The sequence below is a fragment of the Dromaius novaehollandiae genome, chromosome Z (genome assembly GCF_036370855.1).
Source record: "Dromaius novaehollandiae isolate bDroNov1 chromosome Z, bDroNov1.hap1, whole genome shotgun sequence".
Taxonomy (NCBI): domain Eukaryota; kingdom Metazoa; phylum Chordata; class Aves; order Casuariiformes; family Dromaiidae; genus Dromaius; species Dromaius novaehollandiae.
This window is the reverse complement of record NC_088132.1, coordinates 80,911,684-81,199,652: the sequence shown is the minus strand read 5'-3', so window position 1 is coordinate 81,199,652 and position 287,969 is coordinate 80,911,684. Positions and strand designations below refer to the sequence as shown.

General features: G+C 43.6%; 4 protein-coding genes across 12 annotated transcripts; 2 read left to right on the top strand and 2 right to left on the bottom strand.

Moving 5' to 3' along the window:
* Positions 1-271: 271 nt before the first annotated feature.
* On the bottom strand, positions 272-21,405 carry LOC112994494 (elongation factor 2-like). The gene is made up of 15 exons (XM_026118888.2): positions 21,275-21,405; positions 14,754-14,968; positions 13,888-14,069; positions 13,222-13,433; positions 11,659-11,840; positions 10,545-10,650; positions 9,937-10,050; positions 8,640-8,778; positions 7,059-7,254; positions 6,541-6,799; positions 5,716-5,823; positions 4,903-5,256; positions 4,315-4,497; positions 2,975-3,107; positions 272-654 (listed from the first exon to the last, which is right to left on the bottom strand). Exons 1-15 carry the CDS (start codon positions 21,275-21,277, stop codon positions 461-463), a joined length of 2,580 nt encoding a protein of 859 aa, XP_025974673.1. The 5' UTR covers positions 21,278-21,405; the 3' UTR covers positions 272-460.
* A 5,100-nt stretch (positions 21,406-26,505) lies between these two features.
* LOC112994464 (alpha-2,8-sialyltransferase 8E) lies at positions 26,506-101,986 on the top strand. 7 transcript variants are annotated; one of them, XM_064502833.1, is made up of 10 exons: positions 31,008-31,167; positions 36,897-36,986; positions 54,598-55,304; positions 71,075-71,182; positions 81,842-81,934; positions 84,735-84,821; positions 87,977-88,121; positions 90,420-90,532; positions 93,780-93,872; positions 95,023-101,986. In XM_064502833.1, exons 3-10 carry the CDS (start codon positions 55,174-55,176, stop codon positions 95,489-95,491), a joined length of 1,239 nt encoding a protein of 412 aa, XP_064358903.1. In that variant the 5' UTR covers positions 31,008-31,167; positions 36,897-36,986; positions 54,598-55,173; the 3' UTR covers positions 95,492-101,986. The 7 variants fall into 7 exon arrangements, with proteins under 7 accessions (XP_025974612.1, XP_064358903.1, XP_025974610.1 ...); XM_026118827.2 differs by lacking the exons at positions 31,008-31,167; positions 36,897-36,986 and adding an exon at positions 26,506-26,678; XM_026118825.2 differs by lacking the exon at positions 36,897-36,986.
* Positions 101,987-150,751: 48,765 nt separating this feature from the next.
* Positions 150,752-268,583, top strand: LOC135324727 (lipoxygenase homology domain-containing protein 1-like). 3 transcript variants are annotated; one of them, XM_064501585.1, is made up of 39 exons: positions 150,752-150,808; positions 151,639-151,823; positions 164,649-164,747; positions 166,276-166,424; positions 168,958-169,081; positions 170,891-171,141; positions 172,067-172,202; positions 175,203-175,363; positions 176,526-176,612; positions 180,174-180,309; positions 181,745-181,899; positions 185,082-185,242; positions 192,209-192,285; positions 193,184-193,380; positions 193,713-193,905; positions 194,663-194,823; positions 197,734-198,031; positions 198,836-198,903; positions 200,187-200,320; positions 201,233-201,381; positions 202,629-202,733; positions 203,473-203,601; positions 204,349-204,513; positions 208,585-208,766; positions 211,627-211,743; positions 215,732-215,894; positions 218,078-218,232; positions 219,104-219,313; positions 220,718-220,841; positions 225,358-225,566; positions 230,611-230,796; positions 233,526-233,653; positions 238,156-238,273; positions 244,866-245,043; positions 250,565-250,750; positions 262,289-262,459; positions 263,598-263,736; positions 265,170-265,331; positions 267,887-268,583. In XM_064501585.1, exons 2-39 carry the CDS (start codon positions 151,703-151,705, stop codon positions 268,365-268,367), a joined length of 6,165 nt encoding a protein of 2,054 aa, XP_064357655.1. In that variant the 5' UTR covers positions 150,752-150,808; positions 151,639-151,702; the 3' UTR covers positions 268,368-268,583. The 3 variants fall into 3 exon arrangements, with proteins under 3 accessions (XP_064357655.1, XP_064357654.1, XP_064357656.1); XM_064501584.1 differs by having other exon boundaries at positions 198,749-198,903; XM_064501586.1 differs by lacking the exon at positions 267,887-268,583 and adding an exon at positions 266,158-266,649 and having other exon boundaries at positions 198,749-198,903.
* A 4,391-nt stretch (positions 268,584-272,974) lies between these two features.
* On the bottom strand, positions 272,975-286,559 carry LOC135324627 (E3 ubiquitin-protein ligase ARK2C-like). The gene is made up of 7 exons (XM_064501276.1): positions 286,419-286,559; positions 284,602-284,727; positions 280,829-280,958; positions 279,798-279,902; positions 278,994-279,083; positions 277,827-277,933; positions 272,975-277,136 (listed from the first exon to the last, which is right to left on the bottom strand). Exons 1-7 carry the CDS (start codon positions 286,430-286,432, stop codon positions 277,019-277,021), a joined length of 690 nt encoding a protein of 229 aa, XP_064357346.1. The 5' UTR covers positions 286,433-286,559; the 3' UTR covers positions 272,975-277,018.
* Between the last annotated feature and the right edge of the window lie 1,410 nt (positions 286,560-287,969).

Sequence of the window (287,969 nt, the reverse complement as noted above, 5' to 3'; positions counted from 1 at the left end):
ACTATCAGTCTTCAAGAGCACAGAGGATTCAAGTAGTGAAATGAAACCAAGCATCTTCTTATTGAGAGGACAAATTGAACTGTCAGTTCAACAACGAAAATTCCTGTAAGCGCAACAACAGAGGAAGCTGCCTCCTAGGTCAGAAGACGGTTGTGGATTAGGCAAACTGGAAAGAAAACCATTAGAATCCTAGGTAACTGGTTTCTATGCACACTTTTGTCACAGGCATCAGTGATCACAGACAAGATACAGGCAAAAATAATCTCGAAAGTCAAATTAACACTTACTATTTTTATTTTCTTTTTCTTAGTAGGTGATCATGCCATAATCACAATATACTAGACTATGTGTGTATTTAGTGTGATACTGAAAACATTCTATTTCCTTCCTGGTTTTATGAGGAAACAGTATCATGATGAAACTTGTCATTGTATCATACAACATAAAACAGAGGATGTGGTTACAACTTATCTAGGAAATTATCCAGAGGTGGAATACCCTCCTTCAAGCCTTTGCGCTTACGTATTTCAGCCACAACTTGCCAAGGACGAGAATTTGCATCGCAAGGATCTCCAGGCAAAATCTGCCAATGATCAAAGACACACTGTGGAAAAGCTTGTCCACCAGTGTTGGATCTCAAGTCAGCAGTGAAACCTAATGGGAAGGAAGAAGAGAGGAGGAGGAAAAAAAAAAAAAGAAAAAGGATGAGTTACCAAAAAAATTTGGTTTATTGTGAATTTCTGCACAGACAAATCCCTACAAACACTCTTCCAGAACCTGGGTGAGATACTGTTAGGAAACCACATTCCACATTATTTCAAGTAGGTAAAAATGAAGACAACTCTGTAGAACTGCTGAAAGACCTGGTGTGACCAATGGGCAATAAAATGGCAAATATAGTTTAACTTAGCTGAAAAAGCACATGGGAGAAGTTTTATTTCCCATATAATGTAATGAGACCTGAATGATCAGCTACACTCAGTTTGAGATCTTAGGGTTATGCTAGCAAGTACAAATGCGTTAGCTCAGCATTCAGAAGCAGTCAAAAAAGAGTAAGTCAAATACTAATAACTGTTAGGAAAGGAACACAGAACCAAAGAGAATACCATTATTTTCCATGGAAGCCCACACCTTGAACACTGCATGCAGTTCTGGTCCCTTTATCACAAAAGCAGATACTGCAGAAGTGGAAAAAGGTTCAGAGAAGGGCAACACAGATGACCAAAGCCCTGGACTGACTTCCATGCAATGAACAACTTAGCAAGCTCGGACTCTTCAGAGCGGAAAGAGCAGCAACTTAGCAGGAAGGATATAATAGCAGCATACAAAATCGTAAGTGACATGGACACACTGGATAAAGATCAGTATCTCATAGTCTTTCCCAATATAAAGGAGGCATCAAATGAAGCCAGCAGGAGCCAAAATCAGCAGACATGGAAGGAGACAGTTCTTCACACAACAAAGGGTAGATCCGTATAACTCCTTGCCAACGCTGTGGACACTGACATTTTACAGTGACTGAATGGGAAGATGGAATAGGAAGTTTATAAAGAGAAACCCAACCAAGGGTTACTAAATTTATATAGAAACTATCTCTGCCCAAGGAAGCCTTCGAAAGTGGTTACAAAAGATTTGCTGGGGAAGTGTCATACAACCTTGCCTTGTTCTTCCCCTTTCCCAAGCATTCACTTTCAGCTGCTGTCACAAACAACGCTGGGTTAACTACACCCTCAGTCTGACACCACACAGCCAACTATGTTTAACTGAACACATACAGGTGTTTCCTTTGCTACTTTCCCCTATCTTTACAGTGATGTCATCCCCTTCTCCCAAGTATTCAGTCACGAGAACAGCTCCCTGGGAACTGGGGCTTTGCCACTGTGGAACAGCCTCCAATCACTACTTATTTAGAGTACTGGTATTTCCCTGTATCTTTAGATCACATTTTTAGGAAGATTCAACAGCAGCTTTTGCAAGCAGCTAGGGAGGCAGTTTTTCAGAATTTGGATGTTAATATGTCATGCAAGTTGAGACCGAGGGTCCAGTGTAATCCATGTGCTCCAAAGTCTAAGTTTACACTTTTTGTTCTTCTGTGTTTGAAAAATGGGTCTCTTTCCTTTTATGAAATTAGTTTAGGCTCTTTGGCAACTTGGGGAAGGAAAAAAAACAGAAAGAACCAAAATCCAGCAGCACAAACGTGTGTAAATTGTTCTTTTAACTAGTGAAATTGCAAATTTTGGCTTTAAAGTTAAGCATCACTTACTACACAACTGATCATTTTAGCAGTTGCCATACTAATCTACTTCTGCAAAGAAGCACACACAAAATAAAATATTTCTTACATTTTACTGTTTGAGGAGTTCCAAGCGTGCCCTGTGAAACTGTTAACTTTCTGTCAAATGTCACAAAACAGTCTTGAAGTGCATTCTTATATGGGGAGAGAGGGGCACAAGATGCACAAACAAATCATAAGACTGGAGGAAAATCCTTGTACCACACTGAAAAGTTTCAGTGCAACATAAGAGGAGGCAGTTCTTACAGATGGGAAAGAAGGTGTAATGCTCTTTAAGCTACTCTGGCTGATACTCTGCCCTTCTAAAAACTGAAATCAGTACAAAATTTTCTAGCCTGCTGTTGCTGAAGTCAAATTCTTTTCATCCATCTTGCTTCACAGGAAAGCCTTTTTTTTAAAAAAAAAAAGATGGAAACAGAACCTGGTAAACACTGAAAATTCTTAATTTGCTAAAGATACTGCACATAATCTTTCTGGCACCCCCTGCTTGCCTGAAAGCCCAATGCAGTAGGCTGCCAGAAACAAGAGAGTCAACTATTTGTTCTAAATGAAAGAACCAAATATGTGAAGAGACAACAGGAAGAAACTTGGAGCTAATGAAATGGGAATTCTCAAGTCCATTTCATCCTGCAGAGTTCTTTATTACCCACATGCAGTTAAAGAAAAAAAGAGCCGTCTTACCAAATGACTCATTTACTGGTAGGTATGCCTTGACCACGAACATTGGGGTTCCTGCCACTTGGGATTCTTCAAAAACATGTCCACGTTTCCTGTTCAGAACACCATAGATCCCACCAACCACTTGTTCTGGGCACTATACAAAAAAACCAAAAAAACCCTACCAAGTTATATACAAATAATAAATCGCCAGTTATGAAAACAGCCAGAATGCATGCAGCATGAGACAGTCCCTCTACACAGGAGTCCCCATTTTTTCTCTCATATTTGCTCTTTTCTGAGAATAATTTCTCTCTTCTGTAACAAGTGGCTTCCCTCTCACTTCCAAGAAAACATCTGTCAGGAGCTCTGCCTGCCTTCATGCCTCTCGTAACTGTGCAGTCTCCAATAACTGTATATACCGGCTAGACAGGTTCGCAGTTCATATACAAAGTAAATCAATGAACTGCCTACAATCATCCTCCAGCAAAAGAAAACGGAGTTTTCTGGCTCTTTGTAATAAATGCAATTGCTACAGGAGAATCTTACCACACATTATCTTAGAAGTCACAACATGACTGACAAATGTTTTGATAAAACTCTGTTTTAAAAAAAACCCATGCACTTACACATACCATTAAGTTTGCACAACCCCCTCCTTTGTCATAGTAGGTCTCACAAGTCATAGAGGTGAGAAAATTCTCCATTCCCATGCTTTATCTTTACTTGCATTCATCATCTTCAGTCCTCATGGCTACAACATTTTTAAGCAACTGCGCTGGCAGATTTCCTGCCCACCACCCAGCAGTGTAGTCTGGAATTAATTTTTAAACCAGGTTTTAAATCTTCTAATCGCTGCTAAGACAGTTAAGGCAAACTGATAGGTGAATAGTTGTACTTGGGGATAAAAATTCTTTTAGCTTAGAATACATTTCCAAGGCTCCTACATGGAAGAATTTCATTTACCAAGAAAAACCAATGATCCAAGCAACAGAAGTTAACGTTTAACAGCTCAAAAGAGAGCTTATTCAAACAAACAAACAAACAAACAAAAACCAAAGCAACTACCTTCCTTGTTGCTCTTTCTTGGTATTTAGGATACCCAATGTTTGTTCTGAATATTTACAGTGACAAAAAAAGAGGAGGAAAAAAACGAATCGTAACTTTCCCAAGGGCACTGGCAGTTCATAGAGAACAGCGCAATGAACCCTTCCTCCTACGTTTTGCTGCTTCTATTCAACTTCTTTCTTATTTTGGAATGAAAAGGTATCCTCAAATAAAGTCTTTATAACACTGATCTAAAGGACACAGAATACAGCTATTACTGGTTTTTGGAAGAGAATGCAGAATACCCTGTTTCATACCTGGATTTCTACCAGATAGATGGGCTCCATAAGCCTGGGCTGTGCTGTCAGCGTAGAGGCATGCAGAACCCGCCTAGCGGTAGGAATGATTTGCCCGCCGCCACGGTGAATAGCGTCAGCATGCAGAGTGACATCATGGATATCAAAACGAACACCTCTCATGTTCTCCTCACACAAGACACCCTGCAGGATTGAAAGGGGAAAAAGAATGGTGTAGTACTACTCAGTTTCCAGGATAGCAACCTTCCCTTAGTAGGATTTTGGCCTTCTGATTTAAGTCACTCATGTTGACACTGAACAATTATATTCAGATCAAGGTAGTCTATACATACAGGAAGGACATTCCAAGAACACCAGCATTTCTGAACTCATGTTTGGAATGAACACTGAAATGCCTGCAGATAACAATCTGCTCATTACATAGGATGAGTGACATATATTCTCCAGTGGTGGACAACCTCCAGCTTCCCCGCCCCACTTCTATTGGTTACAGACAATTTCTTAAGATTTCACGTGAATAAATATTACAGAGCTCAGATACATTTCAGTAACACAAGATAGGAGTAAAACATATAGAACTATACTTACTTCTTTGGTAGCCCACTGGAAGCCAGCAACAACACTGTCTTTTATTTCGTTTAGATACTGGACACCTTTCGTGATATCAACTAAGATATTCGGACCCGTACCATCAGGTCCGAAGCACCAAATCTTACGAGCCTCAGACACATCCCATTCATATTTCTCTGCCAGGTAACGTGCACGCTGTTTCAGTTCTTGACGGGAACTGACTTCCCCTTTGTCTACATCCTCCGCCAGACCATCAGGAAAGGGTCGAGCCTTCATGTACAGCCTATTGTGTTTGTTGGGAGATTTGGATAAGCACATCTGGCTCGACTCTTCACCAACTGTCTCACGATAGGACACAACTGGGTCTGATTTCTGTCAAGTAAATCAAAGAGAAAGATTTTCCTCAGCTAAAGTACAAAGCTGATCATATAAATCATTTCCATACACCAATGAAATGCTAATAAAAAACTGCTGCTTCTCCTTAGGCAGTGTGTTTAACGCTAATTTTGCTGTCATACAAGCATGCTCTGCCAGCTTCATCGAGAGAAACAACAACGTTTTCAGTTGCATATCAACAGTTTACCACCATGGTTCACCTTAGTCTTCTGGTTCACTAGAATTTTTTGTATCTCTTTCCAACTCTAAGCTCGTTCGTGAAAAAACTATAGAATTCCCATTATTACTTGAATGGATGGTCTCCTTTTAAAAGTTTCTCATTGCTTTAAGGAAGTTGCTCGAAGAACACCACCACCAGCAGATTAAGATGAGATTTTCCAAGGTTAATGTTTAGTCATATTCTGTACATTGCAATCCACAAAAATCCTTTTATACCTTAATTGGGATACAGGCATGATCTTCTTCCAGATCTTTAAGGCAAATTTCTAGATGCAGCTCCCCAGCTCCAGCAATAATGTGTTCACCAGACTCTTCAATAATACACTAGAACAGGAAACAGTAGGAAGTAAACTTTTTAAGAATTTATTAACAGAAACACAGAGGCTAAATAAGAAAAGCGTCAGATTCCCAAACTGCTCAACAACAAGTATTGGAAAAGTCAGCAATGTATCTATATATTGTTTCCTTGTGGTTCAGGAGTGATCCAGAATGAATCTCCTCACTCATCAGCAAAACGGTGTACTTTGAAATAAAGCGTGGCAGCCAATTTAAATATCACTCAACAAAACTATGCAGGAAATTATGGTGAAAAGTGAAAAACATTTCATTACGTTGAAACTGCATGAGGAATTCAGGTTGGCCAAAGAAACGTCCTATCTTTAACTGGGTCGCTACCACTGACATGAAACTCAAGGTCTTTACAAATGCATGATACAGAGGTCCAAAAAACAATGAATACTTCCTGTCCTCCTGATGTATTTCAGTATTTAAAAAAAATTTAAAGATGACTACTGCTCAGAAACCAACCTAACTGTTGCACAATCTGCATTTTTCCTCAGGATCTTCCTATTCAAATTCTGATGAAACTTATCCCTATTTAGCTTGTGTTACCTCATACAATTATAGCAGAACACTGTCTTGAGCCTGCAGCCATGCTATCAGATCACAGAAAGAGCTCTCTCTGAACAAAGTTGAGTCCTTTGGATATTTCACTGCAAACCAACAGCTCTAAAGCTAAAACTTAGCGTAGCTAACACTCACCTGAACCATAGGATCAGACTTGGCCAGACGCTTTAGACCTTCAACTAGTTTTGGTAGATCAGCAGGGTTTTTTGCTTCAACAGCAACACGTACAACTGGACTAACACTAAATTTCATCACTCTCATGTTGTGGGCATGTTCAAAGGTGGTAATGGTACCCGTCTTCACCAAAAACTGGTCAACACCAACTAGACCAACAATGTTGCCACAAGGTACATCCTCAATGGGCTCAACATAACGACCCATCATCAAAATGGTTCTACAAAGACAGAGGATGAGCAACAATCCTTGAATATTTGTTTTATCCTCAGTATTTCCAAAAAGCTATGCCTTTTCATAGAAAGGAAAATTGCCTATTATTTGCCTATAATCCCTCTGGATTACCGATTTTGTTAAACAGAAAAAAAAGTCTCTCGAAAAGAAATAAAATATTCCTTCATTAGGATCTCAAAAACTAAAAGCAAACATTTGTTTTTGCATGCATTCTTCTTCAAAAGAAATATACTGTTTTCATCTACCTTTGAATAGGTTTTAGGTAAAGATCTTCCTTCTTGCCAGGTGTGTAGTTTGGTCCCATGATTCGAACTTTCTGTCCAGTAGAAACAATGCCAGAGAAGACTCGCCCAAAGGCATAGAAACGCCCCTTATCAGACGTGGGGACCATTTTGGAAATATACATCATCAGAGGGCCCTTGGGATCACAGTTCTTTACACCTGCAGTAAAACATACATCTGTATCATACACATTTTCTGTGAGACTTCAAAAGTTAGAAATATATACATACGACTTCCAAAATTCAGTGAACCTTATTTTTCAGTCACAAAGGGACAAAAGTGTGGAAATACAGAAATTACAACTACGGCTATCTTAAAGTTCGTTAAGGTAATGGTTCATTAGCACTGTTGTTTCTTCCAATACTGAGATCTTTGTTAAAACTTATTTTCTTGCTGCACAAGTTTCACTCTTCTGGCAGCAGGTTCCATTATTTTAATAAGTCTCTACTAATGCGGCCTAGTTCCAGGAAAAGTCTAGAATAGAGGGATTTAAACATGTCCTGTAATTCATCAGAATCCAGAAGACAAAACAGCACTAGAATGCTACGTGTTCAGTGATCGCATTGATGCTATGGTCAGAAGCGAGCCTTCTAACCCAGTGTCCTGTCCCGTTTTTGCAAGAAAGAGTTAACGAGTTTAACAGTTCATTAAACACATGTATTCTCATAGATGAGCTTCTCTTCTGGTATTATTGTACTGAAAATAACTTCAAATATAATTTATTTATTTTAACATCTGTGGATTTCTAAGGGAAGTGACAAATATACGTGTAACCTAGAAAAGCAGGTACTATAGGAAGCACTCAAGTTGAGGACCATATTACAGATGATTACTTCAAAATGCATCATCCTTCCTATCAATGTGAGACCCATGGCACTTCATCGGCTTTAGATTCAGCTATTTGCTCATTATCTAGTTATGACTTCAGCCACACCTGCACACAGCTGGGAGATGGTTCCATTTTTTAAACAATATTGTAGTTTAAGTAGCTTCAAGATCTCTCTTAGCAACTTAGGTAGAGATCAAATCAGAGAACACTAACAAGAGGTAAGCTATTATGGGACATGTTAGAACTGTCTGAAAGCAAAATATCTTGGGATGATTCTGACTGTGACTGAGGAGAAAAATCACAGGATTCACTAGGAGACCATAACCAAAGCTTCAGAGAGAATGAGGTAATGAACTTGCTGTTCTACCCCTCTTTTACAGTATATCCAAGGCTGCTACATGCCATCTTCTGGCTCATCTCATCCACGCATTCTCTGAATCTAAAGCAAATACAACGTGATTTCACGCATGTCAACATGCAGTACATAAGGACATAAAGCAAGTTTTGTCTGCACTACCCCAACGGTTTTACTTTGCTTTCTTACTTATGGTAATACCCCGCTCAACAGTGTCCCAAACTAGTAATTATCATTGTGCATGAAAACCTAATCCAAATCCATTTTAGGCCATTTGTAAGTTGATCCATTTAACTCATCTGTGCAGTAGTGGTGCTGTGTTTTCAACAGCCCCTAGTAAGCTAGAAAATTTTTCTTTACCCATAGCAGCTTCATCATCAGGTGGCCCCTCATAAAGTAGTTCACAACGGTATTTCTGTGCCGTTACAGGGGAAGGAAGGTGAATGGTGATCATCTGAAGCAAGGCGTCTCCAGCAGGCAGCCAACGACGCATCACAGCCTAGGGACCCAAACACTGTAATTAAAACGTGGTTCAACAAACATAATAACCAACCCCAAAACATGCCTCCCAGATAGCATGTAAAAGGCTATACTAAGGTGTGCAATGTAAAAAGTTTAAATGTAATGTAAGTGCTTAAAAATTCCCTGCAATTACTTAAATCTTGTTAAAGGCAATGAGCAGAATATGTATTTAGAACAAGCAAGATGAACATCTGTGTATTCGAATTACTGAAAGGCAGCATTCTTCATATTCTCTCTTTCTTGGCCTAGTGACCTACATTTCAACAGAAAGGTTAGGTTTTATGGTTAGATTTTATGAAGCTCGTGAAATAAAACACGAGTGCCCTTGTTCTTCTGCCCTTGTAATCTGACAACAGATTACAACAGCAGAAAGAAGCTCCATAAATAATCACATTTTATCTATGTATGGAGATAAAAATAAAAACAAATGTTTTATTAAATCTCTGTCCATTTGCCACAGTGATGTGATTGGATTCCCCTTCTCCAGTGATTAATTCAGGAGCTTTCCACATGTTTCTGCCCCCTTTGTGTGGGGTTTAACATACCTAAAGAGTACATAGGTTAGCGCAGGAACTGGGCAGAGTTTCTTGAAGTCCCTGTTTTTAACATTGAGTGCTGCATAGAAAGTGACTGTGTACTTCCAGACATTACTCTTCAAAAGGTTTAACAGAATTCAGCAGTATTGTGGAAAATAAAAGAACGTGTGAGAGCCAATTATGAAGCTATATTTCTGATTGATTACATAACCACAGAACACGTGTGGCCACATGCACACCTTCTATTAGCATTGCATTTACACCTTGAGAAGAGCGAGGGAAAAGGGTATTTGGTTTTCTTTTGATGTACAGAATTAAATCTTCTCTCTCTTCTCAAATCAAAAAAGTTACATATCATATGCAGCAACATGCTTAAGTCTTGTTCTCTCTCTAGGAAATTCAGTACAAAACATTACAGAGTACTTTACTTCAAATCATGACATTCCAGATGTGCAAGTTAACCACTGATCAGATTATAAAATGACAATTAAGACAGTTTTCTTGGATTTTAGAAGGACCTAGAAGATTGTTCTCACTACATAGCTCAAGGGTAAGAAATGCTACCAGTCTGGCAATTCTAAGCAGAAAGGCCATTTTACCTTGAGAAGGGGTTTCCCCTCTTTATCTCGATCTTCAACATCCAGCTTGATATCAAGTTTCTCTATCAGTTTGGCTGCCTCTTCCTTCTTAAAATTCATAATGGCATCGAAGATCTGTAACAAGTTTATAGTGACTGGAGTATATATAGATTTTTTTTTTTTTTACTTAACATGTATCTTAAACAACCTGTATGTCTGAAAACCTTCTGGCTTTCTCTATGTTCTGGGCTTTTGTTTGAGAAACTGTACTCAAGGGTCACACAGCTCCAGAGTAACAAATAATACCAAGTGTTTCCACTTTCAAAGCAAATTCCAAACTCCTACCAGAAGAGGTTCACACCAAAGACATACATATCTTTAATCTAACAATATGCAGAAGATGTAATTTTAGTGTTAAAATATACCATTCAGATTTACTGTCTTCTACCTCCCTCCCACCTTTTGCACACTTCTTTTACCTCACAACTTTTCTAGCCTCTACAGAAAACGTGGACCTACTTTATCAGAGAGAGGGCAAGACTCTTAGGCTTTCCCAAGAGTTAGCCTGCTAAACTAAAGAAGTCTACCCTACAGCCTTTAAATAAAATTAAGACAGAACATTGCTTTACCTTAAAGATGGGATCCAGAATTAGCTGGCAAAATGTCCGTGGCAACTTCTTTCCATCTGGGCTAGTGGCTGATTTGCTGAATTTTCCAGTTCCTGGATCAAAATATCTGAAAAGGATGTTTATTTTCACTCATCCAGTTTGAACTTCAGGCATCCCCACTTTTCCTGAAAATTTCTGCTTAGTTATTTTAGAATGAAAACTTTGGAAAGTTTCATATTTAAGCAGTTATTAAAATAGCAGAAGAATGGCTGATCCTTATTTGAATGCAGCACTGCTAGATGTTTGGTGTGGGAAAAGGTAGGGCCTGGGTGTTTTGGGAGGGATTTTTTGTTGTTTTTTGTTTGTTTGTTTACTAAACTTCAATACACCAACTTCGGTTTGCATTTTTAGGCTTTTACAGGGGACTTGGTACTGTAAGCAAACCAGCTTCCACAAATTATTTTACTCCATCCTGTTACCTGCAACTGTGTTTTAAAGCTTCACTAAAATCATTTAAATACCATACAAGACAAATCTTGGAGTATCCAAAGAGGTAAACAAGTCAAGGTAGGTTAATTAATTAGAAGACATCAGAAGACAGGCTACTGTTCTTTGAGCTTTCACATATTCATAAAGCAGTCAGTTAATAGCAAGTTGCATACAGATCTAATTTGAAATTAATTCCATCTTTTATGAGATACAACTTGAGGCTCATCAAATTCATAGAAATACTCATTAATAACAAAAGGCTTTGGATTTGGTCTGTAACCTCTCTTGTTGCATATTTATTTTACCCACATAATTCAATAAAAGCATTTCCAGTCTGAAGTTTTGAGAATGAACCTTCTGTTTTTATGGAGTAGCTTATCAGAACTGACCAAAAATGCATGTACAGCATAATTGTATTACAAGCAGTTGCCTTTTGGGGATAAATAAATACACTGTTGCAAGAGTTACCAACTCTTGTCTCCAATTATGTCTCTGACTAGCTTTCTAAGCTGCCCATGAAAGCTTAGTTTTACAGAAGCACGAACTCAACATGCACTGATATGCATCACCGTGATATTCTTAAAAAGCATTATTGTGGTATCTAAGCATATATCTACATTCATTCCACGCGTACTGTGTCACTTACTTATCACCCCAGAGTTTTTTCATCATATCTTCCACTTTCTTTGAACGCTCAACTGGAGGGAGTTGTGCTTTTTCACCTTTAGCAGCAAATTTGGCCACATACATCTCAGCAAACTGCTTCAGAGTAAATGCCCAGCCATGCAGACCAGAGCCAAACCCAACAGTACCAATAACTGGATCAATCTTTAAAAGGGAAAAAAAGGTGAATTTATTTCACAAAACACTGAGCTGAAATGTTTCAATTGTTTTCAATGGCAGGTAGCATGAGTGAAGATGCCAAGTATTTTCTGGACCATAAGAGACAGAATGCAGAGAAATATTTCCCCTAAAACAGGTCTGTTAAATCTCACTTTGAAGCAAGGGTCTTGCTTTGTCCCACACTGTGGAAATATTTGTAACAGAGACTAAAACAAAAACTTCACAGATATGTTTGTAAAGTCCTATGTAGATTTGAAAAATTATGACTTCATAAAAAAAAATATTATCTGAATTGTTAGTGAACTTTCTCCAGAAATTAAAATACAAGTGGCTCACTTCTGCCATGCAGATAAAACTGGTATGACTTAAGAATGGCTGAGATTAGTGTAGTAAAACAGTCAGACTACAAGTAACCCAGCCAAGAGTCCTCTGTTCCATTAACTAGACTATACTGCAGTACGTTCAGTAGAGTTATATTCAAACAATGGGAAGCAGGTTTGAAAACTCTGGTCAGGGTGAGGTGGTCTGCCATGCAGCTATTTGGTGGAAAAAAGATATATATATTCTGATAGTCCCTTATTCTAACAGCTGGACCATCAGAGAAGACTCAGCTGACTTTTTTATCTTATTATTCTCAACTGCTATATAGTAAATAATATTCATGTTTCTAGTTTTAAATCTTTCTTCCAAATATCTCTAATATATTGAGATGTAGGTACTGGTAGAGTAAAAAACACCTACATCTTCAGATCAGAAAACAGCTAATGAAATTTCTTATCAGTCAGAATTAACAGTAAACCGCTAAATAGACACCCACCTAAGAAACCAGGAAAAGAGAGTCTACCTAGGAATTCTGTGAGGCAGAAAGGATTCATGGTTGCTTAAGTAGTAAGCTGAAGATCAAAAAAGCCACGTTCCTGGTCACTTAAGTGACCTGAGCAGCAAAGTCAGGAAAACAAAGCTAATTTTCTGGCTCCTGGTCCATAGCCTTAAATTTCAAGCCCTAGCTTCCTCTCAGCAATTTCCCCCAGGCAAATTGCTGACATTTGCTGTCTGAAAGACATCTGAATGACTATCTTTCAGTTATGCATTTTGTTATTGAAAAAGTATCATGAGAAGATGGTTTGCATTCCCAATTCCTTCCTCTCTCTTAACTGCTTTCTCTTCCCAGTTTGTTGGTCAAAAATAACACCTCAAAAAGAACGAAACAGTGGGGGAGGCAGACAGCCCCTGAAGAATGGCTCCTTCGTATGTGGGCCAGAGAGCCTGAACAGCAATAAATTTAAGCAAATTATTCTTCCATATCAAAGCTGGTAATCTCCAAGACAGGATTTCAATCAAAGCAAAGTTTTAAAGTCTTCTTTACCATAATATTACCCATTGGTCCAGTTTCACCCTCTCCATAGGTGGAAATGATGACGTTGACATTTTCCACAATACGTTGAAATGTCTGATAAAGTTCCTCAGGCTCCAGCTGTAATTCCAACAAAGCACGATCCATTTTGTTCATCATCAGGACTGGTTTGATACGTTCTGCAATTGCCTGCCGCAGAACAGTCTCTGTCTGTACACAAACCCCTTAAAAAAGAAAGTTCAATTAAAATGTGTATTATTTGTAGGGGCAAGATCTCTAACCTACTTTATGCAAAGATGATTATAAAATTCTAACTGGGAATTCATTGATAGTTTCAGTGCTCCCTGCAACTTGCATTACTCAGTTGCAAGAATTGCTCCATTTTCTAACTGAAGAAGAAAAAGAATGAGAGCCAGCTCCACGCACTAGGATTTTGCTGAAGGATGGATTTTGTTTCCTCAGTTTTTCTGCTTCCAACCCACAAGCCCCATACAAAATGGATTTCACTCACTAAGATACAGGTAAGAGGAAAGGCCAGCGGATAAAATTACAAATTAAAATTGACTCCATTAGAAGTTAAAGCTTCAAAGAAAGAAGCTTCATGCATCACTCATGACCTTTTTTCTTAAGAAGAAAAAAAATATATTGAGGTCTTTTTAATTAGAAAAGCATGCTTACCTGAGACACAGTCAACCACAACAAGGGCACCATCGGTGACACGAAGAGCTGCTGTAACTTCAGAGGAGAAATCAACGTGTCCGGGGGAATCAATTAAGTTAATAAGAAAACCCGAACCATCTCTGCACTGTTTGATAAAGGCCAAGTCATTGTCTGAGAGTTCATAATACATAGAAATTGCCCTGTGAGAGAAGACAACTTATTTTAATAATTTAATATTTTTTAATAATTTGATGATTTTAAAATTTGCATCTGTCAGTCATCTATACCCTCCTGATGTACGTAACAGAAAAGGAAGAACCACATGAAGACTTCAATATTTCAGTTCATAAAATTCTTGGGATCTAAAATGCTTTGAGTGTAATTAATTTTTATTCTTATTCAAAATCAGCACCTCAAGATAGTAGTCATACCACAAAATTACTGTCAGACACTTGTAGAGTCACAGTCCAAATCAATTTAAAATTGTTAACTTTGTAGTTGCAGATATCACAAAGAAAGGTAATACTAACAAGACAGAGCCCACTGCAGTTGCTTGGGGGAACAGTATAATATTAGTCTGCAAGCAATTCAATAAAAATCAAGGCCACTACTACGAATCTTTCTGAAAGCATCTTTTTCCATAGTGAGAAGCAGGTAAGAATGGTCTCTGAAAATCATTTATAAGCTGTACTCCAATATTGCCGCCTATATTCCGCTCAGAAGGCAGATGACAGGGACTGTGAACTTCAGTTCAATAATACACAGCTTGATTCAAATGTCAGCTTAAAAAAGAAACTGAAAGCATACAAGGCTTTGAGCAAACAATTTTTCAGTCTTCAGACAAAAAAAAAAAAAAAGAAAAAAACAGACAAAGAAACTCTTACGTAGATTTGATTGTGATGCATCTTTCTTGTTCATCTTTCCGCGTGTCTGTGAATCGTGTTTCCCCTGCTCGGGCTGAAGCAATGATGCCTGCTTTACACACCAAGGAGTCTGTCAGTGTCGATTTGCCATGATCAACATGAGCAATCACAGACATATTCCTAATATTGGACTTCTTGTCCATGATCGCTCGGATCTGGTCTACTGTGAAATTCACCTGGATGGAAGGGGTTTTTTTAAAAAAAAAAAAAAGACAAGAAAAAACTAATGTTTCCTTTTCAAGTATACAAAAATTCATGTGACATTTTAAACACTTGCCATTTGTTATTAAATTAACAATCTAAAGAGGAAATGAAGTTGTTCATAATTTTAAGCTTAGTGTTAAAAGCACTTTCTCACATTTTTGGCATGTTTTTATAATTATGAAGAGTGAAGGCATAACTTAAAATACAGCTTATATTTAGTATCACAAAATAGCAACAGCCAGAAAAATGAAGAATCCACCTGTGGAGGCAGAACAGCTAATCTCAACCAAATGTTGCAGGAGGGCTGGCACACACAGCTGCAAGCTGCAGCTCTCATCATAGCTTCCACACATGTCCTGCTCCTCTCCTCCCACCACTGCCCCTCACTTGGCCAAGTTTTCCTCCCACACCCCCCTCTCCATTCTCCAAGACTTTTCAGGTATTCAAAAAAAAGAAATATTCTAGCTTTAGGTTTGATGCTGTTTAAAGCCATTGTTCCTGGTTTTAAGAAGAGCCTGTATCTTCTGCTTTTTCAGCCAATATATTAGCTGTAGACACTGGTGTTCCACCTCAGTCAAAAACCTCTTTAAAATGTATTTAATTAGTGAAGTGCAAAATTTTCAGAGTCTCTCTCTTGAAAGACATCCTGGAAAGAATTTTTCTTATTTCCCTAAGTTATTCCATTTCTTTCCAAGAACAGTTTCCTCCATTCAATTTGCAGAAAAAAATCCTGACCCTAAGAAACCCTAGTAAATATGCATTAAACATGTGACAACTTAACAATGGAAGATGAGATCTTATTAATCTACGCCAATCTCTCATTCTGTAGTGAGAGTCACCTGTAGGTCAGAGGAATACATTTAACAGGATTATTCTTGCAAATCTCTTTAATACATGAGGTGCTCACGGGGACATGAAAAGTGGCAGAACAGGGAGAAGAAAATGATGGGAAATATTAAACAAATACACACACAAATCACATAATTATATCACATTAGTTTATACTAGTTGTTCAAGTGAAAAAAGATGCACGAGAAGAAAAACTTAAACAGGTTTTGTATCTATACTTTAGTTATAATTGACACAGAAATAAAGAAACATGCACTTGTATTGCTACACCAAGAAATGTTTCTAATGTCTTAATGAGCACATCTGAAGACAGGAAACCTGTCTTCTTGCAATGATAAGATATTAATAAAAAGAATCAGCCCAGCTCAAAATACACCTGCAAGGCAAAACAGGGCTTTTATACATTAACACTTCTGATGTGTATCTTTATTACTGCATATTCCTATAATTTTGGATCTTCAGTTCAGCTCAACTTTCTCATTATATATTTTCTCAGGAAAACGGCTCTCAATAAAAAGGAATAATTCTAATTAAAATAAGTAACAACTTTTTGGAGATAAAAATTCACTAAACCAAACAGCAGCACGGCCTTTCCCCCAAAATCTATTATTTCCCCATTCTAACCTATGTTTAAAGTCCCCTCCCTATCCCAAAGTCTCCAATGGGAAAAACCACCAAAACTCAACCCCATTTGTTTTCTATTAAAGAACACTTGGCACAAACAAGAACATTCTTAGAGTAAGCTTAAGGGGTTTTTTAGTAATTCACCTCAAGTGAAGGCACTTCATTTTATAATTTGTTCTTTTGGATTATTCTTCAGTTTAATAAACACCAATGATATTTAATTCTTTACTAGTCTGCACCAGGCTGTCCTGGCATTCAGTCGCAAGCACTTCAAAATTGACATACTTTTTCTGAGATCTAGAAATATTTCTTTCCTCTTTTTTCTTTTCATTTAAAGAAAACATCAGCAGTATTTTTTTCTTTCAACAATGTTTTTTCCATTTTTAAATTGTACTGTGCTAAAAAAAATCAGTACTTATCAAGAATTAAGTATGATAGAAAGAGCTGTACTAAATACATGTATTTCATAATTTATATAAATACTTAAGTGCTGATAAGTATACCTACTAGCTCTTTGTATTTGTTAATTATACATTTCTTTTTCTTAACAGAACCAGTGACATTCAGTTCTGATAAATATTTAATTAGTACAGATTTCACTTTTAACGAAAACCTGTATTTTTCCTTTGTCTTCAGAGTTTCCAATATCTTTATATACGCAAGCAATATTGTGGTCTTCTTTTGGGGCAAGGAGCAGAGATGACAACAACAGTTTATTTCTTCCTTATTCTTTAAGCATACAGGTCTCCTATGCATGTGCACTTAGATTAAATTTAAATGTAAACTTCAGGCGCATTTTCCTCCTAAAGGACTAGACATTCTCTTACAGACTGCTGAAGCTATTCTTGCAATCTGAGTTAGGGTGGTATTCGAGTTGTAAAATCCTTGATTTGTGCCTGAAAACAATGAAGCCTTACTCTCTAGCTGGGATCTTTATGTTCACTTGAAGCAAAAGTGGAATGAAAACAGACATACAGAGTAACCATTACACAAGACATGGATGTGAAACATTAGTTTTATGGGCTTGTATTTCTTGGTGGGTTTTTTTGAGAAGTCATTTATGCATTACTACCACTTCATGGTGGAGCTGGGGCAACGCGGGTTTCAGATGAAACAGAAGCTTTAAGTTACGGTGAAGGAAAGCAGAGCCACAAAGCACGATAGGAAAAGAGCAGAGCTAGGCAGTACTGGGGGAGGGGAAGAGGAAGACTGGGGGAATCTACAACCAATATTAAGAGATTAGAAGGACACGGGGCCTAAAGCTCCACAGTGTTATACCAAAAAAAGTGCAACATCACCATAGCCAAGGAAGTAAAAGGGCAAACCTCAATACATCAAAAGCTAGGTGAACTCAAAGCTTCTGCTGACATGTCTCATGGGAACACAATGCCAGAAGTGTGTACAAACTTTTATCTCAAGCTTTTGATCCTTATGCTCAACTACAAGACTGCATTCCTTCCCAGAAACTGAAGGTCTAACCTTAGTTATTATTGTATTCCTGGCAAAAAGTACCAATACAACAATACAATACACCTGGATGCAAAAGCTTTCAGCATGTAGGAAGCTACAATTAGTGCAGAACTCTGCAAAACAGTTCCTTAGCTGGCTCCTGCAGGCACCAGACCTTTCCTTCCCGGTGGCTTGAACATGTTTGAGGAACAAGCTCCAAGTTTTGATCCTTATCTTCACGGCATTCAGGAGCCCAGGCTCAGGATACTAAAGTCCTACCTAAAGCTTCAAGAGTAAGACTGTTGTTATCAATGACATTACTTTCCACAACAGAGTAGAGCCTATCTGGAACAGAAGATGAGACTTCCTTGGCTATCAGCCAAAGGTGTAAGAAAACTTCTAGAGAAACCAAAAGCTATCAAAAGCTTCACTGCTCCCTACTCAGAACACATACATAATGCAATATAAATATATAGGTATATATTCTAAACAAAATATTTTGAAGTTTTTTCAGTTTCACTGCTTGCTGGAATACAATAATTTCTCCGTCAAAATGACTCAAATTCTTTATTCTCTGTGTTTGGCTATCAAAGTGATTTGAACAACCATTTAATTTACCAAGTGATTAGGTTTGCAGAGGTTAATTATGATTAACATCGACAAAGAATTTACCTGAACAAATACCTGCAAGCTTTACTAGTAGTTATATTTCAATTTTCTACCAGGTCATTGATGAAATCATTAGCTAGTATTAGAACGCAACAAATTTCTCCAAGAGTTTATGTCTTCTTTAGCTAATTAATTCATCAACAACTATTGTTTTGAAGTTGACAGTATTTACAGACCATACTCAGTAAAACAAAAGCTAATAAAGAGTCAGGATGTCACTATTGTCTAAATCAGTATGATACTGCAGAATTTGTAACAGTGTTACACGTCTTTATTAAGAGAGAAGAGTCTCATTGAAAAACACTTACAAATCTTTTTAAGAGACTTATTTACTTTTATGACGATGGCTCTATCCCTCAACCTCACCAGCATTATGCTACCATCCTTCAGTTCTTTACTCATCATGTCCCAGATAAATACATACCCGTTTCTGTCTAGAATGACTGCCAGGACAATTTTTTTGCTTGCTGTCATACATGGATACACGGAAAACCTTAATTATTCTGCAGAAGGATTTTATAGCAAGATCCTTCGATCCAGTTAGCCTCTTGAACTGCTTCCAAACGACAGGAGAAGACTTCAGTGATATTCCCCCAACACAGCCAGTATCAACATCGATCGTTTATATGAAGTTAATACTGACTGACAAGTTTAGGTAAATAGCACTCATTTACTATTGTCCCTTTCAGCCTTTGGCGTAAACTATATTTTTTAAGAGCTTAACACTGCTGATTTGCTTTCGATTCACTTTGTTAAATCACAGTCGCTGTTCCTGTTAATACAACTGGGCAAATCATCCTTAAGTTTCTGTTAATTGTCTTGTTTTCTAGCATACTATATTTTATTAATAAGGTAAAGAGCTCAGTTCCCGTATTAACGTCTTGCCTGGCCTTCTGGCAGAAACTGCTGGAACAACTATTAATAAGTAAGTGCTATCCACTTCTAAACATTTTATTTACCACTTGATAAATTCTGTTTTGGCATTGGGGTAAATCATGTGTGCTGTCCTATAATGGAGAGAGGCACTGGCATCACAAAAATCTTTGTCATAAATACAAATGAAAACACACAGCCGGATTAAAAATTAATAGTCAATTTAATTTTAAAGCTGTTTTTCATTAAAGAGCTGTTACGGAGTTTCTGATCGGCTGTCCTAGGGGCAACCGGATCAAAGTATTTTGCTACAAAATGCTTGCTGCTGAGTAGTTAAGGTCTTCTGTAAATATGTGTCAACAGCAAGCCAAAAAAACCAAGATGAAAGCAGTATTTGTAGAATTGAGAAACATGGATATTTTATTAAAAATAAAACATCCCTTTTGGCAAAACCTCCAAGTTTTATGGCCACTACAGCCAGACAGTGGCCTTGCTCCCTTTGACTACTGCATGACATCATTTGGGTAGCCCATATTGCAGCACTGCTTATCACCGGCTATTAGTAACACCCCAGAGTAAACTGTCATCTTCTTCTGCAGGGCATCCTTTTCTCTTAAAAAGGTTCAAATTTTCATTGTAATGACAATGTAGCTTCAATTCAGAAATGCGCATTCTAAAAAGCAGTGAAAAATGAAGCCACTTATTGAAGCTCACCTAGGTAACTAGAATATGCATTTTGGTAAAAGATGAAAACAACGGAAGATGAATATCACAAAAAGTCAAAAGAATAAAATTATGAAAGAGAAAGGTGCGATAGCATTAATCATCAAGAAATGCAAAGCTGTGCAGGCATCTATTTTTATCACAGAAACAGGCTGGTCAAGTCTGATTCACTAGAATAAAAAGAGATTCAGAACAGATTAAACACACTATTAAAACAGCTGTTATTCAGAATAACAGGACAGGCTTGCTGGGGGGAAAAAAAACAACAACAAAGTGCGGTGCAGTGTTTATAGCAGACCGATTTCCTAAGCAAATACAGCTAATCTCATTTGTATCAGACTGTTCCTCAAGATCAGCGTAGCACAGCGCTGTACAGTACGCACACTGACACATACGCATAGCCTTTTCCCGGTCTCAGGGGAAGCAATGCTTTTACCTCCTGCCTTTACACATCTCGATGACCAGAATTTGATCCCAAAGCTCTGGGGCTCCCTGCATATGTCCTCGGTGCAGGAAGCGCACGGAGCCGTCCGAAACCGCGACCTCCTCTGACAAGGTAACCCCACACCCGCCGAGGGGAGCATCCTTCTCCTCCCCTGCCCGTGCACCTCGCACCTCCGGGAACCCCAGCACGGGGAAACGCAGATAAACGAGGCCACGGGTGCCAGAGCCCCGGTGCCGGGCACACGGGGACCCGCTCAGCACCGGCCCGGCGCCGCCGGGCCGACGCCACCGCGGGCTCCTGTCAACACCGCCGCCCCGCTCCCGGCCAGGCCGGCGGCGCCAGGGCTGAGGGAAAACACGCAGCTCCTCGGAAGCTGCCTCGGGACCCGGCGGCGGCAGCGGCCAAGGGCCGGCTCAGCTGCCCCAGCCCCTCCGCCGCCGCCGCCGCCGCCGCCGCCGCCGCCGCCCGCCTGACAGGCAGCGCGGTAACGGAACACGGACGGGAAAATGGCCGCCCCCCCCCCGGCCCGGCGGCTGCTCCCTTTTAACGGGCGGGAAGGGCAAGGCTGCCTCGGAAATACCGCGGCGGGCAGGCACCTGGGCCGCCGGCCGAGCGGCATCGGGCCGCCTCCCCGGGGAGCACTCACCATGGTGGCGGATGGCTCCGGATCCCACCGGCCGCCGCCGCTACCCGCCCTCCCGGCTGCCGCCGCCGCCGCCGCCGCCGCCCAGCTGCGGGAGGCGGGAACGAAACCACCGAGATCAGCTGTTCCCGGGCTAGAGCATCCCCCCCTTCTCCTCACCACCCCCGCCCAAGCCCAGCCGGCGCTCTAGAGCTCGCTGAGCGTCTATGGTGCGCGGCCCCGCAGACGGCGGCGGCGCCCGCTCCCGGGGTCACGCTTCCCCGGGGGGCAGCTGGCCGCGCACGGGGCGAGCCTGCCGCCCGGTCCTCCCCGGAGCCGCCCCCAACGGCCGCCGGGCCCCCCAACGGCCGCTAACGGCCGCTCGCGCCCCCAACGGCCGCTAACGGCCGCTCGCGCCCCCAACGGCCGCCGGGGCCCCCAACGGCCGCTAACGGCCGCTCGCGCCCCCAACGGCCGCCGGGGCCGTCAAAGGAGCGGCGGAGGCTCCCGGAGCCCCCGCGTACGAGGTAGTAGCGAGGGGAAAGGAGCCGCCGACGGGCCCGGGGAGGCAGTGCCAAGCCGGGCGCTGGGGTCCTCGGCCGCCACAGGGGCTTGTGGGGTCCGCGGGTTCAGCCGGTAATTAATTGTCCTGCGGCAGCGCCTTGGCTGTGAACTCCGGGGCGCTACGTACTGCAGGGACGGGGAAAAGACCCCCCTGCTCCAAAAACAGCGTTTTCTAATTATTTCGTGCTCTTTCGAGCCCTCAGCTCTCGGGGAGATGTCGGATGCAGCCCTCTGCCTTCCCCGCTGCACAGCCTGCAGGAGGAGCTGCAAACACGACTTTGGTATTTTAGCTGCGATACGCCAAACACCACAGCACTCGGTTTTGTCTCTGAAGTGTTTAGTTCCAGAGGGGTAGGTCTGATTGCTTGCTTTGAACAGATAGTTAGACTTGATGCCATAACCCCTTATTAGTAACTTTTAAAAATAGGTTAAATGACTTATCGGTTCCCTGCAAAAATGCGAAGACGACATCATGGCCCTTTAAAAATAACTTGCTGTCATTAAAGACGCTGAAGTAATAACAGCACTTCACATTTTTAATGCAGACTTTCATCCAAAAATGTCTTTTAGAAATGTTAGGTAATTAAGTTGTCAAGTGTAGAGTGCATGAATGTCTTCACTGAAAGCAGCAACTTCTGGGATCAAATTAAATGAAAACTTACACAATAATACTTCCTAAAAATTGAAGATCAGAAAAGAATATCAAGTCAAAGTATTATGTAACCATATTGTTATATATACAGCACTGTAGATGTAATGGCACTGTCAAGCATACAGAATGAGTGGTCCATGTGAGAAATAGCTTCCAGCCTTAGGCATGGATAAGTGGTGTCTTGTTGATTTTAAGCGGACATCTGCCCAGGGAGGACTTGCAGGATTTTACTTAATTAGATAAGTTTAATAAAAGCCAATACATTTCAAATGTCAAAATAGCAACAGAGAGCACTCGGGAAGGAACAGAAAGTGGGAATGTGATTAGGAAGCTCTGGCCTCTGCAACTTTTTATCTGTTTTTTTAAAGTAGCAATTTTAATGGGTATAAACGGTCAGCCGGAGTTAAGAATTACATGTTGCTTCAAAGGAGTTACTCGTTTAATCAAAAAAGAGGTATTACTTGGACCATTCTACTCAAATCAATAATATAATAGAGGAAGAACTAGACCTGAGAACTAGACCTTCTCAGGACAAATGCTTACCACGTTCACTTTACGCTGAATGGGCTGTAAGCCCAATGCCTTTGCTGCCTTGACATTAGCTGTGGTTGCAACAAATAATCGTTTTGACTAATCAAGTCATTTGGTTGGCCAAACCAAGTTTTGTTCTATTTTGTTCTGAAGAATTGGCAGCATTCATATGGACTTCCTCATGCAGACTGAAATTCAGCTCTGTGCAGAGTTCTTTGTCAAAACTGAGAGCTTTTTCTTAGGAACTGATGCCCGATTACAAAACCAGCTTTTCCTTGTGCCTAGGTGCATGTACGCACACAATTTTAGGACTATTTTGCACAGCTGGTGGTCAGCCGTGATCCTGTAAATATCACCGAAACTAGCTTTATTTTCCTCTGTCTTTTATTGCATTCCAATTTATGCCAAACTGTGCAGGAAAACACAGGAAACCTTATGAAACTGTTGAATAGTTTCCCAATTAACAGGCTCCCTGAAAAAGCCTTCAGTGTTTGCTGGCTTACCATCTCTATAAGCTTTTTACTGTTTACAAGACCACCTCCTCATTTACAAGTGACAACTCTTACACAAAGTGTCTTTTAGCCTGTACAGTATCAACAAAAATCTTCTTACAGGTGCTAATCATTTCTTTTCCTCTATCCTTTTAATACTAGCACAGCATTTTTTATATTTCTGAAGCCATTACTGTTCTCATTCTGCCTCCACAGCATCACCTTCAGCTGTGGATATGGAAAATGCTATACTGGATCTGGTTGTAACTGCAATAAACCCAGTGAATAGAGTCAACTAAACTATGTTTGAGGAATAAAAATCAGGCCTACATAAATAGCTCAGCACAAGGGCTACAAGCCATTCAGCACACATTTTGAGGGCATAAGTGAAGTTGAAGCGATACATTATTTTCGTACCTGCCTTCTGCACAGGCTTGAATTTTATCCTATGCTCTGAAATGTTCCAGGAGGAATCTAGAATGATTTCATAAATGTCATTAATTCTTCTGTATTTACAACAGTGTAAATAAAGGTGGACTGTTGAACAGAAAATTTTGAAGGTTTGAGAACCAGTGGAAAGAGCAGTCTGTAAAAGCATAGTTGAGGCTGGATGAAGAGAAGTAGGTCCAAACTGTACCCAGCATTGCTTCACTGTTGTATAGGAATTGAGGGTACAAAGCTTTTTATTCAAAAAGCTTTATTAGTGTCCAGAACAGGAAAAGATTGCTTTGCTAGTAAATACCTGTGCAGAAGGAGAAGCTGTGATGGAACAGGAGGGGCTGTTGACTGCTCTCTGTATTTCTCAGAGTTTCACATCCATGTTTCACCAGAGTAGCTCTATTATTTGGATGATTGGATCTGATTTCTGCTAATGATACATGAGGAAAAAAAAATGCAACTTTATTACTAAGCCATTCGACAATGAACGTTTTTGCTGATACAACACTCCTGATGGAACAGCTCTTCTTCACAACTGATGATTCACATACTTTTTGGACCACTAACAGGGGTCAGTCCTCCAAAATTTTCATCAAGCAAGCAGCAGACCATGGCCTCAGAATACCACTTTGAAACTTCTCTTTTACACTATTACTATGTGACAGATGCAGTTACGGCAGCAAAAAGTTACCTGACCAATTCAGCATTTCTTAGAAAATTTGTGTAACTGCTGTCAGTAAACCTTGTGAAGAGTAGAAAAAGCTGAATATTTCTGTTGATTTTCAGGGCTATAAAACCCAAAACCTATTAGCTGTAAGTTGAAGCTGTATGATACAACGATCTTTGAAAGGGAATGGATAAAGAATCATACCTACCAACTTCAGGGATTTTCCAGGGTAGAACTGCTCTTAAAACTGTAAGGTTCATTTGTTACCATGGATTTTATAAACTTCGTAACCTCTGATCTTAAGTAGCCTGTGTTTTTGAACCCTTGACTATCCCACTAAGCTTAATTTCCTCTTGAAATTCAGATAAAAGGGTATATACATTAAATGTGTGACTAATTTTTCTTTTCCTTGCAGGGTTTTGCTTGACAGAATGCAACTCCTTTACAACTATCAATCAGAATGCTGATCAGTTTCTTCTGCTGTTTTCTTTTTAAATTATGCATTGGCTATAGTCAAGCAATCTCTTCAGATTTCACTGCTGAGCTTTGCCTGCGCCTCAGAAACGTCTGAGCCCGTCTCAGATAACATTAGACATTTAACAGAGAAATCCACATTGGAGGCCGTAGTTAGCAATGAAGAGAGACAGGCACTTCCAGAAGACAGTTCAGCTTTTTGGGAGGCTGTGATTTGTTGTGACTGACTGACTAGTAGAATATGCCACATGATATTGTTTCTGTTCCTTGACTGGATGGTTTGCAAGAATACCCAGCATTGATACTAACACGTACAAGCAGTACATATGATTTTTCAAAAGTACTACCTCTGCATTGTCTTTATTCTTTTCTCCTTAAATCAATGAGATTACTATTGTCATTCGCTTCAAATGGTTTCGCTCAAAACGACTGTTTTGAAAATCCAAGCTGTAAAAATGAACATTTTGCAAACGCTGCTATATGTAAATTTGAACTGGATCTTGTGTGATTATTTCTGCTAGTGAAACATGCTTGACTACACATACCACATGGGCAAGAACATAACAGAACCAAGTTCATTAGAGTTGAAACTTGGTCTCATAAAATAAGTCATCTGACTTGGTTTGTCAAATGAATGAAAGACTTTGCTGGAAAGTTACATAATCTCTCTTTGCCACAAGGTCCGTGCTTGTGAAAGAAGCTAATAGTGCTTCCCTACTTTGTAATAATTTGTCATCACAACACTTGATATAGTTAAATGTTATATTAAACTGTCATCGTATAATTAAGTATGGTGATACGGCTGTAGAAGTAGACATGTTTTATCAAATATTCAAGAAAGTTTAGTTCTAGTGTTCATACAACTCTAGTTGCAGAATAGAATGAAAAGGAAAGGGAAGAACAAGGAATGAAATATTTTTCTGTTTCAGGAAGAATGCAGGCACACTTTCTACAATGAATTCAATAAAGGCCACCACTCAGCTTTCTGGTAACTTTGCTACAATGAGGACCTACTGCCAAATATTACTGAAGAGATCACGTCGTTTATCTGTGAGCAGGATATGTTTTATAATTGATTGAAAAGAAAGACCGTGGCATAGGCCAAGTAACAATGGAATAAGGTTACCCAGAGCAGAGCTAATGCAGAGGTAAACACGGTTTCAAGAAGCTCTGTCAGGAAAGAGCAGTTTCAGTGAACCCAGGCATACAGGGTTTGATGTTCTGGATCCTTATTACTCAAGGAGAGAACAGAAGACTGAAGCCTCCCAGCTTGTGCCAGATACAACTGCCTGCTTTCTTTGTTGGTAAAGCCACTGTGAGCACTTTCAAGTCTGTGACTGAGGACTCGACACTTGAAAGCCCAGCTGGATCAGTTCCTTGGGGCATCAAAACTTTAGCTCCAGCTGCAAACTACCAAATCAGATGTGTCCTTTAAGTCAGTGGATATCACAGAGCTAAAAAACAGTACGAGAAGACTGGAGGAAGGTCACTTCCACTAAAGAGGGGTTTGGCTGTGGAACAAACTTCCAGAATGATCATGTTAATCCAGACTGCTGAAGCAAATGCAGAGCTTCACCATCTTCCTCTCACATCGCAACTGTGGTGACACAGGTAACAATCAACTTTTAGCACTTCTTCTGGAAAAGGTGGCTCAATATACCTCTTTTTTAGCAGAAGTGATCCAAGATAAATCTCTTAGAGCTACTATGGGGAAGTTAAAAACCTTACAGCAAAACATACATATTATGTTTAATAACACCATTGTTAAATATCTCTGTGTATCTGGGTGCAGATAGGATAGTTATGAGGGCTAGTCTCTGGCTAGTCTCTCATTCTTCCAGTGAGTCCCATCATCTCACATAACTTTTTCTTGCTGCAGCTAGCAGCAGTCATAACCAGTTTATTATAATGATCAGTGTGATCACAGTAAAAATAGCAATAAAAGACTGGGGGGGGGGGGAAGGCATTGGTTGTGATGCTGAACAATTGTTCATGGTCAGCTGTTTACAAACCAGTATTTTTCATTTTATAAACAGAAGGATGATTTTTATAACCTTCCTCTCCCCTAGTGCTCCATGATATCTGAAAAATAAAATGTGTACTCTTTAGTGTCCCATACCAAGCCATCAGGTTTCCACATTCATAGCAGAGCAGACAATCTTGTCAGTTACGTATAAGGCAGAGTAGAATCCAGCCCACTCTTTGAAGTTTGTATTTAGTTGTAATGCCAGCAGGCCTATGGACTTGTTTTTGTCATTAGCGGGAGCAGACAGGCACTTTTCCTGTCCTTGGCCTGAGTGCGTTTCATAGCAAAATCCTTTAAGACATGGACATCATGTTTAAAAAAAAGAAAAAAAAAAAAAGAAAAAGGAGCAACTTCTCTGCTAGGAACTGAGGAGAAATCAGTGCCATATGTCTTTCCAAGCTGAAATACAACAGGGTGCAATAAGGCAAGGATTGTGGAGGGACCTTGTCATGCTTGGCTGCTGAAAAGCATATGGTGCAATAATATTCCAGCTCTGACTGTGAATTTTCCTCTTGTCTTCTCTGGGAAATGTGACAGTTTTAGTATATATGCAACTATTCCATTTGTGCCTAGGAATAGAGTGCTTCTCCATCATCAAAACTACCTATCGGGTTAGGTCCCTCCTCAGAGAGAACCTCAGAAGAAACAGAGAAGAGTTATGAAAAATTTTCTTCCAAATTGCCTAAACAACCTTTGTATACAGAAGAGGTTACAGAGGCTTGGATTTTGATGGCCACACTGGAGATTTTAGCATGCTGGAATTCCAGGAGAAGGAGTCTCTCCCCACCTTGAAGCAGTAGCTGCTCCAAAGAAAATCAGCGCTGATCCTCAGCTGTTTTTTGTGCCTTTGCAGTAATGCTGAGATGCTTTTGGTTTGGTGTCAAGGCTTTCTTCATAGCTTTGGAGGGGACTGTGTGGAAAGTGTTATGTTTCAGAGTTTATTTTTTGTTTAACTTTCCCAGTGCACTCTGCAGGGCATGAGTCTGTTGAAATTTTGGCACTGGGCAGTTTTGAAATAACAAGCCCATCCTGGGAAGTTTGTAACCATAAGGAGTGTTATGGCTGGCTTCAATTCTGAAGCTGGAGGGGGTTTTATGTCTCCTAAAACATATCATTATTATCTCTAGAGCTATTATCTCTAATGTAACTGAGGTTTTTGCATTGTCCAATCCTCTTTAAAAATCCTGTTAGGCTTTTGACCTCTATGATTTCTATCTGAACAAAATCCCTTAGAGCAAAATTAATCCCTACAAAGTTCTCTGTATGCATGCTACTGAGGGCATGCCTCACTGAGGAATGTACTGAGGGTATTCCTGAGCTGCAGGCTTTCTGTATTTTGGTGTCCAAATGGTTAGCCTGTGTACACAATCTGGAGCTAAGCTTGCCAGCGTGGCTGAAAGGAAGTTGTGGACACATACTTGGGCAAGGCTGTAATCTGCCTGCTTTGCAGCGTGGTTGTACTATGGCTTTAAGTAGCAGAGCTGAAATACAGAGTAGTTCACTACATTTCTAGAACCAGCTGTACCTCTGACTCTTCTTCTTTACCTTACCTTCTTATCCTCTCTTTGCCTGTTGTCCCCAGAAGCTGAAAAGTCAAACTAATGCAAACTGGCTCAAACTCACGCAATGTAGATGCAAAATAGAATATTGCAGATTCTGTCATACAGTGGAGTCTGAGCTGCGCTTCCAGGCAGCGACTCGTAAGCATCACTCGGTGTAACTTGGATGTGGCACGCAGAGCATTTGTGAGATCGTTTGTCCACCCTGGTCCTCTTCTGTTGTTGATACTTGTATATACTGGTTGAATGAACTGGGCATCAGCGTCACTGTTATGTTTCTATTCTAGACAAAATACTTTCTCTAAGATTCACAAACGTTGAACAAGGCACAGCTGGCCACATTTATGGGAATGTCATTTGTGACATTAATAGCAAAATGGCTATCTTGCTTTCCCATTGAGTGTGTGCTCTGTTAGCATGCTACATCTGCTGAGTTTATAATTCTGTTTTGTTGTGCATTTTAATGGTTTTGTCTGTGGTCAGATCAAGGGAAGGTAGCAAGGGTTGCTAACAGTGATGGTGGGCACCATTGCACTGATACTGTATACCTAAGAAGCAGTAGGACCTCATCTTGTCCACGTGCTTAAGGATCAGATCTCTTCAGTACCTTGTGCGTACACCTTTACAGCATTTTCCACATCTGATGAAAACAGAGTCTTCTCCCTTTCCTTTTTACTGTCTTTTGTATAAGAAGAAACAAAACTCTGAAAAATTGAGAGGTATCACCATAAGGAATCTATAATCCCTTCTGTCCACCTTCTGCTGGCCCACTGTTATCTGGTGTGTGTGTGTGGGGGGGAATTAAAGGATGAAGTCATGTTTCTAGTAAGTCTAAGCCCAGAAGTACACAGAGCAAATCTTCAGAGTTCTCACAAAAAACCCAGCTCTTACTTAATGAGAAACATGCTGCTAAGCTGTAGGGCTCAGAGGTGGGTTTATTGTGGGGCTGAGGAAACTGCGAGCTCCTTAAAACCACTGGCTGTACTCATTCAAGTGTACGCTATGGTTTGGGTGGCAGAGAATCAAATGTATCATTTTCACTCCTATTTTCCCCCAGAATCCCTGCAAATATATCTGGCCTGAGAGTTTCAGTACCGTTGACAAAGTTGGTAGGTTGATTGATTTTACTAGATTAGAGAGTCCAAATTTAGTGGTGGTGTGTTTTAAACAGAATGAGTTGCCCAGAGCTTGGGAAGGGCACTTCCTATGTGAGAATGTCAAATAAATTGATAGGTAAGTTATGACAGAATTATAGAGATTGCAAATTGTACCAGAAACGGAGAAGTCCTGCAATGTAACTTCTTGTCCATTATCTTATGTATATGAGTGTTTCCTAACCAGGTTTGCATATTTCAAGGCTTAATCCAGCTTTAAAACTTCAAAGCTGCTTTGAGGTGTAAAATGTGATGGAGAGTCGATAAGGCAGGGACAATGCTCCAGGTGTCATCAGCAATCTGTTGTTATTGCTCAGTCATATTGCAGACCTATCTGGAGGCTTTTAGCAGGAACAGAAAGCTGCTTTGTACTCTGTTTTAAACAAACAGGGACAGGCAGTCCTTGCCTCGATTAGCTATTAATCTAATAGCCCAGTTTTTGCAAATTTTTACCTATTTTTAGGTTAAAATGTTACTCACGTGAATGGCCCCAAACAAGTCAGTGTCTAAGTGAAGTTACTCATGAGACAAAGAGATTGCAGGATCAATGTGTAGATTCAGGGTTTAACTCAAAATTATGCAGGAAAGAATTTTTTTTTTTTTTTTTTGCCTTTCAGCATTCATACCTATAAAAAGTTGAATTGATTTAGAACTTTGTTCACATTTTTAGAAAAATAAATCTGTCAAAGATGAGCTAAAAGCCTTTAGATATGAAAATAAGGCTCGATATTAGAAATGCAGACAAGAGATGTTTTATTGAGTACAGGGGATTTCAGTGCCCCTGGAGCAACTGAAAGAGCTGTTTCCAGCAAAGGCAAAGATTTAGCTTAAGAAAGAGGCTTCCACCAACACAAACAGCTGTTTCTGTCACACAGAAGAAAAGCTGCTAGAGAAATAGGTTAGAAAGTGAATAAAGGGGCAACCGGAGTAAAATGGAAGTCCCAATAAGATGGGAGAAGCAGAGATCTACCTCGTTGTCTGTCTTTAAAATCAGAGGTGAAGCTGCCCTTCCAGGCCACCCCTGCGCTGCTTCTTGCCTGCAAACAGCCCTTTTAAGTACTTCACTTAAGCACAGGAGGGTTTTCCAGCTCATGATGCAATAGCCAAGGCAGGGGGTGGGTTTCGTGGGCTGGGCCGAAATTTGACATCAGGAGGAAACTGCAATGTAGCATTGGTGGAAGCTGTCTGTGATGCAGAGGTGAAGGCTGGATCTGGCTTGACGCTTAGGGGAGGTGAAAGGGGGAGGCAGCCAGTGATTCAAAGAGCCAAAGAAGCAGGAGTCCATGAGTGGCAGTGGAGGAGAAACAGAGAGAAAGGGAGAATCTGGCAAAACAGGAGTGCAGCCACAGCACTTGTAGAAGGTAAATAAGTAATCACCATAAAATAAGGGGCATTTTTGCAATTTGGTTGGAAAGTGTCTAGTCGCTGCTGCTGTCCTGCTCTGGCTGGATTTCTTGCAGCTGGTATGTGCTGTGCTCTCTACAGCACACTTCTGATCCATTCGTGCAAACCTTTACAAGAAAGCTAGATCTATGGTGATCTGCATTAATCTAACAGCTTTGTTAAAAAATGTGAATCAACTCCAATCACGAAAGAATTAGTTTTCCAGTTATGATTTATAAAGTAAAATGCATCTGTGTGCATGAAAACAAGAAAGAGTTCAGAGAAAGCCACGGCACATCTGTAAGATGCATGCATGTTATGGGAGGGGGGATCACAAGCAAAAAATCACTTGGAATTAGATGCTGAACTTCATGTATGCTTTAGATTGTTTCCTTTAGGTGTGTTGGTAAGGTGTTAACACTTGCACTGAACCTAGTATCCGAAAATCTTAGCGTATTTAACTAACTCTAACAACAGTTTAATATGTGAGAGAATGGTGTAGAATTACAGAACTAGGAAATAAAGAGGGATGATTATGTAAAATGACTGTGTAATGAAGTATAAACAAATGAGAAGTCAAATTTAGTCCTATCAAATCTGACTCCGATACAGACTTGCCTGAGCTTGACTTCTCTGGGATTGCAGGGTGTTTTTTTCCTATGCTATCTAAATACTATTTGAACGTTGTGCAGATGCTGCCAAGTTAATCAAATGAATACTCCTTTGAGCATGAGCATGAGTTTTAGGGATGAGTGATCAGGGCATTTGCTGAGGCTGCAGGTCATGTGGGACCCCATTAAACTAAATTAAATGGCAGTGCAAATAATGCAGTGTGTGGATGAGAATGGGAGGAGAGAGGAACCCAGATCTTAGCATCTGACCCTACAAATCTGTCACTCACTCTGCCCTTGAAGAGGGAGATGTAAGATCTTATTTCCTGTTCCCATGTAAATCTCTGATCTAGAATTATCCACCAGCTTGCTGAGGGATTGCAGTAATGAATCTTTCTCACATCCAGGGGAGGTTGCTGGCAGCATTGCACCCCTTTGACATTACATGTTCTAATTACATGCAAGGTTTTTATGAGCGCTCCAACATCACAGAAAAGAGAACAAGATAAATTCCAGGTTTTCCACGAATGACCCAGGATTTCCCAGATAAACTCCAAAAGAGAAAATACAGCTTGTTCCTTTTTACACTTGCGTCGTGTGCCATAGAAAGTGCTTGGGTCTTCCTGCAAGAGTGCGGAAGCCACAAGCACCAGCTCCAGCATTTGCAATTCATAACTCTGTAGAGGAATGGTGTATCGCCCATATCCTACTGTAGCCTTGCTTTGAGGAGCTAAGTGGCCCTCCAGCCAGCCATCAGCATTGTGCTCAGCACTGTTTTGCACCCTGTCTCTGGGGAGATGTGCTGATCCCAAACTAAAGGCCAGCACATTTATGTATATAACCACCTTCTTGAAAGACAAACTAGGTTTTTTTCACAGATATCAGAATGAGATATTTGATTAGAGTGATTAGGTGTAGTATTTTAAATTAACAGGAACTTAATAGCTTGATTTGTACTCAAAGATGATCCAAATATTGGAACGAGCAGGGCCAAAATACGCTTGGTTTCAGATCAGTATACAGAAGTGTTCTGAATACTAACAAACACCTACCTGTTTTTACAATACTTCTAAGGAAATTTCTAAAGCAGATGAATTAGTGCATCAAGACTGCAGCTATTTTTGATAATCAGTGGTGGTTTCCTCCAGATCTAATTTCTTACAGATTATGCAAAGAAAGCATCAGTGATTTTATTTTTGGTTGTTACTCTGTGTACTATAATATTAACTTATTTTCAGAAGTCCAGTTTGTATGTTAGACACTAATGTGTATTTCTGAAGTGTTGAAAAACAGTTTTCCTTTCAGTGGAAGGTTTTCCTTTGAGAGGAAGTGAGAAAATGTGAGGAGTCAGCATTTGCATTTATGTAGCATCTTGGCTCACAGGATATAGAAGCACTTTGCAAATACTAAGCTACCCAAGATCCAGGGAAGATTCAGTAAAAGACTGCGTGATATTTGGAGATCTGTCACCAACTGGACAGAATGTGATGCAGTAGATGCAGCTAGGAGTCTCTGAGTCGTAGGATTTACATGGGAAAGGAAATTTGGAAAATGGAAAAGGATCTGTCAGCCTATCTCATTAAATATAGTTCAGTTGTTAATTTTCTGACCTATAGGCATGATTTAGTCTAGATGATACTCGGGGAGCTGTGCATAAAGGAAGGGATAACCTTAAGTAATTGCAAAGTTGCCAGATGGCTTTTAAAGCTGAAGTCTAACCATCTAGCTTTGCCAATTGGATCAGTGTGAGAGACAGTATTGGAATACAGTTTAATTAGAATAACCCCTTTTTATTAAGTTCAGGGAACGTCAGCTTGCTAATTTTACTGCTTGCTCCTTTTCAGGACAGCTATTACTTATCAAATATTTTTCAGATTGGGACGCTGGGAGTATATTAGGTCACTCTAAGTCACAGACTAGAGATGTTCATCAGTAGTTCATCAGTCTGGCTTCGATGCAGCAAATGGCCTTGGCATGAACTGAGTATGAAATCACATGTAAGTGGCTGTCCAAGCGCTACTGAAACCAAGAACTTGTACCACTGAACACAAATACCCCATCTTTCGGCAATAAGCCACATGATCTGTTAGAGGGCTTAGTGCTGCAACTCCTGCTGTGTGAGCAAGCATCTGCCCTGTTGTGCAGCCCATGTGCATGCAGCCTTGTCATACGGCAGCATGTGTGTCTGGGAAGCTCCCGTATGGATGCCATGGTCAAATGACCCGTGTGAGAGACATTTAGGAAAGAGGATGACAGGAGGTGTTGCAGGCCACGTGAGTTGTTCTAATGGGAGGGAGAGTCACAGAGCAAGAAAATGACATTTTATTGCATTTGCTCATCATTATCACTTAAAACTCTTTAGTGTCCATTTATCAACCTTCCAATGATTTCCCAAAGAATTAGGATGTATTTGCCTTACAAAACTCTCAGGAGTGTGATTCTTACAATTTGGACATTTAGATGTGAAAGGAATTGTTGTAAAATATTCAAAGTTATTGCTTATAGCTATCATTTAAGTCTCTGTTAGGAAAATTGGCTTTAATTTGTACAAGAAAAACAGCTTGCTAAAAACCTCGTGGGAGTCTTACCAGAGAGAATGTAAATCCACCAAGGACCTTTTAGTTCTTCTTTCAAAGAACAGAAAGAGAAGTACAACCTCTGAAGTGAAATCTCATGCTACCATCTTTGCCCTTTAATGTTAGGTTAGAAGAGCATCTCTTCGTGTGACAAGTTCAAATACTGACAGTATTTCTGCATTCTTCTGCTTTGGGGGTTTTAGCAAAATTCCGCTTAGTCCTGTACAACTGGGCAAATCAGCAGTCCCAATTTGTGAACTGTTATATATATCCTGATTCAAGACCTGAGAAAGAAATAGCTGTTGGCCTGTTTTTATTCAGAGCGTAAGAACTATGTGCTCGGTTACCAGTTCTGTTTTGCTGCTACTTCTGCTAATAATCTTTAAGTGATATCCTGTGTAAAAGTAATGCGATCATTTTCTTTGTTGGAGGGACGGTCTGTTCCATGTGATCCAGGAATGCATTTCAGTATTTTGTAGTTACTAAACTATTAACTGGTACCTTCTCTTTTAAGGCAGTTTCTCATATTTCAATCTTATTTATTTTATAGCTAATTTATTTTCCAGAGTCCAAATAAAGGCCTTCTATCTATCAATTCTTTTCTTTCTTGTGCCATACAGTGTATGAGATTTCTAGAGCACAACAGTCTGTTCAGAAAAAAAAAATGTAGATATGACATAAAGATAACTCCTTCAGTTCAAGAGTGTCTAATTTTTCGAAATTCGTTTAGAGCCAGCAGAATTTTTTAGCATGTGCAGCTCCCTAGGCCTGCAGCTGAAATTGATATACTTTCCACTTTCCCAGCTAATAATAAAAGTACCAATTTCAAAGAGCAGATTCAAATTATCCTAGGCATCTATCCCCTTCACTCCTCAATGGATCTTTTTTTTTCTGCAAGAAGTCTGAATTCTTTATGATGAGACCCTCCAAATATTGCTCCATTATGTGTGGCAGTGACCTGCAGCTTTTAGTGTCCTATGCTGATTTTAAAATCACCTGAAAACCAGGAAATTTCTTCTTGCAAAAAATTTTGGTCTCATCAAAGCTGGCATGGCTCTTATCTGCTCTCCATCTAAGGTTTTGATGTCTCTTAAGGCTTAGAACACGATGGGAGGTATTATTAGTTAGGTAAATGAATGAACAGCAGTGCTTTTCATAACGTGGACAGAAATAAAGTTTTGAATTTGGGTTGCAAGCAAATTGCTTGTGCTTCTAGACCTCTCGATTCATTAGATTTTTGGGGTCACTTAAAAATTAATTTTTTAATGATATTTTTCACAATTAGTTTCTGGGATCACTACATAGCTAGATAAAGAGGAAAGAAAATCTGTCTTGAAGAAAATCACTAAAGTTTTGTAGAATTTCAATGCAGTTTTATTAAGTGGACTTCATTCAAACACTGGAAAGGGCTGCAAAGAGAGACTCTCTAATCTCCATCCTTGGAGGTACTCAAAACTCGACTGGACAAACCTGATTTAATTTCAGAGTGGGCCTTGCTTTGGGTGACAGGTTGGGCTAGAGGACCTCCGCACATTCCTTCCATCCTAAATTAATCTGTGATTCTATGAGTTTTGACTCTATGAAGTAGAGTTTAAATCCCAGTTCAGACAAAGCATCTCATAGTTTGTAGTTGAGTAGGTATGTTACCTGCCATTCATTCCATAAAGCTTCACCTCCATATCTCTCCTTTCTTCCAGGCTTTGTTGAGTGATGACAAAGTTTTAAATGTTGATATTTAGATGAAAAGATCCTGTTTTTTCGGTTTCCCTGCCTACCAGTAATAACGAGAATGCTTTTTAAAAGAGGAAAGAAAGGAAAATGGAGATATAAGAAGGCAGGCAGACAGCCTGGATAGGTACCACCATCTTCTGCACATTGGGTGCAGCGTGGAGGTCAGGGGCAGGGGAGCTTACTTACTGAAGGACTGAGCCCAGCCCAGGCACCAAGCTACAAAGGTGGAGGAGGGCTGAGGTGAATGCTGGCAAATAGCAACATAGGTGGCTTCAGTGTATTTTCTAGGCACATACCTGCTCTTCTGCATCATTTTGTGTACTCATGGTGCCCCATTTTGGTATAGAGTAGGAGTCAAATTAGCTGTAGATGTCTCAAAAAGAAGTGAATCGGGCCTTATTCACCTCTCAGTAATCTGGTGGCATATCATTAGGAGTTTCTGCATTGTCTTTGGTGAACTTTGAAAGAAGTCTTAAGACTGGGATTAATCTCACTTAGTTTTAGTTGTAAAGAAGCTAGATATCTAGTCTATGCTAATCGTTTAAGCACATTTTGTCCTGAGCACACTCTCAGCAAGAGCCAGTGCATGTTTCCTCCAGAAGGAATGATAGATTTTATTTTTTTTAATTTCAATTCAGAAATAGCACAATAACTATTATTAATTAGGTGTATATATAATTAATGCTGTGAGAACTGAACATTAATTGGGTTTTACATCTGCCACTATTAATGTGAGGTGTTTTTCTGTATAACATGACACCTAAAAACTTTATTTTCTGTTATTTGCAGTAAACAGAACAAAGTCCTACAGATAAAGCAGAGTCGTGCCTGCACTCTGGAAGCTGGGCATGTAGAAAGAGTGCAGTTGGACCATGAACTGTAAGAGCTGGCTATGTTTTTATGCAAATTTTTGGAGGAAAGCTATCTGATACACTGTGGTGTATCATTTACAATTAAGGTAATATTTGAGTGAAGGGACATTTTGTGCTAAGAATTATCTGTCTGAAGAAAAACTAGAGGCTTGTAGTTCCCGTTATTCTGCATTTGGGACATTTCCCAAAATGGTTCCCAGGGAAACCATTAAGGCAGCATTTGAAGATTATATGTGAGAAAATACGATAAAGCAGAGTTGTAGGCCAAATCTCATATTAAAGCCTCTGAGAGTGAGTGAATAACCCTAACCATTAAGTAGATCTGACATGGAGACTCCTATTAGTGAATAAGGACCTAAGAATTGATCCTAAGAGTATGCAGAGAATTAAATGTTACAAAGCAAACTGATTTAGGGATGTGACATGTGGTGTTTTCAGCCTACATAATACTTTAATCCTCAGACCTACTGTTCTAAAACCATCAGCTATAGTTAATCATATGGGTTAATCAGGAATGCTTACAGTGTAGATTGAAATGGCTGGTTCACTTCTTTTTTCCAATTAAATTTTGCTCCCAACTACACTGCCAACCTATTTACCTTCAAATGTAGGATTCAGTAGGTAACTTGGATCCTCCTTTGGCTGCAGGCCTTATTAAAATCTGTCTTTCACTTAGATTCTGAGACTCGCTTGCTATAAGCTGGTTAATTTTCCCCCAGGACATTCACTAGCCTGTAGTAAGAGCATCATTCTTTAAGTGTTTTGATGTGTTTTATACTGTGTTTTTGAGAGGTCTGGACAGAGCTGAGTCCTTGTTCCTAGCCCAGTCCCATATCTGAGCTGTTCCACAGGATGTGGGCTTTTGCCACTTGGCTGTCTCACTCCCTTTAGCTGCTGCTTCTGACTTCCAAATGCCCTCCTAGCTTCTCACACCCACTCCCTCAGTGTTTCCCTCATGCTGGGTGGGGGGCAGTCAATCTGGGCTTCTAGTTTAAGCCCCCCTGGGGAGAAGCAGGAAAGCAGGCTGTGGAACACATGCTGAGCCACACAATTTCATTATCACTATCATTAGCAGAGAGAAGCTAACGATCTTTACAAAATAACTGACACCTTGATGCTCAGCATCCATTCTGAGTCAGCTCTAACTCCATGTGTCTGTGAGGAGATGCCATAATGTCAAGACAGGCAGAGTCCTTCCTGTTTTCTCTTTCTCTAGCCTGGCTCTTTTCTTTTTTCTTTCCCTGCGTGTGACAGCTGATGCTCCTCACCCTGGAGAAAAGCTGTTATCCTCCAGTGTTAGGCCAGCACTTGAGCAATAGTCAAAGTCAGTGTCCCTAGCTTGTTCCATGAGGTCTTTTCAAGTCAATCAATGAAGGAAGTGTTTGGTATCTTTCCTGGGGAGGGAAACATCATAATAATGTCCTGTGGCCAGCATTGGCTACAGCATCACTGCAGTGACCCAAAATGGTAGTTATGGGAAAAGTAAGCTCATAAATATTGTCCAGTTTGGCCACATGGATAAAAGTCTTCATCCAAAGGCTGTACTGAAAGTACTCTCTACTCTTGCTTGCTACTGACTCCTGCCATCAAAAGTTTTCCCACCTGGAGCTGGCAGGTCTGGTCTTCTCTCTGCATAGATGATGTGAAGCTCATTGCTGGCTACCCTTTCTCCTGTGCTGGTACATCCCTCTCTGACCCCCACAAAAAATCTCTGCTGCACATGAGGCTTGTTATGAACTCCCCAGTGGATGGCGGTTCTTTGTGGGCAATGATACCAAGTGGACATGAGAGAGCTGCAGTGCACCTGAGCTTTGCAGTGGGTGGATCCAGAATCAATGGTTTGCTTTTTCTGATTTATGTGCTCTTAGCAGGGCTGAGCTCTTCTGCTCTCACTAGGTAGTGTTTCATTTATCAGCAAAGATGCTCGTCTTTAAGTCATTTATTCTTTTTTAATTCATGGCCGTATCAACTCCACACTTAACAAAAAATAAAGTTCATATCTCATTAGTTCATTGCCCTTTAAGAACCCATTGTCTGAAACACATGGTTACTATTTTGCCTGAATCTCGCACAGTAAAATACAGAAGAGTTTGTGTCCTTCAAAGTGACCTTAAATGGCAGTAGCACAAAGAAAGTAATTGGATGCCATTAGCAGCCTTCTGTTGGAATAATGGCCAGCAAAATCTGGTGAAGATGCCTGGAGCTTTGTATCGTCACTGTTGTTATTTTCTACATAATTGCCCATCAGCAGCTGCACTACATCCAGCAAAGGCTAGCTCAGACACAGCATCACGCTGTCAGCCCTGTGCACCCTCACTTCCTTCCCCACCAGCTTTTTAGCTAAGGCAAATTGAGGTCAAGCACCTCACTCAAGGTTACACAGTGAGGCAGTAGCTCTCCTGCGGTTAAAACCTGACGTCTTTACATGGGCTCATGGGCTTTTTGTCCTCACCACTGTGTGACATGTCTTTATCCTCCAGCTTAGCTGAATAGACTGGTTCTGCTGGAAAACCTGCCTGGGCTGTGCAAAAGCAGAGAGAGACATGATAAAATGTTGTCCAAAGATTTCAGCAGGGCTTGCGTGGGAATGGTACAGGTCACTTATTCGGGCCGTCATTTCGCAAGCAATTTCAGCTGACAGAAACCAGCACTGCTGTCAAGAATCAGTCCTCACCCCTTCACCTCCTTCTTTTTTTTTTCTGCTGGGTTTATTCTAATCTGGATTACATCCCTGATAGTCACGGTGCATTCACACAAACACTAATGTTCGTACAAGGGAAGGGGCAGTGCAACACCAAAGATGGGTAGCTGAGAACAGGAGCGGGACAGGTTTGCTTTTTTCCATGGTAATATCAACTTATAGGCCAAGTTAGAGTGCTTGTGATACTACAGCTTCAAGCTACCTTGCGACAATAAAACCATTCTGTTCTGGCACACCATAAGCATTTTCATAAAATAATCTATAGCCTGGAACAACTAGTTGGAAATGTTTAAGAAGATGGTATTTTGGGGGGGATAGGGCCTGTTAGACCAGATAGTGTACCTTCACAAGGTGACTGTGCAGCTGTGAGAGAGTCAGAAAAATCTTTCTGTACCCAAAATGACATATCTTAGGCTCCCAGAGTCAGGGGATGCTGTGTCCCCTTGGGGTAGCATGCAAACAGCAACATAGTGCAGAGACCATGCTGCAGACACGGAAAATGTTAGGTGAGGAGGAGAGGCCTTTGGCAGTCTCCTTAAGCTGAGAGCCAAAGGTCTGAGAGGGGAAGGGAGCTATTGTGCTTTGGATGGTCGACTTGTCAGAACTTGTTTAGTGAAAAACGAGAAAACATTTCCCAAAGCTCCTTTTCTGGGCTCTGGGCACGTCTGTAGTATGTTCAGAAACCAAGTTAAAATAACACAGGGGAAAAAAGTTAACTCTCCAAAGCAGCTCCCAGTAGCACATTCAAGAGATTTTCACAGGTTCTCTGGAGAACAGGGTCTGGCTAGCTCATGGCAATGCCATATGCACAGCTTGATGCCCTTCATGTTGATGTAGTTGTGATTCCGGCCGTCCCACTGATGATAGCTTCATGATCTGGAGCGTAGCTCATCTTTCACACAAGCAGTATTTTTGTGGGGAGATACGGCTTTTTAACAGCAGTAGCCTGGATGGGACTAATGAAGGTCCCAGTTACCTTCCTCCTTACTTGTCACTGAGCCTCTGTAAAGGACTGAAGCCCAAGCAAAATGAGTCAGGAGATGTGGGGTTGACAAGGTCTGAAATAAGGATGGGAGCAGAGAAAACATGACAATGTCACTTGGAGTCAGGCAAAAACTCATCTGCTCTAAAACATGTCTGCTGCTTAACTAAAGAACAAAATCTCTCATCTGTGCTTGCTGCCAATTATGCTTGATTAATCAGGTTTGTATGGGGGTGTTTTCCTCCCCTCCATTCCTAACGGCATATTATTCCATAAGTGATCTTAATCATGTTGCAGATAATTTGTTGCCTGCAAGATGACAACTGCTCCAAAAAGTTTCAAAATTTTAATTTCAATAACTAATAAAATTCTTGTTGGAAAGCCATAAATACCTTTTTAAGACATTACCCCCCCCCCCAGATGTTTGTATATGTTAAAAGTAATCAGTGTGTGTGTTCCCAGAAAAAAGGGGGGGAGGGATTAAGCTGATTTTGCTCCAGTAGAGTTGATTGAAGTTTTCCTGCTGGATCCATCAGATTGTTTCAAATCAGGGACAATTTATGTGTAACACACCTGTTTCCAATAGCTCCCCCACCTCCGTAGAGACAGCTGCAGCAGAATGTCCTGTTCGCTCTGGGGAAAATACATTTTATAATAGCTTCCCATCCCCCAGCCAGATGGGATCAAGCTGAGGCAGCTGCAGCCCAGGTCCCATGAGAAATACTACAAAAAGTGCAATTAAAATAATTAGTTAATGCTTTTTTATCAGACATTGTAACAAACAGAAAAAAACGCTTGAAATAACTACTCTGCATATCAGTCCAATAAGATACTGGATGCTTCCCAGGACTGCGCCAAGCTTTCTCTGCAGCTTTGAAAGAGCTTGTGGGTGCTTGACTGGTTGCAGGATTAAGGGTCTGTGTGCCTGTCTCTGTAGCACTGATGGTAATGGAAGTAGGTTAAAGCCACATTGCAGGTTAAATTATGCTGTGAGAGAGAGAGGGAAAAAAAAAAAGCGAGGCTGAATTGGTATAATACAATGATCTAGATTCTGCTTCCTCCCTTGAAAATCAAGACTGGCTCCCATTGATTTAAATGAATATTGGTTTAGGTTCTGATTAAGCGGTAACGCAGAATCTGCCCAGTGATTCAACTTTATGGGGGATGTACAAATGAAAAATACCAGGCCAAATACATCCCTGGCACGACTCAGTGAAATCTGGCATCTGCCCAGTCATTAGCTGCTTGTTGTTCGAGGGGTTCTGTGCTAGCCTTCAAATGTGAAGCAAGTGAAGATTTCATTTGTAGGCATTTTAATTCCTTCTCCTGAAGTGTTCATAGCAAATAAAGCAGTGTACCAGAAGCTATAGCCCCCTTAAGCTGTATTTGTTACTGACACAGCAGGGTGGTATTTAATCTGCAGCAGAATGTGATGCCAAAGGGTGAGATATAACCTAAAAACCCAGGGCAGATTCTCTTTACAATTCTTAGCTTCCCTGCTTTCACCCTCAGATTGAAGGTCCAGGGGCCAAATTATGCAAACATGAGAGTTTTTTCATTTTATATTCCTGTCGCCAGTCCGTGCCATCCCTCTGGGTGAACCTGAAGGTTGGATACCTCAGTGAAGGGCATGAAAATACGAGGATGCTGAATAAATGCTTTTGGTCATGTAAACTGTTCCTATCTCCCACCCTCCTAATGGATGATTACAGAATAACCTAGCGAAGGCAGTTTTGCGTTGCTTGTGCAGTGATTCTGGGCAGTCTGTATTCCATCTGTGAAGCTGCACGATGCTCTTAGCCTTTGCATGGGCCATCAAAGGAGTTTTTGACTTTCAGTAAGCACTTTGCCTTGTGGCAAGGACTTCCAAAGGCTGTGTGTTGTGTAACTGGCCATTTCCTTTTCATAGTTTCAGATTACTGTCGTTTCATGTCTGTTGCTTTCTAAATTCTTTCAGTTCTATGCAAGATGGTATTTTAAAATCTCTGATTTACTTTTCATTATTGCACCAACTGGCATGTAGCTCCCTTCCTCCCCTCTTCCCCAGAGCATTTTTGAATATTACTGGGGAAGAAATATCACAACTCCCGGATTTGTCATGTCTTCCCTTTAACTGTGAGAGGAGGAAAGTTAATAGTAAAAGTGGGAAGAAGGGTTAACACAGGGGAGCACTAGGCTTGTGGGCAGAATGCTAGCAGCAAAGCCAGCACATGTTGTTTCATCTGCATGAAAATACGTCTTTTTAATTTGCTGATGATCATCTTCAGTAGCTAGGAGAGAGAAAAGCGAAAATCAAAATACTACTGGAAATCTAGATGAAATTCTGTGCTGCTGTCCCTGTTCAGTGGCAGTGAGGTGCAGCTACTGTGAGTTTCTGTGGCAGTTTCACTGAAATTAATACAGACTCTTTCAGTGAATTAATTATAAAGGGGTTAAACAGTCATAAATCATTTTCTAATGTTATTTATTTTGGCATTAAATTCAGTTTGTTTTCATGCTGTCTTCACACTTGGCCCTCTGACCAACCTTTAGGCATCCACCATGCTTACAGCTGAGCTGGTCATCCCAATCTCTCCTAATAGTCAAGCCAGAAAAAGGGATTTTTAGGATGTGATTCATTTGACATAGCTTAGAAATTTACTTTAGGATGACATGAACAGCTAGACTCCACTGAGTGAACTGACTAAATATCTACGGCCTGCCTGGAGGCTTTAGGTAGATTTAGGCACACACGTATGTGGAAGGAGTCAGGTGTGCCTGTGTTTAATGCTGTTAATAACTAGGATTTTTTGATTGCCACTATAGCAGGGTCCAGGCTAGCCACGAGTTGTGTGTGATACTTGTTTGTCTTAACCAGGTGAGCCTGGGAGATGTCAAGTAGTTCTGGATGGTGGAATTAGGGAACTGAATCCTGTGCCTAGTCAGGCACATGACGCTCTTGCAGTCCTCATACTGACAGAGCCTTATGATAAAACCTAGAATTTTTATTTGCCTTATGTCCTAACTGAAAAGCGTCATACGATTATCCTTGTTACTCTTGCAATACACCTGCAAGGTCAAGAAATGCCACAGTTGCCAGTTCACAAATGAGGAAAAAGATGCTGAGGAGGACAAAGATATTCATCCGTGAGGTGACTAAGCTGTAGAGGACTGCACTCTGCCGTGCAGAGATCCCAGATGAAGTCCTGAGAGCAGCCATACTTTCGCACATGTGCTGTTTCGCCTTCCCAGGCTTGCTTGAAGAGCTCAGCGCTGCAGTATAGATCTGCCTGAAGTCATGCAGGAAGCCTGGCAAAGCATGGAGCTGAGCCCGACCCTCCTCCTAATGGGAAAATCATAGTTCAGGCTGCTGCTCCCTTGGGATGATAAGGAATTGAGAATACAGATGACTCGGCTTTTGGGCTGCTGGGAGGAAGTTTAGGGTTTTATGTTAAAAAAAAAAAAAGGATAGTTCTGCAAAAATAATGAACAAGGGAATAGTTAATGATTTTTTAATTGCATCTTTTACTTCTGATATTAATAACCTGTTTAAACGAATGGGGCATGAAACAGCTGATGTTTGAGGTCAACATGGATGGATATTACTGAACTGGAGTATGATTTCTATAACTTTTCACTAGGAGCTGAGAAATATAACAATTTTAACGTGAAAATGTGAATCCTGGAGCACAGACCTGCAGTGAAGAGAGAGTGGGGAGGACAAGGAAAGGCTACAAACATGTGAAATGCAGAGCTAGTGGCATTCCTGCATGTTTTAGGGAAGGGTGATGCGCTGGTTCAAGGCAGCAGATAGAGAATTCAAGAATGTATTCAACATTCAAAGTCAAGCTCCACTCTCTGTAGTGCCACTCAGAGCTTGCAGGGATTTACAGGCTGTGTTGCCCAGAGCAAGATACGTATTTCTATGAAGTTGGTGAACATCTACACTAAGTTCCTGTGCCACAGTACTGTGCTTATAGTGAAAGCACTGATTTTCTCAGTGCCATTTGACTCCTTTGCTTCATCAACTGGAAATAGCTATACTGAGGAAACAGGCATGTCCTTCCTTTGCCCAGAGCAGACAGACATTATAGATTCAGATCTGAACTACAGCTTCCTTTGATTTCTAAGCCAAACCTGTAGCGGTATCCAAGGCGAGGGGAGGATAACTGAACATAACCGGTTAAAAGGAATTTGAAGGTCATGCCATAATTCCTTGTTGAACTGAAGAGCCTTAGTTCCCTACTGCTTTGTAGTTAGTACGGCCAAGTGTACTTTTCCAATTTTGGACCTGTAAAACTTTTCCATTTGGGAAAACTGCATGTAAAACTGCTACTCAATGCATTGTATTTCAGGGACGGCTCCAGGCCTGAAGTGGAAAAAGCAAGGAACTTACAGGCAAAGGGAGGCTATAAAGCTGTAAATTAAAAAGGGTGAAGGATAGTTTTCATACACCCTTTCCACCTTCCTTTTAATTTCTTTTTCTGTTAAACCTTAGAGCAAAAGTTTAGTCCATTTATAATGACAGCATGAAACTATATAGCAGATAACTTCCATAATCTCATGTTATTATTGCCCACCCATTCTGTTAGGCAGATATTTTGCCTGTTATTCCAAAGGGTGAACTCACCTCACTGGTCTTGTTTGCCAGCTACTCTCATAGACTGAGATGACCTAAAAGTAGTACCAGCTATGATTTTTATTATCTCATCAGGGAAGGGCTTTTCTTATCATCTAGTAACTTTTGGACCTATAAACATTTCAGTGTGAATCTGGTACTGTGGTTCATTTCCTTAAATGCTACATGGATTGGAAAAGAGGAGTACTGATTTGGCTATTCATGTGTCAGCCACATCTATGAAATGTGAACCAAGATAACATCACAAAACTATAGATGCAAAATGCAGGTACAGCATTTAATTTTACACTGAAAAAGAAAACAAACAAAAGCAACAGTCTGATGTGAAATGCCTTCAGTGCTTGTTCTTCTCTGTTTAATGTCACAACATACCAAATCACAATTTAAAGTCAGACGCATTGAAGAACATCTTGGTAGACTCAAACAAAAAAAGAAGCCGAAACAAACATGTTTCGACCATGCTTGAGTCTGAGCTTTATCTTCCCCCTTTACCCAGGGCCAAAGCTTTACTCATTCGCTGCCACTTAGGCTTAGGATAGCCCGCTAGCTATTTTATTGCTGCTGTTTGTTCATGTGGATCTTATTTATTGTCATTTGACAGAAAATAAAAATGCAGTTCAGAAATGCTGTACCAAGAGTATTGTAATTTGTTCCCAGCAAGACCTTTTTAGCTACCAAGTAGCGTGAAAGCATCAAAGTGCCAAGAGAACTTTTTAAAAATAAACTGCCCTGATGCTAAAATAAGCTTTAATTGATTGAGAATTGCACTGAGCCTGACAATCTGTACCATTTATTATTATTTTTCCTTTCAAGCTTCAGACTCATATGATTTAAAGTGACTGAATTACAGTTCCCACATACCTTCCTACCCACACTGCAGGGAAAAAAAACCACCCACAGACCTCTTAGCTCCACAGAGGAGCTGCTGGATGCACCTGGAAGAAAATAAAAAAAGCTGATTGAACATGAAGATGTTTAAATAAAGATGTTGATGATGATGGGAATGTTCTGCAGAAAACCTCTTCTGGCTAAATGCCATCCTGTGCTTCCCTCTGCTCAAAGGCGAGCTCTCCTGGGGATGTCTCTGCTTGTCAAAGGCGTCTCTGCAATGCCTGCCTGTAGAGCATGGGATCCTGTAGGCCAGATGCTGTCGCAACTCCCATGTGCTGGAGATGAATAAAGGATTGTGGATAAACTACTACTCTATCTTCCTCTTTTTCATTTTTTAGAGAAAAAAACACAAGTAAGGGACTCTGCTCTCAGTTATTTAAATAAATGGCATGTTGCAGTCTCTCTAGCCAAAGCACAGCAACAACAACAACAAACAACAACAAATTGCAGGGTCGTAGCTATGCTGATAAATGCATGAAGCTTTCTGGTGTATGGAAAGGATGCTGTATTGGCTGTCTAACACTGGAGCAGCATAAACAGTGGAAATAGGTGCAAAATGGCAAATGCCGGTGGGGTCGGTTATGGGGTTTCTTCTTGGCAGCATGTCCTGGAAGATTCAAGCCTCATCAGACATTTGTTAGTAATTACCAGTGATAGTGATACTTTTAACCATATGTTAGCCGTGCTCATGGCCCATTATGGTGTGTGAACAGGAAAGGCAAATATCACTAGCTTAAGCCTGGGAAATGTTTTTATACTCATGCCAGGGTAATGGGGCTCATGGGTAACGGGTAGCTGCAATTTCCATGAGGGTTATGCCATGTTCAAGTCAGTCAGAAACAAACCCCTAGCCCCAAGCTTTGGTTGTGTTTAAAATCTCATGGCAGATCTGTATCTGAATTATAGCCTGGGACAGTTTGCTTCAGCCAAGATCCATACAAGGTTTTCATTTAACTCCCAAAATTTCAAGAGGAAAACGATGCTTAAATCCCCTTTTGGCAGAGGCCCTAAATCTCCCTCCCTGCCCACCTCAACACTGCCTCTGCCAGTGGTGTTGCAGATGTGCTTTAGGTTCATAGATTCAGCAGAGCTCAAATTGCTGGCAGAGGTTAGGCGTGAACCAGGCTCCGTCTATGCCTGAATTTCTTGGTCTGGAAGGCAAACTGTCCCCTCTGAACTCCCAGGCCAGCACATGGGCAAAATGCACCATCATAGCATCTGGTTTGGGATCCTAGTCTTCAGCCGCTGAGCCGGTCACATCCTATCAAATATAGCCTCTAAATCTCAGTTCCTGCTCTCTGTAAATGGAGCTAATAAATCCTTCTCTCACCTTTTCTTTATTGCTTGCTTAAACCATAAATACTTCATGGCAAGGATTGGCTCTGATAATGCCCAGCTACAGCATCTAACACAATGCCGTTTCAGGAGTGGTGTCTGTTTGCTAACTTAATACAAATAAGCATGACATAGGAATTCCTTACAGATCACAGATCCAAAGGAAGGAATTTGAAAGGGTCACCAGTTTTATTAATAGCTGTCTCTGTAACTGCGTGCAAGTCAGCGTGGACACTGTGCAGAGCTTCAAAGCTGGATCCACACTGTCACAGGAGGGACAGAAAGACACACCTAGTCATAATACTGCAGGAGGAGAAATTTCTTTCTTTAAGGTCAGTTGTCCAAATTTGCAGTGAGCACCTCCACAATGCTAGAAGAGCAAAATAAAATATGTTTCAGGAAGAGTGGGGATTTTTGAAGACCACAGAAACCAGATGGATTTTTTTTTAAATTTTTGTTGCGGACTGAACTAATTAAGATGCAAGATTGATTAAAAAAAATCATTATATATCTGGAAATATAATGACTTAGCCTAGAATAGTAACTCAGGTAAACACGTAGACCGTCCAAGACAACATTTGTTGCTTACAGTATGTGATTAGTAATGAAATCAGTGCTGTAGAAGGGCATCATGAAAGTGTAAAAGATGAATGTTTGGACCACTTGGAGGTGCATGTGAATTGAGCTGATGGTTAAATCAAGAGGAATATACTTCATTCCTTTGAATGCAAAATCAATGCAATACTGTGCTAAAAAGACAAAGGTGACTTTTCCAGAGCCTAAATCATTTCCTGTATTAGCTCTCTTTTCTAGAATACAATGTGAAATTTTTGAAGTACTTAATTACCTTATTATGCAGAGGAATCTTTTCTGCTTCATGTTTCCCCCCATATTGATTAGTGCTATTCATTGACTCTGCAAAACATATTCCAAGGTCAGATCCATTGTTTCTTTGAACTAAATCTAAATTCCTATGCCATATTTCAGGGTTTTTTAATATCCCAGATTAAATATCCCATTTTTATTGTTGCTGTAAAAATATATTCTTAAAGCAGTGAAATAAATATAAATCAGGTTTGTCACCATTACAAATGATTCAACTAGATTCCTTATTCTGATCATAGGAAATATTTGTTCATTGTGCTATAAATGTTTGTGTATCTTGTGGAAAAAGAACTATCAAAACTTTCAACTGCAATTAAACTCGTAAAGTCAGTGCCATTGACTCCAGCCCTTTTCGGGTTTTCACTAGATTTTAAGTTTGGTTTTGTCAAGCTAAGCAGGAGCTATGACTTGCATGGGATAGAGGCAGGATCACGTTCCTCTTCTGAGAGCTGTCGTCACTTGGCCTGTGCAGCATTTCTGTGTCACTGCAATCCATGGTTCTGGCAGAAATTCAGTCCTGTTGGTTTGATGTTAAATCCAGGGCTCCCATACAGTGCTCCAAAATGGAACTAATATTTTTAACAGATACGAGGCCTGTAAAAGCAATTTAGTGCTGTGTTTTTTTTCCCTGCAGAGAAACTGAACTTCCACCATTCTCATAGCTTTGCAGGGCTGCTGTGAGCGTGTGCAGGATTGTAGAAATCAGGCTGTAATTCCTATATTTTCGAAGAATCTGGAAGGGTCTCACTAGAGGTTCCTAAACGGAGATAGTTTTGAGAAAATCCATGTCTCTTCTATGGCTTTTCAAGACAAGTTCTCAAAGCCAGAGGTATATAAAAATGAGTTTTAAGTGTTGGCTGGGCACCAGATTCTCTGGTTTTGTCTGAAAACCGATGGTGGCCTTTCCTTAGGAAGTGAATGAGATTTGAAAGAAGTCTCTGGGGCATAGGAGAAGGAGATCTGCCTGGCTGAGGCTGTGCCTTTGGTCTGCTTGGTTTGAGGCTGTGCAGGGTGTTGCTGCCCAGTGGGGAAATGCCAGAAGGAAAGGGAGGGTGTAGAGGAGTCTTTCAGCCAAGGGTTGCTGGCCCAGCCCTGAGGTTGGAAAAACTTCTGGGAAAGTGAGGCTGCCCCTAGCATCGAGCCCTGCTGTGCAGAGGCAGGCGGGGGCTGCTAATCTGCCGGCAGGGTTTCTGGAGTGCACCAGTAATGCAACATTTTTGCATACGTTTCAAACTGTGAATGTGTGCTGTACCTTTTAGCAAGCATTGCACAAGCCCTGCTCTAAGGAACGGCTCACAGTAAATGTTCAGCATTATAGCCAGGGAGCCAGGGCGGTCTCTACGTTAGAGCTTTCTACCAGCAAGAGAAGGACCTCCTTCCTTTCCCAGCAGAGATGTCGTCCGCAGTGTAAAAAGAGGGCTGTTTTATGCACCGAGAGCATTTCTCCCCCATTGCCTATGTGAATGTAGTTGGAAGGAAACTGGTCTTGATTCAACAGATGATGTAATGGGTATCCAGTGTACAAACCATATGCTACTTTGAGGAGACTTCCTCCCATCCAGGCAGCTCCACAGGTAGGAGGCATGGTGCCAGCGTGTCCCTTGTCATCTCCTCACGGCTTAGCCCAGCTCACGAGGAAATTAATGTTTACAGCTTAGCTCAATCCTTTTAGTTTCCTTTAATATCTGAGTTTTAGATATAAGGATTTATGGCAGTGATGGGGGACCAGACATTGTGTTAAGCACTAGATTATGCTAATAAATTCATGTTTTATATCTGCAAAAGTATTAATATTGATAAGCATGTGTTTATGAGTTTCATATTCAGCAAAATCTTCCAGGCATATACCTATGTGGTAGTGTTTTGCAAAATCAGGGATCTAGCAGTTGACAGAAGCCTAGCAGAAACTGTAAATAGACCCGATTTTATTTTATTATTTTGGAAAAGAAAAGGCAAAAGGTTGAGGTGTAAAAAGTGTTCTGCTAAACCTTTTCCAACCCATAATATTCTGCTGTGTTGCATGAGAAAATTCTTTAAAGCGCGTAACATTCATGAAAGGAGTGTAGAGTGGCTGAACAGTCGCAGAAGGAACAGATCCCGAAGAGGACTGTGAAGCTTGTTTTGCTTTACTCTGGACCTGCATGATACATGCTCAGTTATATACGCCGTGATTTAAACAGCCAGCAGACCTGCCCTTCTATCCAAGACCCTAGAAGCCCTTGCTTGCAACTGAAATGACAGCGCATAATCTGTCAAACACTGGTTTAAAGGACACCTGCAGAGCAAGGTATGTAAGGAAATTCCCAATCAGACATGCACATCAGAAGTTAATTTCTCTATTTCATTTGCATTAAAAAATATACTGCAATTTAGAAATTAGGACCATGTAGCGTCCTTTCAGCAGAGAAAGGTGTGCATGTTCTCTGCACCAGAGTGCAATATGATTCCTACTAGATTCTGTACTTTTGCTAATGCATCTTTTCCTATGTGGAGCTTCAGAGACCTTGTTTCCGTGATTGACCAGGATTTCTTTCTGTTTGGGATTCAATTTTAACTCTTTTTTAAAATTCAGTTTTGCTTCATTTCGACTTAAAAGCAAATGGCAAGCTCCCAGTAGAGAACATCACTGTCTGGAGCATGTTCCTGTTTGTGTTAGAGGGCTCAGATCTTGCTGCTCAGGCTGGAGTTGTTTTTCATGAAGGATTATGTCTGATGATATTTAGCAAGCAGATCAGATACAATAAATAAAGGTCAGCAAGACGTAAGAAAGACTGTTTCCAACGGCCTAATATTACAGTAGACACAGAGAATATAACTAGGGTTACGAGCTGTTCCACTTTGCCACAACGCTCATTAATTTTTACATCAGCTAACTAGGGTGCTTTGCAGAATTACACAGCCCAGGGCCTCCGTGGGAGGGAGAACTGTTCCTCAGGGTTGGATTACTGGGATGGGCAGGAGGACTTCTGTTTTTTTCAAGCCTTCCAGCCTTCCTTCAAGCCTCATTGCTATCTCTTGTACTCTAAGCACAGGACCAAATCTAAGCACAAAGCCAACACCTCTCAAACTCAATGCATCACAAGTTTAAACTATCTGAGTGCCAGTCCATGGCATGGCACATGCTTTAAGGAGAGCACTGAGTTGTGGTGCAGGAGAAAGGTCCACACCTTGCAGCAAACCACAGCATGTCCCTATCCACAGGGCATTGTATGGTTGATGCGTAGCAGGTATCTTTTTGCCTTGGACACATCTGTGGTGCTGTGGGACACCTGAGTTGCAGAGCAAGCAGAGTCTGAGCTACCTGCATGATATCTGGGCCAGTGTTTTAGGCAACAGGTTATACAGGAATATCCTTTGGGAGCTTGTGCATATCATGCAGCTTAACTGTCTCTCTCTCACCACCTCATAAGAGGTATTTTGAGTAGCTGATATTAGTGAAGTGATACTTGATTCTCTGGCGATGGAAAAGATCTTATTTACTGGGTTCCTGTGCTCCAGGAACCTGAATGTTACCAGTAGCATTGTAGCTGCAGTAGCTGCAATGCCCATTGCATAGGCGATACCTGCTCCACTGGTGTCCAGTCATAGTCATCAAATCTGCATTTGCAGCATGACTGTTTCTGTAATGTCCGTCCCCCAAGCCCCTCTCAAGTTCAGGAGGGGATCTTTTGTTGCCAGTTGTTTACTTAAGCACAGAGTGTAAAATCATTTAAAAAAATATGTTCTCTTGAACTCATTACAGAGGCCTGATGCTTTGAAGGAGGCTATAGTTGACAAGTCAAATTCTCGAAAGGCCTCTGGGAACAAGCACTGGCACAATCGCTCATTCAGCCCTTCTGCATGCACCATGTGACTTTTTTTCGCTCACAGCAAATCTTGCAGGCAACCTTGAGCATCCTTTGAAAATTGTCAATAGACATCCTATTTCTTTATGCTTGCACAGAGCTGCTCTGTTTCATGTTCTGCAGCATTACTGTAGTACTGGTTTGAAGGCAGCAAACATAGATTTCTTTTACACATGACATCAGGAACAGTATCTGTGCAAGATCTGGCACAGAAAACCCTCTCCATTTGTAATACATATCTTTGTACTGTGCTTCTTGTTTTAGGGATGCAGCTTGGCTGCACGTAGTCCTCTCAGGTGCTGTATCTTCTGGCCAGCTCTGACATAGCAGAGAAGGATGAGAGGACACAGAGAGCCAAAGCGTGACTGACAGCACGTGGGGATTCTGTGTTATTTACTACAGCTCATGCTGGCCATTAAACCAGGAGGGGGAATAGCTAAAAGACTCATGTGTTTGGTGCACTACAGCACAGATATCTCAATAACAAATCACTTGTAATAGAAGGGAATAGAGGAAGAAAGGCAGAAAGGGTTTTCACTAAAACCTGGGTGATACTAAGATCTGCAAAACTGGTATCACACCCATGGAAGGAAATAAACAGTCAAAATCTGCTCTCTGGTGCTTTGGTGTAATTCTAAAAAAACTCCTGGAGCAACTGAGACAAGTTTCTTGGAGGGATTTTCAGAGCTATCAATAAAAGCCCAACAACTCCAAGCTTTGAGTACCTTCTGCTTCTATCTTTCAGCTTTGCCATGCAAATTTGCCTGTATAGTATCTCGAGGGGTCTCAGCCTGGGGTTTCTGATGGCCATGTTGCTTTTCCTGTTACTGAAAAGGAAGAGGGCACTTGGTTAGATCCAGCTAAATGGCATGGTTTCTCTGTGGAACCACTCACATGTTATATGGGCCTACATGAACTGATCATTAAAAGCAACACATTTGGCCGTATAAGAGGGAATCATACTGGTTCTGCTATTTAATTTGCATTATGTGTGTTATTCCTTGTGCAACGCAAGTGAGTGCATCCAAATCATTTATTTTTCTAACCAAAATATTGTTTTGCTTTCCCTGGTTCAGGAAGACCCCGAAGCGCAAAATGCTGGGAGAGTGTCTCCAAGGAGGTGTCACTCCATCCTTGCCCTGTTCTTCCACCCTTCCCCACATGGGCAAGACATTAAGCTGGATAATCTTTGCACTAATCTGAGATAACCACTCTTTGTTTATGCTCAGCTGATAAATGAAGCCTTTAGTAGGGTTCACAAACACATATGTGGGAGCTTTGAAAGGGATCAAAGGAGAATTCCTGGATTCCTGCACCTTAACTACAAAATCAAGGGATTACAAAGGGTGGGATCTCCCCTTGGAGGTTCGTGTCTGCAAAAGGAGTTCAGGGTGACCGGGTTCCTACCTCAGACACTTTTGTTATGTGCTTAAAAATAGGTAACGCCTGCTTTAGCCTTTGTTTCTCTTGCCTAAATGGCCTTAGTTCATGCGGAGGACTAGCCCTAGCTTCAGGGACTGAGTTGAACAGGTCACACAAAGTTACCTTTGGCTCTTCTTCCCATGCAGCACCAATTACAGCTCAGGCGAATTTGAGAAACAGTCCCTGCTTGCTGCTTCACGCAGCTGGGCTGCTGGCACACCACAGCATTTTGCATATGCTGATTTAACTGCTGGAAAATTTATTCACATAAAAATCTTACCCTTCTCTTAGATGAAGGATTTTTTCCTTGTTTTGCTTTCAAAATACTTATCCCACTCAGTTATTGGGGTTAAACAGCCTCCTAGCCAAGACATTTCATTTACAGGGAAAGCTTTCATAGGCATTTGTTTAAAGAAGTGAAAGATTGGGGGCAGATTTTGCTCCCACTGAAATCAACAGCAAAACTCCCACTGATTGCCCTGGGAGCAGAATTGCGCCCCTCCTGACAATGGGGAGCTTTTATAAGAATTACGCTGGCCATGGATAAAGTCTTGTTGCTTCGCCCTTTCAAAAGTGAACTGTTCACAGTGCAGGAACAATCAGAATATTTGTCTCTTTAAATGAATAGTTTTTAAAGGCTGCACTGAGAGGCAGTCTCCCTCTCTGCGGCTGTGAGGCTACTCAGAGCCTCCAATAAATCAGCATGCAGGAACTGTGAGCTCTGTCCTTGAAGGGATGCACGGTGACCTTGCTTGTGCTTACTCTGGAGGAATAACCAGGGGAAACAGAGAAGCCCAAATAGCAAGCGGTGTATGACTAAAGGCACTGCATTCTGCATGCAAATGCTCCGGCACCGAAGGCACGGTACGCATGGCACACTGCTACACAAACTGCAGCTTCCCTGCTAGCCTGACCAGATTGCTGCTGTTGTTTTTGCAGGGGACTGAATGAAATCCTCATGATCATTACATACTTGTTCAATAATAGCACACCCCAGTCACGTCTCCTTGCAAGTACATTTTGTTGGAATCGCTGAGCAGAAGCGAAGACGAGCTGACGACTATGTGTTTCCAAAGCGGGTTGCCGGAGCCCTGTGTTTGCCATTGGCTGCAGTTTTCTGGTTTATTTGCAGCTTCCCCCATCTGGAATATGAAAATGGGATTGAAGTAGATAATTGCTAGCAGCGGGTTTTCAGGAGAGGCTTAGAGGGAACAGAATGCCTCTCGCACAGCACAGACTGCCTGCGCCCAAAGAGCTCTGAAGAGATGATTTTAGATGTTACCCACGTCTGAATCTCCTGGAAACTTTACGCTGGAAGCAAGCCATTGCGCACAAGCCTGGAGCGAACATCCAAAAGGAGCAAGGAAGGGGCAGCAGGGCTGAACAATGGGATACCTTGCCCTTGGATTTCGCACAGAAAAGCCGGTGAGCGTTCCCCTCTGCTTCCCAGTGAGAAGGGCATGAACGTGACAATGGACTGAATTTCACCCAGCAGAGCTTCAGTGGCTTTTAAGGATGGGATACACTGACCCTTCATCAAGCAGAGATTTGCTGGGAAACAGAACTTTGTTCTTCATATTCATCTGCGCTTTTGCCGTGGTCACCTTGCTGCAGCAGATCCTCTATGGGAGAAACTATCTCAAAAGGTAAGGGGGGATGTGAGGGAATGGAAAAGTTGTCTGTTAAACCTGAATTGAGACTGAGATCCAGCTGTACCATTACACAGGCTCAAACCACTTCTCGGTGTTGTGCTGACAAGGTTAATCTCTCTTGGGAAGATGCATCTGGCATCTGTAATGTCTCTTAGACTATTAGTAAAGGAAAATGTTAGGCACGATAGGATTTGTTTATTTGTTGGATTGTGTTTTAATCTTCAGCTGCTGTAAAAATCTAGGTCTTACTTCAGCTAGACTGACTTCTACCAGCGGGGTATCTGCCTCTGATCAGACCGTGCAATATAGGCTTTTCACTGTATGTAAATTCAAGCTGAAATGGCTCGAGAGGTCAAATTATGGCAGTATGCGCTTGTCGAAACTTTAATGTTGTTAGAAACCAAAATGCAGATGCCTTTCCTAAAATCAAAGTAGCAATGTTAGTGTTCCAAATAGCAAAGAGATTGCTTTATATTTTCACTGCTGTCTTCTCATGTATTTGCTGCTGAGACTGATTTGCTGTAGATCACATCAGTCTTTGATCTGAAAATGGCACTGCTCTTATTACAGCAAACACCAGTGGGGAGCTTCAAGTGTTTAACCTTGACCCACGCAGAGTTTATTTTACTTAAATCTGAATGGAAGTGCATGATTTTTAAAGGGGAATGTTTCTCTTACATGCTTTGAGGTAAGTGGGTTTCAATAGTGTAGGTAGCTGCTATGGAAGTTTCTACTGTAATTTAGCAGTGATTTGCCAAAAGAGATCAATGGTTCGATTCTTGCCTAGCTTGCAACTCATCTAGTGCCAAGAGCAAGCAAAATGCTGACAATCCAAATATGTTTCTCACTGGGGGGAATAGCAAGCATAATAATATGTGTAAACAGGAGTGTTGTAGTTAAGAGACGGAGCAATCTGTGCACCCTGCTCCGCAGTGAGGCCTTGGCTGGGGGACTCAGTCCGGTTTTGGGCACCTCGCTTCCAGAAAGATGCGATTCAGCTGGAAGGAGCCAAAGGAAAGCATCAGGAGTGAGCAGAGGTGTAGAAAACATGATAAGTGAGAAAAGTCTGAAAAAGCTGTGTTTGTTTAGCTTAGAGAAAATTAAGGGAAGAGATGATAACTGTCTTGAAATACCCAAACAGTTGCTGCGAAGAGGAATGTAATAAACAAATTGCTCTGACAGCTCCCGTGATGACAAGAAGTCATGGGCTTAAGTTACAGCAGGAAGGATTTAGATCCTGACATGAGGGGAAACTTCTTAGGGGTAAGACTACCTAAGGAGGTTTAAAATCTCCATCTTTGGGGGCTTCAGAAATATGTGAGATAGTGTAGCACTGAGCCGCCCTGGTGCTGAGAGGGATGACTTGATGGCCGGTTGAGGTCTCATCTTGCCTTGTTTTCTCAGTTTTTCCCATTTGTCCTAGAGGCATTGCAGCCCTAGTTGTTTTCCTAAGTGCAAATAACTGCAGCAGGATAGAGCGGTGGAAAATAAATCCCAAGTATAAATTGAAATAAAAAAACAATAAAGTAAAAAAAAAAAAAAAAAAGGTGAGAAGATGCCAGTAAAACTCTTCTACTGAGTTAGCTCTGTGGCCAGTCTCTATCGGAGCCTCTTCTGCCATCGGTGGCCTGCAGAGAATGCAAAAAAGGATAATGTCTGACTCCCAAACTTGCAAAAAACCCTCTAGTTTTGAGTGCTCTGCCAGCAAAAGGGCCAAAGCAGGAGGCAACTATACATTTTGTCACTGTGGCTAACAAACACGGTTTATTTAAGTTTTTAGTTCCAGATTTTAATGATTTGTTTCTTCTGCTTTTATTTATCACATCAAAGATCTCAAAGAGGGTTTCCCCCCACCATCCCCAGTACAGGTAAAAAGCACTCGGACCCCTTTCTGCTGGTTACTGCTAGTTCCCATCTTTCATGGAAATAGAAGTGCAGGATGTGGCAGTCTCGACCCGTCAGTTATTAGCAATAGAAAGGTGATTTACATAGCTGCCTACATAGTTACCATAATATTATCATGAAGGTGCTTTTCAGTTTTTCTTCCCTGCTCTTGCTCTCTTGTTCTGCAGTATGTTACAGTTTCAGTCTGCCATTTGCACTCAGCTGTCAGGGAGAAAGCCAAGGGACCATTCCCAGGCCGTTTGGTCTCTGATCTGCTCCATGCAGAGGTGCATGTAACTTTCACTTAGTCTCTTCTTTCATAAACCTCCGGTATTAATTCCCCTGTTACAAGCTTACACCGGCTATGAGGGTCTTGGACATGTTATAGCTTGCACCTCTGGGGAACACAGTTGAGCTGGTGGTTCTGGAGAGCATCTTTGCAGAGAGGGAGTGGGATATTTATAGCGTCAGTGCCGTTTGCCAAGCTGAAGCTTGAGGACACTGGCTAAACCTACGGCTAGTTACTCACTAATGTTCAGTTTGCTGCTTGTTCTGCAATAGTCTGTGCTTGCATCCCTACATTTGCAACAACAGCAGGCCTCCGGGCCTTTTCCCAAGGCAGCGGGAAAAAATTCCCTAGTGTACTTTGAAAAAACTGAAATTGCCCTGAAGTACTATTCCAGTAAATGTGTACTGCTTTTAAGCCTAAATATAACACAAAGCTAGTTTGCTTTTCTGCAAGAAGATGGTTGAACTGAGTAAAGGCCAGCGAGGGAAGGGGAATCTATAAAGCTGACCTAAAACAAGTAGCATGGGCACAACTCAGAGGATAGCATAGCCCAGGGACTGCTCCCCGTAAGCAGTCTGAACAGTCACCCTTTTCTGGGGCGAGAGGAGAAAGGGGGGAAAGTTAGTTGGGTGGCTGTAAGTTGTGCCACGCCAGCTGCCCTTACAAGCAGAGACTGGGCCCTTGGCTGTTTTATTGCCGTGATTTCCCACCCTAACCTCCCTGCGGATGGTGTCGTGGAGCCTGGCCGTCCTGTGGCTGCCCAAAAGCCTGGCCGCAGGGATGGCAGGACTGCAGGCAGGAGAGGCTGCTCTGGGAAAGAAATACCGTGGTAAGTCCCGTCCACTCAGGGAAATTCAGGAGAGGGTCCAGACTCCAGTTAGGGCCTCTCTCCTGGCAAAGAGAGAGGACATAGCTATCAGATTTATAGGCATTCCCGCATTTTTCACACACCGTACAGCATTCTTCACTCCTTCCCCTGCTGTTTTGTATTGTGCCATCTGCAACTAGAAGGCCGAATACCTGCCCATGCATTTTTTTCACCAGGGTTTCATCCAAGAGGGATGGATGTGGCTGCTCTCGGCAAGGCAAATCTTTCGTCCTGCCAGAATCAGCTAAAGTCCTAGCGAGAAGGGGAACTCTAAGCGGGAAAAATGACGCTGGGAAACTCTGGTCTTTGTAGCTCTTGATCCTGAGTGAAAAGAATGATGAAATGAGATATAATTAAGGGACTTTAATACGGATCTCTGGGGTAATTATTTTTATTTTAGGATTAATATGTTGATTAAAAATCCCCTGCATTGATCTGCTAAAGTAGGTTAAATGCTGTGGACTTCCACTTAAATCCAGAGCTGCAGCTTGCTTGTGCGTTGATTCATCTTTCCAGTGCTCAGCTCTCTGCTAAATTTTCCTTTGAACCAGATGCTCAGCTGAGGTCTGGCCTTTTTTGTGAGCTTTTGTGTGGCCAGCAGGGAATAATGCTGGATTACATCAGGAAACTGCCACTACCATAAAAAACGTTGAAATGGTCACTGTTCTCATGTCCCAGCCTGTGGCATAGGGGAGATCAATAGCAGAGTCCTTGCTTGTTTTGGCAAGGGAAAACTGTCAGAATAGTTATTTGTTATATACCTATACTCTGTTGGCAGGGACTCTGCTAAATACTGGTTTTCTAGCAGCCTTATTTCTGCACAGAGAGTCAGCTGCAGAAATGAATCTGTTGCTGTAAAAATGCTTTTTTTTCAGGCCACAAGTGAGAAGAACTTATTCTAAAAGCTATTAAAGAATTTAAACAACGATTACGCTGGAGTCTGTTAGGGGGGTACATAGAGTAATTCAATCACGCAGCAAGAAGCAGTAAATCTTCACATGCAGGCAGTCTGCATTATTTGAAAGCTTTATGTCTTTTAAATGAGAATAAAACATCACTCCTATATATGTGTGTGCACCCTATAATTACTATCAGACTCTTACAGCTTGCATTTATACCACCATTTTGGTATTTCGGAAGCAGTTTTTATACAACAATTGCAAATCAGTTCCAAGACAGCTTTTACCCCTTTCCTTACCCTCGTAATATAAAGATATATTATGATCAACTTTTGCACAATATGGGCAGATGAGGAAAAAAACCACAGAAAATAAAGCTGGACTAAACCTTGAGGGCTCACTTAGTCTATGCCATGCTGTCAGACAAGATCAAATCTTACTTTTGTCGGAGAGAGCAGCAGTTGCAATCTGGATGCAGGGGTTGCCTATGGCCTGAGTAGCATGTTGTCCTGAACTGTGGTACCGGGGAACTGCAGCTAACTCGCGTCCACCGAGAGGTCCCTGCGCTGTACCTGATAGGCGTTCCTCTGCCCTATTCTTAACACCCCCAAAGATGTTAGCCTTCCTAAAACCGTCTATTCCAGGGTTTAAACTCTCTTTCCCTTTGAATATTTTCCTCAAGAGACATGAGCTGAAGGTCACCTAATGAGTCATCTCTCTAACACACAGTCCTGTGCCCCCTCTGTTTCTAACCAAAGTGAAATATTATCCCAGGGAAGTGACATGCGACCCATGAGTCACCTCGCTGAATCCCTGACCAGGTTTTGTGCAAAGCAAGTCTTGTGTTTCATCCATTTTCTTCAGAGGAGAAGGGAACTGAGAACTTCAGGAGACAGCAAAGCCCTGACTTCCCTGATTTTCCTCTCTATCCAGCATGTCTATCCCACTGATGTCCTACATCTTCCTATGACTGGTACATGATAGATGCTGCCGACATTGCTCTGAGTAGTTTATTTAGTGCACTGAACTTCTCTCCCGACACAGAAGTTGTTGGTTGTCCCTAGCAGCAGCTCTGCACACGGCCTGGTATCGCTGGGAGGAATCCCTCAGTCTGTTTCCTCTAAACGTATTGGACTGGATCCCAATCGTGAGCACACCAGTTACATGGCCTCCTTTGATGCTGTATACACCAGTATGTGTATAAATGGAGTATGCACACAGGCTATGGTGCATTATCGTAAAATGACTGGATCTAGTCTAGTGTAGTAAGAGAAGCTGAGACATGCAGCCCTGCTGCCGTTACAGGGTATTCCCCAAGAGCGTTCTGAATTTCAGGGTGTGATGGGGACCTGCGAGATGGCATCACCATCATGCCTAACTAACCTCGCAAAGGCAAGGAGCTGAGCAACTGCCATGAGAGGCTGGAGAAGCACCAGAGACAGCGCGGGGGGAGAGATCAGGAGAGAGGTGGAAATTGGATGGAGAAGGGCACTCAGCTGCCTCCAAAGTCATTCCTGGCTACTGGTCCCGTTCCCTTTCTCATTTCTGCTGTTGGTTGCTTTACATAATGCTCCTATCTTCCCAGATTAAATAAAGGGAGAGAGCTCACAAGTACATGAGCTGCGAATTAAAGCTCTGCAAGAATTTGCAAGCATTGAGAGCTCTATCACAGGTTGCGGCAGCGGCTTTTGTTGTGAAAAGGGTCTGAAACCGATATCTTATCCTCCATCACCTGGAGTTTTTTCTGACTCATCACTTTCATTTGTTTTTAAAGAAAAGCATCAAGTGGCAAAAGTTTTAGCATCAGTGCTCTCTGTGGCTGAGATGGAGAAGGCAGGCAGTGTTTGAATCCCTGCTCCCTGTAGACTTACATTATTCCTGACATAATTATCTTGCACCTCTACTGCTAAAATGGCAAAAACCCTTGAAGATCTCCTCTGTGGCTTGCCAGTGCTTGTCCATTCCCTAGTATACAGTAATCTAAGATAATGAAATCTCCCTTTTTCATTTATTCCATTTTTTAAACGCATGCAAATTGCATTAGCCTGAGGTCTGTGCAATTCCCTGGTGTGTTACAGGCGCTTCCTCACCTCAAACCAAGGGGATGTGAGTCAGTACAGAGCGACCTCCAGACGCTTGCCCCTTTTGCTGTGGTCATGGTTACCTGGCAGTCCCTCTTCCAGTTCCCCATAAGCACATCCAGAATGGAAATAATAGTTTGCATAGGATTTGAACTGTGTTGAGCTGCAGTAGCTCTGCAGAAGCTTCTTGCCCCTGAGTGGCGGGTTGTATGGGTCCTGTTAACCAGCAAAAAGGTGTTCATCACCCTCACTGATTAATACAGGGTCAGTTAAATCCTAATTCTAATCTATAGAACAGCCAGTAGCAGCTTGCTTTTGTCCCTCTGTTGTGTGGGGATCTAGGCCTACTTTTGTCCATTCAAATAGATCTTTTTGGATATTTTCCTTAATAACTGGGATCACTCTGCTTTCTGTAATTTACACAGATACGCTGCTTCTGTGTGAAAAAGTAATGGTCAAGTTCTGATCCGTCATTCAAAACCAGTAAATCAAACCCCTTCCATCGAAACTGGTTTAAAACCTGTGACATTTCTTTCAAAAGCATATCTGTTATAACCTGCTGTCTGTTTTTTTATATTGTTTTGAAAAATTTAGGTGTCTGCCCTCCATGTATGTGAGCAGGTGTGAAATTCAGCATTACCTACATTTGTGGAAAGTCAAATCCGTAAATCCTGTCTAATCCATGGTGCTTGCCTGCTGCTGTTCTGTTCCTCTCAAGGCCCTCCCCTAAGTACGATATTTTATGAATTCAAGTGCAGGAGGGGAAGGCTCATAGATAAACATAAATAGGTATCTCAGTAAGGAAGAACTCTAATGCTCTGAGAGGAATGGGAATTAAAAATCAGCTTTATTATCATTTTCCACTGACTATCTCAGCTGGCTCCTTGTTCAGCGTACTGGCTTTTGGGTATGTTTTTCTTGGAGATCTAACCCCCTTTGAAGGGTTGGGTGGCATGCCTTGGTATGCAGCTCTGTTCCTCGTGTTTCTCTGCTGTCTGGACCCTGGGATTTTGAGTTCTGCTACACCTGCATCCCCCACGGCTCTAGCTGTGAGTGCTCGCCTCCATGGCTACTCTTGCAGATGTCCTGGTAATTCAGTCTTTTATTCTTGACCTGATTTGAGTTTCCCGATCGTTCTTACACTCTCTGAATTCTGTTCAGACCTAATTGCTGTGCAAAGCTTTGCATTTTCCTACTTTCACTGTTCCTCATTCTTACCCTTGATTGCTTTTTCATTTCCTTTCTTATTTTTTAATTCAAGTGTATTCATTGCTCAGCAGTCCATGTCTTCCTCAGGCAAATTGTGGAGTCAACCTCCCATTTCTTTGAGGTGTCCTTGTGCTCGGTTGCTTGCAACCATTCTGCTTCTTCATTGGCCCTGCAGAAAGTCATGGTCCTTCCATCCCCTCTTTATTTATTTAGTTCTATGCTTTAGTTCTCATGGTGAAAACCTTAAAAAGCAATCTCTGTCACTAGTAGTTTCATGGCACTTTCCTTAAGAACAAATACAGTCAAGGCTGCAATCTTCACAGTCCCAGTTGAAAATCTTGTGCAGTCAACTGCTTGAAGGGCATGCACACATGGTAGGATGAGATCATGCCTTCTGCTTCTATGCGTGGAGAGAGGGAATATTGCCCACTCCTGCGGCTAATATTGAGTATAGACACATTGACTCTAAATGGCATTTTGCTCATCCTGTTCAGCACAGATCCTCCGTGCAATTGGGGCTCCTTGGCTGTGTTTACACTGCAGAATATAATGCAGTGTAGGGATGCTTGACCTGCTTCTAAATATATTAGCTTTGGAAACATGAGATGCAAAACAATTGGTTCAGTTAGATCTCTAATGGTGTGGTAAGATTGCTTGTGGTACCCAAGCTGGGTCAGGTATCTTTGCACTGAGCTATTGTCTCAAATGTTGACCGAATTTGCTGATATCTTAAAATATTTGGGATTTCCTGCGACTCTCAGTGTGCTTGGGGCTTGATTGGCCTTTCTTCTAGAGAAGTTTACAGCCTTCCTCACTGTCAACTCATTCTGTTGTGGGTTTTGTGTTTCCCTTACTTATTACAAATAATATTTTAGTTACTAATAATTATTACAAAATGAATCCAAGCTAATTAGCTACCACTTCTTGGATGTTTATCTTCCAGCCACAGACCAGAAACAGAAAGTCTGTATTGTTTTGAAAGGTAGCCTTTGATGTCCTTGGTGCCCTGGTCAACATTTCTTTTATTGTAAGCAGACTAGTTGAATGTTAGTGTTGGGTTTATTTTATCTTTCTTGGGAAGTGATTTTAGATACTTTTTTTTCAGAAGATGTATATGAATATCTGATACAAGGTTTATCCCAGATGTGAATTGTGCTACATGAAAGAGAACCTTTTTTTCTGTATAATAGTGGTTATAATCCAGAAGCTTCCCACCTATGTTTTCAATTTTGCTCTTTGTGCTAGTCAAAACAGACTCCTCCACCACTTTATTACTACTATTTCCCTCTAACATGTTGGGCCAAGCTTGTCCCTGATGTAATACTGCTTAACCCAATGCACGATGAAGCAGATGTGCCCATTTCCAGCATTCTCCATCCAGATTTCACTTCTTATCGGACCCATACTGTTTGATTTTTTCCTTTCGTTGTGAATATACCAGTCTTGCTCTCCCTCATGTTTTCATACATTTTCAAAGCCTTTTTTAATGATCTTCTCCTAGTAAGATAACAAGGAATCAGCTCATCGTTTACCCAACTTGCAAGGTCATTAGGCCATCTGTGCAGCTACAGACCTCACAGCCACAAATCGCTGAGACAAAGATTTCATATCCGATTGGTCTCTATTAATGCAGTGAGCAGAAATATTCATGTGGATGTATCCAGACTAAAATTGGCATTTTGCTCATTTCACTTGAGAAATAAGTATATTTCAAAACTGGACAGGTCAGACTCAAATCTGCTTCCGCTGAATGCAAACATGAGATTTACGGTCGACTCACATAAGAGCACATGTGGGCATACATGCTCACATATGGGAGCATCTTGTTCAAGTACGTGAGTTGGTCCCAGAAATGTTTGATCTCTTTATGCTGTGTGTGGCAGGATTATGCCCATGGATTCTCTACTGAAAGAGGCCAATTCACACACTTTTCTACTGCCATTACAGCCCAGGTGAATCTGGACCTGGACTTGTTACAGGCAGATACGCATTTCTTTCATCCATATTGTGTCTTTCTAGATCGCTGTGCCTTGAATATTTATTTAAGAATGGACTGGAGCTTTCAAAGTGATAGTAAACTATTAAAGTAAGCATGTGCCTCTCACTTGTCGTCTAACTTAACTGTCTTGAGTTACTGAGTCCAGCCCTTTTGTCAGCAGAGGGGAGATTTTGGACACAGAGGCTAGTCTGCTTTGACTCTGCTGGTTCTGGTTTGATGGCAAGATCTCAGTGGGTGCTTTACCCCATAGCATCTAGGAATTAAAACCTTTTCAAGCCCCTCTGAAATCTTTTCAAGCGTGGTGTAAATAAGCTTGCTGTTTCTTCAGCAAACACATCAGGATCCCCAGTTTTCTTTCAAACTTCACTTGTTGTTATCTCCATCAGTTCCTATCCTTGTCTTCACTTGTGCATCAGCCTGTCACACTGCAGATTCCTGATATTATTCCCCTTTCTTATCCAATCTCCTCCCTGTCTCTGGTCCATTTTAGTAAGTGTTTTCAGTGGCTCTTGTTTGTAGGTCATTCAGGCATACTATTGTTTTATTTTCCATACAGCCTGTGGACACAATGAGTCATGTTCTCCGTATTTTGCAGAAAGAAGGAACTGGATCTTCATCAGGATTAACCATATGATTTTCCTGTACCTCTGTGACATCCCTGTTATAGTCTAGGGACTGTTACAAGTGTAGGGACTTTTCATTTCATGAGCATTAACATGCAAGTCTTCAGTTCTTCCTCTCAAGGGCACAAGAATTATGAAAGAGGGAAACAGGTACAGTGGGAGTAAGTAATTTTCCACTGAGTTCAGGAAGCCAATGCATAGCCTAGGCTGTCTGCTGCAGGGGCTGCGTATGGCTTCTGGGTTGGGGTAGCATGTAACAGTGCACAGTACCATGACTGGGCCTGTGGAAATGTGATTTTAAAATTATTAACGGTGTATAAAATTAATGTAGATGCTATTAACCTACAATTGAAACAGGAGCCAGATTCAGAAAAGCCGAGCTTACTGTCATCTTTTCCTGCTGGCCTCTCTGCTAGGAGCATAGCTAGTCAATAGGAAAGAAATGTGAGAATTAGAAAAAGAAAGAGCAGAGAAAGTGAAGACAAATAGGAGACAGCGTTCAGGAGCAAAATGCAGCAGTTTGTCTTGCTCTTGGAGGCATTCTCGTCCTCCTTCTACTCTCTGCTTCCTCCTTGCCTGACCATCTGAGGGACCAGCAAACTGATTTTGGCTTCTCTTCACAGATACAAAATAATGTTGTTTTTTGTCCACTTTTGCTTGCTTTAGGGTTTATTAGCCTGCTTTTGATAGATGCAGGATGAGGGTAGTGGTGGCTGTCACTTTGAAAGATGAGTGGAAATAGCCTACTGGCTGGGATAAAATAAGGTGAGCTGGCAGTTTTGGGGAACAGGTTGGCATTGGAGGGGAATGTGCTCTTCCATGCCTTCTCATGCCCTCTGTGTGATGCCCTGGTGGCCGTTCAGTCCTCGTTACATGGAGGTGCTGATCGCTGTGTTACTCAGCCACTTGCTCCAGTCTGCTCTTATGCCTCGAAAGCATGAAGGTCTTCCCTGAAAAAATCTGCAGCATGCGTGATCATGGCCTGCTGTCTGGTTAGAGCCCAGGCAGGATGCCAGCAAGTACATAAAGCCTTTGGGTCTTCTCCACTTACCAGCTGTAGAATACCTCTCGTATGAGAGCCTTGCCTTCTTGTCTGAGCTGAATTTTCAGAAAGGCAGTGAGACACCCCTGAGGTGGGATCTCTGTGATAAGGTGGCAGCACAGCTCCTGGGCTTCTTGCTGCAGTCTGTCCACTTATTTATTCTTGTCTGTTTAATGGTTCAGAAACCCTATAATTGCTTGACATTCTCTGCTATTAAAACCCCCGCTTGTGCGGGAATTGTTTCTTGTTTGATTACAGCAACAGGCTTCTGCTTTGCTTCCTGCTACTTCCTGACAGCCAGTCTTGACAAGCCCATCAGAATTATGGTTGCTGTTAATTTTCTGGTTCTTTTTCACCCCCTCCCGCTATCCTCACGTTATGCCAGTGTTTATTTGGCCACACACTGATTCAACATTTAGAGCTACCGATTAGGATCAAAATACTGCTTTGACATTTACTTGAAACTCCGTGTCTTTATTGCTAAGACATTCAGCTTAGGGATTTTGCTAGTACAAGGGTGTTTATACTCCTATTTGTTAGGGACAAGTCCTATGATTACTGATGTCTATAAACCAGTATATAAATACTCCTTTTGCCCATAGCAGAACTCTCCCGATAAGAAATTTGCTCAAAGCCAATGGGCAGAACAAAACATCTCTGAAATAAGAGTGTTTCTGGTTATTACATCTTTTTAAAGACTTCCCTTGTCATCATCAGCATCATGCATTGGGGAACCATTTTAGAAGGAAATAACATTAGGACAAATTGAGCAAGTGGCCCAGTTCCACCATGAGGAGTCACTGGTAATGATCCCAAGCTTTTTTTCCCTTTTTTTTTCTTATTTGACATGAAATGTTCAAATTACGTAGAGGACCAATATGTCTATTTCCAGTTCCTGTCTTTCTCCCCTTCTTTTAACTTTTTTTCACCCCCTTCTTTGTCCTGCTTCTTTCTCTCTTCCTTTTCCATATTTCCATTCTACATATGCTTTCCTATTGCAATTCTTATTCACAGAAGCTTAATTTACCTCTTCTTTGTCTGCCTATTAAAATGTAAGATAGTTAGGGCTGAGAGTGAATGTGCTAGATTTTAACTGCCCTAATACCCCAAAGAAATATACTGCTGGAACAGTTCACATCTCCAGTCTGTTTTCTCAGGCTGTTTACAGATTTGGGCAGACAGCATTTATGAACACTTACAGTTGCAAAAACTCTCTCACAACTGAGAGGATTAGCAAATTCCGTATTTTTTAACTTGAAATCTCCTGACTCAAGGCTGACTGGAATCCATGGTAAGACTGTCAGTAATCTTGTTAGGAACAGAATTAATTCAGGTCAGTGTTTTCAAATGACTCATCCTCAATTTCTACTCAGTCCTAATGCTACAAACTATTATTTATGGGAGCTGTTCTTAGCAGGAGGAATCGGTTTATTGTACCGTTACTCCAGAAAATGCAGTACAACAGCTTGGGCCCAGTCTTGCAGACTCTCAGTGAGACACACAGTCCTATGAGCAGTGTAATGTTTCTTCTGTGATGTGTTTTGTGCTCTAAGTCCACGTGGTGTTAAACTCTTGAGTTCCTGTTTGTCAGAAGGAGAGCACCATATAGCCACCTTTCTCCGCTCGGTACAGGATCAGACGCTTGCTGCTGCCCCTAAGCTCAGCCCACAACCTTGTGATTTGTCCTTACCATGTAGGGGGAGAAGGTTCATACCCAGACCCCTGCTTGCCCTCGTTAGATATATTTGTACCTTGATTAGATCCCCCATTCTGCCATTTCAAAGCTAAGTATTTTAAGCTGTTCCTCGTAAGACATATCTACCATTCCTCAGCGTTAGTCTTCCTGATCTCCTCTTGGATCTTACCCAAAATGCACATGTCCTCCTCTAAGCTGGGTTCCTCCGTACACAGTGTTCCCAAAAGAGGCTTGTTGAGAGGAGGGCATTAAAGAGTGATTGTATCATTTCTTTTGCTTTATGAACAGATTCTCCCCTCTGCCTTTGAGCGTTTGCTTAGCTTTACTTCCAGCGGTTACTTGCGGAGTAGAGATGTACGAGGGGAAGGAACCTTGCTGCAAGTTTTAATTCTTCATTTCATCTGCCAGAATACTGGCTGTGTTTTAGGAGGGTTCAACTCTGAAGGGCACACCAATATCAGCTATATATCTATATTACTGCTGTCTGTTTCAGTTTGCAAACAAGCATCCAAACCTTGAATTGCTAATTTAAATCCAATTAAAAAGTTCAAATCAAACTTGTTTTTCCTACAATTCTACTACTTCTTCTCATGCATCATTCACTGCTGCCCTTAGCAGTTAAAACATATTTTTAAGGGCATACCTTTAGATATCTTTTACAAGGACATGTACATTGAAATGAAACACTTTTCCGTCAGGGTCAGAAAGAGCAGCAAAAAAATGTGTTAAGATCATGTGGTACATAGGAGAGAATCATGAGTGTTTGTTTCAACAAGGCTAAAAGTGAAGGTGTCTTCATTAAAGTGAGAATTTTCTCTTATTTCTACACACCAATGTTCTACGCAGAAGTAGTCACCTTGGGTAACCTCAGCTGATAAAAATAGTCAGAGGCATGTGGAAGGTAAGGGACTCCCTGGCCATAGCTCATAACCCTTATAGTCAGTGGAAGGAGAAAGATCCTCCCAGATGATAATTTAAATCTCAGGAGAGGCTGAAGAGAAGTCTTTGCTTGTTGTATTTTTTGTGTTTGATCCGATCCTCTAAGTTGATCACCAAAGCAGCTCTTTCCAAGCTGAAGGCAAGCTGTAAGTGTGCAGTATCATCTCATTTTGCTTATAGTAATCGGTATAGTCTCTTCCACTTGTTCTCTATCTCTCCTGATCATTTGGAAAGTAGGGGAATTGCATTCATATTTTTAACTAAGAGGAAGTCAGAATGGGTCTTCTATGAGCAAAAAATTAGCTTCTGTGTTTGAAATATTCACATTTTTATACTTAAAAAAATTTTTTTTAAAAAGCAAAATTTGAAAGTTGGGGAAAATGCAAGAAATGAAAATGCATTTAAAAGGTTCAGAAGGAGCTTTTTAAACATTTCATAGTGCTTTTCTCCCAGCTTTTGAGGTGGGTAGCAGCTTAGCAGGCAGGGGAGGAGTTTCAGAGAGTATTTCATTATGGTCTTCAATTCTGAGTATTTTAAAGACTCCCTTCTGCTTTCAGAATTCCTTCACCCTGCAAAATGCTTTCCCCCAAAAGTCTGTTTTCAATAAAAAACAACCAAACAAAACATAGAAGAGCAATCTTCAGAAATTCTTTCAAAACACATAGTTTCCAGGAGGGAAAAGGACATTTGTGGTGACGTGCATTGCACTTCACCTGGGTGGTGGGATGCTTTTGTCTAACCTGTGTGCCCACAGCACAAGCCACCCCGGGCTCCCGCTACTGCTGATGGAGGCCTAGTCAGTATGGTCAGAAGAATTTATGGGGTGGATAAGTTCATCCCAGGGCAAAGGCCAGCCTTCGATCAGGTGTATCTTTGCCTAAGCTGCACTGACTGTATTGAGCCACTCTCTACTGATTTTTAAGAACGCAGAAAATTAGCTCAGATGGACGTGCCTGCATTGCAGACACCTAAAGTTAGACAAGGTGGTGTAAATCCCCAGGCCAACTGGGATTTCCAAATGTGTTAAAATGACTGTGGCAACAAGGAAATACTGTGCACACATATTTCTGCAATACAGTACAAATAAGCTCCTACCATACGTTTTTGGAGCCAGTTAGAACTACTCTCCTTTTTTGCTGTGGGAAGCAGAGAGGCTCTGTTTTAATGCCGCAGGTCTTTCCTGCTTAATTTCCTGTGCAGATAACTGCTGCCAATTCAACTAGCAGTAGGAAATGGTCTGAGAGATGCTCCAGTCCTTGTAATCAGCCTGTTGACCAAGAAACCTAGCCAGGACCTGGATGCCCTTGGTTGCGGGCAGAGTGGTTGCTGGCAGATAGCTTCCTGGCTGTCCCCGCAGAGCCCAGCCGGGGCGTTAACTTTCAGCATTGGCAGCACCAAATGTTCACAACTCAGCTGCCAGGCTTCTAAAATCATGAAATTGGGTTAAAATGGAGAAGATTAAAAATAACAATCTGCAAAATTCTTTTTCTTTGACTTCTGAGCTACAGGAAGGATTTGGCTCTTACTATCAAACATTTCAGACCCAGCTTTTTTAAATATATGTGAGATTTCTACCCAACTATACTTGGTAGTTTCCAAAAGACTGCAGGCCTCGCAGAACTTTCGATGGATTTGTGAAAGTTTGGAAAGCCGGGAGTAGTGATGGTTGTGATATGCCTTTGCTTAAAAATATGTCATCTTCCCAAAGAGGGAGAAGAATTAGTATCAAGTGACTAGGACAAGTCATCAAATATCACATATAATGATAAGTCTTTTGATGTCATGGCCAATAAATCAGAGGAAAGACCCAGTCCCCACCACCTTTAATAACAACTGTAGTTGTAAAATTGAAGTTTGGGGATTTGCCTCTTTGGCCCTGTGGATCCACTGCAGTTTTCCATACTATGTCCAGCTTTTTGTGCCTCTGTGTCTGGGAATGAAATTTCCACCTTGTGCCATGCATATGTGTGTTGCTAATGAGCACATATGATTACTGGCCTTCTAACTTGGATGGGGAGGCTGGTGCTGTCTGCAGCCAAGGGCTTGCAGAATTTGGCTATGAGGAATGCAAGTTAATTGTTTGCATAAGTAAGACCTGTGGTTCTTGATATCTTTTTATTGTTTTTGATGAATGTGTCATATCCACTGTGTTAAGAAAAAGGACAGAAGATCTCATGCTGAAAGAATTAACCTAATGAATGATATCAAATATCAACTGCCTCGTTTTCTTGCTAGAGGGCTGCAGTTTAGCTGGCAGAATGGAGAGGAATTGGCAAATTGGACCGGCACCATTAATTTCACCGATGACGGAGCAGTGAAGAGTGGCAGTGGCACAGGCACCAGGTACAAACCCCCGAGGGGATGAGTACAGAGAATCTGGCCCTAGGCTTTCCTTATGAGAGAATATGTATTCTAAAAAAGACATGGTTTCACTTGAAATCCTTCCAGTGCCTAGTAGGGGAAAAATGTTCTAGTGAGATAAGACCAGAGTACTTCCTTTATTTATACTATTTTGAAACTGCTATAAGAAGCACTGATGTGCTGTTGCATGTTTTGTGCTTGCTAATTTGTAGTAAGACTCTTCTGACTGACAGGTATCTGAAGGCTCAGGCAACTCCATGTGCATAGTCAGGAAACTGGCTGTGGCTATGGTCAGCTGGGTAAGCTGCGGTATCCCCAAAGAGCTCCGTGGATGTCGCAGGCCATCGGCACCAATCTGGGGTTCATATTTGGGGTGTGTTCCTGGAAACTCAGTTTTAGAAAACTTCCCTGCTGGGAAGACTGTCTCATTAGCAGCTTTGGCATAGGGCACACTCCAGCATGTTTATCTTAAAAAGCAAAGGTTTGTTTAGTGCAGAACAACTTACGGTGAAGTCTTGCTGTGGATGGTTAAAAAAGTACCTTTCAATGTATGGTACTCACAGTCCCTATTGATTTGACCTGAGTCATGTGTAGTCAAGTTCAATAAATACCGGGGAAATCTTAGAAATCAGTAAGTCAGAGAAAGAATAAAATAATTATAAGAAAAAACCTGACATTTATTACCTACTTGTAAGTACAGCTCTCTGTGGATAAATTATGTTTTTATTAGCGATACTATCACAGTTTATTTTGGTAACCATACGCCACTACAGCTGTGGTGCTGATAGCATTTCAAAGGCAAGCGGAAGTACAGAATCTGACCTGCCAAAAATCATACAGCCTCACTGAACCGCAGCAGTGCTGCAATTCCTGTTACAGCGCTTTGCTGTAATGCGATCCTGTATCACTGCTACCCGCTGCTCAGTTGGTTTAACTAGTCAAGGAAGCTTTATGAATAGAATGAACTTAGCTGCCGTTTTAGCCCAGAGCAAGGGAAAAATGATTCTTTCTATCTATCTATTGCTACTTTTGTTGCCTCGTTTATGTACCCATCTATAGTCTGTATATTCAAAGTCTTCAGTCTGGGCACTTGGCATATCAGAAAACTGAATGTGACAAAAAAAGATATTGTCTTGCTGAGATAAGAGAATTAATAAATATAGATTCTTCCCTCTAGGCACCTTTGACAGAGACAATTGAACTGTTATTCAGTGCAGCGGGGAGGCAAAACCCTTGGCTGCAAGGTAAATACTAGTTATGAGACACTGAACTACGATACTATTCTCAATCTATTTAACCCCTTCGAAGAGTAAGAAGTTCAGGGTACAGGTGCTTTTTATACAAATGGTCTCTAACTACACAATTCAGGTATAAATTTCAAAGGTGATAATATAAATATAAAGATGCAAATTTCAAAGTTAGTGTCATGTTAATGACTGTGGAGCTGAAAGGTGTTAGGAGGCTGAAAGGGATTTGGAGTTAGGGATAATTCTGGCTGGAACATATGTATTGCACATAAGTGTGTTACAGATATTATTTGCATACTGTGTGATGTCTGTAAGCTGAGAATACAGGAAAATAAGAAAGAACTGTATCAATGTGATACTGAGACTGTGCGGTGAATAACTACAAAGTTATGTCATAAACTGTGTTTACTGTTCACCTTTGATCACCTTTCTTACTGTGCTATCGCTAGACATCTCCTGAGAGTCTTATTCTAACATCCAACTCCAAACTGTTGATACCAATTGAAAACAAGCCTTCCCCTAATGAATAATTCTTTCCACCAAGTGGAAAACTTGCCGGCTAAATTTTACTGACCTAATTTATTTGTATATATTTACAGGTCTCCAGTGACATGTCTAAAGAGCACAAAACTAACTATATGTCAGCATATGCACAGTAGATATCTTTCACTGCATGGCTCTGCAGTTTATCATGTGTTATCACCTCCTTGTAAAAGGTTTGGTGTTTAAAGATATTAATTGAAATAGATATTATTAGGCTTTTTAGATATACAGTTTAGCACTGAATTGGTGAGCATTTCTTTAGTTAGTATCTTTTATATGTTTACAGGTATACAGGAACATGTTTAGTCATACATACATACTATTTTCCTGTGTATGTTCTGTAACAACTATTTCTCTTTTAACTATATAACTTAATATATGCTGTTGAGACCCCGACATCTCATTCTGTGAGATCAGAGTGATGTATTAGATGAAAATGTAGAACTTCTAAGTAAAAGGCATACTGAGTGAATAAATGCATTAGAAATGCATAAGATAGTCAGACTTCACAAGAATAGTGGCCATATCAAAACCAATGAACAGTGAAGATTAAACTTTGCACAGAGAGGATCAAATAGCACAGTAAGTGAAGAACTTCAGGTTATCTGAGTACTAACACAGAAGTCTTCTGCAGCTGAAGACTCAAGAGATAGTTACATTAACACCTATGCATGATTCAACATCTGTTAAGGTGAATGAAGATTTTCTCATTGATTTCAGCAGGAACTGATTCAGACCTTAACTAATGTACAATGTGGAAGCATGGCTTGCAATTGGAGTTTTTTACTGTCCAGGGGAGTTTGTTACACAGCTTCAGACAATGAGCCTTACTCTGATAGCAGACAACTCCCCTGTGCCAGAGAAACCAAGCTAACCAGGGCATTTCATCCCAGTGCATTAGCCAGTTCTTTAGATTCCTAGGACCAGTCCGTAGAGATAAAAACTGGTATCATTAACTTGGCTCAGTATTTGGTAGAACCGAGAGCATGGATGGTATGTGTAGGTTGCTTGCGACAGCTAATGTGGGGCGATATCCCACAGTGCTCTGTATTTGTTGAAGCTTTTGGGGCACCAAAAGCTTCATTTCCATGTATATTGCATTAATGCAGGTTTTATAAGAAGTGATGAAGTTGTGAGTACTTGCAATCAGTACAAATGTACTTAATGAAACATTCAACCACACCCCAAAGCTATCAGGTGACCTGGCTGACTGTGGATGTATGCTTTCAACCCAAGAAAGTCTAGATGGTGGCTGCAGGCACTTTGAAATACTGCTGTCCTCCATCAGAAACAATGTAATCTTGCTCAGATGTAGTTTCAACCAGTTGTTCTTCATCTAATGTTGGGTTATTTTTGCTAGTTATGTATCAGCCATTGCTTTCCATGGCTATTGCTCAGCTTTCTACCTTTTTCTCTGTATCTTGTGCAAAGCCTTAGAAATCTTAGAACATCCTTGCAGGGAATTAAGTTAAAAAGTTCTATGGTGCTGGTTATCCGAAGTAAAATATGAGGCTGTTTCCTAGACCCCTGATTTCTTATTCTCTGTTGTCCTTTTAATATGTTTTGCAATTCACTGCGATTATATGCCAAGAAGCTGTCTTAATGGTGTGATGGTCTACCCAGCATATTGGTTGGGTTATCATGTTCTCAGCCATCTTCAGTTCATCTGAGGTGAAGATCCTGTGAGACCTCAAGAGCCTTGGATGAGTGAGCAAAGAAGTGAGCTTTATACTTTTGGGCCTGTTAATTTGTACATTCAGTTCTTCACTATGACAAAACTGGAGCTCTGTCCCCAGTGGCAACAAAATAGAATACCTAATGAATAGGATTCATGTTATTTACTTTTTCCAAGAGTGTACATAAGGGTTTGAGCCTCCAAACCTCATTGGCCAGGATGGTAGCTGAGTATGTTCCTTAATTCGCAGTGCTGAGCTCCTAATACAAAGATGCTAAAATCTTGAGAACCATGAAAAAAAAAAAAAGCCATTGCTTGCAATGACAAAATAAAATGTGTTGTTCAGACGTTATTGATGTTTAAGTGTTGTCATGTATTTTGTTATGCCTCCTGGGTGGTCAGATGGATAACAAGATCAGAGGCTTATTTCAATCGGAGTGATAGGAAGGGACTTGATTAAAACAGCCAAACAGCAGTATATTAAAAATAGGGGAGTTCTGAAATGACGTTAGTAAAATAGGACTCCCTGCAGCATACCCTACTGCTGTGTGTCAGGAGCTGATGTTGTTTTGATACAGTGACCATGAAAGAAAAGAAAGACCAAAGTATCTCGAAAATTTTGATTTAGTATACTGTCCAGTAATCATTCTGAGGGTGACACATTGTGCAGTGGGAAAACCTCTAAAGGAAGGTGCATGGCAATGTGTGTGTGAGATGACCCAGAAAGCGCAGGGTGTTGTGGTGTTACATCTGTCTGGTTCAGGAGTATGGTCTGCAAGATGGGCCTGCCCCAGGCAAGCAAACAAACTGCAGGAGGTGGCCTGATCTTTGCTCCGTCACTAGAGCTGCTTCTGCTTTAGCTGCTGCTGTTACAACCACAGCTGTTGGAGTAGAGGTGTATTGGATAGTATATTGGGCTGAAATTTTGGAGAGACTTTGGTCCCAAATAAGCAGACAGACGAGGAGGGAACAATTCTGCATTGGCAGGACTGTGTGTTTGGTCAGTTCTCACTGTTAATGATTGTGGTAAGCTTACTGAGCAGCTGAGCCAAGCAGTCCCAAATGATCCATGTATTGAGATGTGAGGACAGGAGATCAAAATCAGAATGGCAGCGAGCAGCAAGTGCCAATTTGCCAGCTTTCATAGTACTGGTGAAAAAGTATCCTCAGGGTATCGCAGCCATCATCTTAGCTGCACGGATACATAAGGTGTCTGTGAAGTCAGGCAACTAGATCAAAATAAGAACTCAGGAATAGGGACATCTCTGAGATTTTACAGATGGATTCATGAATTTTTCTTAACTTACTTGGGAGGGATGTAGAACTATCAATGAACTACTTTTAAAGGACAGAAATATAAAAGCCACTCCTCTTCTGTGGGTGATCAAGCGTCTTTTATTTAGGCCTAGTCCATCGAAGCATTTTTGTTGTTTTACATAAAAATCTTTAATTTGGAAAATTGCAGGGAATGTTGGGAAACTGCTTTGCTTTGCTTTGGTGTCCAGACATATCTGATACCATCTCTTACCAAAAAACAGAAAAACTCTTGACAATGTGAAGAAACAAATCTCGCCAAACATATCAGAATATCCTAGGTGGAAGATCAGGAGGTTCATGAATTAATCAATTTTAACCTCATCTAGGCAAATCTCATGGGAAATGTGTTCAAGCTCCTGACTTCTGTTTGATTACTCTGGTTCTTCCAGAAAGAAAACCAGGCTGGAACTAAAGACGCTTTTTCTATCCTCAGCTTCCAGCCACTGGATACTGTTTTTCCTTGCTCTGCTTTATTGAAAAGCTTCCTGCTACTAGGAATTGCTTTCTGGTGTAGTATATCCCTACTCAGTCACCATATTTTTAGATTAAGCTTCACGTGTCTCTCATACTTTTTGGCATCCAAATCATTCTTACAGGTCCTTTCCTAATTCTCCCCAGTGTTTCAAACCCTTTTCAAAGTTGGAATACCAGAACTGGATGCAGTAGTCCAGAAGTGCTCTTACCATGTAATGTATTGAAAAATGTATCACCATTTTCTCCTGCTTAATATTTTCATTCTTATACTTTCAGTGCCATATTTCGTTCTTAGCTACAACCACATACTGAAAGTTTGTGATCAGTTGGACCTCTACGGTTACCTCCAATTTCTGCAAATTCTGCCTGTTTCCAAACATATTTATTCACCTCCCACTCTGTTACGATTGTTCTTGATTATTATTAATGTTACCACTTATCTTTGATAAGGAGTCTCAACTATATACATAGCTGTACAACAATCGTTAGTATTTCCTAAACACCAAATTTTAATTCCAAATTTGTTGTGGAGACCTAGCAGCATTAGAGCTGTTCTTGGTAAAATATTAAAACCAGTTAATGCCAGTGATTATTGGCATCGGCATTGTGGTGGCCAGGAGTAATATGAACCATATCCTTTTAAATCTGTTGTCTTCTAGGAGGAACTGGTCAAATAGCTTCATCGACTCCTATAGAAGGAGACTATAGCTTCTTCTGCCTCCCACTCCATGCCCACAGCAGCTAGTCTCTCTCTTCAGTCTTTCAGGCACCAGCCTACTGTAGACAAGTCAACACAGACTCTCAAACAGCAGAAACAGCACATGCAGCAATGTGATTTTTTTTCTGTCACAGCCCTAGGGAAGTGTAAATTAATCCATGAAACATTTCTGCTTCATCTGCCAGTTGTGGGAGTAGGGATCTCATTTAACAGCAGTTATGTCCACGGGTGTTTTCTTTTGCGAGGTATGGTATGAAAGGTCACTTGATTTTCATTAACTTCAGAGGCTGCTCTCATTCTCAGTGGTAGTCCTGTAGTCTGGGCAGTGTCAATGAGAACAGAAGCCCAGGGTCTCAGCTGCTGCCCACCGCAGACTTACTTGTCAGTTAGCTTCTACATCATCTTTATCAAACAGGGGAGTGTACTTAAGTGCCTGCCAACCAAGATCAATGCGTATGTACACAATCTTAGGAGAATACACCATGCTGAGCGGAATGGAGCACAATCTGAGGAAAAAAAAATCACTGAGACCAACTCCCTCAACCTTTTGGCCAAATCTTATAGATCTTAATGTCATATGGAAGTATTAATAGAGGCAAAATCTAGTGGGATTTTGCCTCTTACTGACAATGTGCTTTTTGATAAAGTCAACATGTAGTTTGCACTGCTCTGAATGAGTTTTCCAGAATCCCTGTAGCCACAATGCTCTCCTCCTCAGCCACCTTTCTCCTATGTGGCTATCTATATCTAAACATCATGTGCTGACCCTGCCCGGTGAGTGTGAATCTCCACGTGCTCCTGGTTCCAGGATCCTGGGTAGGGAAGGTGAACATAGGCTTGGGGCTGGCCATGGATCTGCCTTTACTGATGTATGCAGGCTCTGCTAATCGGACTTTTCTCTTAGTAAGTATTTAGTAGAAGCCTGCAGGGCTTGGTTCATTTCTTCTCATTTTTAGTCACTGGATAATGTGTATTTTTGGAAAGATCTTTGTTTTTCCTGCAGGGGAGGCAGAATGCTTCCTGCAATACTCAGTTCTCTTGCAACCCAAGTGCTGCAGCCTCACCATGAGCAGTGCAGAATTGTCACTGCAGGAACCAGCAAAACAGGAAGGTGGTTTGTGCAGGAGAAAGCGATCTCGTTTGAAAGATGCCTGACAATACCCTCAATTATATTTTAACACTTTTTGCAATATATCAGATGAATCAGTGCCCGAGTCCAAGTGTCCCTTGAAGGCAGGATTGAAGCCTCCAGCTTTTTAATTCATGAAGCATGATCAAGAAAATCTTACTTTTGATCAAAGCAGGACAAACCTGACTGCAGATGATTGGAGACCTGAGAGTTACAGTAGCTCGTGTACTGGGAAGCCAACTCTGCCTTTCACTAGTGAACTCAGTGAGCTGCTCAGCTATAAGTGAGATTGCAATGGGAGACATGAAGGTTAGAAAAGAAGAAAGCCTCAAACAGAACTGGAAAATTGCAAAGTGAATAGTATTTCATTTCTGGGCATTCAGTACTGAGGGTCATAAAGAAAGAATCCTCTCCCTGCACTTGCAGCTTGTGTGATGTTAAGATACAGGATTTGATCATGGAAAAATGCTGTATGCATAAATCAAAATAAACTGCACTATGCCCTTACTTCCTAGCTGAGTATCAAACAGACTGAGGAAGACTATAGGGGGGACAGCTTCCATTTGTGCTAATTAGGCTTTCTGACAGGCTAATGTCTCTTCATTCACCGGGAACTACATGGTTTAGAGTGGGAGTTAAAAGGCAGAACCAGCACTCAAAACCCAGGGAGTGGGTGAGACTGAGCTTCTGAGAGCGCCTGGTGGGCTAGTTTCCAAGCACTCCTGGCAGGACCAGGATCTGGGCCCTGCTGAGTGGAGGAGCTGGATTTAAAGGACATCTGCAGTGGTTGAGGGAGGCCCATATTCCTTGCGTCAGAGCCTCGTGCTGTGCGAAACCTGCATCCTGGAAAAATACAGGGCAAAGCGCTTCTGAGGGAAGAGGTCGGCCAGTGCTCCAGGGAGCTGCCTCTGCTAATCTGCCTCAGTGTCTGAAGCAGGGGGAAAATGTTGTGAAGCAAATAAATAGTAGGAATACTTCAGGGAGAAAGACAGGAAAAAGGGATTTTTGTTCTATCTGTTAATTAGATGCTGTCTCATGGATTAGTGCTATTGTTGTGTCATTAACGCTTGCAACCTAACTGCTGCACCATCAGTACCATTGGTGCTAAGGAGGCTAAGTGTCTAGTTGAATGTTTCAGACCTGGTCCAGGGCTGGTGAATGACAGTTCAGATGATGGTGATTCAGTGGCTCCCATGGAGACCAAGTAGAGCTCCCACCCTGAAAGTCCGCTGGAGTCAGGCAGTGACTATGTGGTCAGTGTCCCCTCCCTCTGTCCAGGGAGGTGTGTGGGGGTCCCATCAGGAGTGTCTTCTGAGTTTGTTTCATGCTTCTCCCTCTATACTTCCACAAGGAGCCAAATTGTGAACTCAGCGCTCCCAGTGAATCTGCTGGAAACTTTGAAGCTATTTAGGAGATGAGGTACTTCTTGTGAGAGTTAATGACTTGCAGGATAGTGCTTTTCTAAACTGTAGGCTAATGGAATAACTCTGTTTCAAATGCAGTTCTCCTCGTTACCCTTCTGCGTCTCTGGGAGCACATCCTTTTTCTTCTTTGTTTTTGGTTTGTGGGCAGGGTAAACAGGCAATGATCAAAGGGAACTTTGGGGCTCGGGAAACTTCATATGTGTTTCATAAAATGACATCTTTGTCTCTGGTGCCACTGCTGAGGCCAGCTTTCCCCTACCACCGCATTCCTGCTTGATAACATGTGCAGCTTGACATCTGAGCTGCAGCTCTCTAATTTAGCAACAGATCCAGAAGTCCACAGGAAAGATAAAAATAAATATTAATCTAGATATTTCATTCCCTGTACTGAGGGACATATAGAGTACTGAAATCCAGTGTTACGTGGAAGGCCAGGATGAGGCTAATATACCATTGCTGTCCCCCTTTAGCGCAAGAGGTAAGAGTGGTGTGTAGCATGCCGAGAATTGTACAGGGATGTATTCCTGCTTCTAATCATTGTGTAAAACATGCACATTCAGGGTCCCAGTTTTGTCTCACTCAAAGCAACCAAAGTAAAGAATGAATACCACAAAACGGAGTAAGAAAAATGAGTTTTGTGGGAGGAGAAAATAGTGTACAGTACAGGCTACATACAAATTCTTACGGACATGGCTCCTGCTACCCCTTTAATGGCTAGTTTATAAAGACTAGCAGTTCTCCAGAACGGATCAAAGCCGGAATCCCCCCAAATTTTGTTATTAGCTATAAACATGAACCACTAAGGCAAATAACAATGTTTGCCTACTTAAGGATTATATATTGGGAACTGAACAGAAATTGAGGTCACACATGGTTTTAATGCTATTTTAAAATAATATGACATCAAAATATTAAAACTGCAGTGATGGTTTGAATAAAACCCATATGGGAACCTTGTACTTTTCTTCGTTATTGAAAATTCAAGGGATAGTTTGTAGATACAGGGTCATGAATTTTGATATTTTAGAGGATTCATTAAGATAACTTGGTCTAGCCTCTGTCATTAATACCCCTTCCTCCAGGTCTTCACCTCATATTTCTTCATTAGGTCCATAACCACTGTGTGGTTATGTACAATTCTTAGATACTGAATTTAAATCAGACTTCTAATGATGAATGGTGAAGCTGATACAGAGCTTGGTTTACACCCTTAATCTTCTTCGTCATTTCAATATTGTCTCATTGCATCCACCGGACAGCCTGAGCTTCCTTTGATCCGTAGCATGAATTGCTGCAGTTGTGTTTTATACCCCAGTCCGATGGCTATGGTGGAGTAGTTTAACCAGAAAAGTAAACATCTATGTCTATTTTAATTAAGAGTTGCATTGTCATTTGCAATATGCATGAACATTCAAATCCTTTCTTTCTCAAAACCATCTCAAATTTTTAACACGGAAGCTCCTGTTCTGCTTCCACTCAAAATATACCTGGAAAGTAAAGCCCAGAGAAAGTTCAGCTGTGTAGAGCTATGCAACAGGCTCCACAGACAAGATGCAACCTCCAATGCTTTTATCCTAAGAACAAAATTTAAGGGTATTTTTATTAAACTCTCAGCATACGCTGAGACACCCAGAGGATGGGAACGGTATTCCTTAAATGATCAGTGCTTTTCCCTGCTTTCAGTGGCAGCTGCTGTGTGCTGACTTCTGGGAAACGTAGCTAGTCCTTGTTGGTGCCTACAAGGGCATGAACTCTTCTGAAAGCATAGCCACTTGCAGCCTAAACAAATGGGAACTGAGTTGAATGCTTTCTATTAACTTGTCCATTTAGTTTAAATTAGCTAAATGGAAACTGCTGAGTACTCTGTCTTGAACGTCTTACCATTAGCGCTTGAATTTCTAAAGGGATGGACAAACTAGACATGGGTGGTTGTTCTGTCATCAACAATGATGTCTGTGCTTTCCTGTGAAATAATAACCTGCCTTTGGGTCAGACAGTGTACTCTCAAGTTAGGCAGATCACAGGTGACAACCATAAGCACATTTCCCTTGATGCATAAGATATGTTTTCAAGTCTAGGGCTTATTTATAACCTTTGTTCTTATTCTCCTTCAGGTATTTTGAGTTTTATGAAGGGCCTTTGGAATACAACTCCACAAAATGCCTGGAATTACGGCAGGATATCATTGCAGTGAAGGTTTTGTCTATGTAAGTATGAATGAATGTTTGCCACCTTTCAGGTAGGATGAAAATGATCACTTACAAGGTTGTCAAAGATGCAAGGCTCAAGAGATGCCATGAAAAGGGATCTCATCTCATCAAGGATTTCTGAGGTTCTGTTACCTGTGAAAGCAGTGGCATCTGAATGTGATCTGAGATCCATTGGAAATAGTTGGAGGCTTTTCACACATATTGAGGAATTTTCATCAGGTCCAGTATCACTAGCTGGAATTAAATATTGTGATTGTAATATTGCCTGTAATAGTATATTCCAGGCCCTCTAGTGAGGGTAATTCAACAGTAAGAACAGTCAGACTGGCTCGCAGTAGATATCCATCTAGCCTAATACTCTGTCATTGACAGTGGCCAGAAGTGAAGGCTAAGAGATGCAGCAAAGTGAGGTTGAATCCTTGTGACAAATACTGGCATGGAGATTCTCTGAGCTATAGGTGGTGTCTAGACCACTGTAGTCAGACTGAAGAATGGACCTATTTTCTATTAATTTGTTTAGGTCTTTTCTGAGCCCATTTATACTTCTGATGTCCACAATTTCCCATGGCAGTGAGTTGCAGAAGTTAACAACACATCCAGTGAAAAAGAAGGAAACTGTGATTCTGACAAATAGTGCAATATCTTTATTTTGTCTTCTGTGGTCCTATATGCACATCAGGAAATAAATGCATTGCCTGAGACATAACCATGAAACCATAAAGATGGAATGAGACAGAAAAATAAGGTTGCCCCTGGAGTTCAGGCATTCCAGGGTTTAGACAGAACACAGCAGGATATTTTCATGTTATCCTTTTGCATTTTCTGAATTTAGGTGCCTAGAATGTGCTTAATCCCTTACTATGTCTAAAACCAGTGGCTTTCATATTTAGTAATCTTACCTACAATCCACAAGACTTACTAATGCCTGTAAAGTGCATTGAGAATCTCAGCTGAAAGGTGCTATGCAAGTGCATAGTCTTAATGATAAGAGCAAGCAAGGCAAATACTGTTGCTCCAGGTCTGTGTGAATTTTGAGCAGGTCTCCCTCATTGACTTTGTGCACAGAAAAATGTAGGTTATGTCCTTGTCTTCTGTTTTTGGTACTGGATGAAGGATACACAAATAACGACTTCGCACTGCTTGCTGACTTGCATTGCTTAAAAATAAATAGAAGGGGTGAGAATTTGACACTTCTGCCAATGTTCTGCTGAAGATAGTGAGTTTTGTATTGCATTTCTTCATACTTATCAGATGGTACAGAGGATTATTCATCTCTCTTCATCTTATCCAATGGCACATAGATGTTAGTGGACTCCCACTCAATCGGATAGAGTCAGCCTTACTTGTGCAGTTGACACCATTTGACAATGAGCTCCTTTTACTATGCTGTATTCTTCTAATGTGCTTGCAAAATATCTACATTTCCTAAGTCAGTCCTTACAGTAATGGAAGTTTTCTAAGATAACATGCTCCCGTGGGCCACAGAAAGCACAATATGACCTAATTCCTTCCTGTGACTTCCACAGCTTGGGAAATCCTAAAATCTATTCACTTTAAATATATAATTATCTTTAAAATCTTTGCTTTATTTAGACATTCAAAGCCCTCAAACCTGAAAAGAATACATTAAGATCTCTCAGTCTTGAAGAAATCTCAGATTTCAAAATATCCCAGACAGAATATGACATTGCTCTGTAGCTCTAGATGTTTGCAAGGCCTTAGTTATTTCTGTTGTCCAGGTTTGGAAGAGTATGTATGAACTCTAAAGTAGAAGCAGTTTCTTGAGCTTTCTCTACTTCTTTTGTCCAGGAGATTAAAACACTGTCTTCTACTTGCCAGATCAACAGACATATTTTTCTGGGGCATATTTCCATGAGATAACTAACTAGTAAAGAACTTTTCATTGCCTTAAGTACATTTTCTGCAAGTTCCTCCACTTGAAGGCTCTCCCCAGTCCCTCACCCAGAACTGAAGCCTGCAATTGGCTGTAATGTTAAACCCATAGCCTACAATGCAATTTAATAAACTGAGCACAGGTCTTTGACTGCAGTACACCAGAAAAGACTGTGAGGAAGAAAGTGAAATAAAAAAAGTAATGGGTTATAATTGATGATACCAGAAAAAATGTGTCACCCCCTGACAAGCTAGAAGAAGTAGGTGTGTCACTGCTTGGTATATCTAAAGGTGTATTGAACAGAGGAGAAGGGAGAAATCCTTATGTAAAGAGCTTTCCATGTCCTCTTACCCTCACACATGCCTGTCGTGACAGGTGCTATCCCAGTTTGTAAAATGGATTGACCAACACCTCTGTTTTGTAGGATCTCATGGATTAACATATTCCCATCAAAATAAGAGGGAAGCCTCCCATAGCAGTAGTTGGCAAACTGCGTAAAGGATCTTCTCTACCAATACCTCCTCTGCTGGGCCTTGCTGCTAAGTGCAGCTTTTCCCCCCAAAGGCACAATAGTTGGCAGACTTGTTAGCTTTCCTCAGGCTTCGGGCAAAATTTAATGTGGTAGATGCTTCTTGCTCATTATGTCATCTTTTCTCCTGAAGAAATGGAGTATGGCTATCAAGACAGAGATAACCATTCCAGACATCTGAAGAGCTCCATCAGTACTGGTTTATACTTGGCTCAGAGTTTACATCTCTGAGCAGAAGATAAAAAGAATGATATTGTTTGCACTGGGTGGACTGACTAGTTTCCCCCATGCATGGTCCCCTGGCTGCAGCTGGTGAAGGAGTTGAATGCCTTGTAATAAGGTAAATTTACATTTTCTTTCTTTTTATCTTTTAGGGTGAAACAAACTGAACTGTTTGACAGGTGGAAGAGCCTACAGATGTGCAAATGGGAGATGAATGTCACAGAAGCTAACTTATTCAAGTAAGAATGGTCCACATTAATGAGATTGAGTAAGAATTACTTTAGTCTGACTTTAGCTTGTTTTAGAGAGATGAAACCTTCACATGGATAGCAAGAGTAAGCATTATAACACTGTGACTGAAGGAGAACTGTCCATTTGAATAAATACCAACTTTTCTTACTTCTGAAAAAGTCCACAACAAGAGTGAAAAAGAATTTTTGGAGCGTGTAGGACATTTGTCCCACAAAGGCAAAGAATTTGGTATGGGAAAGGCTTTTCTGGGTATGATTCACACAGAAGTGAGGCTGGAGCCACGAGTTAATATTTATACATCATGCATTTACCCACGGGCCTAACTCTGGTGGTATAAAATGGTAATATCATTGGTGACACTAAAAATTTGACCTGCAAAATCCTCAAACTTGATTTTTTCTGTAATGTATAAGTTTCTGTATTGCATAGTGTACTGTCAGACCTTGTTTTTCAGTTCCTCCTTTTTTTAACGGCTTCTCAGTGATTACTCCCTGACTGTCTTCAGATGCTTCTTCTAGTCTTCAGACACCTTTGCAGTTTGTTTCTGTAATACTCTATCTTCCTTGGTATGACCTCCTCTCTGCTGAAGGTCTTCTATGGTCATTTTAAGGTACAGCTTATAAAATTAGTCATGTGAGGCAATAGTAGAATGAAGCCAAAACAATATTTCAGTATTGTATCTTAGTATAGTCAAGGGCCTTTTTTGAGTAGGTACAGAGAAAATAGGTTATTTCAGAGTAAGTGGACTATAGATTGGCAAGTCTGTAAGTCACTGGCGTGATTCAGAATGCTGTTTAGAATAACACCCTACAACTTTCTCCCTTATTCTCTTGCATGATTCCAGGAACTAGCTATCATGAGTTCATGAAAGGATGTGAGAATGGATGTGCTGATTTAGTCCTTAGCATCCTTAGAAGCAACTGTTAGTCCCAGGTGGAAGTCTCATACCAGGTTTTCCAGCATGAACTCCACATGTGGGGTTTTTTTGGTATTCTTTTTTTGAAAAATATTTGATGGGCAACTGTCAGAGTCCATTTTGCCAAGCAAGAGCTGATCAGAATTAGAGCTTAGTATCATGGCCCAAGGTTTAAAGATTGCCTGGAGTGAGAGGACTGGGTCTTAATGACTGTGTACAGAGTGCAATGAGCACACTGAAGTATGGAGGTCAGCCTGAAGGTAGGAGTGATAAGAAATGATTATCTAAGATCAGCTGGAGGACCACTGCTCTCTCTTAGACCACCAACATTGACCACCAACACCAGCACTTTTCTTAAAGTGCCCCACTTCATCCTACTCAGGGCACGGAAAGAAGAGATGAAATCCTCCTGTATATATATACCAGCCTGATTGATCTGTCACTGCCTAAGAAGCTCCCAGCAGCATCTAGACATAACCAATCCTTCATTAGCTGGTTCTATGAAAATTAATCACATGAATCAAGAAAACAAGGAAGTTCAGAGTCTGTTTCATTTTTGTCTTACGGGACAGAAACATCAGTGTGTGAATGTGTGGGGAAACTGTAGTCCCTTAAAAGCAGACAGAAGACTCCAAGTTTGCAGTTAGGCTAGTAGGTACCTCAAAGTTAAAAGGAGGTAGTATAACAACAATGAATTGTGTGCTTTCGAACTGTGCCAGTTCTGGGCCTCATGTGAGAGGGAGGAAATCAGGAAAGTTAAAAGGCAGTGATGTAGCAGCAGGGAGGGATGAAGCGTGAAAATCATGCTAGCTTTTGTAACTTTAGAGGAAGGAAAACAATTTCCTGGACAATCTCTTCCATGAGAGATCAGACATTCACATTAAGGAATGTGCCTCTGGAAAATTAGTTGGATGTAAGATTAAAGAACAGCACCTCTTGCAATTCCGTAATGCAGAACTAATGAGGAAGAGTTTTTTCATATCTCAAACTTCACAGTGCAGTTCCATTACTTTCCTGTAGTTATTTAGTTAGTTAGTTATTTGAAATTATTCATCAGTTCATTCAACATCAGTTGCTGCCTTGTTCTGATCATCATATTGTGTCATTCTCCATGAGTCAAGTATATAATAGTAGTTGGGCATCACTGAAATGTTTGTATAATGCTGCGTTTCCTTTCTGATGCTTGTAATGAAATCCGTAAAAAGCACTGGCTTATTTTTCCAACTCGTAACAAGGCTACATACTCTAGAGGCAAGGTATTTAATTTAGGATATTTGAGAGCCATTTGGCTTTATCTTCATGTTCATGCTATGAGATGTATTTTTCATTAAAGGCATAAGATGCATTGGCTGAGAAACAAACTGGCAATGGAGTTAGAGCGGGATTAAGTCAGGGCTTTCGGTTCCAGCAATAGTAGTAGAAAGGCATTCAGGGAAAGATGGGAGCTAAGAAATGGACCCCTAATTGGCAAGCTGCTCTTCCTATTTAAGTTTCATATGAATCTTATGGTAAAGAGGTCAGAGCTGAATGGGTTTTCCCTCATCCCGTGAATCCCATTTTTGAGATTTCAAAACTGTGTTTCCATTGAAATACCTGCTATTTTGTCTTAGTGAAAATGAAAATCTGGGCTATTTGTCTGGGATTTTGACACTGTAGCCTTGATCAGTCTCTTTGACACCAGTCTGACTGGGCCATATCATCCCCCTGATGGTGTTATGCAAGCTCAAGGGCAAAACCAAGGCCTTTAGAAGTCTTTTGTAATTGAGGTGTGCCATGCTCCACGTCGTGTGGTAAGTAAGTGGGTAGTGTCTTTAGGTATTGCTGTGTTTAAGTCCCTGCCCTACCAGGTTTCTAGATCCCCAAATGAATACTTTAACCCCAGGCTTCCTGCCCAGTGCCTGGTGAATGATTTATAGAAAGTGCAAGACCTCTAAAGCAGAGAGGGCCTAATTCATTAGGATGGTTTGCCCGGGGTATGAAGAAAGCTCAGCTTTGTTGGCTAGAGCAGGGCACAGTTTGCACACACATTTCCTGCAGCCTAGAGCAGTGCCTGTTACAGAGGTCTCATCTCTTCTAGCTTATCACCATTTTACCTCTCGCACAATTAAAAAGAAGATTTGACAAAAAATGCCTTGTCAGCTGCAGTTCAGAAGTATTTTCAATACTAATTGCAACTCCTAAATCATGTTATCAGCTCCTTTTATTCATCTCTTTTTCATTTTACAGGTCTACTTTGTCAAGATGTTGCAATGCCCCTGCCTTTCTGTTTACCACCCAGAAAAATACTCCCTTGGGGACTAAACTGAAGTATGAAGTGGATACTAGTGGAATCTTCCATATCAACCAAGAAATCTTCAAAATGTTTCCAAAGGTGCTTCATGCCTGTATCTATCTGCACAATCAGCTTCACTCTACTTGCTGCCTTAGATAAAGTCCTATAGCCAAGCATTTAGCAATTCACTGTTTCACATTTCTGCAAGCATCATTGCTTATACTGTGAATATGTTTGTTTCCCATATGATATTCCAACTGATTATCCGACTTTCTAGCGGTCATCTGCTCTAATATGATCTAGTATGCGTTTCTCTGGAGAATATTATTGTCCAAACAGCAAAGTGGCTAATGAAATAACTTAAGAAATATCAATAAAAAAGGCCCTTACTGACCAGAACTTGTTAAGGTCTCATCTACATACATTAAGTTCAACATTTAGGGTAGGTCTGTCTTTTTTTGGCATGACCATTTTATAATTCATATTCACAATGACTGACTATTTTTGTCCTTATTTCTGTTTGCAGCTTCTCTGTGAACAGGCTGCAGAAATCTTAAATATATTCATCATAAAGGTTATTCAAAACATTTTCAGCAAATAATCCTTGACCTGATGGCTATTCCAAGTGTAAATGTTAAAGGCCGTGGGCAGTTCCCATTAAACACTGTGATTTATGTGCAGAAATGGGCTTATATGGCTACTGATTTATCATGAGGTGCACTTTGTGAATTTAAAATGGCATGTTTGGGGGGATAACTGAAATTCATCCCTTTCCAAAAGCCAGGAAAATATACAAGTTAGGTACTTAGATTTCTGTCATTAACATTGTCCTTCAGAGTCTCCCAGCTTTTAATGCATTTGTCTTCTGAGCACAACTGAGAGGTGGGGCAGTGCTGGTATCTAAATATGCACATGGGCAACTGGAGCAGAGCAAGGGAAAGGCTCAGATCCAGAAAAGCACTTTGGCGTCTGGAGACAGGCAAAGAATGAATACATCTAAGTCCAAGAGAGTCCTCAAAACCCTGCCTAACTGTGCAGGTACATGAAAGACTAAGGGCACCTATGCTTTTGCTGGGAGTGTCACATAAGTGCTGTTATACTTACCCAGATATGCCTTGAGGATGCTTTGCAGCACCTATCCCATGCCTAACTGCCTTTGGGATTCACTGGGCAGCAGTTACGTGGCCAAAGCCACCCTCTGCCTAGCTGGAGCTGGGCTGCTGCACAGGAAATGTCAGAGACACAGGGCTGAGAGCAAGCAAGCAAGACTGTAAGGTCAAGAGCCTTGTGCTGAGTGGGGGGACCTGGTTTCTGATCCCCCTGTCAGGAGTGCCTAGGCATTTTGTACTAAGGAACCACTGGGTAAAGCACAGACAGGTCTATAATGCCTCTCTGTCAGAGAGCTGCTGCTTTTCTCAAATAAGCGTAATTACATGCCCTCTTGCCTGAAGTCTTATGAATGCTATGGAAGGATTCTGGGAAAAATCACCTAGAAATGTCATGCCACGATTGCATCTCCCTGTAGTTTGCAGTATGAAATTATTGATGAAATATGTATGTACCAAAAGGAGTGCTCTCATGCTTATATAAGCACATCTCTACATATTCATAAGATGTAGCTTGGCTCAGTTTTGCATCATAACCCTCTCACTCTAATGGCCCAGTTCTCTTCTCAGAGATGTGATTATAGCTCTCTCTGGCTTTATCAGCAGCTGCATGCGTGCATTTGAAGACAGAATTTTGCCTCACAGATTACAGAAGGATTCATCCTCTCTGAGCCTGTAGAGGTGCCTAACCAAAGGCTCTGGCACTGCTGGTAGTACAAGTGCTAATTAATAATCATTAATCCTATTAGCTCAGTTTGTGAGGAATGTGTAGCAAGCACTAGAATTTGAGCTGGGTTCTGATAAATATCTGTAATATTCTGTCTGGTTTAGAGAGACCTCTCAGGTTTTGCAAGCTGCTCAGGGACTGTGTACAGACTTCTCAAAAGCAGGACATCAGCGGGAGGAGTGAGCAGCTTGCAGGCAGCTCAGAAGGCTACACCTGGGGTACACTACTTTTATGGTTTATGCCCCCATGTGGAAATCAGAAGGGAAAGCAAGTCTCTAAAATTGCTTCTTCTATTATTAAATCTGGACAAAAACAGGTCATTGTTTTTTTCCTTCCAAATTAGTTGTCCAGAGCATCTCTAATTGCAAAGAAAACAATCCCATCAGTTCATGTACACCATGGGAGTACTACATGCTAGAACCAGTGTCAGCTTCCTATGATTATTGCATCTGCAGGCTTTTTATCCAAGATGCAGCTGCACTAAAAAAAGAATAAAGGAAAAACCAAAGACTTGTTGCCTCCATGTTTCAAGAGACTGACTGTTTCCTTGCTGTCATGTTGCAGGATATGCCGTACCACCGCTCCCAGTTTAAGAAATGTGCAGTGGTTGGGAACGGAGGAATTCTGAAGAACAGCAGATGTGGCCGGGAAATTGACAGTGCGGACTTCGTGTTTCGGTAATCATCACAGCAGCATTTCTTTCACCTGTTTTAATAACGATGCAAAGCTATTCTCTCTCACACTGAAACATGGGATTTGCCAAACTGGCCAAATCAATAGTCTGCTTCTTGTGCAAAATGAAACATTTCGAAAAAAACACCCCACTGTATAATATGTACTTAAAAATGATACTTTGGAGGCTTATTTGTTCCTAACACGACTTGGTTAATCATTGACTTCTGTCGCAAAGTTTAATGCCCTTATTCAGCCTGTCCTGTTACTCAGGTTGTGGATTTATCATTCCATGGACATTAGCCCGGGAGCAGCACCATGTGAACATGGCTATATTTTCCCAGGCCAATTTTCTCCTCTTTTGTGTGGTACACAGCTTGGCCAGAGCTTAATAACTCGGTTCTGGCACAGCACACATGCCTTCAACCTGTATTTCTGAAATGGTGCTCTCACTTTGGTTGCATAGCACAAGTCCCAGATTATTTATTAAATCAGGCTCAGCACCATCCCTTTCTATATCTGGCAGCATAAACCCAGAGTCAGGAGGACAGTAGCTCCGTGGACTGAGAAGAAGCTGGCAGGTCGTAGAGGGTGTCTCCATGTTACACTTCTGAAGTCCAGTAAGGTTGATTAGCTCAGATAAGGAAGAACGTGGCTGCAGATAGCCAGCTCATTACTGCCATTGTGGGTTACTCTAATCAGTCTCGTAGACCCCAGGGTGTTCAGAGACACTGAAGTGACTTTGAAGGTTGGGTGTCTTTCTGCAGCCCTTCCCACCATATCTGGTATTATCCAGGTTTTGTGTTGTCTGGGATGTCCCACTTGTGTCACCAGATTAGGGAGTTTTATCATGCTTAATATATACAGGAAATACGTTATTATTATTCCTATGCATGTCTAATTCCTCTCTCAAACCTGTTAAGCTCTTTGCCTGGGTCATGGCATATGACTGCTAGCTCACTGGTTCGTGATGTGTTTTGTAAAAAATGAAAAACGTTTTACTTCTGTTGGCCCATTTTCTGACCTTAGGTATGTTCCTGTAAGTCTAGAGTAACTGTACATAGGTCAGTGAATTTCTCTAATTTCATACTAGAAAAATTAGGTCAGATTTTGGCTCATTGCTTTCTTAATTTAATTTGGCATCAAATGAGAAATAAGAATATTTTATAGGTCCGGCCTTCACTATTAATATTTTCAGAGCCTTTGTGTCTGCCTCTGGGGCCCTCTTTATGTAAAGCTAGTGTCCTAATTTTAATCTGTAGCACAGTCCAGGCTTGACATAATTTACTTCAGTTTAAAAGCCTAGTGTAAACTATATACACTAAATAATTACAGTAGATTCCCTTCTACTATGCTGGATCATAAGTATCAGTGTGGTTGAAATGAAAGGTACATTTTGTAACACGTGGAGATGACAAACTGTTGGGAAGCATCATCTTAGTTGCCGACAAAATGACTCTTTAAAATACTTCAAAAACAATGTGTGGAGCACAGCTAAATTCATTGATACTTTCAGGATGCTTGTCTAAGCCTCTTAATATTGGCAGGAAGCCTGTGGTTAGTAGGATGCAAGCAAGATTTTTCTGTAAAACAAATTCACATAGGAATTTATTATATTGCAATAGAATACATAAAATGCATACACATAAATAGCATTTACTAGTTGTTATTGTCTATCTCCATCTACTGGCCAGAGTGGAGATTTATGATGAAACATTGGGTACATTTGGAGGCACAACTACTCTCTTTGCATGGATGAATTTTTTTAAAGTCCTAAGACAAAAATACAGTTTATGCATATTGTATAATTTTTGTAATAAATTATCACTTTCAACGAATTTACCCTTTCTTAATCCTGCCATGAGTTGAGTGTTTAACCAATATTGATGCTGAATATTTGAAAAATTTTTTTGAATGTGATCTGATGAATCCAATGCCTAGTGCTAGGTGTAACTGAGGACCTTGAAAGGACATTGCATGAACTAGCAGAGAAAACTGCTGGAAATAACTTTGCCCTTGAGAAGGACAAGGTGATTTTAAAAAAATTCTCAGACCTAATAAAGAGGGACTCTCTGGGAGGTAGATGTGAATCTCCTGAGTCTGAGAAGGATTTTGAAGGACTTTTATGCCTTCCTCCGCTCCCCCCACTCTCCTCCTCCTAGCAGTGGAGGAATTGTATTTTAAGGGGTGGAAGCCAAACTGTAATATTTTGAAAACACTGAGCATCGCTTACTCTTAGTGTCTTCATGGTTCTTAGTGTTCATCCCTGATGAAAAGTATTGAGGTGTTTGGGAATTAGGCATGGTAATATTTTTGAGATGTGCGATTCAGATGTCTAAGCAGTGATGGCTTTTACTGTGGCTTGTAGGAGCACTTCAAAAGGTTTTGAAAATTTCAGCTGAAATCTGACACTAGTTTGAACTGAGTGGAAGACCAGCCGGCTCCTTGTTATCCGCTGATTGAGCATGCTGAAGATTTTTTCTTTTTTATCCATGTTTCCTATGGAAGTGGAGCTTGTGTGATAGCTTGTGTGTGTGTTTGTATGTTTTGACAACTTCAGCATCTCTTTAGGGATGCTGTAAAGTTGGTAAGATGATGCATCTGGGCCAAGGCCAAGGTCAGGGTTTGCAAATGTTCACAAGTTTGCTCCTAATAACATTGACATCCTTTGGTGAAGCTGTACAGTCGGAATTGCAGCTTTCATACTGCGCTGGGAGATACTTATAAGGGGAAAAGGAAGGAAGCAGATTGTTTTGGTTTAATTAGGGAACTGGATTGGTTTAGTTCTTGTGGAGCATTTCCCATAAATTCACTAGGTTATAAAATAAAACACATCAAAAGTGATATTATAGGTGTAGTTTATCTATTAACTACCAAATACAACCTAACAGCTGATGTTGAGGAAGTCTTTCATTTCAGAGGTTGATTGTCCTTGGGGATTCTTAACTTTTCTGGTAGTAAATTGCCAAATTAAATGGTTGAATTGCTATTACGGAAGCAAAATGAGTGAACATTGGTTATATCTGCAAAAAAGGTCAGCTTTGACAGACTCAGGGAAGAATGGTCATCTTCTTACAGCCCCTAAGAATGTGTTACTTTAATATACAGTTTGGGCATCAATGTGTTTTGCTACAATTATAAATCTGCAAACTGTTTCTAGCTTGGAAGAAATGCTTAAATCAATTCTGCTTTCCAGTCCTGAAAAGGTGCAAGGAATTGTTTAACTTTCTTAATAATTTCTTTCCTTTATAGGTGCAATTTGCCTCCTATATCTGAGAAATACATTACGGACGTGGGGGTAAAGACGGATGTCGTGACTGTCAATCCCAGTATAATTACTGAAAGGTCATTTCTTTCTGTTTCTTGTGTTTTCATCTCCTATTGCTTTTCCAAATCTACCTTTCACTAAATTCTAACTCTTACAGAGAAGGTTTTTTCAATATTACTTAAAACTGACACTGTTAATCATATGTTTCATTCTGGATTGAAGTTGTTTGGTGTAAGGAATCAGTAACAACACAGAGAAATGCCTTAAACACTTAGACCTATACATTGATAATGGAAAGTGGGAAGCTGATGAGCTGAAATCATATTAGCAGAGCCATCATTCCACTGGAAGTCCTGTGTTGTCACGCCTGCAAGCCCCGTGCAAATGTCTTGGATGCTTTAGCCTGAAAGCAAGTGGATCCCATCCTAAATGCTTGAATAAAGTAACACATATTGTTGTATGTTTTTAAAAAATGCCAGTTAACCTTTGCAGCTAGGATTGACAGAGTGATTTTTATTTAAAAATTTTTAATACCTGAAAACCACTTTATTTTGTGCCAGACTTGGAGGCTCCAGGCTGTTGCAGCCCCAGGGCACCAGAAGGGCTGAACTGATAGGTACATCCCAGAGCAGGCAAAAACAGACACTAAAACTGGATGGATCCCTGTGTCTCCTTGTGTGCCTAAAGCTAACTAGTGTGTGTTTGGGGTCCTGGGGCTAACTAATTCCTGGTGACCTTTCTTGCCAGGGGAGTGTGTTTTCTTGAGCAAAGTGAAGTGATTTGCTTGCATGACAGTTTTGTTTTCAGTTCTACAGTTGGACATGTTACAGATGGTTTTGCTTGGCTTTGGTGTTTGCTACTTTTTTGTATAGTCCTGCACTGTGAAGTGCACAATAAAGCTGGTCAAACCTTGGAAAAAGTACATACTTTTGATACTTAATGAGAAATGAAAAAGGGCCAGAAATGTCTACAAAGTTTGTCCAGTGTTCAGTGAGTGTACTGCCAAAAGAGGGGAGAATGTATTTTTTCTCTCTCCGCATTTTTTCCCTACATTTCATGCTGACGCTTTCTTTTAGCTACAAATCTAAGTATATTCCTGTTCTTAACTGAAACGTCATCTCTGCATCAGAAATGTTTTGGTACAAACCCAATGGAAGTTTCTTGTCTGTTGGGTCAAAGCTGAAGTTCACGCTGGTCTGACCCTCGCTTGCATCCTTTTCTCTTTAGATTCCATAAGCTGGAGAAGTGGAGGAAACCTTTCTATGATGTGCTCCAGGTCTATGAAAATGCTTCTGTGTTGCTGCCGGCTTTCTACAACACTCGCAACACAGACGTCTCCATCCGGGTCAAATACGTCCTGGATGATTTTGAATCTCAGCAAGCTGTTTACTACTTTCATCCCCAGTATCTCATCAACGTCTCACGCTACTGGCTCGGTCTAGGGGTGCGGGCCAAGCGGATTAGCACGGGACTGATCCTGGTGACTGCTGCTCTGGAGCTCTGTGAAGAGGTCCACCTTTTTGGCTTTTGGGCCTTCCCTATGAACCCCTCAGGGATTTTTATAACTCACCACTACTATGACAATGTCAAACCTCGCCCTGGTTTTCATGCAATGCCCTCAGAAATCTTCAACTTTCTCCACATGCACAGCAAGGGGATCTTGCGGGTTCATACGGGGACCTGTAGCTGCTGTTGACAAGGACAGTTCTTCCTCTGACAAAGTGCAAAGGGAACTTAATGCCTGTGTACGGTGTAAGAGGTTTTATTACACCCTGAAATTATGCAATAATTGTTTGATATAAATTTCCTCAAGGCATTGCATCCCATAGGATCTAGGATACCAGCATCTTCCCTGCTAGCAGAGTAGGGTCCGTAACAGTGTGGGTAAAGCATAACTCCTCTGTCCCAGGATATGCACTGCCCTGGAAAGCAACTCAGATAAGAAGCACATTCCCAATAGGTTTAGTGATATACAGAGCACATTAATATAGCTATCCTTTCACTTTGAGGAAAAGCACCAAACTTTTGAGAAGAATCAGTGGTGGAGAATTTTAGCATAGACTGTTTGACTTTACATAGGTTTCTGAATTGAATACCTTGGGGTGTTGCTAGATTTTATTGAAAGTACTGTTTTCTGGCATTTGGGGTTTTTTGAAAATATTCTTTAGCATTATAGTTCTAATGGCAAGTGTATAACTTGAGGTCTTTATTCTGTAATTTCACAAAGTATTGGTGAAAAATTGCACTTAGATGTGATAGGAATAAACTAGATCACTTTATGAAATTTTTCAGCAAAGGTAGGAGAGAATGTTTTACTCCCATTCCCAGCAAAAGGCAACTGTGTTGATCATGGTGTGTAATTGTTTTAGAGCTGCTTCTTTTTGATTCCTTCCTGTGTCTCGTAGTTCTGGTCTCCTCTGCCGATGCTGTTTTCTTTCTCATAGTCTGTAATACTATTTTTCTAGCTAACACACAAGCAATGTGTGTGCTTTCTCCTACAGTGACCGTCTCAGCTTCAGACAGGAGTCCCTGCTGAAGAACTGTGCTCCTTCCCGCTTCAGCAAACTTTGCTCAGGCTGAATAGCAGGGAGACTACTCTAGTTATATTTCCTGAGTTGATTTTTGTGTTCAAATGTCACAGCATAACATAGTAAAGGCTTTTCCTCTTTGTTTTTTATAGAAGACTTTGTAAGAGCATCTAAATGCTGATAGACTGTTGTGCAGGTTGAGTTAAATATTTTCAGGCATCTGTGATAAATACTTGCGGGAAATGAAGTTAAAAGGTAGTGAATGTATTTTGTGGTTTGGATTGTGATGCTTGTTTTAAATTCATGCATCTCAAGACCTCAGATGTCTTAATGTGGCATTTATTTGTGTTGAGAATGTTATTATGGTAGGGCAATAAAAGGGCTGGTATATTCTTTAAAAAGTTACCAGCATGACTCCATCAGTTAAGCCAAGCTTCATTTTTCACCTGATATAGTTAAACTAGCAAAATCCTGATGGAGAAAAGATGCCACATACTGTTGCAGTTTATTTTGGCTGCTGAACCACAGTGTGGTAGGCTGCTGGTATATGCCCTTTCGTACTGGTATGACTGCATGCACGAGAGTGAGGTTTGCTCTTTGAGCTATGCTGACATAGATAAATGAGTGGAGTTTTCTAGTAGAAGCTCTTAGACTAAAGCACTTGGGCTGTTGTCCAGTGCCTCGTCTTGTCTTTCTTAGATTATGAGATCTCTGATCAAGGTTTAAAGTGCTGGTCCCATATGAAGGATACTTTTCTGTCTCGGGAGAGGGTTTAAATCCACGTCAGGACTTGGATTTTCATTTTTTAATGCATGAATGCACAAGGCTTCTTTAAAAGCCTCTGTGCTATGTTGACAGCTGTGAAAGTTGCTCACACTATGGATAAAGGGATCAAAAAGGGAGTGAAGCATGGTGGTCACCATTTCAAAGTCCCTACTGACTAGTAGTGGCCTGGATGACACAAGAGTGTATATTTTTTTAGCTTTACACTAGACTCCAGATTACTTTAAAAGCAACCCCTTTTGATAAAAGTGTCAGAGCTTACTTGGGAGATACCAGCCAGAAGTGAGTGAGGGACCTGTGCTTAAGGTTTTTATATTTGTGTCATTGTGCTTTTAGTCTTAGAGTTGTACCATGTGTTAGTGAACATCACTCCATATTGGCTGGCTGTAAGATACGCAGCACGCTAAGAATGAACTTGTAGATGAAATGGTTTCCTTGATTTAATATGCAAAAAAGATCTTTGTCTTTGCTGTGTATTGTAAGTTAATGTGCAAAGGGCTTTGATAATGAAGTGCTGTAATGAAAGTGCTACATAGAAAGCAATGTGACCCAGTGAGCTGGCCATCTTGCTGTGCATTAAGCTTTATAATAATGGGAATGACGCTGAAGCCTGTACCTAGAGCCCTTACTTCTTATTCTGCCTGGGTAGGGATCTAGCGTCACTTCAGCATTGCTTTGTTGCTGCTGCTTTGCTAAGGATACTTTCTTTGGTAAGGTTTTTTCTTCACTATGTTGATTGAGGTGAACAAAAGTAACGGAAAGGAGTCTGATATGTTGCAAGAGTTACTTAAAGAAGATGGGAAAGCACATGAGAAGCATCCACATATTGGAAAGAAACGGTGCAGATCCCTCTTTTAATTGCAAAAATCCTTTTGGACTTTTTGGACAGGAAAAAGGATAAGCAAAACTGTAACAGAATCACAAACATTTCCTTTCCTTTGTTTGCTTCATACAAATGAGTAATGTAACTTCTCTTAGGCTATACTGTAATAAGTGCAGTTTTACTGTGTTTAGATTTTGAATGGTTATAAGTCTATAACTACTATATTTTTTTAATGATTTAAAAACGTGTGCAGGATACTCACACATACACACCAAAGGCCCAATCCTGCACCATTTATTTGAAAAGAACTCCCATTCAAGGAGATGGGTGTTTTATTTACATAGGGACTGCAGAAACAGGCCCAGACATGTCTGTGAAGATGTATATAGGTGTATAGTTAGATATAAGGAGCGATTTGCAAGCCAGAAAAATTTTCAAAGAAATATATATAAAATATTCCTTTAAAAGGCGTGCATATTGCGACATGTTTATTTTCTTGTTCATTTTTCAGACATTGCTCAAAAAATGATTGAAGGAAAGCTACGGCATTTTTGTCAGAAATGCCGTAAGTATACGCTTTCATATTTTTCTTGGCCTCCTTGCCTTGCTCTCGGCTCTGTAAAATCAGATTCCTGCTGCCGTGCTGCACCTTCTGTGAAGCACCATGGAAATGGCACGGTTGTAGCTCGCAGGAGCAGGGTCTGAGGACAAACCCCGCCAACCGCTCTGTTCTCCAGGGGCAGCAAACAAATACCGCCGGGCAGATTTCAGCTACGCAGTGTTCGCTACCTGTGCAACATCACTGCAGGGCGAATGAGCCAGCATTGACTAGCCCGAGTTTCTGGCTGTCCTGTTTAAAAGGAGGAAAAGAAGGGTTGTTGCACAGAGAAGGACCCTCCTTGTTTTCTGTCACCGTTGAGTAGTGAGCATAAGAAAATGCTCTCTTGAAATCAGGAGGTTATCTGAGTTGGAGGCTATTTTGTTTTCTTTCTCCCACACGGTCAAAGCTCCAAATGTCCAGTCTTAAAGAACCTTCTTTTAAAATGTGGGATGCCTGTGTGATAAGAAACCAGAGTCAGGAAGCCAAGTGTTTACAGCACGCTTTTCTGGCACCTGAAAGGCATGCTTAGCATGTTGTGATTTCCCATGGAGGAGGATGCGGGCCCTGGAGAAATAGCCCTGATGCAAAAATCTATCCAAGAAGAAAGGCTGTCAACTCTCTGGTATCCCTTCCTGAGCTCAGACTGTAATCCTGGCTCCGCTGCTGAGAGTATGAAATCTGAGATAGGGAGAGAGAAAATTATAATGGGTTAATCACTCACTCCTGGTATTATTACGGGTTAATCACTCACTCCTGGTATTATTGAGGAGACTCTCTTAAGAAGTCTCTGATATCTGCATACACTGGCAATGCAAATTGAGTCAGAAAAAGACAGCTAGGACTGCTTCTCCTTTATTGTCAGGTCAACAGAGGAGGCTTATGGATCTGCCAGTGCTGTTATCAAAGAGAAGAAAGTACTTAGCTGAAATAGTATAGCGTCTTGCTTGATCTATGGAATCCAGCTCAGCTGTTGGCCTGAATGGATTAAACAGCAATGGGTCCATTATAATATTTTAGCATACTTTCTGTGATTGAACAAGAGTTTGGGAAGTCAGCTCATGAACCACAAAGCAGGGAGCCATGCCATGACGGCTCCTCTCATTGGGATCTCTGGGAGGAGGCATACCATGGCCAGTTGGTCTGCAAGCTCCTGGAAAAGCCATGCAAGGAGAACAGAGGAGATTGCAGCCATGCTGCTGCTCCCCAAGCTTTAATAACATGGCAGGAGGTAGGCTGCCCACGCTAGATTGCACATGGCAGATGGAAGCAATCTCTGGTTTGTGTGTAAGGAAAACTGGGGTGGACACAGTGTTGAGATGTGGAGCGGGAGGAAATTTCTCCTTTTAATCTTCTGAGGCCTGGAGACTTGTCATTGAGGCTCTGATTTTGCAGAGCACAAGTGTGAGTAATGAAAATGGAGAGCTCTGAAATGATCATTTCACCCTATCTGGTTTGCATCCGAGTGTGGAGAAAACCTTGGAGCTTTTGCACATAGTTTAAGAAGGAAACATTGCAAAATTCAGCAATCTTTAAGGGCAGAACTCCCTGGGAAATTCTGAGGAGAGATGATGTTTTAGGAATAAAGGTCCAGTGCTCAGCTGGAGTCAGTATTTATGCTTAGGGTTTTTTTCCAAAATCCAGTGAAGTCCATGGAAAGTTTGGTGTACTTCAGAGCAAGCCTCCACAACTGGGCCCTGATCTTGGTCAGGAAGAGCAGCCTCTTGTTTCTTATTCACTTGTTTTCAAATATATTTTTAATATACTGTAGATATGGTGCAGTAGCAATACTGTGTTTTTAATGGTGTGCATAAAGAACAAACTTATCTGGAAGCAGAAATGTTGCGACTGTCACGCTCCCTTCCAGATTTCTGCACTTTCATCTTTTCAAAAATCATCTATGCAAAGCATTTCATTGTGGCAGTGTAAATTGCCATTTCAAATCATGGGCACTAGGAACCCTAATGGACCCTCTGTACCTAATTGTGTATGTGTGTGAATCCCCTGCCTCGAGAAAAGAGGTGTTTTCCTGCTTGCTTTAAAATATCAGCGTGGAATTCATCAGTGATGTGAATGTTTTCAAGGCAGGGTTCAGCCCTGTTCCTTTGGAAGCCAGCTCAAAGTTTGCAGTTGGCTTTGATTGATACGAAAAATATTGGGCCCAACGCTTGTACGTCAAGCCAATAACCCGTATCTCTGAAAAGACCCTCCAGACTATTATCATTTTATGTCCTGTCTAACGTGGGTGAGGCTGCTGGGCATCTCTGTGTTGTCTGCATGGTATTCAAAATCTACAAGCAATTGTACGTAAGTGCTTTTTAAATAACTTTAAGGGAAATCCAAGTGTACAGGAAGCGTTAGAGTGAGGGAGCCTGCGTCCCAGGCCTCGAGCACTTCGAACGCTTCCCACAGCCCTGAGTATTTGAGGAGCATCAGAAACGAAGGACGGGACCTTAGTGGGACACCTAAAAAAAGACAGAACTGCCTTGGGTTGAAAGTTGTAAATAAGCTAATGAGACATCTGACTTTCCCTATAGAAGCCATAAGTGTTCTTGGTGTTTGATCTTTGGATAAGTCGTACATTTTTAACTGTACCAATCACTGTAAAATGTGTTAGCATGTAGAACGGTAACAAATTAACCCAACAAAATCAGATACTGTGTTGGCTAGATCTTAAAATGTCTGTTCTAGCTGAAGCTGTCTGCATTGAGATGGACCAAGACACTGAAGTATCTCCATTGCTCCATACAGCTTATGAAGGCTGTAATTATTACCTGTTTTAGTAGTTAGGGGCAAACGGAATTAAATTAATCCCTATCTGTTGTAGCACCTAGCGTTGCCAAAGTGATAACCACTTATTCATGTGTGACACTAGAGCCTGTCTCTTTACAGATGAGGAAAACTGGTTGTACCTGCTCTATCTAGGACAGGACATGGTGATTTTTGCTTCATTTCTGAGTCCTCCTTATTATAAAGCATGAGGTGTCTGATGGGATATCCATGTTCAGCCCATGTAAATTGTACTGTGTTCTGCACAGGCCTTCTATTGAATATGTCCCCCATTTTCACCTGGAAGAAAACAAGTTTTCGATTTGCAAATACTGGAGCAAACCTATGGGTCTTCGTGCTAATGGAGCCTGGGTTACTGCAAAAATAAAGTTTGTTTCGTTTTTGTTATTTCTGTATGGTGTTGGTGGAGAAATCCAAGCAGAGTCACTCTAGTTTCATGCTTCTGTTAATGCCATCCTGTCCATTGGTTCACCTTTCATTTATAAATCTTCCACCCTGTAATTTTTGCTTATCGTTTCTGTAGTTGTATTATGGTTGTAATAGAAAGCCTAACAATTGATGTAAGCCATAACTAAAACAGTAATCAGGGTATTTTTTTTGTCTGTGTCACTGTGTTTGAAAGATGATTTAATTCTATTGAATAAACCACTCAAGCAGTTTTATTTGAAAGGCAAGCTCTGAGCCACTTTTTGTGCCTCCAAACTTACTTTGTATCTCCTGCTCTTCTATGTCTCTGCACAGAGAGAGCTCGAAGCTCGGCTGAATGGAATTGGTCCGTATAACTAGAGACTACAACTGTGGAACTATATCATCAGTTGAAAATTCTATATTTTGATCGCTGGACCTTGAATGTTAGATTTTGGGTTGTAGTCTACAGTACATATGGACAAAGTAAGGTAATTTATTGTGAGAACTAGCAATGTGTACACAGACAACCTTTGCAGTCCACATTTTTTTGCCTAACTATGCATTCCTAACAGCTCTGTCCTTTACTGTCCAGGCCCTTTATGTGAAGTAACAACTACCATCATTGCTGTGTGCAAAAGTACCATTCTTCTCACCTCCCTCTTGTTCCAGTTCATTTTCCCACATGGGATTAACTCCTGGTGGTTGTCCTTGTAGAAAGGAAACTCTTTCAGGCTGTTGCAGCTGCTGTTAGGGCAGCTGTGTGAAGAAGGGGGGAATTTTGCATTATCCTTCAAAATTAGCACAAGCTGGAAATGCACACACCCTGAATGTTGTCTTTTATACTGCTGTCCTGGAAGGCTTCATCTCATCCTGGTCCTGGACTGTGGATTCACTTAGCTTCAGATTTTTTTTGAGGGCACCCACTTTACAGATCACAGAGACTTTCAACCCTGCAGAATAAACTTTGCCTTACTGCCTCTCTTTGCATGGACAATACAGCTATCCCTATTTCTAGATATCGTCTGGTTCGAGCTAGACTCCTTAGGTTAAATCAGTTCTGGAAATCTGCAATTCAGCTGTCTGCATTAAAGAGCCTCAAAGCCACGTAATGCTACCAATTAAAATAACACTGAATAGCCTGCAAGATTACCTTGATGTGCTTGACAAGTATTGCTTCCTTACAGCACATCTTTACAGTGACTTGAACTCAGACAGAGCTGCGTGGCAAACATATGAGCAATTTCTAATACCGTGATAAGCAAATAACTACTTAATGCATAGGTTGGTTCAGAGGTTGAGTGCCTTAGAGAGAGGAATAATGCAGAGTAAATCCATCTTCCTTGTTTCTGATTTATTTTATCTAGTCACAGTGTTAGAAGCTTACACTTCCATCAATATTCTCAGCATCAGGAGAATTAAAACATTATTTTAAAAGCATTTGTGGGAATACAGAATAGTAGATGGAGCAAGCATATTTTTTTTAAATTGGATATTTTCCTGTGGATTTCTATTGTTCCAGATTATAAACTGAAACAGAAATAAGTGATAGAAATAATATGATCTTGCTATTAACAGGCTGCCCTGCTATAAGGAACATGTAAATTGCTTTGAAGATGCAGAGCTGTGGTGAATACTGGAGGAATCAGCTCTCATTCTTGCTGACATTAAAACTGATGGATGTGCTTCCTTCCTACAGCTGCTTGTGATTATTGTTAGTGATTATTCAATCAAGAAGAGGAAACATGTGGAGAGGGAGAAATGAATAGACAAATTTACACTGTATGATATAATTGCTGTCTATCACATTGCAAATTGCTCAGCTAAGCAAGCAATCAAGAAATGGTTCATTTCCTTAAGATCGCAGCATCCGTCATTTTCCTTAGTGGCGTTTGCAGCTCTTGCTCTGAGAAAGTATAAATAACGGGACACGGTGACTTAGATGAGTGTTTTGCCAGAGTCTGTCTCTGACAGCGCCCAGGAGTGGATACTTAAGGTAAGAGTATAAGAGTCAGGGAAAGTAGTGAATGGCCCTTCCGCCACAGCCACGTATTCCCCCACAGCCTCCTGATTGCTGGGTTGTATTTTTGGTCTCAGCAATGTTCTGTGGCAACACGTTTCATATTTTAACCCTGCATTTGGGTGACAGTGATTCCTTTTGCTTGCTTAGACTGCTGCTTTCTCACTCTCGAAGGCCCCCAGCAAGATGCCTCAGGATTGTGGGAGCTGCTAGAGTCAGCGCAGAGCCTGGCCTCCCTCCTTCCTTTGCAGGCATCGGCTCTTAAAAAAGATCTTTTGATGAATACATGTTTCTCTTTTCTGTTTTTTCCCAGCCAGCTCTAGAGCTGTGATGAGCAGTACTAACCACAACCTATTCCTGGACAGCGAAGTGCTGGCAGTCAGATAATTACTGTCATTTAGGTGTTTTACAGCTCTAAGGCTTCACACATCTCTAAGCCCTCCCAGTGAGTCTGGACGGAAGAATAAATCATTTAAATCCATAATGGAGCTATAGTCCGTCACAGAGAGGGAATCTTACTTCAAACGCCTCTTGCTGCTGCCACAGGCACCTTTTCAGGTGCAGAAGACACATGTTACGAGGACATCAGCTGCCTAGACATAGAAACAGGTCCAACTAATTTTCTTCCACACCTAGCAACTATTGAGTTAACAAGGTCAGGCCTTAAATGGGAGTTGGGAGCATAAGTATGTTGTGTATAGAAAATAGATGATCATACAGACCTCACATACGAAAATACAGACCTCAAATCATTCCACTGAAACAATATAAACGCTATGTGAGGGCATCTCACTAGATATTTTCTAGTAACTGTCATAGGCCCTAAATAGTAGGTATAAAAGCAGAGATGCAAAACAGAACTCTGCTACCCTCTTCCATGGGACGTCACAGATTTTGAGTTTTGTAAGGCATTCAACATGGTTTCATGTGAGTTTTTCCTCAACAAGCTGGGTAGCTAGATAAATTGGTGAGAGTTGGATAAACTGGAAATCACTCTCCAAGTGTGGTCATCAACGACTGGGCAGATTTATGCAGGCTAGTGTTAATCAATATTTGCATTAGCAGCTGGGATAGTGGAGCTAGATGTTCAGATGACACCAAGGGGAGACGTGGAGGACTGCAAGGCTACAAGATAGCCCTTACGGGCTACAAAGATTTGTGTTCAACAATAAGAAAAAAAAAAAAAAAAGGAAAAACTCAGGAAGATGAGGAGAATTCAGCATTGGGAAAAGTTTCTGGGAAGGCATTGATATTAGTCAGTTCATCATAAGCTTTCTGAGGTCTTTGGATCTTTAGAAAGGAGAAAAAGGCTTATTTCCATTGCTTTCCTTTAACGTGGCATTTTTTGTTTATTTTTTGCAAGGAGTGGAGAACACAGAATACATTTATCTTCCTTCTTGTGAAATGCATTCGCTGCCTCGACCAGACTAAAAACTGTCGGTTTTAGCAGCCTGGCTGTCTTGATGGACTTACAGTACATTTCTGGAAAATGAAGTCATTCTTTCCCCAAATGAGGTAAATGAACTGTCCTGAAAGTGTCTGAGCTGATGCCTGGAGCTTCACATGGGTGTTTTTCCTTTCACTGCCTGTTTGCTTAGCTGAACTTGATTAAACTCTGGGCTGCAGTCAGGTCAGGCAGTCAAATGCCTTTCAGGCAGTGGAAGATAATCTCGGCAACATCCATGTTTCTGAGCACGTTATTTCCCTTGAGAAATGCTGAGGCACTGAGAGAGTCTGTCTGATAATTCTGCAAATAATTTGCCATCTTTGCTGCCTGATGCAAATGTCATCATGTGATAAAATAAAATGTCTTTAATAAATCTCTCCGAAACTTTGCTTCACTTGGCAACATATTGGAAAGATTACGCAACAGGGATGGATTTCGATATCCTACTATTTGGAAGGCTGATCAAACAGGCTCTTTGAAGGATGCTGAGGATGAAGCCTAACCACAATCAGGTATTTCTCTTTCACCCTTACGGAGTATCAGCCCTTATGCAGAACCGTTGCTATCCCTGCAACCAGAGATGATCTCCTCCCTTCAACTTCTGATGATTGAAGTAGCCCATAGATAAAACTGGCTAAATTCAACATACTTTGGAGCAAGGATAAACATGTCTCCGGAGCAATGAGTGCATTTGCCTGAATATCCTTCCCTGCTGTGCCCGTTTTCTAACCTGGATTGCCTCCACTGAAGGTTGCCCAGATGGTGGGACCCAGCTTTGCGCCCCGTGGGTGGAGATGCCCCGTGGGTGTCAGTAGCTTGTCACTCCTGTGTGTCGAGCCCCTGTAGCCAGGTGCTGGGGTGGCTCCGGGTGCACGTGGTCTCTCTTGCACTGAGATTTAGGGTGGGCACCATGTGCTGCTACCTGGGGTGGAGAGGGAACGCTAAGGAAGGCTGCTCTCCCAACGGGGATATTGTACGGCGGTGCAGGCTGTTTTCGACGACACCTCCTCTCCCACGTGAAAGTGAGATGAGGCTGGCGAGCACCAGTGGTGTAGAAACCCTTCACCCTGCTCGCTGTGCTGCGAATTGCACTTCCCCGCAGATGTCTTCTCCTGGACATGCTGACGGCAACACTGTGAGTGTGTGCTTGCAGTTTCAATCTCACCTCCTGCCAAGGCAGGAGAGAAACTGAGCTCCCAGGGATTTAGATTAAATTTGCAGGGCTCACCACTCCTCCCAGCCACAAATTTCTGAAAATTCCCATCCAAATGCAGCCTCTCCCCGCAATGGGTGTCTGCATCCCCAGGTGCCCAACAGATATAGGGGTGCGACTCGCTCTGCTGGGGTGGGCATGAACCACCCACCTCTCCAGCTCAGCTGGGTATAAACACTCTGTATTTCCCCAAACCGCTCCGTTCTCCTACAGCTTCGTGGTGACTTTTCATTCTTTTCAATCATAAATCCTTCAGTCTGAAGGAGGACAACTGTAGTGACTAGCTTCATATCTAGCAGGCATTTTAATTCGATTTAAGCTTTGGAGTTGTTTCACCTCAAATCACAGCCCTGTCACACTGGGCAGAAAAGCACCTTTTGACTTCTGGTATTTCTTTATTAACTGTTGCAGTCAAACTATCTGGTCTTGTTTGTATGATTTTATCTGATCAATGTACACCCTTAGTGACCAGTCTGAATAAGGCATAATTAGTAAAAAAAAAATCAACTTATGCAATATTTTACAGAAAGCAGACCTAGACTGTGTCTGCAGAGGCCTATCGTTATATAAAGTAAACCCTGCTGGCACCACTGAATTTAGATTGCACAAGCCCATAAAGCACGTATAAAGGGACCTGATAGCTTTTGCACCCACAAACTGATTTTTGCTGCTTTGCAGATCACAAAACTTCCAAAATTCTCACCATCTATTTGCAAATGCCTCAGTAATGCCTTGTCTCTGGTACCTCCCCCTGATCCCTTCGGGCCACTTTTTTTGGCACTGCTGCCGCAGGAGATGGTGACGGAGCAAGCGGCAAGTCTCCCTGACGCCCGCGGTGCTGCCGGCTGAGCTGCCTGTGGTTTGCTTTAGCCAGCTTTAACACGGAGCCTCCTGTGAAAGGCTGATGGCAGAGTTAAGCGGTCGCACCAGGCTCCGGGAGGAATCATGCTTGTCTACAAGCTAAAAAAGTTTGAAGCGCTTCCAAAATAGTCTTGTGAGCAGGGGAGCTGGGGAAAATTGTCTTCCTCTGGATTGGTAGCTCATGATAGGTAGACTTTTTTTGTTGTTTCTTTAATATGCAGCAAGCGCAGCAATGGGCTTAGGCCATATTAGACCTTGGAGAACTGATCCTGCAGAGAGATGTTACGAATGCTCAAACAGAAGAGCTTAAATCAGATTTTCTGCCATATTAGACACTGGAGAACCCACTCCTCAGCTGAGATTTCTTACCTCTGTGAGCCCTCCAGTGTGTGGTAAAGGCATAAACACACAAGCAGCAGCCAGAACAGCTCTTCATTTTGGACTTTATCACATTCCCTATATATTTTCATAAATGGTATAGGAAAAGACTGTCTCTGAGAGCACTAGCTTGCTGTCAGCATTCACTGAAATGCAGCATCGGAGCCGGATGGTGCTGGGGAAGGACTGACAGACAGATACAGGCAGGGGCCTGACACCAGCCTCCTTCCCATAAGAGATCCTGCCAAGGAACGCCAGTTCCCTAAACATTAAGTACTCCCACCTAATAACTTCTCTGCTATTTTAACATTCTTTTTCCCAGTGATTTCACAGACACTTTGCTAAGCGGATGCCAAACAATTTATCACAAAGACCGGGCTGATAACATGCATATAAATATAACTCAGTGGCTTAGTCACAACCCCTGTTCTCTGTGATTTCAGCCTGTAAAGCAGCAGGCACTTTGCATTTCAGCAGCTCTGATCGTTAAAGGTGCCAGGTGAGGTGCAGAGCAGCTGATGAGAGGCCGAACGTCTTCTGCCAGGTGCCGTGTGCGCCTGGCTGCTGTGCGGGGACCCTCTTCGTGGCATGGGTCGTTCCCATCTCACGTGCTGAGCACTCCTCTGACCATCCACGGTGCAAAGTTTTAGTGAGCATTGCTGAACTTAGGCTTAAAAAAAATGTATTTCTGTGATTAGCAAACTTTGTAATTTCACAGAGCGGTCAAAAGTGGTGGCCACATAAATCAGCTGCTCTCAGAGGAAAGACAGTACAGCAGTAGCTAATGGGGAGGCTTCAAGAGTTCCTAATTTTCAGGAGAATTTTATTGTCTTTAGATGAAACAGAAGCATGAATAGCTGAAAAAATAATGTCAAACAGAGTGGTGGATCTAGAGTAAAATTCTTGAGCAGCACTTTGTGCTAATGTGTCCATCTCTCTTCTATACCCTGGACCAGAGCATTCGCTGACAGCTTGGCTGTCTCAGCACAGCACTGGGGGAAAAACAGGAGAAGCAGATTTGGCAGAAAAGAAGAGATTTTGATGTACTGTATTGTTTATGCAACAGCATGTTGATGCGTTCATGCATTTGCTACAAAATGCTCTTTTCCATCCTCTTTCTGCAGCCTGAACTAAGGGTGCTCAACCCGGGGAAAGGTCCCCACTTCTCCAAGTACTTGCTAGGAAACCTGGATTGCTCCTCTACAACAGACATCTTCTGGCTCCATGAATTATTTTAATTTTGTGCTAAAGAACAGTAGAAACAATACATAATTTTTTTTTTTTACCTTTCAAGCTAAGGAATTCTGAAATAGTTACCACTTTTTTTCTTAATCCTTGTATTAATGTTATTCACATTAGCAAAATATAAGATGACATTTATTGCACGTATTACAGCAAAGTGGCCACTTTTAGGTGAAACGCTCATTTCTTTAACAGTAGGCAGTAACATGCTGCAACGCTGGAAGATGCCCAGTAAAATGGCTCAATGCCTGAGCTGTAGGAAGACTTTGTCATGCAGAATATTAAACTGGAAGCTGATGAAGAAAGTCATTAATGCCACACTACTGCATTGCAAGATCTTAACAAGTCACAAGTACTGAATGCATATTATGTCTCGTTTGGACCTCAGAACTACTCTTTTTCTGTTGGTACGTGTAGGTGCCGAATACTCAACATCAGAACACATGCTTTCAAAGAAGTGTATTGCATTAGTTATCTGATGGAGAGAGAAATAAGCAGATCAGAGTCTCTAAATCAATAGGTTTCTTCTCCTTTGCAGTCTATGAATATACTTTCCACTTTGGCTATCAAACTCAATTTTTTCAAATACATGGTTGGGTATTTCTTAAACACAAATATGCACTTAATGGAATTCTCCATTAATATGAATGTGTCTGTAATTACACATACTTATTTAGAACGGATGCTTCAGAAGCCCTTAAAATAGCTTGGCACTGCTCCCTTGTCCAAGCCAATGTTATTTCCATAACTCTCACTGAGGGGCTTTCTAATTTGTGCTTATTGCTTTCTGCTGCATAATTTTGTACCATACTTATGGCTAGGTAAAATGGCAGGAGGATTATAGTGTTTGCTTGCTGCAATGGACAGGTATTTGATACAGGCTCCCAGGAATCCATCCATAATTCACGTAGACCAAGACTGGCCCTGTCAAGTTGTCAGCCTTGAGTGCCTCTTTTTAAGCTCAGTCAGGATCTTCGCACAAGAAGACTGCACAAGGCTCATCTTGGACTGTAAAGTTTCATCACTTTTGAGGGCCAGTTGAGATCTCTGCCAAGCGGCAAAAGGCTTGGGCCAAAGCTGAGGCCAAGACCTTGCTCATTGACTGCATGAAAAACAGCCCCAGTGTGGAAAGGCTCTGAGAAACGACGAGCAAGAATGTGTGTTGTCTCTTTGGCTAGTGACCTCAAGCAGCTGGAACAGCGTTAAAGAAATTAGCTGTGCATTGTATTCATATTCTCGGCTCATAGATGGAAAAACAGAGGTGAAGTGTTGAGTCTGCGCTTTTTTTTCTCCTGCAATTATGAACCTCTTACAATAATACTTGCATGAAATTCATCTCTCCCCGTTTTAGGCATCTCCAGTGTAGAGCCTGCAGGTGGGCTCCGTGCCTGGGCTCTGTTTATAGTCAGTGGGGAGGAAAAGGACCCAATTTACCAGTTTTCTCAAACGACTGGCACACATGAATGGTGGTAGCTACATTTAGCCGGGTGAACCTATCACTGGAGTCCATGGCAGGTTAAAATCCCTACAAAAATCAGGCCACTCACTTAAATGCTGGAGAAACCTATTTAAATGCTCATGCTTTTTCTAAATTTTGGCCTTGCTGTTGGATCATAGCGCAAAACTTGCAGATATGGGAACATAGCTTTAGCCTGTACCTTAGCGATGAAGTTGTCTTAACGTTCTTTCGTGCAAATGGTCCTTTTGCTTGTATTTGACACTAAGACTCAACCTTGCAGCTTTTGCGGTGAGAAGCTGCTGATAGCAGCCAAGTAGAGTTCACAGCAAACTAGACTTGGCCAACGTTGGCCTCTTGCGAGATAGTTCGTACGACAGAACTGAACGGTGGAGCTTTCCAAGAAGGAAAGGCAGGAGACTTGGGGGAGGTTCTGTGTGTGTGTCCAGGATATCAACTGTATTTAGGACCTGGTGGCTGTTGACATGACTACCTGTCCTTCGGGATTTTTGTCATAGTGGTTTAAGCTGCTGGATTTTACCTCCTAGTTAAGGTGGCCAGCGGGGCCTTCACCCCTATCACCAAATGGAGCAGCTGGAGCCACCCCAGAGCTGCTGGTGGCAATGAGAGAAGCCACAGAGGGGACCCAGGATGCTGAAGCAGGAGCGTCTTTGCATCCCTCTTCCAAAAGAGGCTTCAGAAACCTACCACCTTTTCTTTCAGATCCCTTTGCTGTAGTGCTGGGGTTTTTAACAGCTCTGTTATCTTTGTGAATATGAGCTGGGAAGGCTGAGCACTTTCTGGTCTCCTGTCTTTGCTGTTCTTTTGTATTTCCCCCCCAAAAAGCTTATTTCCAAAGCTCTCGGATGCAAGTCTTCGGTGCTCCTGCTCAGAGAAATTTGGACCAGCCTGGAGTGAGCCTGTCTAAGGTCAAGGTTAGGTTTTGTTTCCCCTGAAAGCTGAGCTCATGTCCTTAAAGAGATCTATTAAAAAGAAAAAAAATCAGGCTGATATTAAACCTGAAGAAGAGTCTCCTGTTTTGCCTAACTACAGGAACAAACTAAACATTTCGCTGACCCGTAACACTGTAATTTTAAAAAAGCATTCATCCCAATAGAGCCGGCTTGTGTTGCAGGGCAGCGTACGCTCATGATATGGGCTCTGATATTGGGACTTAATTGCTTTTCTTATATCCATGTATTATTCACACTATGCTACTGTTGCAACTGGTGGCAAACTCCTTTCGACTCCGGATGCGCTGTTACGGTAATGTGTTTATTAGAGCGATGCAAGGTCAGGCCGACCTTGGTTACTCTACTGCAAATGACCCTACTGAAACCAATAGTTTTTGTGCTGTAAAACCAGCGTAAGTGAGATCCAAATCAGGACTCTAAAGCCTTAATTTACTTTATTACTGTATCTTGATAGATGATTATTAAGTACATTAAGTATTAATGCTACTGTTTTATTTATAATAGAGGTGTCTTACACATTTCTTAGGTGTTTCTTTAGATGAAGGGCTTGAAGGGAAAACTGAGCAAGGCGCACTTGCCAAAGATAACCATGGCTGAGCAGACATTAGTCTTCAAGCTCTCACTGGGGTCAATTAAGACCTTTGCAAGCCATGGTCCAGAAACTGCTTATATAAAAATATGACCCCGCGGAAAACTATGCGTGGGAGATATGAGACTACTCTGATTTTGCCCCAAAGGCAACGAAATTACAGACTGCAATGGGCTGCAGGACTTGTGAGAGAGGGTCCCATTCCCACGTAGTTCGGAGCGAAGCTGCCCTAGCTGATGGCCATTGACCCTTCGAGCTTTAAAAGTCCCATTTTTCTCTTCCCAGTTCACTGAGCTGAGACACCCCCATGGTTTGTTTTACTGGACTGCCTTCTCCTCTTGCCTGGCTTTTTCATTTTGTTGGAATTATTTAAAAACTGCATGTCAGCCCTAGGAAAAGGATAATGCCAGGCTATTCTTTCTAAATGTAGTCTGGGCCTTGCTACGCACAAATTTTTCTGCTAGCGTTTTCCCCTTGCTTTCTTCCTGTGCTTCCAGGACTGCTTTTGCTGTGGTAGTTAGGATCAGTCCCTGGAACAGGGTTACATGGTTTAAGTGTGCTCCAGCTCTGCCGAGTGGCTGCTTGCCTTCGGCGGTCGCCGTTGCCATCTCCAGCTGTGTCAGGCCATAGGCAGCCTTCATTGCTCCTTCTCTTTAGCACGGCTGGACCCACTGTGTTCAGCGAGGTCTCTGATGGCCCAAGGTCTAGGAGATGCTTCAGAGCAGTTATGAATGTGCTCCTGGATAAAAATTGCAAGGTGGTCTCCGTTTATAACATGCTGAACTGTAAAACAGAGGTGCTCTCGTGTCCTTCGCACCTGCCTGCGTGCTCAGCTGAATTTGCATTTACAGTGTGAGCAAATTAAGTGAGTAATTGCAGCATCAAACTTCAGCTGCTTGAAATCTAACGCAAAGTACAGCAGTGGCCACCTCTCCGTTAGCTGTGGTAGGAGGTGGCAGGGCTGGCCCAGGCAACGAGAAGCCCGGGGAAGACAGTAGCAGAGAGGGCCAACATGCAGAGACAATTTTACGAGGCTCTGAGTGTTGCCAAAGCGTCACATCTGGCTAGTGGACAGCCGAGCAGTTTGGTACTGCTATAAAGACAGTCTGTCCTCTAACATGCATTTTAATTGCAAAACTAAGCCGCAATCTGCATTCACTCTGGTAAGTTCTTGCCAAACTGCTGGTCAGATGTTCAGGGAGTCTCCAGTGCTCAGAGATGGTGGACTTCAGGGGCTCACACAGCTTCACTTTGTTGTAAGTGCTCACAGGTCCAAAGTGTTCATGGGGTCACAAGATCTGTGTTGCAGCCACCACTTGTAATTTGCCCTGTCCATGTCTGAGGCAGATAGTGTCTCTGCTTACCCACCCATAAGCTGCTTTCCTTGCCCTAAGTGCATCTTTCCTGCCTCTGGCTTTCCAAGAACACTTCCTTCAGATGTCTGTGCTACCTAGCGAGCCCTGAATCACAACAACAGCAATCACTGCTGTCTCGTTTGAGGCATTCGATCATGGCTTAAGCTAACTGATGCACGTTCACTGGATATAAATCTTAGGTGGGAAGTCAGATCAGAAGTCTTGACTCTTGGCTCAGGTTCAACAGGTCTTTGCCGGGTAGCCAAAGAAAGATGTCCTGTTACGTGCTCCAGCAGTAATGGTAGTTCTCATTGCTGTGGCTACCTGGTAGAGACCATCACGGAGAGGACCTAGGCAGAAGGTCACTGTGCCTGTTCGCTTACTACCTCTGCTGTAACCTCCTTCATAAACATGTTCAGCTCCACCCTGAAGCCAGTTGGATGTCATTCCTAAAAGATTGCTTGAAAAATTAATTCTTTTTTTCTCAAACCTTCCCTCTAATTTCCGGTGTAAATCTATTTGTGGGGAGCTGATGCTCAAATTTGCCTTCTATCTTAAACTGCTCTTCTCTCTTTGCTCTACTTAGCAAAAATAATCATATCTTCAGGCGGGAATTACTCAGTTCCTCTCATAAGATGGGCTCTCCCTTCCCCTGATCACCCTCTTAGTGCTTTTCGGTGTCTGTCTCAGTGTGAATTAATCATATTACTTTTCTGTGATCAGAACGTATATAGTATTTCTTACTGTTATTTTCAGTAGTGGAATTACTACTTGCCTTTCTCATCTGGAAAAACCTTGTCTAATATGTCTTGGAGCATGTTTTCATCCAAAGGAATGAAAAGACTGTTTTCTTCATATTGATGATTCCTGCAATTTTCTTAATTAGACCTGTATCTTTTATTTTCCCCCTGGTTTCCATAAGCTCTGGCTTGTTTATTCTTCTTTCTGCAGAACCCCTTGCTGCCTCCTCTTCCCTTCCTCACAATGCTCAAATCAGTCCGCACCTTCTACAGCTGAATTGATTTTCCACACAGCAACCTATCCCGTAACCTGCTGACATGCAAAATATGAGAGCTGTCACATTTTCATTTTTTAAAAATAGCCAATAATCAGAGAGAGAATCCAAGTTAGTTGGGCACCCTCTGTGTTTAGGAAATTCTTGTTGCGATTTATCTTATTCCTTATTAACCTCTGTAGTCCAACTCAGCTTGGCTTTTGGAATCTCTCTCTCATCCTCCCCTTTGCTTGCGATTCATATGTGAAATAATAGGCTTTGGACTTTTAAAATTCCGGTGGAAACTTTTCCTTTCTAAAAAGAAAGAGCATCTGGCGAGCTGTGAGCTGAGGAAGAACTGCGGGTGGTGTCCTCAGACCAAAGTGTCTGGATCAGATTTTCCTAAGACTTTTCCGCTGGCCCAGCGTTGTTCCTATTGCAAAGCAACGATGAACTGCCTTTCGGTCTGATGCTGGCCGTCGTGGGCAGTTCTTTCCAATCATCCATTTATCCCTTTGCCCAAGCAGAAAATGCTCAGGAAAAAGGGATGAATTCTGTCGTTCAGAGAGGTGTGAAGAGCTCCTGTGCCAGGCAAGAGGAATTACAGCTGGAAGCAGAGATGGTGGCTCAGTGCTCGGGTAGGGAATACTGAGCAAATCTACCAAATCTCGGTACTGAAAAGCAAAATAATACCTCATAGTCCATTTAACTTCAAGACACAAGATAGTCTTAGTTATATAGGATGGAATCCATCAAATGAATCTGAGCTACACTTTGAGAAGATGCTTTTACCATTCTTCATACTGATGTTAACTTAAACAAAATATTTGTTCTTTTCTTCCCTTGTACAACTATGGGTAAACCCTGTGATGGCAGGTCAGCTCAAAGTGCAATTATAATTTTTTTTTTTCCCTGTTATCATCTTCCCTCCATGTCTCAGAGACTGACAGGTCCTTGCTGGCTTCATATTTCTTTAAAGCCCTCATTAAGTCTGCAATAGGTCTCAGCTGACTGGCTCTGGCACTTAAATGCCCAAGTGCTGGCTGGTGCACACTGGCTTCCCTCCCGGCTGCCTAAGGTGGCACATCTGAGACCTCAGGAAGAAAGTTTTCTTTCCCAACAGGGTTGATTAAGCAATCTGCAATCAGGAGCTGAAGAAGAAACAGGCTGGGCAGCATGAGAGTGAGATAAGTTGCAATGCGGGGGAGAAAAGAGCTTCGGTCTGCTGGTGGGTGTGCTGGTAGGATAAAGATTTTCATCTTTTGTCTTTTATGCTCCAAATTGTGGATGCGTGTGACCCTCTTTTCTCTCCCTCCAGAAACTGTGCAAACAAGACCCAAGAGCATCAGTTTGAGGTTTATCCAGAAGCTATAATAATTTCATTTTTTTTGTCCCCAGAATTGCAGAGCCAAAAAACAAATCTCATTTAAAGCTCCTTTTATCTCTACAAAGAAAAAGTAGTTATAATAGGCAGATAAAATGTCCTGACATTGAGGTTGGAAGCATGCAAAGAAATGCTGTAAACAGTTGCCATTTATCTTGAGCCTGAAGCCAACATTTCATAGCCAGGTAGAAAACCTACACGAGCACTGCGTTGGCTGAGGGATTCTGCTTGCCCTTCGCAGTCTCACCCTGTTATCCTCTGCAGGAGAAAACACACGAGGTCAAAAATGAGTGCTGTTCTGTAATGCAGGTGGAGGATATCTGTAAGAATATGCCTCAATCAGCACAAAGCAAATCAGCAAAGTGCCCTATTCATTCCCCCACTACAGCTTCACCCACAGAAGAACTGAAATTACCTAAGTTAATAAATGTGAACTAAAATGCTAGGTCGTGTTTTGGTAGCTCATGTTATAATAAACTTCCCTAAGTCCATAGGGATGTTGAGGGCATCGGCTGTTGCTGCAGTGTGAAATAAGAGGTTTATTGTTTAATAATTTAAATGAAATAGTGCAGAGCGCTACAGCTTTGAAGATCTGGCCCTGGTGATGAGGGCAGAGCTGTGCTGAAAATCCTGGCAGTAAATCTGTAATGGGGTGAGGAGCCTTTTGTGCTTTTATTGCTTTATTTCTCTTTATTTATTTGCACATGAAGTGGTGCAGTCGTAAATCCTACAAGCCTCTGACAAATGACCAAGAAGACTTATGCTTTCACAAGCCCTTTATTAACTGTAAATTTGAATTATTCTGCTTTGTAGCTTCTCAAGAAAAGATATATGCCATTTAAATAGCAGCATGATTTGTCCCTTGTGTGTTGGAGCTAAGCTGTTGAATTTTGGGACAATGTTTTATTGGTTTTTTTTAAACAGCTCTGATGTCACTGAAATCCCTAATATAGGTTCAGACCCTGAGGTCTGATGCACTAATGGGCTCCAGAAGCATGGACTTCCCTGGGAATAGCACCACCAAGCCTGGCTCCTGGGTTAGCCAGGAAGGAGGAACCTGGCAGAGCCAAGGTCTTTCTACGAGAGAGAGAGAAGCCTCGTGTGACTTCTTTGAGATGGGAGCAGGAACAAATTGCACGAACGCTTTCTCTGTTCCTTACTCCTTAGAGGTGACATGTCTGGATTCAAGGATGCCTCTAAGCGCTCATGAAGTCCAACAGGTGAAACCTTGCTTGATCCGGGTCAGTAGAGATGGCCATTAAAGCCAGGATTTTACCCTGTGGGTCTAATTACACACAGAATTGATCACTGCTAAAGTGCTTTCTGAACTGAGCCTTTTCCCCCTAGAAAATGCTGGGAATTAGATTGCTTTCCGTTTGCTTTTCAGTTCAGCTAGTTGGCAGAGCCAGCCTTAGCATGGATCATGACTGACTTAGGGCTCCCAGAACAGTGATGTGGTCATAACATTTCCCTCTTCATCTCTTCTCATAAAGGTGCCCTCTAAATCTTCTGTAGCAAATTCTGGCTGCTCGGTATTATACTTCTGTCTTGTTATTTCCCGCTCATCCTTGGTGTATTATAGCCCCTTGCAAAGATAGCACCAGCAGGGCTGAGTTACTCCTGGTTTCTTTCCTTCGTGTTTGTGCGTATGCTCCAGCTGCTGTTGACCCTTGTGTCCTGAAGTATCCTAGAAGCATCTTTGGTCCTGTCATGTTGCCCCTTTCTTTTAGCTGGTAGCAAATACGAGTAACGGTGTCACTCTGCTCTTGTTTTTGAAGTTGAGCTTCATGGTAACACAGCGCTTCTCAGATGCATGGAGCAGTAGGGATTTCTCCCAGTTAGTTCTGCGTGCGAAGTAGGCCAGGACTGGAAGCAAACCTGGCTGGGAGAGTCCAAACTCTGAGACAGGTTTTCAGTTAGGGGCTTTTGGCTCTTGATCTACAGTTCATGGGCTGAAAAATCCCTTTCTCTGATGGATACCTGCAGTGACACAAAACAACTCCACAGATATATAGTCAGGTTAAAAATGGGCCAAATGTCCTGGTGACCAGGGAGTTTTCCCTGACTGGTAATGCTTCTCTGGTGCCCGATTCTGAGCCATGTGTTGCTTAATGTTCCTGCCCTTTGCCTGGAAGAAAACATGAAATAGTGATTCGCAGAAGAATGTGCAGTAGAAGAACGGAATCGGAGATGAGAGAATAAAAGAGGGCAAACACTAGAAAGGATGATGGGACAATGTATCTCCATGCTACAAGTTGTGATAGGCATCTGCTCTTCGCTTTCATAGGAACAAGCATCCGGCTGTATAGAAGCAGGGAGCGCAGGGTGTGCTTAGAGAATGAAGCATTTTCAAGAGAAGAAGCGACTGATGGGAAAGTGAAGGACTATTGTGGGTAATCTGCTGATGGTGAGCTCCTGCTGAAGCACTGGTGGAAAGTGTGACTGTCTAACCAGGGGGACCAGAGTGGGAACAGCCCTGTGTGGCTCTGATGTAATGCCCCTGGAATAGCCTCAACGTGATACATACAAAACATTGGAGAGTTCAAAGGAGAATGATTAAAAACTTGAAAAATATGCTTGAAAGCTAAGAAATCAAGAATCTGAGTTTGACTCGTGGTGGTTGTTGTGTGCCAGTGCCTTCATGGAGAACCAAACTCAGTAATGCCTCCATCTAGCAGGCATCCAGCAAGTTGTGAAGTTATAGCTGGAAGTTATAGTTAGGCAAATTCCAGGAAGAATGAATGGGAGATTTTGACCAGTGGAAGTGGCAAACTATTCTTGTGACTGTGATGATGTCTCCAACACTGGAAGTTATGTTTTAAAAACTATTTACCTACAGCTATGAATGCTGCCATCCAATCTAGCACGTCCCCATGCTATAGGGGCATCAGGACCTGGGATAACCAGATCAAAATGTAGCTGTTTGCCACTGTAGATAGAAGTGTCAGTGCAGATAAGTGGTAGAGCTGGATTGCCATTCACCAGCACCATAACACAGGAGTTACCAAATTAGTTCTGCTAGGAGAAGATAGGCAAGCGTGTTCGCTCTTGACACAGAGAAGATGCTTTATGTCTGGATGGCTCATTCAATATATAATAGTAGAGGATGATTTGATATCAGAGAGGGCAGGGAAATCAACGGAGCTCAGAAATAAAGATGAAAATGGGCTGTTTTTCTGGTTTGCTAATCTTACAGGCAGAACTGAGCATTGACACCCCATTCACTGTAACTAGATGGGGAGCTCTTGTAGGCTGGGGATGGAGGCATCTGTGGACAAACAGCATAGAGGATACTGGGGAGGAGTTTCAAGTGATGTGGTTGGTCCTGAGGAAGATTATTTGCATGCTTACAGCCACTTGCAGCATATACAGATAAAGTATAGCAAGTGGCATGTCCTGCAAGAAATAACTAGATCAACTATGACAGCATGAAAGTAAATCCATGGCCCAGATGTATAACGGGTATTAATATTTCTTGGGTTAGGTCTGGTCCCTGAAACTTGAAGAGCTGTTCTGTTTTTATGTCAGCTTAATAGAAAGAATTGTATTTATTTTGTGTTATCTGGGCAAATTCAGCTGCAATTATTTTACTTTTATCCTTTCCCAGGGAGATGTATACACCCTCTTGTTTCTTGGCAGCCTCTAACAATGTCTCTAATCCTCCTTGGCAGAAGTTTTCTAAACAAAATAACTCTCTTAGCAAAAATTTTTGCTGGTGATTTATTTTTTCCCCCCTCCATCCTTGCATCAATGATAAGGTAGTCTGAGTGAAGAAATGTAGGCCAAAAGTTAACTTTCTTTCAGTCCCTGTCTATGCTAGTTTGCTGCAAAGCCTTAATTCTTCTTCGAGACAAGGGTCCTTGAGAGGAGGAAGGGGAAATTGTGTGAGGTCGGCAACGCTACGGGGCAACTTTGAGATTCAGTGTGAATAAGATCCCCAGAAAAGAGAAACAAACTTGCTGGATGACATCTCTCCAGAACAGCCTCCAGCCACCGTTGCGCTGCCTGCCAAAGACAGAAGGACGAGCCAAGGAAACGGTTCATAAATCTTGATGGCTTTGGGCTGCTTTTGAAGGCCCTGAAGACCAGGAGCAGCTTGCCTTCTTCCAGAGGGATCATCCTGTGGTTCCTGGAGGGAATCGCCAACCTCTTCATCTGCAGCTGTGCAAGCAGACCTCATAAATAGGATGCCAGGAGGTGGCACTTGAAGTGGAGTACCACAGTCTGGGTGGGTTTTGTAGGCTGATAGTGTTTCTAGTCTGTGGAAGTCCTGCAGAAGGCTTCCTTCAGGTCCTTCCTAACAACAGGTCTTTGGAGAGTCAGCTCTTACCTGGGGACTATCCCAGAACTGTAAGCTGGGGGTGATTAGTGTTTGAAAGGATGACAAGATGAAGAGAAAGCAGGCATTTATGCAGGACCCCAAAACCACAACTTTGCTTTAGTTAAAAAAGGGGGAAAAAAATATCAGCAGATCTGCAGCTGTTCTCAACGCCTTTCTGTGGTTAGAGCAGAGCTAATGGGCAAGATTTTCAGCTGCAGCGTGATCAATGGCTGATGCATTATGCTGACACCCAAATCTTCAAGGAAGGATGCCAAGTGCTCAGTGGGTCTCACTTCCAAGGTGCTCTGCAAAGAAATAGTTGTCTTAACAGCAGAGGCAGCATCGTGCACTGGAAGAGGATGCTAGCTCTGCCCCAGGCTTTAGGCAAGACATTTGCCCTTGCCTCTCTGAGTCCCCTGTGTGGGCAGCGGCGTCATTATTAGTGTTTTTATGTCTCTAGGATTTAAAGATGAGAGTAGCTGTGCAACTCTTGGTCCACTACTGGGCGTTAGCAGATGTGTAAAGTATTTGTAGGATTTTTGACCTTTGCAGAAGTAAGCGACTGCTGAAGCAGGCCTGAGGGAAGGCTCAGTGCTGCCAAGACAGATGGTGGCTGGGAAATCAGTAATGCTGGAGCCTGGGAAGAGCAGCCCTTGAGCCTCCTACGGAGTATTTATTTTGCGAAATACCACGATAATGTCACCTGCTGACAAAGTGATTATTTTTAGAAGGGCTGGAAGGGACCATGTGCATCAGCACATCGTTGTGCCACAGCTGGGACTAGAAGTACTTGATCTGTGGAGGTCCCAAGCCCCTATGCAATCCACATGTGGGACTACTTCTGCTTTGGGGAGGCTGTTTGAGAGCCTCCCTGCTCTGACGGCTGAAAGCCTTCATCTTGTGTGCAGCTTAAATTGGCTCATGACCGCTTTGTTCATGTGCCACCACTGCTTGAATCCTGCGTTATTTTGGTGGCACTTTTCTCCTTAGATAGCAACTATTTTCCCTCTGAGGCTGTTTCCCTGTGCCTGGGGGCTGCAGGCAACAAAAGATGCATGAAGGCAGGAAACTTCATTGTTATTATTATTTTTTGGAGGGAGGATGCCTATTTTTTGCTGGTGACTGAGGGCTACTGGAGAGGAGCAAGTAGCAGTGTCGGAGCTGGGTCCATTCCCAGCTCGGCTGCTGGGACCTGCTCAGGATCTTGGCCACGCTCCTACCCTTGTCCTAGTAACCCAGCATCTCGCCCATCTTTGGGGAAAGGCCTCTTCTGATGTGGTTATGTGCAGAGGTTTCTCTGATGCTGATTACCTTGACAACAGCTGTCTTAGAGTAAATCATCATTTGTAAAATAGGCAGGACTTTGGCTGTTATACAGCGATAAAACTTGAGTTGATCTGTGCCTTAATCATTGATCAGGGCCTTAATTATTGCTGCTATTCTGTTCTCTAATACCAGAGTCTGATACGCAGATCCTGGCTCTCTTCTCGCAGAGGTATAGCTTGGTTAAAGCTGGAGGAGATGCATCAGGGTCTGTCCATTTAACAGTCATTATATCGATTACGGGTCTGAACTCTGCAAACATTTATTCCTGCTTGCTAGTGTCAATAGTGGTATTGGATTCACCAGCAGTGGTAAATTCTCTTAGGGATCATAGAGTTTGTATTAAATATTACACATATTTAGATTTAGCAGTCTGCGTGTGTAGGTTTAAATAAAAAATTAAAAATAGTGTTCTTTAGTTGTATAATGTTAAATAAACAGAGCAGTAGAAACATCTGCTCGTTTTGATTTTAGTTTACTGTATAATAGCTTACATCATCATAAATGATGTGTGATCTGGATGTAATTTTGAATTTGTCAGGAAGCTTGCAGCCAAATCACTGAAGTTAATGGTAGTTCTGCAATCAGCTTCACTATATGTCAAACCAGAGGAGTCATTATTGAATTTTAAAAGGCTGAATTACTGTGTTTGCATTAAATCTTAATGCTGTTTTGGATAGCGGTAACACTTTCCCTTGGAGGTATGCATGAAATAGGGTTTCTGTTCCCAAATATGAAAACCAAACAAGGTTTCAGTGCGACTGCTTGAATTCCAATTTTGAAGGGGTTAGATGTATCCAAAAGTAATTTCAAATCTGTCCTAAATGAAAGAGTATATTTCCCGTGTTGGATATATTGTTCTAGTGTGGTCTCTTCTGTGAATTAGGAGAATTTTAATCATACACTGCCATGTTACTTATTGTTCTAAAACTAAATCCCAGCACCAAGATCTGCATTACAGATAAAACCAACAGTTATTAAGACTGACAATTAAAAAAATGATGTACTGACAGCTGAACTTTAAAAACAAAAACAAACAAACAAACACACACACACATTTGCATTTCTCCAATTCCCTTTCATTTGCCAGCCCTGGCTTGTTGGACTCGCTTGTCTCTGGGCAGTCTCACTTCCACTGAATGCTACAGCGTGGGCTGCCAGGGCCCCTTGGGATGGGGTGAGAAATAATAGATGGGAATAGGTAATACCATTCTTACACTTACATTTGTGTGTGTTTATTTTTATACATATATACATATATACATATATACATATATACATATATACATATATACATATATACATATATACATATATACATATATACATATATACATATATACATATATACATATATACATATATACATATTTTCCCTCAAAGCCTCACTTTGGGTTAAATGAAGTCTCTTTAGAGTCAGTGTCCTAGACTGATTGTGCTCCTAACTTCTTTCTATTTCTAAGCTTATATTAAACACTCATTCCATAACGTACTTCTGATGCTAAGACCATGTAATATCCCAGAGACGCACAGAAAAATGACTAAGGCTGTGTGTCTGCATCATGATTGTTTGTGTTTTATTTAAAAATTTTTTTTTAATGGAGATGATGGCAACAGGGTATTTCATAAAACAGTTGCCCTGCCTGATCCTCAGTTGTTTCCCTGAACACAGTCTGGACAGGTTCCCTCTTGGCCAGGATAACTAATCCTCCCTGGGCATCTAATGCTACAAAATAGTCTGAGGATTTTAAATATTTTTTGTAGCTCTTAGTTAAACCAGCCTTTCATTGACTGCAACATCTTCTAGTGAAAGGTTTTTTGGATTTTAATTCCTTGTGATTTCCTGCAGCAAATCGCTAGCTGGTAGGCTTTCCTTTCCATGCCCTTCCTAAAATTATGAACTTGTTCTAGGTGGCACTTGGCCCAGGGAAACCTTTAAATCTTCTGGACCGCTTGGTCCCAAGGCACTGCTGGGAGACCTGTCCCATATCCCTTGGGTAGTGCATGGCAGCAATAGGTATAACGGACTCATCTGGATAATTAGTACTTGCCTAGCATCTCTGGTTTCTCTAGTGGTGCTCTGTTCATGCTTGACTTCCTCACCTCTCCTGTAATAAAGAAAAGAGGTTTCTCCTTGTTGGCCACACTGGCTTTTGGCCCGTTACCTCTCCTGCCATTGTGTCCTTCAGCAATTCGATCACCTAGTTCCCTGGCTTGTTACCTAACGAGTGCCATTAATTAAGGTGCTTTCCTAAAAGGGGAGGTGTTTTTATTCTTAATCCAAGGGAGGAGTGCTGTCATCGGTGTGCACGGGGAGCGGGTGGTTGCTCTGCTTGGTGTTCCTGGTGGGAACCACCGCCGCGCTCCCCTGGAAGGTGCCGCTGGGGGATGCGGGAAGAGCTGGGGGATGCTGGGTGAAACACAGGTGGCAAGCACCGGCTGACTTCCCCTCTCCTCTTCCCCCCGTCTTTCTGCATGTCTCCAGGCGTCTGTGGCCAACCCCTGCACTAGCAAGGGCTGCAGGCGGTTGACGTTTCTGGCCTCTTGACATTGTTTCTTATAGCCTTTGACACGGAAACCCTATTTCTGTGCGTTCTAGCCTAATGCAGCCGCATGGTCTATTTGCTGTGTGCTCTTCTGCCAGACTTTAAGTGAGAAGGTAAGTTCAGGTGGAACTATCTGCCCACCCTGGTGCTCTCTAAACCTGCCCTTGCAGCCCCGTCCTGCGCTGGGTGCTCGGTGGAGAGCATCAGGCTGAGCTTTTAATGTCCTCCCCCTGCAGCAGTCCAGGGTGCAGAGGGCTTGTAAACCCAAGCATCGATGTTTCTGCTCATACTATAAATCTCACTGTGCCTGATTCCTTGCAAAGCTGCCTGCTTTGGCCTTGCTGCGGTGCTCAAAGCCAGCTGCTTCTCTCCTGGTGCCCCCATCATCTGGGTGCTTCTGCTTCAGCCTCTTCTCTGCGGTGTTCTTCAAGGGGGGGAAAAAGTATCCTTTGAAATCCTTAAAGCTAATGTGAATCACGGTCTTTTTAAAAAGACCAGATTTTATAGCCTTCTGCAAAATAGATATGTCAGAGTTAGGTCACCCCTTCCTGGGTGGACTTAAAGTCCTGCACAAGGAATTCATCTATTCAAAAGGAACAGATGAACTAGTCTTGGGGCCAAATCTCTTGTCCTTTTGGAATCAGCAGGGCTCGAATGGCGAGTCTCGAAGGGAAAATCCTCCTAATGGGAAACCACATGCCTTATTATTAATTGTAGCTCACACCTTAATTAGGGCTGGCTGCACAGCTGGGATAAACAGAAGTAACTACTTCTAAGTTGTTTAAAGCAGCTGGCAGTCTGGTCCCTTATGCATTGGAGTGCATCTATGTCCACTTGAAATCTGTGGTCTCTGCAGGGCTAATTTTCCCTTGCTCTCCAAAAAGGCAGTCGGAGAAGCAAGTGAAAAGGCAGCTAGTGCCTTTCACATTTTCTCATGTTGCAAAGCTCCCTCGAAGATGACAACTTGGATTATATTCTTTCCAAATCCGTGTTGCACAGCTCCCTTGATAATCGAGTATGATGCTTTCTGTAAGCTTTGAGATGCCTCTGTTCATGCAAAAAGCAGCAGATAGAGATTTTGAGCATCTTGTATTTGCTGAGTATGCGTGGGCTCAGCATGACTTTCTAAGGACACATGATAAGCCATAATCACAGTTCAATCTATTTTTAATTGTTGCTAATTAATTCTTAGCTTAGCTTAAACATTGTGAATTAAATTGATTATGTCAAAAACAACAAAAAAAGGCATATCTTTTGCCAGCATTACACATTTGTTCTTGCAAGGGAGCTGTTTTATACCAGCAGCATGAAGATACTGGTTCTGCCTTGGCTTGTAGCTTTTAAAATAGCTCATGTCTGTGAATAAGTTTTAATGGGTTAGTGCATGCATAACTGCTAATGAACCTTGCCAGGTGTAGATACCTGGAGTAGATCCCGGAGTCTGGTAGGTGCCCTCAAGATCAGAGGAAAGGGCAGTCCCATGGAAAAGCAGCATAGTAGAGGAGGGCATTGTAGTTTTCCATCTATTCTTGAGTGACTTGGTTTAAAAAAAAAGTCTCGGTTTGGCGTTTCCTGAAGTTTGGCTCCTAATGGTATTTGTGCATCGATAGGGATCACATCCTCCTTTTGCAAGGGTCAGAGCCCTCGTGCTTAATCGCAGGTTAAGGCTTTTGCTTAGGACCTTGGCTAAAGCAGGTTCTCTGGAGATGGAGATGCTGTAGTAGAAACCGGGGCTCCGGGTTTGCAAGCGGGTCCCTGCGGCGGAGAAGCCGGAGGGCCCTGGCACTGGGGATGGTGGCTCCTCTCCCAGCACCACCTCTAGCAGCTCCTGCGTTTTGCTATAAAAACATTTCCCTCGGCTAAACCCCGTTTTTGCCAGCAGAGGCCGTTATGTCCATGCGCTTGAAGGCAGCGCGCTCCCACCGAAGCCCGCGGGCGCGTGAAACCTTTTGGAGACGGATTGGACTCTCTGCCCCAATATCCCAAACTGCTGCTCGGTGAGCTCGTGGGCCGATGGGATTGCAATGCAGATGCACAAGTAGAATTTTTTTTTTTTAATTTTTTTGGGGAAAAAAATAGTGAATACCAGCTGCAGCTGGAAGAAAAAGCAAAGCTCTCCATCAGCACCACGAGGTCTGGTGTACGTCTGTAATGACCCGTGCTGCAACACGGGCCAGTGGCTCCCACGGCACCTCTTCTCCCAATTCTGCACATCGCTCACGCACGTGGGAGGGAAATGAAGTGACTCCAATAAGGAAACCTTTAGTATTGACTGCTGGGGTGCTAAATACACTTATTTTCCAAAGGAGACATCCTGTATGTGTATGGCAAGCTGGGCTGAGTATTTTCAAGCAACTGTCCAGGAGCAGGGGAAAATTCCTGAGCTACTACATAATTAAGAAGAAAAAAAATCCTGCAGTACTTTGCTATAATTTCAGTTCTGCTACAGGGCAGACACTGGATATTTTGCTGCCAGGAGAGCCTGAAAGGGCCCTGCTCGTGGCATGGGGGGAATGGATGAGGGTAGAGGCTTTCTGTGGGGCGGCCTCGCCTTATCGAGGCAGGACCAGGGGATTTATCCCATTTCCAGACTTCTCTACCTGTAAATGCAGAGCAGCCTATATCTAAAAATGGCCTTTCCTGAAACGAGGGGCTTCACTGCCTGGGGAAGGAGAGCAGAAGAAACGTTGCTTTGGGATATGTCAGTCCTGTTGCATGATGCCTGGGTACAGGGTGGCTGGATTTTGCAGCTATAAGTACTGCATAGGAAAGAGCGACCTAAAGAAAAGGTATATTCTTCCCTTGCCTGAAGTAATGTGACTACTGCAGATCAAGTGCTGTACAAGCTTTAGCAGCAAAAGGCTACGGGTGAGTTAGGATCTAAAAGAGCCAAATTTTGTTCTCTGGTATTGCAGCAAGTCTTTTATAATTCAACAAGTCAGCCGGGGCTCACCGCGCTCTGGTGGATTCTGGCTCTAGTCCTTTATTTTTCCCTCCTTTTTTTTTTTTTCCTTTTTTCTTTTTTTAGGGACTCTCTTGCTGCACGCACGGCAAGAATATAGCCTATAAACCCATATAAATACTGTTGACAGCTTTAACTAATGGCTCTCACCAAAGGCTTGGTTGCTTTCCCAGTAGTTCTTTATGCACCAATAAACCCCATTGTTCTGCGCCCAGCTGTTATTCACCAAAAGAACAAAAGCGCGCGGGAACCTTCTCGGCGCGTTTCTTTAATTAAAAAGGACAAAAAAAGGAAACGCACGGAGCAAAGTTTGAACAAGACGTGGTAAATTCCCTCCTGATCCATAGTGTCCGACTGGTGGTTTTAGCACCCCAGATGTTTCTCCCCCAAACCTGACTCCAGGACCTGGCGCATCGCTGCAAGCACCGATGGGGGCTGCACAAAAGCTGCTTTGGGCTGGAAGGCACCAGCTTTTGAGCTGGGCTCCTCGCTCTGAGTAACCGTAATGCTCCCTTTTGGCCTTAGGCATCTGCGACTGCCTGCATTTCGCTGTGCAGAGCCAGATTTGGAGGTGTTCAGAGCAGCGGTATTCAGGGATTCGGTTTTGATGAAGTGTTTTCATCGTAAAAGTGTAGCAGGAAGAAACGACGTTTGCCTTTTGCAGATATTTTCTTTTCTTTTTCTTTTTTTTTGAAGGCGGATTCTTGTTTTGTTTTGTTGGGTGGCTTTTCTGCCACCGTGACTTAAACCCATCTCCCAGTTTTAAGCCAAAAGCTCGTGCCTGTGATTTCTGCTGTGGGCTGATGGTTATCCCAGAAAGGGGGGGAAAAAGTAACGATTATTAATATAATGTGCTGACCGCTTTTGCAAAGCGTTTGTGTGGGGAAAAAGTGTCAGAGGGTCTGGGGACACTCTGCCGTGTCCCCATACGGGCAGCTCGAAGAGGCTGGTGTGGTTTTGCCCCTCCGGCAACTGCCTCCTTGAGGGTCTCCCGCTCTGGGAAGCGACCTGCAGAGGGGGAAAAGCTGCTGCGTGCTTTTCTGCTGCTTTACAGCGAACAGAGACCTGAAAGTCTGGTGTAGGCCCTGCAGCAGTGAGGTCCCAGGTGTCTGGCAAGGGAAAGTGGTGTCATTAGGAAGGACAGTGATTTTTTTATATGATTTTTTTTTTTTGAGAGCTTAGAAAAGCCATTCCTCTCAAGCTCTCCTTGAATAACTCATGTGATGATGCTTAAAAGTATGATTTTCTTTCAGTGGTGGAGGCAGTGAAGAATCTGGTGTGTGTTTTCTTTTGTTTTGTTTTTTTCTTTTATTTAAAACAATTTGCTGGAGACTGGTGCTTGCTGAACACCTGGTAAGGAGGGTGCCTGCCAGATGGGAACGGAAATGTAAAACGCTGCTATTTCGCCCAATGGGATGTTAAGGATCAAAGTTGCCCTTAGGTACCACTGCCGAGTTAGTGCGACTGGGTGCTCTTGGAGATGTGTGTCTTTTCTATTACACTTTTAACCCTGTAGCCTACACGGCAATACTCACCGCAGCATTAACTTGGGCAGCGTGCTGTCAAGCGCTGTGCACTTCATTCATCATTCGAGGAGCCGGTGGGCAGTGTTATGCCCTTAATGGTAGTGGCTGGTGGCAGGAGACTGCGTATCATGATCCTGCAGCCCTGCCATAAATTCAGCTCTCAGTTCTTCCATTAGTGTGATTTAGTGCCAGGGCAGCTGCCCGGCTTGGTGTACGTGTGCCTGGGCTACACTGGAGAAATTCAATATAGTTTTCCATATCACAATTTTTTAATTAAATTCCATTTTCTATGACAAAACCCATCAGAGCACCTTTAAATAAGAAGAGGGATGATTTTTCTTCTTTTTCTCTTCCCATTTGCAGCTAGAGTTTAAATCATCCACTCCTGACTGCAGCAGAGATGGAGCTAGTCTCATGTTATTTGTCCTCCTCTCCTCTGCCAGGAGAGAGGAAGCTGCTGGTGGTGGCCCCTGCGGTGGTGGCATCCTCTGTGGTGGGGCCGGGAGCAACCCAACACGAGTGCTCGGGGCTGCACGTCCATGCCATCATACAAAGCATGGCTGTGCTGGTGGTCTGGATGGGGAAGAGGGCCAAGGGGGGCCATTATCAGGTTATGTATTTTGGGTAAAGCCAGCGTAGAGTTTCTCTCTTGCGTTTATTGAATGGTGACTTTGATTTGGTTGGAAGTATGGCACAGTTTCTAGGGGACAGAGGAGCTGGACCTCGCACGCCTTGCTGGTGCTGTGGAGATATCTCTCCATGTGGAGATCCTGGAGATGTTCTTTTTTTCTGGTCACTGGCTGGGTTGCTCCAAAAAAAAAAAAAAAAATATCCATGTAAAGCTGAGACCTTTGCTATCGGTAAGGTGATCCTGACACCATGAATAATGAAGAGGAAATGCAGACCAGTACGATATGGTTGCTTGCTGTGTCTCCTTTTTCACCTGCCCATCTGTCTTATAATCACATGACTGAATAACACTAATTTTTCATGAGGCTTCTGGAACTGCTACAGGTTGTGAGGAGGAGGAGGAATGCCTTTGTTTTCCCCCTCCTGAGCTGGCATATGAAGGACAAGAAGCGACTTGACCATGTGCCCTCCTCTGCCTGGTTTTCCAGAAAGCTACAACCTTGATTGGCATGTCCTGTTACTGTAGACCCAGATTGTTAACCGACCCTGAGCAGGGGCTGGGGCAATACTGAAAAAAGAAGAAGGTTGTCAGCACAGAGCGATGAATAAATAATAATGTCAAAAAAATAAAAACAGACTCCAAAGACAAGAAGACACAGAAGGACACAAAGTGGAAGGTGCTTTAGTCAAAGAGGTGGAAGGAAGGCAGGACAAGTCAGAAGACGGAGGTGAGCTGATGGCCCCTGCGGGTCAGGAAGAAAAAGAGTTTAGGACACAGGTAGACTGTGCTGGGGAGGAGGAAGGGCAGTGAGAAACGAGAGCATCCCAACCCTAGGCAAAAGGAAAAGGACAGAAGGACTCTACGGACAGGTGAAGGAGCCAGAGGCAGGTGGCAGAAGTCAAGTTGAGGCAACAGTAGTGTGTGGTGTTTAAAAACATAGAGGGGGAGAAAAAAACAGTAATGACATGAAAGAAAAGGCCAAAAAGAACAAAGCAGAGGAAGAAGAAGAAGAGGAGGAGGAGGAAGAAGTGGAAGTAGTAGAGGAGGTAGAAGAAGAAAAAGAGGAAGATGAAAGCCTAGAGAAAAAGACTGAAAATAAATCAAAGTCTGAGGATTCTGAGGATGATGGGGAAGTGAAGAAGAAGAAAAAGAAGAAAAAAGCCAAGCGAAGAGAGTATAGCAGTGAGGATGAGGATGACTATGGGCACAGAAAGAAAAAGAAGAAGAAAGGCAAAAAGGGCAAAGAAAAGAAGAAGAAGAAAGGTGACAAATCCAAGAAAGGAAAGAAAGATGACAATTTTGTGGAGATGTATGAACAAGAGCTTCGGGACTATCATTCGGACTCCTCCAATGTGACAGAAGATGAGTACAACAAAAAGAAAGGTCAGCTCCATCATTTCTTATCTCTCTTTTTGGGCAGACAGTTATGCTGCTAGGTTGTTGTGAGGTCTGTGAATGCCCATCTCAGGACCATTCCTGGAGGTGCAGGCACTTCTCTTTCCTATGTGGAGCATATCTTTAAGAATTTTTGCTATGCAAGTGTCACTGCACTGATGGATCGTGTCTGCACGAGCTCTTCAGCTTGTGAAGTCACTTTGCCAGGTGCATGGTGCTGCCGCAGTTGCATTCTCCTAATTAATCTTATCTGCGTTGTGCTGAGATTCGGAAGCTGCAATCAGCAGTTAGACACCCCTTGTGTGAGCAGGAGGCACAGCAAAGATGCACATCCTTGCTCAAGCATGGGCAGCAGGAGCGTGCTGGGGACTGCTGCAGCGGGGTGAACAGGCAGGAGGTTGGTCAGGACTGGTGTAGATGCAGGAGGTCCAGCACACCACCTCTCTGGCTGTTGTAAGTAACCAAACAAGCCAGGGAAGTATAGCTAGTCCTCTCTAAACCTTAATACTGTGGTGTTATAAATACTCCATTTGGAGTGTTTTAGAATATCCACCCCATGAATTCAGCTTTTAGATGATCCACTCATCTGAAGAGCATGGTCAGGTAATGGCCTGCTAACGGGTGGCACTGTCCACTGCCCGTGCAGCTGGATCTTGGCGAGACTGGGGCAAGTCACTTAACCTCTCCGCGCTGTGATTTCCCCATCTGTTAATTAGGGTAATAACACTTGCATCTTGTGTGTGGCAGTGCTGAGAACTGAGTGTGCCTAACAAGTCTTGCAAAGCATCTCACCCCTGCAGCATGGTTATGGGTTAATGGTAACTGATGACTTCTGTAAGGGTGTATGGCTGTACTGGCAAAGGAAAAATGATTTAACTATTCTGATTCAGGAGAAATGAGGCTCTCCTTAATACACTGTTTAGGCCATGAGCATAATCTGACCTCATTTCTGATGGCTCTTGGTGAGGAGGGAAGTCACCTCCCCTCATACCACAATTTTTTTCATGGCAGAGGAGCAACACCAGTTGCCCTTTTCAAGGGGAGAAGTTCCAACAAATGCCTGTAATAAGCTCTCCATGGTCTTCTGCCCAGTTTGCCAACAGCTTCTGCAGTGGAGGTAGTACTTTGTGGTTCAAATACCCTGCGAAATCACTAAACAGGGGTTTGACTCTCGTAGCTTCTATCAGAAATTTAAAAACTTGGACCAAAACCTACCACACTGCTTGTGAGAAGGGAAACTGGGAAAAGGAGAGGAGTGCTGTGTAGGAGATATGCAACCAATGAGTAACTTTGGCTTTCCACCATGGAAAGACTGATCTTCTGCTACTGGGGCATTTGACACAGAAAAAGCAAGAATTTAGGAGCAAACTACCTACCCTTTCTCTTTGCTTGAGCTGCAGCTATTCCCTGTACCATGCACCATGCTGCTGTTCTTTGTGGTTTTGTTCAAAGCAGTAGATTCCTATTTTGCGTGACCTGGCTCTGGAGGCCATTGCTGCTTTTCATCCACAGGACTATTGACTGAAGGGACTGGTGTCAGTCAGACATTGGAGAAATGTGTAAATGCTCCAAAGAAGGGAAGAAGAAAAAAAACCCTCCAGGAGTTTTAGGGATGTCAGCTGCCTTTTGTACTGGTGAATATTCAGCAGAGATGTCTCTCTGTCCACAATCGGTGACTCCTTCTGCTGTAAAAAGAAAAGAGGGGTAATGTTAATGTTTTATAAGCAGGCAGTTGATGGTGTCGGTGTCATCCAATGTCCTCTTTATCTTATTGTATTGGCAGACAGGAGAAGGGATCCCCCCGCCCCTTTGTTGCCTTTGACTGATGACTGAAGAACAAGGTGAATCCAATTCCTGGGGACAGAAAAACAAAAGATGTAAAGTGACTGAGTGATAGCATACCTGAGGAAATTATAGCAGGGGTAATGGGCATTTTTAACTAAATTGCAGCTATTGTTAACACCAGGATCACTGGAATGGACTAGGTTAGTTATTAATAGGTATTTGCCAAGTTACTTAATACTGTATGTCTTCAGTTGACAATAATACTTCAAACAGGGCACGCTGCATAGTTTAAGATTAATCAGGGCAATCAGTAGACTTCAAGTGAAGCTGGCATCCATAAACTATTGATACTACAGCCTAGCTGCCTACCCATGAGACATTACTCTATACATACCAGCTACCTATGTTCAGGGGGGATGCCTGAGGGCCTGAAACTCAACCTTTTGCAGGAATCCTCCTTTTTCTCCTTGTTTTTCTCCTGATATCTGCAGTCTTGCCTGTAATAGGGAAGAAAGAGATTGGCATGACTGTGTATCTACCTGCTCAGGTTTGGGGGTCAGAGGAACCTGAAGGAAAGGGCTAGGTATCACCACCTGCTTTCTGGGTCACTTCTCCCAAACTTGTGCATATCTCTGGGTTGGTAGAAAGAAACAAAATGTTTCCTGCTCCAGACTTGCTTTTATGCCATTAACTGAGTCTTCTCTCTGGCTGAGCTGGCAGCTGCTGGCCAGGTGACTGTGGCATTAAGGTGCTGCTGGCTCAAGAGCTCTTGGGACTTCTCTTTTTGCATAGCTGTAAGGCTTTTTTTCCTCTTTTTCTCCCTGCACACAGTTTAAGAATTGGGTATGATCACTGCCAAGGGTGGCAAATCCTCTAGAGGTTCTCCTTGTCCCTTGGAAATTTACAGCAGCATGTCGCCAGACCAGCTGCGCTATGCTCGCTTAGTCAACAGCTCCAGGGACACGGTTCCCACCACTGTTTTACACAGGATGAAAGTTAAGGCATTTCCATATGTGTAGTCTCCTAAACAACTGGTTCATGTGACAATAAAAGGCTAGAAAAGCTTAGGCGGCTTATAATAAAAAAGACACTGTAGAGGTCCATGTAAAACGTATACTTCCACACTAAGAAACAAAGCCCTGATTAGCTCCCAGGAAATATAGCACTTTGGAGCTGCAATGGTCTTTTGCAGGGACAAATTTTGAGTACTTTATAACTGAAAGAAGGTATTTTAGGAATGCATATCCTTGATGTATTGATGTCTTAAATGGCGACATTTAGGGGGGGAATGGCCTGTGTTGATATGCAGATAGAGGTGTGAACCACTGATCCTTTCCTTCGATGTGCATCATCCATTTTATTGTGTTATACTGAGTGCATAATACTCCTTTGGCAGCTGCAGCAAAGGTTTAGGACTTAGAGCATTCAGGACATACTGAGTTTATTTTTTTCTAGCATCCAGGACACACTGAGTTTATCTCTAAGTTCTCCTTTAATGCAGTTTAGCAGTGGAATTGAGGAGGAGACCGAGCAATGTGCGATTGCAAGCTCTCCCTGTGCTTTATCCAGAACTGGAGACACATCCATGATAGATGATCCTTAGCTGCAAAAAGACCTCATCTGGGCCCTGCGCCCACTGATCCTCCTGAACTGAGGCTTTGATTAATATTCCAGATTGGAATGAGAAAGGAATCCTCCTTGGAAGACAGATTTAATTTTTTTTCCTCCTCCCCACTAAAATGAGCTTTGGTTTTAGGCATAAAACATCCAGTGAAGAGTTTTGTACCAGGGGTAACTTTGTCTTGTGATCCAGTGGGACATCCCTGCTACCAAGGGAAGGTGGTGTCATACCTGCTTTGAAGTTCTAGTGAACTGCATGTGTTTCAAACTGTGGAAAGTGCGGAGATGCAAATGACCTTATTAAACGTAATTTTTGAAAAGTTTAGATCACTTTTGGAGTGTGTTAGATGAATCTGTCTAAGGAGCTATCAGCTTGTGTGGTAAAACTACACAGTATTAAACTAGCTGTGGTAATGAAATGTAGATGAAGCAGCAAGAGCATTTGCTAGCATTTTATGTAGGAATCTAAAAATCTTTGGGCCCAGTTTTTAGATACCTGGTGAAGGCTATCCGTTAAACTTTGCTGGAAGTGTTGCATCGAAATGGGGCCTTAGTAATTAGAAATTAGTGGAGGAAAATCTGTGGATGGTGCTTTGCAAGCAACTACTGTGCCTCTTCATCACTGTCCTCCACAACTGGCCATGTCCTATGGCTGTTGCTAGTAGAAAACCAGCATGGTCGTGCAGGTGAGTGCAATCACGAAACGCTTCCAAGCGAGCCCTCGCTGAGACTTTCCAGCCGGTGAGTTTGGGCCCTTGCGGCTGTCTCCTCTTGCTCCTGGTCCCGTGGGGTGGGAGCCGAGCTCGCTGGCCGGAGCCGGCCTCCCAGCGCTTGTGCACGCTCTTGCCTTTCCCCCTCCACCATCTCCATGGGCAGGACCCAGCAGTCGTGAACATACGTAGGAGCCATCCTTGTTACACACATACGAACCATCTGGGACGGCTTAGCCTGGGCTGGCAGCACCAAAAGCAGCAGCGAGAAACAGCTGTACACGTCAGGCTGCCAAACACATTGTGCAGCTAATATGCTGTCCGAGGCCTGGAAAACCTAAGCGAAGAAGGGCCAGGATTTCTTCTCTCTCCAAACATTGCTGCCTTCCTCACACCTGAAATATGTAAATCCGAATGGAATTGCAAGTTCTGTTTCATATCCTTAATTTCTGTGGCTACTCTACTTTGTGGCCTTCACCAGAAAATATCTGAAAGTGCCTAAAGAGAAACAGAACAAGACTTCACTGAGAAGCAGCTGTTAAGTAGAGATTTATATATCTTATTCTAGAAGCATTCCCTTGGATTAAACTATCTGTAGCATCCATGTTGTAGGGCAAGGACCCTTCCCTGGGGAAGGTGACCTTTAAAGGATGCAGGGCCAGAACTAGATCACACTGGAATAATTTTATGTGTGTTTTTTTCCTTTCCTTTTGAGAAACTAATTCTGATTACTGCATTTTTAGGAAGTCCAAGCTTTGCTCAGGTAATTTTTCATTCTCTGGTTGGAAGGAAGAAAACTGAGCAACTGCTTTTGCTCAGAGGTACAGCAGTTCCCTCTGCGGGTTCAAATTCCTAATTTCTGGGTTTTTTTTCTTTTTTTTTTTTTAAGGATCATTAACTCTGCTCCCACTTATACTTTGCCAAATATATGTCTTCCTGGCTTTCCATGGAGCTGTTTATCATCCTGTCCCTGGGCGCTTGGACTAGTGTCCAAACACTGTGAAAAAGAGAGAATTGCTTCCAGCCAGATGGAAAGCCTGGAGAGAGGATTTTGCTGAACTGCAATGGACAAAACAGGGTGGGGGAACTGGGGAAAACTTTTTTTAATTCCGGCTCTGTTCAATGCACCGGTCTGATCAACTCCTGCCAGCGCTGGTAGGACATGTCACCGATGCGTCCTTCCTCACAGGTCCCTGGGCCACCGTGGTCCAGAGAGCTCCCTGAGGACGCATCGCTGAGCAATGCCAATGTCGTAAGCACCTGCAAGGTGATGCTTACTTCAAAACCAGCCTGCCTTGTAATAATTATAATAATAATTCACATGCATTGCGGGACTCATTGGACAGATATTGGGATGGTGGGTCATCATTTCTGTCATCTCCTGTGCTTGCTGGATACTGTCAGTGTTTCACATGCTTCACCCTCCGTATGCAAATCCAACATATTCTTCAGCATCAGTTTGGTTCAGTCACTTTGCGTTGTACAAGTGTGTGATATCTCCATCCATCAGACCTCTCTCTGAGCTCAGTGTTAACCAGAAGGTATTTGTACAGAAGGAAGCAGTAGGAAGCGGGAAGGTCATGCTTTATATCCATTCATATCATTTTTTTTAAAAAGGATGTTTTTTAAGGTGCTGTTTGAGTAGTGACTTTTCCATAAATGGTTAAGTTAGGGTATTTGCTTTTATGACTTATTTATAATGACAGCTAACAACATGCGTTTAACATGAGTAACACGTGCCTCTTGTATTTATAACAAGCTTCCAATGGGCATCAGTCCTTCCCTATGCAAAGCACCAAAGTGGCTGGAAATCGTGTCTTCTGGGTGAAAAGCACTGGCTGCTCAGTAGAGAGGTGCAAAGGGTGTCATGTTGCCCTCCCCAGCTCTACAGCTGGTGCACCTGTGGGTGGGCTGGCTGTCGCCATGTGCAGGGCGACCCAGTCCGCATCTGCCTGTGACTTTGCCAGATGCTAACTCATTGCGCCCACACCAATCCGGCTGCATTCCTGGCTTCAGGCTGAATGTTTTTAAAATGTGTATTTTTTGGCATGTTTTTGTCAGGAAAAATAACTCTGAACCAAGCTGGGAGAAAACATCTCTCTTCTCCCTGTTGGAGAACGTGAAGGATCTCCCACCTTGTGGTGTCTCCAAGCCCAGGTTGGCTGGGGGCTGCATGAGGTTTGTTGTTGTTGTTGTTGAAATTGCTTTTCCTGCTGCTTGGAGCCTTCTAAATATTGAGTATCGGAGCTGACATGAGGAGAGCGTCTCTCCTTGGTCTCGGTTATCCTGCTGCCAAACCCTAGACAACTAGGAGAAAATGGGCCTGTTGTGTGAATGGGGTCTATCCCTTTGCTCCAAGACCAAGGGAATTGCTCCCAGTTGCATTTTGCAGACGTATTGCTCTGGCACAGGCTTTGTTTGCTCAATGTTGCAGACAAAAATCAATATCATATTTTTATCAAGGCTGCATTACACACTTTCCGTTGCGCAGTAATATCTAATGTCGTTGTCCAGAGCCATGACACAGAGAAACCCTGTGTCCTGGCAGCCCCTTTGCTCTCTCTGAAAGGTAATGAAAGAAATAGAGCAGTCTTTTCCTGCAAACATCTCTCTCCCCTGAGGCCTGGTGTCTTCCTCCAGAGCAATTTCAATGAGAATAAAAAGAAAAGTCGATTGCTAAGCTAATTCTACTTTGTTGTTCCAGCAAAGAAGTGAGATGTTTTTTCTGGTGGTACTAAGGCAAAAGCACTTTTATCTAATAGCTGGAGCACCAGATGAATTGAGTTTGGCTTCCTACAGTGCATCAGAATGAAACGCTGATTTTTGCAATAGCTGATGAAGCATAACAGACTCCAGACTGCAACTATTCTGCCTGTGGGAGCAGGTGGGACCAAACTCAGCTTCAGATTTATATTTTAAGAGAAATGATGTTTCAGAATGCAAGATAATGCTATCTCTGTGTACCAGCAGTAAATTTGCAAGAAACCACCCCAAGAAGTGTCTTAAAATTCAAGATATTCTTAATTCTGCAACTCTTTTTATAATCTATGAATAGGGGAAATAACGGATACATGTGTAACTGGTCCAAAGATTCATGGAAAAAATCCCTCTCCTTTGCTTTGAACAACTCGTTTGCAATCCATGCCAGATTCAAAAGCTGCTTTTGCTAGAGCATATAAAGGATGAGCGAAAGGATGTAGCTTGTGTGCCCTAAATCTGCTCGCAGTTATGCCAGTGTGAATCCAAAGTCATTGTGCTCAAGTCAATGCAGTTCACTGGAATTTGCCCCAGAGTGAATGAGAGAAGAATTTGACTCGTTCTGTATGTGAGAAGAGATTATTGCCCAGATTGTGGCCTGATGAAAACAAACAAGCGCTGGTTTCAGAGGCCCATCCTCACAGTGGGTAGATGATGATCCCTTTGATAAATATTTACTATGGTTAGTGTTTTAAGTAGTGTGCGTGCACAGAGCATCATCTAGGCAACTGTAACCTTTGGTCAGCATAGACCCGTAGAAACTTCCAAGTGCTTTACATGAATGTCAAGGTACTCTTGAAGTGCTCAAAGATAAACCTACGCTGGAGTGCTTCAGGAGGAGCCAGAGTGATTGGTGCTTTGCATGAATCAACATTAAGTGAATATTTAGAACAGTGAGTGAATTCTCAAGTGGAAATACCGTGAAGTGCAAACAGCTATTACAGCTACCGAGGTAAACTCATCCTGCTAAATACATGCCTCTGAGTGTAACTCCGTTAGCCATAACCTCAAAATAGTTTGTATTTTTGGGGATTTATATTCAAGATGAAGGCAGCATCCTGCCATTTTTTGGGGTAAGAGGGCTTAGTTTTTGCTTACCTTGCACAGGCAGCATAGAAGTATGGGCCAGAGTCTGCAGATCTCTTGGAGGAAGCATGTGACGAGGAGATTGAAGCAGGGGATGAAATAGGCTTGAAACAATCCTGTTTGAACCTTTTTATTTTTATTGTTGTTATTCCTTCAGCTTTCATTGCTTTATCTCTAGGTAGGAAAAAGCTAGGCAGCGTCATAAGCTCCAGCTCAGTTCTCAACACTCACCAGCTAAGTATGTGACCCAAAGGGATGAACGGTCCCTGTTGTAATTGGTGCTAAGCATGGTGTCAAAGTCAGAAAACCCTGACTATATCAGCCAAAGCACTTGTCTGCTCGGAAGAAGTTCCCGCCTCGCAGAGCTAACGAAGTTTCGAGTGCTCTTGGCTGGAGGATTTCAGTCTCTGCTTGTCAGTCTGTACAGCACGACAGTAATTTTGGGAATAGTTTCGAAGTGAATGTTTCTCTGCTCTAGCCACTGAATGGCCAGATTAATGCTGTCAACTCTTTCTGCAAGACGAGGGAGCAGATGTAAGTTCTTCCTGTGAAGCTGCAATGTAGCATGACATTGATTTTTACGTCGTCTATATCTTGCTCTTGAAACCACTGTGTTTGAATGTTTATTTTCAGCAAAGAAGCTACTGAGCTACTGTCTATTTTGTCTTTTTTTTTTTTTTTTGAGCTTGTATATGCCCATGAAAAGCAATAATGAGCTTGCAGTCCATAACGAGTCAGTTCTGTTCAGCCTGCTGAAACTTTCAACAGTTTCTGAAGTCTTAATGCCAAATAGCTGAACAATGGAGTCAGCTGGGGATTCAGTGTCTACCAGATGAGATAAATGAACAAAATTCCACTTGATTGAGATAATATTTGGAACAGGAGAGTCTGTATCAATGTCTATATTAAAAGCTGTTATTTTGACTTTGCCGAGCCCACTGGGAGAAAAGCAAGATTTGGAGACCAGCCTGGAAGTCAAGCATTCCCATACTTAACGCTGTAGATTGGATGCCCAGAACATGGCCAAGTTACACCAAAATAGACTTACGTTGACCTTAGGGGTTGTATTCAGTTTCCTGACTAAAAGCACCTAAATGTAGGTGTCTTTCTACAGAGACCTGCGGATCTCTTTCAGGAGCTTAATGGTTTCCCATTATAACTCTTACAGATGTCAGACAGCTAAAAGCAATACTTTTACATATGGTTGTCCCATCAGTTATTAAGGGGAGAGGGAGATCTTGTGGAAACACTTGGAAACCTCCAGGGTAACCACAGAAGTCCTGCTGGTGCTCTCTTTATTTGCCTTCTATGACTGTTCCCATTGAGCCAGAGTCTAAACAGTAGGATATAGCCAAACCTGGCTTGATTTACCAAACCCTCATTCTCTTGTGAAAAAATTTGCTCTGATTTGTCTTTTGTTGATGGACCAAGCAACGAACCCAAGAGAAATCCTGAACTATGAGCACCGGTGTCAAAGGATGGGTAAATATCAACCTTTGCAAGTTATTACTTTGCAGAGAAATAGTGCAGTCTTTGTTTACCCTTCCTTTCGACAAAATAAACCGGATGGCTTGTTCTTCTTTACTCTTTTTTTGCCTGGTAATAAGCATTTATTACATGTAAAACTGATACAGGTGGAGGATAAGAAGAGTGAATATATGAACAGGTGGCCAGACTTATTTACACAGTGCCTCTGCTCAAAACAAGCTGGCAGATTCTGGAGAATTCAGGTGCGTATTTTCCATCAAAAAAGAGGTTTTAGAGGCTGGCATTTTTGCACCATAGAGGCAAATCTTAGGTGAGTATTAGTCTACTAATGCCACCTGGACACGAGAAAACAGTCCATGACCCTAAGGATACTCAGAGCAGTGATGGAGGTGAATCCTTGGCAGGTAATTCAAACCTGTTGAGGAGGAAAAGCAATTTGGAAAATGGGGACTCAAAATGTGGAGGAGCTTGGAAATCCTGTGAGGACACCCAAGAAGAAAGTAAGGAACTTGATGAGAGGGGAAGACCTCTCTTGCACAGTGAAACAGGTTTTCAATTTGAGATATTAAACTTCTGTCTTTTCTGGTACTTAATCTTCTCCTTCACAGCTGGGGCCCTAAAGTTGCAAAATTGATCTTTCTGGCCCTGATTCCACCCTTGTTTAGAGGTGTGACTTCCACAAAAATCCAATTTCAAGCTTTTTGGCTAATTCAGCTTTATTGTCCCAAATAGATACAAGAAGTTTATGCCTGGGATTTGCTAAAGCTGGACGCTTTGTCTCAAAGCCAGAATATCCAATTATTCATGAGTAAACTCCTGGGGTGGCTAAGACATGTCACTAATCTATGGTTCTCACCTCCTTAGACCCCATGAGATGGTGCCTGGTGTATAAAATGCTGCCCCGACAGCACCGTGGCCTTTTCCACCTGCCGGTCCTCGAATTGCAGAGATACTCCTGGCAAAGATCACAGCTGTCAGCTCACAGTGTTTGATCAAAAATAGGAGAAATCCAAAGAAAGGAAATGGACCTGGGTCCAGAGTGCTCAGTTCTGGCTCAGACCCAGGTCACCCCTCATGTGTTTGTGTTTTCTCACAGCTGCGTGACTCCCATGGCAGGAACTGGAGAAAGGTTTTGGTTTGCGAGGGGGGAGTATTGGGACTTGTTGACAGTGGTGTTTCAGACACTTAATTTCTTTGCTATCCCATCATCCCCTGAAGCAGGCATCACTCCCCCAAAAGCAGGAACGGGGCCAGATTTTGCTCAGCCTCTGTGATACTATAAATGAGTGCAGCAATATTGCCCAAAATTATGACTTAATTTATGCAAGAATTTTGCAAAGTTATTTAATTTTATTAATTTTTTTTGCTTTTGTTACAAAATTATGGCTTAAAGTATGGCCTAAGTTTGCTGTATCCCAAATTGTGTTGGTGCAGCACTGAAAACCATGAAGCAATCCATAGTGAATCACCAGGGGCAAAGTGGACTGCAAGTCGTTCTGCTGTTAGTGTCTAATGCAACTATATCATTTGGCTCTTTGCCCTATGCCAAACATCTCCTGTTGGCACATGTGAATGTTAACAAGAGAAAGGTGAAAAGGAAACGTTGTTCATATGTTCATGTGCCTGCTGTGGATTTTGTATTTTTTTTTCCTACACTGCTGCAAAGATATCTCCTTGTTCTTTGAGCTCCTAAGTAAAATATGCTAAGCCAAGGATCTCTTAAAATTTAGCTGAGCACAGATTGTATCTTAATACTTGTCTTATAATACTGTCCATTTTCTGTCCCATTAACATTAATAGGTAGGCAAGGTTAGGAAAATATTACAGGTTTTTTTTTTTCCCTGTCTTGGTGCAATAGAGCTGCTGGAAATGAGTGGTTTCTGATCAGCTTTACATGACTAGTCAGGGTTTCACTCCAGCATGCTGTCTCCATGCCTTTCAGCTAAAATAGCCGTTTGATTTATTCTCTGTGATATTTTGAGGCATAGAGTGCTAGTGGGCAAAAATTCTGATGCTTAAAGTGGATAGTCCCAACACGTTTTTTTTTCCTCTTTTGAATATGTGTGTAATGCAGTGAGGAAAAAATGGGCTATAGCACAATATGTACTATTGCTGCTGCTTCCATGAAGGATGTTTTTACAGTGTTAGGTTCAAGAAATCACATACGTAGCAGTCGGGTTGTGCAAGATGAAATGTTAAAAGTTTAACCATTACTCCAACTTCTAGGTCTAAGCCTGAAATATGGTTATTAGCTAATGACCACCACGTGGTCTAAAGCCAAGAAGGGCCATCAGGATACCTGGTCTGGCCGTTGGTGGAGTTCTACAATTTCACCCAGTTCCCTCTATTCTGAACCAACCGTGGCATGTCCTTCAGAAAAGTAACCTGTTGTCAAGCCTTGAGTCTTCTTCAAACTCAACATATCACCAACCTTAAGATATGTGTGTCTGACCATAATTTTAATTTATTTCGCTTTAAATTCTGGTCATTGGATTTTGTCATGCTTTCCTCCACTGTAGTAGAAAGGCTCTTTTTTATCTGAATTTCTCCGGAGAAGATATTCATGTGTGGTAATAAAGTCACTACTCAATCTACTGCTTCGAAAGATAAATAGATTGAGCTTTAAAACTCTAATTTAAGCATTTTCCTACCATATTCTCATTGTGATTTACCGTTCATTCTTTGGTGAAGTCTGCAGAACAAGTGAAAGGCAAACTTTCTGGCTATAGTGATTTCTAAGCTTTATACAAATATATTACCAGAGCAAACGGGGACGAGTGCGTTGCGTTGACATGTGCACGGATGAATAATGGCTCAGCAGCTTTACTCCAACACTTCACGTAAATTCCCCTGTTAGATATAATACATGCACGTGCATTATGCTAGGGGAGACGAGTGTTCACAGAGAAGTGTTGTTTTATTTTCGGTAAAGCCTGTCCGAACTTGATCCCTTTCCGTTTTGTGTCTTGAGCAGTTTTACCTCAACACAGTGATTTTTTGCTAGCTGTCCTGATCTCTAGCAGTGGCTGTGTCTGCCCAGGAGATGGGCTTGTTTCGGTGGTGGGAGCAGAGATCCACCCCAGGGTCTATTTTTCAGCTCCGGTTGGGAAGCGATCTTGATCTTTGAAGTGTAGGGTGAGGGATTTCTCCTCTTGTCCTGATCTTTCTTTTCTCCTTCCACAGTTTACGAGGTGGTGACGGTGACAGGCGATGTCCGGGGAGCAGGGACTGATGCCAATGTCTTCGTTACTCTCTTTGGAGAGTTCGGGATTACTCCCAAGACTCATCTCACAAGCAAGTGAGTATCTGGAATGACAGCTGTATCCTTGAGGCCTGTTTCTCAGTAACTTTTTATTGCATTTTGATGAAATGTAATATTGTGCTGATGGATGCGGAGGGAATATATCTAACAGGTATTTCAAAATTGTTGGGGAAATTAGGAGTTTTGCTGTTGCATGTTTCTTACCCGATGCCTTGCAAACCTGCATTCCCTTCTGTAGGTGGAAAATGTAGATCCAGATCCAGATTACATAAGGCTCACACTTATGGGGGGTGGGAGTTGACTTGCTTTTCTGAAAGCTTAAATTAGGAGCCCTTGATTTAGGAGTTGAGAACGTTCAGTGCTGTTGGAGTGGGCACGATGGGCTGTTTTCAGCTGCAAAAAATCCCACTGAAGCCTAAAATGCAAAGTCAATTAGATAGCATGGCAACAGCCTAAATCTTGTAGGTGGCTACCCATTAACAATGTTACTTCAGACCCATCGAATTACTCTTTAGAAAGCTCCAAGGACACCTATCTGCTGCGTGAGGACAGCATTTTCAGGCCCTGATCTGAGTTTCCCTCCAGTAATGCTAATGGCATCCTTTGGATGTGGCTTCTCAGTTCTTACCATTGTGCTGGACTCAATGAAAGCAGTATTTTATGATTTAAGGACCTAAGATCAGGCTTCTAACTGTCTCAGTAGCTTCCTCCCCCCAAAAAGGTGAACATCAGAGTCAGCAGGTGCCCAGTTCCTGGGGAAATGATATGACTTTTAACGAGGTGCCAAACTGTGGAAGCAGAAACCTCCTCTTAGGCACCAAAGCTGGCAAATGTGGACCTATCCTTTTAAAAACTGGTCCTGACCAAATGTGGAGGGCAGCTTTGGCCAAAGTGTGTAGGACAACGGTCTGCAGAAGTCAGGCAGCGGTGGAGCAGGAGAGCCAGTGGATGTGGAGAAGAGGCAGATTGGCTGCTTTGAGCTGATTGCTGCTCATTTCAGCTGAGCCATGACAGTTCACCAGCAAAGCCCCAGCTCTGTGCGATCTCGTTGTCCCTTAGGGCAACGATCGTGCTAGCAGAGAGCGGAAATCCCTTCTCCACAGGGTCTAGGAGGAGCTGTGTGTCTCTGGGTTTTGGGGTTCTTACTGTTTGGGTTTTCTTGAAAATGTGCTTCAAAAAATATTAACCTGCTGCTAATGTCACACGGTAACGTCCCATTTTCTCCATTTCTACAGCACCGACAAGAGGTACCTGCAACTATTTTAAATTTTACCCTCAAAAGAGCTTCTCTTCCGAGTGAAGCAACTCAAACATGAGAGTCTGTAAAGAAAATGATATGGGAATGGTAAAGAAAATACATGAAATTTCAGCCCTGTTTGCCATATTTGAAAAACTCCTTAGCAAAAGGAGTTTTGTTAAGCCAGCCTCCTTAGAAACGTCAGTGAGAACTCGCTGATTATATATCCTATATCTAATCACAGCACTTTATTCTGTGAACTTTATCCAGACATCCCAAAGGACTTAAAATGCTGAGCGCCGTTTCCTTTGGTTTTATAGAGAAGGAAAGCGAGGCAAGGAGGTAGAAGATGATGGGGCCCCGTAGCAGGTCAATGGCAACATCTCTGCTGGGGAAAGGGTTGCTTTCCCACAGCTGCTCTCAAACCTGCCTAGCAGCACTTGGCAAAGCCATCAAGGAGGTATCTGCTTCCAGGGAGTTTTCTTGTGGTCAGCATTTCTACAAAGAGCCATTTAATTGGGAAAGAGCTCTTCTGCACGTGGCTATGGAAAGAATCCAAAAATTATTTAAGGAAAAAAGCATGTGCCCTTTGGAGAGGAAGTCAGGAGATTCTGATAGCAGAATTACTGTTTCGTAGTCAGCTGTCACCTTAAATGAGTTACCAAAAGCTGTCTCAGTTGGCTTTGCTGGCACTTTGGTTAATGCCTGCTCCTTCTTCCTGCACTGTGTGTCGTTGTGTAGGTTTTTCTTTTCTTTTCTTTTTTTGTGAAAGCGGGAAGGATTTTTAGCTCGCAGCCGCAGCAGTCGGAGCCTGTTCAGACCTGAGTTAGCGTTTTGGGCTTGGCCCTTGTTGCTGCAGAGAGCAGATGGCTGAGCTGTTTGCAAGCAAAGGCGGAAGGCATAGGAAGCCAACCTCCTGCAATTCAGGGCTCTTAAAAATTGGTCCCGTGGGAGGCAACTGCTAGAATTGCAACTACAATTTTCCACTGGGGGTTTCCCAAACATCAGCAAAATTTCTGCGTCTCTGAGCAGAGTCTGGCACCTTACAGCGCTTCAGCGAACAGCAGCGAGAGAAAAGCTAGTCTGAGTGCGGGAATCTCTGCAATCTCCTGCTTAATTGATAGTCTCGTCTTCTAAACAGGAAACAGTGAAACAGCCAGTTTGCCCCTTAAATGTGCTATGCAGCTTTGTGAATATGGCAAAAGGATGGAATCTCATGCATCTTTCAACTTAACGTTTACATGAGTTCACTTATGACATGACTGCAAATGCATGACATTTTATAGGTGTTCATATTTCCCAGTGTATGATGAAAAGGTAAAATACCATGCACTGCCTAAAGATGGTACTACCATTTCAGCTTCTGGTTAGACTAGGTCTTTCATTTCTTTTGTGATTGTGTGCTGGTGGTGAAATACATGACATTTCAGATCAGTTTGTCATGTGCAGCAGCGGGGATGACATGGCAAGCTGATGAAATATCATGTGTTTTTAACATTTGCCGACAATAACGTAGCTGTGAAAAACAGACACGCATCTTCACGGGGGCCTGAGCGTGAATTCTGGAAGCGACAGCACCCAGCTTCAGTACCAAAACAGGTATCTACATTAGGGCAGACCTGGCCAAGTAGCTCAGCCAGAGAATAAAAGCGCTCCCCAAAATGTGGGGTTTTTTTTTCTCTGTTTTTCCCCCTTCCCTGGGCTCCGTTGTGGCCCTGGTGGCTGCTCTTGCTCTGTCGCCTGGTGGCATTTTGGCAGCTGCTGGGACTGTTCCTGCAGGCATAAGCTGCTTCTCCCTGGTCCAGCACAGACCCAGCGGTGCTGATCCTCCCTAGCATTTTTTTTTTTCCCCCTCCTTGCTCATGATTCCCTGCTCTTGGGCTGACGTAGGGTAGGACAGATCATAAAACATAGCGGGGAATGCTGCTTCCCTCCCCATTCAGGGTTTAATAGCAAAATTATTTATCTGTTGTTAGTGTAAACATCCACTTTTCAATGTCAGGCTTACGCCATCCTGCTTGTGACAAGCGCGATAAATATTCATGGTTTTTTTTCTGTTAAAAAAAAAAAAGGGAGAGAGAGAGAGAGAGAAAAGATTTAGCAGCAGTGGCAATCCAAAAGAGAGAAAACTGGTGAGTGACAGCTAGCTGCTTATGCTGCCACTGAATTTGAGAAGCGTGCAAGGGTTTTTTTTTTTTTTTTTATTTCATATCTCAATACTTCTAATTGGCAGCTCCTTCCACCTGGTTTTGAGCTGCTATACAGAGCTTTTCTTGTCCCTAACGCCAGCCAATAGAGATGAGCTGCAGAGCATCCGTGCAGCGGTGTTTAGCGCAAGTTAATCTCTGTAGCTCTACTACAGCAGAGCCAGACCAGGCTGCAGAAGATCTGATTTTGTTGTTTGACGGCTCTAGAATAAATAACCAAATACAGGGCTGAAAGCTTATTTAAGCTCAGTAGTTAGTATAGAAAGTTAGAAAGTATTAGAAAGCTGGTATAAAAAAGGCTGTCCAGGCTACTAATTAAAATAAACCAGTTTTATATGAGCTACAAATGCAATGAAAGCCTGCCCACACCATTGCTGAAGACCGAAGCACTTCTTCAGAAAAAGGCTGCAATATTCTTAATGACATAGTGCGTTTACTATTTTAAAGCAGCTTTATGTATCTACTTGTACCCTAATTTATGGCAGCACAGATCCATAATGCTTACATGGCACTCTTTAATCTCAGTCTAAAAAAATGCCTGAGATCATTTTTATTAACATTTTCCAATATATTTCCCTGCAGGAATGGGATGGCAATTTTCAGTAAAGAATTTAGCCCCAAATTTGGCAAAGTAGATGCAAGTAACAACGCAATTTGAAATGGAGAAACGTTGGGCAACCTATGCAAAGTTACAGATAGCACTATCTGCTTTACCTATTGTTTCTCCAGAAAATAACAGCCGGAGTGTAGATAACAAAAAGATACACAGCATATTTAAGGTTGCCATCATGAAGTGCAATTTTTTCTTTATGGAAGTCATGCTACCAAAATATCCCATGAAAAGTTGATGCTTGGCAACGCATTTGCAGGCCAAACCCTCTGGAGCCTTCGTCCCTCCAAGAAGGAGGGGAGCGATGCTGCTGGTGGAGCTCTGCGTCAAGAGCAGATGTGGTTTGGCCGTATGACCATCCTAACAGCAAAAAGCCAAGTCTGTCCACCAAAGCTAAGTTCATTCAGGTCATTGCATTAATGCCAGAGGTTGGGGTTGTTATTTTGATGCCTCTGCTGTGATCAGTACCTGCGTTTTCCCTATGTTCAGCCTTGGAAAGGGTTTTGTTAGCTGATCAGAAGTGCAGGCTCTTTCCTGCAAATACTCAAAATTTCAATTTCAAGCCAGACATTTAGGCTCTGGAATTACATCTTGTTAATCCCTCCCCCTTATTTAGAAAAAAAAAAGTGATTTACTGGTGCAACTTTTCATGTTATGGCATATCCAACCGTGGTGTCGACAGGAACGTTTCTCATTTTCGACATCCCGTGTAGTAACGAAACGCTCGTGGTGTCGGCTCTGCTCCAGCGGCCTGTGGCAGAGATGCGTGTGGAGGTCTGTAAATATTACATGGGAACAGGCACCAAGTCTTGCACTGCTTTTTAGGGCACGGAGCACCAAAGCAGACAGGTGATGATCTGCACGTTTGCAGAGCTGCGAGTGGTGCAACCTGCCAGTGAGGAGCTCTTCAACCAGAGAGATCTGAGAGCAATTTCAGATACCAAATATAACCGAAAATCTCATATCTTCGTCTTTAGCGAAGTTTGCTGACTCTCGGATTCCCTGGGTATTTCTTCCTTAGCTCTATTTTTTTTTATAGTCTATCACAGTGTTTTGCCCAACTGCTGTTAAAGTCAGTTAAATATGTGCCAAAAAAAAAAAAAAAAAAAAAAAATTGAAACATAGTTCTGAAATTGCCCTAGCCTGATATCCCAGCCAAACGACAGGGCTCCAGGAGAAACTCTGCCAACCTTTAGGCTAAGCGTTTACTTATGGCTGGTCATGCCCGAGCCCTGGGTCTGAACCCAGTCAAGCTTGAACTTTGGAAATTTAGTGCTGCAATTTCCAAGCCAGATTTTTCTCTGCTTTATTTGGAGCTGTGCGATCCAGCGTGCTACATTGTTTGGTGTAAGGAGCTCCTTATGCTACTCGGACTATGAATTTCTTACTGCAGCCTTAGCCTGGACCACGCTCTGACTTAGCCTGGCTGTAATTTCTCCTCTCTCTCTCTTTTTTTTTTCTTTGGATAGACTTCAGTGTCCCTTATTTACCATGGAATAGTTTCTCCCTCTCCCTGTTCCCATTTACTTGGTGATACCAGAGCAATAAGGGTTTGCCTTTTCTTTCTTTTCTTCCTTAAAACATATGTATATATTTTTTGCTACATATGGATGCTACATATCCAGCTCGAGGGAAGGGAGACGTACATCAAATTCTTCCCACCTTTCGACATCGATGCTTCCCAAGGTGTCAGTCCCATTTCCCAATCCTTTCCTGAGCTCCTTCTAGATGCACGGAGCACCGGCTCTGCACACACCTTGGGGTAGCAATTGTGGCCATCTGCTCGGTGCTGTTCGAGCACCAAATTTCCCCTCTGCCTCTCCGAGCCCCGGTCCCACGGCCCGAGCAGCCGCAGAAGCCGGCTCGGTGCACGGATGCCGTAAACGAGCAGCCGCCGGGGCTGGTGCTCAGAAAGCTTTTGGCTAATTAGTCTCGCTTAATGCTTTGATGCCATCGCCGTAGCGCTCCGAGTAGTCGGCGGCGTTGCATCGCCCTCCCGAGCGAGCGCGGGGGGAAACCGCTGTCGTTACCCGGCTCGCTCGAGCCTGGCGAGTGCCTTGCCTGGCGCTTGCTGGCTGTTCGCCCTTCGACGGCCCGGCGGAGGGAGGCTGGGCTGGATTTAGTTGTCTCTTGCCTTCACGGCAAGGTTAACCGCCTTAGCCTTTTCGTGCAGCGGCGATGGTCCTAGCGCGGCGTTGGGAAGAGCAGGAGCTGCACCCGTGCTCGCCGAACACGCAGAATAACCTTTAAGCGGAGGCTCGTGCAGATCCTTTAACGAGCTGAGCAAAACCAAACCCCGGTGCTTGGCTTATCAATATTCATTAACTTTCCGAGTGCGAGCTGCTTGTCATGGCGGCTTTATGCCGCTGTAGTTTCTTGTTCGCTTTAATACGACTTCTGCTTTTTGCTGTATTAATTACCTGTGATAGCACTTAGCAGCCCAGGCGAGACCGGGGCCCACCGGGGAGGCAGGTGGCAGAGGCTGTGCCTTAAGAGCAAGGACAGGTTTTGCCTTCATGTTATTCGTAGCGGTTTGGGGGGAAACAGGATCTCAGAAAGGGTGAAGCTGCTTGCCAAAGATCACACCGCAGGCTGAAGGCAGAGCTGGGAATTAAATCCTAGCTGCCCCGACCCAGGCCAATATACTTTATATTGCCTTCTGCTTGCACCTGCGAAATACAAACTGCATGCTTAACCAAAAAAAAGAGAAAACGGTCCCTGGCCTTCAGGCATTTTGCTTTGAATCAGATAGAAAATATATGAGAAAACCATCAAAACGTCCTTTGCAGCTGTTTTAAAACAAGCTGGAAGAGCGGAGCCTGTGCTGCCGTGGCCTGCTTTTATCTCTGGCTGAGCTCGGGGCGGACGCGCAGCGCCGGGGGCAAGGCAGCCGCCAGCCCCTTGGCCCCCGCACCGGGAGCTGCTCCGCTCTGCAAGGAGAGGACGTGTCCGGGAGCGGGGAACGGAGGCGGAAAACACGCCGAGCCCCTGCAAAATGAGTGAGGGAGGCATCTTCCACACTGCTTCCACTGCAAGGGCTGAGCATTTTTGCTGGTGGCTCCCGTGTTTTAGTAACCGATGGGTGGGTTAGCAGGGGTGAGGAGCCCTAGGTGAGGTGCCATCAAAAAGAGCTGAGGTTCTTAATTATTGCCTGATCGGTGCTGCCTTGAAATGACCTCACTGCCAATTTTTCTTGGAGACCCCTGAAAGCCCCTTGCTAAGGGGAAAGTCTAATGTGCTCCCACAGCTCTTACCTTGCCCGGTGATTTAGCTGAGGATTTTGAAAGTCTTTGTCCTGCCTTATTTTTGGAGGAGATATGGAATGTGATCCAAGGCTTGCATCTGCTTGGGCCAGCATTGCATTCCCCCCCCCAAATTTCAATCTCAGCTTCTGCAAAGGCTCTTAGGGTTTGAGAAGGGAAAAGGTCTGCTCCCTCGTTAAACATCAGTACCTAAAGCCACCCAAGGCCTGTCAGGAGAAAGAGGACGTTGGAAAGTAGGTTTGGCCGGTGCTAGAAATGACAGTTCTTCGTCCTTAAACGCTAGTGCTCAGATAAGCCGCGGCGCGTATTTGCTGGCAAGGTTGCTCTTTCGTTGACCTAGCGCTCGGTGCCCGTGTGTTACAGGAGCAGCACGGCCTTCGAGAGGAGCAAGACAGATGTGTTCCGAGTGAAAACCAACAACGTCGGACAAATAAAGAAAATAAGGTACCTGCATAACATTACTACCGCGATACCTGCTCCGCGAGGTGCTAATCGGATGATAGGCAATGGAGGTTGCAGCGTTGCCACGTTTTATTCATTACTCGCGGACATGCTTCTATCAAGGTGAAGTTAAGGGGTGGTAAAAGCTTGTTTACTGCCTAAGATTTGAACTGAAGCGTGAAATCACCTACGGTATTGCTTATAACCATCCACGTTCCCCACCAAGAATTCTATTTCTGTCATATGCAATCACGCAGAAAAGCAGTTAGGATTGTTTTTATGTCCTGTTGAGGGAAAAAGGGTTTGCCGTTCCCTTTTGCTGAATTAGGGTAATAAAAATGATAACCGTTATGTTTAATCACCTAATGATTGACTTATATAAAACAAAAATTAGTAAGTGATCCACAGAAAGCTGGGAAAATGGGAAGAGGTGGATAAAATGGAGTAAGAAGAAAAGGGAGCACAAGGGGTATGGGGTGGGGGGGGATTGTTACATGTGTTTTAGATGTAATATAAGGTGAACGAATGCAAATGTTGAATGGACAGGCACGCGTGAGTATGTTTGCGTGCATCCCCTTGCAGGTGGTGGCACAAATACACACATATGACATCTGCCCACAAGCACAGACGGAAGGTTATTCTTTTACAGAATACCCCGTGGAGGTGCGTGAGTCCCGTGAAATGCTTTGGATAGCCAGGCCACAGTAGCCAGTTGGGGTATACTTACTCTAATTTTGCCTAAATAAAATATTGCACAAAATTATTGCGCTGGTTGCCAGCCTTCATCAAAATACCAAATCCAGGCCCTCACACACGGTTTGTTCCTTCTCTAGGATCGAGCACGACAACACCGGGCTGAACGCAGGCTGGTTCCTCGACCGCGTGATAGTGACGGACATGAACAGACCTCACCTCCGTTTCTACTTCCCGTGCAACAACTGGCTGAGCAAGGAGGATGGAGACGGACTGTACGTCAGGGATCTCATCGGCAGCCTGAACCCCATGGACGTGCCCAAAAGTAAGGGTTTCCCCAAAAGCTCGGCTTTCTGCTTTCTTCTCAGAAAGGGCAGGGTTGCTTTCATATGACCTCAGCCACATCAAAGTTAACCATTTAGTCTAAGCTAATTTATTTAAGTTTTTTCATTGTTCAGTGGAGAGAGATACAGGAAGATGCCTCCAGAGGGTAAGTCTTTCTTCCAGCATTAGACCTGACATCTTTGGGCCACCACATGGAGATGCTTCTCTTGTTTGTTGAGTACAGAATAAGCCAAGATGACTACTTTAAATTAGACTAAATGACTAAAAATGTATGAGATGTACCGCACCCCAGAAGATGTAGCCAGCATCACTGTGTGTTGCTGGAAGAGACAGCGTGATTGCAATGCCGTGCATGACGTTAAGTGTTTCCAGTCTCTGGTAACGACCCACAGGAAATTTCCATAAACAAGCCAACCCCCTCTCTATAACTCTACACCAGTTTACTGAATGTGTATGATATCCATATTGAACCGGTGCCTATTTTTCAGAGTGGTTTTAAGCTAATGATGTTGAAATGGAGCCAGGACAGCTTGCAAACCAGACATGTACTCCCAAATTGATACCAGCGTGTAGGCCATGTGGTGAGGTATGGTGCGTGTAACGTGAGAGGGAAGATGATCGAGATGTGAAAGCTGAGCCAGCAAATCCACCTCAGGTGGTATGTCGGCAGTTTAGCTCCAACTGTTAACGAGGAAACCAAGTCGTGTTTTCCTCATGACCCCACCAATGCACCACTCCTTTCTGGAAGTCTAAAAATGGGCATGGAAAGCAAAGTGTTGCCATCATTAGCCACAAGTGTGAGGGAAAGGAAAGGCACAGTTTGAAAAAGAGGGGAAGCTCGTGCTTTTGATAGTGTCACATCTTTTTGACAATTAGTAGTAATTTTTTTGCCCTAGCGCTGTCAACATGAACACTTCAGGCCTTTTTTTTTTTGGTAAAAACAGTTTAATGCCAACTGCAGTACAGTGCTTTGAGCATTGATAGATGCTCTAGAAAGGCAAAGAATTGTTATTTTTATTAGGATTCTGTTTAAAGTTAACATTGAAACAATATGCCGTGATGCTGTTTGTCCATGGATTATTAGACAATTCCCCACACACACTAGTAAGATGTGACCTCCTAAGGCAGTTTTAATATGTTGAAGATGCAAATATTAAAGGATACTGCATGAGCTGACATACACTAATAATATCCATTGACAAAAAATGTATGTGGAAGCATTTTATAGGTGCAGAACTCTCCAGGGTGGTTGCCATAGGGGAATGAAATAATGTCTGGGGATGCTCTGCCAAAAACCCACCCAGCAAATGCTTGCTTTACTGCTCTTTTACCCATTCAGCCTGAGAAAGGGAAGAGTTAAAGATACTTGAGGGGCGGGAGGGGTCAGGAGGAGGTGGTGTATGAGTCAAAGCAATATGCAATTAAAGAGAGGTCCCTCGAGGAGGAAGTCAACTACTCAATAGATCTTGAAACAACACAACACTTTCTTTGAATTTATTATTGTTTCTGCCTGGGAGAGCGGATTCAAATGAGCGCAAGTGGTTTCCTCCACCCTGTTCAACACCTGTCTCTTGGCAGGAAAAAAATCTGTGGGCTAAACCTTCAGCTGGTAAAAATCAGCATAGCTCCAACGAAATTGCTGGAGCAGCTTTGTATTTTGTCCGCTGCGATGCTAGTCCCAAGCGCTCGCTCCTCTGGAGAAGTGGTTTGATGTTATATACCAACTGCTGACGACACGCTTGGTGCTGTACGTCCAGGGCAAATACAGATAAGATTGTCCCCCACCTTAAGAGTGTGAAAGAAGAGATACAACCAGATATTTGTCAGAAGCATGTGTGTTCACACCTCCCTGATCGGGTCGAAAATGCTGCTTTGAAGCACCACAGTTTTGCAGCCCCTCCAGGGAAACATGGGGAGTTGAGCTGAGGCCAGAGACACGGGCGAAGGCTTGGACACCTTCCAGGCGACAGGTACGAATCTGTAAGAGGAGAGGGTTCGCTCAGCTCTCTCAGGTTGCCATTGCCCTTGAACCATAATTAATGGCAGATAAACATTCCCGGGCTGCTGAGGTGAGCTGTCAACTGCAAAGGTGAATTTGTCTGGACTCATTTTGGCTCCCTCTGAATCTGTAGAGGTCTGAAATGAGATGGCGAGATGATTTCCTTCGTAGGTGCAAGCTGTTTGCCCTAAATTTGTTTCTTTCTTTCAGATGGATTAAACAGAAGTGTTTACTCTGAGAGTACTCATATTTTCCAGGCTACTAGACAAATGCATAATTATGTGGTTTGGTGATTTCATGTGCCTGTAGCTATGTGCCTTGCTCCCTTTTAAGGCTGTGTGCTGATTAGCAGGGTTCAGTGCCACTCTGGTCTCTTTTTTGTCATGTTTCTTGAGTCATTGTTTCCCTTTTGTCTTTAGTTCTTCTCTGTGAACCATTTGGGCACTGATGTCAGACTTTAGCCTTGCGCTTTGCTTTCATGCTGCATTTCCTGCTTCAGTCTGGTACATTTTTTGGAGGTAACCAAAAAACCTTTTTTCCATGTTCCCTCACCTACAACATCTTCAGCTTTTGATCTCCTCCCAGAGAGCTCTATCATCTTTGTCCTGAGGATTTATCTTCCTACCTTGAACTGGAGGTTGCTGCTGGGACGTGCATGTTTTCTGTGATATGTGTGGGAGGTGGACTGGAGAAAGATGCACTGATTCTGTTTTGTTAAGCTTTGCTTCGTTGAAGCTCTGTAGAGGCTTTGTATTTGAAGGGGCTGGTTGGTGTTTGGACCAAAACCTGGCCAAGTCACAGGGAGACTCAGCCTCTTTCTTGGTGAGGAGCACAGGTGAGCCAGTGGATCCCCACAGGGCTGTGAGCTTCGAAGAGGTTAATTTAAGGGAGAAAATAGAAGTGTTATAAAAAAGGCAGAAAAGAATACGTTCCCCAGCAATAGCCAGCATACAACTGAAAAATTGGACAAAAGAAGAAAAGGAAAGTGGAGAGCTTTTCATGAGCCAGACAGACTTGCTGGGGATGGCAGGAAGACTTAATGATTGCAGACAGCTGAGTGACTGCATTTACTTATTTGAATAATACAGCTCCTGTCTTTTCCCTGTCAAATGCCACGCGTTTCTCAAGGAGAGCAGGTTACATTTTCAGCGCTCCTGCTTGAATGCTCTTCTGTTCCCTGCATTCATATGCGCGGCATCGTATGCCCGTGGCCCTTTGACAGCGGTAGTGCCACAGACTTATTTACCCAGCAGCTGCTATTGGCAGCCAGGATTAACTTACATTACAGGTATTAATTACAAGGAAGGGCTGTTGTGCGGCGTTACGCTGCTTGCCTCGAGCTTCTGAAGCCTTTGGTTTGCCTGACTGTGGCTGAGCCGTTATGCTGAACGGTGAACGGTGGTTGGGGGAGGACAACGTTTGCAATAGCTTGTAGGTGCCCTAATAAGACGTACTGACCCGGGGAAGTGCAAAACCCAATAAAATGTGGGAGCCCGTTCCCAGGCCGTTGCCTGATGCCTGCAGCCTGCCCTGTTCTCAGCCCAGTTTGCTTGTGGTGGAAAGTTTTATCAGCCTATGGGAAAAGTTAAGTGATAGTCCAGGTGATTGTTAGTGCAGGCATGCCACAAAAAACATGACCAAAGTTAGGATAAGTTGGCAGTTTACCAGGCTCAGGAGAGAGCTGATGATGGAACTGGCAAAGATGCTAATCTGCCTCTCCCATTTTGGCACTGTCTTTTAAAATCGTGGCTGAGAAATAAGGATAAAGGAAAAAAAACCAGGATATTCTTGTCACTATCTGCTCTGCAGACTGTGGATTAAGAGCCTTTAGGTCATCCCACAAGAGGACTCATGTCTCCCACACTCATGGTCCACGCCGTGGTGGTTCCCGCACTGTGGCAAAAGGTGACCCTCAGAGCCGGGCTTGGCACTGCCTGCAGGAACTGCTAAGGCGGGAGGATTTCTCCATCCCTGCATGTGATGTGTACAGCTTTTATCTCCCAGCTGGAAAGCAGGGAGTCCAGAGATTTGGGTTCAGCTGGGCTGAACGGTCTCAGGATGCAGTGCTGGAATATTTTCTGCAAGGCTGTATTTTGTCTGCATTTGCCAAAGAGGCTGAGGTTAGCTAGGACCAGATGAGATGTATTAGTTAGCCATGAGCCTGGATGGAAGATTGAAATCTCTCCCTTACCAGAACAATTCTCTGCATGCACTTTCTGACCGAGAGAAAGAAGCAACAATCATTTCCAAAGGGGGAATTTACTCACCTGGTGCTTAAAACCATTTGCAAGGGCTCAAATACCTGAAAATGGATTTAGACTTTTGTGTGCTTGAAATGAATGCTGACCTGTCAAATTTTCATCAAGTCTTGCCAACCTGGCTGTTGCAAACAAAGTTCAGAGCCAAGGCCTGATTTCCAGCTGGCTCCTTGGCCATCAGCACTCCTAAATTGTTTAAGACTGGACACAATAGGCCATAAATGCGCATCAGACAACAGTTCATGTCCAACCCTTTCAAGGCTGTGTATTCACAATAAGGCAGAACTGTGTGTGAACTCAGACTGTGTAACTACTCCACTCACTTCAGTGGTAATAACACCTTTTCTGAGTAAAGTTTAATCTTATCTGGCCTATTAATAATGATGGTGTTTGCAGTGGGTGTGTTATCAAGCACCGTTCTGGAGAGCAGGGCAGACACAACACATTGCGCACCTGGACCTTGAGAATGGGAGCACCCAACTCAGTCGCACTGCATTTATTATTCCACGACTTAAAAGTGCCAGGCATTGGTCACTGTTTTTTTCTAATTTTTACTAGTCATATGGCAAAAATGGATCCCAAGTCCAGGTTAGGCGTAGCTGTGCTGTATCCAGGGGTAAGTGTGCATGGTCTTTTAGCAGGCAGACATGGGCTTTCTGCCTCACTGTGACAAGAACCAGCTTTAAATGGGAAGATCAGTGGTCACACTAATTCTGGGCTGATTCAGAGCTGATATATTATGCCTTTCAGAGAGGTTGCACCCTGCAATGTTATGCCTATGAAGATATGCCTAGAATGTCACACCGAGCAACTGGGAACTGGATACCAGTAAAGGCAGATTAGTGATGAGATGTGCCAGTGTGCTTATGTATGGAGAGGGTAGTTTGGTCTTTAAAAAAATAAGAACAATATTTATTACAATTACAAAAGCGAGAAGTTCAGTTGATCAAGTTGCAGGTCAGCCCCAATCCATTAGTCTTTCATGCATTTCCTTGAGTAACTGGTCTGTCCTCATGTAGCAGAGGGGTAATGAGATCACCCAAGTAGACGGGGATGGGCCGTGTTCATGGTGGATCAGAGGAGAACACCACAGGCAAAGAGAACTGGAGAACAGTTTCCTTAAAATGCTGTTATGAAGGCAGTTTGTCCATACAAAGGAGCAGACTACACTGACTTCTCTGCCTGGTATGCTTTTGAGAGCATCTGTGTGAGTGCACATAGAGTTAACGTGTCATAGATATTCTCTGAGTCTTTCAGGTCCACTAGGACCTAAAACTCATATATTTGAGCTAGGAATATGAGTTGTTTTATTTCTTTCTTCTGGGGAGGAAGCATCTAGTAAGGCTTCACAGTTCGTTGTCCAAGGTTTTAATGCTGGCGGAGTTGAAGACTTATGAGTGACTGACCTGGCTCGGGTTCGAGAAAACCCTTGGGGCACCAGGTATTGATGCTCACGCTTGACTTTGAGTCAGTAGCTAAGTCCATCCTGTCCCAAAGGGAGACGTATGTGCCTAAGGGCTGGACTGGATCTGAGCTGAAGCTGCAGCCAATATTTCTCAGTAATGTACTGGTGTTGGAAGCTATGATTAAAAACAGCATTTTGGATGTGAGAAACCAGCAGGTGACATCTGATGGGCTTTGTAGCCTTGTTTTACAAAGCATCAGATCTGGAGAGTCTTGTGTGCTCAGAGTGGGACTTCTTCTGCCACCCCTGGGTCATGATTCAAAACGTGCTGTCATGTTCTGGAAGCTTTAATGAACAAAAAACCAAAAGAAGGTGTTTCTGAGGATTTGGAAGGTCAGAGAAAAAGGAGGAGATCTGGGGTAGGGAAACAAAATATTAATGGGTGTTAGCCGCTCATCAAAACTCAACTTTATTTATGTTGGGAACAGGAAGTGTATAAGTAACACAGGCAAATGCAGCTAAATGTATTTATGAAATAAATATAAATTCTTTATTTTTGAATAATGACAAATGCCCATATTAAGGGTGAGGCTTTGCTGCACACTGATATTCAATAAACAAGGATTTTAGATGGAGGAATATCTACTACTACCCAACTAAAGTTGTTGGAAGAAAGCTGTGATGCTATCAGGCACACTATGCATCCAGAAATATCTGTTTTTTTTTCTTTGTTTTGTTTTCTAACTAGATCAGTTGATCTGATAAGGATTTTTGCTCTCCCTACAGACTTTGCCGTTTATACCCTTAGGCCAGCGCACCTATAACAATTCAGCTATGGAACATTTTGTGGTGCACTTTTTGCCTCATCTTTTAGCGCTAAAATTGGACAAGAGCAAGGAGGAACTGAAAAGCTAGAAATGAAAAGAAACGCTGATGACTTGTAAAGCAGAAGGGAGACAAGAAGCACAGAGCTCAGAAATGGGATGTAAATAGGGACCTGTAATTCACATAAATAAGGACCACTTGTTTCAAGAGAAAAAAATTTTGAAATGAATGAGCCATCTCTGTGCGCAGCTGGTATATAGAGCTACATGTATTCAGTATAAAACAGATAATGAACGGCTCTGAAGATGGGCATAAATTTGACCAATTATATCCAGATATTGTAATTATTTTACACTGTCAGTTTTTAAATAAAGTAACTTACTTACAAAGTATTATATATAAAAAGGGAGACTGAAGTACGGTGCTAATATAATTTTGAACAACACCGTAAAATTATTTTACTCTGTATTCCGAGCAAAAATATTTTACCCAAGAGTTTCTTTTCAGTGATTTCCCCAATTTCGAATATACCAGGCTCAGGGAAGCAGGAGGGGAGGGAAATGGATATTTCTTCTGTGAAATGTCTTTTTTCTTTTCCCATGGGCTCCCATCCTGGGGCTGAACTAATGAAAAACAACGAGAAATCTTAGAGAATTAAGTGAACAGGGATTTCCACGGCGCTGTCACAAGGTGGGTTACCCCGTGCTAAGCTCCATGCCTCTGCAGCTAAACTGCTATTGTCTCCTGAGCAAGGTCATTTAAAGCTCACTTCAATATGTCATCATCGCTTTGAAGGCACAGTAGGAACATCAGTTTAGCATATCCCTCAAGCGAAGACTCCTGCATGAGGTAGATTGCCTCTCGCAAGCTCTGCAGAGGGATGATCCCAGCTGAATCCTAATATATTAACCATCTTGATGCATGCTTTGATTTCACATAAAAGTTGCCCATAATGGGGCTGAATCTTGCAATCTGTGGGCTTGGACGGTGAGACCAAGCAGCTGAGCTGATGGCAGGAAGATCATGAGACAACAATTGAGAATAATGTAATATTCAGGAGAGCAAATCTGATCATTTCCCTTTCCCATGTGTTACGCTTCCTTGGTAGTAGCAATAACCTCTCTTAAGAGCAGGCTCGTGGAGAGAGCTGCTGCCCGGGGTCGTGGCAGCTCGCAGGCTCTGTGCTGCCCGGGACAACGCGTGCCACCGACGTGCAGACGCGCTCGGTGTTTCCCCACTTGCACCGCGCTTTGGGCAGCGCGCTCGTGGCTGAAAGCAACGCGGGGCTCTTCCTTCATCAGCATCCCCCGCGCTCCAGGGGTGCTTGTAATCTGAATTTCCAATCTGAACCCTCTGTTTAAGAAGCTGTTCTTCACCTCTGAAAGTGCAGCTCGTGAGGAAAGATAGCTGTCAATTACTCTTGACAAAGATTAATTACTCTCGCGCCCTAAACCTCCCGACCGATCTTTTCAATTCCGCCCTTTCCTTGAGGGACAGACAGATCTTCCCTAACCATGTGCAACTGTTTAATGCAACAAGGAGCCGCGTTTTAGAGGCAGAGCTGGCTCCCGTTGAACTCCACAGGATTCCTCGGTTTGCTTTAATAGGGGTAGCTTCAGGTTCCCGTTTCGTCTTCCTCTGCCTTGTTATCTCTAGGGTCCCTGCTGCTGCAGGAGAGAAAGGTGTAATGATTAGGGCTGGGTGAGTTTTATTCTCCCTGCAGCATTCGTAGGGACTCCAGACATACTGTGGTGTTGTATGAAAACGAAATAAGACGTTTCCACCAGCAGGCCAGGAGAAGCTCATGTAGGTGTTAGCTTGGTGGCGGTGGGCTCTCTCCTAGGAAGGAAGAGAATTAAACTGCAATCCATCAGGTTGGATCGGGGACTTCAGGTCCCAGCTGTCTGCCCTAACCATGGGCTATCCAACCTTTTAATGGCTGCACTAACCAAGAAGTCCAGCTGTTGCTGAGAAAAACGTCTGAAGTGGTACAAAGGAGCTTCCATTTCGACAGATGCTTTCCAGCGAGGAGATATTTCATCAGAGGGTTTCTGGTGGGCGGGAATTACTGGCTTGCTCTGGCAGTGAGGAACTGAGGCATAGGGAAGTTAAACCACCTTCTCAAGCTCACGCAAAAAGCTTTCAGTGGAGTCAGGCATTGAAACTGTCTTGCCTCCTCCTCTAGGACCAATTCTTCTGCTTTTCATCCTAACCACAAATTTATTTCTTTGGCAGCTGTAACAAGTCAGAGACAGTAGCCATGCCTCCTCCCTGCTCATTCCACCCTCTCTGGTCCCAAATCCGCCGCTTCAGTGCTGACCAGCACAGGGTGGATCTTAAACATTGCTACCCTTGGGAGCACTTTGCGAACAGAAAAGTAATTGCTACAAGTTGCCTTACAAGGAGAATCCAGGGCCGTCTACGACTTAGTCTCCCGCTTTTAACTCAGTGCGTGTTACGTCTGACAGCTGTGACGTTCCTTAGCTGTGGATGCTGTGCTGTCATCCTGCTCCACCGCAGGTCATGCGCGAGGGAGGCAGGCAGAGATGCCTACAGAGAGCTTGCTGTGCCCCGTGGGAGGTGGTAGCTCTTCGTACTGGAACACGGTTGGCTTTGCTTCCCTGCCTGGATCTGGTGCTCCTGCTGCTTTGAATTCATCAGCTTGTCCATGAACGCCCCAGCGAGGGCCCCAGATAATGCTAGCCACAAGATTTCCTCAGGCAACTCCGTCCTGCGGCATGTCAAGCGACTGCGACATCATATTGCTAAATAAATTGCATTAACAGATGAACATCGCACAGGTGAGCAGTCAGCTGCAGTTTGAAGGTGGAAGGAAGGCCTGAGTTTAACCAAAGGGGGAAACAACAACATGGCCCTCAAATTTGGCTGGGGTGTGTCCATGCATTTTCTGTGGTCCTCGGCAGGAGGGAGGGTGGATGAGAGCACCCAGGGGTGGTGTGGGCTGAATGAGAAGAGCCTGGGCAGGGTGTTCAGCTAGCGCTGCACCCCGCATCCTCGGGACGGAGGTGTCAGTGGGGCAGCCCTAGAAGGGAGGGCTGCAGCCCCACGGCCTTCCCCCCACGCGCAGTGCCATGCCCTGTGTCCCCGTGGCGTCTCAGCCCTCCCCTGTTCTCCTCCACGAAAATAACCCCCTTGGCTCTCGGTAGAATATTAATCTTCCCTTTCAGCTGCTGGAAGCTGTGGCTGAGTTGATTAGTGACAGACAAGCCGCTCGCCTGTCACACTTCTGCTAAATTAATGCAGCGGGGTCATATCAGTTAGTGCCGCCCCGCTGCTTCCCAGGGACGGCATCTTGGCACCGACTGCTGCGGCCTTCCTGGGACGGCCGGGCTGCAGGAGAGAGGGTGGACAGGAGAAGGCAGCTACGGTGCTTGCTACCAAATTTTTGCGGGCTGTCGGGCTTGCGGCATCTTGCAGCTCTTGCCTCTGATGCTGCTAATTTCGGTTCGAGGAAAGCTCCCTTCCCGGCGCCTGTGCCGCAGTGAGCCTACACAGCTAGATGGAGTCACAGCTTTTATCAGCTGTTCATTAGCATTTTGCATGTTCCCGGTGCTAGGAGAAGCATCCAGAGAAAATCTCCAGGCAACATCTTGATCTCTGTTTTACGGATGAACTCTGAGCCGTGCACTGAGATTAAAAAAAGCCAAGTGGATATTTTTGAAAAAGATGATGTTACTGTTTTAAATAATGCATGATTAAGAGCTTGCAGAATAAGGAACAACATCCACCCATGCTTAAAATGAAGAGTACTTGACTTCAGCCAGATCGTTGCCTGGCTGCAATGAGAGCCTTTTCCTGCATGCTTCTAGCAGCTAAATCCTCACTGCCTTTTCAAGATGTAGCATCCATTTCTATTTAAATTTGCACCTCCACCATTTAATTCTGGAAGATGTGCTGATACGTGAAGTGTGAAAGGACCCCTGGGCAGAATGAAGTGCTGCTCTCTCTGCTGAGGCTAAGTCTTGAATTGCTCAGAGCTGTGCGGGGCAGGTATGGGGACTGGTTTGTGTGGGTATAGTTTCAGAGCTGGGAACATATGGAAAAGGGGAAAACTTCTTAGTATAAATATTTCCCTTGTACTGCAAATGCCCCTGCAGTAGCTTTGCAATACATCTGCAAGGAGAAGAGGCATCCAAGCTTGGTGCTGTGCGCTCCAGCCCCACTCCTATTTGAGGGGACAGAGTAAAGCCCTTGTAGCCCAGTAACACTCAGTTTTCCAAGCAGGTTGTCAACTCATGACACTATATACCTTAGATTTGAATTATAGAGCTGTTGGCAAAACCTTTCAAGCCTTGGACCTGGCACAGAATTATACCAGTATTTCTCTGTTCTCTGCGTGTCCTCCTTGATGCTCTGCATCTGTTCAGGTATCCTTCTGGTCTATATTTTAGAGACATAAAGCCTGATCCTACAGTGGCAGTCTAACTTCACCAGCGGATGCTTTTCCTTTTGTGGATCTTTTTATCCCATCAGGCTCTTCTGGCCCCTGAGAAGAAGAGTAGAAAATTAATCACTGACATCAGAATAAATATTGCAGAGGCGGTGCATGGAGCAAAATGTTTTGAAAAATGTAGTCTGTGATTAAAGATCCCAATGTACAAAGGGTCACTTTTAGTTAGAGAGGTTTAGTAGCCAAATGGGAGTTGTAAATTGTACTATCTCTATCCTTGGCTAATGCAAATAAGATCCTTTGAGGTTGGCTCATCTCTAGAAGGTCGTTAGAGCTCCACACACTGAAGGAAAAGAGATGAAGAGAAATGTTAAGGCATTTTTTGAGCCCAGCTCTACCCTTCTTCTTGTTATTTGGTATTTATTGCATTTTTATCATTATTATTTTATCTGTGTTGGTCAGTTTTGTGGCAGGGCGTCAAGAACGTCAGATCGATTTTCAGACTTTTCAGAGCACGTTCATTAAGCCATGGTAGGTGATTTTCTCCTCTGCTTGGGGTCTGCCCTTGTAGCCCTCACCCCAGGAGCTGAGAGCGTGCTTGTAACTCCGGGAATGCTCCAACAGCTGCTTCTCATATGTTTGTTCTTGCAGCCTTTGCCTCATGGTGATTGCGTGCACCAAAGTCTCTGCTGCTTTTTAGCATAATTTTTTAACATACACTAGAGTGTGTTTATGGTGGAGGAGGCAGGTACCTCGCTCTGTGAGCGGTAACCCAGGGGTCTGTGATGGTCCATAGCTCCTGAGAAAACATATTCCCAGCATTGGCCAGGAAGCCTAGACATGCTTCTCCCCTAACTGTGGGTGGATGCGCCTGGCAAAGGAGTTTCCAACCTGACCCACGACCGGGCATCATGCATGGAAAAGGAGATGGGTGGCTGAGGCAGCCGGGGAAAGCTTTTCCCCAAGAATGTGCCTAGCGAAAACAGACCTGGTGTGTGCTGGTATCTTCGGAGAAGAACATGCCATTAGATGTTGGCTTTTCAAAACACTGCTCTGTACGTATCCTCTGGGATATAACATATGTATATATGTTTTTTATATATATGTATATTGATATTCATGCTTCATTTTCCACCTCTTCTCTTTAAGAGGCTCAGAAGGCCACAGAGCTTTGTGGGGGTGACGGGACAAAACAGTTCATCTGAGAGTGAGTGTTGCTGGCTGAAGATAGGTTGCAAAGAACATTATTTGCCAAGGGCTGTGTTTCTGTAAGACTTGAATAAACTTTGCAGTTTGCCGGTGTTGTTAGGTGAACAGTTGGAAATTTCTGCTTCCCTGGTAGGTAAAATCTCTCTTATCGTTATTGTAACAAGATGATGATCTAGACAAGACTCGGGCTGAATTTTAATGCCCTCTGTCATCTATCTAGGCTAAAGAACAGGTCTAGCGAGTAACTGGTTTCTGAACTGAATTGCCTGAGGGCAGGAAGTGAATTTTGAAGCTTTAGCATTTGTAGCTTTGTTTATCGAAATCTCTGAGGAAAATGAGCCAATAAAGTTAGCTGAGATAGTTCATACTTTAGTTGGTGTGATCAGTAAATGAGGGTAAAAATTATGATTCTCTCATCTATTTGAACTTTCAGCATCAAGGCCAGGAGCTGAGTGATCTGTTTCCCTTGCTCTGGGCAGTGAATGTTCAAGGTGCCCGAGCTCTGTCTGTGGGTTTTATTCATCTCGTGGAGAAGAGAGAAGTGATTTGGGGGTCAGCGTACACGATCCAGGAGACATGGTTCGGACACGCTTCCAAGACAGTAGAGCACAGCACGAATTGATTTGTACTGTTATGTTTTGTGTCAAACTGTAGTTTGCATTATTAATGTATTGGGATTTCTGCCTCTCTCTTTGCAGTAAACAAATATGTGGTCCGAGTTTTCACTGGTGATGTTAGTGGCAGCGGAACAGATGCAGATGTCTTCATTAATATCTTCGGTGAGAAAGGAGACACAGGTATTCAAATGCAAATCGTTTCCTAAAATATTTCTTCCTGCTCTGCAGGCCCGTGATCTGAACAACACACAGCAGCAATCTGGCGAATGCAGAATAATTTGGCTGAGCGACAGGCACAACAAATGGTGTTGTTGGCACTAGGGTTTCTCACATCCACGGTTCCCCCAAGCTGCGTCTGCGGAGGAGCAGTCGTAGCTGGACTGTGAGCACGTCTGTGATCACCTACCACCAGAAAAAAAATCGTAGGAAAAAGCATAAACGGGTGCAATAAGTGCCGGTCCACTAAGGGATCTGATACAGATGTGTTATTTACAGTGCACGCAGCGAGAGCTGAGTGTCAGACCCTTTCTGTGAAGCGGGAGGGGTGACGTCCTGTCGGTGTGGCATAGGTTGTGGCTGAGCCTGCCTGACCGTTTTGAAGGATAATCTGACCAACATTCATGTTACCTGGCTTTGATTTGATAGCGGTAGTTACTGCTTTTTTTGGTTTTATGTGCATTATATTAAAATGGGGATCTAGGCACTTCAATTCGATTTTTTTAAAATGATGTTTTTTAACTGAATGGTTATAAAAGATTTGCCCAGACCAAAATCTGCATTCTGTTATGGAAAGAAACAGATGGAAAGTCCTGGAGATACACCTAGCAAATACTCTCTCTTCTATCATGTCAAATTCAAGGAATAATGATATGCCTGCCGAGCATCCTTGAGCAGATTATAAAACCTAGTGGATGGGTTTCATCCTTGATTAAGTCTACAGGCTTTTACAAGGGGATTCATCTGGTCTCACTTGAGACATCTGAAGGCGGGTGTCTAAATTCACGCTGGTTGTCCAGGCATCCTGTCAAATCAATATAGAGAATCAACATGTCTAGAAAAGTGATTCATCCCCTTCAGAGGGAGGTGGGATGAATTGCCCTCTGCCGCCTTTCCCTGCACCGATTCTGCAGGGTGCCTTGGGTGGACGTGATCCCACTTGTACTGTAACCAGCACCATAACTGTCTTGGTTGCATCAGGGGTCAGCGCTTTAGTACTTTTCATAAAGGCGAGGTCTGGAAAATATCCCAGGCTGGATCCTAATTTGTAAATAAATCCTTCCTGTATAACGCAGCAAAAAAAAAAAAAAATCCTGTGTCCTCAAATGCCAAAATCTGCAGCTTGTGGCCAAACCCTTTTTAAACAGTTGGGAAATTTTTGAAGACATTAAAAATAAAGGGAGTATGTGATGGTAGGAAAAAATATAAGATCCATCTGGATATATATTTTTGAAAACTCTGAGGGCTGTAAGTAATTATGGTATTAACATGAAAATCCTGGTCTTTTGTGTGCTCAAGAAAAGGTGCCTTTTTATTAGAACATAAAGTCCTGTGTGTTTACCTGGAAGCCTGGTTGGAGAAAGTCAGCACCTGGAGGGTGTTTGGTCCAGTCACAGTGGTGGCATTCATAAATATTTATTTATTTACAAACATTCATGTGCCAATGACTTTTTCTTTCCTCCTTGGCTATTTTATTATTATTATTTTTTAGGTGTGAGGAAACTGGACAACGACAAAGACAACTTTGAGAAAGGAGCAGAGGACAAGTTCACGCTTGATGCTCCAAATCTGGGAAGGTTGAGAAAAATTAACATAGGGCATAATAACAAGGGTGGCTCTGCTGGCTGGTTCCTTGCAAAGGTTAGTTATTCCTTAGGAGATGTTTAACATAAGGGTATTCTGGGATCAAAATGTCTCACTTTTCACCCTCTCAGCGGTCTGATGCCAAGAAATGTAAGGATGTTGGCCGGAGGGCTGATGACAGAGAGGGATGGCTGGGTCTACAGCATACTCTGTGTATTCAGAGCGCAGTTTTCCCTCACCGTTGTGTGTCCACTGCTTCTATGCACTGGTTTAAAATGGGATAGTCAGAAAATAAGGGACATCCCGGTTTTAAGTAAATTGCCCATCATCTCAGGGCATGTTATGGCAGTGAGAAAATCCAGTTCTTAGGACTTGAATTTAATCTCTTAAATCTTGTTTCTCCTGCATCAGTCACTGCATTGCTTCTTTAACAGATGAGGGGGCACTCTCAAAGCTGGGGCCTCCAAGCCTTCCTGACTTTATCAGCTTAACTCATTACCAAGACAGCAAAGATACCAGACTCTAAGAAATACCTACTGAGTTTGTTCATATTGGAAATTTGCAAAGTCTTATAACTTGGCCAAATTTAAGTGATTTATCATTGGCACAGCAAATGATATATCCCTGCCACAAAGACACCTGTCTTCCACTCCCACTTTCCTCCACATTTTAATCTCCTGCTTTAAGGCATGAAGGCATTGCAGCTTTTAGTGAAATGGCTGAAAAAATATTGTAAAAGGAGAAATCAATGAGCCTTTCCTCTAACCTCATTTTCTTTCCTGTGCCGGTGTCATTTAACACAGTTGGCTCTAATCCATTGAAGATCTGACCCCAAATTTGTAAAACCTCAATAACAGGATGGTTTGATGTATTACATATGCAAATATTAGCACATGCTTTTCAGCCATCCCCATAAGCTGCACTAAAAGTTATTATATTGACTGTCCATGAAAAATGCAGAAGATGAAAAACAGAGCTGTGGGGCTTCCTGTAATAAGCAGGGGGAAAAAACACAGAAAAAGAACTTTGTTCTTACAGTACAAATGAAGTCTGAATGACATGATTTTGCTGATTAGGTCACTTCAGTCTCAAAGTAGTGGCCAGTTGCAGCCAAAATATTAATCCTATTCTCTGCCACGTGAACCACTGAGATGTTTGAGATTAAGTAAAAGGCAGCTCTTGCCTTGTAAGTACAGCTGGAAGTTGGAGGAACAAGCTAAACCACAGCCCAGTTATCCTGAGCAGTTGGTAGATGTTTCTCTCTAATTTGCTCCAGGACCTGAGGGCTCTAGCGTTGTTACTCCTGGAGGAACTTGCTAAGCATCATTAGATGTTCTCATGTTTCTTGTGTCTTCAGTGCAGCTTATACTCAGAGCGGGTTTTCTACCCCTAAATATGTGAATAAAGACATTAACACTTACACAAACTGGATCAGCTGGTAGAGGGGCATCTGAGTGTTGATACTGCCCCTAAACCTCATGCTCCAGCACAGCACTGCCCTCTCATGCTGACAGTCCCGACCCTGGCAGACACCGCGGTCCCTGTCTACAGAGGTGCAATGAGAATCTGTAATGCTACAGGCAATAGTTCAGTGTAACATGACTGGCAGGCTGGGAACCTCAGCGTCCCAAAGAACCATTTCACAAATATTTCAGGAAGGATAGGTTTCAGATTTTCCCTGTTAGCTCTGAAGGTAGAGAAATGTGGCAATGATGGAGAAATGTGGCAATGATGTTCTACCCTTAATAGTGAATTTTTGTTCTCTGAGGCATAGAGGCAAGTGGAGGTTTTGAGTTCTTAGTTTCTGGCTGAAAATCTCTGGGACTCTGCACTGCTTGTCTAAAATACTGTAGTAATTCTACGGAAAGCTTCAGGAACATGGATGTACGGTGGTGACAAATGCTTCAACAGGAGGTGGAAGAAACTCCAAGTGGGTAACACTGGCCTAATCTGGTGTTACAAGAGAAGACGTTCCCCAGCTTGTTTCAGTAGAACATCTCTCTAGAGTAGGGCCAAGAGCCTGGTCCTTCCATGTTAGAAACTATCCCTACCACGAGGTTTCATGGCTGTCTTTGCATGTGGTTCCATACCAGAATAACTGAGTGGAATTAGCTGATATTAGTAGCTCACACAAGCTGATCCAGTGGTCTTGATTTGTCCTAAAATTCATTGGTGCTGTTTCATAACATGGTCCCAAAACTGAGTGAGAATGAAGACAGGCTGTTCCCAAAGCAGAATGAAGAGCTGATGTTCAGTTGAACGGAGATGAGTAGCCAGCAAACCCGCTCCAGAGAGAAGGAAGACAGGCCAGCCAGCTGGTCTTGGTAGCAGAGACATTTGGTCTTGTACACTGTGAGATACAGATTGAGTTCACTAGAGAAAAAAAAAGAAAAAAATCCACCACTTTTTATTAGCTGATTGTCTGAAATTCTATCAGTTCTAATTAAGGAGGGGAGAGGGATGTGCTTGAATATTAAATATCAGGTGAAACGGACAATATGCATAAGCTTCTGCTCTTCCGTCACCCCCTCGTGTAACACCTTTGCTTTTTCTGCACATATTCTGCAAAGAGCTGTTTCTTTTCGCTTAGGTGATCATTGAAGATATCGGCAACAAATGTGTGTACCAGTTCCCAGTTGGACGCTGGTTTGCTTTAGATGAAGATGACGGAAAAATCCAGAGGGACATTCTTGTAGGGGGCACTGAAGCCACAGGTAAAGTCATGGGCTGAATCCATGGTGGGAAATGCAAAGGTGCAAAGGCCTAACTGATGTTTCTAGCCATGTCTTCCTTAGACAGTTAAATGTCCTGGCCTCAGGGAGACCTAGAGTGGACCAGCTCTTGGTGACAGGCAGTTTCATGCAAGGTCCCTCAACTACCACCGCATTCCCCACTTCCACATCTCACTGGCGAAGCTGTGTGCAGGACATTCCTACTGATTTGTGACCTGATGCACCTGGATAAGGGGCTGATGGGCAAAGGGTGAAAGATCCAGCACGTACTTCAGCAAGTCACTCGCCAGCCTTCAGAAAGCGGATTGCTATTCCCAAAGTCACAAAGGTGCCACACCATAATCCATGTTAGGCTTCAGGTTATGGACTGGGGAATGATGGATCCTTTTATAAAACAAGACAGGCAGTTCCAAGCCCTAAAACTGGCTTTTTGATCATCGAACCTGATTAGAGCAGAGGCAGACAAATGTTATGTCTCTGTTAGGGGAAACCTGGATATAAAGTCAGTAAAACAAATTACCACTAGGCAGAAGATGATTTGGATAGTGTTTTGCCTGTATTTATTCATTAACAGAAAGGTAAACACTGTGACTATGCACTTAACTGGTGCTCTTTACTTCATTTCAAGGTCTATAACATCTGCAGTCTTCGTATGCCTCCCTGCATGTGCACTGGACAGTGGCCTGGGTGTGGAAACCTGATTGCATGATGTATGTTGTGAAAAATAGAAAGATAGGGGAAAGAAATCTTCTAACTAAAAGATTGCAGCTCCCTTACTAAAAACTTTCCTTGTTGTTTTGCATTTGTCAATGTACATTTATTCTGCTCTCGTAAGTTCTGTTGAAGATATTCCATTTGCACAGTGAAATGCAATGAATACAATTTTTAATGCAAACTTTAAAGAAAGACAGGATTGTTTGTAAGGCAGTGAGTTCTGACATTCCTACTTTTTCCAAGATCCCTACGAGAGTTATGGGTGGTTTAGGCCACGGCAGGACCTAGCTTGGGCCCTCACTGTTTAGACATGCTCCCTAAAACACTCTTAGAGTTAAAGAAGTGTTTCCTTATTCAATACCATAGCACAGGCCTAAGATATGCCTGTCAACGAGCCCTCTGGGAAGCAAGGCATGTAGGAAGAGGTCATATCTATTTTAGACCAACAGATAGAGCTGGAAAAAATAGAGGGTTTTTGTACATATAAATTCTATTTCAGAAAGCATTTCTCTTCCATTTGGGGCTAAAAAAAGACATTACCTCTCCCAGAGCTTGCTGTGCTGTGATCTTTAAAGTCGCACAGTGGCAGTGCAGGTCCTGCTGGCTTCTGCAGCATTAGAGGCTGCCAACCCCGCGTTCCCAGAGTGTGGTGGTGTTACACACCTTGCCCCAGCTGTTGAGAGCAACACCCCTATCCTCTCAGCATCCTTTGATGTTTCTGGTGCTCGGTACCTCTGAAAATCAAGCAACTTAGCTGCCAATTTAACTTTGCTTTCACCAAATTATCACTACAATAAGGACATCAAAACAGCACAGCTACAGTGTCAGGCTTTCTTCCAGTGAGCCATGCGATGGCAAGTTTGTGACCATGAACCTGTTTCTCTTGGACAGTATGAAATCAGCCATGTGTTCCTCAGATGTATGTGTGGAACGAAAACAAATTGTTGCGCTGTGTCCAAGTGGAAAACTAAAAAGGACCGGTGGGAAATCACCACAACCCAATGTAAACCCAATCAAGAATTGTGACTTTCAGCCTCCTCCCTATATTCTTCCTAACCGAATTCCTGATTCCTTCAGGTATTGTGTATAATGTTGCTGTAGTGACAGGAGATATCAGAGGGGCTGGCACAAACTCCAAGATCCACGTAATCCTCCACGGCTCCAAAGGTTTAAAGAACAGTGGGAAGATTTTCTTGGAAGGAGGTGAATTTGAGCGTGCCAGGACAGATCTCTTTAACGTGGAGATAGCAGCTCTTCTCAGCCCTCTCAGCAGAGTCACCATTGGGCATGATAACTGCGGCGTCAGTTCTGGCTGGTACTGTGAAAAGGTAAGACTAGGTCGCTGGTCTGTAGGCAGCTGTCAGGTTGTCTCCTGTTCACAACCTGACCCCAACAACCAAATAAGTTTAAAAATTCTGCCTTTGTTTGGATGACAATATCCCCAGTTTAGCAAGTCAGTGTTATACATAATGCATGGTAGTAGTGATTGCCTCGAAGGCACATTAAACGCATGAATCAATCACTCACTAATTGAGTTGATTGCCCTTTGCAGTCACAAAGATAGGTATTATTTTCTGCTCAGCGCCAAAAGCATCTTCAGACGTTTGCCCAGAGGGCCAGACAGAAACATGGTCTTGGATTGTGCTGAGCATTTCAAAGCTATCATCCGTACTCAGATGTTCCTGAAGTTTTTAGATGCTGCCAGGAAAAAAGTGGCTGACCGTAGCTATCCCTGGGAGGCACTGGAGCAGCGCGGGGCTGCGTGCAGTGCCAGCAGGGCCAAGAGTGCAGCACTGCCTACCCCTCTGGCAGACTCCTGCCTGCTATTACACTCCAAAGTTGGAAGGGCATGCGGTTTTCCTGGAAAGCAAAGCTGGCTTAGGATGCATTCGGAGGTTTTCTGTGCCTTGTGTTCTCCACAAAACACTGCAGTGTGGCACGGGGCATGCGTTGTGCACTGGCCCAACGTGAACTCCTGCGACCACGCTGCCTGTTCTCCTTGGCTTCCCCGGTGGTGTTTTGCCACTTCTTGGTAGACCTGTTTTGGTGTACTCTGGAGGAGTGGGAATAACAAGACGGGAGGGTCCTGAATATACTCCTGACGGGGAACCATGCAACGACCTGGTCTTGTTCATGCAGACTCGTCCAGGGAACCTGGCTCTGAGAGCAGGACCGATATCCCCCACTCTGTCATTGCTTCAGTTGCTTAAGACTTGCCATATTCAAATTCACCTCTCCGGTTTCTTTCTCTAGGTGGTGGTTTACTGCCCGTTCACTGGTATCGAGCAAACCTTCCCTTGTGGGAAATGGCTGGATGAAGATGAAGGAGATGGCCTCATAGAACGGGAGCTCTACGAAATGGTCTCCCTGCGCCAGAGAAGACTAAAAAGTAGGTACAAGCGTGCAGTAGCCTCCTGTGACCCGGCTCCGTGGCAGTGCCCTGCATGCCACCCACGCAATGCAACGTGGGTAGGCCCATGGTCAACCGGAGGCCGAAGTGCATCAGGACCTGCTTGAGTTTCCTCTTTGAATGTCCTGGTTTGGAAAGTTAAAGAAAAAATGAAACCCTTAAAGTATTTTGAAGAACTGCACTCATTTCCTAATGGGAAAGAAATGGGGTCTAGCAGCCTTCCGAGTTCGCTAGGCTTATGAATGCTACATCCTCACCTTTGCAGGCAAGCCAGGAGGTTTCTTCTCATTATAGCATTAAAACCTACTTGGTTCCAAGGGAAACTAAACCTAAATATATTAAAAATACAGATCTGAGGGAAAACAGGAAGAAAAAACAAACTCTTCCCACCAGCTTTAATTTTTTTACTCTGGATCTTAGAGGAAAAAACAAGGTATTAGTCCTGTCCAGCTGCCAAATGTGCCTCCCAAGGTGAGCAAGCACTGCATTTGAAGCCTTTTCTCTAGAGGGAAATGCATGTGCTTGCTTGGAGGTGCTGCTCAGTGCCGTGCAGGGCAGTGCACCAGTACGATTCCTTCACACGAGCCTTGCTGGCTGCGTTTGCACCAAGCGATGCTGTCTCACCCATGTTAGTGTGTGTGTGTAAGCAGAATGTTTTAATTAGGATAATAGATGCAGTTTAATCAGAATGCTTCGGGTGGGCTCCTGCTTAAGCAGCAGTTCATTTAAATAAGCTTTATCTAAATGTTAGTCAGTGTTATAACCACATTACGTCTCTGCCTCGGTCCATTTAACTAAAGCATCTGCAACCTTTAACCCTCTATTATCAGCTCTGATTGTTATTGACAGGCTAATTCCCCTGCTGCCGCAGTGCAGGAGACAGACAGAGAGCATTAGCCTTGAGGAATCTGCGACCTTTAGCTGCCAGATTAGAGAAGCGTAAGACTTGGAGTTAGAAAAGACCTATTATGTCATCTCGCCTATCGCTCTGTGCATGCAGGACCGTCCTTTTCTGTGGGTTGATCAAAGCTCGGTTCAACCTCACTTTGGGTATCCATGGTGAAATGGCTCCCTGCACGGTGTTCCCCCAGCGAGCTGTAGCTCGACATGTAGCTTGTTTTTATTCTCTGCCTTTTTTATCCCCCCTCCCCTTATCTTGCTTGTTATCCTAGGAACCATTGTGTCGGGTCCAGCTCCCCTTGGTGTTTGTACCCTGGGGGAGAGTTGCTTTGGCTCAGAGAGTTTCCTAACTGCCCAGATTGCTTGATGTGAAGGGGAGTTTGGGTGAGACACAGGGGAATTTGTCCACCCAGCCCTGCGAGGATGATGATGGTTGCTTGGGGAATGCCTAGGGTCTCCCTGGCTGCTGCAGACCAAGCTCACCCAGGTTTCTCCTGGTGTGGTTTCTCCCTGCCAGCCCTCTGTTGGCATATACTCCTGATATAAGGTTCCCTCTCCTCCTCCCTGCACATGCATCATTCCTCTTCTCCTTCCCCTCAGCAGCAGAGGTCAGGGAGGCCAAGCAGGAAAGATGAAAGAAGTCTCTGGTGTCCAGTTTGGCTTTGCTCTTTTCCCTGGCCGCTATATCACATGCCATGAGCAAACTTGCCTCAGCTCCATTTCTGCTCGGATAAAGCTCGTTGGTGCTTTTCAGAAGACAGTGTTCATGAACATCTTGAATACTATTTAAATAGGGGAGAAACTTTTTCTGAAGAAGTGTTTCCTCTCCCCACTCATTTTTTGGGTAGCTCAGTCCCCTCCCTTTTGTAATTACATGCTGAGTAGATCAGTAAAAAGCTAATTTATATGCACATCGTAGTATTTTTATATTCAATTCTGGGCTCTGAAGGTCAAGCTGTGCTCATGTGGGCTCAGGCATACCAAAAGGGTTAGCAATTCTTTCATTAGAATTTGTTAATAATTCAGCCAATGTCTGAGTCGGGAAAGAAACCTGTTCCCTCTCCTGTAGGTGCAGCAAGGCCTGCAGAAGTGAAACAGATTATTATGAATGAAGTGAGAATGCAGATGAGGGGCTCTCTAGAGGAAATAATGTCACCTTCACACATGCAGCCATTCCCTTATATGTAAACCAATGTGAATTTGCTGCATACAGGCTCTTCTTATAGTTAAAATGCTGGGTAAGGACTTAAGAAATGCAAATTCAGCTTGTAGCTTTGCTGCAGACTTTGGGCACTTCACTTGGAATAACAGAAGCGCTAATTGAAATTGGGTGGGATTTAGGTATTTAAATCATATAAACACTTCTGAAAAACACCTTCACCTCCCTCTGAGCATGTTTGTCCCACATCATGCAACCTGGTGAGAGACACCTGAACTGGATCCAAGCAAGGCATACCGGAGCATAGTACCTGTCCTGCAAGAAGCGTATCTGGACTAATTGGCCTGATATCTCAGGAAGGCTCGTTAGCTCAAGGTGAAGTGGTATGTGGTTGCATCCATATTGCTGCTTGTTCTAGAAGCAGCTCATCTAGAGCGAGTTTTGGGAGCTACCTGGACCTGCATCACACGGTATCAGGTACTTGGAGCTTCTTTCCCATTGACAAAAAGAAAGATGACACTAATTCCCTGCATTAAAAATGGTCTTTGAAGCTAGAGTTATGAGTGTTGGAGAAGTATACTGAAACTGCAGAGATGGAGCAATTCCCTAGATTATCCTGTTACTAATGTATGACATATAATAATGTGATTCACACATAAAGTGGTGATTTATGTGTTTTCTCATTTTATTTTAAAGTGAGACACATTATTATTATATTTCCAGGCAATCTCTTTCCAGTACATCATGTAGCAGCTGATAATGTTTGTGCAGAAAAGGATAAAATATCCACATCTTCTTTCATCCAGCCCTCTCTACCACTCAAGGGAAATGATGAGAATTGTATTTTTAATGCTTTTAATGCTTCTAATTATGTTTAAAATTTAACTTTTAAACAAAATGCCTTGAACCTTTTTTTGCAGAAAATCCTTGGTCTCTCTGGATCTGGACAAGCGACATTAAGAATGCAGGGACAGATGCCACCATCTTTTTCCAGGTTTATGGAGACAAGGGAAAGTCAGATGAGATGAAGCTGGACAACAATTCAGACAACTTTGAAACTGGACAGACTGACAAGTTCATGGTATGGATCCTGTGTGAGTGGTCAGTTTGGCATAGTATGGCTTCTCAAGACATAAACTTTAGCTCTGTATGGAAAGCCAACAGCACGAGACCTTTATGTCAGCATGAGATCTCAATAGAGCCTTCTTGAGTAGAGGAGAAGCCATTCAGTTTGGTGGTGATGCAAATGATTTCCCCACCTCTAGATCTGTCCTGCCTTCTCCAAATAGGGCTTAGGCTGATATTCCAGGGTGCTCAGGTGGCAATGAGCTCAAGTCATGATGACATTAAATACTACATCTCCTCTGTAGCTCCTGAAGTAGATCGCCTTTACCCTCAGGCACCGCTCCATCCCCATAAAAGCTCTGCTGCACCCACTTAGACCGTTTTAAAGGAGAAATGGACTTAATATTCCCTGTCAAGAGTGTTTTCTGAGATCACAAGGAACAACACCGCAACCTTAGAAAGAAGTAAGCAGCCACATTCCCTGTGGGGCTGCTTCTTAGGTGTCACGATCTTTGGGATTTTTGGAGTAAGCTATTACTCCTTTTACTCCCCTCCCAGTGCCTCAATGGGCATAAGCTATTTACAGGAGAAGTAGCAGAGGTGTTTCTTGTCCTGAGTGACGAGGTCTTCACCCTCCCTGGACATGAGCCTCTGAATATTTGGGGCTGAGCTTCAGCAGCATGCTGAGTTTGGAGGCTGGGGAGGGTTGTCTTCTGTTCTCAACTCCCCTTTCCCCATTCTCAAGTATGTTCCTAAAAGTTAACTAGGCACTAGCCAGAGAAAAGTTGAGAAGCAAAGGATTTTAATTCATGGCTGTGGCTAGAACATTCACCCCTTTTGCATCAAAATCCATAACCATCTTTTGGAAAAAGTGTGGCCGTGTTTTGCAGGTCCTGTTTGAGAAAAAGCTGCAGCTTGACATGAGCCTTTAGTTGTTATTTGGAAAACAGTTTCAAGGAGCTCTTGTGATCAAGGGTGTCTGGATTCAGCCTATATGTTGTCCTCTCATGAAAAGAGAGGCATCGAGCTGTCTTTGCAGACTGGGGTTTAGTACTTTTTAAGAACATTAGTTTTTAACTTCTCTCTGATTTGGCTCTTAAAAGAAGTTTTGTGGCACGGTTTGTGTATATGCGTTGCCGACCTACAGAAATGAGTAATGTTCTTTTTTTCCTCTGTAGATTGAACTCCCTGATCTCGGCACATTTTATAAGCTTCGGATATGGCATGAGAAGAGGAACCCCTTTGCAGGCTGGCATCTGAATAAGGTGAGAGCAAGGAAAGCTAAACCTGAAAAGCCACACTGGTCACAAAAGCGTACGTTGTCAGTCGTGCATCACTGCCTTTGCCAGCTGGCAGTTGAGTTTGACATGCTGCGGTCAAAGGCCTCCGTTCACAGACTGTGCTGAGTGAAGAGTGGAAGTGGAGATCCTACGTGAAAATGGGGCATGAAGGAGGAGACACTGTAGCCTCTGCAAAAAGGTGTGGAGAGCAAAGAATTCATTGCACGTTTTTTTGGGAGGAAATTCCTTCTCCTACCCATCCCTGTCAGTTTAGTCTGGTGGACAGCACCCCTTATGTATGCTGTGCAGAAGTGGAGGTCATCTCCTTTGTGGAGTCACATCTGTAGTTTCAGGCCCCGACGAGAGGAGGGAAAGAGTATTTCCCAGCACTGATTGACACTTCCAGCAAAGCTCTTGGCTTAGAGAGCTGCGCCTGTGCTGAGTCCTAGCAGTTTTCTTCCACCAGGGTCTTAGCTCTTGTGCTAGGACTTTGGAAAAACATGTGAAAGCAGTGAAGGTTGCTGCAGGCGGATGTGTGTAGGGGATGTAAATCTTCCCAACTAGCAACAGCAGATCCTAGCCCCTTTTCTTGCTTTCATAGCCCCAAAACCTGGGGCATCACATGCAGTTCTTGCTGTACTAGGCAATCTAGGAGCTGAACTGGTCTTCGTGATGTGAGACCTAGGCTTTAGGTTCAGCTAGGCAGGGAGGAGGCGGTAGGCACAAGGAGAGGAGTAGCAACAAGTCACTCGGTCTTGTAGCACTTGGGGTTGCCAAGAATAAGCCAGTGATTAGTGGCAAATGTGGTGCTTGCGTTTGTGTTGGAACATGTGGGAAAGGAGAGCAATGTGAAATGGCAGCTTCCCGCAGCCCAGATTGATGCTAAAAAGCACGTTCCCCCATCTTCTTGACGCCAGACCACTCTCATTCCCCTCCCACCACCACACATGCCCTTCTCTCTGCCCCTCAGCAACCTTCTTGCTCTCAGAGACCATTACTGTACAGAACAAGAGAGGCAAATAAGTCCCTTCCTGGCCCATTTAGGCTGGTCATAAATAAGGAGAAGAAAAACTGCTAAAGGAGGACACCTATGATACAGTGAAGTGTAGCCTGTCCTGACGGGCCGACAGCTCCATTGCTGGAGTTGGACACATGCAGTCCGGAGGAACCAGCGGAGGCTGTGCAGGAGGGAGCCATAATGTGCTGTTTGGGAGATATACAAGGTGATCTTCTTCATCTTCATTCATATTTCCTTTGTTCCACGTGCAATGATTACTATGCTGTCAGCCCTTACCTAGATCTGGAAGGCAGGTAGTTCATCTCTAAGCTTCACCCATATTCTTTCTTGAAAGTCTTGAGGATTTCTCTGCACTTAAGAAAACATCCACTTTTTTCTGCAGCCATAAATAACTGTGATGATAAATCACAATTTACCGCTTAGAGATTTTTCTTCTGTGCCTCTAATGTGCTTTGACAGACTCTGTTCTGCATTGTTAGGGAGCTGCAAAGGCAAATGCAACTCAACACCTCGCCTGTGGGGAGAGGGCAGCACGTATTGCTGCGTTCACCACGTTGCAGGAAAGGGTCTAAAGATCTTTTTGTCTGTGGTTGTTAGCAAAGAGAAAGTGCTGGTCAGACTTTGGGCCACCACAGTCATCTTTATTAGTTTGTTCACAAGCGGTGACCAAGAATGCCTTGTTCTTCCATACATTTCCCTTCTTTTCCCTCATGGAAATTGGGTTCAGACAAGAGGGATCTGCCCATGGGGATTCAGTTCGGACCAAACTGCCTGACCAAATGTGGCCACGATGCATGAAGTCAATCTGCCTGGGTACAGCAAGTCCAACACTTTTTGGGTGTATCAGGCTCACTGCACATGAATCCCATCACTCATGCATCTGTTTTAGCAGCCAGGAGCCCCGGATGAAGCCTTAAGAACGCCTTGTTCCATTCCTCACACATTTCATGCTGAGCTTACTTCATATCGGGGTAAGGGTCCATCTTCTACTACAAAAATGTAGAAACAGCCATTACTTGTCAGACCGAAAGGCTGCCTAGCCCAACATCCTCTCTCCTATGGGACCCAGCCTAGCCCAACATCCTCTCTCCTATGGGACCCAAGTGGGTGATTAGAGAACAATAAGAGAAGGACAAGCATTTTTGATACTTCCCCTTAATATTGTTCCAGCATGGAATTACTTCCAGCTCAGGCATTTAATTCCTGATCTGACCTACTAAATAACATGAATTTAGTAGGTTTATTTGTTTTCAATTTACTTGCTCAAAAGTTCCAGTCTTCCTTTGAATTTTAAAACTTTGAGCAACTCTTAACTGCTTTTGGCAAGGAGTTCACAGGCTGATTATCTCCTTTTGTTTGTTTTGAAATTTTTCTCTACAAGCAGCATTTGATGCCCTCTATTTCTTGTACCAGAAGAGAGAGTGAACAGTTGACCCCCCCGCCTTCTCCATACCACCTGTGATTTTGTAGACCTTCATCATATCGTCCCTTCCCCTGCTCCTCCAGCCATCTGCAGAGTCCCGACTTATTACTCATACAGAAGCTACTCCACATCTTTGATCACCCTTGTTACCATTTTCAGAGTGTTTTCCTAAATTTGCTATGCACTTTCATGAGAAGAGGGCACTCGAATTGCACTTGCTATCCAAGACATGCTCTAACTGTAGCTTTATGCAGTGGAATAATGATTGTTTCTGTCCTGATGTCTGTTTCTTTCCTAATAATCTCTCCATTTTTTTTCTTTTTTTTTTTTCTTTTTTTTTACCTCCACTCAATACTGAGCTGATGTTTCCATCGTGCTGCTCAGCCTGATGGCTGAAGACTAGAATCGAGGTCCTGAACTTGTCAGTGGAAACAAGCAGTGCTAGAGGGACGGGACCATAATGTTGCAAAGAAGCCAGAAAACTGCATTTTACATAAGATTTTTGTATTGTTTTGCCTTTTGCTTTGGATAGGGTAAATGTTAGTGACCCTGCCTGGCAGTGGTAAATGCGTTGGTCGTCATGGCCTCCTTGAAAGGTAGAAGGTTCCTCTCTGCAAAGTTCATTCTCTTGTGTGATAAGCCAAGTCATCATGGTAACTATGCTTTAAAAAGAAATTGCTTGCTCCTCTGCGCTTCCCAGCGTGCCCTGCCTGCTCTGTGGTGTCCCATCTTCATCTGAGGACTCAGATCACCCGTGTTTTGTCTGGGCACAGTGTGGCACGTGGTGAGCAATTGCTGAGAATCATGGTATGGATCAAAACTTTCACAACATGCGGGAGCCATTGGCCCACGAGATCCACCGGCAGAGAAAGAAGGAAGGAAAAGGCGTCGGATACGACAGCCTTTCGTCGGTACCTGGTGGCCTCGCTCTGGAAGGCGTTCAGGTGCGCCACGGCGCGCGAGTCTCAAAGACATCCTCCTTATTAACGCGCGTTATTTCTCTGCTGTGACCTACTCTGGCTTCCCAGGCAAAAAAAACCTGTCAGGACCTTCTGCTTTTTGTCTCTAAGCCTCTGAACTCACGTGGTGTTTTGGTTTAATGAAGGTAACTCTGCTGAAAACGCTGACAAAAGAAAAATACTCCTTCAACTGCGGCCGTTGGCTAGATATAAATGAAGACGACAACGAGATCGTGCGGGAGCTCCCTGCAGAGGGGTCTCTAGTGACTGAAGTCATGCCAGGTGAGAGCCGCGGGCTCCGTATGGCGGCTTGTTAAGGGCTGGAGGGAAAGAAACCTTCTTTGTGCAAGCGATGCGCAGGCAAGACCCCTGCAATTCAATTAGCCTCCCTTTCTGGCACTTTCTCTCTGCAGCATTTTCCGTGTGCATCATTAGCTGCAGGGAGCATCAGAAATCCCAGACGCGTATTCTGTGCAGATTTCTTTGTGGTGGGAGATGGGAGAGATCTGGCCATAGCACAATTGTTTTCAGTGGCATACTTTCTTCAACTTGTGGGGGTTTTTTTTCCAGCTTCTATTTTTTCTGCTATCCCTTAAATAGTGGAATGCCAGGCTCAAATGAATGCTCATGAAAAGCATGATTAGCTGAAATGCAGCTTAAAATTTAACAATCATTTTTGCACTTAGAAGTTTTATTTAATTATACGCACCTTTACGCAACTATATGAATAAACATATATACTTGCACCGAGCAATGTGTGCAGGGGCATAGGGACCTTTCATTACCTGTGAGCAATCAGAAACATTTTTCAGTTAACTAAACCCAAACTGGAAGGTTAATTAAAGAAAGCCACAGAGCTTCCCATTGGCTTTCTGAAGTCCATCTTTCCATCTTGATCTTGTACCACAAAAATTAAACGTACTTGGAGAGAGAATTTTGGAGATCAGAATAGCCCAAGACAGCTATTGGGGTTTCTTTTACTTCCATGGATGTATCCAATGCCAACTGCTTGCAGAGATGGGGCTCCATGCTCTGCAGACCACGAGTCTCCTGTTTTCTGAAATTCCCTATGAACTCAGTGATCTGCATGCAGCTGAGCTGTTCTGCAGAAGAGGAAGAGTAATTGTAATTGCAGATCTTATTAAAATGTAAATAAACTTGTTTTCAAAATGTTTTTTTAATCAGTTGTGGAGAGGGTTGCTTGAGTTCAAATGCAGGCACTTCCCCATAAGGAGCAATCGAGCTGCGTGGAGGCAAGAAGCAGCACCTAAGTGTTGGGCTTGCTAGTGGGTTTGGGAGGCTGGATCGTAGCTTCTCACCTCACCTTGAGGAAAGGCAAATGTGGTCGTGGTTTAACCTGCAGAAACTCTCCGAGTCATGGTTTGTGCCAGGCTTCCTTCCTGAACGCTTTGCGGACATCAGCCACTCCTTCCTTGGAAATACGGTGGAAAGATGACTCTGCGGGTTTTACCCAAAGGGGAGGGTGTTTCTGTGTGGTTGCTTGGAGGGATTTTATTTTATTATTAACATTTTGGGCCTTGCAATTTTGTTTTTCCTTTTGCTAATGATAACGTGAAATGCAGAAGTCACTACATTGGCACAATGGCCAACTGAAAGTGTCAACACCTGAAATTAATTGCGAGTCTGTGGAAAAATGCAGTAAATGTAAACAACAATTAATTGTGTTGCCAAAATTAATAAATTTCTGTCTTCACAGTGATAAAGTACCGCGTGACGGTTTGCACCGGGACGGTGAGTGGGAGTGGCACGGATGCCAACGTCTTCGTCTGCCTCATTGGCGACCAGGGAGACACCGGCGAGCGCGTTCTGTACAACTGCATCAACACCGTTAATAAATTCGAAAAAGGCAACGTAAGTTCATGCGACAAACGGGCTGGAACGTGCTGATTAAAGAGTGAGACCGTTTGTGGATTTTTTTGAGATATGCATTTGCAAGCTCAGCTGATTTGTCTGCTGGTTTGGCCTTGGGGAATAGGGGGACCTAAATTGTAGGCATAGGGTATCGTAGCTGGTTGTAGGAGGGAGGCTTAGGCCAGGGGCAGCATGCCCTTGCTTGGCCATGGGAGGTTCATAAGAGTCCCCCAGTTTGCTCCCCAGCTAAGTATCGACTGTTGAAATTGCGGCTTCAGATTGGGGAAGGATTCCAGGAAATTCGTCCATCTTCCAAGAACAAGGGGGAGCCTTTCTTCCTCCATCTGATAGTGGGAAAAATTGTTTTTTATGGCAAAGGAGGCAAAAGCGTCGTACTTAATGCACAAAGCAGAAGCTCGATGTATTTTCTTTTTATATTTCCCTCGCTCTCCCCTCCACAGTGCCACACTCAATTTTCATGTCTTCTTCGCAGTCTGTTTTCAACATGTTTTTGTATGCTGGTGTCCCGAATAAGTGGGATGGAACAGGTCTGAAAAGGAAGTTGAGTCTCTTCATGGAAAGCAGGAGATAATGAAGAGGTCAGATTGTAGCTAATGCCCTTGTTGCATTAACAAACAAATTGTGTGCTGATCTGATCCATGGGGGTCAACCTACTTTATGTATATTCAATTGTGACACGCATTTTGGATCTCTAGGGTCCAACTTAAACTAATAAAGTCTCATCAGTATCTCCTAAAGGAGAGCTTGAGAATTTGATCATAGGGCTCTGCAAATTGCCCATCTTTTGTGTCACGATTTGGTTGAAAATTTTGAATGGAAAGAAAATGAGGATAAGAGGATGCCACGCTTTCAACACTCACCATTGAATTTAGGCTTGTGAAATAGGCATTAATACTTTGGATTTTCCTTTGAGTGTCTAGAAGTTCCAACTCTACACTGAAATCACTGAGATTTTTCAGTCTTTAGAAGAAGTTTCATTAAGTTTTTCTTGTGCTCATAAGATCTGTGTCTTTGGAAACGCATGGCATTTACACAGTGAGAAGTTCATTCTGATTTGAAATTATATAAAGGTTCGCAGACATGGACAGTGCAAACCTAAAATTTTTGCTCATTGCATTTACATTATAGATTTTGATAAACCTGGTTCTAAAAAGTAGGTCCAGACTCTAAAGGATAGCATTTGTCATTTGGGGAAGTCTTGTTTTCTCAAGATGGTAACAAAGTGAGTCATGTTGAAGACTGTTTCTGTGAAGTTCCAAATAAATGTTTGGTTCACAGGAGACAGAAGTATTTTAAACACAGATGATCACTATTTTATTTTAACTCCCGAAAATGAGTTATAGGGTAACTTGCATGAAGTAAACAAAGGAAAATAGGAAAAATAATTCTGGAAATCAATTCATGTGAGTAATTGCATCCAGATGATGTAAACCAAAATGGGATCTGTTAATGAATAACTGTTCTTTTGGCATGAAGAGCCGAAAGCTGGTGAGTGAATTAGAAGCAGTTAAAGGATTGATCCTGACAAACTTAGAGCTCGTATATTCAAGAGACTGAATGAGTATATCTACACTGATTAACTCAAATATACTGTTAAAAAGAAAGGTAGATAAGTCAGCACAGTCTCTAATCTACAGCCACTTAAACCAATAGCACCTTGATTACCAATTTAACTTGAACAGTTGGCTTACAGATTCAAATTAACAGTCTACACAGAAGGTAAAACTTAAAGATGCCTCTAAATGAGGTGTTTAGTTTGTGGCAATTGCATTCATTTACTTACTCATTAATTTATATCAGCCATCAATAAGTAAAATGAGCATCAGGCCTAATGAAACAGAGTTCATTGACTTAGTCTGACTCAGTGAAGTTTTGATAACTTAAGGGCCTGATTCAGCAATCTTGAGTTTGTAAGTAATGCTAGTTCGTGCATGTAAGCCCATCCTTAACACTGGAAAAAGCAGCAGTATTTTTTTAGTTGTTCTTATTTTAAAGGTCAGTTTTGAGGTTGCTTAAGTATTCTTCCCTCAATGACAGAAAAATTTAGGAATATTTTTATCCATATTTGAAAATTATAAAATATATTTTTATAAATATTCTTTCCCAGTTGAATCCCACTACCTTCCTGTCACATTTCCTCGGAGCTAACTGGATATATGCTACTCACATATGTGCTTCACAGACTTTTGGGAGATGATGAATGAATAAGTCACAGCTTTTGGTTGGCTTTCTCTTACCTGATGGTAACCACAGCAGTCATGTCTGTATGTTGGTCTGTATGCTTCAGATCTACTGGGTGTTCATACAGGTATTTACCATACATATGCGTGCATCTGCACATGTACCATAGATATTTATCTGGCCTTGATTCCCGTAGGGGTGGCTCACTCTTAACACATCTCCCTTTCTTCAGTGGAAGGAACTGCTTCTCCCAGTTCGCTCTTGGGTAAGAGACTAAGCTGTGGTTCTGAGGGGCCATCACTTAGATTACTCTGCAGGTTGCTGGTTTTAGCCCTTTTCCAGGAAAAAAAGACCTAAAATTGAGGTCTTTTGTGGGGTATTAACAGAAAGAAGGCACCATCGCTACCATTAGATCCTTGGTTAGGTTCATGCTGGCCTCTGAATACAACTGAGGGACCAGGCTCCTGAGCGGCTGGAGATAGGCCCAGATGCCTGGGTGCCAGGGAGCGGCTGGAATCCAAGTCGTGCTTGGTAGTCCGTGCTGTCTGAATTGAATGTGGTGCAATGTCTTCAAACTGTATCTCTAAACACTTCTGTGGATTTGGTCTGAAGGTCTGAGTGCCCAAGGTCACCCAGAAAGCTTATATCAGAGCAGGGGTTTAAACTTGGATTTCCTGCTTCCCTGTGTGAACTTCTTAATAACCAAATTACTTCTCTTCTTTGCAGTTGTGGAGGGCAGGCAATGATGTGCGAGATTTAAAATGCCGGCAGATATTTGTAAATCTAATGTTATACTTCTAGCACAAGTATTCAAGCTTTCATTCTTTGGTAAATTAACTTGTACTAACTCCTTCATCTTGTGAAGAACTATCTTGCAGCATACTGATGATGTTGGTTTGATTGCGACAATAAATTTGGTTGGTTGGTTTGTTTTTAAAGAGAACTGCTGCCTTATCATTTTTTTTTTCTCCTTGCCAAAGGCCGACGAATTCTTCGTGGAAGCAGTGACGCTGAAGCAGGTGAGGAGGGTGAGGATAGGGCATGACGGCAAAGGAGGAAGCAGTGGCTGGTACCTTGACAAAGTGATAGTGAGGGAAGAAGGACAGCCAGAAAGTGAGGCTCTGGAATTCCCCTGCTACAGGTACTGGACACAACGCTTGCAAATTATGCCTCCATCTAGTCATCTGTCAGACTTCGAAGATCCTAGCTGTTGTTCCAAGACTGTGATTTTCTGAGCACAGCTTAATCCTTTTTAGCTATTCATTCACTTATTTTTGCTAAGCCTGAAAGCAAAATGTGTGGATTGGGAGGTTTGAGATGCTGTTAACTCCCCTTACCAAACGAACAGCAGTCTGAATTGTGAACTTTGCAACAATTAGCTCAGTAATATATAGAATTTCCTGAATTTCCTGAAGATAAAACTCAACCTTCCAGTACCACATCCAGTGTTACTGCAATTGCCTGCTGCAGAAACACACTCTGCAATCTATAGCAATCTCCTGGGTTTATTGCATATGTGGGACAAGGTCCTGGTCCCTCACATGCACATCCCATCTTCCCAAGAGCAATGGGATGCTATTTTTGTGTTGGGAGAATGCAAGATTGTTATGCTGCCATCTCCTTGCATGCAGGGAAATGCATCTCATGCAGAGAGAGAGTTGCAGGGCACAGGGCTGTAACTCATCCTCATGGGCGAGTTACGCATGTATTCTTCTCTTTCCTAGACAACCAAGTGGCCAGAAGGAATGGGCTGTAGTGAGGCTACCCATGGGGAAGCCGGAGGCACCATATGTCCCGGCGCTAACCAGGGTCTGCCTCAACATCTTAGCACAAACCAGTGAGAACCGGGTGAAAACACAAGAGAGCAGCATCAATATAGTTCAGTGTCCTGTAGCATCCAGCTGCCCTTGCAGGACGTCCAGCCCTGTAGGATGGAAGCCCACTGAGCTTCTCTGAACAGCTTTGAGTTCCCGTTCTAAAAAGCCATCTCCTGGGAGACAAGCGGAATCGTAAAATGCAAACACAATTATTCTTAAATTGCCAACAAGGGTAAAACTGCTAAGTTGGTTACTTGTCGCTTGTCAGTATAAATCAGGAAGAATTCCACTATGATCAGGGGAGTCAGCCTAATAAAAACAGCGCAGAGCCAGACCCACACCCTCTGCATTGCGAAAGCACAGCAGAGAGCAGGCCAACTCGCTGGGGAGACAGCACTGAGCAGCAGATGCAATGCCATCTTGATTGTGAAAAGCAGGCAAGTCTCTCCCTTTTTTGAGAACAAACCACCACATTATGTCATTGCTGTCTTTTGATACATATTTAACAGCCATATGTTTTACTGAGTTAAGCGACCAAGCTAGACAGGTTTTTGCTTGGGCATGAAGTGTCCACGTGAAGAGCTGTTTTGCTGAGACTCTTCAGAGATATTTCCGTGTCTAACTGCACTGTGCAGCTGGTTCATGTTAAAGATTTTTCTGAATTGTCTCCTTACTTGGCCATTTAACTAGCTGCCTTCCCTCAGCTCCAAGGGATGAACCCGTTCCCCTAAGGGTGGCATATGTGGAAGTGTTCCCCTGAGTCCAGGGACTGAAAGGGAGGGAGAACCCCCCACCAAGACCTTAGCCACAAAGTATCTATGGGGTACATTCAAGTCACAAGTGATGGGATTGTACCCTTCCCACCTTTCTCAGGTGAGAACGGTGTTGTTTGTGTAGCTGCATTTGCTGTCCTTGTACCAGCATTATCCCTTCCTCTCAGATTGAGAAGGTAACATGACTGATCACCTCCACACAAGGGGAAAGCTGCTCCCCACCACCGTCTTTGGTGCCTGTGTCTCCTGGGAGACTGGGGCATCATCGTAGTCTACAGGTGTCGTCATGGAGTCTGGCGATATCTGAGGGCAAAGGTGCTCACCCACTGCATCCTCCATATACGTCTCCATGACCTGCAGCGTTTGGACGTTTCCCTCCAGTCCTGTGGGCCAAGGACAGCTTTTGTCCTTGCTGCTTTGGCAAGTGCTCAGAGGGGCTCGCTTCGCCTGCTTCTTCAGAATTGAGACGTTGATAAAGACTTGGCCAAGAAGGGCAGCCCTCTCTTAGCGAGCCAGTGCAAGCAAGGTTAGCTAGAGACTCCATCCTGGGGACACCGGGGAAGCTTCCATTTCTGCTTGGTCAGTCTGTGACCAGCCAGTGGATATGCTGGTGTTCTCGTTGCCTTCATCTCCAAGACCCGATCAGCTTCTACTCTTCTACGCAGCACAGTCACGTGGTCTGGAGAAAATAACTTCTGCTGTCATGTCCTTGCTGAAAGCTGCTTCATTGATTTGCTGTCACTTAGCCACTGCTGTGAATGAGCTGGAGGACAAAATGCCTTCCAACAGCAACACATCTAAACTGTGCAGAAACCTCCAGAGGGTCCTTACCCCCGTAAGAGCTAGGCTGTACTGGGATGTGGAGAGCGAATACTACAGTGGAGAGCTGGCTAAATAGCTCCCATAGTATCTAATTTCTCAAGGATACCAGCATGAATCTCCACTGCATATAACTCATTGAAGTCCCTGTTGTTATTATTTACATATTCATGAACATGGCTATGGTTTTTCTTTTAATTTAAAGGCTTTTCTATGACTCTGTAAGGGCATCTTCTCCTAATAGTCACAATGGTGCTCTGAGACAAACTATCTTTGTTTTACAAGGGAGCCAGCAGAGATAAAGAGAAACTAAGTGGATTAATTGTGAATTGGTGTCAGATTCAGGAAGAGAAGCCAGGAGTAATGATTCCCAGGCCTGTGCTTGCAACTCCTAAAGTAGCTGGCTGTGAAGAGAATGGCTTGTAACTCTTCTTGGAGTAAGTGATTTTTAAAGTGGTCATCTGAACTGTGCTTCCAAAAGAAATGTAGGTAACTTCCCCAAGTGTTCTTGGCGGAATTAGGACTTCATCACACGGGCACATTGCAGTACTGTTCCTGCCTGTTGACCACGTGACGTTGTTACAGTCGTGCTTTTTTCAGACTGAACACTGAATCACTCAGTGATACAGCCGAACCATTTATGCCTTATAATGCCTGATGTGGTTTAAGTACTGTATTTATGAACACCACTGGAAAGTTCAAAATGAGGAAGTTCACCTTTCACCCCAGAACTGGAGCCAAACCTTTTTGAAGCTTAGAACTGAGTTCTTCAGCTTTCATTTTCTCCTCAAGGCTCTGTGGAAGTCTGGGAATGGACGAGCTGACATTCTCTAAAATAGCCTATTTTTCATAACATTTATATCCCAGACAGAAACGAATTTTCAATCAGGCAAAGTCGTGAGTTCATGATAGGATAGAATTTTATGTGCTATAAATCATTACAGCTCCGCTGAAATCTTCAGTGATACTTTGTTACACATTTCTAAGCATATGGACTGCAACATCCTAATTTTTCTCCAGGGCAAGCAAGCATACGGGAATGTCGTTAATTCTCTTAAGAACAACAGACACGCCATGAATGGAAGGATGCACTATGAGTTCCTCAGGCCCCTGTGAAAGAACATTTATTTAGTCAAGTGCCAAAAGTGCTCCTCATACAAAGGATCCAGGGAAACCTTCTGTTTTATAGAATCCCCTCTAATGTCTAGACATTTTGTATATACTTATACATATGTTATGCATACAGATGCACATACACAAATCCAAATGGATATCTGAGTCTGTCTAGATGTGCTGTTCATTCTAGTTGTACACAGACTATCATCTACTAGATAAAAAACGTTATATGTGGTATCATACCAGATTTTTTTTCAGTGTTTCCCTGACTCTTTGAACCCCTGTTTAGACATTCTCTCTGAAGCAGCTTTCATGTCGTCATTGCATCAGCTGGGGGTTATCAGACGTGCAGCATCTTTTTAGAACCAAGTGGGTGATACAGGACACGTGAACACCTTGTAAAAGGCATAGTGACATGTGTTACATGCATCAAAATTGTATGGAAACTAATCAGAGATAACTAAGGATCTGGTAAAATAAAAGATTTCTACAGGTCTTTTGTACTAGGAATATGATGGCACTGTGCTGAAAAATCCTATTTTCTTTCAAATGATGTGTTCACAATGTGTCAATCCGTTTGTGCTCAGCGTACGACTGGAACCCCCTGGCTGCAATGTGCTGCTCAATGATATGCTATTGGAATTACATTTGAGTAAAATTAGGATGTTGCAGCATATGTGCTGGAGAAAAGGAACACAATTGTATTGCTCATCCGAATGCTTCCTTTGTCACTGAAGCCACCTTCTTGGGAGAATAGTGCTCCTGCCACATCTGGCTATTCTTTTGGCCCAAATGAAGTAAGCAGCCTTTTCAAGAGCAGCAGCCTTAAGTCACTTCTGTTAATAATCCCCTATCTTCCTCTTCCAGTCCAAGAAAAACTCCTTCCCTTGCCATCAGCAGCTGCCAACACTGGTAGAGGGAGGCTATTTATCTAGGGATGCGATCTCCTTTTCGGATTCATTTTCCTTGTCCATCTTGTCCAGAGATGAAGCAGGTAGAAATTGCCCTCCTGCACACAGAGATCTGTTTCTCGTGGAACGTACTTTGATCCTGCTGCCTTCACCTGTGAATATCCCACATTTCCCTAAGGCATCAGCAATGGTGAAGGTGACAGAAACAACAGCATGTGCACCGGGAGCAGAATCAGCAGCTTGCAGGACACAAAAACCAGCGGCAGGAGAGCAGAAGTAGCACCTTGTGGACTTCTGCCTTCCTGAATGTCAGGCTGAATTTGGGGTGTCCTGGGGTGGTGGAGTTTAGCCTCTGATTTTGTGGGTCCTCCCAGTTAACCTCCATGTATGCAGAACCTTGACTTTTGTAATGACTTAACCCCTGGTCATCGGATACCTCTCCAAGGATGTGAACCCTGAGCCAGCATCAAGAACCACATGATACAAAGGTATTAAGGACCAGTTCTAACAGGTAAACACTCCCCTCCAACCCCAAAACATCAATTCTTATAAAGCCTTCCTTTCTTAAGACGACACGACACCTTGGCATGCTCCTCTTCTGCCCTTACACTCCACCCTTGCTCAATTCCTGACATCAATTTCACAGGCTTCCCCACCGGTTTTACTGCTCCTCTGTCCCTGCTGCATCCCTCAGCCTACACGGAGGCACAACATTGCACCTGATGACCTCACGTGGTACAAACCTCATGCTGATCCCCTTAGCTTTTAACCCTTTCCAAGCAGCCTGCCTTAGATAGTGAAAGGGAAGAATACGGGGTAGGCTGCGTACCCGACAACCAGCGAAAGCCTGTAAGGGAAATGGGAATGATGTGTGTGTGTGTGATGGGTGGTTTGTGCATCTCTCTTTTGCATGGTGACTTAGTTGCTGGAGTTTTGGGGACTGGCCTGCTCTAGCTCATGTTTGGCATCCTTTCCCAGTGCTATTTTTTTCTGCATGGTGTCTTCATGCATACTGTTTTCCTGTGAGTGGGAAGGAAGAGGAGGAATCTGAAAAGATGGCATTTCTTCAGATGAAGGAAACGGAGATACGTCATCCTCTGTCTTCCAGTGTATCGGGCTACCTCTTGGTCACCATTGCCAAGTCCAAGCGATCGTGACTATAAGCTGTGCTGGCTCATTGCCAGTGAGATACCAAAGAGGGGTTAGATCCGGCTGTCAGCAGGCATTTGTTTCCATCCCTGAAATGTTGTTATGAGGGTCATTCACCGGTTTCCTTGTGCAGTGGCTCATCAGCAAAATCCAAGCTGGAAGCTTAACTGGGAATCCCCCCTTTTTTCGTGTGAGGGTCTATCAAGGAGAAAGCACGTGGCAAGGCAACATTGCAGGCAGCTGGCAGCGCGTGTGTTGCTTGTGTTTGTGCAGGAGCAGGTCTTCAGCCTGCTGTTGTTCACATAGCTGTGTGGCCTCATTTAAAAAGAAACAGCTTCTGGGGCTTTGTTTTTCCCTTTCTAGTTGAGGGAATTATTACAGCAATTTAAATACTCTGCAGGACCTGCCAGAGCCTGCTTGCTTGTCCTTTTTTCACCCTGCACTGATGCTAAGCAGTATTTTTAATGGCAAAAGACAGTGCTGCAGATAGCTGTGTACCGGAGAACAACAGGCTTTCTGTGAACCGCTTCTTGCCCTCATGATGTGCTGGTCAAACACTGAAATAGCCCCCCTGCACCGGTGTGGGAAGCCTGACCCAAAATGCGTGCTTGCAGGAATATCTTGTGTGCTGCTGCAGTAAGTGGAGAAAAAGGGTTGGAAGTAAAAAGTGAAAAACTTGTACCAGGGCCTTTGCTGTATGTCGTACACCGCTTGCTGCATGCCATACGATGCATTTTGGGCTGTCACTCCTCCCTCCCCAAGGCTCAAGGAGTAGCTCTGATGGTTACCGGAGCAGCAATTGGTTCCTCTCCATTTTCCTTTCAAATTCCTTCGCTTGACATTATGGCCACACTTAGCTTTGTGCCAGAGCTCTTCTTGATAATTAGTCTAGTTGGATCATTACATTAAAGCTGAGAAACAAAGGAAATTCTTCCTTCTACTAGTGTCAGCTATCTCCCCGTGTCCAGCCCTGCAACCAGGGACAGTATCATTCGGTTCCTCCCTGGTGGAGCAGAAAGGGTTATCTGGTTATCCACAGGGAAGAGAAGAGAGATGAGAAGCCAGAGAAAACAAATATTAAATAAAAAAGAGAGATTTTAGTAACTTTGCTGTCATAAAGATTGTAATCAAGGCAGTAAGTAATAAAGTCAGTAATTATAAAAGCAGTAAGTATTTGGGTCAAGAAAGGTCAGTCGTTTCAAGAAACTCTGAATTTACAGGAGTAACTCACTCCTATTGAGATTGCATTTGCAGTTTCCAGACAGATGGAAATCACCAGAGACGCTTATCTACTGCGCTGCAAGCAGGGCTTTGGTAATCTTTATTCTGGGAAAACTTCAGGTTTAAAGTGTGCCTGCTGTAGGGTCAGGTCACATTCCTGCAATCTTAATAGAGATAAAGCCACCTAAAAATATCATTCTGACTATGGTGTGGATTTTATTAGGTAGAGACCAGCCTGGACTTTAAGAGGCCTAACAGGTCCTAATTATTCAAAGATAACTTGCTTCTGTTTGTAAACCAGATGGCTTGACAAAAATGAGGATGATGGTCAGATTGTCCGAGAACTGGTGCCTACTGGGGAGTCACCGATGCTAAAAAGTGAGTTTAGGTTGGGAAGAAGAAGATCTGGGTTTGAACTTCATATGCATGTACTTACTTGTTTTGTTCTACTTATTAATTCATGTCAATTCACAGCAAATCTACGTTTCTTTTTTTTTTTTTACATGCTTATCTAAGAAGCCACAGTAGGTCATTTGGGGGGAAATGCCTCTGACTCTTAAATCCTAGTTTATGAACAGGATTAATTTGCATAGAAGAGAATAATTGCAAAATTGTATATGTAGAAAGAAACTTTGCTTTATAACGCTGTGATTTGTTTAAAAATCACCTTTTTTATAGCCGTCTCTGAAGGATCTTGAATTGCCACTGCCTCGATAGAGTAAATTCTATTGAATAATATTGCTTTCCTGGAAAAGAATTGCTAAAAGGATTAAACCCTCCTTTTCTGGAGGACTAGGTCTCCGATACTACAATTTTCCTTAGAAAATGGTGCTTATTGAACTCAGGTTGAGATAATTTTTTGTTGATTTTCTTGTGACAGATAAAAAGGTCAAATTATTTAGTTAAATTGCAAGTAAAAAAAAGTTGCCTCAGTTGCCTAAGCTCATTTGTATGGCCTGGTACTCATCTAATGGTGAGGGGGAAGAACATAAGATATCTTCTGTTAAATTAGTGCATCTGTTGCATCTCTCATAGTTTGGTGAATAACTCCAAGGAACGGGAGCTTCTTCAGCGTGGCACAGAGATGCTGAATGCATGAACGGAGGAGCAAAGCCATAGCTGTGTCTATAGCTACTGTCCCCCTCACCTATGTATATATGTGTGTGTATATATGTGTGTGTGTATATATATATATGTAAATTTGAAGCTGGTTGCCTCGCTGAGTATTGGAAATACCAGTCACGTGTCTGAATTGTGTACATTGATCTCACTTCAGATGTCAGTTATCACATCAGCGTGAAGACAGGAGATATTCCAGGTGCCAGCTCAGACTCCAAAGTTTTCATCAAACTCTACGGGGAAAAAGCAGACACCAGCAAACAGCCTCTGTTAGTCTCTGATAATGATCTAGGCAACTATTTTGAACGTGGACGAGTGGATGAATTTACTCTAGATATGATGGATATTGGAAAGGTAAGAATTATTTGCAGGTGGCTCTGTGCTTCATGCCAGTGGTTGCATCAGAATCAATGTATTGCTAAGGAACGTATGTGATGTATGAGAGTCTGACCTTTGCGTAGGAGATTAAGAAACACATTTTGTACAGTCTATTACAATTGCAATCTATAATATCTGCTGTCATGTGAAGTGCCTGCTTTAAGTTTATTGTTAGATTTATAGAAATCACTTACATGTACACAGTGGAAGAACAGACTGCCCGGGGAAGTAGATTTTAATGTATTAAGTAAATGTCTTTGTTTCGTTTTCTTGTGTCCTCCTGGTTTTGTTTTTTGTTTTTTTTAAAGATCAACCGAATACTGATTGGGCATGATAACGTGGGTCTCCGATCGGGTTGGTTCCTGGCCAGCGTCCAGATCACGGTTCCAGTCCAGGGAAAGCAGTACATGTTCCCCTGCAACCGGTGGCTAGACAAAGATGAGGCTGACGGCAGGGTAGAGGTGGAGGTCTACCCAAGTGAGATTGTTCCCATTGAGAAATGTGAGGAAAGACTGAGAAACGTGTGGTTTTTTAATATACGACTATATTTGTATTATTGGCTCTCTTAAAGACGAGCCCACCACAGTAAACAAAAAGTGCCAGTCCCAACCAGCTTACACTGGTGAAGAAAGGAAATTATTTTGCTGTTTTGGCTTAAAAAAAACAGCGCTTGGAGAAACATTACTGGGTTCTCCATCTCCAGTTCCTGTGCCTGGAGGAGGGGTTGCATTCTGGGCAGTCTAACCCAGTGCAAGGCACTGCACTTCTCCGTTACTGTATCAGTGGGTTTGGCCTTGTTCACCTTTCTGTGCCTTGCTCATGTCCATTTGACTTACGTCAGTCTTTATCATTCTTTAAGATTATGTTAAAACTTGCCTTGGGATCCTGAGGAAGAAAGATGGTTTTTTTTTTTCCTCTGCTCTGTGTAACTCCCTCCCTAGGTCATCCCTAAATGATCTCCAGTATTACGGAGATCTTTTAACCACTCTATAGCTAATAGTGACCTGAAAGTCCCTTTTAAGGCTCTATTTTCCACCTCTCTGATACTGCTTTAAATGTTGTGGAAGGGAAAACTATTAGGTTAGTCCTCAGTAAATAGTCATGTTATCTCACATACTATTTGGATAAGAGCAAACACACAGTTGCCTCAGCTACACAGTCATTTGTTAAGACAGGGTAATTTCGTTTTGAGTCTCAGCCCTCGGGAATGTTGTATCTGAACTTCTCTGCTGATTAAATTGATTTATTTTTGGAATAGTGATAAACTACGAGGTGTCTGTAGTTACTGGAGACGTGCGGGCCGCAGGCACCAATGCCAAAGTCTTCATGCAGATTTATGGGGAGACTGGCAAAACTGAATTGCTCACGTTGGAAAACAGATCAAACAACTTCGAACGGGGAGCGACGGATACCTTCAAGGTATGACGAAGGCAGCCTTTGATTCTTCTATGAGGGGGAAAAAAATGACCAGCCAAAATTTAGGTATCAACAAAATAGCTGGGCCAGTTATCAAAATAATTGACTTCAACAAAATTGCCAAGTCTATTTTGTATCCTCTGTCCTTTATCCGTCTTTTTTTTGCTTTTTGCTCCTCATGGAGTGATTTTCATAATTACAGCAACTCATAGCAAAGGCGTCCTACTAGAGGATAGTCCAGCAACTGTTTTCATTTGCCTTTCCTTTCAAAAGGTGATACCCATTTGAGGTTTCGAAAGACTTTAAGTTTATATTTTGTACCTCACTTTTTCTTAATCTAGTTGGGCAAGAAGGAACCCCATACAGAATATAAGGAATTGCTCACTTCCGACTTTGCCTCTAGTCACACATGTCATTGCCATAGGTACTTACCACTAGCCCAACCCTGCAAACATTTGCTGTTTTAATTTCTGTGAAGGTGTGACTGCCCCATGGATGGTACTACTTGTGCCCCTAGGCTGATGTGCACTGCACGGCCATGGCACTTGACACGTGCAGCCCACTCCTCCGACTGTTGGTCTGGCCAGCGATTAGGTAACGGAGGTGCTCTGGCAGACTCATTGACGTAGGAGCTGAGCAATTCACAGCTGTGTCTGTGTTCAAATGCCTGTATGTATGGCAGTATCGTTACTTCTATTCTGCCAGCTGGGAGTGGGATTTAGTCACCGCCCTCCACAGCTGCGCTCCAGAAGGTCTCTGCTAAGCTGCCACGAAGCTCTGGAGGGGCTCACAGTGTGCAGCTTTATACCGTGGAGGTCACACTTCTTTCTGAGCAACCCCACAATGAGCAGGGTGGAAAAGCTTTGAATTTAACATGAGCATGTGAGCCTGGACCTGGTTTATCCAGGAAAAGCTCCTGGGCTCCTGAGTGTGCTGTGGTCCACTTCTGCCCTTCTTGCTCGGAGTTTCTGGCCAGAGAAACCAGTATTTGGAAGGCAGGAGTGGTTTTGGTTATTGCTGTGATGTGGGGTCAGAACAGGGAGAGGACATGCTGTCAGGACATGTCACAGCCACATCCTTCGGTATGGAAGAAAACTCAGCAGATGCCAACATCTGGACAGCACAATGCAGAATCCAGATGGAAGCAGGATTTAAAAACACATCTGTCGTAAGTGCTAACAGCACAAGGCTCAGCACTGCAGTGCCTTGAGCTCTCTTTGTGGATTTGTAGTCCCATTGCAGTGAGAGCCGCCTCATCTCACAGTCAAGCATCTACTTGGAGCTAGTATCATACGCTTCCCCCCCCCCCCCCCCCATCAAGACTGGGAGACCTTTTCCATTGCCACTTGTCAAATGGAGGTGTCTTCTACCGGAGCTTTGCCACAGTTTTGAACTGTATATTTTTGAGATCAATTCATTGCCTCTTGCCTTAGTTTCTTGCTTTATAAAGTGGAGTCAGTGATGTTTATCCATTTTTATTGAGTTCTTTGTGATTTAAGATTGCTAGCACTTTATAAATGCTTGCTTTTTAAAGACTATTTATAATTTTAAGATTAGGCTTCTCTCATTTTAAAGGAAATAAGCTTTCCAAAATTTATAAGCAAAAGCTATTAGCCAATATCAGATTTATAATGAAGCCATATGTACAATGTTCTGTTTACATGGCCATGTTTATATCATCTCTTGGATGTTGATTGCTGGGCTTTAAAGTTCTGCCCATTTTCTGTGATTTTTTTCTGAGTGTAAAAGGTAGAAGCTATAAAGCATTAATAGACAGATCCTCTATCTCTCTTATGATATGAATATTTACAGAAAGATATGGGCAGGAATAAGACTGTGAGCTACATGTTAATAGGAAATACCATCAGTTATAGACAGAGCATGCTGAGTGATCACAGAAAATTTAAGGGTGAAGCAGTATAAAGACACATTCTTTATGCCTGGACAGCTGGATCAATTTTAGTTTTCTGATAAGCATCCTGTGTGCAATTGATTTTGTTTTAATCTAACCAGAAAAAAAAAATGCTTCTCGACTGAAGCCTTCTATGTCAAGTTGCCAAATTTCAGCCTGAAGCAAATGTTTCCTAGTTTTATAACATAAACTCTGCCTATCGGCATAGGCAATCATCAGAGACAAGTCTTTGGTTGTTGGGGGGCTGTATGCAGTAAAACCTTCTATTCAACCTCATTAGTAGCAATCTGGACAAATAATCTAAAACAATCTATCTGCTGTATTTACTAGAGAGATGGAAATCTTCCTACTTATATAGCCTTCTGCCACTGATGCATCATTGTGACTAATGGATTTTATCCTCTCTACACCCTAGTGAAGTGAGAAGATACTCTTCTCATTTTCTATATGACAAGTAAGGAGAAGGGCAGACCAAGCCCAAGGTCACACAGGAAATCTGTGTCAGAGATTAGGTTTTCTGAGTCCAAGTCTAGTGCCTTATCCCTATCCTGTTATTGCTTCTTGCCTGGTTCATGTCTCATACTATATATTGAACATATCTTATTATTCATTCAAAAAATAATTCATGCACTGAAAAACTCATAAGCTAGTTCAATATTTTGTGTCTTCACTCTTAATGCCAACATGGAGACAATACTGGTGAGGAGAACAACAGAGAAGTGGGGAGCCCAGTAAATATGAATTCAACTCCTGTCTCTGCCACAGTTGTTCTGTATGTCTGTTCAGATGAGATTTGGTGATGGGAAGTACGAAAGAATAAAATAGGAAGGAAAAAGTAAAGGTAAACTTGTTTAAAAAATGACCTTATCCCTGCTTCTCCAGTCAGATGTTCTGGGTGATAGAGGCGATGCTCCTCATTTTTAGGACAGCACTGGTGACAGTTCTTTCTGAAATGAAGATGTCTTATATTCTGTTGGGTGTTGACTTTCTCTTGGTGGCAGATAGAGGCTGCAGATGTTGGCAAGATCTATAAGATTCGGATAGGCCATGATGGGAAAGGCATTGGGGATGGCTGGTTTCTGGAGAGTGTCACACTGAAGCGGCTTGCCATGAAGGTGAAGGAGCCTGAGAAGAAGAAGAAGAAAAAGAAAAAGTCTGATGAGGAGGAAGAGGAGGAGGCCAAGGCGGAAGAAGTAACGGATGTCTATACATTTGTGGCACATCGCTGGTTGGCTAGAGATGAAGTGGACAAGGAGCTTGTGGTGGAGCTGGTACCTGATGGAGAATCTGCCCTAGAGGGTAAATATCAGAGTGAATGTGCATGTGTGCGTAGATGTAATGATCGTGTGAAGGATGATAAACACTTTGTGTGCTTCGTGTGAGTGTGCGTGGTCCCTGAGCCATCCCACTGCCCCAGGCCTGCAGTGTAGCTTAGACTATGGATTGGTCTGTCAGCTCTGCTGAGGAAGAGGATGGTGGTTAATCTCAGGCAGAGGATGGAAGAAACGGCCCGAAATGGGAATATCCTAGAGCACTGCTGTAGGTTTCGCCAGCACTGATCTGGGGAAGATCAGAAAGTACCTAGTAAGCTCTCAGAAGCCGAAACATTCACAATTTACCTCTGCTCTTTTTCTGCACTTGTGATGTTAAAGGCTTTAGCTGTGACTGCCTGCTGCACCATTTCCCTGTCTCCTGCCTGCAGGACCCTCTGCCCACAACACCCTCCTCTGCAAAACAAGAGGGATGGATGTTTCAGAAAAGATCTTGTGCCATGTGTAATAAACTTGGGTAGTGAGTTCCCCAAGTTACCGCTGTAGCTGAGTTTAGCTTTAGCTATTTATATGGCTAATGAGAAGGATGAAAGAAGAAAGATACAGATTTTTTTTTAACAAACTCCAAACAAAACCTTTGAGAACCATGGATCTAGTGCAGTGTGGTTATTTCTTATTATCTCCATATTCCTCCATGTACATCTTCACATTTCTCATTATCTTATCGTTGCACTTTCACTTGCAGAGAACACATATGAAGTCCATGTTCTTACTGGGAATGTTTGGGGGGCTGGGACTGACGCTAATGTCTTCTTGAACATCTATGGTGTAGGAAGAGGAGACACGGGTGAACGCCAGCTAAAAAGGTCCAGTTGCCTCGACAAGTTTGAAAAAGGCCAGGTAATGCATGAGCTCACCTCACTCAAGCAAAGAGAAAGCTGGCAGAGCTCTCTCTGAGTTATCAAGCTGGTCATTCATTACTGTCTCTTCTCAGTAAGGCTTGGCTTCCTCTTCTGAGTTTGAAGCTCAGATGTGTTTTATTTCTTAAATATATTATCTAAAGCAAAATGCCTCAAAACATTTTCCAGAGGAAATTCATTTGAATAACAAGCTCAACACTCTTCTGCACTGGAGCCACCTTTTGTGCCTGCTTCCTGTAAGCGTTCTGGTAATAACAGTTCCTGCAGGAATACTTGAAAACCACAGACTTTATATTAATATTGGAGAGCATTTGTTAGGCAGTTCAAGTATGCCAGTGTTCAGATTGCAAATACGATTCTAAATGTTCTACTCAACCAGTCAGGGAAAAAAAGCAATATCACATGGTGTGCTATAATTACATTATAATCCAGTCCAATTAAACAACATCTCTTGTAGATTTAATATTTGCCATAAAAATGCTTATGAACAATTAAGCAACTATTACTGGCAGAAATTATTCAAGGAATAATTTTGAATAACGAAAAGTTATGGAAACAATAAGCAGATGTGGAAAACTTGCAATCAGTAGAAAGAACCTAAGGCTGTTAAATAAGCTATTAGCTGTGATTTATGAGTTTGGCACTGAAAAAACTGCAACCTGCACATGGTTCTTCATTCAGTGGGAAGAACTCCAAGCTGCAAACGTGACGCCCTCTGCTCTTGGGAGTAGAAACGCAAAGTCTACCAACAAGTTAATCACATTAAGGTGTTTAGAGTATTATGATAACAAGGCCCATCCTGTCACGTTAATACTGCTAATGAATGAACCTCATGGTTGTGGTAAATGACAAAAGGAAAAAATTCTGTGGTTTGAAATAAAGCACATGGAGGCACACAGGAGAGTTTCTGTAGAGTTAGTACATTTGTAGTCAGTCCCAGATTCAAACTGGGAGGGAGAATGCTAACCCTGGAAGGACTGAGATTTAGGAGAGGGGAGTTAAACTTAGAAGAAGCTGATGTGTGGATGAGGTAAAGAAAGAAGAGAAGGGCCCTGTGGCTGGTACCGCCTTGCAGGAGCAAAGCGCAAGTGCTAATGGGAGAGCTCACAGCTTGTAACTATATTAGTACCTCCAGCCCTAAGAAAACAAAGGACACTTACAGATACCCTTTGTTTTAATGGAAATAAATTATCCTGGCCCAGCTACTGCCTTTTTTCTCCCTTTCTGGGAAACACACTCATTTGCCTCTTGTCTCCTGTGCAGGAAGATGTGTTCACCATCAAGGCCATTGACCTGGGTGAGCTGAAGAAGCTGCGGATCCGCCACGATAACTCTGGTGGTAGCTCAAGCTGGTTCCTGGAGAGAGTAGAGATCGTTGATCTCAAGGAGAGCACCACGTGAGCAGCCTGTCGCACCCCTTTCATGTGGTCAGAAATGGGGGCTCGTTCTCCTAAGAAGCCTGCAAAACTGCAGGAAGGCAGAGGAGATGCAGAGGGGCATGGTTTTACCTCCTCACTACCTCAAAGAGAGTGTGCATCCTTTGGGAGTCTTGTGACAGTTGTGCTGTTAGATTGAGTGTAAGATCGCTCTCGGGCACCTCTGTGTGGGGTTTTGCTGTCCCAGCATCCCTGAAGTTTAGGAACCAGCAGTGTTTGGAAGGAAAATTCAGCTTTTCCTCTGTTTTTCCTGGGAGGGACTCTCCATCCTGAAGAGGTCCCCTTGCAGAATCTGCACCCACGAGCCTCCTTCTGGGGCTCCCCTCTGGAGGCACCCGACCTCCCACCTTGTGTTTTGTCCCTACACAAAGAGCTGCACCAAGGCCAAGTCCTGATCCAGGCAAACTCCCACGAATTTCACAGGCAGCTGGGGGAGCAAGCCTAGGCTGTTGCAAACCTTAAGTACAGGCTTGCCTTTGGGCTGTAACATGCTTGAAGTCACATGCTTCAAGCTGCACAATGCTTTGGTGGGTGGGATTGTTGGTAAGGACCTCAAGATGGTTCTGCTGTTTGTAAACATACAGTGCCTGGGAGACTGGAGTTTCCCTTGAGCTATTTAACTTCTCCTGGGAGGGTAGGAGTCGGGTATATGGGGCTCACAGCTCACTAGGAGCACTTGTCAGTAAGAACTCCCTGACCTATTTCTGGGTAAAGTTCACACAAACAATACCAAAACCCAAGGATGAAAGCAAATGTATTGTTCAGCTTTGAGTAATCTTGTTTTGTTTCAAGTATCCTCTGATTTGTGCTTATTTAGGTCATTAAAGCCGTGAAGTCCTGTGTAAGTGCTGGGTGCTGCTGTCATTCTTGTAGGTATTATTTCCCATGCCAACGGTGGTTAGCAGTTGAGGAAGATGACGGTCAGATTGTCAGGGAGCTGGTCCCAGTGGATGAAGCATTTGTAAAGAAAGATTCGGAAAATGATGGCCAGTCGCTTGCAACGCTGGGCCTGGAACAGAAAGGTTTATGTTAGCCTTGTATTTCTTCCAGTACGGGGTTGAAGAGAAACCAAGTTATTAGTAGTGCTAAGGGCGTTAGCCGTTAGTGTACACTGGGCTATAATTCTGCCTCAGATCATGAAGATCTCAGGTGCAAATGAAGTGTGAAGTGCAATGTCAGCCAGTGAGGAGTGGACACTCCTCATTTTTAGGTGATTTAATCATCTTGCAAGATTGGACCCAAAGTGCAAAAGCTAGGAAGATGGCTTACACATTTGGTCATCATCTTTTGCAAAGCAGTTCATGGAATAAGCCTCAAATGAAATGCGTATTAGTCATTAAAATCCAAGCCATAAATCCCAGCCATTTCATGTCGTTAAACATTTGGACATGAAACTGAGCAGAGAGCAAACATTATCAGAGAAAGGGAAGGGACCTAAATCTGTCTTCCTTTCCATTTTGCTGCTTATGTCTGTCATCCTCTTAAACAACTTTGTGCCTCTTGCTCCTGGGTCTGATGCTGCAAGGTGCTGCGTGCCCAGCACTTCCACTGGCTTCAGTGGCAGTGAAAGGTCTTAAAACTCTCCTTTAACACCCCCCCACCATAGGCTCTTGAATATACGAATGACTTCCAGAAATGATGGATAGTCAACAGTTTACTTCAGGAGGACCTGTTGCATGAACAGTGACTTGGAAAGCCATGCATGTGCCTAAATACTATTTTGGAAATCTTGAGCAGGCTTTTGTTGTGCAGTGAAGACTATACTGGAATTTTCTGTAATTTTTGTGTGCTGCACTTTCTAGATGATGGTGTGACAGGAACCTCCCTAATGATTCCATTGTGAAGGGTGTGCCTGTGAACATGAACTATATATGTCGAAGTGCACATACTTTCTGATACGTGGTATAGGCACCTATATTATTTGGCGCTACTAGAATAAAGAGTTTTATTTTTTAAATTAAATAGTATTGAAGGCATAGGCAGCTTGGAGGAGCCTTCCAGATTCCCCAGAAGCGAATGGGAAGTCTGAGCACATCTCTTGCCTGTCGAGATGCAGACTATGTACTGCGTGACCGGAGCGGGAGAGGACTGTACAGCCAGATAGCCCAGCTCATCCTAGTAACCATCACAGCATGTGACAAGAATCAGAGATTACAATATGGCTGTTATCTGTCAAAATAAAACCCGAACCAAACACACATATGCAAAGAAAAGCAGAATTAATTCCTGCTCAGACTTCACACTTTTAAATCGATATTTTATTTGACAGCTAAATCAACGACGTACACTGTGAAAGTGAAAACTGGGGACAAGAAGAACGCTGGGACAGATGCCAATGTCTTCATCATTCTCTATGGAAGTAAAGATGATACAGGTATGACTACTATGTGATGGAAAGGGATGAGGCCTCACTGCCAGACGTAACTCCCTGAAAAGGCTGGGCAGTTTCTTCTTGTTCCCTCAATACCTGCTCCTCCTCCCTTCTTAGGATGACCACATGTTCTTGCTGTCTCCACATACATTGTGATAGCTGGGAACGTACCATCAGCTGCTGTAAATTGCTGTCAAACTTTGAGAGGCTGATTTGCACCAGCTGCCGATCTAAAGGCTTTCATTTCAATTATAGAAACAGCGCAGTTGACTGGGACTGCATCCCTGAGTGGTGAATGTGGTGAATGATTTGCTTTCCTCAGCGATGAATCAGCATGCTCCTGCAATCCAGCCCTCCTCTGCCTCTCTGAGTGCCCCAGAAGTATTTAATCAGCTGAAGAGCAAATCCTCTTGGAAACAGCCAAGCTGTGTGTGCAGTGACTGTGGTGGCTGTGAGAGTGGCAGTGAATTAATGGGTTTTCCATACCTGGAACAGCAACCGCAACAGTGCTGGCTCTGTGGCCCTGCCAGTGCATCACTAGAGCAGGGAATATATGTATTTTGGGCCAGGGATGCTGCTACAGCTATAGATCTAGGGTTCAGAGTGAGGGAGGGACAATGCTAAGGTCTTGAGGTGAAAAGCCATTTCTTTACATTTCAGCCACTTCCCTCATTCCACTGGTGACATTCACAACGGATTTGTTTCGTACACTAAACAGTGTCTATTTGCATCACTACAACAGGGATCATCAGCCTAAAGGCCTCGAAGATTAACAAGAACAAATTTGAGCGTGGGAAGGTAGACGAGTTTACAGTAGAGTCTGTGGACATTGGAGACCTGAAAAAAATCAAGATAGGCCATGACAACAAAGGTAAGATGACCTGCTTTGTTATGTGGTTTTCCTAGTGTGTTAGGTGCATGGCTGTATAAGATAGTGTTTCTCCAAAACCCTAAAGGTAACTTAACCTTTTGGTCGCAGATCTTTGCTGTCTCCTCAGCTGTTGCAGTCACTATCACTGCCATTAATGCCATTGCCATGACTGTGGCAGTAAGAGCACATGGTGGCAACTCCAGGTAGCTTTGTCTCTCTGCAAGAGACTCTTTAATTTTGCAAGCACTTTTCTGGAGAGAATTCTCATACATGTCAAAACCTGGTGGCTTCTTGTGTTCTACGTAGGGTCTCTAGACTTGAAATTAGTCTCTTTTAGTTGTTAATGGTTTTGTTGTTTCCGTCATCAAGTGCTAGCTGCTTTTTAGACATAGGTATGGCTCTCCTACAGACAAGAGAAGCAGTGATAGGACATATGGATTTCTTCCCTATGGGGCATGAAAGGACATCTTTGTTGATAATTTCTCTGTCTTATTACAAGGACAAATTAATCCAAGTGAGGGAGTAATTATCCCTTCCACATGCACACCTTTAGCCTGTTGCAAACACAAACGTAAAGCGCATTAGTTCAGACCTGGAGTGTCACTATCATCTTTATGATTTCTATTCTATTCTTCCATTGGCAAAAGAGAAGCAAGATTTATTTCTCAGAGGCCTGGAGTACAAAGATTCATTTGATGTTGTCTGTGAAGGCTTTGTGGGTTAATCCCTGTATCCCTCCTGCCGCAGGTAGTTCAACTGGCTGGTTCCTGGAGTGGGTAGAAATCGATGCCCCATCCCTGGGACGGTGCCTCAAGTTCCCTTGTGGCCGTTGGCTGGATAAATCAGAGGACGATGGAGCCATTGAGAGAATTATCTTCCCTGCAGAACTGCAGACAACAGAATATATCCCATGTGAGCAGAATGCCATTTCCCCAGGATACACCCGTCATTATGGAGTATAAAACCCCATGAGCTAGTGAGGTTTTATAGACTTGGCATCTCCCTGGAATTTGCTCTGAGAAATTTGTAAATACATCACATACCAATTACTCCTATTACTACAAGAAAGTTCCTCTGGGTGCTCTAGACTAACATTTCCCACCTCCATGTGTTGTATTTGCCACATCAGAGAGTAGTTAGAAAACATGTGGCTGTCTATGATTGTCCTTTTGCTCCCTCTTGCACTATCTTCTCCAAGTCCTTGGTCCATTCCTGAGCTGGCTTCCTTGTCTCCAGTTTTCCCTTTGATCCTGCTCCATTCTAATATTTATGTTTCTGTTGTTAAAGTAGAGACTTGTTGTCTCTCTTTCAAGCTAATTCTCCTTGGTTGCCCAGGGCTGTTGGCACTGTGCATCCCTCTCTTGCTGAAATATCCTCTTCCAGAATTTCTTCGATGTTGTGCTTTTCTGATAGACTGTTGCACTCTCTGTTTTGGCGTTCTCCAACTTTTCCTTTATCTTCACTTCACTCCTTTCTAAATTAATATTTGGTGTAAACCCAGTGTCTTTTGAGGGCTCTTTCTGAGTGCTAAGCTGATAATTTTCCAGTATGCCATGACACCCCAAACTTCTTTGTTCAGGCAAATTCTTTTGCTGTCTCCAGGATATCAAGAATCAGATAAAACAGCTTTCTTGAAATAAATTACTTGAAACATTGGTTTTCTCATTCTTAAGCCCTCCCTTTCCCTTGCTTATGTGTGCATCCATGAATGTGTGTAGGGAACTCATAGCCTTGGGACTGTATTTGACTCCTACCTCCTGCCCTATTTCAAATTGTTGGCAAATTCTTCCTAGCCCACCCTCAGGGGACTATCAAAGTTGGCTCTCCCCTTCATTAAGTAAGATGCCACAATGGTGAGGGCCCAGACCAAGACTGAGGAGTTGATTTCCACCCCAAGCCCTGCCAGGTGCTTCCTGGGTCACTGTGGGCAACTGATAAGTCATTCACACCATCACATTTAAGGACCTGGAGCCTGAAACCCTCAAATAGTTGATAGAAAAAGATGTCTCCTAGTTCACTGCATTCCTCAGTGTATGCATGGACTATATCAAGAACCTTACCTTCTGAAGTCACCTGTTTAGATATCAAAAGTTAGAGCATATGCCTCCCTCTGCTGCCCAATCTCTCTCTTTCTGCCTCAGTTTCCTGCTTTATAAGTAGTTGTGAGAATAACCGCATGGAAGACTGTCAGCTGCTTTGGATCCTTCTTCTTCTTCTTCTTCTTTTTTCTTTTTTACTGCAAGCACCCTGGTTAATGCTGAAGATCTCTTACACACTGTCTGGCCTACCCTCCAATCTCCAGATCCTCACACCCAGCAGTCTGTAAACTAAAATCATCTCTCATTTCCGACGACCTGCCATTGATCTCTCTTTGTGCCTCCCCCACACTTTGACCAAGGCATCATTTATTTCTCGGTGTGTCTTGCTTTCTTTCCCTAAAATTGCTGGAGCAGAAGGGCAGGTGCTGTTTGCTGCCTTCTGCACTTTCATCAGTCTGCTGGAAGACACAACAGTCTTTATGGTTGAAAGGAGAAATTGCCATGCAGTGAATATGTTCACAGGAGTCAATATTACCCACAGACCTTGCATGTGCTTCTCACCAGGCTTTTCCCTGTGTGTTATCCCAGTCAATATATATTTTGATGCATGTGTTGGCTATATCATTTATTAATCCGGGTCTTTGAGTATGCAGTGTGTGTAAACCTGATTTTTGCCAGCAGAAAATAGTCAGGCCTCTCTGGCAAGCGGGTGGCACCAGCCTCTGTGTCAGCTTAGGTCGTTTCTCCAGTTAAACTGTTCCCATCATGCTATTTACTATACTCTAGTTTCCTAATTTTTGACCTGATGGTTTCAGTTTGCCAGAGGTAACTAAGATGGTCTGACTTTTTTTATGATGACTTGCACCAGAACTGTTTTGCTAGGAACAGATGATGAAAACATGTCATCGACATCCCAATTAAAACCATGCCTGTGGAGATACAATCTTAAAAGTGCCATGTAAATGAAATGGGAGTCTGACAGCTGAAAGTTGTGCTGTTAGTGACCTTGTTATGGTGCTACTTTGCTGATTCAGTTCTAAGCCGATGTTAAAATTCAAGCAACAAGAGCAAGCACCACAGACTTCAGCGGAGGAGATCATTTTTAATTCAAAGTGCGTAGCATGTGATTTTGATCTCCAGGATTTTTTTTTCCTTACATATCGGAGGAACTATTCCAGTTTACCTGCAGCACAGCAGAGTGGATTTCATCGGGGCTGGGCAGAAAGAATATTAAGTACCTTCAGGCTTACTCTCTGTAGAAGAAAACTTCTTCATCGCTGTTCTCCTGAGAGCTGGGTTTAGAGAGCCCGGATTTTAATGAATGATTAGCCTCTGATATGCATAATCAGAGTTACTCCAGCAGCAACAGATACGGTGCCAGAAACAGTCCCTCTATCCTAACGGAGATGCTGAATGTGAAATAAAGCTCAAAGTACTGTAGTGTAAAGAATAGCAAAGATGACTAAAGCGACCGCAGCGTAGGAGGGTGCAGGATGACAAGCAGCTGAAAAGGATTCGAGCGAGGGACAGGAAATGGTGGAAACTGGGTAGGCGGAGTATGGGAGAGGGATGGCAGGGGATGGATCCTGATGGTGCTGCTGGGTGTCAAATGCTGTGCTCGTGGGTAGCGACGTGGAGCGGAGATTTTTGTCCTGATGAGGTAAAGAGAAGTCTCTGCTGTAAATGAGTGATGCCCAAGTCTCACCTAGCATTTTTCTTCTACAGATTTCAGAAAGGAATTAAAAGAGAGAGGGGGAAGGTTCAGTTTACCGACCCACACGCCTGAATTTGCATGTCTTCATGGCAGCAAAGTGTTTAATCTGCCATTATTATCAATGGGTATTTGGTCATTTGCAGACAGTGGATCTGGAGAACATTTCAGCTAACCCTGAGGAAGATGCCTGCGCTTGCTTGTCTGACTCATTCTCCAAACTTCATTGACTTTAGCGGTTAGATCTCATTTGGCTGTAATGGAGCTTTATATACCTATCAGATGTGCAGGCATCCGAACACAGCTTTCCTACTCTGAGCTGAATGCTGTCTCACTTTGGAGCCTGAGGTGGGAAATGACTTGACTGAGGATATTCAGCGAATTGGTAGCAGAGCCCAGAGCAGAGCCTCTATCTAATTCCTGGGTGAGGTTTGTTATTCCTGAGTCATGCTCCAATGGGGCACTGGATTGAGAAGCTGTGAAAATAGAAAAGGACAAGAGGAAGCATCAGATTTTTAGGCAGTGGGACATTCTGGAGAAACCAAATGCACTGAGTAAGGAAGTATTTAAGGGCTTGATCCTTCTTGTGCTGCATTCAGAACTGATCTGGCAGTATTTTACCTGGTATGCCTTGGTCTTAAGGACTATATGCTGTCAGAGCAGAACATGGTACTATGAGAACACTAGATCAAAGAGTGGCCAGGAGAGGGTTTTATTTCTTTTCCTTGGGATTGCTTTTTGTCACTTGTTCAGTGATGAAAGCAATAGTGGAATTTTTACCAGCAAGGCTATCTTGAATATTTATATACTGCCTCCATTTGGCTTAGCTTCATCCACCAGCCTTGTTGCTCAAAAATTTGTGAATTCATGATTTGCTTTAAGATTTGAGCTGTTGAAGTAAATCATATTTCAATAACTTTAGGTGGCAGGTATAAATATACTGAGCATTTTCTGACCCAGTGACTGAACCCAAAGTTTCAGTAAATGAACATAGATGTAGGTCAGTTGGCCTTATAGGGTTGAATGAAATTTCTCTGAATTTTTACAGGAGTGACCAAAGTCAGAATCTGACTTGAAGCGTGATAACCCTTATAACCACAGGTGTGATTCCTCTTTAACTGTTGAGTTTTCTAACCCAGATTTTGTTTCATTAAAATGTTCTTAGGAGTGTTGGTCTGCTGCTTACAGACTTTTGTTCGTTTTGTTTTTATTTTCTGGCACTTCCTGAATCAGTTGTCCCTTACGAGATCACGGTGTACACCAGCGATATCTTTGGAGCTGGCACAGATGCAGATGTCTTCATCGTTCTCTATGGAAGTGATGGGATCTGCACTCAGCAGAAATCCCTGTGCCTCAACAAGAGAGAGCAAAGGATGTATTTTGAAAGGAACTCGGTGAATCAGTTCATCATGGAGGTAAAGTTGCTAAAATCAAAATTGCTTCTTGCTCTTATCTTAGAGCAGAGGTTACCCTACGGGGATTAGGAAGACAAAATGGAATGAAGTGGAAAATTTTCCTCTTTTAGGGAAAGCTGTTCAGCTTTTGGAACCGGAAGGGGTGGTCTGCTTGTGGAACTTGGGTTCAGTTCTCTGCTCTTAGTGGATTCTGGAGCAAATCTTTTCTCACTGAGCTCCAGTTAGTAGCAACTCAAAATTATGGTCACACAGTGTCCCTGGGGCCTAACATTGTGTAAGCATTGCAAGGACTGGTGCAATCGTATCATGGAGCTGAGATGTCCTAATACATGGATGCAGAGACTTGCCCTTCCATACAGAGCTGAGAGGCACTTTGGAAGGTCCACGTGTAGGAGAGTTTACCTCTTCCATTTCCTAGACCATACTTGATCTTAAGATAAAGAGAGGGTCTTAGTCTCTGTAACTACTGGATATAATATGTCACCCTCTCCTTCACACCCTTATGTACTTGCACATTTGCTTTCTTCACAGTTCACAATATTTTTAAAGGTAGCATGAACCAAATGTCTGTGATATTGCCGAAACTATGTGCCTTCATTTAAGGTCCTCAAGTGTCAATTCATGCTATAGTTTCAGAAGATCTTGTTGAAGGGTGCTTACTACTAATAGTACTTACTACTTATGTAGTACTTCATCTGAGGTGGATGGTTTGTTCATTTGTTCCAGCTCTGTGGCAACCTCTGTCTTCCTGGACAGAGACTGTTACTTTGCTGTAGACATCATGATTTTTGGCTACCTGGGGCTTAATTTTTGGAAGACCTTGTCAAGTGTTTCCTGAAGCATTTGGACATATGTTATGCAGGTAGTAAACCTGTGCATATAGGTCAGGGTGCTCATCTACACCTACAGTACTCAGCAATTCCTATTCATAGTAAGTTCCTCTTGTCGAGAATTTGTGAGAAGTAAAAATACAGGCGGTCCTGCTCTGGCTTACTCTTTTTGGTACTGCTTTGATGTCCTCCCCTTCCCTCCCTGGCTGCAGCACTGACACTGGCTTTGCAGAGCACCTTACAACGTGCCTGTGTTTTAAGTTTGGTTTGTTTTTGTAAAATAATTGAAGGGAAATATGAAAACAAACTTTTTAACAAGTTAAAGTACTTCCAGCCCACAAGGGCATGAATCAAAATGAAGGCCCAGCATGATTCCTTAAAAACAAAGAGTAAGACTTAATTTGGTGGGGTCTCCACAGAGACTTTCATGACAGAAGTTGCAGTTATCCATAGGTATAAATCTTAAACTGTTATTGTTATTTCTTTATTTCATAAGATTTATTTTGGTTTTGATAGATTCTGAAACATCAGTACTTTTCTTAGATGTAGCAAGTGGAAATGCAGTTTGTTCTCTAGATTTATAACATCATATTAACCTGTCCGCAAACTTCATTTTTTCTTCACCAGTTCCTCTTGCCGCAGGAAGGGGGATGAAGCAAAATATATTCCTCTCTCACCTACTTGTGTAGAGCCATAATTTGGAGCTCAGTAGACCTTGAAAACAATTTGGGGAGCTCAAAAAATACAGGCTGAGAATTGCCTGTTTGTCTTAGTGCTTTTACTGCCCTGCATTTTGTATTTTCAAAAGAGGCACAGAAAGTTAGAGCTTCAGCTATGCTCTGAAGCAACGATTCACAGGAGATGCCTATAGCAGAGTGAAAAACACTTCTTTTTTAACAAGAACATTATTACTATGTATTAATTGAAAGCCTCATTGAAAGATGAGTAATGGGACAGGACAGAGGAGGAATAACATAATTTCCCCAAATGTATAGCTGTGTACAGGCATGAATTTTAGAAACAAATTTGGAACATTTAATTATTTTGCAGTTGGTGTTGATGCTGTCCAAAGTCAGGGCAGGACCTGTGAAACCAAATCAGATCTGTTGGAGTGGGAACTTGCTGAGTACTATGGTCAGCCCTATTGAGCCCAGGAGTCTCCTAAAATCTCTGATGTCTTTGCTTCAGGATGTGGCAATTTTGTCAGCTGGGAAGTGAAGATGGGAGTAGGCTCCAGTGGTACAAATTGATAAGTTCAGTTTTTTAAAGTCTACGAGAACAAAAGACTCCAAGTCCCTATGGACAGAGAGACAGCTGAGCATGCTTCTCCTATGTGCAAAGGAGTTTTGCAGCCAGCTTTGGATTTTTAAAGCCCAAGTGTATGAAAGCTTGCACTAAAATAACCAAAAGATATTGCGTAGGAGAAAATGCTATTTTTTCCTGTTCAAGCCTTTGGAAAGGAGGTGGCTTAAAAGTAATGAAATAGTGACAAGTTACTTAAGTAATAAGGTGAGGCATAAAAAATAATAGCCACTTCCTAAGTTACTGATCTTCTTGACTTGCTGAGAACGGCACTTGGATTCTGTGGCAGAATGTGAGTGAGACTATAAAATGCCTGGCTGTGAATATTGTGCTTTGGTCTCAAAGCCATCCTTCCAGTGTTATAACTGTGCTCAACCATCTAATCACCTGTGTGTTTAAAAACAAGGGAAATTAAAAAGAAAATTTAAGATGCAGCAGCATTGCAATTTCTAAAAATTACCTCCACTCCCACTGAGAAGTTTGAGACGCAGGATTGCTGCCATGCGACCGAATCTATCTCCTACAGTTCGTAAGCTATGTAGTGCAACACAAAACTTCATTTTTTGGATAGATGTTCAGGAGGACCCATTAGGTAAATGCAAGTCAGGGCATAAGTAGCACTGTCTGTGGTGGTGTTGTCGGCATAATGTTTGCTCCCCCTGGGACAAAAATAATGTCCTGAAAGTCACCTGTTGTTCATGCCATAATTTTTCCTTTTTTTTCTGTAGCTGGAGGATGTTGGTGACATTATTGAAAAGATTCGCATAGGACACAAGGGTGGAGGGCTGAATTCCGGATGGCATTTGGATCGTGTGGCGATTCGGAGACTATTACCAAATGGAAAGGTAGGCTGTGAATCATGGCACTCTGGAATATATTCCCATTGGCAGCTGCTTGCATTCCCCAAAGCAGATCTTCAGGATACAAAACTTGATTAACAGTGAAAAATGCATCCCTAAAGAACAATGCACGCTAATGAACTCGCTACAGCTTAGAGATCTGGGGACAAGCATTTATTATCATGTTTTATTCTTCAAATGTTCATTATAAGACTCTGCAATAGATATTTCTAAAAGTGCTTTTTCTCATTGTACCTGTTGACTAGAATAAATGTATTTCTTCCTGGCAGTGGATGGGAGCAAGGCACTGGTGCTATTGCTCAACCTTTTTGTTGTCTTTGCTGTTGTTCATCTTTGGTGGTGAAGCCGCGATCTGCATGCTGGATTTGAAGGCAATATTGTCATGGCTTGCTTGGTGGACTGAGAGTCCAGAAATCAGTCCCTTAATTCTGGAAGGATAAATACAGGGAGTCAGTACAATTAGGGCAAGCAAAATGCCCATCAGTGCAGGTCCCTGAATCAGTCATATAAAACCCATCAAGTTAGGTCCTAGGACTTTTGGTTGCACATGTCAACAGGATTAAGGCAAAGTAGCCAAATTGATCATCCTCATCCTACCCACATAAGAAGTTCTCCCTTGGCCCTGCTTTAGGGAGTTGGCTGTAGCGATAGCAATGAGTCTGGCTGCAGGTAAGTGAAAGCTCAGAAGAAAATCACCTCTTCAAAATTCAGTGTAGGACTGGAGCAGTAGCTGTATGTGAGAACATCTGGGCTCTCTCCTCTGGCTCATATTTTCTCCTCTTGTTCTGAGATGATTTCAGCTTTCATCCATGCTGACAGGAGAGAACTTCTCCACCCTCACTGCTCAGGTCTACCCCTTCCTCAAATGGCTTCTGATATCTAATGTTGGTGAACCCATGGCTTGCTCAGGTGTGGTGAACCTATTTCTCATCTTGCTTCTTCCCTCAAAATTTCAGGGATATCCTTTACTCTCTTTGCCTCACTGCATGGCTTAAAGGTCTGCCTTGGACTTTCCTCATCACATTCAAGGCCGTATCCTCCTGTACAAGTTTCTACACTAGTAAATATCTTTTGCTTGCTTCTAGTGATCACATTTTTGCCAGTCCACTATTGTCAGACCTATCATCTGCCCATTGACTCACCCTTATCTTGTACAGCTTGATTAGGTTATGGAACGAGAGGATACTGTTATTGGTGATACTGCTATTGGTCATGGGCTAGGAAGGATGAAAAGGAGGATCTGCAAAGGCATGGAAACCAAGGGCAAAGAGATTCCTGGGCTGCCTGCCCTCTTTCGACAGCCACATTTGACTGAGCACTTTGGGCGGCTCCCAGAGTTCAGTGTTGAGTCCTCTGCCATCAGCCCAGAAATGGGCTTGGGGCTGCACGGCTGCACAGTCATTACAGCAATTTTTGAAGGACAGATAGTGAGAAATCTGGGAGGCTAGAGGAAGGAAAACCATGAACACCTGAAAATGTAGCGATTTACAATTCTGCTGATCTTTTGATTATGGCATGGGAAAAAAAGAAGAAAGCAGAGCTCTGCATGATGCTGCTGATCAGCCGCAGGATATTATGACCTGCTACAGGATAGCAATATGCTGCCAGCGCTTCTAAAAGCTGTGCTACCTGATTAGACTGTTAAGATGTGTCTAGATGTATCTGTAATGCTGCAAAAGAAAAATGAGGTCAGTAACTTTTCAGATTAAATTGAAAGCACTTGGGTAGCAAACTTGAATTGTTGCATGCCAATAAAGCTCTGTCTAGGCATGCCAATTATATCTGATAATTATATTTCATTTGTCACAACTGGGAGAAGGGCAATGCACTGACTTTTAGCACAGTATCGTACCCTGCCTATAGCTCAGGGCCAGAGTCAAACTCTAATGAAGCAAATTCTCTTCCTAGCTACAAGAGGATTTTACTGTGGGTAACACAAAATTGTGCACTTTACGTCACTTAAATATTAATGCAATCACTAACAAGGAAACTCCAATAAAAACTGTGGCAATGACATGGTGATTAACAATAACGACACAATTAACTCTTGCAGCGACTGTACATTATTCCCCATTGTGTGGGCCCTTGAGTCCCTAGATATCCCACTACCAAAAAACAGTGTTCATATCACTGGCACGTACACCCAACACTATCAACATTAAAGAGCGGTTAAAAGCTTCAGTGCGAGATGGGACTGAAGAGGAGTGTCTAATGGGAGGAGAGGGTTTCAGCACTGAAACATATTGCTCTGGAGAGCCCCTCGCTTCCCAGGCTGTAGGGGGGGAAGGTAACCACTGCAATTGCTGTTCGTTGACCTGGCATACAGCGCGATAGTATAGCTTACATGGTCGGACACCCAACACAGAAATGAGGAAGCAGAAGTTGTGGTGTGACCAGTCATTACGTGTTTACACAGTACAAATAACCCCTGAAGGCAAAATACTTGCAAGTCTGGGATTAATTGCAAGTCTTATATATTGCAAGTCTGCGGTTAAATAATAGCAGTACAGAGAGCATCAAAGAAGAAAATCATGTAGATTTGACAGCAAAAGAGTTGGGCCGTTTGGATTCAAAGAATGGTTCTGCTACAAAAACAAGCAAGTCACCCAAAGCCTATATCTGAAAAGGCCCATAACTCCAGCAGATCACCTTTTCTGGGACCTGTGCTCAGTGGTATGATGTCTGGTTCATGCCATGCTAGCAGTGACTGCAATGGGCTGCTGGTCTTAGGTGCACAACCAACTTCTCCCCAGTGACTGTGGCAGAGAGGGCAAGATCCAGCAGCTCAAGAGAGCACCGTGCGGTGCTGTACAGCGATAACAATATTCAGTATTGCTACAGGGAGATCTATTCCCTTCTTTTATTATACATCAACGTTTTAATATTTAAACAGCAAAAAGAAGGGGGCCCTGCATTAGTTTGATAAGTAATTGTGTGCAAGTAATTAAGGTGGATGGTATTCTTATATATGTTTACATAAAGGCAGTGGCACATGGAGTTCTGGAGATAACAAAAAGCCTCTGTGCTACTTAAGAAGAGAAATGCTAAAGTTGTCAGTAGGGGAAAGGCCATTTTTTCTTCCTGTGTTTAGTTACTGTGAGCTTAAAATTAACTTTTTTCTGTTCAGACTTGTGGGCTCCGCAAGTTCCATGATCGCTCACGCCGGTTTCTTTATGGAGACATAGCCTGGGGTGGCCAGCACACAGAGAGCCTCCTGCCTCTTACCATTTTGGAGGCCTTAAAGTAGTCTATTCTTAATGAGTAGTCTGGGATTGATTTTATTTACTAAGCAGAAAACACATGTTCTATTGTTTTTGCTCCTTTGATGATAGAAATCATGTTTGTTTCCACCAAAGTAAAGTCAAAACAAAGGATCAAAAATTAAATCAGTATTCTTCTCCTCTTAATGCACCTATGGGAATTGTCTGGAAACCAGCCTGAGTCACAGAATTATAGGGCAAAATCCTGAAGCATGGACTCAGGAAAAAACCCCCTACTGACTTCAAAGGGAAAGTTGCCTGAGTAAGGACTGAAGAGGGACCACGGAGTCTCAGTAAACCATGGCTTCAGCGGGAACAGTGCAGTCCTGATTAGGAGTTTGCAGGATCAAAACCTGCAACTCACTGAATTGAGAAAGGGCAAAGTCTACTGGATCATATAGCCAATCTCACTCACCCATTGAGAATGTTTTTCTCTGTTCAGTGCTTTTTTTCCATCTCTCCGAATGTCTTTTTCTGGTACTCTGAGTGACTGAAATATTCTGTCGCATAAAGATATACTCCGTTCTGCCCTGCCCCATGCCTGTGTGGCTTGCTGGTTGCAGTGCATACTGTTTCAAGTCTGCATATGCATACACGTTGATACGTACATGAACTGAAACTCCTCGTTTGCATATCAGAGGGTGCTCACAGTACAAATTCTGAAGTGCCATCACCTTGATTTGTAGAGTTTATCTCTGTCGTGTTTACTTCAGGGTTCGGAAACTGTCACATTTCCATGTGAAAGATGGCTTGCAAAGTCTGAAGATGATGGCGAGATCATCAGAGAGCTGGTACCGTCCGATATTTTTACTGAAAAACTCATGAAGGATGGGACTCTAAAGCAGATAGAAGAAGAAGTTGAAGACCCATTAGAAGGTAACATAATCCTAGGAGTATATAAGGACCTATTTACCCGATTTTCTAGAGCAAAGCATGGTTCAAGCAGATGCAATGTTAGTACCACCTGTTCACATTTATTTCACTTCCCATTTTCTGGCCTCTCTCATACCTGAAGCACTTTCATGAAATTTCATCCTAAGCTCCTTGCTTCCCTATATGCCTGGCTGTTTCTAACTTTTTCCTCCAGGACCTCCTTTTCCCAGCCTGAGCTCCTTCTGCCCTTGAGAGAAATTGTGAACCTTCTTACATCCTGGGCAGAGCAAATTGAATTCAGCTGCCATTTTTATTCATGGTCCTTGCATCTGGTAACAAGATGATTCAACAGAGAAAATCATTCATTTCTATGTTTCTTTTCTCTCAGAATCCGATTTGCATTTACAGTACACCATTGTCAGGGTGGAATTTATATGAATTTTAAGTGTTTTCCATTGCCAGGGAAGTGGAAAGGGGCTTTGCAGTAAAGGAGAACCGAGCCTTTACGCTGTGCTTCTAGCAGAGGAAGGTATGCTTTTTCCTCTGTTAGGAACCACATGGTAGCTCATGTGAAACCCTTTCCTAAGGAGAGAGAGGCAGTCTTAATAACAGTAAGTGGCAAAACTGCTAGATGCCTACGTAATATTTTCTTTAACCTCCTAACTCCTGTCACTTAACCTTGCACTAGTTACTGGGTGTTAACCAGCATACCTATCTCATTTTTTCCTTGTAAAGGCAAAGCCAAGGCAAACTGTGGAGTAGGATTTCTGGATAACTGAAGGCTTCTTTTGGCTGGGAGCTAGGGCTAAGTTTGGGAAGTCCTCTTTTAGATATAAATAATTTGGAACAGAAGTGTTCTATATCTCTGTGAGTCCTCATACATTTTGGGCACTAACACAGTGTAAACGATAGCAACAGAAACTCCAGCTTATATTATTAGAATGATAGTCTTTTACACAGTAGACTTCATTTCAGTCCTGAAGGTCTCCAGAACTGGCAAGCAAAAATGAAAGAGGAATGAACTGCTTAAACAGAATATACACATTGCTTCCTTCATTACTAATGTAGCAGTTGTCTCTGAAGTGCAAAGCCATAACTCTGTACAGCAGTTAAGGACATAATGAGAAGAAGCAAACCAGAAAACCCGGAATTGCACCTAACTTGATGAGTAGCATCGAATGATGATCCTGATCCATTTCTCAGAGAGATCAGTGGAAGTCCTTCATGGATTATCAAGTAGATTAGGCCCTGTTTTATTGAGAGAGCTAGGGATGGAAGGGGCAACATAGATATTTTCTTTGATGCTATTAATGTACAGAGAAGAATATTACCAACATCTGTAGTACACCTCCATCACTAAGGCTTTGTGCCTCTTCCTCCTCTGTAATGCCCTGGGATTTGCAAAGAGACATTCTCTAAGGCTCGTATGCCACCAGGGTAATCAAAGCCTTGCACCGTTCCTACTTGTTTTCCTGGGGAGGATGCTTTCAGTTACTGTTTGTTTTCCCTGTGTAATTGGGACAAGAGCAGCAATATAAAAATAGAAGTATTTAACAGGTTTAGTAAAGCACATTACTAAAGATTTGATGGGGTTTTATTGAATCATCATTGAGCAAGCTAAACAGAAAGGGTACTTAAACAATACTTTCTTAATTAAATACTGTCTGAGCAAAAGGATTCAGCAACCTGTTCTCTTTCTGTTTTAGGAATCTATACAGATACATGCCATTAACTCCGGTAGTAATTGCACATCTGAATCCCTGGAGTTTGTTTATGGAAGATGGAGTATTAAGAATTCACAACACTGAATCACTTGTTCTCAAATGTAGGTCCCCTGAGCCTCAGTATGAAAAGGTGCCGAGTTCCCTCACCTCTCATTGACTTCACATCCAGTAATAACTGTAATGATTCTTTGCATTTTTAATTATACGCTATATGATCAAAGCAATATATAGGCAATGATTAGATGTAGAAAAGGAAAGTCAGCACATTTCAGTCCAGTGGTTCCCTAACCTTGGGGTCATCATCAGAAGCCTGGAAGGATAAAGCAACCAACATTTTAACCCCCAGGAACTGAGTGATGCGTACAACAGTTGGGGACCATTTTCTTTGGTAAATTCAGTATCTAATATAGACCTTGATAATCCACCTGCCCATAAATTGTGTGTCTTCATTTCTTTCTGCAGTTCACACATACAAGATAAGCGTGTTCACTGGAGATATTTACGGTGCTGGGACAGATGCTAATGTTTTCCTAAATATCTATGGAGATCTGGGGGACACAGGAGAGAGAAAACTCAGCAAATCTGAGACAAACTTCAACAAGTTTGAAAGAGCACAGGTACAAGTGCAATGGGTTGATAACACTTTCCATTTTGCAGTCCTTAACCTGACAAGTGCATGACTGTCTTTACAGGCTGAGTTTTCCTGCGAGGGATGAATTGATTGATTCCATTTATGCTGTTCATTACCTCTTAAAATGCTATCTATGGTTTGTCAGCTGTGTATTATGACAGACAAGCACTGTAACAAATGGATATATCTTTCTTTCTGTGAAGTTACTGGTACAGAGATGAATTTCGAGCATACATAGACAATTTTTTTCCATACAAACCGGCTTGAATTTGTTAGTTGCAGGTTTGAAAGCACAGAAACATGAGGTCTTTCATTCCCATAGACTCTGTGCAATTGATTTGCACATACATAGTATATACTATAATTCATCTCGGAGCATGATGAATGAACACATCTTAAGCTGTGACTGTTTTTGACAAAATGACTCCAAAAGTGGCACCCTGTGGTCATTCCGTGAATCATATTCATGATGTCTTATGGTGTTCCTCAGACATAATGATGGCAAAGATTGTCTTATTCAGTTCGTCTTTACACAGCTAACTGGATTAAGAAGGGAACTTTTTGACTTAAAAATCAGGAGGTAAAATGCCAAGAGTTCAACATTCTAATTGTTTGTTAAAACAGCATTTTGTGCAGCCCCTTTCATAGCAGAAACACACCTCAGAGCGCTCCCCTGCAGAATGGTTTTAATGCACAGAGATGCCTGCATAGCCTGTTGTAAAGCTTTTAATCAAGCACTGTCTGGCGAGACTGGCTTTAAGCACATATTGTGCTCCATAGCCATCATTTGCTTTTGTCCAGTAGATGATCTGTTGAGAGCTCATTAACTGAACGAATTGCCATTGAACACCCTGTAGGAGGATACATTTACAATGCAGGCCGTGGACCTTGGCATTATATACAAGATCAAGATTCGCCATGACAATACTATGTTCAGTCCTGACTGGTTCCTGGAAAAAGTAGAAATCCTGGACGAAGACACGGAAGAATCATTCGTGTTCCTGTGTGAACGCTGGCTCTCTAAAAAGAAGGAGGACAAAAAGATAGAGCGTACGTTTTATGAACAGGTACAGTGATCCTAACTAATTACTACTAATAAAAATAAAAACCAGACCTTTCATGTCATTGAAGCCCAAGACAGCTCATTAGAGACTTAACTTTTTAAACTTGTCTGAAATCAATTTGTGACTTTCAGACAAGTACCCAAAGCATGGCCTATCTCAGCCCAGCATAACTACGTCTGCACTTTGCAGTCTCAGTAGAAAAATCAAAGACTGCAAGTGAAACTCTTCAGCTGAGAGCCAAAGCAAAGCCTTGCTGATGCACAGTAGAGAATTTTGCCCTGCTGCCATCCTTGCTGTGCCTGCAATGTGCATTGGTGACAGGTTCCACCATGCAAAGTTCTCAAGCCAAAATATTGGTCCTTTGACCTCATCCTCAACGGACTGGGTGGGCTGCTTCTTCTCAGCTCCTTTTTCCACCCATGTCCAACATCAAAAGTCTAGTTTCTCTGTCAACACTCAAAGCGCAGAATGTCTTTTAGTGAAATGCCCTTTGTACTTGTGCATTCTCTATTGCTTTATCAGGCTGGCATAGCTAATTGGAATTCAAGGTACATGCACTAATTAAAATTAGCAAACAAGATTAATAGACCTCTCCTGCTTCTATACAGTGAGGCATAATACGAAAGCTGATTATAAGTCCGTTGTATTTAAGAAGTCCACTTTACAAAATACAGTGACATTTTAATTGAAAGTTACTGCTGAAATTATCGTTAATGAAATTGGGCCAAACTCATCCTGGGTATAACAGAATGGTTGTAAGAAGAGTTACACCATGGATGAGTATTGCCATATGCCCCCTCATAAAACTGCAGCAGACAATGCTATGAATTTTTGTGGTTGCACCTACCCAGTTGCTCATATTAATTCCCTCATAATGAGGGAAAACTAATCTTTTTTTTTTTTTAATTATGTGACTGTGTGGTAAGAGCCTCACATTAACTGGACAATGGCACCAAACGCATCTGCAGTAATTCCTCTAATGTAATAGATGTTTAGTATCATTCAGCTTTGCAGCACTCTCCTTACAGTCCTTCGCCTATACTAGGTGGATTAATCTAACAGCACTATATATGCCCTGATAAGCAAATCTGCTGTTCCATCTGCCTGAATTTTCTGTGGTTATGGCTTATACATGTAGCAGAGAAAAGTTGTAACATACTGTTAAGGTCTGTGAGGTCCATTGCATTGTAACACACATCCAAAATGGCCTGTCAAGCTTCCTATGATGAGGCAAATGAATGACCTGCAGTAAATTATGAGAAGTCACGGTTTTTTTGAGCTCCACTGAACAAAATGCTACCTGGAAAACTGCAGGGATTTCTTGTAAAGTTGTTCTTTGAGGCACATAGGAACAGCTGACAATGTTGTGAGCACTGACCCTCATTACCCTCCTGTACATGTAATTAGAGTTATGACGGTGAACGGAACAGCCTGGACAACTCATCTGTCAGCCTGTCGAGCCAGGATAGCAATGCCAACTTGAAGGAGATGAAGAAATCCAGCTTGGTCAAGATGGCAGAAGAAGGGTCATGTGAGAGAGCAGCATGTTTGGTGCATGCATGTGTGTGTTCTTGGCTTTCAGGTCTCAAAAAGATGCTCATTTGTCCTGGTGAAGAGCAAGGAGAAGCAGAAAAGCAAATTGCTGCTCTTCAGGTTGAGTTGTGACCACTTTGGGAAAGGCTGGGTCAGTGCTTGTGCATTTATCGCTTTTCCTGTAGCTCTCAGGCCTTAGCAGTGCAATAAGCCATGAAGTTAACAGCAATTTCAGCGTTTCTAAACCTCTTCTTGCTCTTTTATGGAAATCTATAACACACTAGACTGTCAGAGTTAACTTCTCTACTGCCAACAGATGTGAGTCCCACAAACACTGTAGTGCTTTGAACAGTATGAAAATAGGTAGATGGTTATTCAAGGATACGCTGTTTGCTGTCACAGCAATATAAATATATAGGAGACTTCTACAGGCAACTACAACCCCAAATCATGTCCCTCAGATGTCCAAAGATAGGTGAGTGCATCCAGACCATTGAACTGAGAAAAGGAACTAATCAATGGCATGCGTAGGGCCTCTTCTGAAAAAGATGCACTGTCCTGAAGAATCATACTTACTTTTCTTTTTCCTCCTTCGCCACTGACGTCATCACTTACAGCACTTAAAAGGTGAGGTGAAGTGGCAGCTCCTGAACAAGGGACTGGTAGAATTAAGGAAAGAATTTGTGCAAGTTTTGTATAATTTTGTCTGAAATATCCCTTAAAGTATGCAACACTCTTTGTAGCAAGGCAGACGTGTTATCACCAATACCAGCCTCCGCTGGACTGCTGGGAGCTCTTTTCCCCATGATTCCTTAATGTAGCTCTTTACTTGTTGCTGACACCAGCTGTCTTTTTCCTCCTACGTGTTTTTTTTGGCCTACTCAATATGTAGCATGTTAGACCCAAATTTACAAAGGAGACTTTGAATTTCTTGAGACCTTATTTGACATGCCTCAACCGCCTCCCCTTTTCAGGATCATGCTGGTAGTGCCTCACCATCAGCAATGTCTGTTTAATGTGAATTTAAATGTGATTTAATTTATGATACTGTAAGGTTTTTCTGATAGCACACAGCTACATCACAGCTGCTGTGGAGCTGGGAGGGGACTGGGACACTGGGAGCCGAGCAAGAGCTAGGCATAAGTCTCTTGGCTCTCAGAAAACAAGCTTTGATTTGGAGCGCTCAGGAGGTTTTGTTCTTTTCTAGAATGTGGATGGTCTTATACGTGCAGAGGGAAGATGAGTCTCCAAAGGCTTTCAGACACTCAAAGACAGGGCGCCTGGGAACCCTGGATTGAGGTTTTCACCTCAAATGACTGACAGACACAGTTGATGGCTCTAGCAAGCAGAGTTTCATCACTGGGCTCCATCTCTTGAGACAAATAAAGCAAAGCTAAAGATAAAAGAAAAGTCAGTTTCTGGATTGGAACTTTAAAAAAAATGAAATATTCTGGACTGTGTTTGCAAAAGCCAGCATTTATGCGGGGAAGCTAATCTTGCTAGGTTGCTGCTGGTAGGAAGTGGGAAAGAAATTGTCTTGTTCAGAGGACAGTCCAGAGGAGATAGAGCTGGGGCCCTGCTGTATCACCCTCTTGTGCAGCCAGTGTTTCTGTCCTGACTGTGATAGAAGCCCAGAAGATCAGTGTCAGTCAGCTGAATTTGTAACTTTGAGGAAAACTTCCTGAGTTCCTTGATTTATCTGTTTATATAGCTTCTGATCAGCCATCTCTGTGTTCTGATACCTTGACTTTCCATTTAAATTGCAGCTATTGTTTGTTGTTATCCTTCATTGGGTCTTCTAGTTTTAGTTTAAGGGTTTAGACGTATGGTTAAGATACGGTGTTTTAACAAGTAACAGCATCAGCCAAGTCACAAATACTGGCTATATATGTTCTCATAATCCACAGCAAGTGTAAAACAATGAACATTATCTTAAACTTCTACAGTGAGCCAATTGCAGAATGGTGGAATTTAGCTCAGGAGTTTAAGACAGCTTGTGCTGACGTGGGCCAAGGGAACTCACATAAATGATTACTGCAGCTCTGCTGATGCCCAGTAGCTTGTTGTGATGTGATATCTGGGTCGCATGTCCCAAGCCTTTAAGTTCTGAACAGTACGTAATGCTGTGCATTGTTTAACCTGCTCTGTAACCCATGTGTCTTGGGACCACCCTTCTTTTGTAATCCCGCATTGTGCTCAGATGAAAAATAAGTGATTCCCATGTTCTTTCTGATATTACTTCTGTGGTGAGACAATGGATACCATCTGCCATGTTGGCATTCCATGTAATTTCACAAATAATGGGTAAACCATCAGCATCTCCCATGAGAACCCGTCTCCAACGGAGCAGGGATAGTTCCCGCCATCCCCATTGTGCCAGGGTGGTCTTTCTTCTCTGAGTCCTGGAGCTCGTCATCACCTCTATCCCTGTTGCAGGGACATGGCCTCATTAAGGAAAACTGCATCTCAAAGGAACTTCAGATAAGATGGATCGTGAGAGCCAGACAGCTGCCTCCCGAGCTGGATAAAAAGGCAGCTGTTAACTAGTTGATTAGGGAAGGCTCCACTAGGATTTGGTGTTGGGATTTTTCTGGGAAAGGGAGGGGCAGTTTGAGCATCCCCATCCTGAGTTTCCCGTGCCAAAGCGGTGATGCCTCTGAGGGGCAGGAGGCAACGTGAGCATGGAGCATAGCCAAAAGTCCTGTCAACCACGAAACTCCATGGGGGCTGGCCTGGGGACCTTGCTCCATGCTGGAAGGTGGTGTGGGAGGCGGTGTGGTGTTCATACGTCCCTTGTGAAACTCAGACCTCTGCGACAGGCATGTGTGCCTTTTAACAGCCTGAGCTCTGCCGCGGGGCTACAAGGAACCAGGGAGAAGGCCTGGGGGATCTGCAATATGCCCTGGGCAGAAGGGTCATTTTTCTACTTTTTATAGGAAAGAACAGCAAACTGTTTCTCCCTACCCAGCAGCAAGTCATTCCATGTCTCTGCATCCGCTATTTAGAGTGGTAAATGCCAACAATTTCACATAGTTCTCTCCTATTTAATATAGGTGCTTCAAGCACTTTCGCTCAAGGATGCAACATGAGTTGGAAATGTTGGTAGACCTGTGAACTAAAAGAAACGCCATTTTATCCTGATTTTAAATATGCTTTATTTAAAGGAGGAATCTGGAGTTGTTCTGAGTGTGACCCCTTGACATATTCCTTTAAAATGTGTCCTGCCTACAAACCTTTACTTGGGCTCTTTATTTGCTGCTAATACCAGCAGCTCCAGTGGTTACTTCATGAAGAACATATTGCATATTATCATGTGCATGTGCACAGTTAAATGCAAATGCTACCCTATAGGGGAGAATAATTCTTGCCTAATCTTTAGTTCACTTCTGTGCTGGTATACAGATGCTAAAAACTGGGGTTGAATGAAATTCTTTGGGTTCTGGTCAGTCCAGAGATAAGAACAGATTTGGTCTCCATGAATTTATGTCTTCTCTGACGTGTATACATATGCTGATCTTGCTGCAGTGTTCTAGTACAACTCCCTACTCTTCAAAATCTTCTCAGTCGCCATGAAGGAAAATTAGATATCCGTCCCAAATGATCTGAAACTTAACCAAGTTTTAGTCAAGGTTTATGAACCTTTTTGAAAGTGAAAAAGCAATGATGAAAATTCAGGCCGAGTTTGGAGCTGGTGATGAGGCAAGTTTCAGAGCTTTGAGTTTTGTCAGAACGTTTTGAACAGCCCTGCACAAATGTTCTGAGAAATCAGACGAGTATTCATCATCTAATTCTGCACCATCCGCTCGGCCTACCCAAATGAGCTTTTGGAAAGCACTTGAAAAGCGGTCTGGCACTTCCTCCTTTTTAACAGCTGAACTGAAATTTTTGAAAACCACATAAAACCCAGCTAAGCTAATTCCCAGACCTCAGCCTGAAGGTTTTTCCCTAATAAATATCATTGAATGTCCTCCCTTCAATATAGAGGGGATTCGCAGTTGACCTGCATCCTGCAAAGGCATGCTGAAACCCTGAGCTACCCCATAGATCAGCGTAAGCCTTGAATAAAGTGGAAGAGAGAACATTTGTAGTTGTACTGGGACATTCAGGTGGTGACGGTTTACCTTGCAGTCAGCATAGATTTATTTGCCTTTACTGAACTGTGAGTATAAGATCATTTTGGTCTAATAGCCTATTTAAGATTAGGGCACTCTGTCTCATCTTGAGGAAGGTCTCTTAGTGTAAAAAAGGTTCAAGCCCTCTGTTGTTCTGTTATCTATTAGGGGGAATTCAGGACTGCGTTATACGCCCATAGCCTCATCGCGGCCAGGAAGGTTGTCTGGGGAAATTAACCCTTGCAGACTTCAGAACGTAATTTCTCATGCACCCTTATAGCGCGATCCGGCGTGACATTTAGCATGCAATAGTGCTTCCTCTCTCGGGACGAGACCTTTCATCTTCTGAAGGCTGCTGTACGTAGGCAGGTTTGCTGATGACCAGACCTCTGTCTCTTGCAGTGATCCCGTATCACATCACCGTCACGACGGGCACGGAGTTTGACTCCAGCACTGACAGCCGGGTGTACATCATCATCATGGGTCCTCAGAAAGTGAAGACGGAGAGGCTGTGGCTGGATCTCCCAGAAGGAAAAGATGAATTTGCAGATGGCTCCGTGGAGAAATTCTCTGTTTGGGGCCTAGATGTTGGGGAGATCAAAAAAGTGGAGGTACTTTACGAATGCAGTGCGGTCACTGGAGACGTGAATGAAGCACATGGCCAAGGAGGGCACATGTTTTTGTTCTATTTAGCAGTGAAGAAAAGGCACTTGGGTCTAAAATGAATGTAACAGGGACGTGTTAATGAGATTTCACATGCATCCAAACCTGAAAATAAGTACCCTTTATGGCCGGCAAAACCGAGAACCTTGGGAGGCAGAAGATAATTTTGAAATATAAGACAGTTGTAACATGTCTTATTTTTGTCCCATCTCTTAACATTGTTTTTTCTTAGCCAAGCCTCGTTATTGACAGACACAATGAACATTCCCACGATGCAGTCTTCCACCAGTCTTTTTCCTAGCTGGTTTTTACAGTACTTCCAGTTGGGTTTCATAAATTGCCTGCAGTGAGAAACACATCTTGTATAATTTTCTAGCTAAACATGAAAATTGTTTTCACAGCTTGGAGGACCCAGGCTTAGAGAACAAAGTTAATCATCCTTCATAAGTAACGTGCACAAATAGATTTCAGTATAGGAACCTTTTTTCCCACTGTGACTCAGGGAGACAGAATTTGCATAGACTTTTTATCACTAAGCTTAAACTTAGCATGAATCTTCCAGACCTTCTGTGAACACCATTCTTGTTTCACATGGCAGTTCTGTCTCCTGAAACCTGTTGCAGTCCCCAAGTGCTGAAACCTTCAGGCCCTGATGACTTTGAGAGATGATTTTATTTTATTTTCACACCAAGCCCTTTGTGGCAGTAAATCTACCTATTTGTGTGTGTGCTTGTGTATTCAATGGGAGAGAATTGGAAGAAATATAAAGAAAGAAATATGAGCTAATTAAAAAATCTTTGCAGTTGTATGTCCTGTTGCAGCAGGTGATGGTTAAACTGAAGTGCTGCCATTGGCTTTCGTTCAAGCGATGGATTCTGACACCTTGAGAAGTCTCCAGAACAGATCCGAGTTTATTATCAAGCCATTTTCTTAATGCACTCCAAATGCCTAGTTATTATGAGTGTTAGTAGCACTTTCTATCTAGCTATCTCAGGGTCAAACTTTGAAGGTGAAGCAAGGACATAAATCCTCCCCTTCCATCCTGTGTACACGTGGAAACAGCCTGGTCGTGCCAGGACAGAGAGGGAGCAAAAAGCCAACATAACCCCTCAGCGTCAGAGAGGGAGGGAGAGCTGGCCCAAGAAGAAAATGGGCCGGGATGCTGGGAAGCAGAGAGTGAATAAGGGGAGGAAAGGACAGCGAATAGGGGAAAATAGGAGCAGACAGTTGGAAATGGAGGTGGTCAGGGGAAAGATATTATAAAAAGAAAAACAGCATGAATGGGAGACAAGAAAAAAGCTTGCAAACGAAATTCAGAGAGTTAGGGGAAAAAAAATAACAGATTTCAATCTGAGTAATGTTCTTCTGCACTCTTTCACCCCTAACCTCAGTGATCCTGCCACTGTGCCGCCTCACCTCTTGTTCATTTTTCCCTTTCAGTTTGCAGTCCCGTGGCTCATGGCTGGAGGAGCCATCTGCTCCTGGCCTTGTGCCTTCCTTCACGCAGCACCCCGTGCTTGGAAGGTCTCTTCTTGTTAATCCACGTCCCAGCAATGACATCTATGTGCCAGTCTGCCTTGGTTGCCATGGAAGCAGTCCATATTTTCCTTGTAGAAAATTGCAGTTGTCAGGGACATTGCAGTAAATTGCTAGTTATGTGCCTGGGAAAAGTGAGGAACAGTTCGTTCTCAGATTTGGCATTTGGCTGCTTCTAGAAGCAGGCGACAGGTTCTGAATGTGAGCTCCTATGTGAAAATAGCGTACGTGGGGATTAAGTTTCCAGAAGCCCTCTGTATTTTAGAGCAACCCAGGCAGTGGGCTGCAGGATTTAGTAGGATCGTAAGATTTGCAGCGTGATGCCACTTTTAGTTTGGTATTATTCTGCTGTTGCAAATATGCTATAGTGAAAGCAGAAACAGTGGAACATGGAGTAATTTGAAAAGGGTACATTTATACCTGTCTTGCAAGCTTACAGCAATAAAATTTACTATTGGTGTACTTTAAGAGACATGCTGGCATGAAAATAAATAACCCATTGTCAGGCATGGACACTTTATAGTGTGTTCTTAAAATCAGTTTAATATTTCTTCTCTTAATGAACAAAAGTATCTCTGTTCTTAGACTCCTGCTGCTGCAGAGAGGTGTGTTCAGAAGAGTCCTGCATCGGTCTGTGCATCTTTAAACCACCTCTGGTTCAGAGTCTTTCTCGTTCACAAGCACAGAGCAGAGCCAAGGACATGCAACTACTGCAAGTCCTGTCCCTCGCTGGGTAGGGACCTGATCCTTGGAAACCCTCTGGTCTCTCTAATATTCTCAGCACCCTCCAGAATATGCAGGAAGTCCCATTTTTTTGCATCTTTATCTAGTTCTCTAACTCTATTCCATTTTTTTCCACTGTTGTTGTGTTTGGTTTCAATGCGATTGTGAGCTGTTCAGTGCAAATTGTGTGTCTTATTCTCTGTGATGTGCAGCACCCAGTGGTCCCCCAAGGACCGTGGGAATGAGCTAGAAAGATTTTCAGGATAGCCCAAGGATCTGCCCGCCTTTGAAATTCCATCATTTTAACTGGGTTCAAACACCTCAGCCCAAAAAACTCATCTTGATATTGGTGTGCATGTCCAAGTCTACGCTGCTGGTGTGACCGTGGCTTCAGATTATTCACTGTATTGGCATGGCGTATCTAACGCTTTGCTTTGCTTTGAAAGACAGCCTCAGCTGTTTGCTCTGATTGGGCTTAAAAATAAACTCAGAAATGAGCTCACGAATGAAATGAATCCTGGTGCTCTGCTCTAAAAGTCCAGCCATAAGGATGCTTCAACACTAAGCGAAATCCTACTGAATGAAATTTATATCGCTTTATAGCATTGTCCTGGGGGCTCCTGGAAGTCTGCTCGAACGCAGGTTCTCCAAGGCAGCCCGGAGTGCAAAATGTTTTCTCCTGGCACGTCGCCGATATCGAAGGAGGTAACGGTTGCAGTGACAAATCTGGTGCCTAGCAATGTCTTGGAACGACGCTTTAGGAGATGGCTGCAATGAACCCAGAGGAGCAGCGGGCTTTGATGGGCCCCGACAGGATTCTCCCTCCAGCTGCTCTGTCCCTGCTTCGCTGCCGAGCCGTTGCCCTGCACCGTCTTCGCTGCCTTGTCCGTGCCATCCTGCGACCGGCGTAGAGAGCCCGTGCACAGCTTCTCAGAGGGGCTTTGAATGCGGAGAAGGGCGGCCAGGCTAGCAGAGGGCTAATGGAGAAGCAAGTGTTATATTCCCATTCACCTGGAATCAGAGGATTAATGCATCAGTTGCAGATTTGAATTTCCCCGGTGGCTAAGTCTAATTTTCTGCAGCTGCACAGACATTAGTATAGTAATAATACTCCTAATAATAGTGATGGCTGAGACAGTCAGACAAAAATGAACAGGTTTTGAGGCAGAAAAGATACAACAGATCTATCACCTTAGGCGAAGCTTTTATTAAAAAAATATTTCCTGAGCAGCCCTACATATCCTAGTAATATTTTAAAAAAGGGAGCGCTAATGACCTTTTTTTCCCAGTAATGACATAAACAACACTTGCTCTGAAAATAATGAACTGTAGGTAGTTCTTACACCCAGCCTTTTATGTGAAGATCGTTCATTGGAATAACTGGCTGACTGAGAGAGTTTCTAACAGTAGCTGGAATATGTAATTATGCTGATAAGACTGCTCTCAAGTTCTTTAAGAGAGGCACTTTTCGGGTTCTTGGAGAAGTTTGCACCATCAGTGGTTACCTGAAGTGCCCTCTCGCATTGGGTCCTCAGTCTGGCACAGTAAGTGGGGTCCCACTGAGTCAAGACTTTTTTGGAAGACCTCTAAGGGAAACTCATGGTGCTGTGGAAAGAAGGGCCATCAGCAGTGCTTGGGCTGTGCTTCACGCCGAGTGGCATTGGAGCGATGCCCGGTGCTGAGCTGCGGGATACGGCGTTATTCCGATGTCATTTTCAGCTGTCTGGCTGAGCACTACATTGTCACCAAGTCTGCTGCCTCTTTCAGCAGTGGGTCCACGTTTTTCCTGGTCTTCCTTTTGCTGCTGTGGAAGCCTTTCTTGTTGCCCTTCACATCCCTAGCCGGATTCAACTCCAGATGGGCTTTGGCTTTCCTAACCCCATCCCTACACACTTGGATAGTGGCTCTATGTTCTTCCCAGGTCACCTGCCCCTTCTGCCACCTCCGGTATGCTTCCTCTTTACTCCAGTTTTCTGAGCAGCTCCTTGTTCATCCATGCAGGCATCCTGCCACTCTTGCTTGACTTCTTGCTCACTGGGATGGACCATTCTTGAGCTTGGTGGAGGAGATCCTTGAAAAGCAATCAGCTATAGGTATAAGCTCCACTTGTTGGGTCCTACACAGACAAGGAGCTTTTACGGTGTAAGGAGCTGGGGAGCAGAGAAACAGCCCAGTACATACAGTTTGCTTATACAGATATGCATCTGTGAGGGAAGAGTGCTTGAATAGCACATGTGGGTGTTCCCCTGGCTGCATATTTCATCTTGGCTGTGAAGCTTTGGAGAGTTACTTCTAAGCACTGCTGCAGTGCTGGAAGGGGGTGGAATGAGGGGAAAATGGGTCTGCGGAGATCAGCTCGGAAAGCTAACTAGTGGGCAGTGGTCAATGGAGCAGAAGTAGAGCAGTAAGAGGATGGACATGTTTTCATGTAGGCTGTTGCTGCCTGCCTGTTCCATGTTTCCCTTGCTTACACGTGCCTTCCCTCATGCTCAGCAGCAGATGCCCCGAGGTCCCTTGCCCTCATCAGCCACCACGCATGCTAACATTCCTGCTTTTGGGCAGCAATGGCGTGCGCTGTTTTACAGCTTTCTGTTTCGCTTCTGGAGTGGTTCGTGTGACGCTGTGTGTAGTCAACAGTCTTAGTCCCTCATCACCAGTTAAAACACCCTGTCAGGGCCTCTCCTCTGGTAAAGAAGTCCCCGTTAACCAGCAAATGTTTTCGGACTTTCACAGGTGGGGCATGATGGTGCTACCCCCGAGAGCTGCTGGCTGGTGGAAGAGCTCACCATCGTGGTACCCACCAAAGGCGTCATGTATAATTTTGTCTGTAAGTGCTGGCTGGCCAGAGACAAAGGCGATGGTCTCACCTCACGAATCCTCAACATCCTAGATGCAGACTGTGTTAACATTGGCCTCAAGGTAGGCTCTAAGCTCATCTTGTACCGTTAGCAGTTGCATGGGCCTGTGTTGATATAGTTTGTGCATCAGCAGTACCAAAAAAGGCACAGAAAATCCTCATATATTGATTTCTGCATGTGGCTTGAGTTTCTCATTTTCTGAAGGTCCACTTATTATTTCTTTAGGGTTGGCTTAGTACCGTTAGCACCAAGCATGCTGTGTGATAATGAGGGTTGGATGCAGCCGTAGCATGGGCAGAAGTACAGTGTAGGGTGGAGGGGGTAGGAAACAGTTCAGCAGCACATCCACATCTTCATCACGGGACTCGGAGCACCCTCTGCATCACCTGGCATCCAAGAAGGGGGAGAGCCGCAAGGTAAACGCCTTGGTGCAATCTACCTCCATCGTGATTTGTTCAGAGAGGGATATTTTGAACCGATGAAAACAGGACAGTGGAGATATAGTTTAGTCTCTGCATAGTGTGGTTATACATCAGCTTTTCTTATTTGGGATAGGGAAATCTTAATTGAGGTATAAAAGAATAATAATAGTAAGTTGCCAAAACGTGGAGAAATTTGTAACTTTGAAATTAATAAATGATTAGAGCTGAATATACAACAGAAAAATATACAGTCTTTTCTTCAGTATGTATGAAAGTGTTGTAATGTGCTCTATGCCATATTTCAAACAAGTACAAATTGGAAAGCTGAGCTATGCTGATTTTGGGTGTAAGATTTATGGTAGAAATAACAGTCTGGATGAATGGGACAATATTGTGTTTAATGCCTGTATGGCAATTTAAAATCTCTTTAGTTGTGCCTCTATTTACAGTGAGCTTACACTTTCATAGTACATTAATTTTTCTTTATGTTATTGATTGATTCCCAAGTCAAAGATATTCTCCCAAAATCTTTTTTATTCTCCAGACACACAGAAGCGTGATAACATTTTTAGCATCTGTGAAGTATTCGACAACTCAACACAAGTTTCAGCAGTAAAATTTACCTAAGAGGGAAAATAAACTCCCTCGGGCTGAATACCAAAGTTGAAACCTGATCTTTTTGAAACTTCCCATCAATTGTTTAACCTTCTAGGTAACGTTTGAAAACTCCTACCAGTGATCTCATGGCTTGCCCATAGACTGAGACGGATGCTAACAAGGACTTGTGTTCGGTGTTCCTTTGAAAGCCCAATTCTGAACATTTAGTTTCATAGGTCTGCCAAAAATAAACACATCCAACTAAAAATTTTTTGTGATGTTGTGCCAGAAACTTCCTGAAAGGTCTGAAGAAAATTAGGGGAGATGTCTGAGACATGAAATGAGAGGTGTGTATTCCACTTTCTGTTCAGTTGCCTAGTAAATTTTGGGCTCTTTCCTCATAAATAGCTGTAGTTAGGAAATGGAGTTTGGTTTATTCTTTTATAGTTCAAAGAAGACGAGTACCTTTAATGGCTTGAGGAAAGTTCATGCTTTTTTTATTTCGCTTTTGTTTTACTCTTGCACAGCCATATACACCCATTTCATATCCTTTTCAATTTAACTTTCTTCTTGGCTTGATTTGTCATATTTGTGTTTTAAATTGAGTATCTGACTTTCCAGAAACAGAGAATAGAGTTAATGTCTACCACAGTAATTAAAAACTTTAATGCACTTGTAAAATAGCTTTTCTTCTCCCGCCTGTGGCAAACATGATGCTATGCCATCGTTTAAAATGTATGCGGATGAACGTGGGATGAACAAGTTAGTCAAGAATGAACGAACACGAAAAACAGTTTTTCCATGCTATTCTTCCTTTGCACTGCTGATTTATGTGGCTTGTACCATTCAGGCCAATAAAACTTGCATAACCACTCACTATTTGAAATATTTTTTGTTGGGGCTGTTTTTGATATTCTTCCACCTCTTAAATCTGAGATCTTGTTAGCATAGGTACAATCTCAAAAGCATCTAAGTGGCCTAGAAGTCTTAATGCCACTGACAGCCACTGGGGCTTGCATGCTTTTGAAATATTTTTTTCTGAATCTTACTACTTACATGTCAGAAGAAAAGCTAAATACGGTATAATAAAATTATGCTAATAAACTGCTGCAAAATAGTTTTCCCCAAATTGGCATACCTTTAAAGTATGAGATCTTGGGACATTCTGGGCTAGATGCAGCACTGTGCATCCCATTGGGAAACTGGATATCTGCATTTTCCTATCATATAAAGCATTTAGATGTATAGACTTAAAAAATGTTGGTGATATTGGATTAAATGTTGCCCCTATGGACACTGCATATTTGGGGAAAACATTTTGCAATCAAGGGGAAGAAACAACTGAGCTGGGTGCTGTTCAGAGGTCTGGAGTGCTGGAAGGTGGCCGTGAGGATGGACCCTGCTGGCAGAGAGATGGAGACCTCTGGCCATCAGAGCTACATGGTGGTTGACTCCCGTGGCCCAGCAGTTTAGTAGGTGTTCATTGCTCCTCAAGCATGCATTCATCGTAATGAACATCCCTTGCTCTCAGTGTGCATAGGCTGAAAACCTACCGAAAGAAACCTAGAGGATGCGAAGGGGAAGGTCCAGCAGCAAGCTCCATTCTCTAACTTTGCCTCATAAAACTGCAGTGAGGGGAGAACCCGAGAAGCTGGGCTGTAATGAGAGGCTGATCTTTGGCAGAGCCTGTCCAGCCTTTTGCCGAGGCTTTTGTGTGGGGTAAGGACAGCTATTTTGAATGAGCCATTCTGATTGTTTCAAATCCTCGCAGATCCTGTACGAAGTTACGGTTGTGACTGGAGACATTGAAAGCGGTGGTACTGATGCCAATATTTACATGACTGTCTTTGGATCCAATGGGAAGACCGAAGAGTTGCAACTGGAAAAAAATGGAGACAGGTACAGTAACTATGTCATTGTTGTCACCTAGAAGCAGAGTCATAACAGATTCTGGTGTCAGGTCTGGAAGCACTTAGGGCTTTGATCGTGCTCCCACTGAAATAGATAAACTCTCGCTGATTTTATAGATCCAGAACTGGGCACCACTGGAAGTGTTATTGTAAGGCTTTTAGCAGAGCAGGAGCATTTATGCAGCTATGAAATAATCCTGTGTCATTTATAGAAGTTTTGTTTAACCTGTTCATCTGTGGCTTTGGAGCTAAGCATTGTGAGCAAAAAATATGAACTGTGAAGTCCTGCATCAGCACCGTGAGGAACCCTGGGCACTGCATGAAAACCACAGGTGCAGGATTTCTGCAGAATGCATCATTTGTGAAAAATGAGTAACTTAATTTAGACATTATCTAACAGCTGTGATGGGAATACACATACATATACATTAGTAACTGCGTAATGAATGGCATAGAAACCAGTATGCGCATACCTGCCTCGGGAAGCGCCTATGATGGGGAGGTGCAGGCCATCCTGATTTGACACCCCCCATTCACTGAGCTGGCCAGATGTGAGCCAGCTTTGGTCCAGAAGCCACATGAGGGATCGCAGAGACGTCAAGCCCTGCTCAGAACTGGGACTTCTTAGCTTGGGATCTGTGCCATGCTAATGTAACTGTGTGGTTTGAGAAGTGGGGCTGGCTCGTATGCAGCTGCCACAAAGAGGACACACCATGACATCTGTCTTTGCAGATGTGGCCTTAGCTTGCAGAAAGCCCCAAACAGTCAATGAACTGTGTGGAGTGCCATACTTTGTGCTGTGGAACCTGAAGATTATACTAAAAGGTGAAATCTCATATTTTCTTCTGCAGAAACAGCCAACAAAGACTGTAACCCTAGTCTGACGCCAGCACTTCTGTGAGCCAAAAAACCCACATGACACCTATCCGTTTCCTAAAGCTTTCCTTTTCCTCTCCAACACCTCCCTCAGTAAGCTTTGGCATGCTCCAAAATGAACATAGCACAAAACTTTTTTTAGAAACAGGCTTTATGAGACTTAAATTCAATTAATTGATGATCTCTGATCTTGACACTCCCAGCAAAGCATCTACAGAATGGCAGGAGGGCTGGATCATCTGGCCGTGCAATTTGAGCCCAGCTTGCTGAGGTGAGGCTGGACTTTCACTTCAGCCTCCCGGCAAGGCACTTCCTCTGCCACAGCTTTGGGTATTGCATGTGGGCTGGATAATTGCAGATAAAGCTCTCAGCGTAGAGGTGTTTGCTCAGGGGATGTTTTACTTGTAGCTATCATAGCAGAGTGGGTGTTTGGGCAAGCATGATCAGCTAGGCTTGAATCCTTTCTGTGTTTAGTTACGTAACAAGCATGCGTGCTGCTTGCTCTGAGAAAAGTGTAGCAGAGGTGCTGACTAAAATATCTGGGCTATTTCCATGAGGAACCAGTCTGAATCACGCAGGCCACAGAAAGCCTTAGCTCTTGGCCCCCTCCCCACCATGGAGAGACAAATGCACCTAGGTCACCGGTGTGTCCAGGCATTAGTGGAATCCCCTTTCCAGGACAATCCTCAACTGGTCTGTCTTCCATTATTTGAAGTCCAACATTTAATTCTATAGACGGGAAAATGGACTGTCACTGTTCTCATTTAAAAGTAAAGCAGAACTCACATCAGGGTCAGACAATCAAAATCTCCAAAGGGGACTGAGACAGGTCCTCAAGAGAAGGATTGCAATTTTCCTCCATGTAGCAGAGCAAGTGATACCCCTAAACCATGTGGCCTACAAAAAATGGTCAGATTTGTCTCTGCAGTTGGGGTGAATAATCTATATTGTAATGATATGAAGACATGACAAGGGAGGGCCACACAGTTTATGTGGTATTAGTTGCTTGGGATGTCTTCTATCAGCACAGGACCTGCAAAAGAGGGTGAAACTCATCAGGGTTGTATCAAGACAGACATATAAAACCCAGCCATTAATACGTTAATAATCCCAGGATGCTGTGCTATTCTTTGGGGACACCCTGGCATATCTCCACTAGCTGGAGGAGCTCTGTATCCCACCTCATCCGCCAACAACACACAGCTCGCGTTGTCCCGTTAGCATCTTCCATGGAGCACGTGCATGCCCCTAAGTACATGTATCGCCTGTTTGCACACCGCTGCTGCCTGTCTCGATGCAGCTGTTAACAGCACAGGCTTCCCCGGCTCCTGCTTTGCATGGAAATGTCACCAGCCTTCATGCCTGCAGCGAGGGACAGGGGAGAGCGGCCGCAACCGAATGGGTAGACGGCACTTCATCTTTATTGGGGCCATCCAGTGCCAATTCACTCACAGCAGCTTAGTGCATTACGGAGAACCGGCTGTCTAACCTGCCACAGATTTAAGGCAATTTTAGCTACATTACTGTTATTGCCAAGACCTCTGGGCAATAGAAATATTTATAAGTGCAGGCATGGATAAGAAAGCTTAATGAAATCCCTCAGATAAATGCTTCAGTGTCCTGGAAATGGCATAGTGCCAGACAGCTCCTCTGAGTACTTCCTCCCTTCTCAATTTTTTTTTCAAGCTTATAGGTTTTATGCTCCTGTTCATATAAACTAGGGATGGAAAATTGCTCTTGGGTCACCCGGTTTGTCACTTTAGCAGTTGTTTCCCTGTAGTATGAAAACTTCTTGGTAGCAACAGGTAACTATCAGCCTTAGAAACTGTAAACGGGATTTTTACTGAAGATAAATAATGGTTTATTTTGCTGACAGACTGTTTAGACTAGAGTTGCTCAGCCCAGAAAGGAACTGAGTGAGAGACCTCTGTGGAGCAGTTGTAATGAAAACTGATCAGAGGATCTTAGGATAATTCAGGTTGCAAGGGTCACACCTTTTTCTTAAATAGAAATGAAAATCAATCCACTTACGGCACAAAAGCACACTCTCTCACAGTAAAACAGGCTGTCTCGCTGTCGACTACCACCGAAAGACAAATAACAGACAGAGGACTTTTTCTGAAGAGCAAACATAACCATTAATAACTAGAAATGGACCTGGACCAAAATGCCCTATCCAAATGCCTCTGGGAATGTGGGGAAGCGAATGCCTGGATGAAAACTCAGAGCCTTGTGCCAATCCCTATTGCTAACATCTGCAGCTATGCAGGCTCAGATAATGGTGTGAGGATAATCACATTCAGGCTACAGGGTGTAATCTGAGCAGAGGTTGATAAAGAAATGTTTTTTTTCTCCATATCCTGGCACTGCACAGCTGGTAGGAGGCTGAGAACTTTGCCAGGAGCAAGATATCATCATTATGCATTATCTACATGATAGTAGTGCCCACAATTTGCAGAGCTCCTTCCAAAGCTCTCTGAGGACACAGGCCCTGCTTTGTAGCTCGCTCACAAAGAGACGTTTGCACGAAGGAGGAACATCAATGGCAGAGTGGTCAGGGTGCAGTCTGGTAGATCCACTGCACTTGGCTGCCCTTCTACCCAGCAAACTTTGGATCTCCATCTTCCAACCCTGCAGCAGGTCTGCCAACCACGGTATTTTGGGGCAAGCTCCAAAGCTTCTACCCTGGAAGATGCATTTGCTCTAAACAGAGTAATGTCAAGCCCAAGACAGCATCTTCTGTAGGTGTGGTTCACTGCAGCCAGAGTTTCTTCCTAGCATCGTTGATATTAGCAAGGAGGGAAGCTAGCTGCATTCCTGGCCAGCATAACATGTTCTTCAAGAAGTGCATGCTAGCTGCCGTTTTCCTATTTGGTTCTTTTCTGCTCATTGCTATGGACTAGCGGTTCCTACACCTCCTTGTGACTGTATACAGCAGCCAACCGTAGGGCAGGATGCTTCAAGCAATGTTGCACAAACCTGCCCTGGTTCTTACCAAGGACAGAGCTAGTCTGAAGATCCAAATTCCCAAAATTCAGGAGGGGAGTGAGGAATCGTTGGTTTGGGCCCCTTTCTGACACAGTTTGCCGGTGCTTGCTAAACTTAGGCTTTGGGCTCCAGCTTGCGATCAGGTTGCCATATTTAGCTGAGCTGCAGGAACTGTCTGTCACCACAGCAAATGCAAAGATGCATCATAGTGAAAGACGATTAAGCAAAATTGCTTTGCCTTCTAGCTGGGGTGGGCTACAGGCAAGCACATGAGTGGATGCCAGGAGGAAGGGGATGTGCAGGAACCTGACCGTGAGTCTGTCTATTGTTCTGGTTTCAATCAGAATGATAATACATGCTACAGACTGCCTGGAACGACTCCAGAAACGTCGTATGGGCTTGATTTTCCAGGGGAGGAGGAATCCCTGTCAAATCTGGACAGAGGTCTCTTGCCAAAAACACGGTAGCTGTTGACTGCGGGACAGAAAAGCTCAAGCCCAGTAGAATGCACTCATAAACTTTAAATGAGGCTGTTGGCAGGGTCTGAGTTGCAGCATGGGCAGCGGATCGACATGCAATGGCTCCGTGAAGCAGTGGGAAACATCCCTGGTCTTTCAATCCCTCCAGATTTGAGCGAGGCCAGGAGGACAGTTTCATCATGGAGATTGCTGACATTGCGCCCCTGAGGAAGATGAGGATCCGGACGGACGGAAAGGGGACTCGCCCTCACTGGTTCCTGGAAAGGGTAATGTGCTTCACATCGTGTGTCTCATTGTAACCTGCTTGTGTTGAGTCCTCCCAGCACTCAGGAATGAGGACAAATGCAGCGAGTGCCTCACTTTTATTCCTTTCCTTCTTTCCATTTGGTGTCTCATGCTTTTTTCCTGCAGGACTTGAGTCCAAGAAGGAGAGAGCAAGGACAAAAGCTGTGCTGTGTAACTTTACTGCAGTCCCTGCTGTTAGATCTTGCTCTCCTTCCCTGCAAAAGAGCCTTGGCTTGCCACCAGGGCACCTGCCATATCTTCTGGTCCCCAGGACGTACCCTCAGCTCCTGCACTCCCCTGGCCTGCGCTGACCCCACGAGAGAGTGGATCTCTCTGCCAGGCAGGGACAGCTAATGTGGGCCTGAGCCGGGTGGGAGATTTCCAGAGGAATCCGTCCTTTCAGGCAAAACCGTCAATCTCTCCCCTTCTCTTCTCCCTCTAGCAGGCAGGTGGATTTCTTTCTTTTCCTGTTCACAGAAGCAAGGTGCACGTCTCTTCTTGTATTTTGTATACAGCATGCAAAATGGCTCCAACCATTTCTGTCGATTGTATTTTTCCCTAGTGTCCTATCTTGCAAAAAAAGCACTGCGCTTGCCTTTGTCTTCTCTACAGAACCATCAGATCTATGTAAACTGCGCTTATGTTTGGGCACTGAGATGTAGTTTCCCTGTTATGGGTCCTATAATTATATTTCTAAGACAGAGGTGGAGCAACATGCTGATTCCACACTGCCAGATGTCATTAAGGGAGGAACACATCTCTGCCATGTTTATTCAGCATGCTATTTCAGGAGTGGATATACTGTTGGATTTTTGTAGCTTAGCTTTTAGATAAAAATAGGTAAAGAGTCAGTGGCTTAACCTATGGTCAGAAGGAACAGTGCACAAGTTTTTATTGGGTCCTCTATCCTTCTTGACTCGTCTGAAACTGCCCTTCGTTTTTCCTTAAGTAATATACTTCTAAACACTGGTCCTGGGTGGCTACCAGCTTCCAGGCCAGTGATGAACTGCTCCTCACCTGCCATAGCATGGTCCAAAAAGTTACAGTGAATTAGTTGCAGTTCCTTTCTGTGCTTGGACATCAGCACTTGTGCAGCTTTAGAAAGCACTAGACTTCCAGCGTATATCTGCCAAATAGATGCCGCAGACACAATTTTTCTCTCTGTGCCTGAGGAATAACTCAGCCTGTCCTCTGATTCAGTTCAGTCATCTTGGTCACACTCCCTTCGCCAGTTCCCCTATACCTTCCCCTGAGTTTCATAAATCATATTCGTATGAAATGAAATCATATAAAGCTTATTCACCCGGAGACATCCCAGATCTTGTGGTCATGAGTTAGCAATAGCTCAAAGGCAAGGGACTGCCACCTCCCCATCATCCCGTTGCCCACTCTGCCTGGCCGTTCCAGCATCTGAGTCCGGTGGATTGTCGCTCCCAGGAAGCCCTTCGCAGAGATTTGGGCAAAGAGGAGTCTCTTATCTGGACGGCTGATGGGTTTAAAGGCCTCCTCTAGATGGACAGAAGCAACGGACCATGCACACAACTCACTGAAAATGGGATTTTAGCTGCTTTTGAAAATTGTACCCGTAGTTTCCAGGACAGAAGGTGGATGCTCTCCTAACTCCAGCGATTTGTATAGAACTTTATTTATTAGTTTCCTTTCCCACCTTCCCCGGGAAGATAAAAATAACGTTTGCATTGCCAGGCAGCGAGTCAGGACAGGAGCTCTGGAAAAGGGGAGGAAGGAGCCATTGTGTTCTCTGATTTGTATTCCAGCCTTGAAAACTTATGTAGCTTGGTGTGACATGAAAACTGATCTGAGCCCATTTCCATTTCTGTCAAAAGTGCATATTAAAACTGCATAATGAAATACTTGTGGGGGTAGTGCTAAACTCTCAGACAGATGGTTCACAGTTAGTGCTAACTAGCACAGTGAAATGAGAAGCTAGATTAAGCCATCAACCCCGTAATTAACCATTTGTTGCTCCATTTATCTACAGGATATTCTGAGTTTTCTTGTTCTATTAAAATAACAATAAATGATCGTTCTAATTCTCTTTGGTCTTTTTGCAAACAGTTTGCTGGCCATAATTTATTCTGTTTTTAGTTTACCAGAAATAGAAGTGTATAAATACCAATTAAAATGCACGAATTATCAATGATGTTGTACACAGCCAAAAGATTCAATTTACAGGCAGGGAGGTAGTCATATTTTTTCTTTGTCTAGATAAAATACATTGAAATTTCATTCAGAATCTCAGTGAAGTAATGACTTGGTAGTAAAGATTCAAACTGCATCAACGGGGGGAATAAGTTTTAAATGCTGATACTTAATCTACTAGAGAACCAAAATTTGATTTGTGATGTGTCAGGCCGGAATGAATATTGTTGATTATTCTTATTTTTACTACTGCTATTTATGTCTGTGTGCCCATGTGTGGCATTTTATAGACGTGATGCCCAATTCTGCAAACAGAATATCCCTTCACCCACGCAAGGCAGTTCGAAGGGCTGCAGCATGCACAAAAAGACATATTGAAAGCTCTGAAAAGCTGAGGAGCAGTTTCTGATCTCACCACTTTTGGGAGAGACAGGGACTTTGGTTTTTTTCTTCTGACCTAATGCTAAATCTGCTGTTCCACCATGTCAAGCTACCATCAGGCTCTGGGTGCTCAGTGTTTGAAAGAACAGAATAGGTGACTTCTAATTAGGAGACTTATTAAAATGCATGCTTTAGAAACCTCCTTTTGGGGTAGCCTGCTCCTCAGACCACATGTTGATTTCACCTGCTGTCCAGTGCCTTAGATACAAGGTAGAAAAGCTAGAAATAAGAAGGAATGAGAGCTGGCTGAGTGAAAAAACAGTAAGACTATTGAATTCTGCTGAGTTGGTTCTCAGAATTTTAATATTACTTTGTGCTGTCAAGGCCAGGCAGATAAGAAGCTGTCTTAATGAAGTACTAATTGCATTGCATTCACACGTCACAGATAATCCTGAATACAGGAGTTTGTCTTTATTCAGTTCTTTTTCCTTTATATAAAGGAGATTAAGAGAGTTTGAGACAATTCATTATAGCAGGAGCTGATTGTTCTTCTTTGCAGCAGAGTCTTTTTGTTTTACAATCAGGAGACACTGTTTTTAAGTGAAGACTAGTGACATGCAACAGAACCATAGAAAAATGTGGTGAAGCTTTTAAAGATGAAATCCAGGACCCATGTATTGCAGCGTTGATGGGGCGCGTGCATGCCCATGGGGAGGGTGTTTGACACTGCGGCTCACAGAAAGGTGGGCAGATGTAAACCAAAATGAACTGACATGTCAAACCTTTCCGTTACAGCACACAGTGAACGATTAATTGCAAGTTGCTGGTTGAAGGTTCCTGTCAGCTATCATTTTTGCTCAGCTACAAAGCAAGTCATCAACATTTTATTCATATACACTGCTCCAACTTCCTTTTTATTTGTAAAAGCATTCTACAGCCCCATTAAAATCTATGCATAATTAGTGATAATGCTTAGACTTAAAAGTAGGCAGGATGTCCACAGCAAGTTTTAAGTGTCCTAAATAATAGTTTAGATGCAATGTAAAACAGCATCCTTATTGCCAAGCAGCAGCTAAATCTTTCAAGAGGAACAACAGCCAGAAAATGAAAACAGTCCCAGCCCAGGTCCTGAGATCACTTTTTTCACTCTCCTGATCCAAATCAAAATCCTGCATCATCCTAATGTGTGTGCAGCACCCAGAAACCTCTCCTTCTAGGATGGGATCCATCTCATGCAATTTTAGCCACTGAAAAGCTGCATTCAGCTTTTACCTCTTCTACCAAATTATTAAGCCTGTTCTGTAGTCAGTGGAGAGATGCCATCTGTGAGGTGCCTTCAGTGACCGGGTATCTGTCCCCAGCTCAGGCAACTGCCCCAGGATGGGGTCCGTTGCTTTCCTGTTGGCACCCATCTCTGTCCATTGACCATACGGAGAGCCACCATGATGCACTTGGGCTAGATGCCCAGTGTTTAGGTGGCCCATGCTAGGTAAGGCAAATCCCGCTCCTCAGAGCCGTAGTCTGACTTAGCAATCAGCTTGCCAAAGGTTTCTTGTTACCTCTATGTCTCTTCTATTCCTCTCTGGAGCAGTGTCCAAGAGTGAGATAGCGGAGGCTGTTGTTACTGCCTGTGCTAACTGCTTACATGAAACTGTATATGGATGAAACCATTCATTCTAGGTGCGGGACCAAAGACGGAAATAGAGGGTATTTTACTCGCGCGGTTTTAGTAGCCTGACAGTTTTTCCCAGACAGCGTCTGGAGCACTGGACATGGGCTGGTTATTTGTGCGAGGTCTGATCTCGCTGCCTGCGAGTGCACTCCAGCTGGCAACTCTAATCTGCTTCTATCCCCTGCTGTTTTCCTGTCATTTCCCTGTAAGCTTTTCTCAGGACATTTTGCTGCTAACAATGTCGCTGTCATTCCTGAGCAGGAACGCACGGGCAGAAAGGTAGAGCTGGTTGAATCTCCTCCAGCAAAGAGTTGATGTACCAATGGAAAAAAGGCATTCGCAGTTAACCTGAGATTATTAATGACTTGCAAATTTTAGCCAAAAAAAAGTTTCTATATTGGACGCTTAGCTAAGAGGATGTAGACATATTTCACGCATCCCTGAGAATGAAAAGACTTCCTCCTGTTGTATACCCTGGCAGAGAGGGCACCAGCCAGGGGTGGTGAAGACCTGAGCTCTGCTTGGTTCAAAGCAGGGATTCAGTCAGCCTCCTTGAATCACAAAGCTGTTCTCTAAGCACAAAATAGTAGTGTCACTGGCTGAGAATAGGCAGTTTTATAGAAAAGTGGGACAGCTTTAACAACCCACAGTGTCCTGTACCTCTGGGAGGAAGATGCTGTGTTACAGATCTCTGCTTAGCATCAGTCAGAGAGAAAAGTCTCAGATGAGTGTCCTATCCATAGGACTGTAAAATGCACAAATAGCACTGCTACTGCTTCAGTGGTGGTGTAGCTTTTGCCCTCTTTTAAGTCATTTTTTATAACCTTGAGCAATGTTCTTCTTTTGAACTCATTCCAAGTGAAGTTTGGCTGGGGTCAACAGAAGACCATAGACTGGGACACATGCAGTTTGAGGACAGAATTTGAGCATATTTTCTTTCAAGATAAGTTTCCTGAGCTTCCTAGGCTGAAATGTGGTAGTGCAGTGGAAGGTCACTAAGATAGTCAAGTGGTGGAGCATATGACTTACTAGGAAAGACTAAGGTAATGGAGGGTTTAAGCCTGGAGAAGAGAAAGCTAAGGGGGAATCAAATAGCAGCCTTTGTCTACCAAAAGAGAGGTTACAGAGAAGATTGAGCAAGCCTCTTCTCAGAGGTGAATAGTGAAAGGGCAAGAACAACAGACAAAAGTTGCAACAAGGAAAATCCTGATGGGACATAAGGAAAAAACTCTTCACACTGAGAGTAGTCAGAGGCCCAGAGTGCTGGGGGATATCTGTCCTTGAATCTTTCCAAAACTCAGCTGCACAAGACCCTGTAGTTAGCCCTGCTTGGAGCAGGAGGTTGGACTAAAGTCCCTTTCAACCTAATGTTTTCTATGATTCCATGAGTCTTTTCTTTCCAGTATCAGGTACTTCTCTGACACATGTCTGGGCTTACGTCCACATGGCCTTTGCAGAAATGTGTATGTAGCACGTCACTGTTTCTTGATGCACTGCTTCACTCAGGCATGGTCTCTGTTTCTGTTAGGTGGTAACAGAAATGGTAATCTGCAGCCCTGTCTCCTCCCTTCTCCCCACTTCCGCCTGTTTAATGACAATTTACTGCCAGACTTTTGCTGCAGGCTAGAGGAATGCTTTCCTCCCAGTAGACTGAGGTTGCATCAAGACTGCTGATCAGGACACAAAAAGGAGGATATTTAATTAGGTGTTCGCTGGAGTAGCTCTCTGGCTTGTTCTGAACAGGTTCCTATTCTGTTCTTACCACCTATCAGCACAGCATCTGAGCTCCTTCCAGTAACACATTACGCAGTGTGACTAATATCTGTTGCATGTTGTTTGTTCTATCACCCTTTCCCAGAGGGAAAAGTGTGTGAAGTTTTGCTGGCCTAATTTTTGCCTGTGCATTTTTTTTTTTAAACTTGTTTGGGGTTGTTTTGCATATCTATATAATGATTGCTGTGTGTTTGCACAAAAGAGGCAGATGAAAGAAAGGTACTGTGTAGTTCAAGGAGAGACAGTGAGGTTTTTAATAACTATCTGTTCCTTCTTCTTTGAACTTAATTCCAGACCAGCTTCCAGGAAAGATCTGACCCTCATGGAGGTGAACTTTGTCCATACCATGTGTCAGAGAAGCAAAGTTCTTCCTGTGCTTTACCCCATGCAAGAAAGGTCCAATATTATGGAGACCATTTCTCAGGACAAACAAAGTATTCTCCATTCAAAAGTGTTCAGTTTACCCCAGAAGAGCTCAGTTTTTCAGACTATGACAAGGCTTTGCTGAGAATGACACGCTGCCCATGTCCAACCAGACTCATTCAAATGCTAGCTGATTTTTTTTCCCTTGTTTTGACTCCCCACAGATTGTCTTGAAGAACCTGACTAATCAAGAAGTGGCTACATTTACATATGGTGAATGGCTGTCAAAGCTGAAAAATGCCACGGGAAGTCTTGTGTGTGAAATGCCAGCCATGATAAATGATGAGCAGATGATGGAGGACACAACGTACACTATTCAGGTTAAAACTAGTGATATTGGAGGTAGGTGTATGGTGATTTTAAATCTTTTGTAGCATTAAGTTCATTTTTTTAGCAATGGAAAACATCTCATGCATAATTTGAAATTATGCAAAAAAGCATAATTTAGCCCTACTATGTTGGAACACTGCCGTTTTGGCTGTTCAGCATGACAGTTTTACTCTGTGGGATCCAACCTCATCTGATCAGTGGACGTGAAGTGTTTAGACACCTGGCCTAGATTTGACTGCTAACTGCTTCCTTGGAGAAACCCTAATCAGAAGCTATTGCCAGAACATTTTGCTACTGTCAGAGACCCTTTTTTCTTTCTAGTCAGGTCTGTGACCACATAGGGGGGAAGACTAGGCTATGGTCAAAGCTGGTGGGTTCTAGGTTTTAGGTCTGCAGTGTCTGCCTCGGCCAAAGAGGACAGCAGTTATTCACCCTCCTTTTTAAAGTGTTTTGAGGCCATTTATCTCATGAAAAAGCATCCCGTAAGTACACACCAGACAGACGAGATGAAATAGAGTTAAAAGAAAGCTACAGAGCTTCAAGAGCCAAGAAATGGGATTTCTGTGTCATTTCCTGGGATCACTGCCTCTTTTCGTGAGAACTTCTGTCAGACTGCTGAATGAGAGCTACAACCATCATGCACAGCTGCCACATGCCAAATCGGTGCAAGCTGCACATTATCATGAAGATACCTCGTTTGAAAGGCTGATCCTCAGAAGGGCTTCTGCCACACCAGGGCGCATGTCACCTTCTGATCTTTACCTCTCTTTCTTAATTTACCAGTGGTAATTTTTGCAGCTTGTGAGGTTTGAGCTAAGAATATCAGATTTCCCTGGCAAAGTATCGTAGGGCCACCTCACTATTTTTTAATCTGCTCTGCCTGCTGCTTGTCTGAAAAAGCATGTTGTGAAATACTAAAAACAAAAGAAAGGAAGATTTGTTTGTGTATCTGGCAATCTATCTAGAATAATGGTAGATCTTTCCGTGAACTTTTTGTGAAATTCAGCCCTAACTCAAAGGTGATGGAAATAGACACGAGAGGAGAATAGAAGATGACAGCAGCAGCAGACAGATATGCCCTTCCGACTGAATGAAGGATGGCGGGTATTAATGATGAAGCATTTTATTTCATTATGAGCCACGACAACCGGTAGGAAAGAACAGATTACAGCGAGGTTTCAGAGAGTCTGGTTGTGATTAGATCATACAGCACCCTGACATAATGCTGAACTTCATCCAGTTTATCTAAAAGAGGGTACAATTCGTGAACCATCTCCTCTCTTTGATCACTACATATTCCATGATTACTCCTGGTTGGACCACTTCAGGAAAAAAAGACCTTTTTATTCTTGACAGTTTTTTTAAACATGTTATATCATCTCCTGTCACACTGATACTGTCTAGGGAAAGCAATATTCCACTGTAAATAGTCAGACATGTTTATTTCTATGTATAAAGTTTTTCTCTGCAATAGCTTTGAACTTTCCAGTGCATCAGAGGCATTGAAAAAAAGGAAAACATAGACTAGGACTCATCTCACCTGTTTGTCACTCTCCAAAAAAATTGTACTTCTGATCTAAACTCTTTCTAGTCCAGCCTCTCTCTAATCATTTCATCCAAGAAAGGAGACTTAATCTGGGCTGGATCATCCTCTGGAGGGTCTCCCCCGGCTCCTCCCTCCATCCGAGCCTGGCAGCGCCAGGACAATTAACTTAAACTAGATGATTAAAGTTAGGGAAAATGAAGCCCAACAAAGCTGTTCTACAGTAAATTAGAAAGCATCAGTCATTCCGTCCCCTTCCTCCCCACACACTTAAAAAGAGGTTTATTTTACTTTTCCTCAAAAAAGCTTTGAGTTACACTTTGTCTTTCCTGAAGTCATCCAACACAGATGATCACATAACATACAGAGGTTGTATCCAGAAAAGGATATTCTCCTGCAAACAGACTGATTCCACTCTTTCAAAGGTCAAATCTAGAGGCCACCAGAAGTACCTCAGATGTCAGCTCTCAGAGTACACTAGATAAGGGGAGAAGAAAGTGTCACAAGACAAATGGGCAGTCTTTGGTTAAAACAAAGATTTTTTTTATTTATTTTAGCCCTTAAAAGAAAAAGAAAGCACAAACTTACTTTCTTCAAAGTATGACTCACAGATAGAGCTATGGCGGAACAGGAGTACATGATGGCTCTTTCTGTGGCACAAAAACGTCCTCGTCTTTTAATTTTGATTCACACAGCCTTTTTGTATTCTACATGGAGGCATCATATACATGACAATGCAATAAAGATTGAGAAAGAATAAATACTGCTTTCTCATTTTCCAAGCATTAACGAAGCAGGAGGATTTTATCTCTCTGGTTATAAGATTAATTAGTATGTTGTCAGCTCAGCTACAGCCTACAAATTACATAATTTAAGACATCCGGTGTCAGTGCCTAGTGGCCTATCCAAGTCTCTGTTAAGCCAAAAGAAGGACATTCTTTGGCCTCAGAGGGCTATGATTTAAACCTGCAGTTTGGCTAAAAATGATGCAGCTGCTCAGTAAGAACTGTAAAATCTTAGACACTTTCTTTGGAAGGGGCCTCTGGAGGTTATTTCATCCAGCTTGCTGCTCAAAGGGCAATTGCTAGCACTAGGTCAGATCAGGCATGGTTCTACCCAGCCAAGTCTTGGACACCTTCAGGGACGATGGTGCCACCTCTTCTCTGGTTACCTGTTCCATGGCTGCACCACTTTCCTAGGAAAGATTTTTTTTTTTTTTCCTGATAGCCAACCTGAGCCTCCCCAGCTGCAATTTGTGGCTGTGGCTCTTAGTGTATGGTCCAGCACCTCCACCATCTGTGGCTTTGCCATAGTTATCGCTCCCACCGTTCGACCGCAGGCCTCCCCCTTGCCTGCCTGCCCCAGCCCATCTCCCTCTTCTCGTGGCTGCCTGCCCCAGCCCCTGCCCATCTTTGCAGCTGTCTGCTGGGCCCTTCCCAGTGTCTCCACACCCCCTTGACCCAGGGGCCCGGACTGGTGCAATGGTCTGAGTGTGGCCTCCCCAGCGCTCAGCAAAGGGAATAACATCTTCCCTTCAGCTGCTGGCAGTGCTCCTCCCAATGTAGCCCAATACATGGTCTGCACTGATCGCAGCGAGAGCTCGCCGTTAGCTCAGACTAAACCTAAACATGAACGTTACTGCTGAAATTCTGGGTCCTGCCCAGGTGCAGGGATTCCACCCCAGGTGCAGAGCTTTGCACTTCTCCTTGTTGAACTTCCTGAGGTTTCTGGTTGCCCAGTCCTCAAGTTTCTCAGGGTCCAGCTGGGTTGAAACTCTGCTATTCATTGTGTCTGTCACTGCCCCAAATTTACTGGCATCTGCAAATTTGCTTAGCATGCACTCTCTGTCATCATTTAGGGTGTCAGTGAAGAAGTCCAGTGGTGTGGACTTCTGAAATGACCCCACCGAGATTGCCCTTACTGCTAGCCAGAGCTTGGGCAATAACAGTGCCTTCAGCCCTTCATCTATCAAATTTGTTACAGTTCCTAAATGTGCTTGACAGTTTCCTGGAATTAAAAAAAAAAAAAAAAAAAGGACCCAGATAGGTGAAATGTGCATTGATTCAGCAATTTCTGTTCTTTTCTTTCCCATCTCCTGCTAATTGCTTGTGAGGGAAATGTCACGGCATGAGGCTTTCATAAACTTCTTCCTACTGGGAAGGTTTTGCTCAGAAACAGTTGGATCTTTGCTTTTTGAGACCTTGCATTAATTGGGAGCCTGCTCCTTGCAAGAAAATGGACTTTGGTTTGCTTTGTTCCTCACCTCAGCAAGCTTTAGGGTCATAAAAGGTACTGCCAGATGAACTGCCTGAATCCCTGACGTTTTCTCTTCCTTCTTAAGTTCTTCCCAGGGAACTGCTGAAAATTAGCCCCAATTTAACACAGGCAATTTTTCACGTGGACACCAAATGTTGCTTTGCCTTTTCTCTGTATGGCCCTTTTTTTCCTCTTTCGTGTTCTTTCAGTCCTTCTCTAAGGAAGGATGTGATTTCTTCCTAATTTCTGTATTCAAATAATTATCCTGAAGAAGTGATGGTTTTCTCACAAAGTTTTTAGTCCTCTCTGTCTTTGCCTCCGCATTGTGTTGTGAATGGAGCTGTGGGAAATACTGTCCATGTGGCCCAAAATAGATTTATGATACTCTTGTATAAGAAATGGCTTGGCAGGCAGCTAGCGTTTTCAAAGCCAGGGTATCTAACCAAGGGCAGCAGACACTGAGTTGCTTTGTAATCCAGATCTGGGTTTGATGATCTCGTTTTCATTTGCCAGAATTTAAGGACCTCACTTCTGACACAGCAGTAAGTGTCTGCCCACATGGAATCAAATTTCCTTCTTCGAATCTGCTCTTTTATTATGCCATCAAAAATAAAAAGCAGTAAGGAGAGAGTTCATAATTCTGGTCAAATTACAAATATTGCAAGCAAAACCGTTGCAACACCTTTAGCTAAAATGTTCATAAGGTCATCACAGGTGATGGTACAGCCTTGAACTCTCCAAAAGTATGGAAAAATGACAACATGGCTGTTTTCTTCTGCAAAACATGAGCAGTCATGGGCACATGAAATTCAATATCAGGTAACATGGATCACCTTAGAAATGCTTCTTTTCCATGCACCTACATGAGGCAGGGTGGGAGTTGGTGAGGCAGGCTATTGTATGAGAATTTGGGACTTTTTACATAAATGTAACATGGGCAATATTTTGAGAAGCAGGAATGTAGAAAGGAGACTCATGGGGAGTCTCGCTGGGGAGAAGGACTCACACGATGCCACACTGGTTGGCTCTCGATCTGTGCTTTACTCTGCCTTCGAACCCCCGTGCCTCGCAGAGGAGGGAGAGCAGCACAAGGTGGGGCACAGCTGAAGTGTCCCGGGCGCAACGGGACAGCTTGGGGGAGGTTGTGGTACCACGACAAGTCTGCAGAAGGAGACCGCAGTCTGGAAAAGGGACTGCGGCAGTGCTTGAATTGTCTGTGACCCAGTGGGATGCCTAGGACAGTGGGTACTAATATTTTGGCTGTAGCTAGAAAAGTTAAAGTATGTTCTTTAATGTTCTTCCATAGGTTGCTGGGTGATGCTGTATAAATCACTTTGCTTCCCAAGCCATCCTGGGAAAATGGGCGTCATGACACTGACATCCTCTGCAAAGCAGTGCGATGCACTGTGCTGCATCAGGGGTGGATACTTCTGCTTTCTATGAGTATTGTTGTCATCATGGTCACCAGCCCTTGAATGCAAGGGCAAAGCACTCCAGCTGTGTTTACGGGGACGGGCTGGAAGGGCTGGCTTGTTAGCTACCACGAGGACTCCTCCTTGCAGACTCCTGCACTAATTCACTGTAATCTGTTAGCAGTGCCCAGAGGAGCCTGGACATTACTGCGGCCACCTCCAGCCTGCCTCTGCTGCCTCCGTTTCCATGCATTTGGTGGCTGGGTGACAGTCCTATACGGCAGGGTAGCTCACGACAGTGTGCCCTGCTCTCTCCTTCCAGGAGCAGGTACCGATGCCAACGTGTCCTTGATCCTGTTTGGGGAGAACGGGGACAGTGGGACCCTCGCTCTGAAGGAGTCCAACAAGTCTAACAAGTTTGAGAGGAACCAGATGGACGAATTCACCTTCCCTGACATGCTGAGCCTGGGAGATCTCTGCAAAGTGCGGATCTGGCATGACAACAAAGGTCAGTGCAGTGATACGAGTAGGGTGGGAGAGGTTGGGACAACGTCTGCACTCAAGCAAAGGCAGACGCATCCGTGGACATGGTGCAGGCAGAGGTCACTGTTCCCAGCTCTGCTGTGGACCGGGCAACCTCAAGCATTTTGCTTGGCCTCGTGTGTCTTGGCTTGTCTGAATAGACATATTCTCTTCAGGCAGGAGACCATCTCCCTGCCTGCTGGTATAGGATCTGCTATAATAGGTCCCCAGCTTTGGTCAGAGCTTATAGCCATCACTGCAGGACAGATAATGTTAACTCCTCCTAAGCAGAGTTATCCAGCCCGTTATCCCAACCCAGCAACTCTATTACTGCAATACATTTGTCACAGGCCAGTATTGCACTCTCCGAGCAATTTAACGCTATCAACCTGACACTGACACACGGGGTAATGTAGCCTGGCATCATGTAGAGAGCTTTAGAAGATAGAAATCAAGATCTGTGTCTGTCTTTATTAGAATCACTCCATCATACGGTGAGTGCGCAGTGCCCTGCCGAGAGAGATTCTGACATATCCCTGCTGCTGGACACCGTTACTGGTTTCATAAATGGTAGCAGTCATTTGTGCTGCTAGTCAGGTACCAAGCAGCATCTTGTGACAAATGCCTCACCTGCACTGCTGCCATGACATCTCTTCCAACCCCGCCCTCTCTTTCGGACTTCATCTAAAAGAGATGGTCTTGCACTAACAATGCATCGGTTGGTAATGGCAGGTCCTTGCTGCAGCCCAAAGGTGAAGCTTGAGGGCTTCCATGGACCCACCTGGGCTGGTATTAGCCCACGTGGTTTGGGCAGCAGTATTTATGCAAAGTCCTGGGAGGATCTGCAGTCCTTCTCTGGCTGGACTGCTGTCCATGCTGAGGCAGCTGGCTTACGGCTGGGTTGGGGTTACACTGCAGTGTAGACATTTGCCGGCAATGCTCTTTTCAACTTCTCCATGTTGTGGCAGCTGGGGAAGGCTGCAGACCACACAATATCCTTGTAAGATGCTATCTCTGTATCAGACTTTCCCACTGGAATTTTGCTTCCTTACTGTTATCCAGAGAAAAAGACAAAAAGAAACCTCACTGTAGTCTCTGTCTGTTGTGAAATGATGGAGATACGACCATCCATCTAACCTGGCTTTGTTATTGTTTATTCCAAGTCACTGCAAGCTTTGGGCCCACATTTTTTTCACTCCTACAACATAGGGCAATTTAGTCGATTAACCCCTGTGACTTCAAGTCATATAGCTGGTATTGAGTGCAGTAAGGGAGCTGATTTTGCTTAGTTTTGATTTTAGTTTCCTATGCCCCTTTTCTTTCAATCTGGATTTAAGATGCTGAAATGAAAAGTGCTACCAAATATCCACTAGAGTTTTAGCTCAGCAAAAAGGCATCTCTGCAGCTGCGAGTGAGGTCTGGATGTCACTCCAAGATCAGCAAGTGGTCAACACAGACCTGCACGTTCATCTTCAAATATATTACCAACTAAAAGTACTATAAAGAGAACATTTTTCCTTAGGAGACCTTGCATCTTCCCAGAGCTGGATCACGCTAACAGCATGAAACAAACCCATCAGATTCAGAGCTGATGCTTAGGGCTCAGGCACGGGAAAGGGATGTAGGAATATAAGAACTGGGTTAGACCAAGGGTCTGTCGAGGCCGGTGGCTGTTTCCACCAGCAGCCATAATTCGATGCCTGAGGAAGAGAAAGAACTGAGCAAGCAGATATAATCCTTCCCCAGTCCTCAGCATCTCACTATTTGTAGCTCAGGGGATTTCCTGAGCTGGATATCATTTTTGTCTGTTAAGTAACTTTCCGTGGATTTTCTCATCCTAGTGCTTGTCTGGACTGTCAGACATTTGGCATCCGCAATGTCCCATGGCAATGGTCCATCTTGCACAGGGCTCCTACGTGCAGTTTTGGTGACCTTTTCTTCTTGCACAAGTAATCGTGATTCACTTTTTCCGTGCCACTGATGATGTTGTCACCACAGGTTAGGGAGCTACCACATTGCAGCTGAGCCGCGGTAATTGCTAGCTGAATGCTCTTGGTTAGTCGCACAGGGAGGCAACAAAGCTTAGCCTTAGGCTAAGCAGTAAATGGGCTCAGTTAGTTTAGAGACGCTGTGGGCTAAGAGCAGGTACCCGGATAGTCACCACAGGTCAGCTAAAATAGTAATTCCTGTGTCCAGACCCTGAGAAAATTGTTCATGTTTATGAATAACGGTACACATTGCAACCTCACATTTTCCTTCCTTATTTCCCTCCTATCACCCTTTTTCATTTATAACTAATAGTTAATAGGGATTTTACCAGACCTAGCTGACTGTAGGGTTAAGCCTTGGACAAACAACATGCTCAGGTTTTGTTCAGCATAAATGTACTTGTTTTTCCCCCCTGTAAGAAGGACAACTGTAGTTTAAATCATAGCATATGCTGTCTTCATTGTTCTTGCATTAGTCATGTGAAAGGCACCTCCTTATGTAAAACTTCACACAATGAAGCGTGACAGTTTGTTGGGTGGGTGAAGTATTTATTACGGCTGGGATCCCAAGCTATAGCTGTCCTTCGTGTATAGGCCTGCTCTCTCTATATAATTTATATAAATTGGCTGCGCCACTGGTTAGAAATTCCTGGCTCTATTTTTTGGAAAGGAGTAGTAGGGTCAGGAGTTGAGGGTCGTGTATGCTTTTTATCAGATGCTTGGGGGACTTTGGGTTTTAAACAAAAATGCACTTATTTTTACCATTACTTTGAGACATCAGCTCTTGATCATTCTTTTTTCACTTTTTTGCTTTTTTGGAGCTACTAAATGATTCTCTGTCGATGCTGTGGAAGACCCAGCCTCTCACTTTACTACCCCATTGCCCTTTCTATGATGAATATTTGCAATGTAGATAGTATTCTTTTCCAAAATTTCTTAATAATCAGCCATAATAGCAGCATCAGCCTGCTTTGACTCACGTCAGTACTTCTAGCATAACATAAAGGCTGGATAAGGAAATAGCCAACCCTTACATGTCTCCTCTTTCTTTCAAACACGACCTGGTCCCAGCAATAAGTCAACCAACCTGTCTCCGTTTCCAGATGAAATGCATTTAAATGACTTGCCCGCGGTGGCTACTTTGCCATGAAATCCAGCTCAACATCTGGCCCATGGGCTCCAGCAAAGCCCCAGCTGACCACCCCCCTCAGAAAAGTTTTACTGCAGAGGATTTGCCACCAGGTCACATCCCACTTCTGTCTATTCTTCCACTGAAGTGTGACTGCACTGGGGTATTCAGAGTGGAAGAAACAGTAATTGCAGTGGGGAAGACTGTCAGATAGTCTAAGCCGTAAGCATTGCATTTGTCTCTTCTGGAGAAGCACGTCAGTGTCAGTTTTATGGTCTTACTTTAATGTTTTGAGGTGTCATTTTCCCCATAAAAACTGCTGCGTGGCACCTCTGTATTTGATATAAAGGAGGAATTTAGCCCCAATCTAATTCCTCTGACTTCAGTAAAATTGATTAGGGAGGAAGTCAACAGTCATTCAAAAACAGGCAGTTTACAGACTCCACAACTGTAGTTTCGGGTAGCTTGTTCCTGATATTTAAATATTTAGAGCTTACCAGCAAAATCTGGTAGCAATGAATTGATGTGAATGAAATTTATCTTGAAGTTTTGCTCCATGTTTTTTATCCTGCCCCTGCTTACTTTGAGATACTGATGTTCCACCTAATATATTTAGACTCCCAGAGCAAATTTAATCATTTTTAGACTCCCCATCTCCTGATCTCAGATAGGCACTATGTATTTTTCTCATATCTCGGTTCATTTACTTCTACATTTATGCAAGATCAGTATCTGTAGGTCTGTACAAATGCTGGCTTTCTAAATATAGGCCTCATTTTTTTCTCTGGTTTAGGGACTAAATCACCATTCTAGAAGAATGGTTTAAAGTTTCTCAGTATCTCAGTAATGGAATTGTTTACTTATAAAAGGCTTTTTTTTGGCCTTTTTCTTCTCACTACAAGGAGATGTGGGAAATCTGGGTTTAGTTCTTCATCTGCCTGAGTAGATTTGAACCCACATGATAAACAGTCTTTCTAAAGTCATTAATTTCAGATTCTTGATTATCTCAGTTGCCATCAGCCAAGGGGAGCCAGGAAGAGTCTAATTACCCATGAAACAGACTTCTCTGTGTTATTATAGAAGCAAAAGATGGAAGTAAATAAGCAGGTTATGCAGTCCAACTGCTTCTCTGCCTGAACAGGGCCCTTCTCTCAATTATACCAACCGCTAGTGCATTGTCCCATTGAGTCTTAAATAGCCTACCTGCCCCAATGAATCCTTTTGGGTGGCTCTTACAAAGGAGAAAGTATCCTATTCCCCTTTCTTGAGCTGGACACAGCTCAAGAAGATGAGTATGTCCTTGTTTTTGCTTTCGTTTCTCTGGAAGAGCTGCCTTTTGAAGGAGCAGCATCTTGGATGGAATCTCAGGTTGCCCAGGCCTTCCACTGACAGCATTTTGCATTTCCAGAGAGATGTTTCTGCAACTCAGAGACAGGATTCCAAGCCTTTTGGATGCTAGCAGAGCATAAATTATTAGAAGAAACACAAACATCTGCTTTCTCTGCCCTTTGTAGGGATTTGTTCAGCTATCAGACTCCAAAACAGGTCTTTTTTAAGCCTCATAAACTCTGTAGATCCATAGGGCAGATTGATTGAATAGCTTCTGCTTTAAATAAAAAGTGTGGGAAGGAGAAATAGCTGTGTTAACCTGCCTGAGGAGAGGAGCCGGCATCTTCCCCCCTCTCTGGTTTGCTGGCGTGGTGGAGAGGAGCACAGCTTCGACTCCTGCATCGTCCTGCATGGTTGCAACCATTCAGTTGGTGCTGTAGGCAAGGCAGAGGTGCCAATGCAAGCTGCAGACCTTCGTGTCACATGCCAGCACCCCTGCCATGGCCTGTCAGTCCTTCCGATTTGCCAAATCCAGCCTCAGCCCCTCGGGAGACCCCAGCACAGACCCGATAGTCCCCCCTGTAGAACTTGGTGAATGCACCGTGCACCTTCCTCTCTCTTTGGCAGCACATTTCTTACACTCATCTGTCTGTCTATCACAGAAATGTGCTCCTGGCATTGCAGCATGAGCAGAAGACACAGCAGAGATCTCAGCCCAGAGCTGAGAGGAAGTAGAAAAAAAGAAGATTTAAGCAAAGAAAACAGGAGACTTGGAGAGAAGACAAGGGCCCCAGTACTAACCTTGCACAGCTATTCATTTCTTCCCTATCTCCTGTAATTGCAGAATCCTTCATTACAGGGTGGAGAAGCCCACTAGGCCAGCTAGTAGCTGCAAAATTACCAATTCTGTAAACGCTTCTCTTTGCTATGAGCCTCCTTTGCTCCTCTTGGCAACAAATTATCCTGCACCCTTGCTACATGATTTTGAATCAAGTATGCCTCAATACAACATGAAATACGCTTCAATCACAAGAATAGCCTCTGAGCCACTGTTTTAGCTTCACTCTGAGCAGTTAAATGTTTTGCACTTAGTAGTAGTTTATCAGTAAGATGTGGGGGGGTTTTGTCTGAGAGTAATTTATTGGTGGTTTTGTCCCCAGTCAAATCCTGAAGTGAACAAGTCGCATAGACAACGCAGGAGGGACATTTTTTCTGAAAGTGTCCCAAGTGCTAAGCTTTTTCTTTGTCAAAGGTTGTGAGAGGCGTTTCATTGCCTGTCAGCTCTGATGAGAAACCTCGTGTGCGAACTAACATGATGCTAAAGGAGAGAGATACAAACGCATCTATTTTTATTCTGCCACTGGCTTGCTGGATGACCTTGCGTAAATCACATCCCTGCACCTCATTTTCATTTATGTAAATTAGGGATAAAAATATATTCACCTTCTTACAGTGTTTTGAGATGTACTGATGCGGAGCTAGATGCTATTATTTTAACACCTCACAATTAACACACCATTTCTAGCAATCTGACACTTCTATCGAAACTCCCACCACTTTCTGGGTGATGTCTCATGTGATGGGATATAAGGATGGATGGTCATCTAACCAGGCAAGAGATAAATAACATCAGAGGGTGTGAGGCTGATGAACTGTCTTGGCAATGATCATTACTTTATATTTCAGAGGAACACATGAGAAGAAAAGGAAAAAAAAATGCAATTGGGGGTTGAGCAGTACCGGTTGCTAGCTGTCAATGGTTGGGCAGCAGAAAGTCTTTGCTGGTGCCTGAGCAGTCGATGTCCTGAGCATGAGTTTTCTTCTCCTCCTATGTGAACATAAGCGCCAGTAATGACAACTATTATCCTTGATTAGACATCAAGTGCTTTCAAAACCAAACCGAAGCAAGCGTGCTAGAGACAGGTTGGCTGCAGAGAACGCCGGCCAGGTTGCCCAGCATGTGAAATTACACTTGTTTGCATTTGCTACACAGCTCACAAAACAGATAGACACTTCTGACAATTTGCCAAACAGTAATTTGCATGAAATTTGGTGAATGCTTCCTGCCTCAAACTAAAGGGAGGAAAATAGATGCATGTGGCTGCAAAGAGAGAGGACAGCTTCACTTCCACAGTGATGTGTGTCTCCAAGCCTGGATGTGGCTCATTCCCCTGATCTGTTCAGCAGGGATTTGTATCCACCAGCTCTCACTTTGCGAGGAATAGTTAATATTCACTAAAGCAAAGACGAGGACCAAACACCTGGTGAGTGGTGAACCCACCAGACTAGATACATTCTCACTCTCTTTCTCCAAGTCTCAGTAAATGTTTGTGCATCTGTCTAACATCAGTAAAGCACAGGGTTTTTAGCATCACGTGAGAAAAAGGCAAGATGGTCCTGTGAAAACCTTGCAGATGTGCACAGAGGACCCCTGCCCAACATCACTCAGTTGCCTGCTTGGGCCCTTTTGGAAAGGAGGATAAACGGACAGAGAACTGCTCTTTTGGATGAGGATGCTTGGGAAGAGAATAAATTTCACTACATGACACTAAATTATACAACTGCCAGAATCAAGCAAGCAAAGTGATTCTGTTTTCCCCAAAGCTCTTCTCTTCCTCTAATTACATTTGAAATGTTTTGCATGCTATTAAAAATGTCACTTCCAACTGTGGGACCATTAAGGAGCCTACGTGGCATAGCCACGGGTTTTGTTAGAGCAGGTTTGCTGCCGGGGATTTTGATGGCAGTGGAACAGGCCGGGAATGAAGTACCTTTTGTTACGAACACTGAACACTAGTTATAGTGATAGGGGATCATCCACAAAAGCACAGCAGTGGACAGGCTATTTTAAAGACCAAGACCTTGTACGATCAAGCAGGGACTGCTCAGATGTTTGCTCTCTCTTCCCTCCTGCTCCAAAGCAGTCATGGAGATAAATGGAGGCCCAGTTTGTGCCTGGAGTCACTGTGTTTTCCAAGGCATTTCTGCAGCTGATTTGGGTCTGAGCCCTTGTGCTCCTGGTGCTGTCGGTCAAGGTGCCTAAGGGCTACAGAGCAGACTGGCTCTAGCCACCGTGCAAACGCTGGAAGTTGAGGGATGGAGCAGCCCCGGCCTTTCACAGAGGATCAGGATCCACCATCCAGCAGGATCCCAGCTCCCAGGGCAAATCCTGGGACCCTGATGACCCATTGCTGCTCAGATCCTCCAGTTTCTCCTGCACGGCCAGGCTGTGCTAGCAGTGGCCAGGCACCAGGAAAGTCATCTCCCCCCACTGTGCCCACACCGCCTTGCTGGTTCCTCTGCCTCACCCTTTCACTGACACCCAGTCCATAAACCGGTTTGTACTGAGGCTTTGGGGCCTCCTGAGTTACCTCCGTAAGGGATGTAGTTCCCTGTCCTGTCAGTTCTCAAGAGCTGTAACGTGCCTGAGCCCATTACTCTGCAAAGGCCACATGGGAGCAAAAAGTTGAAATAAGGTAAAAGCCTGAAGCCAGGATTTTATGACCTGAAAAGTGTTTCTGCAGACTTGGTTTCATCTCCTTCCGTTGGTGTGCTCATGGGCACACAGAGCCAGACCAGCTGAGTGAAACAAAGTCAGACTCTGTGAATAACTGGGTTTTGCACTTTTTTCTAGTCCAATAGAAAAGACCAATATTTTCAGTGCGGTCAAAGAGAACAATTTCTTCAGTCCTGAACAAATCCTTCCATTTCCATATCAGCCTTTGAAGAGAAGTTAATGCTGTGGCAGTGAAGGGCTGGATGTGGGAACCGCTCCTGGAGCCGGGGAAGAGGGATGGGGCAGGAAGATGTGCTGCCCTGGACGCAGCCAGTACAGCGTTCACCTGGGATGAATTCATTTCCTTCCAGAAATAAAAAGCAATATAGGATACTTCTACAGCTTCCAGGTCTCTCAGTGTAATTTAAATTGCTAAACATGAGAAAGGAAAAAAAAAGGAAAAGACCGATTCTAGCAAGAGGGAAAAGAAATTTCTTTAAAGCAGACAGGAGGAGGCTTTGAAGCAGTAGCACTGTTTTTCTGAGAGTGTCCAGACAGCTCCTTAACTTGCAGTACCCCTGGCTGTAAGGGACGTCCCGCTGGGTTTTGCTTTTCAGTCTTGACACCCTGATAGAGCCCAGAGCTCGTTCTTTAAATAGCCCACAGCTGATAGAGGCGTCTTTTGCAGGGACTCCAGGAAAAGCTGCACTTTGCGCTTGCTTTGCCTTCAGCTCCAATAGGTGCTGGAAATTCGGCTCTGCTCTGTCTCTCCCTGTGGCAAAAGTGCAGCTTTCTGTGGCAGCTCTCATGGCAAAGGGTTGCCGAGACCAGGCTGGAGAAGAGGGCATAGGGTATGGGCATCTTGCTCCTGGTACTGCTGCTTAGCACTGACCCATCCCAAGCAGGCTGCTCTCTGCTGCGATCAGGACCGAGACCACTAATTTATTCGATCCCAGTCTGCAGTCATTGATCTCTCTTGCTGGAGAGGGAAGGCGTATTTTCTTTTTTCATCCTGTACTGTTTTAACTAAAGGTTTGATGGAAGCAGAGCAGTCTCCGGAATATCCTGCAGAGGCATTCATTGAGCTTAAATGGAAATGAGCCTGCCAGCAAGATTAACAGCTGATCCCACCACCAACATATTTAGAATAAATTTCCAAACAGTCCCAAAGAGTAAGTTGCTCTTGCGAGAGCATGGTGGGAGCCTTGGGGAACTTGATCAGATCTGCCCCGAGGCATTAACTGATGAGGATTTGCAAGGGTACCGTGTGCCAGTCCACCCAAACCCCCCTGCTTGCCTTTGTCCTGCTGCTGAGGTTGGGACGTGAGTGTCTGAGCAGTGCATCCAACGCCTGGGTCCCCCATCCTTGGTATTTGCAAAGGTCTTGTCACTGACACGTGGCACTGTCCTCTCAGTACAGAGATGCATGGACATATTGGAGCAAGTGCAGCGCAGGGTCAGGAAGATGACTGAGAGAGTGGAGCATCTCCCATCTGGGGAGGTGCTTAGGGGGCTGGGGCTCTCTAGCCGGGAGAAGAGAAGACTCGGGGGGATCTTATCAATGTGTATAAATATCTGATGGGGGCAGGGTGTAAAGAAAACAGAGCAGGACACTTAGCGGTGCCCAGAGGTTGGAATAGACGATCTCCAGAGGTGCCTTCCAACCCCAAGGATTTAAGGAATTACGTAAATTGGAGTTAAAGGGACAAGCGGTGTATTTCGTTGAGGACTGTGCTTTGTAGCAGGTGATTTCCGATCTTGGAGGAGGTTCAGGAAGCCGCGGTACCCAGCAGGAATGCCTGTAGCCGGTAAGGAACAGCTGACACGTACGTTGTGGATGGGTCACAGTCCACAGGAGCAGGGTGACCTGCTGACATAACTCAGAACGGTGCCACCATTTTTTTTCAGGGCTCAATATTATTTCTTGCAAACTAAGGACGCAGGCACATAGCAGTGAGTTCTTGGAAGAGCGAGAGCTATCTAATGCCTCTGGGTGTAAATAATAAGACAGCAGAGAGCTTCCTTCGTGAACATAACCTTCCTTTGTCTGGCTAACAACAGGACTTGCAAGTAGAACTGTCAGAACCTGCTGTCCCCCGGCTCAGCAAGGGCTCCTTCTATTCTAAAAAATAAATCAGGAAATTGTTCCCACATGCCCTTTTCTTGATTTTTCCGATTGCTTTTCTGCTGCAAAAAAAAAATTAAATAGGAAACTAAGAGGAGCTACAAATCCTCAGAAGGAACCAAGGCAAAAGCTGGGTGAGCTGGTGGTCTCTCCTTGAGCAATCATCACTTCACTCGGTGCCACATTCATGTCTGGTCACAGCATTAGTGAATTCACCGTGGGTGCTTGGAGAGAGGAGGACAGCATGGGTAGTTTCCCTAGGTGTGCTATCTGGCAGGGTCAAAGGAGCAAGTTATAATCTACCTTCAGACCTTCAGATCCACACGGCACTGATGGCTGTTGGTGCTCTCTCGGTGGAAACCTCATCTCCACAGACCATTGAAGGGTACTCCATGTGCCTCACCAGGTTTTCTGCACCTTTGCAAACAATTTTAAACTGTCGTTGCTTTAGTATGAAAGGATTGGACGTAATGCAGGCCATAGAGAAAGACATTAAACCCTACAGCGTGGGGCCAGCCAGCATTTCGAAGACAGGAAGGGACCCCAAAAAGTGTGCACGCACTGCTATGTCTGTTTGAGTAACTAAGGATGTATGTGGGGGAGGGATGGTGGTTAGGTGGGGTGGGAATAGGAAAAGGACATTTATTTGTGCAATCTCTGAAAACTCAGCCGTTTCCAATAAAGGAAAACTCGGCAGTTTCCAATAAAGGATTTTATCTAACCTCTGAGAAAGGGCAGAATTGGGTCCATTAGCAGGAAAGGACTGATGTTATAAGACACTGAAAAGACTCATATCCTTCTTTTTGGCTTTAATGTTTCCCTTAAAATGGAAGGAAGAATCCACAGCAGTGTCTGTAACAGAGCTGTTCCATTAACTTTTGCCCCAAACCTCTCTAATTTCCAGGAGATTTTGTTCTGGCTCCAGCAAACAGCTCTGCCAGGCCCTGATTACCCTGGGGCTTCGCCGTCCGATACTATCCCTAGGCTGGGGTAGTGCTTCTTCCTGGGGCGGTTTTCCAGGCTTGGTGGGTCGTCAAGGCAGACGCTGGCCCCGGCTCTCCCTGCTCAGTGCTTCTGCTCATATCGCAGAAGCCGCTACGCACTTCGGAGCCCCTCCTGTGCCAAGGGCTGGGCCAGGACAGAAGATGGCCCTTTGCCCAGCGAGCCTGCAATCTAGCTTGTCCGAGGCAACACTTCAACACCCCTACATCTGGTCAAAAGCCAGCGAGTCCCTCAAAAGCATGGTCCTGCCTGAGTCTAGACGGGAGATTGGATTGTGGCCTTGAGCTGCTGAGCATTGCTTTTGGTATCAGAAGAGCATCATGTTCATTGGTGACATTGTCTGCAGTAAATACCAAACATTTCCAACACCAGCAGAGTGCTGCTGGGAAGGAGTATATCACCTACTTGCCCAAGAGATGTGAAAATATCCACTTTTATTATTATTATTTTTAAAGGAATTGCTCCAGGCTGGCATCTGGAATATATTGACGTGACGGACTCCACCACGGACAAAACTTTTCGCTTCCAGTGTGATCGCTGGCTGGCTAAAGGTGAAGATGATGGGCAGCTCATAAGAGAACTGGCTTGTGCCAATGATAACATCCAGGAACTGAAGGAACGGACTGGTAAGTTCAGAGCTGACTTGTGGCATTTCCTAAGGGACCTCTGAGGCAATAAGACCACATGTGGAAGCTGCTCCGCAGACGGTTCCCGTACAGCCAGGCTTTGCGTTCGCAGGCTCTCAAGGTTGAATCACTGAAAGTACTCTTTACTTCAGAAGTGCAGTACTGCGATAAGAAAGAAACGAATCAGGATTTATGAGGAAGAAAAAATGTCTCATTCTAGGTTGAAACATAAGAGGGGCCCATCTGCAGCGGTTCAATCCAGCAGTAAGCCATAAGGATACGTGGTTATGTTCTCATTAGAAATAATGGGCTTAAATCTTTGAGGTGGAAAATAAGTTCAGTCCTTAAAGCTTTGTAAGTAAGAGTGCTCCAGCTTCCTTCTTAATATGCTCTGGGCTACAGGCTCACGTATCCCAGCTGAACATGACAGCTGAGTTTAACACTCCATAGCCCTGGTTCTGCACTGGGTAATTCCACCGAGTCCAACGTAATTACGCTGGAGTCTAATGTGGTGAGGGAGAGAAAGACCAGTGTTATTTAACCACACTGACAAGTATGTTAAGCGCATCTCAGCACTCCTGTAAAAGCAGCACTCTGCTTCAGGAGAGTATGGGAGAGTCAAGAATCACGTTCCTTCAGCGTGATTTCACACTGGCCCTGCCAAAAGACAACCTTGTGATTGCCATCTTGCTTGTCTTGGGTACTTACATGCATGTTTGGTACCACCATAGCATTTGAGCACATCCTTTTGGGCATATAGATGCCCTCACTATCCCTGTAAGGCTGGGCGACCTTATTGTTAGGAACAGTGGCACAAAAACCAGAAGGATTTGGGCCATCCTAAATAGGGAGACCTTAGCAGAGCAGGGAGCTGGACACAGCTTGTTCAAGAGCAGCTCCATCCACTCATGCCAGTTGATCAAGCAGTACTCGTATTTTCCATGTACTCTGTCCTAGGCAGGCAGAAGTCTCACAGATTCCGGTGTGGTTCCATCCTTATTTTGTAAATGCTTTCTTGTCTGCTGTGATAAATATTGGGAAGCGGGTTTTTAGCCAAAATGACAGTCAAATAAAAAGATCTTTCTGACCATCTGCTCTTCCTCTGCTGCTTAACGTGTGTGTTAATTGTGCTTTAAAGCCTATGAGATTGTCACAGTGACAAGCGACAGAGAGGATGCAGAGACCAAGGAAAACATCTGGATCATCTTAGAAGGAAAGCTGGGTCGCTCCAAAGAATTCCTTATGGAAAACTCCTCCAAGAAAAGGAGATTTGAAAGGTAGTGGGACTGGATGATGGGCCAGAAGACTTCCTCACCAGCTGTGCCTCTTCCACAAATGCCATCTCTTCACCAGGACAGCTTATTAGTTGCATTTGTGTCATGCTGTTTCCCATTCCCCTTCCAAAAGGCCTAACGGGTCCTCACCTGGAGTAAAAGGAACATGTAAAATTAGCTTCTGATAGGCAGACACAGAGCAGGATTAAATATATTGGGAAAAAGGCATTTGGTAAAGAAACTCTAGATGATGTGTGTGTTTGTGTGTCCTTTTGCATTAGTACAGACAAAAGGGCTTCTGGTGAGCCTAAGGGGAGCCTGTGATTTTTTGAGCTGGGAGGAGCAGAAGGAAGCTGGAGGTTGTTTTAGTTCCTTTTACAGCATCTCGCTGGCAGTGGGAGTCAGAAAAAGAGTAAAGATAGTTGGAGGCTAAATGTTGTCAGAGCTGCCGAGATTTGACTTTCCAGCTGAATCTGGGGGTAGGGCTGAAAGATCACTGTCGCGTGAGGAAAGTCAAATGCCAGCCTTGCGCACGGATGAGCTGGAGGCACATCTGTGCAACATGGGGCAGCTTCCTCTTCCCACGCAGGGCCAAAGTGCTCCAGATGTGAGCTGGGGTTTTCATGTTGCTTATGGAGACAGCAAGCCATTAGGAGAGAGGAGCCTATCCAAAGCCACAGACGCTGCTGATGTTTGGTTGCTTTTCAGGGAAGAAAAGTCTTAAGGCTCTGTAAAGGAAGGAAAAAATTATAACTGATCTGGACTCTGAATGACTGAGATTTCATGTGAAACATGACAGATTGGGAGGCACTTCCACCTGACGCTCAGTTGACGGAGAGTAAAATAGAGTTAGAGATACCGTCCTCTGAAGCATTAGTCACAGTCCCTCCTTGGAGGCAGGTTGGAGTAATGACCCAGGCCAAGGAGACAGGCCTAAAAGATATGTAGGGGACATGACGGGGGAGCCAGCCAAGTGTTTGACAGAGACTTATTGTTTAACTAAGCTATTTTCAAGCTGGGCTTCTAAAGCAGGAAGGGTGGCTGAACTAGCAGATTTAAAACAGCTATGGTGGGTAGATGTGTAACAGATACAGTATCTGTCAGGAATGACTGAATGAACGCTGGAGAGGAAATTAGTCATTCTTTAGCTTTATCTATAATGAGGCAAATTGATTTTGTATGTGGAACAGCTCAAGTTTATCCTGGAGAGTCCTAGTGGCAGTAATTTAAAGTGTCACCCCTAATCAGAGAAAATAATGAATTTAAATATGGAAATTATACTTTGTGTTGAATGATTGTGGGTTAAATCAAATGACTTTAAATGGATGCTTATCTCCTATCTTCCGTAGCCATGTGCAAATTACTTAATGTCCATATGAGACAAGTCACTGCCAGCCTTCAAGATATTAACTGAAACGGTTCTCCGTTTCCCGTAGGGGAGCAACAGACACATTTCAGTTTTCTTCAAAGAATGTCGGTGATGTTGCAGCCATCTGTGTTGGTCACTGTCCAAAAGATGGAAAGAAGTCGTCCGCAAAAGCTGATGTGTACTGGCATGTCCAAGAGATTATCATAACAGAGATGGAGCTTTGCAACAAGTAAGTGCCTTATCTGCAAGGAGCAACTCCAGGAGGGCATGGGGAACCTAAGCGGCTCTGTATGTGTCTTCCTGAAGGACTTCAAACGTATGCAGTGCTGAAAGGTCTCACCAACTCTTAATCCCTTTCTGAGAGCCAAGGGCGAGTTGTTTGGTGTCAGACACATAGATGCCTGATTTGGTTGTGCAGTTTCTGAGTTGTTAGAGAAGGTTCTTGCACAGCTGAGTTCACAAACAAGTCTGTTTTGGGTGAGTTTTGCACCAACTACAAACTAACACCTCAGCTTGCAGATAATATTGATACTGACTGGAATTTAAAGAGGGTTATAGGATGCTCTGCGCATACTGGCCTCTAGGTAACTCTTGTGAAAACAGCTCCTAGAAAAAAGTTGAGTACAAGTCAAAGCCTGAACCTCCAATTCAGATCACCTTGGATGAGCGAGACATCTAGGATGGTCTGAAAGGTCCCCTGTAAAGGCTGCAGTTAGCTACCAAACCAGAAGTGTTCGGCTGCTCCGGCTTGAATATGACTGAAATCTTCTATATCCAAAGAATAAAAATGTCTGAAGATCTCAGGAAATTTTTGCAAGGGGTGATGTCCACAGGCTCAGTTAGCACAGGGAATATACAGGAACCAGAGAAGAGTAGCCATCTGGAGAACAAACTCCTCTTCAGAGGAAATATCCATACCATTAATGGATTTCTTTTCTCCTCCAAGATATTTCCATTACTGCTAAAGAATTTAACTTTAAGGGCTTTGTTCCAGCTGAGACAATTGAGTGTTTGAGAAGAAATCCTTGAAGTGTTTTTGTTTTTTTTTTTTTTAGTGCTAAGAGTGTCTCCTAGCAAATTAATCAGCCAGCAGAAGAGCCACAATACTATTTGCTGAATGAAAACTCAGTCAATTATATATTAAAACATGTTCTTTTCTCCTGGTGGAGAAAAATCTAGGACCCTTAATGCCCAGCCGTGCAATCAAATCCATGCATCAAGCTCAGTGGGAGCATGGAGGGGGACATTTTGAAGGGGACAAAGATCCTCTCATAAAGTTTCAGTTATGTTGTTTTTAATTAAAGAGGGTAGCCAGGAGATGCCAGGGAAGCCTGCAACCTTCTCTGCCCTCTGAAGCAGGGCTTTGGCTCTGTGGACACGGTACTTCATAACAGCAGCCTTTGCTCTCCGAATAATCAGCTGGAGCAGATCTCACCATGAGACCAGGCTCTCACTTTGGGTATTGCCAATCCCAAACATCCCCCCCCAAAAAAGAAAAAAGAAAGAAAGAAAAAAACTTGAGTTAAGCCAAATTAAAAGAATTATGAGATTGGTCTAGCAATAGTTCTCAATGATAATTTTTTTTGCCTTTTGGTTCTAGGTCTGCTAGCATGCAAAAGGGCCACATTTAGCTGCTTTTTCTTGCAAATCCCAGGGCTAGAAAGGTCATCTTTTTTCTTCGCCCTACCTTGTGAAGACTGTCATGCTCCATCATAATAGCAAAACACTGGATATTATGTCACCGGGAAATAAACTGCAGCCGCAGGCAATTCCCCCCATTTCCACATAGTTTTTTCCTGGCCCTAAAATTTTGCCTTCACCAGAACTTCTCATTTACAAAGCTTCTTTCCAGAGCAAGGAGAGCTTTCCTCTGGCTGCAGAAAATGCCAAAAGTGTTGTAAGCCCTTAAGAAACACAGTACTACTCAAATTGCAGTAACCCTTCCTTCAGGTGTTTATTTTACACACACGCAACCGAGCTACACTCCTTCCGGGAGGATCTGCTGCAGTTTGACGAAGGGGGAGGAGAGGGGGGAAAAAAAAAAAAAGAAAAAAAAAACTCGTTTGGAAATGATCTGCATCGTTGGAAATGAAATACATCATTAAAAGCACAGTGCTCCAACCCCTGGCTGGGTGCCAGGTATGCAGTGATTTATGAACGTGTTGTGTGCTCCCTGCACATCACCAGAGGCAGCACTGCAGAGCGAAGGGGTTTCGGCATCTGGTACCCATCATCTGCGTGCTTGGTGCTTTTCTTGCCTGCTCGGGATGGGCCGACAGATCTGGATGAGGAAAGGAGGGGGATATGTAAACCTCCAGTCTTTCACGGCGCCTTTTTGCCTGTTCTCCCTAGCTCTTAGCTCCTCCTGTGCCACACTGCCGGTGAGGATCATTGCACATCTCCCCTCCGAGTGCAGTTGCATAGGCGAAACCCTGTTCTGAAATCAGTTTAAATTCAGTCACGCCGGCCGGCGTTATGTGCCGGGCTGGCTGCTTGTCTTGCCTCAGTACTTCTGTAAATGGACATGCCATTTCATGGGCAAAAGGGGTGACAGGTGCCCACATTCAACCCGAGCATGTGCAGGGTGTCTGTGTCCGTCTGGGGATATATCGGATTTTCCAGCAGTTGCAGCGTTCAATCAAGGCTGTCTTCCTGAACAGAAACTCTAGTGTTAGCCCATGTGTGGAAAAGTACCGAGACAACGTCGCTGCTGTGTGGTTGAGTAGCACACACGATGGAGAGCTCGTCCGTACCTTCAACCCGCTGTTAACTTTCCTTCGGCAGGTACTTCTTCAGGTGCAACACGAAAATCCCTCTGCGTTACAAGAGACGGGACTACAAAGTCTTCGAGTGTGCCAAGGTCACCGAGAGCTTCGCCAGCAAAGCCCGGAGCTTGGTGCCGGTCCGATACGAGACCATCGTGGTCACGGGCTTCGAGAAGGGAGCCGGTACCGACGCCAACGTGTTCATCACCATCTTCGGGTTGAACGGGGACTCGGGAAAGCGCGCGCTGAAGCAGAAGTTCAGGAACCTCTTCGAGCGGGGCAAAACCAACCGCTTCTACCTGGAAACGCTGGACATGGGGGAGCTGAAGAAAGTCCGGATTGAACACGACAACAGCGGGCTGGCGCCCGGCTGGCTGGTAGAGCGGGTGGAGATCACCAACTCCGCTACCGGGGTCACCACCATATTTCCCTGCGGGAAGTGGCTGGATGAGAACCGGGGGGACGGTTTAATCTGGAGAGAGCTCTTTCCTAGATACTGAGCAGGACAGACTAGCGACACACAACCACAGGAGGGTTTTAGACCCTTCTGCACGTGCATTTTTCTCGTTATATGGTTTTATAGCACATTTTACTTTTTAAAACGTTGCCTTTTATATTGAAGGATTTTTAGTAGTAAGATGTGGTTCCTGGGTCAACATTTTGTAAAAGTAATACTGCTTTTTTAAAATTGTCTATAAAATCGTGAATGAAATACATTCCTTCCTTATTTATGATTAGAAGCCACAAACAGTAGATCCATAAATTATCTTGGTAGCAGCTCAAAAGCTGCCTCCTGCTTTCACTACCTTGTGCTGCCCGGGCTGGAAGGGCCAGCTGGCCTCCACTATTGACCAGCTCCTTTTCAGATGAATAAAAAGAATCAGAAAATGGAGCTGATGCAGTAACGTGTTGAAAGGAGCAGAACTTTCTGCAGGGAGATTTGGGAAAGGGAGGGCTGGTCTTGGGCGATGGGACCTGAGAGCTGCCAAAGCCTCCCGTGGGCTTTTCCTCTGCACTGGACCTGGCTCCCAGACGAGAGCTGGACTTGGCCGACTCTAGCGCAGAGCCACCGTGATCTGAGGGTTATGGCAGCCAGTGCGATTCCTAGGAATATGTTAGCAAAGGACCTAAGAGCTAATCAATTCCCCTTCAAGGAAGCTGTCTTGGGATACTTTTACCCTATATGGCCTGAATACCAATCCCTTTTCAGAGCAGCTGCCATTCGTTTTACTCTCTTTTTTTTTGTGAAATATCTCTATTTGATTTTTCATGGTGGGAGGAATTTCTCAGCTGCAACAAGAACCAGTGCTCCCCTATGCGAGGTCTTCCCAGGTGCTCACCTAGCTCTACAGGTACCAACAAGAACAGCTCTTTAAGCATCATTAATTCTGGAGTCCCATCTCCCACCCCAGAGAGCAAAGGAATGACCCTGGCGTGCTCCAGGCCTCGCTCACCAGCTGGAAAAATTCCCACTGCCCCCAGTGGGATGAGGTTCCCCCAGAGAGTCTGGTTTGGAGGAGGAGGAGGAGGAGGAGGAGGAGGCTGCACTAATGAGACGGCCCTCGCTGTTGCAGGCTAATGAGGCAGTTTTTAAATAAGCACTTTGTGTGAAAAGGGGTTAAACACTCCGAACCCACCACCTCATCCAGCCCCAGCATTTGGCATCCCACTGATGTAGGCAGCAGGCTGGGGATGCTCCTGCGGACAGGGCTGGTCCCGCTGCCCAGTCCCTACCTGCTCATGGGAAAAGGTCATGGTCTTGAAGAGCAAGTTGCTTAAATGAACCAGCCTCACCAGTGATCAAAAAAACCAACTGATGGGAATAGTAATAGTTGCCTTCCATATCTGTGTTGTCCCTTTGCCGCGTCCCCCACCTCAGGCTGCCACTGCCAAGCACGGAGAGAGGACCAAGCCGGACCTGGGAGCCCACAGGAGCAGCTCAGGCTCCAGGAGGACTGCAGGCAGGTACAGGTGTTAGCAGACACGTTGCTGGGACCACGCTGGGCTGGTTGCACGTTCCCCAGCCGGCCGGGGGGCACGCACACAGCCCCGTGCTTCTGCTCTCACTGCACTCCTGCAGCATCATTGCAAAGCAGTGAGTCCCCAGTGGGTGTTTTGAAACTAGAAGGTCAGGCTTTGGAGGTCTCTGCAGTCTCTCCCGTCCCAGGCGACCAGGGCTGTGAAAAACCTTCCTGTCAATAGCTTTGTCAGATTTTAGCAAAATGCTGGTGCTGCAGGGAAATAGGAGTTCTCCCACTGAAGTGCTGTAGTCCCAGCGTTTCCAGTTGACTTCAGTAAGCACCCACTTGGTGCTGAGATGTCGATTTTATAGCACAGTGTAGCTGCGCTGCAACACTTTAACCCCTGCTAACCACTGCCCTGCGAAATAACGGGCAGCACGGGGCTGGGGACAGTAGTGCTACCTGCTCCCAGCCCTTGGGGCAACGGTGCACTTCCCCATCCATCCACACTCCCTCCACACGAGGCAAGTGGACTGCTAAAAACTCCTTAGCTGCATATAAAATGTGCTTGTGAGACCACATGGCCTCAGTACAAATCCATAGCTGGGAGGAATCATGGATTTTTTGATACAGGAGGACCTAGAGCTGCAGATCAAGGTCCCATTGCAGCGGGAGTGTCTGATTTTGGGGTCACCAAATTTGTTTTGGTGCATTGCTGCACTGCAGTTTTGTAATTGCTGCATTGGTGAGCGATGGGATTGAAAATCCTGGGCTTCATATCAAAAACATCTACCACCCTGGACAGAAATAGTCACGTGCATGTTGTGCCCCTGCTGAGGCACAGAGCTGTGCTGAACTCCAAGCAATGCTTCCCGAAAAAGGGCCAAAGGGGACTTTGCTAATATAGGGCCAGCAACTCCGCTGTCTCCCAGGAAGACGACCTTGGCAAGGCATGAAAAAAACATGCTTTTTTTCTTCTCAAGACTTCAAAAATGTCCCTTTTTTGTGCAAAGCACAACTCCACCCTGGCTCTGGAGAGTCCTTCTGTTGCTACAACAACTAATGCTACAAAAGTAATAAGGCCGAATGGAATTTTTCCAAGGGCCGGATTTACGTTAAGCTGCTAAAAGCAACACGGTCTCGGCCAAGCAGAGAACTTGTGAAAAAAGAGTCCAAATTGCCCTTGTGCTGTGCCTTCTACAGGGCTCAGGCAGGGGAGTCCAGCGCACCGAAGCTGCACGCTGGGCAAATGCACAGCTCCTGCTCCCAGCCCCGACCCTCCAGCTTTTTCTGATCTTTATTTCTTAACGGCTACAGTCCTAACGCACATGCCTTCGGCCAAAAATTGTAAAGGCGGATGACAGGAAAGAGCAAGAGACAAGGGTGGTGGCACCCAGCGGGAGTCTCGCGTTGGGAGCCTGCTGGAGCATTGCGATGATGAAGGCGCTTTGGTGCTGTCGGTGAAAACGAGTGTAGCCAAGGAGTCCTTTGCAACGTGGGTGACGATGGAATAACCCAAGGCCGAGAAGAATCCAGGCCGTGATCCCCGCCCCATCATTATGCATAGGGGCCCATTTTAGCAAGCAAAAGACGCACCATAAAAACCAAGAGTTAATTTGACACTTACCGCTAGGACTGCAGAGCTCCGAGCTGGTGTCACTGGGCCAGCCGGTGACTTAGATGCCGCAAGACACGGATCAGGGCCGACCTTCCCAGCCCCCGGAGGCTGCTGTGAGAGCACACGCTAGCAGTGAAGGCAGACGGTGCCTTTTGGCCCTTGCAAGGCAGTGGGTGCAGCCCCTCCTCCCCAACCCGTCCCCTCGCTCCTTTTCGCTGTCCTTGGCACTGCGGTTACCAGGTCCCCGTGGCGTATTCGTGGTTTGCGGCAGCAGAAGGCAAAACCGACTGTGATCTCAGGCGACAGCTCTCAGCTCTGTATTCCCTTTGAAGGACATCAGCAAGATCTACGCGAGGGATTCCCCAGCTGGACCAGGTGGTCATCTTTAACCTGTTTTCTGATAGGAGTTTTTAAAAGTCTCCTCTAATGGGAGCTTCATACTGCCTGAAAATGGTGCATCCCTTGTCCCTGGAGGAGCCAGCAATCCCCAGCTGCAGCAACCCAACTCGCTAAGAGAGCAGCTGCCTCCCTGCAAGGCGTGTACAGCCTAATCACATAGTCCGAGCCAGGCACTGGGCACATGGACCTCTAAACAGGGCTGTAGAGGATGCAGGGTTGGGTGTAGGTCCCCCTGGATCCTCCCGCAGGTGACAAAGGATTGGAAACACCTCCAAATGCTTTTGGTTTGGAGGATCCTTATTTTTGTTTTTACAGTAAGTTTTGCTTGCCTTAGTTATTTAAAAAACCCAAAAATCACAACATGGAGATACATGGTTCTCCATCGGGAGGGTGGCAGATCCATCGGGATCTCTGCAGGATCCCCTAGGGTATCCTAGAGGCAACATGGGCTGCAGTTAGAGGACAAATCTGTCTTTAACAGACAATTTCCAGGCTGGCTCTAGAAAGCAATTTTGGTGCCAAATCACCAAACCGAGGCACCAACCTAGGACGCGTCTGGAGTCCACGTGGACCTCAGCTCCAGCCGATAACGTCCTAGAGCTGTTTAAAGGCTTAACCACACGGCGCCGTGAGCACCCAGCTGGCAGCCGCCCCAGGGTACCCGTGTGCCCCCACCACGCGTCGTGGGGCATCATGACAGCCTGTGCAAACCAGCTAAAGGAGAGTGGTTTTTTTTAACCTCAACAGTGCCTCATCTACATTTCCAAGTCCAAACACATAAGCCGTGAAAGAAGAATTTACTTCAAACCAAAGAAACCAGGATTCGGTCACAAACCACTGCTTTTCACGGGGTGATGGACAAGGGGAAACGTGTCCTCGCGCACCGACGTGCTGCTCCCGTTCAGGAGGAGGCAGAAACGCCTTACCAAAAGCAAAGGGCTTCATCCTAACTGGCTGGTTTTGCTAGGAAGGCTTTAGGCACCGACTTTGTGGGGTTAAAATGCAGCTGCTGCCTCGCAGGGCTTCAGCAAACCTCTGCCAGGGATGGAAAGCTGAGGAACAACACGGGGACGAAGTAAATGAAGATACGGCAAGTGCCCTACCGAGTCACTTCTGCGCAGCACCGGTGTATAGTTAGCAATGCAATTCATTTTATTAGTTATAAATAAAGTACAAAAAATCCACCAAAAGTGAATCTAAGCATTTACACAATTTCTAATGTCTTTTTCATTTCTTCAATGCACTATTGCTTTAATATTAATAATAAATATTTTTCTAGCTTTCTTCTATAAAATAGTCTATGTAGCAAAATGTTGCACAGCACAACAGAACAGCAGTAGGAGTACAAAAATGTGGGTGATCCTTCCACTAGCCCGTGCCATTAAAGGAGAGGAGTTTTGCTTGCTCGCTCCTCGTTGTACGCATCCCTTTCACGGTGTCTTTGCGGGGGGAGCAACCAACCCAGGTCCCCGCACGACTCAAACCATCGCTCCAGGCTACAGGGGAGGAGCGTTATAAAGCAGCAAGGAAAAACACGGAGGGGTTTTAACCACAGGGTAAGACAAAGTCGACAAAGCAGAGCAGCACCCTGAAGGGACAAAGAGGAAAAATTAAGGTACAGGCACATCGGTGCCCTCCTACCCCCCCAAAAATTGCATCCAAGCCCTCACGGGGTTGGTTAAGACGCGCATCCCACCCCGTCCCGGTCCTGCCTTCTCGCGCGGCTGTGCTGGCCGAGCGGGCAGCTATGGCTTAAAGGTTAAAGTACTACCGAGGGTGCTGTAACCCTCCGGCGCGGCTCCCGCGCTTGTCACGCCGGAGCCTTTCGAGGCCACCGCCGGGGACGCCTGGCACCGCGCCGCCTTTTCGCATCCCCGGCACGGCCAGCCCAAGCCCCCGGGCTGCCCCACAGCGCGACACCCGGGCTCTAAAGAAGTGACGGAGACGTTTTGGTTCTGCGGAGCGCCGTTCCTCGCCTTCAATGCGCAAGGACGCGAGTGGAAGGATCACCGGAGTTTGATTATGAGTGCAAATAATATTCATATATATGTGCTAAACACCGTCACTATATTGCAGTTTTTCCACTATGTCACAGCATACAGAATCAAAGGTTTGCATTTTTATGGAATGTATCCAAGGTAACAGCACCACAGTAATACAGTTTGTAATCACACACCCTGATTTTTTTTTTTTTTTTGACAAGAGAAGCATTACCCCCCCACACATCCCATGTTTAATTTTTTTTTTAAGTACCGACGCATGCAAAGCATTCCATTCCCAGAAACAATGCAAAAATGAGGTAATAGGAGTAATAAAAAAAATTAGTATTAATTTCTAAATAAATAAATTATAATTAAAAATGCAAAAAACAACTATAAAAATAATTAAATAAGAACCCACAATATCTACAAGTTAGTCATAAATTATGATTGTTAAATATAAGGCATTTAAACTCACAAAACCCTGTAAACTATCAATGTTTTGTTTCTAGAGATTTTTTTTTCCTGTTCGTTTTGAACTCACTCTATTACCGCAATCTACTCGTACAAATTATTTAAACGCAAAGGAACCTGACACACCAACGCAACTTCAGACGCTGTAAGTTCTCACGCACCACGGCATCTGCCATTCACACGAGACCACGGGAGTTTGGTGCTTGTCTTCACCAATTTTAAAAACTGTGCTTGTTCATTAGGCAAAGAGTAATACTTTCGCATAGGCTTTAAAAAAAAGAAAGAAAGAAAGAAAGAAAAAGCCGCGCGGGGCAGAGGCGCTCGCCGCCTCCCCGCCGCGCGGCTCGCCCCAAGCAAGGACCTGGGTTCGCTCTGCTCCTTCGCCCCCGGGAAAGCCCGGCTTACGGTGTATATCAAGAGCAACGTCTTGCTCCGCCTCAACGCGAGCAGTGGTTTTAGTAGTGGTTTTAACGCCGTTTGCATCTGCTGCTGCTGGAGCGAGACCCGCCGTTCCCTACGGAGCCGCGTCTCGCCACGGTCAGCACTTTCCCGTTGCGGCTCGCAGGACTCCTGCGATCTCCCGACGGTATTTTGTGTGCCTTGCTGTGCCGAGGGCAAAACAGATGCTCACGGGAACTAGAAATCATCCCCTCCACCTAAGTGTCTAAATATATAAAGTTTCTGATTAATTCCCCTTGCTTCTCTGCATCTCTCTTTTGCTCCCTTACTACATTTAAAAAAAAAAGGATGCATTATAAAAAAAAAAAACAGGCTTTTCACTTGTCGGTATTGATCCTTCAGAGGGTTTTCGGATAGAGCAGGGAGAGGCCAGCTCTAACCCGGGCTGCAGCTCAGTCCTCGGGGCTGGTAGTCTGCAGTCTGTATATCACAGACCAACTCCCTTGGCACTTCAGGGACTAATTCCTAACTCTATTTTGTGCACGGTTGTAATGAGACTGATGAATTAGCACTTGCTTCCTTTTTAATAATCACTCTTTGCGTATGGATAGAGTGAAATACGTGTATATATATAAAAGGGTATGCGTGTGTTTGTGTACAGATACGCATACTCTGACATGGTTTTAAAATCCAGCCCCTCTAGAAAGCAGCAAATCCTCCTTTAAACCTGTGTTCCCTTCCTGTGCAGAAATGCTCCCGTCATCAGCATTTTCGTACCAGCTACGCAAATTTTCCCTTTTTGCTCCCATCCTGGTATCAGAACTGCTCTGAGAGATTTTCCACAGCAGCCCATGAGCCAGAGTGGATTAAAAATAATAATAATAATAGACTTCCAAATTCCACCTGAGCTGTACCCTCCTTCTCTTATTCTTTCTAAGCCCTTAAATGCTGCAATTTTTCACCAGGGAGGAGGCAAAGTGCAGAAGATGAGAGCTCTCCACTTGCTCGTCCCTCCGGGAGCTAGAAAAGAGGGATGTGTGGAAAGGACCGCGGCAGGGGGAATTTCGCACAAAGTCTGCCGGGTTGGGTTTTCTCCATTTTGAACACCGCCTTTAGCTTGCGCATCGGCTTGTGCTTTCACATGGCAGAGGAGGGGGCCTCATCGCCTTCCTAACGTGATTTCCAAGAAGCTATACTCCAAAGCACAACTATGGGACCGGACCCCTATAATCATCTTTTTTGACCGGCAAAGAGTCAAGGAGCTCTTGAACCCGTGGGCAGACCTGCACCGTGGTGCATCCATTAGGGCAAGTGCAGCGATGGGTCAATGCAGCATCCCGTGTTCATGCGGGGGGTCCATGCCACGGCGGGCGAAACGCGGAGCGCCAGCAACAGCCGTCAAGGCCAACAGGCCCTACAGCTCACAGGAGAAAGTGGTACGGAAAATTACAATCGTAAAGACAGCCCGCGGCCTTCCTCGGATTTGGTATGTCAAGCTACTTCATTAAGATATAGAAATAAAAGAAACAGAACGCGTGTCAATATTGTGCCCCTACAGAAAGTGTCCAGCACCAGCAGATAAGCAGGAACGAAGCGTCTCCCTATTGCTTCATTCATTTCATTCCCAATTTTTTCTTTTTCTTTTTCTTTTTTTTTTTTTTTTAGGCGTCTCTAAATTTGCAACACACTGTAAACACAAGGAAAGGAAGTACATGCGACTGAGGCAAAGAGCGCAACCCTTCTGACTGTAAACAGGATTTTGCTTTTTCGCCTCTTCCCCCCTTAGGGTGGGAAAGTTCGACCTCTCTATTCCCCCTCTGCAATGTATTAATCAGGCACCAAAATAAGGAATCTATGAAAAAATATTTGGTGCAAATTAGGTAACAGCAACATGTCCACCACAAGATGAGTAGGGCATCAAACACAACATTTCTTAAGCTAACATGCTCCAGCTGCCATCCATAGAAATAGCTAAAGAACCCCTAACGTGTTTCTACTTATTCGAGAGGTATATATACAATCCTCATGAAATGCAGGATTGACAGGCCAGACTACCACAACTAGTTCCTTCATGTTCAAGACTAAATCTTCTGCAGCACGGGGTCTCTGAGCTCCGGGAACGCCAGCTCCCTTTCACTGGGCCAGTATCCTGTACGTGCAATATTTCCTACCGCTAGATATCGTACCGCAAATTCCTCCTTCTCGCTAACGTGCCTGCAGACTTTTCCTCTCAATCAAATGGCTCAGAAGGCAAAATTTTGCTGCAAGGGTTGATGGCCATACGACCTGATAAGGAAAAATGGTGCGTCCAGCCAGTTCTTTCAGCTGTCCGAGCCGAGCTGTGTTTCAATGTCCACCCTGCAGATTGGGCACTTCTTGCTGGTGGCCAGCCACTGATCCACGCACACTTGGTGGAAGAGATGCATACACGGTAAACGCCTGCGGAAAGAAGAGCGCCTTGCCGTTAGGTCGCATGGTCGAAGGAGGTCCGCCGGACCAGCCTCAGACTGCAGGAGAGCCAGAAAGGGCCACTGAGGGGGTGGCAGGTTGGAGATGACGGTGTCCTTCTAGGCTAAAAACCACTCGGAAAAAACAACGTGCTCCTGAAGCAAGTTGTTCCCGTGATTAATGGCACTGACTGCTGCTGGCAGACAGCCGTGAAGAGGGGCGATGTCTGCATCCTCCTCAGTGGATGGGAGCTGAAGACCGTGGCCCAGGGTCACAGGCTTTTACCATAATTTGGTCATCCTTGAAGCATGAATGCTAATGTCCCTCAGCTTCACACAGCCGTCTCAGGGTCCTCAGACCTGTCCCTCCTCTGCCACCTGCAACGTGGCCCGTTGCCACACAACTGTGCAGCCTTCATGCAGGTGATACAAACACAGAAAACACTATTTAAAACAGCCCTCCTGCCGTTGCAGAGCTCTTTCTAAGCATGGCCCATACCAGCGTCCATGCAATAACATCTGTTCACCTGGACCCTGCAGAGCTCCGGTGGGGTTTGTCAGGACAAGAGCAGGGATCACCCTCTGCAACTCACCGCAGTAAGTTACCCACAAAAAACACAGCTGGGATTGCGTGGAGAGGTGGGGGAGAGGGGGGAAAAGGGAAGCAGAAGGAGGATCATACCTCACGTCCTCTCCATCTTCAAGCATGGACAGACAGATTGTGCACTTCTCATCGGTGTCTGACTCCTCGCCATCCTCTTGCTCAGCTTTGCCCTCCTGCGGTCTTCTCTGTGGCAAGGTGAAAGACGTAATTCGGTTAGGACTGAACTTTCTAATGCTTGCCCAAAATGCGGAGTCGAAGGAAGGCGAATGACGTGGACTTCACCTGTTGCCTGGATCCACCAGGCTAGGGAAGCCTGGATGGCCAGAATATCCACAGTGGAAAGGATGCCAGCTCCTGGGAGCACCCCACCAGCCATGGGGACAGTGGCAGCACACCCAGGAGCCAGGGACCCCCAGGGGAGCTCCGCTGCTGGGAACAGCAGCCACGAGGGCTCGTCCACAGGCTCAGTCCCATGAGACAAGGTTTCACCTGCCAGGTCCCCATTTTTTCCCCCCATACACACATCCAGTCTTATCAACACCATTTTTTTTTATCCAAGGGAGAAGCGCTCCAAGATAGACACAGAGGGACTGACTCGCTTCCAGCCTGGGCAACGCAAGGTACCTTCAGCAAGCAGGTGAGGTTACTACACAAAAAAAGCATTTCTCCCTTTTTCTGTTTGGCTCTATCCAACTCAATCCAAGCCCAGCCTGGAGAAGACTTTCAGCCCCAAGTTCCTTCAGTTCACGGGACGGACTGTCCCAGAGGGGATGCCCCAGCAAAGCAAGGGCACTGAGCAAGCGCTGGCACAGCGGAAGGGCTTCCTCACGCGTGGGCAGCGGCACCTGCATGCGGAGAGGGGTGGGTTGGCACGCAGGGAGCCCCCCCGGTGCTTGCACTTTCTTACCATGGGCAGATAAGTCATAGAGGAGGGGAAAGTGCGGGTGCTGGGTGGGAGAAAGCTGAGAGCCTTTTGAAAATTTGGCCCAGAGCTTCCTAGCCTAGAAGTGAGAAACGGCCAGCTGAGCACCAACACGTCAGCCCGGGACCCCCGCAGTAGATCAAATACCCAATGAGAGACAGGCCCCAACAGGCCTGTATTTTATGTTTCTCCCCGCTTTTGGGAATATCTTGATTTACATCATTTGTTTGCTGACCCTGAGGTTTGCAACCCACTGACATCCTTCCTCTGTCCTCTCCGTGCCGACAACGCTTGGCCGCGAGCGCGGCCACTTCTCAGCTCACCTTCTTGTACTTGTGCGGGAAGGTGAACCTCTCGATGGTGTTCTGCACAGCGCCCCGGCTGCCCAGCCTGTCCTCCAGCTGCAGCAGCTCCTTCAGCAGAGAAACAGCAGCAAAAAGCCGTCAGGAGAGAGCCCAGGACAGGGACCCCAGGGGCAAGTGGGAGCCACCAGGCACCAGGTCCTGGCCCGTAAGGCTCCTTCCTCACTGTTTCATGCAGGGAAATTTCCATGGAAAGCAATTTGGTTGGGCTTTAATGACGGATTCGAGCCCTGGAGCCTGAGCTGATCAGCTCAAGTCTTGAGCTAGGGGCTCAGGGCGCAGAGCTGAGAGCTGGATGTCAAATACTGCAGAAATTAGGGTGGAATTTGATCTCCGTTTGACAGGCAGGGAAACAAAGGCCCAGAAAAAATTCAGCACTTCATATATAGACGTAAACCAATCCAGAGTCAACCTCAGGCAGACCCAGACTAGACCATCTTTTACCAAAACCGTTCAACTCCTTTGCCTCTCAGTCAACGCTAAAACTGCTGGAGGCCTCAATCTGCTCGTGAGCATTTCATCAAATCAGTGCTACCTCCCCAGCATTTCCCAGCCGATGCAGGAGCAGGGATGATATTTCCAAGCTGGCTTGTCTCAGCCCCTCTCTTTGGCTGACCCAGAGCCCGTATCTCCATCCCTGCCCTTCCCAAATCACCTCTGCAATTGCCATGCCTCAACGCAGAGCTGTACAAATTCACGTCAAAGCTTGCACGCTTTCCCAGGGTTTAGAAATTTAATAATACTGCCAGTCCACAAAATACGTACTTCATAGCTTTCCCGCACAGCAGACGTGTGCCTGTTTGGGTTCAGGCCCTGAAGAGCAAGTAGCTGAAGCTGAGGATATGGGTAGTTTCTGATTTCGTGAACAACCTGTGAGAAGGGAGGAAGAAAGATAAGGCCACCTGTACAGCAAAAATCCTTCATGTACCCTGATTTAAAATAAGCACTTTAAACATTCAAAATTAAAGAGCAGACTGACATCTTCACCAACGGAAGCTTTTTAATAAACAAGAAAAAATGAGGTTTATTAAATAGATCTCTTATAAATTGATAATTAAGAACATACATTTCATCTGAACAAACTACTTGTAATAATTTCTGCTGCATCTGTAACACTGCAGTTCCAAGCCCTCAACACAGGTTAGCTTAAAAAGAGAAATTTTTTAAAGGGGCAGAGTCCTCTTCGTCTGAGCTCTGATTTTTCAGCCCTGCTGCAGGGCTCAGGTGTCAAGATCCGACTCCGAGAGCTGCGGGCACGAGGAAATAACACCACTGTGGGGTTTCCAAGGATGCCTTAAGAACTAGCAGAGCCCTGTGTGGCTCGACTCAGAATACAACACCCTGCCAGGAGAAGGGCCCCTAAATAATCCCGGTCTCTGCCCATGCAGCAGATCATGCAAAACCTTTGCAGACAGCGCTGAGGCCGATGCAGCCAGCAGTTGCACGATGGGGACAGACCCAAATGAGACACCTCCCATGAAGCCACCTGCATGCGGGACCCTTTTCCCAAGGGTCAGTGCCAGATTTACCCTCAGTTACAACAAGCACCTCTCTGGAGTAACAGCACCGACCGCATCTTTCCCGAGCGACCGAACATCCTCCTTTGCAATTTTTTTCCTCCCTTTCTCTAATCCAGAGCACACCGATGCAACACGATCCTTTCAGACGCTCCCTCCCACGGCCAGAGATAAGTGGGATTCTCAGCAGACAGGTGATAGAGAGATAGCAGCCTTTATTTTGACTGCCTGCTGGCAGACAATGCATAAAACATTTCTCGGTGAAAGCATTTCACTAACCATCTGCGTTGAGGACGTGCTCCTGGGGAAGTGGTGCATCCGCGGCGTAGCCAAGTAATGCTGATAGGGCTGTGGGACCGGCCGAACCTGAAACTGGGCGTGGGTCAGGCCCGCGTCGACGCTGAGATCCCTGCGGGTACAAGACCAGAAAATACGCAATTTTGATGGTGTGGTTTTTATTTCCAGTTCCCCCAGCTGTTGCCTTTGACAAGTTAGATCACGCTCACAGCAGAAGGGAGCAACATCCCCCCCAGTGGGATCTCGGCTGCTATGGGTGCCTCCGTCTCAATGCCTCAATCCAGGGTGATGCTGCTGCTTTAAAATGAGTTTCCTTGGATTTACATGGTCACCTTTCCCCACCAGCACAAAAGAGCGAGGGTACTGCCAGTTAGTATGTGTTAGCTGGGATCAAGAGCTTTACAGACTCAGCCTAACTTCAGAGGAGGAGGAATACCACTTTGGTGGCTCCAGCTGATCCCCCAGGCTCAGTAATGGCACCTGGCCAGACCAGGTCTGGCTTGTGCCAACATCGTTGCAAACAATTACATTTTGCCTCCAAGGTTTTGTAGGAATGCACCTAAACGTGTTGGGGCAGAGCAGCAATGAGCCTTTCCGGACAGCTATTGGGATTCAGCTGGGTGCTTTTCGACACACTTGTGCTTTCCTTAGAGATCTCTCAGCCAAGGTCAAAGGAGGACTCGGGGGGACAAGGGCAGGGGTTCTGGAGCCCCGGGACCACTGTCTGTCCAGAAAACCTACTGGGTTTAAGATATTTCTGTATGAGCCCCATGCTCCTCTCAATCCACCCCCCTGCAGCCTGGCCTGGGCAAGCAGAATGGGGGCTTAGCCCAGGCACTTGGGCCAGGACTCATGTGGGTGGGTTTGGACACTTCAACCCTTCCAGAAAAAACAACCTGTCAAGACTTCAAATGACCAGCAACCGTGCTGCAACCCAAGGGAGAGGTCTGGCTTGCGGTACCGCACATCGGACCCCTCTGTCAGAGGGAAATCCCCGATGCCCCTGCAAATGCCTCAGCTCTGTGCAGGCGGCATCCAGCAGGCAAAGACGCCATGCAAACCCTTTCCCCTGGCTGCTGGGAGTGGAGACCCAACACAGCATCTCCCTCTCTAATCCAATTAGCCCTTCCCTCGTCGCTCCAGCCAAAGAAGCTCTCAGCAAACAAGTGCTGTGAATGCCATTCGTTTTATCATTATTGCAAAAGCCGGCGCTCTAATAACCGTTGTCTTCACATTTGCCAAAGCAAAGCTAATTAGAGCGCATGGGTTGTTTCCCATTTCAGCATCAAACTTCTTCTCCCCTCCACGGAGAACGGTGGCAGCAAGCATTGCGGCTTGTCAGGAGCCATGCAGACGCATCCTCAAGCAGCTGTGAAACTGCTTTTGCCCAGCAGCAGATAACGGACGTGAGGGGACAGCAAATGCAGAAATCTTCTACCCAGAGCTGCCTGTGCAGTAGGCAACAACTCCAGTGTTTTGATGCCTCCTAATAAGTCCCCCTGCAACGAGTTCAAGCAAAGAGAGAGAGACTCTCCTTGCATGCCTCAAGCTAGCTGGAGCAAGCTAGCCAGCCAGCCAAACCCTGGCCACAATAAAACTCAGGAGACAACCAACAGGAGCACAACCAAATCCACAGGACAGGGCATTTCCCAATTTCCATGTCACATTTTCAGAGATTTATCCATCATTCAAGACTGTTCCCAGGTGGACAGAGGGCTCAGCTGGAAATCAGGAGACCTTGGGTCCATTCCCAGCCCTGCTGCTGACCCAGTGCATAACATTGGCCATCTCCTCTCTGCCTTCTCAGTTCCCTGCCTGCAAAATAGTCGTGATAATACCTCTGTGTACAAAGTGCTTTGAGATCAAGGGGTGAAGAGATCTCTCAAAGACTAATGGCAATTACTAACTTGTGCAAGCCATTGCAGCAACAGCACTGCTGAACTGTTCATGCAGTTGTGCATCCAGTTCTTAAAATCCAATATTTAGGCTCTTAAATTGACGCTATAGGTCTGCAGAAAGGTCTACAGCAAAACACTGCATGGAATGGTGTTTTCCCCAGTGTTTTGCCATGGATAAGCAGAGCACATTAGCTGAAGAACACCAAAACCAACCATCCCCTCCCAGCCTGTGCTCCACGCAGAGCGCCTTGATACTCGGTTGTGAGGTCTAAGAACCTGCACCGCACAGGCTGCCAACAACCAAGAACTGACAGATAAGGCCCAAGATAGAAGATTGGATAGTAGTCACTAAATGTCTATTCAGAAGATCATTTAAGGAACCAGCCAGGAGTTTACTGCTTCTTCGCCAGAATGTTTTAATCCAGGTTTGGCTGTCCAGGATGGTTGGTCACCTCCAGCTCTTCCTGCCCTCCCCACTTCACGTGAGCGTACACACTACCACCTCCGAGCCAGAGCCAGCGCTGCTGACATGGTGATACGCTAGATGAGTGTTTTCACATCAGTCACTGGGAAAAATTGTCCAAGTGCCCCGAGAAGTGAGTAGCTCAAATATATGTATTTACAATATATGCTTTCCTGCCATCCCTGCTGCTTAGGTTTTACAAGGCTGTGGGGCAACATGGGCGGGGGGTGGAAGGAGGGAAGAGGAGGAAAACATTAAGTGATGCTTTATCAGATTCTTCTACTGATTATAATTAAACACAAGACACGCCAAGAGAGACAGAAAGACAGACTCCATGCAGATTGAACGTCAACCTCTTTGCAAACCGATCTGAACAATGTCCTATTGGCCTAATTCAGAGCGCAGTGGTGCCAGTAATGGGAACACCTGAGAAAAAAATGGCAGAAGGATCTGGCCATATTTTAGGCTGCGTATTATTATCCCTAGAGGGGGAAAAAACCCTGTGTTCAAAGAACTCTCTATTTGCAGAGTGAAGCACTCAGACGTTCAGAAATGCCGTAATTGAGATTTCCTGTGCCGTTTTATTTTGGCCCCCTTGTGCACACGCATTATGATTGTTTCTAATTACATGTTCACATGCTATTTTTTCCATTCAGTGCACAGGATGGACTTTGCTCAGCTAACAAGCAGCTACTCAAAGATTTGTTTTTATTTTCTCATTTTCAAACTAAGGCCTCATTCCTTCTTAATAGTGCAAGAGCTCAAAACCTGCTCTGAAAACAGAACAACCAATTCCCACCCTTGGCTTTTCCAGGATATGAAACACTATGGTGTGAAAACGATTAACAAATATGAATTCATTTACCCCTATGGGTTAGGGCAGCATTGCCCTCCCTAATCTAGGCCACGGGGAGGGTTGTGGCCGCTCTTTTTGAGCGCCGTTGGGCTGCAGATGATCTTGTTCAGCCAGAGATGTTGGTCTGCAGGAAAAAGACCCTGGATGATGCTTCACCAGAGGCAATGTCCTACAGAGGGAAAATCCCCCAGGGAAGGTTGCTATTTAAGGTGCACCCTACATCCGTGGGTGGAGAGAGCTCGGGAATGCCGATGCCTCGATGTTATCACATGTCTAGCAAAACATTTGCAAAAAATGACTGTGCTGAAACTGTGCGCTTGCTTGGTCTGCGTAGGACTTTAGGATGCACTCGTGGCCCTCCCAGCCATGAGTTTTCCCTCTTTGCATGTTACCGGCGTTATATCTAATGAGTATAAGCATTAGGTTTTCATGAAAGCATTGAGGCAAGGTGACATTGGTTAACCCCACCAGCCAGCTTAGGATTTTTTCAAAAAACCTCATTCAAAAGGCTAGGTGGAAGGAAAGGTGGAAGACTTACCAGTCCGTGCCTTCGGCTAAGTACCTGGGCTGGGGCCCCATGGGCTGTGGGGTTTGCAGTTGGTGGCTGAAGTCGAAGCTGGGGTGCAAGCGGTGAGGCTGGACAGAGAAGCGCTCTTGAGCCCGCCTGCGGGAGGAGGAGACAAGCAAGGGTTAGAGGCATGGAGGACACCACGGATGTCCTCTTTTCTCCATCTAACCTTTCTCTGGACAACGGACAGGCCAGGCCGGGCTCCGGCTCCGGCTCCTCCTCCCCTGCCTCTGCTGCCTTTGGGAGGAAAGCAGTAGAAAATATCGCGAGGTTTTTCTAGGGGCTCCAGTCCCACCTCATGACTTTTGTCCTTTTGCACTACCTTCACTTAAGGGAAGAATATGTGCTATTTGATCAGCACCAGATACCAAAATCTCTATCTTTAGAGAGACAAGCTGGATGCACAAGCAGGATTTCCATTACAGAGTCATACCCTGAGCTCCCTACCAAGTCTCTGCTTCCTGATGGAGATGGAGCCGTCACAAAGTAAATCTCCAGGAAAACGCTGGAGCAAACAGAGCGGCAAACTGCTAGATAAAAAATTTCTCAGGCAGCCACAGCACAGAGGCTCCTCTCTTGCAGGCACGACCCAGGCTCCTGTTACCAGGACCGTGTCCCCCACTGCTGTAAGGTTTCAGACACCTCTCTCTGATGCAGCTGGTGCTGGCTGCTTGCCGAAATGGGCCTTGGGACCAGGCAAGACCTTTTCTATGCCAGGATCTCTTTTCTCTGAGAACCTGCTTGCAGATATAACGCTGACAGCATTTACAGAAGCAGTTTCAGCATGGAATTGTACTCCATGGTTTTATTTGAATTCGGCTTATGACTAAGAGGTAAACACTTGTATCATCAGCGCCTCAGCCGCGCATATATTTGCTACCCAGTTATTAACTAATCATTAAATCCACCTAAAATCCAGCTTATGCAAAACAAAACAAGGATGAGAGGAGTGCACAATTTGCAGACAGAAAGAGTCGGGGAGGAAAGACTTCTCTGTCTGCAGCAGTCTTCCCAAACACAGCATTACCACAGAGGCTCATTCATCGGCCCTTGATTCATGGGCACAAGCCACGAACAGCTTCCATATGTTTCCAAAAATGTCTTCCCGTCCTACTTATTATCTAAATCTCTCGCTCAAGAAGCAGACTCAGAACAAGGCCAGACATCCATTTCCACCTCTGCGGAGAGACAGTAATTCTCTTTGCAGTCATCAGCCCAGTGTGAATTTAGGCTGCTTCTTTGATTGAACATACTTCAGAAGATCAAGAGCAACCCTCTCTCCTCATGCAGCCAGAGCACAGCCAGGAAGCCTGGAGCAGAGTAGCGAGCTTTTCATGTACAAAAACAAACACTTATGGGACATGTAGATAAATCTCTTATGTGGTTTTGAAACAACAGCTACAAAAGCGCGGCTTGTGCATGCAGTCTACTGCTTTCTCTGTGATCCAGGGTAGGTTCACTACAAAACCAAGGTGTTACGGTCGCCGTTCTCCTATGAGTGATAATAGTAGTTGACCTTGGGACAAATCAGATGTGCATAGCACGGATGCCCATGGGAAGGGCATAGCTAGAGGTAACAGCTGGCCTGCAGCTGTTGGCAAAAATCCTTTGGGGATCTGCAGCCCAACTTGCCAAAGTCCCAGCACACTCAGCAAGCATCACACCAGCATTGCACCCTTGGCCAAAGACACTTCACAGGCACGAGGACCACAAAAGCTTCCCTGCAGCCTGCCGGGGATCCCCTGGAAAACCAGTTTTCTAGCTGTCCAAGAGCAAAACGCCCTTACCTGGGATGGGGCATGAGCCGGCGGTGCTGGGCCTCGAGGAGCTGCTGCTGGAGGAGGTATTGCTGGTGTAGCGCCTGAGGTAGGAAGGAGGGTCCTGCCACGTCCTGGAAGGGCAGGGCTGGCACCGGTGCCAAGGGCTGGTGCAGGGGGCCGCTGTGCTGGTGCGCAGGGGCCAAGTGGGGCGTCAGCCCTGGCTGGGGCTGCACCGCGGGAGGCAGGGCGAAGTCGGCCGAGAGCTGAGCTTGGGGACCCAGGTGGAAGTGCCGGCAGGAGGTAGCATGGGGATGCTGAGACCGTTGAAAAGGAGCACCTGGAAGAGAAGAGCGCGGCCGTCACGGCAGGTCACCCGGCTGCCGAGCCAGGGCAAGAGTTAGGTGGATTGCTGTTGCTCTCTTCCGCCGGAAAGTGAAAAAAACCACAAAAACAGGACAGGTCAGTTAGCTGAAATCAGAGCGACTCATAAGGCAATGCCATTTTGACTAATAGTTTTCCTCCTCCAAAAAGCATTGGGGGAAAAATTGTTGGCTTTTTGATTCAAAGAGACTTTTTGGCACAAAATTGAAATGCATACAAATGAAAACTGCTTCAGCTTGGTTTGATTTGCCTTTCTTTAAGAGAAGAAAGAAAAAAAAGTCTCAACATTTTAGAGAAGGAAAAAAGTCAGTTGTCTAAACTATGCTCTTGCAGGTTATCGGCTCACCTAATTTTTTCAAAAGTTGTTGACTTTCTGTACAATGCAAGGTGTTTGTCTGTCTAAAAACGTCTCACAGGCAAGAAAATAATCTCTGCTGTAAGAAACTGTCTTTCACTGACTGCAGGGCATTAATTCGGCACCTTCCACCTCTGAGAGCAGGGATTAAGATCATGAGTATTTGCAGAGACCCCTTTTCAATAGCTGAGCCTCATAATCTGCGTGCACAGAGAAACTGGCTACAGAAAACCCAGCACGAACTGCTATGAGATCAACCACTAAACTGGTGGGAATGAGGAAGAAATGAGGTGTGAAAGATATCCATAGCAGAGGTTTTTTTCAAAACATCTGGCACTGGCTTTCATCTCCCTCGAGATCCTTGCTTAGACGGGCCCTTGGCTCAATCTGCAGCATTAATTCCTGGAGCATTTACAGGCATCATGGCAAAACTTTTGGGCCCTCAAACTAAAAAGGCAGTTCGGAGCTGAGGGATGAGACTACTGAAGCGAGCTACTAGAGATGCCTCTCCACTGAAGACCAGCCCCTGAACAGGAGACCTGCAATTTATGCAGTCTATTGAACACCTAAACTTCTTAAAAACTCTTATAAGTTTCTTTCTTCTTCTTTTTTTTTTTTTTTTTTTTTTTTTTTTTTTTTTTTTAATCTTTGGGACCGGCACAAAATATCCAGGAGCAACAGCACCATGAGACACTGAGTGTCATCCCTGGCTTGCACACAACATCCTGACACGGATCCCAAAAACCCTTCTGCCTGCATCTCCTGTCGGTCCGCAGACAGGACCAGGCAAGCGCGGTAGCCCGAGGAGCCCTCCGTACTTTCTGTTCGCATCCTTATGCAAA

Coding starts and splice junctions, on each gene's coding strand:
- LOC112994464 (XM_026118827.2), top strand. CDS start 55,174: ATGGGATACACTGACCCTTCATCAAGCAGAGATTTGCTGGGAAACAGA. Junction 90,533..93,779: donor AGTGCGGACTTCGTGTTTCG/GTAATCATCACA, acceptor TTTCCTTTATAG/GTGCAATTTGCCTCCTATAT. Junction 93,873..95,022: donor CCCAGTATAATTACTGAAAG/GTCATTTCTTTC, acceptor TTTTCTCTTTAG/ATTCCATAAGCTGGAGAAGT.
- LOC135324627 (XM_064501276.1), bottom strand. Junction 280,959..284,601: donor TTAGCCGAAGGCACGGACTG/GTAAGTCTTCCA, acceptor TTGTACCCGCAG/GGATCTCAGCGTCGACGCGG. Junction 277,934..278,993: donor TCCCGCACAAGTACAAGAAG/GTGAGCTGAGAA, acceptor ACCTTGCCACAG/AGAAGACCGCAGGAGGGCAA.
- LOC135324727 (XM_064501584.1), top strand. CDS start 151,703: ATGAACAGACCTCACCTCCGTTTCTACTTCCCGTGCAACAACTGGCTG. Junction 169,082..170,890: donor AGGGGGCACTGAAGCCACAG/GTAAAGTCATGG, acceptor TGATTCCTTCAG/GTATTGTGTATAATGTTGCT. Junction 193,906..194,662: donor GATTGTTCCCATTGAGAAAT/GTGAGGAAAGAC, acceptor TTTTTGGAATAG/TGATAAACTACGAGGTGTCT.
- LOC112994494 (XM_026118888.2), bottom strand. Junction 8,779..9,936: donor AGGGGAAACCCCTTCTCAAG/GTAAAATGGCCT, acceptor TTGGGTCCCTAG/GCTGTGATGCGTCGTTGGCT. Junction 7,255..8,639: donor TGATGATGAAGCTGCTATGG/GTAAAGAAAAAT, acceptor GTTTTACTGCAG/GTGTAAAGAACTGTGATCCC.